We start from the raw sequence: 288,358 nt of genomic DNA, 5'->3' as shown, positions 1-288,358 counted from the left end.
GAGATTTGAGAGGTATTTGTTCAGGTTTGGGGGGTTGGGGCAGCATGGTACAGCAGTAACACAACTAACGCTTCTAGCACAGACTCCTGAAGGGTCACCCATAGGAATAAGATGACAAAGGATTTGGGCCTTTGTGCCAGATCCAGCATCACCAGTGTCAACAGAAAGCTCCTGCTCACTTCAATGGACTCTAAATTAAGCCCTCAGACACCGAGAGGCAGATGCTCAGAGAATTATGCTAGGTCATGGCTAGAGACCAGGCACTGCAGTCCTGGGGGTTACTGAATATTTTATGATTCAGTTATTAAAATACATATGTATCAGACATCTATCAGTTTGGGTATCCATAACCCTGACTCCTGGGAAATTGAGGGAGGTATTAGCAAAAGAGATATTTCAGGACTGCGGAAGTCTGCCTCCAATAAGCCAATACATTGGTGTAGTGAGGGAGTTTGCTGGATATTCTTGTTGCTGTCAGTTAGGAATGGGGCTGCCTCACGCTCTGCTGCAGCAAATGGCTATAACGGATTATTCTGGGGCAAGCTGCCCTGTGGATGTCCCCAGCCTCCTGGGGACAGATCAGGGCAGGGCCAGGGCAGACACCTGAGAACAACCGCCTCCTCCCAGCCTTGCACGCACACAGGGCCAGGCACTACTGGGTGTGAAGCAGATGGAGAAAGCTTCTGGAGAGAGACTGGCTGCAGGGAGCTGGGCACAGTGAGGGTGGCATTTAACAGGCAGCTTAGGGTACACTGTGATTTCAGCAGTCAGTTCATCCAAACTGAACCAAGCTGTTCCCAACACAACCTTGGAGGTATTACCATTAAAGAGCAGCTGGATAACAATCCACTTTAAAATTAGCATCAACAATAGCACAGTTTTGTAAGATTTCTTCAAAACAACAGGCAAAGAAGCCAAATTGCTGTTAATTATTTTTTAATGATTGTTAAAGCCTGCTATGACGTGAAATGCCAATCAGTTCATTGTTTTTCAGACTTTTGATGAGAATAGCAATGCCTACCTGATTAATTCTAGTCCTAAACTAGAACAGAGCTGATCTAAGATGAATAACCAGGAAGATGTAGGAACTGAAGCCTGTAGTTACAAAAATAAAAAAGTTGTACAACCTTTAGTTACAACAGCTAGTAAATTTTTACTGTTTCAGTCTTTGTACCTCTTATATCAATGTTGTGTAAGACAAAAAAAGATATCACATGTAGACCAATGTAGTCAAAGAAGTTACCTATACAAGAGCTGAAAGTACACAAGAGCAATAGAGTGCCTCTGATTTCTTACCAAGCTGATTCACTGAAAACAGAAAATTTTGGGATAAATGTCACAAGAACAACTACGAGCTTCACCTTGAGATGGTCTGTAGGAAAATCCCATGCTCAAGAAAGGTAATTTAGACTGTAATACAACGTTCTGAAATACTACTAAACCAAAAGTGACAGTGTTAAAAAGACTTTCGTATCTGGTAACAATAGCCTGTACTCCGATTTCTACTTCTGCTCAGGGACAGTTACAGCAAGCACCGATGCTTTGGAAATTGTGGCTAGGAGTGAGTCAGGCTGAGAAGCACCACACCAGCAGAAGTAGACATCATTTTCTTCAAACAGTGCTACAAAAGAAAGGAATCTGACACAGTATCTTTATTATAAAGCAGTTAGTAGTAATGCTATGTATACTTATTCAAATGTATCACCACAGCATTGCAGTCATCCTTATAACTGCATTGTACTAGCTGCCTGAAAGGCAGGGAAAGCAGATGGGTCAGATTCTGCTCCCAAGTGCTCTGATTTGGAACCAGTTTTGGTTCATTACATTTATTGAACTCCAGTCCTGTGAGGACTGAGTTCTTTCAACTACAAAAGAAAGTGTTCAGACAAGCCTGCAACCCAGCACAGAGGGAGCCGAGAGCTCCCTACCCCACCCAGCACGTGCAAAAAGGGCCTGTCCCGGCTCAGCAAGGACAGGCAGATTTAAGTCAGCACCGTATTAGCTCCAGATGCGAGACTGCTGTGGAAGCTAAGGGCTGGTTTCACACCCACCAGCCCAAGCTGAGAAGTAGTACAGCCGTGGTTGTGTGGTGGTGTGTCTCGGTAACTAAACCTGTGCATACAAATATACTGAATGTCTACCTTAATTAAACTGTATTTTAAAGGTCAGACACTATAGCTCCTTTGTGCAAATCCTGGATGTCAAAGCTCATCCTCTGGAAAGCAATCCCTTAATGACCTCCCTCAGCACCAGTTACTGCCCTCACACAAGTTCCCCAGCTGTTCTGGCTGGCTGAGATGAGGCGGATAGCTCATCCATCTGGACACCATCTGCCTCACAGGACTACCAAGTCATGCTAGCGAGGGCTGAAGAGACAAGCTTGTACAAGCTGTGATGTGAAGAACCTGCACGGGCAGAGAAAATCCCTCTGCAATCCTTGCAAAGACACCACAGATCTTGTCCTAAATCTCTACTGCAACTGATGGAGTTAGACAGACTTGGGGCACCTGTGGGGTCTTGCGCCCTGTTTGCAGTCATACAAGGATCTCTGTGGTTTTTGTGTGGTTCACCATGTGCATCTCTGCTGGATGGTGAGCTGTTCTCTTGGAAGGAGGTCCTGGTTTGCCTCACAGCTGACAGGCAGAAAGGAAATTTGTTCATTTGTCAGACAGAAAAAAGCATCAGTGAGCCTCTCCTGCAGTCTTTAAGGATGTAGTGTGTGCCCTTAATTATAGCCTCCAGCCTTCCATTACCTGGGAAGCAGAGAGCAGGAGCATACACATACAACTAGTTGTAAGTCACTCTTAAAGCGATTCTGTATGTACATTTTTGCAGACAAAAAAAAACAAACAAAAAGAATAAACTAACATGGGGACACAGTACATTTTACTAGCTGTAGTCTCCATTTCATTGTACATCAGATGTGCAAGAGCCACATGAAAAGGGTTTCCAGCAAAACATCTCTCTCTCAGCTGGCATTTGACATTTCATTGCTGCAATGACTCTTGCCTTGTCATGCAGGAGGAAGACAGCCCTGGCCACTCTGCGCAGCACAGGCACTGGCCTAAGGTCTCAGCCTGACCCAGCAAGGGGAGGAGAGGGAAACCAGAAATGAACACATTTGGAAAGTCTGGGGTATTTTCAGCTGACTGCATTAAGGAAAATGAAATGTTCTCAAAGGATATTTTTATAGCTTGTTTTCATTAAAAATAAAAACCTCCACAATCTTTTAAAGGGCAGTGGTAGTGTGGTAGACATAACTGGTCAATAACTGCAATGACAAAACAGTCTTTGTAAATGTAATGAATCATTTAAGCCAGCACTAAAAACCAGCATTATAGTAACACTTCCTACTTCTGGAAATATTAATGAGGAAGGAACTTAAAGTGCAGTTAACTGTCTGCTGGACTGTAATCAGGGACTCGGTTCTCCTGGCACAGGAATTGATCAAAGTTTTGCCAGTACTTTCTACAAGATTTACAGTCCCTGCAAAAAGGGTCTGCACACCACAGTCACTCCCTGGCTTTGTCAGACAACCTGAAGAGGATCCAGCCCACCTAATTCAACCGATCTAGAAGTTAGGGTTGTGTTGCAGCACTCTCCAGACTAACAGGCTGCAACAAGGTCTTTTACCATCTCATACCAGCATACTCTTCATACAATCCCTCTGCTGCCTTCTCCTCACCTTACCTCATCCAGGGCCCACTCTCTCTTCTCTTGCTTCTTCACTCACTCAACCACTTAACAACTGCTCTCAACCACTTAACAGAACCAGCCACAGCTGCACCTTACCTACATCGACCAACCCGCAGCCCCTGAAGCCAGCCCGCAGCTGTATATTATCAATGATAATTAGCCCAGCTTCATTCCACTACAGGGTTGCAGCCTGAGCTGGTTTTGTGAACTTGTTTGTCAGCCAGTGGAAAGAAATAAGCAGTTGAGGAAGGCAATCCACCTCACTTCAGGCACTCAGTTTGAAATAGGATGACACAACCTATGGAGAGGCTTACCTGCTGTAAGGATATAGCCTTAGGATATAGATGTAGGATATAGATGCTCCAACTGACTTGTAAGGGGAGAGGTGAACTAGGTAAGATGAGACCCTTCCCTTGATAATCTTGCAAAATAGAAGGGATCACAGGCGCAAGTGGACGAATTGTACTTCAACACCTTCTGCCTTGCTCTGGTTTCTTCTGTCATCCCTGGGGTAAGCCCAGAAACTGAGCCACCAGCAGTGTTATTTCATGATGCCTACAGAGCCTTCTCTCCCATGGTTTCTGTCTTCTTGGCTGGCCTCTGACGTTTCTATCAGTGCAACTGTTCTGAAAGTCCCTCACTGAAATATAGTGCCTTGCAGAAGGAGCACTGACTGACTAGCTGATTTAGTCATTCCTTTGCCTAAGGCAAAATCCAAATTACTGTTTTGGTGTTAAGGAAGTGCTGATACCTTTTTCTTCACAAATTGATTTTCTCTAAATGTGGATCTTACATATGAATAACTTTTAATGTCACAACTGCGACTGTTGACTGAAGCATCTTCTCATCTTTCCACTTGTGGACTATATGTGAGTACACAGAGTAGCTTTCTCATGTTCAGGCTTCCCTAGGCAGTGACCTGTCTTCATAATCTCTGAGATCACTACCTAGCCAAAATCAGGATGGAATTCAAAAGCTGGTAGGGAGAACACAAGGGAAACATGAATAGATGCCCACATATGCGTACATCATTGTTTAAGCCTTGTTTGATCTATTGTAAAACAGGGTAGAAGTTAATTTCAGGATGTTTAAATGAAATTCTGTCTCAACAGAAAAAATCTGAAATGCTGCTCTGTAAACATGCAAATGAAAAAAAATACTTTTTTGCTATGAGACCATTGCTCAATGGCCTCAAAAACAATAATCCAACATGATTTTGTGAGTTCAAATATGCATTTTTAGGAATGAAAGAAAAGGGAAATATCTGAGCAGTCTTCTTCCAGTTCTAGCTTCTATCCTAGTGTTTTGTCTGATTTTTTTTTTTAGACTGAATGCTGTGTTCCTGCACAAGCCGCCCAACCCACTGCCAGCAAAAAGACAACATCCCACAGAACCATCTCTACAATTATTCTATAGCTGATCTCAATCAAATGCCAACATGGCACAGCAGGGACACAGAAGCATGTTTCACCTAGGACTTGATGTCCAGATTTGCAGCAGAGCAGACTGAAGTTCATAAGCAAAGACAAGTCAGAAAAAAGTTCTGAACATGCCCCAAGGAGTCATGTCTTTTTATAGTGTATTGGTTGCATATATGCTCTGTCTGATCTCAGAACTGTGTATATCTGCCTCACACCTGTCATCCTTTGCCTGCTCATACATATGTCCACAACCCATGTCAATGTTTTCATTATGCATACATTACATATGAATGGGCAATTTAGTCAATACCGTTGTTGCTTATAACTAGAACTTACAGCTAGATTGGAAAAAAGGTTCTTTTCCTCATAACACTTCCCCCTTCTGTGCTTAGACAGTGGTTGACTTTCATTATTCTGATCTATAACCAAGTCTTAATTACTTTGACAGCTCTTTCCTATCAACATATTCCATTATTGTGCCATTATTTCATTTTTCCTAAATCCATACCTTGCTGGGTTCCAGAAGCATGAGCACTTCTGCATGTTTGGCTGTGCACTGTGGAGCAGAACCGAATGGGAGGAAGAGAATAACCCCAGTTTTCCGCTCCATTTCAGGAAGTGCTGGTGCCCTTTCATCCCCTCTTCCTGCTGACCAGTAAGAAACAATGATAAGCCTCTTTAAATAGATTGGAAAGTTGATTGTACTGCATTAAATATACCCTTCCTAGCCCAGCTGCACTTGTACCTGCAATGAAGTACATGAACCATCTGTCCTACATTGACTAAGAAAATGGAGACATGAAAAAGCATGTTGACAAAATCAGTAGCTGCTTAGTGGGACTATTTGTTTGCAGTTGCTGACTGTTCTTGAAAGATGTGCAAATTCTGGCATTTTCAGTAGTACAGACCCCATTCAGGAATATGCACGAGACAATTCTAGCTATTATTACATTTTGCCGCTTATTAGATCTACATTATTTGGCATCTAGTCCAGAAGTCTGGTCCCAGAAGTCTGAGAGGTGGATGAGAGCTGCTAAATGTTATCTTCACAGCCTATGATACAGTAGTAATGATGTTCTCAGCAAACCATTTGGACATCGGGTTGCTGCTTTGTTACCTGGAATAGGTATGTTTCTTATATACAACTCACCTGCAAGTAATGTCCCAGAAGATGGCATTTGCAGGGAGGATGTCCTAAATAACAGCAAAAAGAAGCAATTGCTTCCAAGTTCATGCATCTGAATTAAAAAAAAAAATTGTTTAGGAGAGAAGCTAGAAATGTATCATCAAGGGAGATTTTGGAGTAACAACTCAAAATCATAATAGCTACACGTTGTTCCGGTGTTTGAAGAATATGAACACTCTTCTGTTAGAACTGCTATCTTGCCTAGATCCATACCAGTGAGTCAACCCAAGTTTCTGTTGAAGTCATGCACCAAAGTTGTCCTTGGAACCACACCACACTGATCAGCTGGAGTGAAAAAAATCTTCAACTGGTTCTGGGAAGAGAGAGTAATAGATTCCTAATCTTCACTCAAAAAAAGAATATATAGAATTGTGCAGTGACCCTATTTCACCTGCACAGAGAGGAGACCATCTGTGTTTAATGAATGCCACAGTCAGCAAGTTAGTTTGAAATTTTCAATTTTTGAGACCTTAATGAAACAGATATTGCAAATAAAACATTTTAGATTACACCAGACAGGTCAGTTAAGGCTGAATTATTTTTTAAAGGTGAACACTCTGTGTCACACATTAAGTTCCTGCCTCTAGACTGTAGACCCTTAACAAATTGTCATATAACCAGTTCAGATAGTGCTGCCAGACTCACAGTCATCTTCAAAACGATACGGTTACTACAAGGTGCACCATGCTTTTGGGATAAGCTAAAACTTCCGAAGAATCAGAGTATTACATATCCTAGGCCTTATGACTGATCAGAGAAAGTTCACAGAATCACAGAATGGCTGAGGTGGGAAGGCATCTCTGGAGGTCATCTGGTCCAACCCTCCTGCTCAAGCAGGCCACCTATAGCCAGTTTCCCAGAACCATTCCCAGATGGCTTTTGAATATCACAGAGGATAGAGACTCCACAACCTCCCTGGGGAACCTGTGCCTGTGCTCGGTCACCTTCACAGTGAAAAAGTGTTTCCTGATGTTCAGAGGAAACCTCCTTTGTTTCAGTTTGTGCCCCTTGCTGGTACTGTCACTGGCCACCACTGGAAAGAGCCTGGCTCCATCCTCTTTGCACCCCTCCTTTAGGTATTTATATACAGTGATGAGATCCTCCTGAACCTTCTCTTCTCCAGGCTGAACAGTCCCAGCTCTCTCAGCCTTTCCTCATGGGAGAGATGCTCCTGTCTCTTAAATCATCTTCATGCCCCTTCACTGGACTATCTCCAGTATGTCCATGCCTCTTTTGTACTGGGGACCCCAGACCTGGACCCAGTACTCCAGGTGTGGCCTCACCATTTTCAGTAGAGGGACAGAATCACCTCCCTCCACAACTGGCAACACTCCTCCTATAATGCAGCCTTTAACCTTCTTTGCTACTATGGCACATTGCTGCCTCATGCTCAAGCTGGTGACCACCAGGAACCCCCAGGTCTTTTTCTGCTTTCCACCTGGGTGACCCCCAGCCTGTGCCGGTGCCTAGGGTTGTCCAGGACTTTGCAGTTCTTCTTGTCGAACTTCGTGCAGTTCATGTCAGCTCATTTCTCCAGCCTGTTGAGGTCTCTCTGGATGGCAGCATGATCCTCTGGTATTACTAGTTTTCCTTCCCTCATGAAGAAGGAGAACTCTATCTCTGCCACTATGTCAATGCACGTAGCAGATGTCTCTTTAACCTGCACATCCAAGTGTGCGGTGGGATGCCTGTGCTCTCACAGAGCCTCACAGCTGCTGCCAGACTTGGCGCAAAGGTCTTTCCAGTCACAGGCCTTTAAGATACGAACCTGGACTTCACCAGCCCAAAAAGCCTGTGAACATCAGTGGGAATTCTATATACTGTGTGCTTGAAGGTCAGGATTCATATAAATAAATATGAGCAAAACCAATGACCTACATACAGGCTGTTTATCTTCAGTACTCTGCTTGGGGGGAGATGGCTGGATGACTCCTGGCTTTCTGCTGTGTTTTGATCCAGTGGAAATCAGAATTTGAGAGGAAAGATGCCCAAGTCTTGTCCTAATTCCATAACAGGAGTGGACATCTGGGCTCAAAGTAGATGTTCTCTCAAGTCTTGCTGTTTAGACATACCTGTAGTGACCTACATATGATCACTGTGATACTGTCAAGTACCTTACTACTTCTGCATTTGGATTATATACTTCACTCTAATGATGAGAGCTTTATATCTTCTGCCAGCTGATAAATAAAGCTCCACTACATTTAACACATTAAGTGGCGCTGAACAAGTAGTTCAGAGTCCCGAAAGATTTGAAATCTAGCTGGAAGAATGTCCGGCCCTGCATGACACGGCCCAGCTCCTGGATGGATGCAATACATGCTTGGCTCCGGCTCCCGACTGCATGTTAAGTGTCTACAAAAGCCTGCTGCTGTTTGGGGGAAAATAATGAAGAAAATTACAAACGATGAAATAAGAATAGCTCCAAATCTCCTCTTGTTCTCCTGTATTTCTCTGACTCCAGAGACAACTCTCCCAATCTATTTCTTTGTTGACATGGAGACCCTACACATGCCTGGGTCACAGTAGCTTCCTCTGGATGAGAGTCTTTTCAGGACACAGCCCAAAGGCCCCGCAGCTCTGTCCGCAGGCAGCCCCCAGTGCTCCTTCCACTGAGTGGGTCTGCAGGGAGGTGCAGAAGCACAGTCCATCCTGCAATGGCCACCACTGGTGGGAGACAGGCCACCCTGGGATCCCACAGGGAGCGACCCAGAGGCCTCCTTCTGCTGGCTGTGGAAATCTGTCTGTAAGGCCTCTTGCCATTTTTTAGTTCACTGCAAGTTTCCTTTTAAAATTATTGCAATCTATGTTTTTCCTGATGCTCGTTTTCCCTTCCTAAGCAGAACATTGGACTATTGACTTCCTTTGTCTCTGAAAAATCAAATGTAGTGTGTCATTGTCAGACTGCTTGAAAAAACGTTTTCAGATTCATTTTCTGTTTAACAAGGCATCTCAGACATTCAAAACTCATTAATAAGGCTACTCCAACCTCTTGTGTTTTCCTAGACTTCAGCTCTTTTCATTAGCTGTGGATAGTGTCGGTATGTGAGTACACAGGACCTTTTGACTTCATCCAGGATTTTGGGGGGTGGGTGCAATGGCAAGCCAGTACTACCCAGTAGCACACAACAGCCACAAATCAAGAAATCTGAGCATCTGCCACAACTTTATTTGCCTGAACGATCACCCCAGCACTTCCAAGAAAAATAACTTTCAGAGTGTTTAAGGACCTAAGCAGAAGGCCAAGGGCTGAGCTATTTGGTTGACACAGCGGTGGCAGTGGCAGGAAGCCAGGCAAATCACCAAAGCACGGGCTTCATCGCACGCGTCTGTGTGCCTCCTGCTTGCTCAGTGCAATGAGCACTGCGCAACATCATTTGTTGAACATGTTTTTGTCTAGCTAAAAAAAAAGGCTCTCAATAGCTAAAATCTGGATGAACAATGCAAGAAAGCCTTTCTGAACCCAGAGCCAGGGGAACCCTAGTAGCTAGAAGAGTTGTTACAGCCAAGAGCATTTAAGACCTGTGATATATGTGTTAATATGAATTTCCACAAAGCGATGCCCCTTCCAGGTGCCACCCATCCACTGTTTCTGATTAACTGAGCAGGTACAGTTGCAGCATGATCACTGAGGAGTGGATTTAAACCCTGTGTGGTTTTAGCTACAACTCAGTGGAAGTCTTATTTGTGCAGTACTTGTAGGCCACCTCAGCTGGGTGATGGAAGTCTTGGCCGCTCCATCCCCCCAGCCAAGGAGCTCATGAAAGACCTTGGTAACAGCAGGGCACCAGCCTTCTGTGAGAGGCAGAAGCCTCAGCGTCTCCTAGCAGCATCTTGGTGGCACTGGCTTTCTGACAGCAATAGTGGAGGAACTCCTAGATTTGGTCTCCCACTGGGAGAGGAATTGCTTCTTCAGCTACTTGCAGAATGGCCCCAGTCCAAAGCAAAAGTCCCTGTTGCACCTGAGTTCTGTTTCCAAGCTTTCCTGTGCTACTGCAGAGATAAAAACTGGCCTTTTTGTTACCAAACATTTAAATTATGCTATGTATTCCAAAGGTGAGACACAAACCAGAAATTCATCTTCATTCATCTGGACTGGCACGTTCTACAGTATGCAATGGCAAGTATTTTCCACAGAATGTTTTCTCATAAACTTAAACAAAACAAAGCAAACCATGAGGGGGAATTTGGCTATGAGCTGTAATGGGGTCCACTGCATTTCAGGAATGGCCTCTGTATGGGTTGTGCGTACTAAACGTAATCATAGCCTTGAAAAAGGAGAGTACGCTTAGCATTCTGCAGACCACGGACAAACTGACCTCAAGTGTAAATTAATAGTTTAGGCTTTTTAATAATGTAGATGGTACTGTCCATTTTAATGCAAGTCTCAAGACTTGATTTTACTCATGAAGATTCACCTCCTGAAAACAAGCATATACGCAGCTTTCTGACCTTTTCTTTTTTTTATGGAAGTGCAAGATCTTTTCCCATGAAAAGTTAGGGAATTTTTTTTGTAGAAGAGTACCTGAGAAAATTATTTTAAAAAACAGAAGACAGAGGAAGGGAAAAACCTCTCAGTTTGTCACTGTCCTGATTTGGCGGAGTTTTTCTTAGACTTTCCAGCACTTAGGTCTAGCAACATTAATTTGTCATTATTCACAATATGGGCTTGCGTTTATGCATAGGGAAAGCCTTGTGCGGTCCATTCTTAGGGGATTTGTATAGTCCCTTTGGTTAACTCCCTAAACCCTGGATTTGCGAGGCTGAGGAAAACCAGTGCTTGGGCTGAGGGGGCACCAGTGCCTGACACTTGCCGGCACAGCCAGGCACGGTGACTGCCCCAGCGCACCGTGCGCACCGTGCGCCGGGCCGCGGCGCTGCCGAGCTGTGTGCGCTGCTCTCCGCACCCCGCGGGTACCACAGCGGCCGCTTGAGCCCCACCGAACATCACTGGCGTTTTGTAGCCGCTGCATCCCGCGCGTCCCGTTGTCCCGCGGGAGCAAGACTCGACCGTGCTCTTCCCACCTCACCCAAAACAGTCATTTCCCCACGTGGCCAGAAGAGGGCAACATTACGTCACCTAAAGCACCCAAAGGTCACGCTGACTCCGTACAGGCCAGAAATCCATGCTACGAAGCAGCGAGTGGGGGGGAAATATCATTTTATACCCATATAACATGACACATGTCCTCCTTTTTATAAGTATATTGTATTTCGCTGTTTTTTTCTGTTTCAGGAGCATGTCCCGTTAGAGCCCTTCCCACCTGGAGACCCCTCGGCCTCCCAGCTGCCAGCCCACGGATGCTCCCACCTGCAGGTCTGAAGTGCAGTGATGCATCCTCAGGGAGCAGGGGTTAATTCAAAGCATATGTATAAATACCCCTGAAGAGAGTCAGAAACAAGCGAATAAATTTATTTTAGGTTTTTGAAAGTTCAGAGAAGGCAAAGCAGCGGTCTGTACAGAGGACTTCAGCTCTCCCATTGCCGCACTGGCACTGCAAACCCCTGTGCGTGTGCGAGGCACTGGCCATATGCCTGTGGCCAGCACAGCGTCCCCTCCATCCTCCACGCCTCTGCTTTCTGCTTCTTCATCTTTCTGACCTCCATTTCCAATCAGAATGTCCTGCTGGTCTTCCTGGCAGACTTGTGCACGCTCTGGGTGCATCTGCCTCAATGTTCCCCTCTGCATCCAATTTCAGCACTCTCAGTGGTACCACTCTGCTTCACCACTTTCCCTGTGAACTTAAAGTCTGTGGATGTAGTGGGAGTTCATTGTTCCGTGCTTCTCCCTGCCCCTTCTTCTGCCTCCCTGCCTCATTTTTGGGGGAAATACCTTCCTCACCAACCCTGAGGAACAGGCTGTGAATCATAAAGTCACCCTGAGAGGGTCCTCTTAAAGGTTTTTCTCAAACCTTCTGGGTGGTATCGATGCACCATTTTATGCGAACTTTTGGCAGCTCAGAAAATCTCCGTTCACTGAACTACGAAAGCGAATAAAGCAATTTCTATTCCTGTTCTCAGTGGTTTTCTGTGTAATGAGGGACACGGGGAGGTTCCTACAGTGGAGCCAGGGGTCAGGAAGGCAGTCAAATGGCACAGACAAGCACAGACACCCCATATCCAAGTGTTGCTTTGGAAGTACTTCATATTCAAAGAACTTTTGCCAAACCTGGGGTCAGTTTCCCAGCACACTGTGCCAGGGTTTCGGTCTAACATTCACCCACTGCAGATGATCTTTAGAAGGAAGATTACCCTAGGGCAGTGCAGACAGACAGCATCACCAAAACAATTTACGGATTTCAATCTTTTCTTTTTTTTTTTTTGGTATATCAAAAAGTCAAATCTTGCACTATTTGACATTTCCTACAGAAATGTTGCTGGCTGACTAACTATAAGCAAAATACCATGGCTAGATTCTAATAAAAATCATTTCATATGACCTTTAGTCATCCTGAATAGCAAGAAACCAAGTAGCCTACTCCTGAAGAAACGCTGTACACCTTAACAGCCATGGCTTGAGTAATTAGCAGTCTGTGTGCTTCAAAGAGCTGGAAAGAGCTTTACAAACACTAAGTAATGAAGCACATCAGCTCTACTAGCTAATATAACCAAAGAAAAAGATGGGTCCGCTGACACACCTCAGAAATTTAGCTCTGGATAGCACAGCAACTGCACATTGGTTCATCACCCCTTAAAAATTAAGAGGGACTTTATTTAGTCCTAACACATGTAGTTTGACGTAGATGCTCCTGTGAATAGTTTCTTGGGTTTTTAATTACTGTTAAACAGAGAACCTACTCACTTGCATGCCATCAGACTGACCAAAAGAGTCATTGTGGGACTGTGGCTCACATGTAGGAAAGCTGCTTATTTTGCCAGCAGCTGCCACAGCATCTCAGCAAACATACAGGGTCTAACTAGGACCAGCTCTGCTAATCCATGAGCTCTCACCAGGTCACAGAACAGGCAATACGGCTGCTGCCCAGAACTTGGGAGAGCATTAGTCAGCCAACATTTCCTTGACCGTAGTACTTGTCATGGGATAATGCTACAGAATTTCAACTGTCAGCAAAGTCAGGTTACACTGTCATCGATTGTCCCTTTGTCCCTCCAGTACTCACGGAAATGCATTCATAGGTAACAACAATGTTGCTGTATTTAAACATTTGCACTTGCATAAAAAAGGACTCAAACAGTGTGGGCTCGTTATAAACCACACTAATGAAAATCATGGCATATTCCCTGGCAAGGTCTGCACTACCAGAAAACTCAAAGCAATCTTCCAAGGTCTGGTCTTAGCACCTACACGTAAGGAGGGGTCAAAAGTTCTCAACAGAGACTTGACAGCATTCTCATGACAAGACATCTGGACTAGAAAGCTCAAGAGGAGAGTTCTCCTGGAAATGGTGCTGGTAGCAGCAGCACAGTGGTGTCAGGTGCTGAAGGTCGAACAGTCTGCTGGCCATTCTGGCAGACAAGCCCACACAGCTTATATACGTTTCATCATTTCCCCTCTACAAAGAGTTGGGGTTCCCTGGACTCATGCTGTTGTCACACAGCCATAAGAAATGTTCCGTCTGTTGGTGAGAAAAAAAAGCATGATCACTGGGCAGAGCTAGTAAGCTGTTTTCTCATTTTTTATTTTTTTCTTGTTTTTTCTTAGGAGAAGGAGGCATAATACAACTGAAGTGTCTTTCCATCTGTCAGTCCTCTCACTTCTAGTGATGTCTGAACTTCTTGGTCAATTGTCCTTATAGACTGAGAGAGGTAAAGGCCTCAGAGAATTTATGTTGCTGCACTTTGCACAAGAACTGCAGTGTGGCTGGAGGGAAAAGACCCCAGCCAATGCTCCTGCGGAGGGAAGGCAGCACTCAGCAGCTCCTGACCAGGCAGAGGCACTGCTCTTGCCCACTGAGGATGAACTCAGCACAGCAACAGCATGGGAGGTGAACAGTAGTGGATGTGGAAGACTGGAAGACCCACATCACACCTCCATTGGAAAGCAAGCTTAGTATTATTGATAAAAATCCACTATCCTTAGAGATGCTGTCCTTTTTGCCTTTGCCTAATACAATTTACACACTTTCATTGAGGTTTTTGCATTTTGCTTTCCTTATCCTGACATCCAGCACCTGAAATCTACTTTACTGTGTTTTATCTCCTAGTGCAATAAACCTCCATTAAATTTCCTGGAATCATGAAAGTGAAGTTTGCCTAAAGTATCTCAGCTATATCTTTCTTACTGTTTTGAGGCTGGTTTGTGCCTTGATGTGTATAATGAGCTAGCTAGCCGTATTAACACAGTCACACGTGGTTCGGTGGTACAGTAAGTATTTTCAGGGCTTTGGAAGACAAAGATAACACTTTGTATATAGCACAACTCCTTACCACGACCAATTGCTGTTCTTCTTGTTGGAGACACCTACATTTTCCTGTCTATACATTTAGAAATTAGTTTTCCTCAAATGGTTCAATGATTTAGAGTCAGTCAAAGCAAGCTCCATAAAACCCCAGATTCCCAATCCCAGCTGACTGGACTGCATAGGGCCTCGGCTGCACTTTATTGCCATGAAATGTGCAGCAATAGGGAGCTCCTGTGACTCCGTCTTCTGTACGTCATGATTGCTCCTTAAGGCTGGCCAGTGTCCACTCCAGGGACCTGCCGAAGACTAAATGAGAATTTCTCTGCACCTGAGACAGGGAATGTACGGCCAGAATCTCCATACTGGCGTGTAGCTGAAAGCAGATTTGTTAACTGATAATAGACAGACTATTACACTATCTAATAGTCAGGTCCAAAAAAAATTATATGCAAGGAAAAAAAATCATTAACATTTAAACAATTTTCTGCAAAACTGAAATAATGTTGTGACTTTGGCAATTATAGGATGAAATCTTCAAGGGAAATTGGCCAAAATCAATAGAATTTAAGTCCTTGGGGTTTTTCTTTTTTTAACATTTTCTGTGTATGTATCAATGAAGATGTAAAATTGCTAGTTTATCATGGCATAATAGCCATGACAGCTAATAAATTATTTCACACCCTGAAAAAATATATTTATGAGAGGTCTTGGCGTAGTGGCTTGCGGGAGCCAGGAAAGTGCTAATTCCAGTCACACAAAGCCATTGACCAATGTCTGTGGTCAGATCACTTGACCTCCTTGTTCTTCAGTCATCCTAGCTGGAAAGTGCATCACCTCTGGAAAATGACAGTGTGCATTCATGCATTAATGTGTGTTTTATCACGCATAGGATATTGTACTTCTCCTCTCCCTTCAGTTTGTAGTTTCTGGTTTCCTAAAGTGTTATGCAGAATCCTGTGCAAGTGATGTTTTACATTTCCTAAACCTTTTATATCCTTGAAGTTTGAGAAATTAGATAGCATTAGCTTTCCTCTCCTGTATTTCTAAAGACATTTCAGGCTTGTCTTTTATCTAAATCATTTTATGGCCCATTAATTGAATAGATAATGTTTCTCAGCAAAGTCTGAAGGGTCATTTAGCATTTTCAGCATGACTACAACATGAACACGGTATATTTTCAGCCTGAAGGATGACTTTTTTTTTTACAGTTTTAACAACGAACAATTGAACCAGCCTTTGATGTCCACTGTTCTTGATAAATGTAAACCTTTCTGCTGAAATTTAAGCAGAAGTAGGTTTTTGTTTAAAATGGCATGGCCTCTAGTGCCATGGTTGAAAATTCTGAAAGGGCAAGGGAGGCATTAACTACTGGTTTTAATAAGGCAGAAGATCCCCCAAAGGATGCTAATCATCCAGCTGAAAGTGCTGCTCAAGGAATCACTGCCATTAGTGGTCTGGTGGCACAAATAGCCTTATTGTCTTACGTTACACAGGGTCATAGCGAGTCAAACAGATAAGTCAAACTTCTTACAATTATTGGTAGCACTCTGAACATTGGGCAATAAGCTATGTTGAGTCTATGGAACCATTATGTTGCACCACATGCCAAGGAAAAGGGAATGTGCATCTTCCTTGAGGCTCTTCCACTACTGCAAAGTGGGACCCAGTCCTTTAAGGTCTTGGAAATGTGTTGAGCTGCACACACTCCTTCCAGACAGATATGGACTGGAAGATAAAATCCTCTTGCTCGGCTAGTTGTATGTTTCTTCTGGAGTCTGTAAGACTTCTTGGCTTTTGGGGAAATAGAAGGAAAACTAGGCTTAGGGGTTCAAACAGGTCTGCAGGTCTAACATTTAACCTTTGCCTAATAATCACCCTTGCTAAAATTTATGGGACTATTTTTATTCCATAGCATTGCTTCTGTAGGCAATCTTTGCACCTGACTTGGAATAAGTTGAGGTGGGTCTTTAACGTCTTCATTTTTTAGTAGCCACTCGTGTGGAGGAATCTTTTTAATGAGGTTGCACTAGGGAGGGAGAAAGGGAATTGGTCATTCATCTATAAATACCTGTAACTAATAGTTAACAAGCACTTTAAACCTTTAGTGGCCACATCCAACAACTACAGCATAAGAGTATGGCAGTTACATAATTTTAAATCATGAGAACACTGGGGTGTGTTTTGAAAGACTGTATGCTCTCTTGGTGAATAGCAAGTAACTACACTTCATTTCTAGAATTAGTCCCTGTTGATGCAATTCAAGCAGAAGTGATCATAATTGTGTATTCACATGTTATTCCTCCTTAGGGCACAGTTGCTCCACTTCTGAATTCACAGTGTTTATTAAACAGATCACTTAGAGGATGCAACTTCTATTTCAGTTCCTGCCTTATCACAAAGAAACAACAGGGCAAAACAGGGAAGAAGCATCATAACACATGTAATGTTATTTTCCTGTTCATTAGCTGCAGGTGCTAACGTAGGGTTTCGATTCTCTGTGAAATGAGAACAGTAAATCACTGACTTATGCCAAGAGGTATCTGACCTTCTGAAAGAAAAATCTGTAGACTTACGATCTTGTAGAGAGAATGAAGGCACTCAAAAGAACTAATCAGCTTTTAAAGTCGTCTGTGATCCTCTTCAAACTACTTCAGACCCAGAAAGGAATTAAAAAAGGGTACCTCCTGCACTTTTGTCTTTGAGGAGCACTGACACAAAAGGAGAATCTCGAATGAGCATTTGCCCCACAAGATCAGAAATTTTTAGTATAGTAAAAAGTCTTTGAACTGGTACAAAATACCCAGAAGACTGTATGTGAATTAGGGCCTTATGTAATACTTTCTACTCTGAATATACTACTTACCTCCCAAGCGACAGAAAAGTCATATTTTTGAAATATTATTTATATGACGGCACACTCTAACTGGAAGCTGTGCAGTCCATCCTCGAACCACGAGTCCACCAAAAGGACTGTCTCCCTGTCAATTCTCACTCCAACCATAAGAGACCTTGAGTAACCAGTAATAGAACAACTCAGGTGTGGTGACGCAAGTCGAGGTGGACTGAAAAACACTATGTCTACATGTCCGGCTTCGGACAAAATAGCAAAATGCCCTTTATTGTTTATACGGATTGCTTATATATCTTAGATAGTACATGTATCAGACCCTGATAGGCTTGCTGTGTTCTTCTTGCTTGCTATTTGCTGTTGCTGTAGGTGCCCCTGTGCTGCGGTTCTAAGTTCGGGTTCTTCACATCCTGTTTACAGACCTGACAATTTGTGGCTGTCTTAAAGGTACACAGCTAAGTCTTTAAAGTCAACTAACTCATCTGCAGACCCACTGCAGACCCCAACACTCAGGTTATTGTACACAACAACTGTCTAAGCATGACATTGGACAGATTCTTCATGAATGAATGCTCAGTAGCCACCTGATTTCATGTAGCATTTAATGCCCAGGTGATGAAGGAACTCGGCATCCAACAGAAAGTTAGTGCCTATGACAGTCCTTTTAGAAATGCGATTTCAACAATGTCATCATTGAGAGAACTGTAAGACTGTGTATGTCTTAGCTTTGTAAAATTACCAGATGGTGCAATTTTCTTTCTAAGTATCCCCTGGGCATCTAAACAACCAATGGCCATAAATAAAAAAGACTTCATGTAAAATATGACTTAATATAGTATAAGAAAAAGAAGTAACGAAGGTATCGCAGAGACTACATAGGGTGCTGCCTGCATGAGAAGGTATGGCTTTCTGAACACGGCCTGTGGCCAAATGCCAAGCAGATAGGTACTTCCCAGCAGGGAATGTAAAAAGTCAAAGGGAGGACTATTATGGTGGGAGGAAGAGGGTAAAAAAAGAGCATTCATGGACTCCTACACCCATTGTACACGCAGCAGAAAATGTGATGCAACTGCCCTTACTTAAGTTGCATGATTTGGGGTAAAACTAAGATCCAGGCAGTAGAAGGAATTAAAAGCAGCCCAAGCACGAGTAACTGAACATCTAGAGACTTCTTTACAGCTGTGTGTGTATTTTCACCTCTTTCTACCCATTGGCTGTTTGTTCTGATCCTCTTTCTTTCACTCCCTCATTTTCTCCCCCTGTGCTTTGCTTCCCCCGGCTTGGGCAAGCCGCAGTAACTAGCAATGTTTGCTGCCATCCCGCAGATCACTGCGCTGCCTCATGATTTCCTTTTCCTCCTTGTGCACTTATCTCATCCATTTGCATTGAAAGGTCTCTGGGACAAGGGACACTTAAATATTGTGTTTTCCCAGCCAGTGTTTTAGATTCTGGTTCCTGAACTGATTTATAAGGTGCTAATCTACTCACTATAAGAAATCACAGAGTATCTTAACTGATAGCACTTTTAAAATAGATTATAGCTCACTGCGGAGTTTGAGATGAAAATAACACAATATACCTACTTCTTGTGACACTCATGAGAATTCTTAGAATGTACCTTTTAAATGCCAAAATAAAACAGGATTTTTCTCATAACTTCTTACATGCATATCTTGATGGAAGGTAATTTTTTTTTTTTTTGCAGTGGGCATAGAGGCAGGGAAATATTATTTCTGTTGTGAAATGAAAGTCCTTTCTGTTTTTCATCTAGCACATTAGTAATATGTCCATGTGCACTTTCTCAAAAATTAAATAGATAGATTATTTGTTTGTAATGGGATAAAGGCTCGCAACTGAACATTAAAGGTTTTGATGGGAGGAAAGCTGTGGGACAAGTCAGAATCAACCTAGTGAGAACTTAGAGGTGTTCCTGGTGAGCACCCAGTATGCTCCGGGTCTGGGTGGAAGCAGGAAGACCCTACTGTAAGTAGGTAGAATTAAATTAGAGACGAGCAGCAGATAAAATAGATGAGAGAGACACAATCTGAGTTAAGTGATTAAAGAACCAAACCCATCCCCTTAAGAATATGAAATAAAAAAATATAGGCTCAAATACACCTTCATTTCTAAGGATAAGTCTGTACTGCCATCTGAATTGTAGCTGCAGCATGTATAGACCTTTACCTTTAAACTAGCCAGTGCAGATGTTGATACCCATTGGAGTCCAGCAGGAGCCACCAAATACCCAAGGCAACACTGAGTTCTCCATTCATTTATCACACCAGTGGTCTAAGCTAATGCAGTTATCTATAGTTAAGAGATCTGACAAACCGTAGCGACATCCTAGACACTTTTCAGGTTCTATCATGCTGAAACTTCTGCCCCTGAATGCAGAAGATGACAGTGGAGAAAGAATGGATGGGGAGAGCAGTTGCACAGTTTATATGAAAATGTGAATGCCATTATACTGCCATTTTCTCTTGGGGGCAAAAAGGTCTTGAGAAGTCCCTGATTCTCCTTTTTTCATCCCTCTTGCCTTCACATAATTCACTTCCCATGCTGCAGGTTAGAGCCCGCTGTGCTGGGCTTATGCAGCTCTGTGGGGCAATGCTGCAGACAAAATCGGGAATTCCAAAATCACACAAGGAAGGAACTTGCCAGACTGGCTTTGCTAGTGGAGAGAGTACCTGTACAAAGAAAGCAGAGTATCTGTGCTATAGGTCTAATCTCTCCTACCAGAATTGTTGCATTCATATGAATGGGACTTAAAGTAGATCAGTTTTCCTGTTACTGTGGGAACTAGGGTAGGAAATCTTGACGTCCAAATTAGACCACTGCTGTAGATGAACTTAGCTTCTACAGTCTTATTTGTGCTCATCTGAACCAAGCTAGCAAGCCTTGCCTGTTTTATTTTCCCTAACCTACAAATTGTAATGCAAACGTTTACCAGAGAACAGTGTATTAGAGGAAATCAATGCAGACCTTGTGAAGTGCAGTGTATTAGCATGGATGCTAAAGTCTAGACCAGGATTTTGCAACTTCTGTTTAATCAGGAAAAAAGTTAGATAAACAAAATCTCTGTATACAGTCACCCCCTTTATATTTAAAATACATTCTTATTATTCATAATTGTATTTCTGTGTTATTGTTTGACCGTATCTTCTAACTCCTAGAAGCTAGACTTGCATAAACCTTGTGTGACCAAAAATTTGTCTCACTGATATTTATACAGTTTTGATAACAAAAAATTTTGTAAGGCATGTAAGTAAGTATATTGTGTAAAGCTGAACACACAAGCTTTATGATGAAATCTTTTGTGTTGTGTCATTATTTGAATTTCCATATTCACTTAACAAAAGGTTTCACTGGGGCTTTTCAGTCCATATTTACATAGATCCATCAAAGATGGCGTAGTTAGACACAGGATGTAGTTGAAACTAGACAATAGCACAGCAGGGTTAAGGTATTGAGCTGCAGCTAAAGTGTTTTGTTAGGAAGATCTGATAAGTGCTTAGACTTTTTGCTAAAATAAAGACCCTAACAACAGTGGGAATTCAACAGGGTAATCACACTTAATGCAGACTGTTTAGAGCAATTAGGGGTGATTGGCAGTGTCTTAAAGCCCTTAAACAGAAACAACATATAAAAAGAACTGACCTCAATCGGATTTCAGCTTCATTGCCAGTTTCAGTCTAATGCATTATATCAACTGGTTTAACGTACATAGGAGTAAAGTATCTTTTATTGGTCCGGTGGCTGTAAAGTATTGTGACGGAGACCTCCTCTGCCAAGGAAATATTAAAACGCTTCATGTGATACGCAGCCCTATCAGTAAGCAGTTTAAATAAAGAGTTTGCACTTGCCAAGGGATAAATCTCTCTTCCCTGTTGTCCATGAGGTATTTATCAATGAATGGATCAGGAATGCCGCAGGGAAGGCAGGGAGACAGTGACAGATGATCCAACAGCAGAGTGGACTGCAGAGTGTGTTTTTAATGCAAAACCAAAGTTTGCAAAGGCACATTTTCAAACAACTGTGGATTTGTGCCTATAAATAACACACAGAGAGATATTTAAACTACAAGGGATGCAACACTGATTTAAATCTATACAGACATACTAAGGTCACTGAAATAAGGCTGACATTTCATTTCCTAAGGATTTAGCTCATAGCCCTAAGTGGAACTAGGTAATGTAGTAAGTCACCAGGGCGGTTACACCTTAGGAGCCTTGGCGGGATATATTTCTGTGATAGTGTCTTTGAGCCCAAATTTGCTAAGGCACAACACCCACTGAAATTGCCAAATGTTGCGTAGTCATCTGTCCTGGTTAGAAGAGCTGTTTCAAACTATGAATTCGTGCTTATCCAGGTAGAGACAGGGTATGACCAGAAAGACAAACCATCTACCTGGAACAGTTTAAACTAAGGCAGTCCAGGTTAAAATTGCCATACTCTCAGCTGAAATGCAGGGCTAGAGTAGTTCTGTGCTCCTAAGTTGTTGCAGTGCAGAACATGGGTGGCTTAAAAGTTAAAACCTTCATTTAGGAGGTGGTAACTTCTTAAATCATGCTGTCCCGGTCACTTTTGAATATCTAGTGCTACCCAAATTTTCTATATATTTTTTATCCTTACATTTATATGATTTATATTTACACAACGCTTTTGTGCTGGTATAAACACATCTTTTGTTGGTCTGACTTAATCTATTCTCAGATCTGTATTAATATATCTGTAACTACAGGTGCTGGAGTGGTTGTGAAGAGATGTAGGGAGGGAACAACTGGTTCACCATGACAGTCACCCGCATCAGTGTTTTTGGGGCTCTAAAGGGAGAGGACAGTGCTGAAATCCACAGCTGGATACGCTGCTTTGGCAGCAGAATTTATGCAATGTAATTCATGTATTTCCACAAGTTCAAAATAATGACCAAAAGGAATACTAAACCTTTGCCAGTCTGAAGGCACAGTGGAGTGGGTATACACAAAGAGCTTCCCTTTGAATAAAATCTACATAAAATGAAGACTTGCCCACAGACTTCGCATTATGACCGATAGCAAAGAAAGTTGCTGGTTTAGCTTTCTTAATCAGCGCCCTAGGTTTAATCACTAGCCATAATAATCCCATCTACACAAGGGAGGGAATTGCCTTGTTTCAGACACCCAACAGATAAGCTGCTGGTGTGACCCACTCACCTGGACTCCCTGAATGGCCAGTGGAGACAGAAGAGGCACCTGACAGAGATATTCCTCCCACCTCAAGAAGGTATGTAAACCAGGTGGGACAAGAGGATGTCCTCAGTGACTATCTGCAAGAAGGACATACAGGATTAACTCATCCCAGGCACTTAGCTTTCAATGATTAAAGTTTAGATGAATGTTTGCACAAGGTGTTGTCATGGTTTAACCCCAGCCAGCAGCTAAGTACCATGCAGCTGCTTGTTCACTTCTCCCCAAAATCCCACGCTGGAATGGTAAGAATCAGAAAAAGGTAAAACCTGTGGATTGAGGTAAGAACAGTTTAATAATTGAAATAAAGTAATAATAATGATAACCATAATAATTGTACTGAAGAGGAGAGGGAGAGGGAATAAAACTCAAGGGAGAAGGCTCAGCGGTGCCCAGTACAATTGCTCACCACCCGCTGACTGGTGCCCAGCCAGTCCCTGAGCAGCAATCAGCGGGCACCCCAGCCATCTGCCCATGGTTTATATACTGAGCATGACGTTCTGTGGCATGGAATATCCCTTTGGCTAGTTTGGATCAGCTGTCCTGGCTGTGTTCCCTCCCAGCTTCTTGTGCACCTCCTCACTGGCAGAGCCTGGGAAGCTTGAAAAGTCCTTGAGTTAGTGTAAGCATTACTTGCATCAACTAAAACATCAGTGTGTTATCGGCATTATTCTCATACTAAATCTAAAACACAGCACTGTGCCAGCTACTGAGAAGAAAATTAACCCCATGGCAGCCGAAGCCAGGAGAGGTGTCTAGCACAGTCCAGAGGTCAGTAGAATGGTGTGCCTGTCTTCAGTGGAAGGATCTGCCCCTCATGGCTAGGGGTCAGGCCACCCACACAGATCCCTCATCCTTCCACTTCAGCTACACATGCAGAAAATCCTCTCGGCCTTCAGATCCAGTAGGACCAGAGTTTTCTTCTGCAGTTATACCCAAACCTCCCTGCACACACGGGTAACTCCTGAGCCATTTGCTTATTCCACTTCGTTCCTTACTGATCATAAGTCAGATGTCTCAAATCTCTGCCTATGCATACATTTCACCAATAACAGAACACATAAATGACATTTTGTATGGTTTCTACGTTAAGATAAATAATGTTCCATTATTTTATGACATAAGAGACCAGAAAAAAGTGACAATAAAATAATCTCCCAAAGGCAAGCTCTCAACAATGAAAAAGTATCATCGTTCTGGTTGTTTGGGTAGTAGCATTATTTTGAGGCTTTTTGCTACACAAGTAACCTCACTCTAAGTTTTGTTTCCATTTTATTTTTTTTTAATAGGAGGTAGAGGCCTATGGCTATTTAGAATGTTAATTAAAAAAACGTCAAATTAACACCTTTTCCCTTGCCATGGGGAGCAAACAGCCAGAGGATAATTAGTTTTATCAGCTCTCATAATGTCAGTGTTGTTTGCAACCAAATATTGGATCCATTATTTGTCAGTCCCCAAAGAACCACCTAGAGAAGCAAATGGGTCAAGGATTCATTGATCAGTGCAAGGTTCTCCCCTTCCAGACACAGTTTTGCTACTGTGCTATTTTTATGTGCAGGACAGGAGAGACAAGGTGTTTTGAGACCAGGTTACTTCTGCACAGCACCTACCAGTGTATCACACTCCTTTTGCCTGGCTTCTGGAGTTGCTGCTGTATAGTGGGTGACGTTTACTGCAGCCTTTCAGCAGCTGCCAAATACTGTTACAAAAAGAGCTGGTGGGAACTGCTGAGGAATTTTCTAACAAAAGTTTTGGATTTTTTGCTTTGCTTTGTTTTTTAAACTTCATGCTAATTTGTGGAGATGGAGACATTACCTGAGAATGTACACCCCCTCCAGGAAATTCTCACCAGGAAAGGACTCCTCAGCCCAGGAATTTCGAGACACATCTCCAGCCCAGACTAAGGAATACATCAGTGATTGGGACACTTGGCTGGTATGGTGAAGACCTATTCTTCCTCCACCTCAGCTTTGCATTAGCCCTGGGCTACTGCAAGAGGAAGAGAATTTTCGTCAGTCTACAAGGGCTTTCCACTTTGGATAAATAAACCATTGTTTGCTGGGTAACAAAAAATGTGTTATTTTGTAATCCAGATACATTTATCAAACATCTGGTTGCTATTCAAATAGCTCCTAGGCAGACTTTTCCACAAATTCCCTCTTGCCTGCACCATCAGTGAAATTTGTCTAGCTCCATGTTCATGGGTGAGACAAGCAGAATACAGAAAGAGGAGGAAAAAATATTTCTGCTCCTTAAGTTGCCTCTTTGTGGGGGATCCAAAAACCATCAGTAGCAGCATAAAGGATGCAGGGTGCAACCAGGAATGAAGGAATAACACTGCTGTGTTTGGTAGCAGGTAGCCATCAGTTCATGTGCATTAAGTGATCAAGTCGCATCTTCAGATCTTTCCCACCCTTGTTTGCTTCTTTTTTGAGGGGAAAAGTATTGGATTATGATTTCTTTTATTCTTTTAAAAATACTTGGCTCCATCTCACCAAGGAAAAGAAGTCTGGGAAGAAACGTTGCTTAGCAGTTTTCCAGACAAGAGATTTTTGGGGGATTTTTTCTAGTGTTTGTTACAGACAGCCCTGAGCTGGAAAGCAAAGTGGCAAATCCCCATGAAGATCCCATTGGTTTGGTGTCAGAGATATTTTCTAGTCTGTAAAGAGTAGACAACCCTGCAAAGACTAAAGTTGCCACAAGTTTAAAGGGAGCAGGTAAAAGCAATTGTTTCCACTATACATTTCTGTCAGATGCGGGTGAATTTTCAGGCATTTGCCTCATTCCCCACATCAGTCCCAACCGTCTCTCTGTTGTTTGCATGCCTACTCACCCTTTGACTCTACTCTGTGGTAAGGCAGCCAGCTCCATGTAGGTTTGTGGAAGGTCTGTCTCACCTTTTTGGAATTAAAGAGAAATGCAGTATTTCTCATCCCTTAAACTGTCCATAAAGTGGATTGTGTTTTTATTTTAGCTCATGTTCAAAGGAAATTTGAGAAGCAGAACTGGTTGGAAAAAAATATATGTTTAGATAGTATTTTTCAATTGCAAGCTCTCTTATCAGTCAGCATTTCCTAGCTCTTTAATAGAACACTGGTAGATATAATGTTGAAGCAGTTTGACACTTAGCTATGAAGAACTGAAATGCTCAGTTTCAAAATACACCACAACACTAAAAATCCGTAGTGAAATATATGAGTATAAAAATAGATTTTTACAAATTATGCACAAAATTCTTCGAAGTTAAATACAAGGAGCACCAGAAGTTATAGCACTTTGCACTGTGTTCCAGCAAAATTAAAGTCTCAACTCCTGCAAAACTCTGGCAACAGAGATAGACACAGGTTTTCAAGAAATAGGTCTGCTAGTTGTACATCTTTCCATGCTACTAAGAACTGAACAATGTGATTATAAAGTTCCTGAAGTATCTTAAATGCAAATCATTTAGGACCTCATTTCCAAATGTGATTTTGCCATTTCCACAAACAACTACAATGATTTGCACAAGCGTTCACGGCTCCACAGCACTGAAAGGTACATGATGTGTCAGTATAAGACATTCCCCTCTTCTCCATTCATTCCAATACCTACTCAGTGGTATGCTGCTCCCTTAGTTCATTTAACGCAGCTGCTCATGGGCACATCCTCTGCACCACACTGGAAAACTGACCTGATTCTTTAAAAAATAAACAATTGAAAAGATGTTTTAAAAATCAATCAAAAAGCATCCATAAACCAGCACCATGACTTATATTGGCAACAGGAACACTGCAGAAGGCAAGACAAAGGGGTTTAATGCAGTCAGTGTAACAAACTTTCTGCTTGCTTATTCTCAAGAGGCCCAGCAAAGCTTCCACTTAATACAGCAAGCCAACCTCTCCTTAAAATAGGTGACATTGCTGGATATTAACACTCTAAGCCATCTGCAGCTTGGGAAGCTGCATGTATTTTAGACCAGGCAAATCCTCCAGGGTAGCCTTGTTTTGTTCAAATGGATAGAGAAGGAGGTTAAAGGGTCTGAAGATAAATAATAAATGAGTGACAGCTCAAGACCACAATTAGGCCGATGTTAATAAGCATCAATTCCAAAGGATAAGGGATTTATCTTTAGAAGTAACCACCACATAATAGATGTTCTACTACAGGCTTAATGGGTAAACCCACGTGGTGTTACAGTTGATTACAAAACAGGAAAAAAGTTATACATAGGAAAAGCATAAGTAAAAGTCAGACGACTAGCTTAACCTTTCAGAAAGTTAGGTGGTGGGTTTGTTTACCTTCTTCACTGTATGCTCTTCCAGGGCACCCAGAGAATGCTACAAGCAAATAGAAGACACATCTGCAAAGATTTTTCTGCCTTCCTTCTTCCCTTGCACTGGCTAAGCAACAGTCTTGCAGTCATACCCTGGGAGGAAAAATATGGGAGCATTTGTCTGTCCTCCTGTCACACAATCCTAACCTTCAAGAAGTGGATCTTCCAGGCATAACTGGCTTTGCTCTGTCTACCACTGGCACTTCTTTCTCAACCCAGAGGGGAACCCCTTTCTGTGACAATTTTAAATTTCCTAACTAATAAGAACTATACTAAATTCTCTTCCAAGTAGACTGGTAGGTTTTCTCATGGCAGCTGAAGCAACCTGTAAGAAAAAATAAGATAAAATTCCAAAGCAAAAATGGTGAGTTAAATTAGATCTTGTTTGTTTGTTTGTTTCCCTTCCTCTCTTCTATTCTTACTGTTTATTTGATCAAACTGTAATGAATGGCAAAACATCCCTCTGATATATCTGGCTTCCGTTGAGCATATTATCTTATCTGTCTCTTAATCCCATCTTTTACAAAATTGAATGCTGTGACAAATCACCGCATTTCATACTGTTTTAAGTTCCTCAGCTCTAAACAACTTACCGTTATTTTACCTTTCTTAAAGAACACAAGTCTTAGAGACCAAGATAGTGACAATGTCTAAATTTATTCCATGAGATCAAGATGGGATAAATAATGACTGGTAAGAAACAAAACTTTAATGCATGATTATAAGACAATGAAAACACAATGTCAAGAGAGACTTTCAGAAATGAGGATGTAAATTACATAATTAGTCGTCACTGACTATGCTTTGTCGAGCCTACAGCAGTGGAACTGTAACTTACTTCTAATGCTTTAAAGCAATTCAGACGAGATTTTCATTATGCTGACTCCGAAAAAGCCAGTTCCATGGTCCTGCCACAATCCTGGTTTACTGTAAATCAGCAGAGTTCAAACTCACACTCTGGGTCAGGTCTAGCAGGTATCAAGCCAATTTTTCTACATGAAGCATTGAAGTTGGAAAGAATGGCCCATAAGGGACAACACAGAATCATTTGGAATCCAGCAGTGTAAGTACCTTCTTTTACTGATGGAAAACAGCACTGCTTAATGACATAGATGTTCTTTTCTCTATCAGACAGCCAGGAAAAGAATTGGTCTCTAACCATGAAGTTGTCTTTGCCTAAAACATTTAGAACAACAAGAATAAATAAGACTATGTCTTATGTTAGGAGTAATAGATACATGTGATACATTCTGCGCTATGGGAGTGGTGAGCCACCGGAACATGTTGCCCAGAGAAGCTGTGGGTGCCCCATCCCTGGAGGTGTTCAAGGCCAGGCTGGATGGGGCTTTGAGCAACCTGGTCTAGTGGAAGCTGTCCCTGCCCATGGCAGGGCGGTTGGAACTAGATGATCTTTAGGGTTCCTTCCAACCCAAAACATTCTATGATTCTATTATCAGGCACTTTAACAGAAGGATATCCTCCAGCTATCAAGAATATGAGATGAACATTTTTCTTATTAAAAAAAGTGACTTTGCAAAACTGAAAGCTCCACATCAGCCTCAGGGTATAATACTAACACTAATGTTAATAACAACTACTGCTACTACTTTTCTGAAGGTCATTCAGGCAACCCCTGCAGCCATGGCTTCTGTTGCTGAAGCAAGGGAAGGGTTAGTGGAGCACACCTCTTTGAGTGAAAACAGTCTTCAAGTCTCCTGCCACCTGCATTTTAAGGATTTCGCAAGCTGAGTTTGCAGTCAGCTTTTTTTCTTGACACAGTCCTTGGAGGAACACTTTTACTGTGAATTTATCAAGTCGCTTGTTGAGCAACTTTTACTGCTGTCACCCCAATAAAACCCCATGGCAATGAGTGTAAGTGTACCCTGTGGGAAGGGTTCTTCTTTTGACTGCTTTTTAAATCTGCTCCTTAACATGTAATTTTAAAAGAAACAGAAGGACCCAGCACAAGGCTGTTATGATACTGGCACCTCCAGAGAAATACCAGGTGGTATCAGCTCAGGTAACCAACACATCTCAGCTGAGTGAATAAATGGATTATGGCCTCATTTCACAAACAAGAGGAACATTTACCCAACACTCAGTGACTGAAAGATTTTAGCTTCCATTCTGTTAGAAGCCCGGTGATTCTAAAATACAAATTAACACTGGAGATAATACAACTATTTTCTTCTATATTTGAATGTAAGAGTCTTCCCAAGGCAATAGATAATTACAGCATTCCAACTGCCCTTTTAAAACTGGGTTTCACATACCACTTAAATGACAGCTCACTCTGTGCAGAAAACTGGGAAGAAGAAGCAGATACCATCACTAAACTAGGCATGAACGCAGACAAAAAACATTAACTGCATGCTATGAACACTGTATATTTCCAAAGCAACAGAGGTGGTAGTAACAGGATATAATTTTGAAACGCTAACTCTCAAACTACTTTGGCAGTGGACGATTGACATGGGCTATTAAAAGCCTGCTTGATGTCAGACAGCTCTGCTTCTCACTGTTCCACATTTCCCATTTCCCTAGCTCACACTACTGTGCCCTGTCTGCCTGAGACAGAAGACGGCAGTAATTATTGGTGATTACCATGATAAACTCAACATTAATGATGTAGGGTGGTGTCAGCACTTATGTTCCTGTATGACCTGCCTATAGACCCTGCACACATCCAACAATAGTGATTATGCTCATGACTGATACATTCACTTTTTATCCTTTTAGATCAGTTCAAAAGGCAAACACCTGTTGGTCACCTTTATTGTAAACCTGCCTTATGAAAACCTTGCTGGTGTTCTCAAAGTTTAATATTTCCTCATGCTGTTTTCGTTTTCTCCACGTCTTTGAGCAATTATTTTGCATTAAGCCATATATCCTACATACCAGGAAGAATGAATGTATGGATGTTACTGCCTCTAGATATTAACAGAAGGCTGAAATTCAGAATTCTTTTGTTCAGTCTCTGGTCAGTTTTTATACTGTTGAAATTCTCATTAAAATAATTTTACCTCAGTGAGGACACGAGAACACATGCAAGGATGATTTGGCCCCCTTGAGAGGTCATTTGGGTGAAGATTGTGTACATTAGCGTCACTCACCAATGGGTGAAATAACTGGATAGTTCAGGGACCACAAATGTTTTTTTAAGGCTTTCAGTTCTGGATTACTGCTGTCCAGAATATAGCTCATGGTGGCACCAGGTGACACCTGTTCAGTGACCTATAAAAAATGAGCTGGTAGTAGATGCCAAGCCCTTAAGGGACTGGACATCTAAGCAGGAAAGGTGAGTGGTGACTGTAGCAAACCCATCAGAGTCCTGCTGAGTAAATGCTGAGCGTGAACAACCAAAGTGACCGCTTCACAAGGCCAGGAGGGCCCTCGCACATGGCAATGTAATTGCTCTACTTGCAGTTATAACTTTTTATTTTCCAGTACTGGTGGAAACCCATGCTATTAATTAATCTATTAATTAATTATTTATAGCTGATGAAAAGGCTCCTTTGTTGCTGTGGGGACATAGACATGGGCACACTCTCCCCCTTCCTGATGTGAAACCTGATGAAGTGAAGCCAGCCACATAAACCCTGGTGTCACCTCCCTGTAGCATGCATGAACCAAAGTAGATACTTCTGTTTCTTTTAAAATTACATGTTAAGGAGCAGATTTAAAAAGCAGTCAGAAGAAGAACCCTTCCCACAGGGTACACTTACACTCATTGCCATGGGGTTTTATTGGGGTGACAGCAGTAAAAGTTGCTCAACAAGCGACTTGATAAATTCACAGTAAAAGTGTTCCTCCAAGGACTGTGTCAAGAAAAAAAAGCTGACTGCAAACTCAGCTTGCGAAATCCTTAAAATGCAGGTGGCAGGAGGCTTGAAGAGTGTATCAGGAATAGTAGTTTTCTATACTTGTCTTCTGTTCATATTTTCACTAAACATGGGGAAATGACCACTCACAGATATACTTTCTTTAACCTTAGATCTGAACTGGTACTTATATTTCTTTCTTACATTACCTTGCAAGAAAGAAAAAAAATGGTCTTATGCCCTCTTTCTGCTTATGTGTAAAGAAGACCTGAATTATTTCTGGACATTGCGTTTGTTTGAACTTTGAGATCTTAGAAAAATATAGGTATTTTTCTTGCTTTGCTTTTCCTACCTTTGGAGGGTATCAAGGATGCTTCATGAAAGGTGTAGCATTTCACATGGGAGAGATATTGATCTATTTCCTACATTTCCTCCAAAATATTAGCCAGTAGACTTGAGGTATTTGTTATGGACTTATCCCAAAACCTTGACCAGCAAAACTGATGTATTTTTACAGACTTTCTCTCAAGTGCTAGCCAGCAGAGCTATGTAGGAGTTCACAAACATAAGCAAATGCATGTAAAGATATGTTCAGTTTTAGTCTTATTTTTCAGTATCTATCTCTCTGAAGCTACTGTTACTCTGGTTCATACTGTGGTTTTCCTAGGCAAATAGAATCGAAATGTGTATGAGCATACATGTGTGCAACAGAAAGGGAGCCTTTAAAGACAGTATCTTCTTAACAGACAGTAAGGATGACCAGATTTTCCTTTTTTATTTCAGTGACATTCTATTCTTAATTTCAGCAATTGTGCATTAAGAGGCTCATTTTCATTTTACAAGCAGCAAATATTAGAAAGGCAAGTTTCAATATCATCCTGATAAAGCCCCTCCAAATACCATTTAGTTTAGGTTACCAGTCCAGATGTGAAACACTGTGCACTGTTAGCCAGGATTTTTGCTGGTATCTTGAAGTCATTGGTCATCATTGAGCGATGGGACAAGACACAACCAGACTTGGGTATGGGACATATGACAGGTTTCGGCATAAGCAGAGTGCTTGCTTTCAAATCTGTGCTCACAGCTGTCAACTGCTCATCAAAATACAAAGCTTAAGTTAAGAACTTGACACGTGCACCAGAGGTCTAGCATTTCCCCCTTTCAGTTCCATCTGAAAACATAGGCAAGATTACCTGAACACTTTTCTTAATACATGTAATACTCACTGCAGGCTAAATTTATAAATGTGTATCATTTAAACACATGGATTTAATCCCCTGCTACAGAACTAGGTACAGTCTGATTTTGTCTCTCTCCAAAGATGAAAAAAATAAGACAAAAAATTTAACATCTAAAACCCATATGTCAGGCCCTAGGGATAGTTATAATTTAAATATATATATATATATGAACAGAATTTAATGTCTCAAATTGTAAAAATACAAAATATGTATTTAAAGATCATTATTGCATTATTGAAGCACACTTAATCTCAACTTACTTTCTAGCTAACTAATCTTCCTTATTTTTCTTTGATATAAATGTTTCATTACATTGTTTAGGTTTGGTTTGAGGATTTTTTTTTTGCTAGGCACTTGCAAAATCAAAATCCCCTCAGGTAAGGACATAGGATTAGAATATCAGCTCATGAAAATTCAGGTGCTTCACCTACTCGTTTTCTACTCTGATTTCTTCAGGGTCAGTTTCTTTAAATACTTATCTGAATTTTCCTCCAAAAGATTATTTTATTTCTTTTTATAATAAAAAGATTTCAAAGGTAAGGATTTTAGTTTTGAAAACAAAGTTAATCTAGATATAAATTACTGAAAGAAAATCTTTCTTTTTTTTTCTGACATTTCCAGTAAAATAATACATAGATTGACACTGGATGTTATTAAGCTTCTACTTCAGCTCACTGTGGGTAGCTGGAATCAAATATAAGATCCATCAGTGACTATAAATGTGGAAGACATATTAATTGCTATTTTTAGGCCATTAGTGGTTATTTCTTTTATGCTTTTCACCAAAAAATACCCCACCTCATCTGCATTATTGTTAACCTGACAGCAATGACCTGCAAAAAACAGTCAGAAAGGCTATAAAACCTGGTTCTTAATGAAACTAAGAGGAGTTTTTTGTAGGAGTTAGATTACTTTCAGCAAAGAAATTGAGTAAAGTTTGAGATTCAGCCTTCTGTAGTGAGGACTCAATAGACCACAAAATACTGCCTTCGCATTAATCAATTCTGCCTTAACAAACGGGTTTTTTTAAAAATTAGGTTTGTAAGTTATCTTGCTTCATTCCATATTCAGCAACCTTGGGATAACTCTCCCAGGCAGTAAAAGATTCTGCTGTAGGCCTGGATATTGCTAAAAAACCTCAGCCTCTAAGAGAAAACATTTCTTGGCAATTAGACTAGGTGGACCAAATTCCTCTCTGACATGATTTATAAATTCATCCAACTTAATTTGCTGATAGGAAGCTGAGCACTATACCTGGGTCATTTGGTCTGATTTATATCAGAAAGGTGTACAAAAGAAAATGGAGCTTCTCTATCTTGCTCTTGTCCTCTCCTAGATTCCTGTTACTATATAACAGGCATCCTTTTCCTTTAATTACCTTCTTCACTGCTTGAGAGCTTTGATGACTTGATTAAGCCTTGCAGTGCAGTTCCAGTCCCTACCCATCTGATTAATTAGCCCAAACCTTATTAACTTCCTAATTCTAATCAATAATGCACTGATGCTGAACTGTGCAAGAGCAAACTAAGGATAGCAATTTTATCTGAAGACACAGAGCCATGTACCATTTGTTCTTTTACCTATGCTTACTCATAGCTGCAAAATTAAAACTACCCATCAGGAATACCTTTTTACACGGATGCATTTTGTCACCACCTGTTGTACCTTAACTGCATCTGCAAGAAAACTTACAGCAACAGAAGCATATTGGTGGCACCTCGGGGCTGAGGTGCCTTTTTCCAAATATTCAGCTGTTGCTGGTGGAGAATGGTACCCAGCATGCAGGTGTTCTCATCTCCTGCACAAGATGCTGATGGCACTGGGAAGGCACAGCAGACCTCTGTCCTCTCCTGCACACTCAGGCCTGTCTGAAGTCAGGGAGAGCCGCTGGTGTATTTTACTTTATTTTAATAATGCCAGTGGAGATATTTCAATGCTGAAGGGTTATTTCAGCAACTGCCAGCAGAGCCAAAACAACACCCAACTAAGTCAATGCAAGTTTAACTACAGGTGGCTAAGATGGAGCTGGGAGTTGGTGGCACTTCTCCCATGGCACTCAGTCCCTCTGCCCCTAACACTTGGCAAAAAGGAATCGGGTTTTTTTTTCTTCCCTGGCATCATCTGAATGTGCTAGCAGAGAATTCAGCATGTCCTGAGGAGCTGTGAAACATGTCAGGCAGCTGTCTCTCAGGCTGCTGCTTTCCCACTCAATGATTGACCATTGCCATAATTTCAACGAATTTTCATTATGAGTGTATGTTAGACTTAACTTTCACAGTCAATAGTTGTGGGGTTTCTTTTTTATTTTCTCACAGCAGCATCGACAGTGAAAATGGCATTCAAAGGTCTCCAGAAGTCTGGTTCAGCAGAGACTGCACATTAAACTAGCTGTACCTGTTGTTCTGAAAAGCACTGCTGTTGTCTTCCTTCAGTTTGTTTGAGTTGGCCTAGCTCTCTTCAGCTACTAGGAGGGGAAAGAAGCACCTCTTTACATTCTTCCACCTGTAGATATTCATGGCAATAGCAAAGACAGTAAAAGGTACAGCTTACAGCACACTTATCAATGCAAACTACTTCTGGCTTGCTTGCATCGTTGGAATTTAGGGTAAGAGACAGCACCTAAGATTTATGCTTGCTGTTAACTATCCACCATTTATTCTCCAAATAGAAACACACAACTTCCAGACCAAATGCATCTGATAACAGACCTTACAAGCACTGTATTGTCCTAAGAATGTCTGCAAGAGGGGAACTGCACAGGTAGGATAGCCAGTGGGAGAGCACAACCAAGGGCTTGTCATTAAATGCCATTGTTATTGTTATTTTCACTGGGGGTTTTTTTGTTTTCTGATCATGAGCAGCTTTTTTCTTCTCATTAATGTCTGCCTTTCAAAACAATCTATAGTACCAAGTACCTCCATTATGCTTTCCACAGGCGGCTGACAACAAACCACAAATCTCTGTACAATACATTGTCTTGGAGGTAGTGGGTATCAAGGACTCTTAATAGCGCTATGGTGAGGATCAATTGTTCAGCTTTATAGTGCAGGAGTGTCTCCTGAGCCTTTCAGTGCCCATCTTGCCTGCCTTTGTGTACAGTATCACTGATGGGGAGTGACATTTCTTTCTTAGGGAACCTTCCATTAGAGAAGCTGCTTCCAGGCAAATCCAGTGATGGAGTGTTTGGGAAACAAAGCATGGGCAGAAGTGGGCTTTCATCACGTTTGGTCATGTGGTTGATAAGGAATCAGACGCTTTTCCTGGTACTCAATAGGAAACTCTACAAAAGCATTTTCATTCCTGAAGTACACTATTTCCCTGAAATGTTAAATATAAACACCTGGCATCTCACTATCAGGGTAAATTTCCTAATACAGAATTAAAGAAAAATTCCAAAAATTCCTTCATGTCTCTGCATTTGATAGGTTTACATTAGCAACTAGTATTTGAGTATCAATGGCTTCAAGCTACCTCCTGCAGTTTCCTAAAGGTTTGAAATCATGTTTTTCATGTCTCATGCTGACATTTATACAGTAGGCAGCATTAAGCCAGGGTAGTAATTGTGTAAGGGTTATCCTGGAAACAAAGCTGTAGACAAAGTTTCAACCCCATGAAAATCTGCAGCAGATCTGGTTTTGAACAACTCCTCCTATCGTACCTATGCAAAATCCTTCTGCATGTGTGCTTGTGAGTTCTGAGACCAGCATCATGCTAGGGGTGTGAAGCAAATCATGAAGATGTCATCTTTACTGATGATGGTTTTTACTGAAGAAGCAGAATGTGGGTTTTTTTCTTGCATTATCACAGCTCTCCAAAGCCATCCCACAAATCCCTGGTTCCTAGCCTCTCTTAGGATATTAGGAGAAATCAAGCTGTAGCAGGGGACAGCAATGGATATGTGAGATACAGAACGGCTCATTTGTTAGTATATTGAGTCACATTGCCCTGGAAGGAACTTGAGAGAAGCTGAACATCATAGTCTTGGTGGCCAAGCACCAGGAGTTAGGAGGAGGCCATCCAGCCCCGCTGTGCCTGAGATTTCCATCTGCAAGCTCGAGAGAAGCAGTATGCTGATACCTAACAGAGGACTTTGAACTCCAAGAAGGAGGTGAGCAACACAACCTGGCTTTACTGGCCAGAGGTTCTGCATAGCTAGAGAAGGTGTGAGGGAATTGTATGGCTGCAGAGCTAAGGTGTAAGTGGAACTCCACATTAGCCCAGGCTGTGAACATTTTATCCATCCTGCTAAGGTTCATGAGTACATGGCCCCAAGAAGGAAGATTCTAAGCCAGTTCTGCTACTGACACCCAAGCTCTGTAGGGGAGTCTTGTGCCCCGCCACCACCAGCACAAGACCCTGAGGATGTGCCAGGCTGGATCCTGTATGCAACCTGGCCACTGTCCCAGGGCCGGCACAGGACAGGAGCAGGCCAGCTTCACTGGCCAAGATAAGCATTTAAGCAGCTTTCAATAATCCTTTCATTCATTAAACCACACTAAGCAGATTTACATGCTCTTTAAAATGAAGTTAAACATGAGGAGAAAGGAAAGTGCACCTAGACTAATGGCCCTAAGGCAGCACGGGCTGTCGGCCTCCCCGTGCACCATGGGTCTCTGCCCCGGCACACACTGAGGCATGAGGCTGGCTGCAGCCGGCAGCATGTCCACGCCTGAACAGGTCACCCAGGCTTAAGAAACGTCCTTTCCCCCCATTACCAAGGGGTGTTGAGAAGCAATGTGGCTGCAGGGGTCTTGCTACTCAGCTTACAGAAGTGCACAGCTCTCCAGACACTTCTGGCTTGTTGCATTTCTACTGTGCTCAGGGTCAGTCAAGAACTTCAGGCAGCCAAGGACCAACAGCTACCAAGTTTCCAGCCCACCTCACCTGATTATTCCCACCACCCTGTCTCCCTTCTGTTCTCTGAAACACGCTCTTCATCTTGCCTCTTCCCTCCTCCTCTCCTCTCCTCACATTGTCTTCTGTTTCCTCCCCACCCTCCGTTAGTTCCTTGACCTTGACCTTGCTCTGATAAGTTGCCTAGAAAGCCCAGCCTCATTGTCACAGATATTCAGGTAGCAAATGATACCTTCCACCTGTCCTTTTTTTTCACTACCTGTCCTTCTTCCTTTCCCATACCCCTCACCCCACTCAGAAACATGCAAGCCAGATAACCATCACAGGGCACCAAGCCCTTACATGGGCCACAAAGTGCTGTGGAGCTGAGCACAACCAGCTGGAGCAAGAGGAGAGGACAGCATGGGTTTAACCAGGCATCCAGAGACTGCCATTCCTTCCCCAGAGCCGCTCAAGTGAGAGGCTGTTTCATCATCTCCCCTCTTTTCTGTGAAGGCAACAGTTTGCAGGGATGCTCTTTTTGTCCCAGTACTGCCACAAGCCTGGTGGCTACCGCTTCTGACACTGGGCCATATTGCTCCTTACAGGACCCATGCCCTCAGGGAGCCATGCCCTTAAGGACTATAGGGTGGGGTGAGGCTCTTCCTAATCCTTCTCTGGGCATGTGCTCCTGACACCATGAATGGCATTATCTGATCTGGTATGCATTTCCCTGCAATGCAGCCAGACCTGCCAGCACCAAGTGATCATAGGAGAGATTGTCATGTGAGGTCATGTGGCAGATTTCTATCTAGTATAATGAGGGAAGGAACAGCTCAGAAGGAACCACAACATGGGGCTCACTCTGCCATCCTAGACCTTCCTCTAGGCACCCCTGGACTGTACCACGATCTACCAATAGTCATTAATCAGTAGTTACTCAGCAAAATGTGATATTACTATATTACATTTTTTTTCTTAATACTCTTATCCCAATCGATATATTCCATTCCAATCCATGACATCCTGTTTCAATAACAGCTGCTGAAATTCTTTCCTCACGTTCCTTGGGACTGCAACAACAGGCTAGTTAAAACCTGCCTGGATCTCTCTTATTAAAGCTTCTCCTCAAATTATACATTCTCTTATCAGGTGGCTCAGTACCTGCCAGAGCATTCGTGGCTTACACGGGGTGAACCTGCTTATCAAGTATGGTAGCTCCACCACCTGTTAAAATCTTTTTCATTCTTCAGGTATGCCTAAGGGAAAAAAAAAATACCCAACACAAAAAAATCCAGAAAAAGTAGGAAAACAGCTGGTTATATATAAAAGAAAGGAAAAAAAAGTCTTCTATTTATTTTCCCTATATTCTTTCCTTCAGGTATGTGGAAATGTTATTCTAAAACATATATAAGGCATAAAATCTAAAAAGAAAATATTTTGCGATAAGAAAAGATCTGGTGAGCGTGGTATCACTAAAAAAAAAAATATTTCAGGTTAGGATTCATCTCACTCAGTATATATTTTAACAAATGGATTACAGTGTGCACAGGACAATGAAATTCCCCTGATCCTGATATCCCAGGGGCCCAAGCTATCATTCTAGGACATTAATGGAAGATTCCTAACCAGGCTGAGTTTACAAAAACAAAAACAACTCAAGGTCACACTTCTTAGGATGAGAACACGTTCAATAGAATCACTGAAAAGGGCACATATGTTCCATGCAGATGTACTTACAGATGTCAATCATGTATGTTCTTACTTTTTGAAACCTGAAGTGTAATGGGGGTATATTTATGTTAAAAGGCATTAAAAATATCAGGAAATCAATTTCTGGTAAGAAGCCTTCATATGAGGAAGAACAAATGTTCTTTCCAGCTCTTTGGGTCCCTTTTATTTTTCTTTTTTTCTTTTTTTTCTTTTTGGCTTACAGATATTGTAGTAAAGTATAGCAGGGGCTTTGTAACAGTTTATTGATGGGGAGTAGCCAAGGACATCTGTGGTCTTGAAAACCTGCTACCAAGGCAAAAAACCACACCCTACCTCAAAACCATGAAGTGAATTTTAAGAAGACCGCAAAAAGCTCTGGTTAACTCCTCCTGCTGGGGTCTCTCATGGGAATTCTTTGAAAAGTTGCCCTGTTTTTTTCTGTTGGGATTTCCTGTATCAGTAAGAAACCAGCTGATCCTCTGGAGCCCAGAAGAATTCAGCCTGTTCCTCAGGTAAAACATGCCATGATTGGAGGAAGCAAAAAAGCTCAAGTGCTGTATACCTGGAGCATAATACTTTTTCATAAGAAGAAGAGTAAAATTTTTCCGATAATAAAGATGCTGGTCTCTCAGCTCTCTGCTGATCCATGAAACTCCCAAGGCAAACTTCACAGACTTTGGGAAGTCTGGTCATGAGGGACCAGTTCTAGGATTTATCCCTCAAAGTTGTCTTTTTCTCCAAAAGAAATCTGCGCTGTTGTGACTAGCGTTGGAAAAAGAGACACAGTTTTCTTGACTTTCTGACAGAAAAAAGATTCAGGAACTGCGATGATCAGTTAAAAAAACAAAGATTAACAAAGGTCAGAATGGCAGTCTGAGCTCTGGCTAAAACGTAACAGACTTTGATCTCCAATGCTAATGAAAGAATGATTTTTCAAAAAAATAAAAATTGCATGTGCATACACACAGCCACACCCCTCCAGTCTTGTAACTACAGATTCATTATAATGGTGTCACAACAGCTTAAAAAAGCACTGGTATCACAGTTTTATTAGACTTTATTTTCTGCTTCATTAGAAATATAAAATTACTGAGAATTAATGTTTTGACATTATCATTAGTACTGTGAATTCACATATATCACATATTTACTAAAAGCTCTCAATGTATCTGTTTAATAAGGTAAATCCTGTGTACTGCAAAATATGAAGGAAAGCATGATGTCCATCTCACATCAGGTTTTACTTCAGACTTCAGGCATGTGATTTGTTATTCTGTTATTGCAAGTTTAGACTTTTAAATCAGATAAAGTGTTGGGTATTTTGTGCAGTTCTTGTGAACTTTAAATCTGAAGATATATAATATTCCCATTGTAGCTTATACGTTTTTACTGTCCTTGCTTCAACATGCCTTTCTAAATACACACTCCTACATTTACACACAAGGGAACTGAGAATCAAAACGGTCAGGAGCAATAACGAAAACAGTAATTTTAGAGTTTAGGTTCTAGTGTGACAAGTATTTAATACAGAAATAAAGTGATGAGTAATTAAGCTTTCTTATTTTAAGGAATGCTATCTATGTACCGTATGCCACTGTTCTCAGGTGGGAAAGGTTGTTGTCTCCCATTGCCCCATCCCTAGTTATCATTTTAATTCAATCTCATATATAAAATAAGGCTAAAACTTTAATGATTCAGTGGACTGAGAATTATTTGTTTAATTCTACTCTTTAATCTCTTTGGTTTCTTACAGTACATCCGCTGTGATACAATCTGAGCATCCTCTAATACAATTTTTTGTTCTATAGGATCCTCCCCACACACCTGTGGAAATTACTCATCAAGCGCATGTGTTCAGCAGTAAATATTGTAGTAAGAATGTTGAAATGAAGGCCAAATGTTAACTGAAATACCTTCATTCACCTTTGGTTTTCAGGCTTGTGTTGAATTTGTTTGTTGTTCGTAGAAAGCCCCCACCCTTATCTCACATGACTCATGTTCTACTTGTCATGTTTTTGCATCTGCAATATATAAAGCAATATGTATAAAGTAACAGCAACGAATGATTATGCTGCATGCTGAAGCTAAATACGGTAATATCAGCACTCAGAGAAAAGTCTGAGCCCCTCTGCATCAGGCTATTCACCTTGACATGGCTGAGGTGCAGAGAACACTTGTCCCTCAAGCAAGTGGTTTTGCAGTGGATGTTGTTCATCTGTCTGCCTTTCCATCAGGCCACTGCGAGTGGCATACGAAGGGAGTAGCTACTGAGTATTATTGAGGAAATAGGAGGTGTAACAAGCCTAAGTATTTCAAGACAAATATTAGGGTTATGGGTTTTTTTTCTTTTTTAAGAACTGGCTAATAAAGAAGCAAATTCTAGGCCGTGCAATTGGTGTAGCAGCCAGTAGTGTTTTAATCAAGCAATCCAGGCCTCAGTCCCTCTTCTAAAGACTCTTAGATCTTTTCCCATATATGTGCTAATTATAATCTTGAAAGTTTAAGTAGGTACAAAGTCGTGTCAATTTGCTCACTATTTAAAATAACAAAAGGGCTTCATCTCCAAGGAGAAAGTCTGCACAAAGGGAAATTTAACAATGCAGGAGAAGGAAATTCCAAGTATACCTAAAAGCCTATAACAAATAACTTCATTAACAGGGGGAGAAGTGCAACTGAAAGCAACCTGCCTGGGATATTCTGAACACATACTAGAGCCCCAGCTGCAAGGGAGATAGATGCCCTCCACTGACCAATTCCAGTGAAGGGAGAGTTCCTACCTTATCAGACTATGAGGTGGGTTCCTGAGCGTGGTTACAGAGGCACATATACAGTAATCCAGCAAAGGGCATCATCAGGCATGGAAATGCAAGCTCTGCCCTTGGAAAGAAAATGGGATTAGGAAGACACATGCAACAGGACGAAGACAAGGACCTGGCAGAGACTAGCACACCAAAATGTTCAAGAAGGAAACTTCTCTTGCTTCAGGGACTGAGACAACGAAGAAATAATGAACAGTGGTTACAAATGCGTTGATCTGCTGCTTACAACACCGACATTTAGAATAGCTCACCTGCACTATGGTGTTCCTTTATTGCTCTTTTTCCCCCCATACGCTGGGAGGAGCAATGTGTTGTAGAACACATAAAACAAAGACTGGTCCCAAGCGACCTATAGAGCTGATATGCTGCAGGTCTCCCCCAGGCCATGCACTGAGGCTCCTTCCCTTGGGGAATATGCCATAACTGGAGAAGGAGTCAAAGCAGGCTGTGGGAAACACATGTTTGTGCCTCACTTCTGTATAGTAATTTTTTTTGAGGTTCATTAACCTGGATTTGGTCTCTACTTTTTGCATCAGTCTCTGCAGGACAAGGAAAATAATTTAGCTGCTCTGTGGCTCTTTTTTTTCCATTTTGAAAATTAAGAATTAGTATTGTTCTCTGTCTTTATAAAAGCCTCTGAAGATCTAAGAACAAAAAGTGTGAATTGATGCCACATTGGGACATTAAAATATACTTATTCCAGGTCTCCCAAGTTTCTGACTGTGTCCATCAGCCCTGCTCCCACTTTGAGAAGGCCCTGTTTCAGCAGATAAATCACTGAGTAACAGGTCACCAAAATAGCTCCAGCACCTCCCTCTGTTGCAGCCTTCCACCCTGTCCTGGCTGCTGTAACAGGGCCTTGGAGAAGGTGGCAGTCAGAAGTCAGCAAGGCGGAGGCTTGGAAGAGACCAGCCTGCCCCAGAGCCTGCTCCACACAGCTAGGAGCCAGAGGTGCTGCCAGCACCAGCACAGCCCGGGCTGAAACTCCGGCACTGGGGTCATTGTGCTGCAAAGGAGCCATTGTAGTGAAATCAATAGCGATGTTTTAAAAAACCTTTACATGTCAATTCTAGTGCCAGAACAGAGCAGGCCACAGAGGGCTGATCCTCATAGCAGGTTAAACTCCTGAGGGAGGAGATAATCTCACAGCAGGAAGGGAGGAAAGTGCTGTGCCAGCCTGGGCCAGGATGCTTTCACACTCCCCCTAGCCAGCTTTAGGCTACAGAGCCGGCCATTATCAGAGTCATTGTCATTAATATCTTAAAGTCTGCTGCCTGGCATTCAGGCATCTATCAGAAAAAGACCCTAGACCCTATTAGTGCAGGCAATAAGCCCCCAGAACGAGGGGAGAAAACTCCTTCATAGCTAAATTAACGTTCCTGCTGGTTACATTCCTATCAGCTTTGTTAATTCCGAAGTGACATTTATCGGTAAATCGGATTTTACCATCCTTTCCCATCAATCAGCTGGACAAGTCTCCTACCAGAGGTTTTTTTTGTTGCCACACACACATTAATTTGCCAGGCAGAAACACGACCTGCTGGCCTGGGGGAAGCTGAGCATCAGCCCTCTGCTCCTGTATGAAACCCCTGTGCCCTAAAGGCACCACTGCTGATGCGTCCTGGCTGGGTCTGTGGTATCTGCCTTCCTGCTCCCATGCTGAAGTTCAGGAAATCGGCACTTTTCTATTAAACATATTAATCATTTGTGAAAGAATATCACGCCCTCCCCAAATGATGCTTCTGAAGAACAGGATGCCTAAATAATAGAAAAATCCTTTCCCTTGAAGAGAAGCTTCCATTGCAAATGCACGTTGGAGATTTGAATGCAGTGGTCAGAAAAACCTGTGTATTTTATTCATATAAAAACATGTTAGAAAAGCTATGAGAGTTCATCCCTCGCTTCAGCGAGTCCCATTGAGAATCAAATTCCTCCTCAAGCTGATTCAAAACTGTTTTGTCCTGGTCTAGATGGCCAGTTACAAAAGATAATGGTCTTTTGTAAGATCTAATAAATATCTGAAAGGTTCTCATTTGCAGTTTTAAGTCAATTGAATATTTTACCAGCAACTGCATAAAATACAAAAAGAAGTAATAGACTTCTTTTTGCCCCTCATCTATTCTTTTGGGGAAAGGAAATATTTGATTGTGATGAAATCTTTAAAGATCCAGGTATAAAAAACCATTAACTTCTTGATATATTGCTATCCTAGGGAATGGAAAGGGGTGAAAACTTACAATTGTCCTATAGATGTTTGGGGGGAGGGATCTCTAAATTAGATGCAGGTTTAAGTAAAATAATCCAGGCTCACGAAATTGAGTGTGAACACCACCTTCTTTAAGGTGATGAATAGGACCAAAAAACCTCTTTACCCCTGTGAAGGTAGTTAACTGCTGACTGCCTCAAGATTTGACACCTTTAAATGCCATGTTTAGCCAGGGAAAGATGGATTGAATTAGTAAAATCTTTGCCCTTCTTCTCCAGCCATACATTAATCCACCAAACCACGTAATTCTTTAATTGTCTTTTATTTTGTACCCTGCAAGTGATGACAAAAAGACAGCAGTGAGGAGCCTGAGGCTGAAGTAAAGTAAATTTAATTCTGTTCCCTGGCAGGTGGGAAGGTGGGCAGGGGGTGGCTGGGTGGCAGCATCGAATCAGAATAGTTACAATAGTGGGATAAAAGCTCTTTCTTACAGCCCCCCAGGGAGTAGTATGTATACAGCAACATACAATGCTGCTGAATCCTGCTGAAATGCTGGCTGAGGAAGGGACTTGCCCAAAACCAAGTAGACAATGGCATTGCATTGAAAAGTACACGTGGAAAGGTTGAGGAGAGGCAGAGCTGGTGGCCTCCTCTTGTCCAAGGCTATGCTGACCCCACTGCAGTGCCCGGGCTCTCATGGGGCCACCTGACAGGGCTGGACTGTGCCGCAGCTAAGGCACCTCTGATTAAACCCCGGCACGTTAAACTTCTGATGAGTTTCTAATGACTGTAAAAACTCCTCTTTGGCCTTGGTGTTATAACTAATCATGAGGTTGACCTTTAATTACTCCCTCATGTAGAAATCTTTGATAATATGTCTTTGAAAGCTTGACAAATATGGACCTACACTGCACAGATCAATACCAATATAGTAACAGTACAAAGTAGAGCAGCTTCCACAAATGCAGACGCTAAAATGTATTACCAGCAAAGCTGCTTCAAAGGACTTACCCCTTCAGCTTGACACCGTCGGCTCTCTCGTATTACAAAACGGTCTAGGGAATGTAAAAAAAATAATGCAAGGGATGCCAAATATCAGTGCAACTTAAAGACGGGAAAGGGTATGAACCACTATCCCACTGGGGCCCAAGGGAACCATGGCTGTCAGCAGCAGTAAGGCAAGAAGAGTGGTTGCCATCTGCCACTGCTGTAAAGTCTTCTGCTCATCCTTCGTTCAGGCAGGGCTGGGAATAAATTCATGGTATGGAGTACCTAGTTTGAAAGTCACAGCATTTCTTGAAGTGAAGATCTAGCAAATTCATTATCTTTTGCAACATGAATGCCATCCAAAGAAGTAATGAAACTGAGAGTGGATAGCTATCAATTCTGTATTCAGTTACTTGAATATTCAGTATTTCTTGATTTTTCAAAAGAATGTTTTTAATAAAAATCGTAAATATGCATGGGCATACCTACATGTACACAGATGCACATCTGTGTGCATATATGTGCAAACAAATACAAAACAAAGAGTCAGTAGTACTCTGTTAAGAATGGTAAATACTCTTGGAAAGTACCTGCACAGTGTAGAGGAAGGGTTATCAGTACAACCAAACTGTTATATAAACCAGAAGCAAATAGGAGTCTTATAATCCAAAATATTTAATTTTGATTTTAACTCACCTAGTGCAACTCTATTATTATAATGCAAGTTCAATACCTTGTGGCGTAAGTATTACAGAAATAAGTGTTTTTTTCCCCATGACAACTATTAAAAGCACAAACCTGTGTAAACACAATATGCATCATCTTCAGCCATTGCTATACATTATAGAGAATTGTTCTAAGTTAATGAAATTCTGCTGCCAGGAGGATGAGTCCCAAAGACATAGACTGAAGAAAAAGTAAAGATAAAACTTAAAAGATTGTATAATCATTTTGATTTCATCATTGCTGCTAGAAAAAGAGATGATCCACCTACCAGACAGATATAATCAAAGTGTCACAGACTAAAAGTTTCCATGGATTTTGGGGAGGTTTTAAATGCTGCCAGTCACTTTAGTTTTCCTTCTCTTCTGAATTTACCCAAAATTAAATTATTTTCTCTTACTCAGAAGAACAACGGTTCTACCTTAGCCCTCCCATAGAACCTTTTTGTTTTAACATCCTGGCCAAAACAACTCCCATGAGACAAAATCAATCAAAGCCATAAAAGAAGAATGTTTTTGTCATGCCAGACCCTTACTGCTCATGTCTTACAGATACACAATCAACAGCAGCTAAAGTGGGTTAGACAGACAATCTGAATAGATCTGGCCCATTACTCTAACCAAAATCAACATACTTTTAAAATTTGAATATTATACAGCTAAAAAACTCCTAACATATAGAAATAAGTTATGTTAACACACAGTGATAACAGTGTCATAACGGCGTGGAAACAGAAAAGGAACCTAAAAGCCTTAAAACCAGGCACCTTCCCCACAAAGAGTTAAGCTCAGAGTCATTTTCTTTGAGGCTGCCTCCCTGTCTGCGTATGCACCTAAACTCTCTCCCTGATGGAAAGAAACAAAAACAAAAACAAAAATATATCTTAAAAGCTCCCTCTCCATCCCTCCTTTCCCAAACCTCCAAAATATTAGGCTGAATGCACCCTTGGCAACGTGTCTGTGGGGACAGGTAAAGAACTCAGATGCTTGGGCAAATAACCAAATGACCCCTTTCCAGGAATTTTCCCTTTTGCTGGCATTTTTTTTTCATGCTGAATGTCCTTTTATGTATACTAAAGTAAGTGTGTGTGTGATCCCTTTAGTTCTGAAACTAAGGGGAAAAGACTTAGAAGAGGCATGGGTTAAACAGAAACCTACTTTGATAAGAGTTAAAATACAGTAATATCTAAAGAAGGTTTCACACCACCCTTGACCGTAGGTCCATTAAAATGAAAAAAACTCATTTTGACCAGCAAAAGTCTGGACCAGCCTCGTTACATTGAGTGAAGCAATGACACCCAGCAGAAGCCTGTCTCAGCTCCCCTGGTTCACAGCCCTGGTGTGAAGCTTTCTTTTACTGCCAGCATGGGGAGGGAAGCCTTAGAGAGGACAGCTGTAGACACACCAGGAGAGTGTCTGGAGACACCAGCCATTGCTGCTCTCCAGGGTAGGGCTGTCTCTCTTTCAGCACTGCATATGGCTTACGAGGGGAAAGCCTCCAGCCCCACCGGCGTCCTTCAGCACTGCCATCTCCAGCACTTGCTGTTCCTGTCTTGCCTGTCCTCAGTAGCAGCAAGAGCAGGATGCTGCCAGCCTGCGCTCCCACTTGCTCCTGGCTGGGTGGGTTGGTGGGAAACAGCCACACCTCAGGCTGCAGGGGGAGGTTCAAGAAAGGAATGGATTAATGGATTCCCCTTAGGTTATTTCCTTGGGGTTTGCACATCCTGGAAAAAAATATTTTTTTGGGGAAAAAAAATTCCACTTTTCATTAAGAGTCGTTTGAGTCTGTTGGTGAAACTGATACCGCAGAAATATATATGTTCCTGTGTGCTGTCTTCCTGCTCTGTAATAGCACTTGCATGGGGGGGGGGAGGGGGAGGCTGCTGCTGTCCATTTACTTTAGTAAAGATTGCTATTGAATGAAACCTTTAATGGGGCGTTTATGCTTCCACTCAGCTAAGAGCTCCGAGCTTGTGGCAGAGTAGTCTTTCCCTCCACCTTGACAGCTATTAAAGAATCAATACAGGTAATCCCTCAGCTGGCCGTCAGCACCCACCGGCTGTGGGGCTGCCCTGGCCACTGTGGTGGGGTCACTTGTGGGAAAGCGAGACTTCTCCAGGGAATGGCCTGCCACCGCAATCCCACCGCCACTGCACCAGGCCAGCATCCTCCAAATCACGCAGAGCTCTGTGGCCCTGGAGGGAATGCCACTGACTTCACTTGGATTAAGCCGAAGGGTGGACTCAGCCCTTTCTCCCTAGGGAGAAGGGGCTCTGCAGCTTGATTTCACATCACGGATTGTCTGTGAATTGCATTTTTGGCCAGTATAACCCAAGAATTCATCCCTTTCTCCTTCCTTGATAGACAGAGGACATTTTCTCTGCTACTGCATTTCTGTTTATGACCAAGGTGGCTTCTACTGGCTCTGTTCAAGTCACTGCATTTTTTCACTGCTACTCTGCAGATTAAGAATACCCCAGTTTGCAGGACTGTGTGGCATTCTCACACTATAGCATGCAACAGTACCCTCTACGCTGCTAAACTGCTGGGCTACCCAGAGGTTAGCCATGTGAGTTTAAGCCTGGTTTGCCACTGCTGCAATGCAGCTAAGTGGGGGTTTCCAGAACAGTCCCTACAGCAAGAGCTGGGAATGGAGGTGGAGTAGAGCCGCCTGGGTCCCACTGTAGGACAGGCAGAGGTGCTGTGATGCTCTCCTCTGGTGCTCCCACATACCCCCAGTTGCCAACAACAAGCCCCAGGGACCTTCAAGGGTCTGGCTTTTCAGCAAAGGCATTCGCTGGTGGAGATTAAGTATTTTTAAGGCTTGAGTCAAACACCATAAAAACAGGCAGTTGTGGGTCCCACTGAAAATCTGGAGATGTTTTACACGAGATCAAAAAAGGAAAGCAGTGAGTGAGCAAAGCCCAAGTCTCCCAACCCTCTGTGTGCCCAAGGCCCTGCACTATGAGCATTAAGGAGAAGCCAGAAGGGAGAAGGTACAAGGGGATGTGCATCTGTGAGGTGAGAAAGAGAAATAAAGGTGATGGTGACTGTGTCCATAGGGGTGAAACAAACACCAGCACTTGCTGCGGAAGCACGTAGGATGGAGGGGACAGCCACTCAGGGCTCCCCTGGTGAATGGTCTCTCCTGTTTAATGGACAGTTTGGCACTAATCAATATTTGTTTGTGACATTATCTTCAATTCACTAAGCTACTTGCTTCTTGCTCCTTTTCACCCTCCCTCAGTGGTTAACCACCTCCCTCTTCCCCCAGTCCCCCGGGGGGCACAGCGGGACAGGGTCTGGGGCAGCAGAGGGATGTGGACCAGGTGTTTAAAGAGCAGAGAGATGCAGGAGATGTCGGAGGCAGCAGATGTCGATGGCCGGGCCTTTTGTTCCCTCACACTCGCCAGCCTGAGCTCTGGGACTATCTTTTTGGTTTTGTCTCACCATTGTCATTCACCAGGGAGAGGCTTTTCAGGAGTCAGCCTCACAAGCTCATTTCTCTCCCCACTGGACCAACAAAACAGCCAAGATTGCCCTCATCCTCTGGTTTCTATTTAGATCACTTTCCGTTTTAACATTTTAAAAACCCTGACACAGTTAATGCAAACCACTTAAAATCAGCTAGTGTCTTACAGGGCTGATTTGTCCCAACAACTTGACTTGTTGCTCTCCTTGGCAGGGCAATTTTTAATCCTAGTTAGAAGAAAGAAGGGTGAGGTAAATTTCTGTAATCCTTTGCCTGGGGGAATGCAGTGAGAATGAGCCTCCAGCCAGGGAAGCCTCGCTACAGCCAGCTTAAGCCAGAGTGAGAAATGTGGGTACCTATTGCACATAGTGTATCACTATAGTCACTGTCAGGGAAAATGATGCTGCTGTACCCTATTTGATGCCAAGAAACGGGAGAGGTGGATCTAGTGAAGCATGCAAAGCCACAACCTGGTCCCCCAGCAAGTGGCAGGGACAGCCTGCTTTCTGCAGCCCCAGCTTGGCTCAGCAGTGGCCAGCAGGAGCATGGGGCGCTGCGGTGTGTGCTCAGGAGGGACCTAGCAGCTGGGGCTAACCAGCAAAAGGATCGAGCCTTTAAGGTTGGCTTCATCACAAATATTCTCCCTTCATTTGAACTTGCAGCATAGCCTCCTTCATGTGCATGGCTTTCTGTGCCATACCGTCATCCTGGGAACCTGCCAGACGAAAAAGAGCAGAGCACATATGTTCCCTCCCTCTCCCCCTTATCTGTGTGTATAAATACACCGTGTATAAACCCCACTCCCGGCTGAGCTAGGCAGAGCTGCTTTCACGGGGCTGAGGGCAGCATGGCCACAGAAGGTTCAAGCAAACGTGCAAATCTCCGGGAAGGAAAATCTCAGCTCAGCGGACGCACACAGGGTACATGTACACTACAGGAACATTCCCTAATCTAAATCTAATCTCTCCTAAACCCTGTCCAGCAAGGACAGCAATATGTTTGCACTGACAATCACTGCATTTTCCTTGCAGGAAACCAAAATCTGGCACAAGCTGCCCTCCCGCCTGCTCCCTGCTTCTTAATTTCTCCCCACCCTGCTGTAAAGTGTGCTGCTGGCCAAGCGCCACCCCCACTGCCCCCCAGCCTCAGCACAGCTGGGACTGCTATTCAGAAGGGAGAAGACAAGGATACAGGGCAGTTAAATGCTATAGGGCAATTAAATGCGTTTTTTAGGGCTCAATCCAGATCAATCATCTTGCTTGCAAATGGGAGTGAACTCAATCCAGAGCTGAATCACCTTAGCTTCCATGAACTATTGGGACACTTAAAGCCCAATCCATCAATACATTGGGTGCCTTTGACTTCTAATGCAGTCAGGTGCTACCCAGCAGGACAAGGACTAGAACACCCAGTAAGAGTTTGACTCTGTAATGACTTGCAAATGACACAGAAAATACCCTTCATCCATTTGCTAGTACCTCAAATATTAAACTCCAATGCACTGGCAGAAAACAACCTATAACCCATTAGTGTACATTATAGCCTCCAATAATTTGTCATCCTTTGCATGAATATCATTGTAATAATCTTAATTAGCGTCAAAATTTACATATACAGGTTTAATGTGCAAGACAACCAGTACCTTCAATCACAAGTACAAGCAAAACTCTTCATGTACTTTTACAGACAACTCATCAAATACTGTAGAAGGGTGCTAATATTTTAGTACAAGATACTTGAGGGCTCTTCAAGAAGAAAATGCATACAACTGAAAAGTGAAGGTGCACCCTTAAATAAACTTTATTCACAAGAAACAAGGTTACCTGCATGGGAAGCTAACCATGCATTTCGTAACACTTTGAATCCATTCCTAGTCATAACATTTATTTCATCCTTAAGTAGTTGATTTCATCAAATCCCGAGTTATTTATGAGACCAAACCAGCAAAGCTTTCACACACAGAATTCACATTTCTGTTGGCCGGGGTTCTGTACACTTAGGGGAAAACACCTCCATATGGGCAGACAGCTGGAAGATTCAGTTCCTCCACCTCTACTTCAGCATGGTTTGTAGACAGTAGACACAAATGCTGTGATGTTCTTAGGAGTGAATCTTAGCTATTTAGAGCACACTGGTTCAGCCCTCAATATGTACAAAATTCAGCCTGCTGTGTTACAGTAAAATTTGCTATTAAAGTAAGAAAAAAAATATAATCAGAATATTATCTTTATTCTATCCTAAAAGCTACATGTATGTACAATATTAAATGTCTCACTTATTTCAGATACTATCTAGTGCTGGGCCTCAATATTTTACTTACAAGTGGTTCTATAAATATTTTAAATTTTGCCATGAAAGCAATTAAAACAGAGCAATTTAAGGTACAATAATCCATATAAAATTTAGTGCAAATCAATGTATTTTTAGATACAGTATCTGCATGACATAATTAAATGTGCAGGTAATATTTTTTTCTAGTTCTGCACTGTATTTATAAAGAGATTGTTAAGGTTGGCACAAAATAAAAACTTTTAAGTTATGTGCAAAGTCCTTTTAATATCCTAGATTGCCTCGGATTAACAAGAGAATCTCATCATCCCAGTAACATGGAACTACCAGAGTTAATCAACCAGCTCTAGCAAGGGCTTCCATTATCCCTCCTGTATGCAACACATGGTCCCAACTGACACAGGGAGCCAGCCCCCTCACAGATGCACAGCCCCCTGCCTATTGTGCTGGCCATTCAGTGATTAAAAAGGCTTCTGCACCAATTACAGCACTTCCTACACCCAGTGGTCCTTCAGCACCGGCTTTTTTCTGAGCCCCATCAAGTTGAGATTTCACACATTGCCAGGGAATGCCGTTTTCTTAAGGATTCTTAACAATTCTGAAAATACTTGGTAAAAATCAGGGTCTAATCATATAGGATTTTACACTGAAATCCCTTTAACCATTGCAATATGCACTTGCGACAATATTTGAATAACTTGATGTTTGCTCCACAGCTGTGAGGAGGGAGAGACAACCTCCACTATCTCTGCTAGCTGGCACAAGAGGCTTGCAGCTATCTCATCACACCCTGCTCCTCTCCACCTGGATGCTAACCAGAATCCAGCATCCTCTGGAAGAGTTGGTCTCACCGCCCTGGAGCTCCCTGTGTCCAGCCAGCTGAATGAAGGAACAATACCTACATTGGTCCAGCAGTCAGTATCTGTCTCTGAGGCAGTTCACATTTAAATAGAGCATCACTAAAAGACTTGCAGGTTAAGGGGTAGAGACTCCTATCTGGTCATGCATCCAAACAAAACAAACAGGTTAAATAGGCTTTGGGAAATGCACTTGATAAAACATCCCTCACAGAAACCTTGGTACAGACCACACCAGCCCACGTATAGATGTGGTGCATTAGAGACATGGAAACACTCTCAAAATGATACTTCTGCACAAAAGGTTTATGGAAGGTAAAATTACCTCCTGCCTGTGTTTCCCCTTTTGTGGAAATTAGGGTATGGGAGAAGAAAGGAAAGCTGGGGTAGTGCATGTTGGACTTTACTCCAGCATGGCATCAGGGTACCCAAGCAAGAAACTTCCATCCACTGCACTCAGAAACATTCCCAGGGTCCAGATACTGGACATACCTGAAGAGTCACTGTGAGGCTAAATGTCATCTCCTGCATTGTGCACACAAACACACACAAAAACACGTGCACATAGACATACATAAGCTGGTCCAGGACGCATCTACAGGGTTCTTGACTAATGAGCAGCATGAATCTTCATGTGGAAGTGGCAATCTTCCTGCTCTCGGAAGTGCTGGCCACACACTGAGCAAGTGCAGCCCTTCTCGCTGTTGTGCGTGCGCCGCACGTGGCTGTCGTGGGCTGCGTGTGAGGCGAAGGCTTTGCCACAGTGCTTGCACTTGAAGGGCTTCTCCCCAGAGTGCTGGCGGATGTGCGTGCGCAGGATGCTGGATGCCGTGAACGCCTGAAAGGGCAGGGATCAGAAAGCGGGGAGGAGTTGAAAGTAATCTATTTTCATATATATAATCCCCAGGTTCAGCTAACCCAGACCCCATCAAAAGTACTGTACCCTGAAAATAAGTCCTCAAATAGCTCAAAATCCTCAAGATAATTGGGAAAAAAAACCCAAAACCACAAAAACCAAGGAACCAGACGTCAACACATCACTATACAGATGTGGATCAGTCCATGGAGTTAGATGAAGCTCAGAGAAAGATTTCTCACCAGAGACACCAGTAAATCTCTCCTACTTGTCAAAGGGTAAGAAGGCAATACTGTCCTAATTAGATTTGCAGCTTCCTTATCACCTATACAGTCCTGCATCCATCTTTTGGGGTTTCATTTTCCCTGCTCCATAATACTTTGCTCTTTCTTCAGTCAGGCCTTCCAGCCTGTTTCCCCCCTCCCCGCCACATCCACACACCAAAAGGTACACTCAGCCACACTCCGTCTCCCTCGTAAAAGGTCCTTCTTCCTTTGTGGAGAAAACCCTCTCACCAAGACTTAAGCAGGAATATTGAAAAGTTGTTCATGTGTTCCCCATTTTCTCTTTTCCAGAGAAAGACGCTTCCAGGCCTTTCAATGTTTGCAGACCACGGAAAATAAATTATCTTTAGTACCAATATGGTGCTGAACCATCACAAGGAAGTTTTTACAGCAAAAAGCAATACATCTCAGATACCTTTTCACTAGGAACCTTAGAGCACAAGCCGATCTGAGGTTCCTGTAGAAAAGTTCCTGGCAGTATATATCAAGGTCAAAGTGTGTTTGAGGGCCAGAATGGTGACCTTAGCCCAACACTTTTTCTTTAATCTCACAGTGTCACCAAGATAGTGAGCAAAGGGGGCAGGAAAGCAAAGCTGCCCAGAGCACAGATATCATTAGAGGCAGAAGAGGCAAAAAGGAATCATGACTGTGTAGGAGGAACAGGCGAGGATACTTTAAAATAGCCTGTTTTCCCAGCCACAGAAATGCTGGCTATGTCCCAGGATAGCTGCAGCCTGAAGACCAATGGTTTAATCTGATCCAATCTGCACCAGTCCTACCAGACTGGCTGGGGGGTGGCCAAGGGTCCCACGCATCCTAGAGATCCATTCACAGAGCGACCTGTAAAGCTCTGCCATCTCTTCCTGTGATAGGAAGATTAAAGGATGACATTTCATCCTGAAGTCTGCATCTGCCTACAAGTGTTCAGGATGTCTGGGAGCGAAAAAATATAATAGGCAAAAAGATCTAAGGTTCTTTAATACAGGACACTTCAGATCTGTGTTAGTCCAGCCAGTCATAAACAAAACTCTCCCAAAACCAGAAGCACCTTACTACATATGCTGACGGTGCTTCTGCATTGCATGGACACTCTGTAGCACCTGCAGCCCCTATGATATTCATCCAGCAGCGGCCTGTACATCCATCCTCCGTCTGCTGGGAGAGCCATCACTGCTTTCCCAGGGAGAGCTCACCTGAATCACCCCTCCTGTGAAGGGCAGTAAGTAACAGCCGAGCACATTTTGACCAGTGCTGCGTGTTCTTTTTCAAATGAAACCTCCATGCCCAGTTGCACAATGGCCCCGTTACTTCAAGGCAAGCATGCGCGCTATGTCATGTCTTGCAGATTCAGCTTATCGGCCAAATCTGGGTGCTGCACTCCAGAAGCAGTGTCACTAATATAAAAAAATACCTATTTGATGAAAAAGAGGAATATTGGATCTAGCTACATGCTTCAGATGGCACTTGAAATGCTCTAAATCTTTTCTAGACCTTATCCCCACTGCAGGTCTCTGAGCTAGGACAAAACACAGATTCCACATCAGCTGGAGACCAGATCTTGTTTCTTCAGTCTCTGCAACCCTGTTATTTCAACTGACAACTGTGCCCAGAATATATACTCACTTATCTGGTTATCAACTTAGATGACATTTTCTTGAAAGAAAACAGCAAAGAAACAGAAAAAATTGATAAAAGGAAACAGAGCATGAAAGAGCTGCCTCCTGGGTGATACTGAGCACGACAGGGATGGGACAGGGCTTTGCGTTACCTTGTTGCAATAGACACATTTGTAGGGGCGCTCCCCGGAGTGAACCCTCATGTGTTTGTTCAGGCTGGAGGACTGAGAAAAGGTCTTCCCACACACTGAGCACTGTGAAAAAAAATAAAAGGGATAAAGTTAAAAGGAAGCACAAAACAGCATTGCTGAAACAACAAATTAGGTATGTGGATGATGTGTGCATGTATTTTCCTACGTATATTTATGTATATATTTATCTACATACATATGTGTATTTATATGTATACAAACAGCAGTAATTTAAGCAGTAACAATTTAAATACAGTCAAAATGTTATTTACTCTGGTTTTAAGAACGGATTTTTTTTAAAAAAAGGAAACATGCAAAATTTCAAAGCTTTTTTTGTGTTGTTAAAATTGTTTTATTAAAAATCATCCTCCAGAACATTAAGACTATTGATTTTCAGTAATCAAAATCTGAAAATTTCTGTCAATCTTCAAACTGTAAATCAAGCTGCAGTTGCTATTTTAAATTTTTGTTCAAAAGATACAACTTCCTAAAAAAATTTTAAGGGGATCTCTTAACATAATAACCATTTTTTCAGAACCAGTACTTAGCCTACAGCTTGATCTGTCAGCAGTGACTCTCCTTAAGAGTGAAGCAAGCAGCATTCTTCTGCCCAAGGAGCTGCCACCTTCACGGTGTGGTGTGCGCTCTGTGGGCAGCAGCTACACGGCAAAACAATTCAGAGGGGGCTGAAGTCACTTGAGAGACCTGCACTGATTCAGTGTGATTTGTATGAGCCACAAAATTATTTCCCCCATAGAATTAATTTGAAACAAATTCATAAATTCAAAATAAGCTAAGCTATTACTCATCTTCAAAGAAGGTAATTTTTCTTACTGACATTTTCTCTCTGCTTTTTGAGTCGATCTGTTCTCATATAAATGCAATTTATTCAGAACAAGTTTATCTTCCTGCTGTTCTAAAGTACTTCCTTCATATGCATTCCAAAATAAATGGAAAGGGTGAACAATTACATAGCATTCATTACCTCATATTTGATATAATAGTATTTTTTATCTGTCACTAGATCAGTGCTACATTCTGTCATTGTAATATTGCAGATTCAGTGATAAAAGCTTTTCCTGAAAAATACACATTATTGCAGGACCATCTATGAAATCCGTATTTGGAGGATTTTAGGACCAATTTAACTGGCATTTCAAACACCGGAACTTGCCCTTCCCAAACCTTTAGGAAAAGTCTTGATTTTCAGTGTTCCTAGAGAAAACTGATGCTACAAAGAGGTGTTTGGTGGAAATGAGGAAAAGTATCTCAGCAAAGATTTGCTTCCATCAAACGAAAACCTGCTCCATGTTGAATCTAAAACTTTTTCAACTCCCATTTTGTCCAACAGATTTGTCGGCTCTTAGGCTTAAAAGGAAGGGTGAGGAACATCAGACATTGTCTTTCCTGATCCTGGACAAGTGGAGCGCCTTCAAACACAAGTTACCCCCCACACTGTAAGAAAAGTAGCAAAACCCACAGGCAAACATTTAAAAAGCCCAGTTGAAATACTGTTTCTTTTTGAACTCTTACTGAGACTGTGGAGGTTTTTTTCCCCCCAATATAAATCCATTGAATTTCTTCAACTAAATTCAGCTGCACAAGACAAACTCTTCCTGTACAGGCAGAGCAGTCCCACCAGGGAACTACCAGGGAAACTGGAGGAGGGAAAACAATATCAGCATCTTTCCTCGGCCAAAAGGACTCCTTAAGTAGTTCCCCCCCAGAAGAGCCGGTAATCGTGGAGAGACCCGGGAGCAGGCTCACCTTGTGAGGTCTGTGTTTTTCGTGAACGTGGAGAATATGGATCCTCAGCCTGTCCTTTTTTTCAAAGGATCGGTTACAAAGGTGACAAGGAAATTTGCGGTCCCCCTGGTCCACGCAACGAGTGTACTTGAGGTGCTTGTCCCGGTAGTACTTGTAGGCAAACACCTTGCCGCAGCGCTCACACTTAAAGCTCTCTCCGGCTTCTGTACAGCAGAAGGGAAAGTGCCACCTCCCCGTTACACCACAGCCAAAGGGGGTGTCATTTCAAATCTGCTTCCTTGTCAGAGCTGGTACCTGACGGGGAATTAAGTCTCCGGGAGGGCAATAACGACAAATGGATTCTGGAAACATCAGTAACAAAATACATGTCGGATCTCCTAAGCTTCGCACAGCCCCACTGCTAACGGAGGGAAGCAAACTAGAGCCCATAGCCTGGTAAAATTATTGGGCTTAGCTACCGACTTCAGCGTTTTCATCCTTTAACCTCCATAAACAGCGAGCGAATGTGAAAACTCAGCGTGGAGTCCCACTTCAAAGCGCCTCCCCACAAGGAAACATTGCCAGGTACTTCTTGACAATATCGTCCGTAAATTTTATTTCTCGCCCCCAAAAGAAAAATAAATTTGCACGTCTTTTCTATCATTTTCAAAACACTATCGAACAAAACCACGTTTCTTTGGTTTTCTTTTGTATTTCAAACTGTTCTTAACGCTCAATTTAACAACACAGGAAAATTTTTCAAACGTTTACACAACCTTTTCTTCAACAAAACTTCGTCTTAAGCCTTAAAATGAACTGAACAATTTACCAGCTGTCTGGACCAGGCACACCTTAAGATAACAGAGCTACAAAAATTGCCATGCCAAATTTTCGTGCCAATTTTCGTTTCTCTCTGACTGCTGCACCCGGCTGACCCACCATCCCCCAGCCGCTCCAGCTTTCCTTGCATCGGCACAATGAAACTGGTTTTCTACACAACATAAGTTTTGCTTATAAGAACGCTATATTTTCTACACGTTATAAGCAGAATTACTCCCGGACTAAACGCATTTGGCATTTATTCTGCAAGCGATATCAGCATTATCGGATCGGAACGACCTTGGCCTGCCCCGTTTACCGAGACTGTTACTTGCACAAAAAGCCATCACCTCAGGTACGTGCAGTCATTAAGATAAAACAGAACCAAAACAGGAATGCCCCCCAAAAGCCCCTCTCCTCCAAAAAGGGACTCTCCCTTCGAACAACGGCACTGGGAGGCCGAGGCAAGCTCAGCCCAGCAGCGCCAGATGCCTTACAATAGCCAGATGCACACTTTTAACTCCCCGTGGAAAGGCGAACTAGGAGCAAGCTGCCGGGGCAAAAAGGGGTGCCCCTCGCTCCGAGCCGGCAGCAGCTCTCGGTGCAATCCCCGGACTCCCCGCTGTCGAGGGCAGCTGCTGCTTTGGGGGTGCTGGAGGCTGCAAGGGAAGGGGACAGCGAGCGGACCGGGACTGCGGGGCCACCGTCACCCCGAGCATCCCCGCGGCAGGGCTGGTCACCCGCCACCGACTCACCGCAGGGACTGGGATGCGTTTGAAGTAAAACACAGCTGGGAAAAAGGTGATGCCCGAGTTTCTTTACCTCCCTTCATGCGAATCTAATCCTGGCCAGCCACAGGTCCATGGGAAGAAGGGGCAGTGCCCCTCCGGGGGTCGGTCGCTGGCAGGCTCACCTTCCGGGTGCTGCAGGGATCTCTTCCCCTCCGGCATGCCCTTCAGGCTGATGGGGATGCCCAGGAACTGCACGTAGCAATCGCCGTACCACACCAGCAGCTCCTGCTTCGGCAAGATTTGCTTGCAGGTCTCGTAGAAGATTTGCCCCTGGCACTGGATAGCTGTCAAATTCTGCTCCTCGGGGAACCTGGCACAGTTCACCAGGGACATCCAGTTGCCAGAGGTGCCCTTCCCGTCGATGAAGTGGCTCAGGCGACCGTATTCAAAGATCTGGAGAGCGGGGAGAAGCGGATCAGCTTCGCCGGACCCTTCCCGCTCACACCAGCCCCACCACCCACACTGGGCCGAGCCGGTCTTGCCGGCTGCGGGAGAGGGGCGGCCGAACGCCGCGCCCCGGCCCCGCGCAGGGGGTGCAGGGGGAGCCCGGCAGCGCCTCCGCTACCTCCCACATCAGCGAATTGTCGTCGTAAGTCTTGATCTCGCTGGTGTTGACCACTTTGCCTTGGAAAGGGCCGAAGCGGACTCCTTTGGGTATGGGGTCCGTGCAGAAGACTCCGAGCTGAGACACGTCCCCGTAGGCCACCCGCAGCACCGAGAGCCCTGCGGGGGACAGGGCGGGCTGAGCGCGGCCCGGGCGCGGCGCGGGGCGCGGGCAGCGCCGGGTCCCTACCTTCAGGCAGCTGCAGAGAGTCCCTGTCGGGCAGCGGGGCGGAGGAGGAGGAGGCGGCCGAAGCACCTGCAGAGAGGGAAACCCCTTCTTCAGCCCGGCCTCAGCCGTGCAGGTGCCGTAAGGCGGAGGGAGAGCGTCCCACCGCCCCTGGCAGCGGCCGCCCCCCGCATCGCCCCCCGGCTTTCCCCCGGTGTGGGCTCGTAACACGAGAAAACCACAGGAAAAGGCGGCCCGACGCGCCCCTGGCCATGCCCCGTGAGCCTGGCTGCGGCGGGACCGCCTGCCCCCCTCGGGGGACTGCCCAAACCACACGGCCGGCCACAAGGAGCGACCCGGTTTCCTTCCCGCCGTCGCCGGCAGCGCCTTGCGCACACGCCGGAGACCCCCTTACCTGGGCTGGCGGGGGGCACCCGGAGCCCCGAGATGGCGTGGAGGCTCCCGGCCAGCTGGCTGCTCTGGAGCGCCCCGTACAGCACCGCGTTGAGCTGCTCCTCGGTGAAGTGGTACCTGCAGCTCTGCCCCGCCGCCCCGCCGCCCCCCGGGCTGCGGGCACCCGTGCGCGGGGAGCCCGGGCAGAGCGGCGGGGGCGAGCCTGCGGCCCCCACCTGGCGGGGCGAGCCCTCCCCGGGAGGGACGGGGACCGGCGGCGTGCCGTAGAGGAGGAAGGGGAAGCCGGGTAAGGGCTCGGGGGGCAGGAGGGGCGGCTGGCTCAGGGAAGAGGGGACCCTGCTGAAGCTTAAGGGGGGCAGAGGCGGGGAGGCGGGGACCAGCCCGTCCAGGGATTTCAGGGCCTGGGAAAAGTCGGGGGCCTCCTCGACGTAGTGGCCAGGAGGGCAGAAAGGGGGGTAGTAGGCAGCGAGGCTGGCGGGGTCCATCCCGAGCGCGTCTCCGCCGAGTCTGGGAACATACTCGCCGGCCCAGGACAGAGCCATGTCGGAGCGGGAAGGGGGGGAGGGGGCGGGGGGAGTTGCCGGGAAGCGCAGGGGCTGACACCCGGGTGCTGCCGGCGCGGGGTCCCGCTGCGGGGCGGGGGCAGGACGGAGGAGCGGGAGCTGCCGCCCGCTGCCCTCCGTCGCCCGGCGCCGTCGAGGCGAGCGGGCCGGCCACCGCCGCCCCCTGCGGCTATATGTGCCCGGGGAGGGGAGGGAGGGAGGAGGACAGGCGGGGGCGGCCCGCTCCGGGGGTCGCGCAGCCCCGGGGGCGGGCGGGGAGTCTGCCCCGACCCGCGCCCCTGCCCGGGGCAGAGCCGCGGCTACTCCCGGGCAGGCCGAGCCGCCTCTCTCCCCACCGAGGCCGGCGGTGTCGGAGTGGGCGCTGGGCGGGGGGGGCGCAGCCTCCCGGACCCACCTCCCCCGCCGCCGCCTCTGCCCTGCGCCTCCCCAAGGCCCGGCCGACGGGCCCGGCCGCGGCGCGGGTGGGCTCTGCCTCTCCCCGGAGCAGGAGGCCGGGCCGCGGGACCGGTGCGCCCCACGGGCGGGCGGGTGCTCCCCACGGATGGGCAGGAGCTCCCCACGGGCGGGCGGGTGTGCCCCACGGGTGGGCACCTACTGCAGTAGGTGAGCGCCGGCCCGCGGGCCTCCGTGCTCCCCAGCCCCCGCCAGTGTCTGGGGGGTCGCAGCCGTGGGTTTTGGATACGGAAAGTAAAAAACCGACTCTGAAACGCGGGTGGCCTGAACGCACAACAGCGCGCTCCCAGCCGCTGCAGCGACGGGCATTGCCGAGGCGATTTGACTTTAACGTGGGGTTGCCGGCTGGGTGCCTGGCAGGACACGGGCTCCTCCTGGGGTTTCCCAGGCTCCAGGACCTGCCCAGAAAGGGACCAGGGGAAGGCATCTGGCCCATGCCCTCTGCCGTGGTGCTGGGCGATGATCCCCTTCTGAAGGCTTTCATCCTGGTTTTTGTGGGGTTTCTCCTTCTAATCTCCCCTTCCTCCCAGATGGCTACGTGCTGCAATCGCTATAAAAAGGGGACCTGGGAGGGGCTGCAGGATCCCAGGGGCCCAGGCGTGCACCTTGCCAATGCGGGATGTCACCCCTGCTGGTGCAGGGAGATGGAGAAATTTTTAGTCTGGGGCAAAATTCCATGCAGAGTGCTGCCCACCTTGGGGAGCTTATTCTCTGCCACTGTCCAGCCTGGGTGACACTGCTCTGCAGGTGTGGGGGGAAGGGATGGGGTAGGCTGTGCTACACTGCAGAGAGCCTGGGGACTTGCACCCAGAGCAAGGCAGCGTAAGGTGTCCTGGGGCACGGCACAGCATAAGCCAGACTGCACACAGACACAGCCAGAGTGGGGAACAAACACAGCCAGGCCTGACTCCCAGAGGCTGAGATGCCATTTGAGTGGTTATGGTGTGCTATAAAAATTAATTACCATAGCTCCCTGTGAGCCTCTGTAAAATAATGCCCTCATCCAGAAGAAGGGATGTGTTAGGAATCACTTGAAGTAGCCTCAGAGAGACTGTGGCTCCAACATTCACTGACAGCACTTGACCAGAGGTGAAGCCATCCTTATAGTCCTCATTTCTTATCTGGCCTGAGTGAAGTGCTCTGAAATAGACAGTTGAGAGAGAATCACCAGCTGCCTGGGACAATGAGGGTGTTCAGAACACAGGACCTCAGGCACTGTAATTCCTACCTACCAAAAGCTTGGATTTGGACCCTCCTCTTAATTTTTTCACTCAGGACATAAACACTGAGACAGAAAACACAAGCAAACAACACTACCAAGGCAGACCCGGAACTGATCCAGGCTTTCCCAGCTCCCAAGACACCTTCCATAGTCAGCCCAGCACAGCTTTGCTCCCAAACTTGTTTGAACATTTATGTACTGATGATATGCCAGTGGGCTGCGCTGCCATTCAGCGTGACCTGGGCAGGCTGGGGGGTTGGGCAGAGAGGAACCTGATGAAGTTCAACAAAATGAAGTGTAGGGTCCTGCACCTGGGGAGGAACAGCCCCACGCACCACCACAGGCTGGGGGCTGACCTGGACCTGCTGGAAGGCAGCTCTGTGGGGAAGGGCCTGGGAGTGCTGGGGGACAGCAGGCTGGCCATGAGCCAGCAGGGTGCCCTGGTGGCCAAGGAGGCCGGTGGTACCCTGGGGTGTGTTAGGAGGAGTGTGCCCAGCAGGTGGAGGGAGGCGATCCTCCCTGTCTACTCTGCCCTGGTGAGGCCACTTCTGGAGTGCTGTGTCCAGTGCTGGGCTCCCCAGTTCAAGAGAGACAGGGCACTACTGGAGAGGGTCCAACAGAGGGTTGACTAGGGGACTGGAGCATCTCGTTTATGAGGAAAGGCTGAGATTTTATGGTTATCTGTCTTTTTTTTTTTTTTTTTTACTTTCTCTGTGTTGTTGCAAATCTCTGTTATTTGTAAGACAGAATTGGTTCTGTATTGCTTTAGGAAACAGTTGCAGGCAGGCAGTTTGATCTAGTTTTATTGATGCAGCATCAGTAGCATAAATGTAGTACCAGCATTAATCAGATTTACAGGAATAAGCCTTTGAGCTCTGATTGCACAGAAAAGTTTGAGTTACCCTTAGAAATTAGGTGTTGCCAGATAGTATGGAATCCTTTGGCTACCCTATGTCCACCTATCACAGCACAGGAGAAGGTCCTTGTGGAGGAGACATGCTCGCATTGGAAATTCAGGAGAAATGAAGACAAACACAATGTGAGATTTTAAAATTCTCATCACTAGTTAAATTGTAAACATGCCCAGAAATAAAAATACTCATTTTTTCTAGAAGCTTGATGACACAGGGCCCCGGAGAAGAAAAGGTCTTGAGGCACTGTTGCCGCTATATTGTAGAAAAACTTGAGAGGCTTCTGTCCCCTAAGAGGTTAAAGGCATTTATTGCACTAAAGAAGTCCGGAGCTCGTGGGGGGGAGGATGCGGGGAGAGAAGAGCAGCCGCGCAGAGCCACCCCCGGCCGGCAGGCGAGCCCGCGGCCAGCCCGGTCCCTGCCGCCCCGCTCGGCGGGGCTGTCCCGGGGCTGCCGGACGGGGTGGGGGTTGGGGGGGCGTCCAGCGCCCCGGGGGGTGGGATGCTCCTGTCCTTTCTCGGGAACGGCTGGGAATTCGGCCGCCAGAACGAGCCGGGGGCTGGTATTGCTCACCGTGGCAGGGGAGCTGTTCTGTAGAAATAAAACCAATTTCGAAGTGCTAGTCCCGACGTGTGTTTTCAGCCTGGCCAGGGAAACAGCTTGCCTCTTCTGCCAGTGAAAAAGGGGCAAACAGAAACGCCGATTCAACTCGAGGGGAAAACCCCAGCTCACACACACTTGGTCCAGCCAGGCGCTCCTTCTTGCAGAGCATCCATACTGCCAGCAGTGGGGACGGGTGGACAGACCGACGGGACGGATGTGGACATCATGTGAAGGGAAAATTCACCCTGAAGTTCTGGCTACAAAAAGAAAAGCCTCAAAACGAGCCCTGGGGACTCCCTCACTCCCCAGCAGCCCCCAGCTGCTGCACCAGGAGCGGCTCCCACAGCTGCTGGTATTTAGGCATCTTACAGATGTCCCCAGGCCAGAGCCACCCACCCCAGCACACTGTGCTTGGCAGCCTCCCACCTTCGCCCCGCGGGTCCCTGCTCAGGCTGGCCGATGCGGCTTTCCTGTTTGCAGATTCACCCAGTAGGGAAGCTGAGCACAAATCCCAGAGACACACACACAGGACACACACGCAGAGGACGCTGACATGGCCAGTCACCCAGACTGCCACAGGCAAGGTGCTGCCCTCAACAGCACCCACACACAGGAGCCATGTAAGACATAAACACAGGCAGCCAAGTCCCCTCCTTCTCTCTGGCTGGTAGAGGTGTACGTTCACTGGTGAATGTGCACACACTCTATGTTCACAAGCACTGACACGTTCATGGATTCTGAGAGTATGGGCACAGCCCTTCTGCCTACCTGGAGCCTCCGCCCACATCCCAACCCTTGCATCTTCTTCAAGGGTCCTTCACTCGCTGGCTGGTGCAGCTGAATGCACGGAACGAGCACTCACACGCTCATCCTTTGGGCACTCCACGTTCCACCTGTACTCCAATGTACACTTGTACAAGATTTCACCCTTCCAGGCAGGAGGTAAGCCGTGTTCTGTTTCAGCCACTATCAAGTGTTTCTCACTGTTCCTTAATATGGTCTACGTGACCTTTCTTTTCTTTTTTGTCCTGAGAGTCTCTCAGATTTCTGGTTTGGAATACTGTTTTTCTTTTGGTTGCCTCCTCATACCGATCAAAATATACATCCCACTGAAACTGCGGTGCCTTAGGCCCTCTGGTCTCCTAAGGCGCTTAATCCTTTCAATGCAATCAGCCATGGTTTTTTTCCACCCCCCAAGGTAAGTATCCAGAACCGGACACTGAAGGGAAGGAGAAGAGACATGCAAGAGGTCCCTCCTGGTCACAACACCTAGTGTGAGCTCACCATGCTGGCCAAGGTTGGGGTCATTAGCAGCAGTACTAAAGGACACTCAGACTGGAACCAAAGACGGGGAAGGGTTAATGGGGTCCATCATTCCACCGGAGTCTTTAACTGCTAGGGCAATTTCTTTTGCAGCTGAGAGATGTCCCAAGAGTCTGCCCCTGAGTGGCACAGACCTCCATGCCCAGCTCTGAAGGGCCACCATTCGTACAGGTTCATTCATGCTGGGAACTTTTAGTTAGTGGGCCTCTGGACTGTGTTAAAAATCAATGTATTAAAAAGCTGTATTAAAAGCAGGGTTTCAGCAGCCCCCGCATGCTGCAGGAGTCCACAGACCATCGTGGGCTGAAGCAAGCCTCAGTAGTAGGGATTCCAGAAAGGTAAGAGGACACAAGTCTTATGTACTCATTACATACCTAAGGCCACAGAACTACTTAAAGCTCCTCTGGGTTCTCCTTTCTTCAGCGCAAGAACTACTTTATCATGAAGGTCAACAGCCCCCTGGCTTGTGTCAGAAACCGTGTGGCCAGCAGGACCAGGGCAGTGACCGTCCCCCTGCACTGGGCACTGGTGAGGCCGCCCCTCGAATGCCGTGTTCAGGTTTGGGCCCCTCACTGCAGGAGGGACACTGAGGGGCTGGAGCGTGTCCAGAGACGGGCAGCGAAGCTGGTGGAGGGGCTGGAGCACAAGGCTTATGAGGGGTGGCTGGGGGAACTGGGGGTGTTTGGCCTGGAGAAAAGGAGGGTCGGGGGGGACCTTATTGCTCTCTACAGCTGCAAGAAAGGAGGTCGTAGTGAGGCAGGTGTCAGACTCTTCTCCCAAGTAACAAGCAATAGGACAAGAGGAAACAGTCTCAAGTCACGCCAGCAGAGATTTAGATTGGATATTAGGAAAAATTTCTTCACCTAAAGGGTTTTCAAGCACTGGAACAGGCTGCCCAGAGAAGTAGTTGCATCACCGTCCCTGGAGGTATTTAAAAAGATGTGTAGATGTGGCGCTTAGGGACATGGTTCAGTGGTGGACTTGGCAGTGCTAGGTTAACGACTGGACTCAATATTCTTAAAGGTATTTTCCAATCTTGACGATTCTATGGTTTCACTGTGATTATTGTTTCAGGGGACAGGGTATAAGTTCAGTCAGGATGCCCACTCAGGCTGTACTTGGCATCTCTACCTCTACATTTCATAGCCCACAAGCCAAGGCAGAGGGCAGACACCCCCTGCTGCTCTCTTCCCTTGGCATAGCTGGAGCCCAAGCACAGTGTGAGGTGCAGCCCTCCTCCCGTACTGGATACAACACGTCAAGAACCAGCAACAAGCTGGGGAATAATTCAAGGAACACTGGGCATCCCTGTTCTGCCCCTGTGAAAAGTCTGGTCTGCAAAACATACGGATTTTGCAGCATCACCTTTTGTCTCTTTTGTCATGATGTCAGGTTAGAAGAACTTGTTTGTATGTCACATGCGTTGGTCTCTGTGAACAAAGCCTATCCTGAAAGTGAAAGGCAGCACCTCTCTTTCATAAAGTCAGTTACACCAGAGGTCATCGTTAGGTATTTCAAATGGTACCAGGAGTTTTAGCTAAAACTGTCATCTAGAATTTTCATTTCTTTTAATATTAATAAATTCTACGGGGATAATTTTTGCCTAAAGGCAAATTTCTGATAGGAAACATTTTGTTTTCTCTACTTGTTTCTGACCTTACATTAGGAAGAAACATCTTCTTTCCTTGCTTTCCTTAATGTGGCAGTATTTTCCTCATATCCAAGGATCACCATCATTTTGCTGAAGCCAACAGACCTGCAGGATAAGCCTTGTTTTGGTAGGAATGGTGAAGGGTTAACATTGGAACATCTTTAAAACAACTTTAGCTTCTCATATTTTTAATATAAATAGCTTTTCTCCCTCTTCCATCTCTCAAAGAGAACAGAAGATTTCTCTTCATAAACAAGCACTCTTGTAGCTGCTTTTCTTTATTTATGTTTTAAATTGACCAGTCAAACTTTTCTGACTGCCTTAAATTAACCATTTTGGCATAGCAAGGAGAGCCAGCCCTTAACTCTACTCAGTCCCACTTCACACCACTTGAGGTCTGCCTCTGCTGAAACTGTCATGAAAGACACCCCTTTCATCCTGGCTGTGATATAAACAAGTACTCATAATGAACTGTTTTCACATTAAGCCACCTGATAAACATTTTCTGTTACTATAGCGTTACAAAGATAAAAGGATTTGAAAGTAACACCTAGTTGGAATACATAAATGTCTTCCACATAGAAAGCCTGCTATCTTTTTAAGAGCTGCCGACTCATCTACCCTCTACTATCTTACGCCCTTCTAAGAATAAATGAAGACACAACAGAAACACGTTGAAATCTCTGAAGCCATGTAAAACCCGAAGGCATTAAAATTTATTAAATGATGCAATAACAACAGAATTCTTTATTTACAATAGCATTATTTAACATCAAATAAGCAAATAGCATCAGCAAAGCAATATTAACTTGCATAAATGTATTTAAAATTTCTCTGAATATATCTACCTTTGCATAAACTGCTCACACTAGAAATACAAACATCAATGCAGGTGAACAAAGTGATGTTCAGAGTCAACTCCGTTTTGAAAATAAATCACAACCTGAAACACTGTAAGCTTTCTCCTGAAGAACCATAGTTTATATATTGCTTAATTTTACCCTTGTATAATCTTTTCATATACACACATCTCAGATGCAACTTCATGATGAACTGTACAAATAAAACCCACAAATGACATAAAGGGAAAAAATTAAATGACAGTAAATGCTTGAAGAAATGTGTCCATCATCTCTATTGAACAACATAAAGATTAAGTGATGATGCACTTATTCCAAAATTGTACACAATTCACTATACAAATATAATACATCAGACAGCTATGTAGGAATATACAAGACTTAAAAACAGATCTAAGGCATTATGCTAGATTTTAGCATTTTGAGGTTCTTGCACATAGCTTTTACCTGTAGTAAGAAACTTAAAAGATTTTGTTTTAGTCTACAAAGAAACACCAGGGAGAAAATTCTAATTAAAATCAAAGCCACTACAGTAAATTTTCTTTTGTGCAGAGAATGCTTTTGCTCTTAGGCAGCATACTACCATACAAATACTAGAAAACTTTTAAATTCACACCAACAATTAATGGCTTAAGTTGCATTTCAAAACTGATTGTGTATCTTTGGGTTCTGCAAGTGGAGCTGTGCCACCCATTTCATCTGTTAAGCCCATATGAATTCTGCTTTTAAACAAAGATTAAAAAATGTATTGTATAAACTGCAAAAACATTGCTTTTAATTAATACAGGCCCAAAGGGATACCGGTGTGGGACGATATTTTAAAGATTGAATACAAATTAATTCATTGTAGCAAAACAGCTCACTTCACTTTTTAAACTTACCACATTACATGAACACTTAAAACAGGTCGTATGACCATATATATGCTTATTTTTCACATTATGCGCCTTTCACATTTAGTAATGTAAGTAGAACACTGATTAATTGTTCTGTTAAACAAACCCCAAGTACTTTCTCCAACAAATTTACTGTATACAGGATGAAAAATACTGATAATGAAGGGAATTGATTTGGCTTATTTGTTTCTATAGTGATCAATATGATCAGAAGATTCCTTCACTCACTTTTCTCTTTCATTAGTTAGAAGACGACTAAAGTCACGATGAACCCAAACAGAGCCAAAGTGATAGGTACAATCTCCTTTCTTTCAAAATGGCAATGGATGAGGAAGTATCATAATCACTACAGATGATAAGGGTTTGCAGGTCTGTCATGAAACAGGACAAATTTAACTATTTTGTCCACTGTGAAAGAGAATAATCTGCAGCGGTTACAGTTAAGAACTGAAAAACAAATGGAACAGAAACAAAACTATTTTAAAACTAATTTTACACTTTGCGGTGCATGAAGTTAATTCCTTCAAATTTATACATTTCTTATATAAGTATTTTTTTGTCAGATATATAATACAAGTTTAACACAAATGTCGTTGTAGTAATGAGGCTGTGGAGCTCAGGGCTGACAGTTACTTTGGTTTCCCATCAGCAGGTAGAAGCGATGACTCAGCTGACTAAATATTCTGTTTCACTTTGGTAACAGAACAGTGACAGCTGAAAAATGTTCTTTCTCCAAAACGGTGGCACTGCCCTCCTTAGGGGCAAACACAAGTGCACATTTTCTGGGCTTTCATCAAAAGCCTTCTACAGAAACAGCCCGTTTTGAACCACCTTTTATCATTATTTTCCTCAGCCCTGATATAGAACGGCTGCTATTTTATTTGGACTCCCACCTGAAAACCAGAAGAAACTGAAAGGCGACAGAATAAACCTTTCGCTCCCAAAAGGCATGGCTGATGAGATATTATAAAATGCATTGCATTTTACATGACATCAAAACATTTCATTCACGTTAGAAAGTTTGTGGATTAAGGGTCAGCAGAAAGAAAACAAGTCAAACCCATCAATTTCTTAATATTTCAAGTCCTCAGAAACTGATGTCAGGTTAGTAGAAGATTATTCCAACCACAGTGGGCAAGAAAAAACCCCAAACCCCCTAACAGTGGCCTGCTTAGTAACAGTTTTTCTAAGATTTGTTACGAAAGGATATAAACATACAAAAATCAAGAATTGGTTCCTACAGTGGCTGCATATAATATAGGTTAGTTAAATGACATTATGAGCAGAATCACAAGGTTTAGAAAATGAGAAGTCTCAAGCCTACAAATTAGGTCTAATCAAGGCATTGTGATCCTTTACAAAACACTTTTCCAGGAGACACACACGGCTAAGAAGATATCTAATTTAATACTGAAGTACCTCATTTGGAATCAACTTCACAACATGTATATCTCACAAAAATTATACAAGTAAAACACTTAGGTTTTCAACTTAAATTATTGCTTGTTTACATATAAACTGGATTTTATGTACCTTACAAAACGTCCTTGTAGTCCACACTGCTTTAAAATAATCAGAAACACACGATAGTGGTGAAGTCTGTAGTGATATCTGCTACAGGTATTACAAGAATTGTTATTTTCCCAGCTAAGGGGATGGGAACCAGAAATTATGATGCTTTAAAGCAGGTATCTTGAGCTCTTTGATATTATGCACCAATTCTGCCACTACCATAATCAGTACATGCATTACCATCAAAATTTGCTGTTCAGCATCCAGTAACTGGCTGTCCAGATTGCTGGAAACACACCCAGGGAAATAAAGGAGTAACCTGTTCTTTTATTCTATTAGAAAAAAGAGGAAGATAACAGAGGTCAGGAGAGCCAGGTAAAAAAAAAATAAATCAGGATTTGCTGTTTGTTAGGAATTTAATTAAATAAGAATGTAACCAACTCGTATTTTTGGATTCATGACTTGCATTATAAACATCACCACAAAACCCAAACAAAATGCCCCTTATAAACAGCCCCCTCACAGAGTATTTTTCATCTGTTTTACAACTTTAACCCCATTCAGAATTGGTCTGTATAGTTTTCTGCATTGGTTCGTCTTCTCTGACTTGTTGTCAGTGGAACGTGCTCGTTGAAGATCTCTATATGTACCAGACGTTGCTTCTACACCCTCCTCCATGCCTCCTCTCTGCCCCAAAATGCAGGCCTTAGTCTAAAACACCAGTTTTCAGACAGAACTGAATCCTTTGCACCAGACTGAGTAAGCCAGGGAAAACAAAGCAAAAAAAAAAAAAAAAACCAACCCCAAGGTCTAGAACTAAACAGAAACAGAACAAGAGCATGGTTGTTTTTCTTTAAATACATACATTTAAATACATTCAATCTGACATGGTTTATGAAAATTGCCTGTCAACATTTACTTCGCAGGAGAGATCTAAGTTGCACTAAGGTGAATGCAGTGAACAGACTGAGCAACTGTCTGTACGCTAGCTTCAGACTGTCAAAGAAGAGGCTGCTCTTCGGCAACGACCACCCGGCTCCCCTCGGGAAGGCAGGGCTGAGTCCTGTCGGCAGCAGGCAGCCACCCCTGGCCTGGCAGCTCAGCTGGGTCACGACAAACAGACGCAGCTCTTCAAATCGGTAAGGATTTGGGGCTGTAAGCCCCGTCAGCTGAAGGAAGGAGCAACCAAACCACCCTCAGGGTCAGCAATATTTCTGCAAAAAAGAGAAATTGGAGAAAAACAATTAATTCTTCCTTCTACGACAGTGAAGATGGATAGGTCAATGAGAGTGGGAAGCTGGACCACAGCATCCACTGTCAACCATACATTGGTGGATTACTTTCAACCTGAAATATAACTGGAATTTATAAAGCTAGACTATTCTTTTGCGTACACTGGTACAACTGACCTGTGATTTACCTCCAGTAGTATCGGTGGAGGTTTAATTTCACTGCATTCTTAGGTCCTTAATTCATTACAATTATCATGGACATTATAACAATTCAGGACCATCTATCCCTTGTAGACTCCAGCTAAAGGCACAGCAATATGGTTTAAGAGAAGTCTCCTTCTTGGGAGTATGTGCAAAATCTTGCTGTGTTAGCGTCACCCTCAAAGGAAACAACTGCTTGGTTCACTTTCCCCTCTAAGAATCATAACAAAGAAGGGAATAAAGAAGTAAAAAAAAGTTTCAGCTACTGATCCCTAGAGATGTTCTTCACATCATACTTACTACTCTTGCAGTGTCTTTACACAAACAGAGTAGAAACTGGTTTCAGCTGAGTGGATTATCTTGTACTTTCTATTTAAAACACCCTCAGGATGTGGTTTTCACAGTTGTTTTAAGACTGTCCCTTCCACTGACTGCAATCTGTGCCTCTCTGCTTTCCTCCCCTTGCAAACTCGTGCTCCCATGGTGCACTGTGGTCAGTCAGGTCAGAGAGCCAATAAAGCCAAACCCATTTTTTTCCTCCCCTGGGGTTGCTTTTCACTCGCATCCCATGGCTCCAGCAGCAGAGCAGCTCTTTGCTCACAGACTCCTGCCGCCGCCGTCTGGAAGCTGTCTACACCATGCTTTGGACTTCACCATGCTTCCCTCTGCAATCACATGAGGCCTGGAAATGTATCTTTATGGACAAAGGAAGTCGGTGCCAGGTACCATCCTGCAATTTGGGAGAGCAAGGTCCTACGTTTTGTACATTCGCTATTCTTGGCCCAGAGTTGGAGCTCTTTGAGGGTGAACAGCCACAAGCACAGTCTGGAGGCCCACACAGCGAGTCCTGCTCCTGCTCCTTGTCGCTTTGTCACAGCACAGAGACACCACACGCACATCCCTCATGCCCTGACTAATATGGACAAGCTAAATGTTGGCTCCTCTTCCTAACATGTTGAGAGGCAGTTTGGGGAATGTGTTAGTGCTTTTGATCATGAAGTGCACAACAGAAGCAAAAGTCCTTATTTTCAGAGTAGACATTTAGCAAACAGTATCTCTACAGAGATGCTGAATAAAGGCTCCCACTATACCAGTGACTTAAAAAAAAAAAAAATGTACTGGAGAAGTTTTTTTTAATAATTTAAGAAAGATTTGAGTCACAAGGTGATAAAATATATAAAGGAGTGAGCAAGACAAAGAAGGCACAAGTGTACCTCCAGAAAAAACACTCCCCCACCCCTTTTTATTTACATATAACCAAGGGCTTTAAATAACTATGTCAAATTATTATTTCCAGGCTGCTAGTGAATGTGAGAAAAATTGTTCAGAATAACTTCCACGGCTGATGTACACAACTTCAGAGCACAGAAGTAATTTGGGAAGTCCAAAGATCATTGACTATAAGATTACTGCTATGCTGTTTTAAAGTTAAACTGGATGCCCGCCCCCTCAAAAACCTCAGCTACAACAGTATTCTTCAGACATTTACTTTATGAGGCAGGTTCAAAGTTTTCTTTTACCGTATGAAATTAGTTAATACACATCTGCTCCAATAATGGCAAAATAGTATATTAAACTGTTCCAGTTGCAACTATTTTCAGCTCTGCAAATGAAGGATACTTTGTGCCTTCAGAGAGGCAGAAATTTCCCTGTCCTCTAGTTACTTTAAAAACAGCTTCTCTGTTAAACATCAGTATCATCCTTGCAAGTCTTAAGCTGTAGAAGTTTCATCCTTAACGTGTTAAAATAATGTGAAACAGTATTAAGCAAACAAATTAAAACAGTAAATGTAGAGATCTGACATCCACAGCTGTACAGATTTCAGCAATAGCATGTTATTTCCTGGTTACTCAACTTTAAACAGAACCGATCCTTTTAAATGATAGCTATTGACATCAACTTTGTGAAACACTGAAGAAAACCTTGGATTTGTCAGAGGAGTTTCTTATTTGTCAGATGAACTTCTCAGCTTTCATATGTTAAAGCCACAACATCAATTCCATCCTTAGCTTTCTAATCACACAGCTTGAGCTTTAAAAAAAAGTTATGCAGGGGTAGCTTATTGCACAGGCGCATGAACTTAGTAGTTACTGAACCTCTATCACAGTCCAAAGTTCAGTAAAAGGTATTTACAGTGCATATAAACCATCTAGATTTTCCTTGACAGTCAGAGATGCATTAATAGAATAAAAGTAAAATCAGAGAGTGCTGTCTGACGTACCCTTCCAAAATAATTCAAGAGGCTGTAAGAAGTTACTTTTCTCCAGGTGAGCCAAAACCGCTCTCAGGCATGGCCGCCACCAGTCTCAGTGTCATGGCACCAGCTCCATTATTTTAATTTTAGACCCCACAGGCTCTGTCAAAGCCCTGCCGCTCATTTCCTCCACTTGTACCCTCTTCCCTGACTTCTCTCCACCCTCTCCTACCTTTTTCTGTCACACCCACTCCTTTCCTTCTCTCTCCAACCATTCCTTAAAACCTACCTCCTCCTTCCTTATCTTTAGTCTGCTTCCCCCTCAGCATCCTTACTCCCTCTCCTCCCTCAGTGCTACCTGGCATTTTGTTCTCTTGACAGCCTTGGCTTCTCTTAGCAGCGAAAATGTAAGGGGTGAGGGAAAAACATAAGGCGTGAGGGAACACCAGTCAGAAGGTCAGGTCTGGGTATGTGATAGCTTCTGCTGAAGCAGAACAGGCTGCTCCGTTAACCCTACAAGTGGCCATGGAATGGTGGCAGAAGAGCCCCAGCACAGCTCCCCCACTGCCGGCAGGCCGGCACCCATATTTCCATACGAACCAGGATGGTCTGCAGAGACCTGGCCCCCAGGAAGTTTTAAGTGCATATGCATGCAAAAAAAAAAAAAGGGTATAATAAAATATACGTATGTACGGGCTACTCCTTCCTTAGTACTTCCACATTCTTAATTTTCACTAATCCTGACACCTTTGCAGTCACGTTTTCTGAATTCCCCTTACTATTCACATTTAATAATACAAAACTTCAGTTTTTGCTATAAGATGCAGCGTCAGAGGAAAATTTTATTTAATTCCACCTTTCTGGTTTTGACACCGCATACAAGGAGATGACGGGAAACCACGGTGCAGGAGACGGGCCTGAAGGAGGTTACACAAGGACTCCTGCGGGAGTGAGGGGCGAGACCTGCCTGTTTGGATTACGGCGAGGAGCTCGGGACACGGGCAATTTAAAGCTTTCCCGCGCCAGCCTGCCGAGGGGGGCTGCGGAGGGGCGGCGGCAGCCGCTAGGTGGCGCTTCCCGCGCGCCGCTCAGCGCCGCGCCCCGCCCCGCCCCAGGCGCGCAGAGCCGGGCGGGCGGGGCGGCGGGCGGGGCTGGGGTCCCGCGCGGGGAAAATGCCGCGCTCGAGCCTCAGATCACGGCAGGCCTCGGGGAGCGGTGCGTTTGCTGTGGTGAACTGGTCTGAAATTAAGATTATTTCCATTAAAAAACCTCAACAACCCTTTCCATTGGGGGGGGACGGGGACGGGACGGGACGTCAAAACCACCTCGTTTGCTTGGCCACACGCCAAGAACTCCACAATGTCTTTCCTTCAGTACCGTTACAGCCTGGAATACAAATCGGTTTTGACCTAAGCAACCGCTAATTACCCTGTCAGTCAGAAATTTGTGCAAAGATCAGTTCAGTTGTGCCAGCCACCCTTCTCAGCAGCAGCGCTGCACGGAAAGTAATAAAGTAAATAATTAATGAGATTTTCACCGTAAGTGTAACGCAATGAAAAATGGAAAAACTTTTAGGCAGGATGAAACATGAAGTGGGTTAAGCGTGTAGTCATGCAATTGCGCTGTAAAGAGCAAATACAACTGCACGTTAAGTCTGCTGAACGCGACTGTTTGTTAATTCAATAATGTATTCTGTTAATGTAAACGCGTTCTGTATTATTCACTTCAGAAATGCTAGTGGTACCTGAACAAGGAACTTAATGTCACAAAACGTGGAATTACAAAAATCAGTGGTGAAAACTCAATTCCCTATTACCCTGGCTACTTGTTACTTTGTAAGTAAAAAGATACCATATCCATTCCAGACCACAGTATATTCACGGTTCCGTTGCCTCTGTATGCCTACGTTTGCCATTTCTTACCCGCGTTGCATCTCCATCCTGCTTAATCATATCCATTCCAGGCAGCTGGTTTGGAAAAAGATTGCCTCCCCTCATAGCAGGATCATTAACCTATTGGTAACAAGACATTAAGGAGAATGAATTAAAAAATATGTTGGGAAGAAGGCTGGGGATTAAAAAGAAGCATTATAAACCACTGTGCTGCCTGCACATACCAACAAGCACTTCAGAGATAAGGTTGCGGTCAGGGAAGTGACTCCATAGCCGAGCATCCTTCTGGCGCAGCATGTGTTTGACTCATGTTATTCTGCTTCACAGCCAACAAGAAAGATTTCATTCCTGATACTATGACCCTTGTTGAATATTTTACAAAGCAGGCTCCATAAATTAGGTCAGTATTATTTGAAGAGGACATACCTGCTACGAAAGTCCTGAAAGCAGAAACGTGTAACTGCTTTCCCAGCCTCAGTAACACACAGCTTTTCTATTTGCAAACCACCATGCTATTTTTTCAAAGCCTGATGAGGTAACAGCCAGGCTGAATTATACCAACTATTGACTTGGTTTTCACAACACTCACTTTTCTGCTGGTAAGCAATGGGAGAAAGATAGTATTAAATAAGGGAACGTGCAGCGGCATGCTTTCCTAAAGGGATGGTCTCGACAATTTTCTGAACACAGCCATGGAAAAGTAATGAAGCTGTGTACTTATGCACAACCAAAAGGTCTGTCATGCTTAGTTATGTGGAAAGAATGGTTTGCCAAATCTACAGCCTTGCTTTCTTAATCAAAGGATAAATCTCGCTGTGAGGAAGTGGTATAAAACACAGAACACAGTCATTCAGCAAGGTTCTGAAATACAAGAAAATCCAGCTTTCCTTAGATTTTTTACAGGGAAAGAAACCTCTCCCTAGGGAATCTTTGTTGACTCTGTTCTCTCTGTTACTTCCCTCAGACTAGATGTCTGATAGATGTCACCATATGGTGAAAATATGCCCCTCCAGATTTGCTGTAAGGAAAAAGATGTTTTCTGTGTCACCTGTCCTTTAAGGGACTTGTGGTGCCAAGGAGAGGAGATTCTGCCACTGCACTACCTCACGTCACCTACAGCAACCTACTGCAGCAAGGCAGGGAAGACTCTCTGGAATGTACCACACCAAAGACTTCTCATTTCAGGTCATCCTGACTCATTTCTGTTGCTCTTCACCGACTTTGCAAAATGTCACAAAGCTAAACGCACTCACATGCCACCACCTAAAGAGGTGGTTTCAAACGCTGCCAGAGACGAGACTGCAGTTCAATAGGAAAGGCTAAAACATGGTAATATTTTTGCCATAGGAATTTCAACTCTGAATAAATTGATTGTTTAAGTGCTGCAAGCCTCCTAGCGATGCTTTCTGCTTCTTAATACAAATGGGCAGGTTTCTAACCCTGAATGTGAAAATTTAAATCAGAAGGGAAGAAAGCCACACTATTTTGTATGAAAAGAAAGAAAGTAGGCAGCTTTGCAGCTTTATCTACATGCATTTGACTAAGCAACAGAATCACGTTTGAAAAGTGTTTTCTGTTATTATTGATCAATATTCATCAGAATGCATAGGCACAAATGCTTTTTCTGTTTGTTTAGTAGACAGAGGAAGGAAAAAAAAAAGCAGAAATAAAAAAGTTGTATAGTGCATCAACAGCAGTTTTGGAACAAAAAGGCTACTGCATGATTTGCATCACGGCAGTTAGAACATATATGGAAAAGGAAGATGATTCCAGGCTGCATGCCATAAAAGCAGCAAAAGCATCAGTGAAGTTCCTATCACAGAATCCCTTTGCCAGTGATGATGCAAGAACCCTGATTGGCATGGTATCAGATACAAAAAAGGTCTACAATTTTGCTATAGGAATACATTTGCTTCAGCAGTACTTGAAACAAAGCACCCCACATTCACACTTTAACTTTTCTGACTACAGTAACAATTCAATCAGAAAATTATGGAGAAGGACAAAGAAATGGAAAGGTTTTTATAATTTTCTGAAGACAGGTCAAGTGGTGTTATCAGACACAAAATCTGACTAAAACAAGACAGAAGATGCTTTACAACTCCTTTGCAATGAAGCACATTAATACAGCTCCTGCTAATAAAGCAGAATTACAAACAAGGTGTCTAATAAGAAAAGTTTCCTACCACTCCGGAGCTCCTTTATCCAGTATGCTGAATAAAATCAAAATGCTGTTTCAAGATAACTGTACATGCCATGATGGTTTTGGCCTGGGGAGTACTGCTCTGTGCAGATTAATAAACATCTACTCTGAGAGGACATCTAGACAGGGGTTTATTTCATATACTGAAAAGCCTCTTCTCCTCCATAGGTTTCAAATTGCGTCTCCGATAGCTCAGTCAATAACATGGATTCATGATGCAAAATAGGTAACAGGCAAAAACATGGCAACAGTCCATTGGGCAAACAAGATGAGGACAAGGACACAGTAAGTTTTGTGAACGGTATGACACCAGGAACCCACAGACCTGACAGCTAGCATTTCAGCATCCCTGGTAGCAGCCTCCAAGAAGACACACTAGTAAGAGCAGCCTGAAAAGCTTTAATGTAATTGTAAGGGAGAAGATGGTAACGAGACAACGTTTAATCCCTCAAGTACATAAAAAAGTCTCTAGCCCATTTGGGCATAATCTTAGTTTTTTGCTTGGTGATGCTGGTGGCCTACGTAGTAAACAAGAGAAGTTGAAGATACATGAGTTTGAGCAGATAAACATCAAACTCAGTATTTCTGAGCTCTGGGTATACTGTATGATACAGCCACAATGTATGATATGCCACAAAGAGACAGGAGACAGCCAAACCAACCTGTTTGGTACCAAAGGTAATACACCTGTGCTTCTCACCAGGTAACAGCTTTTTTACCACCTAACAGCTTTTTTTTTTTTTTCCCCACCCACGCACAGCTTTTTACTAACACATAATACATGTTATTTCCAAAACTGTCCAATAACATGTGAAGTGGTAAGGTTTTTTTCGAAAGCTGGAGTGCATTTGTGGCATAACCACTGTTATTCACTGTGATTAGAAAGAGATGAGCATGTGAAGTTAAAATTATGTATTATGGAAAAAAACATGGCATTGAATAAGTAAGTAAAAGTGTTGGTGACAGTGTAAGAAACCCCAAAAGAATAAATGAAATGGCAACAGTCAGCAGAATTAAAGAAAACATAGTAATTTTGAAAACTACCAGTTACAAGAAAAAGTTCAGCACAGCCTAGGTCAATTGCTAAATAAAGATGCCAAATCGCAAAACACTGTGCCCTGAAAACAGAAAAAAAGTATCAATTTTAGTATTCAAATATACATTTTTATTTATTAATGTTTCTCAGAAAAGAAAATGTGAAGCAGCACAGAAAACATTCCTGAGGACTAAAAAGTACTGTCTTGTGGCCCAGAAATGGCCCCTCAGCTGTCAGTTGGCCACCTCTGACCTAGATGAAGCATAAAACATTTGCTTGCAGAGTTTGCAGATGACACAGTGCTGGGGTAGTAAATCAGGAGGAAAACAGTTTACTGTTACTGAATATGCCACAGCACTTTATTATTAAACTGACTCTGTCTAAGAAATGCAATTTGATGTAGACAAAAGGGAGGCAATATATTTGGGAACAAAGAATGCAGGTTTCTTCTATGTAGAATGTGCTGAGGAGGATCTGGGGATCATCGTAAGGGTTTCAGTACGTGCTCTCCAGTGTGATATTGTCACCAACAGAGCCAAAGCAACTCATTGATTGAAAAAGAAATTACAAGATGAACTTGGCTACAGAGCTTTGGTGCAGTCACTGTTAAATCACCGTGTCCAGTTACTCTGTTCGTACTTCTAGGAGGAGATTGCCACAATGGAGTTTAAAGTAGATCCACAAAAAGGACTGATGGGCTTGAAAAACAAATGTTGAGATGGATAAAGAACCTCAGCCTATTCAACTTACTGGAAGTTAGATAAATGCTATCTTGAAACAAGATCTTGTAGTCTAACAGGAAGGAAAAGCAGTGCAACAACTGTGCCAGTGTTAACAGTAGTCTGCATGGCAATCTTTGAAATAAAACCAGATCTCTTTCTACAATGTGTACTTCTCAGTTCAGGTTCCTGGGGAAAATTACGTAGCATGGGCATGCTGAGAAATCACACTGAGCTGTCACCTTCAAATCCCCACTCTTTTTCGGTTTTACTATTGCTTTACTACACTAAACGTGTGCAACAGTATGCACTTGGGAACTAATAATAATAGTAAAGTCTGCTATAATTGGGCTTAGCAACTGGGAATATCAGAGAAGGTGACAGATTTAGGAGTATCAAAATTACTTCAGGTCACCAGTATGTGGCAGCTGTGGAAGACAAATGTGATCTGGGGCTATATCTGTCAGAGTATTCCAAGAGAAATGGGGAAGAACTAGTGTTATGCACATGGCTCTGGTGCTTAGGAAATACTGATTCAAACTGGAACAGGTGCAGAAAAGGAAAGGGAATTTAAAACCTACACGAAGAGACTGAAACACTGTGGCTTGTTTTAACTTACAGGAAAAAGCCCAAGAAACCCCAAACAAAACAATCCAACAATCTCAAAACAACAAAAAAATCATGTTGACAGAAAGGCTTTTTCTAAAATACAAGATGGCAAAAGATCTATTTAAGCTAAAGGACAGTATTGGAAAAGTAAATACTCCGTTATCAAATTTAGGCTGGAAAAAGAACACACATTAACAAGCCACTAATATAACCAGCTTTAAACTGAAATGTTATGGTCTCAGAAAAAAAGTTTACGATATTGTCCACCATAGCAGGAGATGCTGCCTGAAGACACAACAGGTACTTTCCTGCCAGTATTTCTATGAAAAATCCAAAATTTCAAGCCTCTGTTTTGAACAAAAGGGAGTTCAGCTCTGAAACAAACATATGAACCTCTTAATTAGGAAGACTTGTTTGTCAAATACTTATTAATGTGTTATGTGAGTTTAATTGCAGGTTGACAAATGGAGATGTTATTTTCCTTATTTCAGATACCACAAGTAGCAGTCTCAAATAAAATCAAGTGTGTAAACATCCTCTCAGCAGAAAAGAACAGGTTACTTACCTACTTATTCAGCAACCTGTTTTATACGCATCGCATTACAAAAAGTGTGGGTTCTGCGCTCGTGAAGGTGCCAGATTGATAGTTCTTGGAGTTGACTGCCTATTGTCAGGTAGTACAACACAGAGGCAGTAGAAGCATCTTCCACACACTGCCCGCACCAACATCTTTCACTCTTATCTCCAGGAAACGGCTGCCTGCCATTCAGTCCTAGCCTCCACTGCTGAGAAACTGGTGACCTGCAACTGCGCTACAGAAACTTACCTACTGAGCACAGGAGCTAGATCAGCACACACTTTCCATAGAAGTCCAGCAGCAACTACACGTGCTACCTACAGCAGTGCTAGGTCAAAATGGGAAATTTAGATACAAAAAGTGCTCTCTACTTCATCAGTCACCTGGTTATCTGAGTGCAGAGCTAAAACCAAAGCCTTTTTAACATCATAATTTCTCAAGAAAACTAGTAGAAAACTCTAACGGCTTACAGCAGTTACAGCCCAACACAGCCGACCTGAAAAAACTACTGAAAGTCAAAGCAAATCCTCTAGCTGTCATCTCATGTCCTTAAATTCTCACCTGCTCAGGACCCATGGAGGACAACCCTGATGTAGGCACAGAGGTCGCTGAGGTCATGCTGATCTGCCCTGTCATCTGGTTCATGTTGTTCATACCACTTGTGTTGGTTGCCATGGATACACTGATGTTCATGTTATTGTTGTACATGCTGGTGCTTGCTTGCTGCCCAAAATGTGGTGGGGACTGTTGTGAAAACATGCTACAGCAAGGAATGGAAAAAGCAATGTGTCAGAACGCTGAAGCCACTAAGAAACTACTTGCTTTTTAATATATCTTAAGCTAGAATTTGTATATACTGTCATTTATTCCAGCTTCAAAGGGAAAACTACAGCTTTCAGCTACATTAGTGTCTAAGGAATAGATTTTCAAAATTTAAGGTCCCATGTCTGTGCACAAAAATGCATGCCTTTGCGTGTGAAACTATGGCAGAGTACAAATCTGTTATGCATGTGCAATAGCAGCCAATTAGCCAACTAAACGGGTTGTGTTTGCTTTAAATATGTTTGGGAAAACAAATTTTGGAGGGAAAGGAAAAAGCCTTTTTCTCCTTCCAGTGTTAGTACAATACAGGACTGGAGCTGAAATTGGATCTGGCCTAATAAGCTTTCTTTTTGCAGAAGAGGCTATCTGCACACATGAATATCAGATCTGCACATACAATTATGGCAAGTGGGCTCACAAATATAGACATGCAATTGTGCAAAAATTCTTTTACTAATTCTTAGCATCAGGTTTTGAAAATGTGGCACTGCAAGAAACGACATAAAGTCTAAGATAATTACCCTCTATGTTTCTTTAAGGCCATTTCAGAACAACTTAAGGAACTGTGGAAGCGCTCATCCTAGATTTTATCCAAAGCAGGTGCTTTCTGGATGCTTCCCATTATGTCGGAAGTCATAAAGGAACTGCATTAGACTGAAATACTGTGGAAGGGCTGCTGTGTGTTGCATGGCATGCAGTAACCACCTTCGTATCAATGGCTGACTTTCCTGTGAAGCACTGCTCCCACAGCTGAGGAAATCTTTCAGGGTTAACGCTCAGCCTTGCACTTGGGCACTCCATTAGGCTGTTGCTGTGTACTGTGAGACTTGGTGGAGTGCAATGGCATTCTGGGCACAGGACCAAACTCAAAAAATACCACCATTCTCTTCCTTCCAATTCCATGTCTTTTCAGGCCACCTAACCCCATTTTTAAGTTGTTATCTGGATGGCTGAAACAGCACACTACAGATCATTGTGAATACTCAGTGGCTTGTGTAAACACATTTGACACATCTCCACTGTAGAGCTGCAGTTTAGCAAGCCAACCATTAGTCTTATCGAGCTACCCCTGCTGCCGTTTCAGCAGAAGCCACGACGGCAGTAGCTATGCCTCCTGCTGATGCTTCAGGAAGACCGTGAGGAAGAGGCACGGACAAGGATGTGCATAAGAGATAAATCGGTTGCTTTAAGGGAAACTTTACTTTGATCGGCCTCATCACTGAAATACTGGTGTCTTGGGTTTATTAAATCTTTGTCAACTAGCAGGAAAAAGATTTGTGGCTGGGCTGGGATGGTAAGAGCAGCCTGACAACTTCAGGATGACAAAAGCGGTGTGCTAGAGACAACTGTGCACACCCCACTGTCAAGCGATACAGGCTGTACACCAACCTGATAGCTCCTCCTGTCTTCCACTGAAAAGCACAGACCATTGCCATCCATAAGCTCACTGCTGCCTACTGATAGCATTCAACACCCAACCCACTCAACGTGGACAGAACGAGTATTAGAGCTATACCAACCGGGGCATGGGCCTCAGCCGAAAAGGTGACTGCATGCATGAGGCATGCCACAATGCCCTCAGAGAATGACAGTTTATGCTGACCTCCAGTATGTGCCAGCGCTAACAGATTGAACCTGGTTGCGCTCCAGCATCTAAAGTGGGAGGTGATATTCAGTCACCGCAATTCCAGAGCGGTATGGAATGCTTAGGCTCCGGCTCAGCTGATCCAGCCATGTGGAAAGCAGTGTGGGAGCGCGACATGAAAACTGTACGCAGAAGAAATGCATCCACACAAACATTAGGGGCTGGAGTTCACTGTGCAGCAGAGGTGCTTCTGAAGGACACACGGTGTTTTATCAGCTAGGACAGACAAAGCAGTGCATTGTGTGGATGCAGGTCTTTCAGCTATGCACTCACTTTGCCTTGTCTGAAGACAGAATTTAAACCAACTCGTCAAGCCAAGTTGAAAAGAAATCTCTTTTAGGATAGATAGTTAACAAACAAACAAGCAAACAATTACATACAACAACCCCATAAATAAGTGCAGACCATAAATGACCCCATTACTCTGTGTGTTCATTTTGGTTTTGTTCTGGATTTACCTGTTTCCAGCCATATTCCCTTGTGCCCACCCATTCATCTCCGTAGAGGACTGATAGGCAGGATTAGCCTGAGACTGCTGAATCATGGGGCTCTGAGTATGAGCCAGTCTTGGGGACATCAGTGGACTCTGAGGAGTGGTGGCCCCTGTGAAGCCTGGATCGGGCTGCTGACTAATACCTGAAGAAGAAAACGAGAAATGTAGCCACTTAAAGTTAAGCTGAGAGCTTATACCTGCTGGTATGTCTTTACACAGTCAATACTTATGTCATCAGGAACCTATAACCTTGACTCTTAATGTGGGATATCTAGATCAAGAGCAAGAAATCATCAACTGATACAATACCTATAACCTTAAAAAAAATATTTGCCTAAGTATGCTGGCTACCTGTGTGTCCTAATCATACAAGTGGCTTCTCCACTCTACAGACCAAAAGAAAAACACTGCTAAGTGATTTCCCCACCCGCCCCCCCCAAAAACCCCCAACAAAAACCCAACAAGCACCCACAAACCAACCCTGCATTCAAAACAACAAAGAAAACATATTGCTTCAAATCCATTTTGGTGAAAGTTATGCACGACCCATTTACTGCATGGCACCACCTTTTAACATTTAGGCAATAATTTTCAATTTCTTCTAAAGTTACTAGAACCTTAGCACCTCTATTTCTGTGTCCCTGCAAAAACACTCAATGCTACTTTGTGCAAGCATTTAATGAAAAATAGAAAAAATATCTGGATACAAAGAAAACCTAATTTAAGCTGTAAAATGTCAATTGCGTGCAGAAATTTTGTTTTAAACCAAGCCACTTCGGTATTGTTCAAGTTCATCACAAACAGCACAACAAAAACAAGCCACCCTTAATGCTGGGGTCAGAATCAGGTGATATGAAATCTATTCTTACATTCACTGTCTGTGTGACTTAGCTTCTCTATACTTCCTCTATATCATAAAATGCGAGTAACATAATGTCGCTTCATTTTCATAAAGCAATTACAAATACATGAAGGGAAAGCATTATTATGATTTAGAAACTGGTGTAAAGAATAACAGATCAGTAAGAGTAGATAGCAAATTTAGAATTGGATGGACATAATTTGTAATATCTGCAGAACTCACACATAAATTATGTAATACAGTAATATATTGTATATAATTGTATATAATATAATAAATTATGTAATACATAATAATGCAATTGTAATATAACTTATACAATACTTATAAATAAATAAGCTGTATAACAATAACTGTATGGAGTAATTGCCCCATGCACCTTCAGAACAAAGTGGTGTGCAGCTTTGTAAAACGTACAAACAAAATGGTATAAATTACTGTATTACACACAGATTTTAAGGACAGGGAAGGGAATGACTTATCTGAAACTAATTTATTATTATTTAAGTTCAATAGTTAGCTGTTAATTTTACATTATTATACATATATAAATTTACATTATAATGTACACATGAATTACCTTTCTTGGGGAAGAATCTGTCTGATATTTAAGCAATATCTCATCAAAATTTAAAAAAATGATGTACAGCTTTGCTTGTAGTCACTTTATGCTGTTTGCCAACATCAATTCACATGTTTTTCTTCATTTGCACTTTATCAGATATATTGGTTTGTTTAGTTCAGTCAAAATTCAGAGTCCATCAAGCCAATATATACACATGTATGTGTTCACGTGTGCATACACACTTTTACCTGCATGTATCTATATATATAAACAAACACACACACTGCGTTTCTGCTATCGCTCAAAAGAATAGCAGCACTTGGAGAATATGTGGTACTAGAGCCAGGAAAATGCAAAGGCACTATGTTGCATCTAAGGACTTCCAAGGGGCCCAAATCTCCATGTTTCCCATCGCTCCCAGGGAGCCAGGAAGAGGGCTGTGGGAGGGGGGCTTGGACCCTGCAGTGGGGGGGACACGGGGGAATAAGGACTGTCAAAATGCACTGAGGGGATGGAATCAGTACCGTAGTTTGGAGGAAATGGAAACTGCTGTGCATTTGCCTGCGGGATCCGTGGATTGCTCATGGTTGCTGGTATGCCACCGGCAGCCACCATGCTGGGGGTCATGCTCAAGCCCTGCCCTCGCATCATCAGTGTCCGCTGCTGCACCTGCTGCTGCTGCTGCTGCATCTGCCGCTGCCGCAGGTGCTGGCTCAGGATCTCCCGCTGCCTCTGCGCCAGCATCTGCGCGTTGATAGGGCCCTGCAGGGGAAACCACCACCACCTATCAATAACCGCTCTTCTAAGGCAACCTGACCAGTTGGAGGAATCTCCGCTAAAGCAATCTGGAAGATTCCAGTTCTTTCTCCCCCCTGCCCCGCCCAATTAACAATAATATAAAATGGGAGACAATAACCCTATTAATACTTCTGCTGGGAAAGACTTCCAACAGTGCAAGAGTCACTAACTGAAATAATACCAGTGTTTAATGTTGCAGCAATTTGTAATTGCAAATAGAGTAGCTCATTAAAAAAATGCATCTATAGGAAATGAGAAGCTTGGTTAAGAATGCAGTTATATCTGTAGTAAACAACCATCCACCCCATGTAAATATGGGAAAGACTCTTAGATGTATAACAGTAAAATACTTCTTATCATACAGACAGTATTATTTGTATTCAAGCTTTAGAACTTATTGATGTATTTACCACACAGCATTACTACTGTATTTAACTGGGGGGAGAAAGAAGAAAACAAAGTAATTTTTTTATTGAAAAAATACTGTTTCTCTCACCTGCGTTGGCACTCCAGGTCTCAAAGACAGATTCATATTGGAGACACTGCTGATCTGATTTATCAGTGGCTGCCGATTCTAAAGAAAAAACAATAAACCAACACCAAAACTCAAAAGTTTTTAGAAGGAAAAGGGAAATTTTATATACAGAGATATATGCATCTACCTTCCAATCAGTTGGTTTGAGGACCTAGTTTTTCATATTCAAGCAGGGACTAGTTTTTCCGCTCAAGTGCTGTTATCATTCACAGAACACACCATATAAATAACAACACAGGCACTAAGCTGTTTACCAAACATGCTCCCTTTACAGTTCCTGTCCTTTTTGAGTTTGGGACTGGACTTGAGGTTTGCTCTGAATTAGACTCTATTGTGATGACTGAAGGCAGAAATGCTCTTTCCTCCTCCACTAGAAAAGCACTGATACCTTATGTACAGTACTATGAACCTATATATTTAAAAAGGAAATAAGAAACAACAATTTAAAAGTGATCTTAAGTAGATCAAAGCCAAGGAAAAAGAGAAAAAAAAAAAAAGCATGAGGTAACACACAAGAATAAAAGCATTTAGATTGCTGGAAGAGTCAAGATATAATAGAAAGAAAAAGACTTGTATAACAAAAAGCACCACTGCAACCACGCTCAGAGAATTAGTGAGACCTCAGCTTAAATACTAGGCACATTCTTGCACAGTATTACGGAAAGATGCAAAAAAAGATCCAAAACGCATGTGCACCATACCGTCTTGGCAAAAATACCATCACTAGGGCTAGCGTTTTTAGTTTAAAAGCGGAATTAGGTTATAATAAAACAGGGTACACACTGAAGACCTGGTCTATCTGGAGTAAGCCGACAGTATGCACCGCCTAGGAGAGGCACCTGCACTGGTGGGGCAGCGGGCAAGGAAGGGGGTGTACCTGCTGTGCCTGCAGCCTGTGCTGCAGCTGGAGCCGCAGCTGGTTGGGCTGGTTCTGCACGATGCCGGTGGGCCTGAGGCCGGCGCGGGGCTGCATGCGCAGGGCTGCGTACCCTGGGCGCTGCCCCATGGGGTGGAAGCTGGGGTCCTGCATGGGCGCGTAGCTGCCCTGTGCCATTTGAGCCTGTGCCGCGTACTGCTGGGAGAACACCGGAGCCTTCTGCTCTATCAGGATGCTGGAATCCTGGCTGGGGAAGGTCTCTGGGTCCACAGCTTGGCTCTGTAGAAATAAGTGAACAACAGAAACAGCTGTTGGGACTTGGCTTTTCACAGGACTATACGAGACGAATACAGCCACCCTGCAAAACCAAGCTTCTAGGATGTGAATGTTTTTAAACAGAAAATCACACAAATTTTCTTCACTTAAATATAAAGCTTAAGAATAGATATAATCGTACTTTCAAGTGTCAAAACATAATCATGGAGACAAATTCCTCTTCTTCCTTTTTCTTTTTTTTAAAACAAAGACCCACAATCTTTGTCCTGTTCTTAACACAGCCATCGTATCACTCTGCTAATGAATAAAAACCAAGATGACAAACGCTATATCAAAACCTGTAAATTAAGTGACGCCAGCATATTTTTCCCACTGATTCAGAAATAAATTCGAAGACATTACAAATGAGTAAGTAGATTTTTATCAGTATCTTTAAACAAAATAATGACTTCAAATAAAGATGCCTGAAACTATTATAGAAGCTAACGTGAACAGAGTGCCTAATTCTTTCAGGGCACTTTCACACAAACTGATTATCCATTAGCATAAAAAAGCTAACACAATTCTAAACTCTACTCTAGATACTCCCCTAATATTTGCTCTAGCTAGAATAATTTTATAGCTTATTCCACATTGACCTTGGAAATCAAGTTAATCTAAATTTCACTGCCTTCATAAAAGAAAGACTTTAAGCTCCTATAAAATGTTTGATGGATAATTTAGAAAACATGTTCTAAAATGTGACAGTTCTCTTACCTGCAAAACTCCTTAACTGTTTCTACTGACATAATTATTAAATAGCAATATGTTTACCACTTAGTTTGAAATAAACCATTATTCATATCTTTTTGTGGTGGTACTCCAAAAGGTATGTAACATTGTATTAAAGTTTCACACTGCAAAATTGAAGTTCACCAATAAATCATATCTCCAGCTCAACACCTCATGGAGTTCTGTGTTGTACCAAATAGGCTTGGAGATAATTTTCTCATATGCAAAGCAGGATTTTATTGGTCCTATTTCATCTCTAAAATGCAGAGCTACTTCAGAAGTTATGCTCAGGATGCTGATGAGTGCTGGGAAATGAAAAGGGTATTCTAGGCTTCTCTAGGGATATTAAATCATCATAGAGACACAACTGCTGGTTTTGGAAATACAATTTTGATGCCAGAAACATCAAGAACTAGCTTTTCCCCAAAATCTTTTCTTTTTACCACATTTTTTTTGCACCATGTAAGACTGAAATGGACAAGAAACAACTGGAAGCCAACAAAAACAACTGGGGGAAAAAAAAACTGCTTAAAAAGAATAGAACAATTTCATGCTCTAAAGTTCAGAAAGCATGTTCAACAATTTAAAAAAATATAGTTTTTAGTGCTTGGGATGAAATCAACTGCTTGAGGTGAAACTGGTCCCTTAACACACATCCTTGAACTAACGGGAAAAACTATGGTCAAAATTGCATGTTTGCTCATCAGAAAGCTTGTTGCCCCCATCACACAAAGGTGTAGATTTTACTCCTCTGCTCCTAGTACTTTAGTACTTCATATTATTTTTTCTTTCTTTCATGTACCCTGTTGCTGACTGTGATCTTATCTTTCTCCCATACGGTTTGTTTCTCTGACCACCAGATAAGTAGAAGCTTGTTAATTTTTTGGGTTTGGTCAGGTTAGTTGCATAAAGCAAAGTGGCTCAGCACAGGTCAGAAGGAGAGCTAGGTGAGGGTGGCAAGGGAGAGGATGGAAGACTAAACCTGGAGCTGAAGGAAGCTTTGCAGGTGACACTGAGCCATTAGATGGGCTTCCACCAAAACACATAACTCCATCTTAACTTGCAAGAAGTATTTTATAACTCTGTTCTTCAACACACATTTTACCTTCACCTTGACAAGATGTCTTTTAAATGCAATACCTACTACAAGCAATGCAAAGTCCAGTATACCTGGCTAACTAGTTCTGGTATTCCCAGAGCCCTGTCGATTTCTTCTAAACCATCAAAATTCCTTAATGCCATGTAAAGCTGATCCAGGAGAGCGCCCTCATCACTTGGTGACTCTGATGAAGGATGATTACACAAGAGATCATCTGGTGAGCTGCCAAACGGTTGCCTGTGAAAACATGAACACAGCATTGGTAAACAGCTGCTGAAAAGCAAGAAATAATATCATAGGATTAGTACTCAAATTGAACTAACTAGTGGAGAGAGAAATCATTTTAATCACTGACAATTTTGTTTAAAATATAGTCACTGAACACAGAACTTAAATAGTTTTTTTACAACCAATTACAACTTTGAATTTCAGATGTTAGATTAAGTATACTGTCACAAGTAGAAGCACTCATTTCCATAGACACTCTTCTTAACTGGTTTTCTATCAGACTAAGAAAGCCAAAGAGGTCACAGAGGGGTCTGAGGATTGTCTGAGCTCGCATAAACCAAACAACTGGAAGAGCTGGCCAGAAGCATGAGGGAGCAGGGAGAAAAGGACATTCCCCCTTTTTGTTTCCAGCAAAACACTGCATCAGCTCAACCCATCTTATGGAACTGCACACTTGGGTACCAGCTTATGCACTTGGTTGTGTGCCTCAGAAGGGTGTCAGCAAGAATTTGGATACTGTCAGGCAGAGTCTGCTGGCTCTACAAATCCTGCTTACGTCACCCCTGAATTTGTATGCAGAGCACACTCACAGTTACAAAGGCAGAATAAAGGTTTATTCCAAACCCAAAGGACAAAACTTACTGCGAAACAAACTAAATCTGAAATAACACCTTATCTGCAGCCAAATGACATATTTTTGATTTGTAGTTCAACACACAAGCCCTACTTCATGCACAATGCTACAAGATGACAACAGAAAATATAAAGAGCAAAGCATTCTGCAAGCAGGGGCAGCCTACTATATGCATATCATGGAAGAATCTCATCCCAGGTAATTACTCAGAGACAACAAAAGCTGTCACACATGGAGGGAGGAAACAGCACTATATGTGAACCCTTTTTACATGTCTGTTTGGAAAAAACAAAGAAACATGTTTGTGTATTTAGTTTCCATAATGAGATATATGGTTGCCATGGAAGTCTAATCTCTATGTCAAAGCTAAGCAGAAGGAAAGAGCTGCATCATCAGGCTATATACCTAAAAAAATAAAGGATGGCAGGCAGGAAAACTACCACCACCATAGCCTTTTTAATCAGATCCTGGAGTGTAAAAAATAAACATAAGGAGATATATATATATAAAAGATACCTTTAAAACACTGAAAAGTATTAATTGATCTCTATAAGAGCATTTATAAGTATTCTGGAATATGCATACATTTCACGAGCATATAATACTACAAGCATTAAACTGATGTACATTTGGTGAATATTTTATGTAGAACTTTGTTTCTATGAGGTGTATAAAATACAAGCCTGTAAAATCTCTCCATGTTTTGGTTTAACGCTAAGACTGACCTGTTCTGATTACTGAAAGTTGCCTGATCTATAGGCAAGATGCTGTCCGGCCATGGTGCAGTCTGATTTGGAGGCGCCTGTTGTTGGCTATACTGAGGTCCTCCTATGTTCATTTCCAATTCCGATGGCCCTAATCAAGGAAAAATAACCACATCAATTTTATGAAGAGAATCTACTTTCATGTTAATTCTTTCCATTCAATTATCTATGTTACAGTAAAAGCAAGCAAAAACATTAAGACTTCAGCAACATTACACTTAAAGGCATCATGATTTTTTGTAAAAATTGCTTTTAAAATTTGAGAAAATAACACGGGTGCTCTGAAAGTGGTTCAAAACTATAAAATAGCAGATATGACATCGTGGATGTAAAAATTAGTAAGATAGGCATAAAAAAAAGACAGTATATAAAGCCAGTATCATAATGCACTTGCTTTAAAAGTGACCAAGAACAATGATGACATTCACAGCATTTCTTCTTGAAAAAATCCCTAGTCTTTAATGAACAAGAGCAACTTCATATCCTCTTTCTTTGGCCACACCACTGTGGAGCTACAGAGTAGCAGGAATTGTTGTCAATACACATGTTAAAAATTAGTGGTTTACACCTTTTCCTTCCCACTTCCATGGGAAACTTTCACTGTGGAATACAGTTCTCATCCCATCTATAACTGAAGTAAGTCTCTTTGTTTCATTTTTTGGGTTTTTTTCTGCTTCATCTTTGACAGTCCAGCATATAAGGAACAACCCCACACATGCCCTGACTTACCCATATTCATGACCTGAGATGGAAGCATCTGCCTTGGGCCAGGCTGGTTGCTGGGTCTCAAGGGGATGCTGGCCGTGGGGTTGCGGATCATGCCTGCTTGCACCGGCCTGTTCATGGCACTAGCTGTGGGCGCGCAGGTCACCCTCACCGCAGGAGCCTGGCTGCCCCAATCTCCAGATGTCATGGCAGGCCGAGAGGCATTGCCACCGATCATTCCTGCACAAAAGCCAAACAGACTTAGGTGCCAGCACAGGATTCAGAACAGCTTTAGCATCACCCCTGACTGATAAGCTGCATCTTTAGCGATGAAAATGCAGTAGTTTCACTCAAAGCACATTGTACCACAACTGCCCATCTAGATGTGCAAAGCTAAAGAATGATGCCTTACACTGCTTAGTCAAGGGACTGGAGATTATTACACATTTTACAAGAGGAAGATCCTTTTATCATTTCCGAAATGCTGTTCAGAGTAAGTGCTCCCACATGTAGTCTGCAACAGGTGCTGAGGGCGTGTGGATAGCCCTAACTTCCTTCCTCAGGAAATGAATCACGTTTGCTGATGTGCGTGTTAGTGCTTTACTTTCCAAGTGCAAAGTGAGAATGAGTTGAGTAACAACGTGTTATCACTACACACGTTTACAAATTAGAAGGATTGAATTTAAATTCACATTCTGCAAACATCTTTTGGCAAGTCCTTTCATTCAGAACCTAGAGCCTTCTTAGCTTCAAGGCTCACCCAAATAATCTTGAACTAATATACGGTGCAGGGAAATTACTCACAGGAACTTTCCGATAGATGAAGTTCATTACCGTTATTCTAGGGGAAGTCCTCCTACATCTACTGTAAACAGCTGATACAGTTTATTTACACTTGGAATATATAGAGTACTACACTCTGACAGTAGACAAAAACCCCCAACCAAACCCCAACACAAAAACCCCCAAATCCAAAGACGTGCATTCACAGCATTTATACATTTCAGTTTTACACAGTCAAGACAGCGGCTAAAACACTGATTTCAGACTGGATTACTGGTCTCTCCAGCTGCATTTTGCAACATCCTCAAACGAATACTAAAAGCCACACGAATAATTATTACTCATCAGTTCAATTATTTGGTGATATACAGGCAAGAAGAAAAACCCTCTGAAAAGGGTCATTGATTCAGCTGCTGTACAAAATTTACTTCAGTGTCACATCCTCAGGTTTGTTCTATTTTTGTACATATTCTATCAGCCGAAATATGTGGTGTGCTAGAGCAAATGGCAGGAACACAGATAATACTCTCTAACTTGTATACATAAGATGAATAACATCCTCTAATACGTATACAAAACATGAAAGTAATAGGACACTTGAAAGACTACAAGTTGACCTCTAAACTGCTTAAATAGGATATTTTGGTGTCTGGCAGCATGCCTTTTTTAATACTGATGCAAACTAAATATAAAACTTTGTCAGTGAATAGCCAGCTGAAAGGACTTAGAGTATCCATTTATTTACTCAGAGTTCTTAGTGCCAGTTGCACACTTGGACAGTCTAAGACTATGTCCTAGTTGAAATAAGTCAATCAACCAGACTTTTCTTGAGGAATCCCCTATGGTATCTTGGCACAATATTAGGGCAACATGAAGAAATCAATGCATCACAGATCAGGCATAATCCATGACAAGTGGTAATACCACTCCAACGTCTGATGGTTCCCAAGAAGTTTATGTTTCAGAAAAAGATGAAAATATTAGCATTTATTTAATACAAAATCAAAACTAAGGCTAATAAATAAAGGATAACTGAGGGCAAAACCAAGGTCTGTAGAGGAATGCATCGTAAGGGCAACAGTGTAGCCCACAATTTTGTTTTGAAAGAACTACCTCTACAGACAAGTGGTTCATTTGTTTGCTTTTTTGAGGCAGAAAGACTGGATTTTTAGCCATCTAAGCCTCAGCTGGATTTGGATGTGAACAGTCTCTAATTACCAATACACTGTGTTCATCTAGAAGTTTTCAGGTAGGTGAAAAGCAGTGAATAAAGATCAGGACTAAAAACATGCAGAAACAGAAATTCAAACTAAATATACCAATACGTAACAGCCCATGAAACATGATTTTTTTTCCAGACTTTTTGGAAAGTGCTTATAATAAACTGCACTTGTAATAATCCCAGCATTATGTTACACATACTATAGTCTGTTACTGAAGTATATTTTAAAAAATGGAAAGTCATCTTACCTGTGCTACTGTTGCCTAAAGTTCCTTGACTTCCGATCATCCCTTCATTCCTGCCCATCAGTCCTGGCTGAGGTATCACTGAATAGGGGCTACTCGTTCTTATGGGTGGGAAAGTTCCTGCACCTGTTGGGTTCTGCAGTGTGATGTCAAGTGGTAAATTCTGGTTTGGTAGTAACCTGCCCAGTTGCCCTGCTCGTGGGTTATTAAAAGCTAGACAGGAGGAGCAAAGAAAAAAGCAAAGTTACAAGAATGGAAACTTTACTTGTTAAAAAAAACCCAACAATAAACAACCCAAACACACTTTAAGCTCTTGGGCTGAGCTATTTAATGCTGCATAAATTACCACTCCATGTCTGTCTGAGAAACATCCCTTCTTGACATTTTTATGTAAATTTCAAAATGGAACATTCTGACACTAAAACAGATATGACGTATATTTTTAAAACTTTAAATGATGCAATTTAACTGACAGAAGAGCCACTACAGCAAAATATACCACTATGTGATGTGCCTACTACTGCAAATTAATCATATACCTAGTAGGACTTTAATTGCATGCAGATGTCATCCTGAGGCAGACTGTTAGGAATTATCTCAGTTTTGAAAGTTTTCCAGCATAAGCTAAGCTCCTGAAGAAGTCACCAAAATTAAGGACAGACTGAGCCTATATTAGATCCTGTAGCCCCATTTCTACATCTCCCTCTTAAATTCTTTGTTACATTTTTTGTCATTATTAAAAATAAATACTTCCATGATTCAGCAACAATAAATAAGTGGTCCAGAATTAGAGCCGTGCCACCATAATGTTCTGGTAAACAGAACCATGCTTGATAGTGACTGTCACCTTTATAGAACTGTTTTCTTCTTTTGAGGTGTTTTGTACTCTTAAAAAATCAGCCTGTGCAAAGAAAATTGCAGACTCAAGTCTCTAAGTGAGCTTCATATCATGACTGGCAAGCATCTGGCTCAGCTGGTCTTTAGGCTATGTTCCAATGCACGAAAGCTTCCCCTTATGTGCACAACTAGTACTCCAACACAAATCAAACACCCACCTTGTGCCTATGATTCCATTTCCAATCACACCAACAGAGTACATACAAATAAATTAACCATTTTTGTGAAATTATTATTTACAATACATCCTGATAGCTTCCCCAGGACAGTCTCTGATATGATGGCTTCCTTAAAGCAACTTCTGCATTTTTATATTCACCACATTACAAAGAAGTTAGATAACTTCTTACTTTAGATCAAGGTAGTGATACTTTGAATTTGAGAACTTAGGTCTATTAAGATTGGTTAAAAGTATGGAAACATCTTATTACAAAAGTCTCTGTCTTCTCCTCTACTTTTATAAAACCAGACTACAGGAACTCATTGTATTTATTTATTTTTTAATATAAATTCTTTGCTAGGTGAATTTGCTTATATGCGTGTACAGGAATTAGATCACATCACATACACCTAATTCCTAACCATGTGATCAAAATTTTATCATGACTGTCTGTTCAACCAAGCAAACAAAACTCACTTATAAGGCAAAAATGATCTTCCTAAGCTTAGGGGCATCATAAAGTCTAAGGACTGAACCAAAACTGAACTACAGCTTCATATTCTACTCTTGGTCAGGACGGGACTGAAGGAGGCTCCCTGTCCCCCATGCAACAAACTCCAGCAATCTGATGAATCTGGCAGCTTTCAAGTCTTGTGAAGTATTTTAAGTATTTTCATGTAAAACCTGTAAAATTAAAGCTGGCTATTTCTCCAGAAAAAAAAATTTAAATCCCAAACCTCTTCTGGAATTGTATATGATTTTACATTCATTCTACACTGGTTTTCTGTGAGCGTATTAAAAGCCACTCACTATTTCTGTGCACCCGTTTTCTGTATGCTCTTCAACTGAAAACAAGGCAGAAGTTCCCTAGGGGAGTAGGGCACAGACACAAGACTGAGCTGGGGGAAAAAGTTTTAGGGTTTTATTTTACATGGGAAACAGGATGTGCTTTTACAGAACTGCTGCTAATCACCAAGACACTCTCATTTACAATCATACTGTTACTGTTCTGCCAGTAGCTTTGCAAACAGATTTAAAGCTAGGTTAACTCTGGAAAGCCAAAAGGCTACAGTGGAAGGAACCAGCAGACCCTACTTCAGAAAGAATACGCTGAAGATTTCAGATGCACAGAGATTTCCTTCTGACTTGTGTGCTGCTGCTGTTAGTATCCCCATACTTACAAAACCAAGTACATGAAATCCAAGCATCCTTCTCTGAGCAACATTGACAACAAATTATAATTTAAGCATCTGTGGTAGGTTTAATATGAATATACACATTCATTATTAATAGCAATATTAATGTTTATGTAAAAATTTCCAAGTAATAATTTGATTTCATTTGAAAGTGGCATGGTGTGATTTTAATATCATCAGAACGGCTTAAAAATATTATCTAAGCCCTACGTTTTATAAAAAAAGCACCAGTGTACATTTAAAGATAGATGCTGCCACCCTAGCCAACAGGAGAAAGAAATGAAGCAGTGGCTTTTTATGCTATTTTCTTCAACATTCATAGCTGATAAGACTCCTGTCTGGCCCGCTTTCCATTACTCTATGGTGGTAGACCAACATTTCATACTGATTTGTAAGTTAATTAATAAAGTTAAGGAACACTGTCGGCTGGAAGTGACTCAATTAAAAGCCGCAATTTGAAATTAAACTTGGGCATTCCTCTTAATCATACGTCTTTCTATTAATCTTGTGGTTTTAGAGGAAGACTCCCCTTCACACTAAGAAAAGCCTCTCTTGTCCCTTTCGCTGGAAGAGCTGCTGGAAAGCAGCAATCTGCACCACACCGAAATGCACGTGCTCTCCGTGCCAAAGCCCTCGCAACTGCAGCATCACCTATAACCGCAGCAGGAGTGGTTTCATTTATTATAAAACTCCTCCCAGGGCACGGACTTCCAAGGGTGCTGTGTGATTAAGCCAGAACCTCCACGTGTGTTTCGAGACGGGACGACCGCAGATGGCGCTATGTCATCATGCAAGACCAGACCGGGACACGGAGCTGCCCAGCTCCTGCCCGGCCGACCCAGGGGCACCATGACCGCTGCTCTGGGAGTTCTCGAGCTGGGCATACACGCGTGCGGAAGGTGGACTCACTGCTCTGTGAAATCCTCATTGCTGGTTTCTGGGTGGCCACAGCCGCACCGGGGCTGCTGTCACTGGTGAGCTGCATGAGGTCATTGATGATGGCTTGCTTGTCGACGGAGCCTGCTGGCGCGCCTGGGCGGCTATCTGGGAAAAGCTGCGGTAACTGGCTGTTCTGCAGGTCATCCAGAATCTCCTCCAAGTTATCCAATTCACTGCCTGGCTGCAATTAGAAAGAAAACACACAAACCCACAGTACACGTCGCTGCTCCCCTGCAGCTGGCGCATATCCTGCTCGTGCCAAGCCAGGCAGCCGGCAAGCATTGCAGCAACACCGCTTCGGATGCTTCCTGCAAGAAGCCCGATGTGGAGGAAGCTCACAAAGTTGTCAAAAGGGGAGTGTGCAGGTTCCCAGGGTTCATCTGCCTTGCATTTGGAGAGCCTGGTGTAGCACTGGCACCCCTTCAAAACCCCGGCGTTGGGACATACAGATCCACGTGATCCATACCTTGGGCAAAGGGGAGATTCTCCCTGTGCACTCTGTGATCGGTGCAGACAGCAGAGATGATTTGGCAGGGGAAGAGATCCAACAGTGATGAAGAAGGGGTTTATGTAGGTATAACCAATATTCCTTTCAGCACAGTCATATTTCTAGTCTCTTTATGACTTGATTAAAAGCATACGATGGAAAAGTTGCTTCATGGCTAAAACAATTCCCCATACGCATTTTCTTTGTTAAATCCAAAACCTTAACACTGAATAACTCTATATAACTTTATATATAAAGTTAACTGGCAAGAAATATACATTTCAATGAAGTTCTATAAATTAAAACCTGTCAACTAGTTACTAGACGTAGGAATTTATCTTGCTCACAGCTTCCCAAATAATTGAAAATAACTTCTCTATAGTAAGACCAAAAAAAAAAAAAGAAAAAAGAAAAAAAGAAAAAGAGAAATCTAGTTACGTTCAATTCAGTAGAAAATCATCATCAAATAAAGATGGGAAAAGAATTAAGTTCATCCTAGACTAACATAAATACTGACCTGCACGTTTTTCTTAAAAATGCTGATTTTCACAAGTTTTGGTTTTTTTTTTTTTTTTTTTGGTCAGTTTCTCTGTCTATAAACCCTCGAATTAAAATCTTTCTGACTGAAATTTGGAAATTACTACAAGTATATTCTCCAATCCTAAACCTTTGAACAGGGTAGAGCTAAAAGAGTTTTAGGGTTGTAATTACCAACAGGGAGTCAAGTCTCAGTTACCACCAAGGTACACAGGAAACATTTCATGACAGTATTATAACAGAAACCTACTCAAAATCAGTGCCTTCATTAGGAAATGTTTGATGACAGAAGAGAGGCAGAGTGAGCAGCCAGCCATGAAGGATGGGGAACTCAGAAATAACACCACAAACATACACACAACTGAAATACAATTCTTCCTGGGGTTTTTTTTTGCCCTACTGCCACATCATCAACTTGTTACTTATTGAGATAAACCTTATGCCGCAGATCACAGGATAATGTAGAAATAGCTGAGATGGCTTTGAACTACCTCCCGTGGCTCATAGCCTAGCTAGGAAGCACTGCACATTAGTCTGTACTGAATTCCTGTTGCCACAGCTAACCTGCTCCTGGGAAGCCCAGTTATTTTATTCTAAGGTAGCTAAGATGCCTCAAGATTACATCTCTCCATGCCTTTTCTGGGTGACTGACTCCAGATAAACATGGTATTACTCTTTACTCCTTCCACATCATCTCCTAGTCTTACAGATCGGAATATATGGTGCAAAAGAGGAAGAAGTTTACTCTGTAAAAGGCAGCATGTGGGTGATATAGAGGCTGGTGTTACTGGCAAAATGGTATGAAATCACAGAATCAGAGGACTAGAAGAAATATAAAGCCTTAAGGCAAAATCAGTGTATGCCATTCCCTACAGAAGTTCATATAGCCGCTTGTTAAAGACATCCAGTGACAGAAAATCCACAGCTTCCCCGGGGAACTGGTTTCAGCACTCTGCCGTCCTTACAATTTGAGTTTCTCTCCTCAGTGTCAATGCAAAATCTCCCTCACTGAAATTTAGGCCCTTCCTTCCTGTTGAATGTTGAACTTGGAGAACAAATTGTTCCTCTTTCTTTTTCTAACCTTTTTTGTGTTTGAAAACATGTGCCTTTTTGGGTTTTAAGCTGAAGTTAATATACAACCTCAACTTCTTGAATTTTCTTCACCATATAAACCGTTTTCTCATTACTCTTATTAGACCTCTCATTACTCTTGCTGCTCCTGTGGACCATCTTCAGTTGATCCACACTTTCGCTGAAGTGCCATGTCCAGAACAGGACTTAAGATGAAGCCTTACAACTGCTAAGTAAAGCAGAATATTTACTCTACACATAGTATACTCCAATGACATATTCCAGAAAAGCCTGTGATTTTTTTAATTACATGACATTATACTCGCTCATCTTGTGCTCACTATGATCCCTAGACACAGCTCTGAAAATGTCCTCTCTAGCCAGTTATTCCCTCCTCTTTTTTTTTTTTTTTTTTTTTAAATCTGTGACATTATTTCAGACTAATTAAAATAAATAGCATAAATTGTTCATCCTGAATGTTCTCCTAAGATTTGCGCTCCGTATCTCCTGGCTGCAGCTGAATTTGAATTCTGTCCTCCAGTGTATTTACAGACATTCAAGTATCACACACAGCTTTACCGAGCATACACTCTGTTCTCCCATCGGGTCATTTAGGTTAACTAAACCACCGAGCAGCTCTAGAAGCTGCACCAGCTCCTGCAGCATCTCCATTTGACAGTGAATCCTTCAACAACTACTTTGTGTGTAAGGATTTCCAAACAGCTTCCTACCCACTCACAGCAGTTTCATCTTGACCATGCATGTCTAATCTGCTTATGAGAATGCCATGTGCAAGAGGGCCAGAGAGCCTTACTCAAACCAAGACACATGGCATATGCTGCTTCTCTAACGCCAAAATGCCTGCTACCCTCTGCTGAAGGAGAACAGGTTGGTCCGACATAACTTGCTCTTGACAAATCCCCCTGCTGACTTGCTGCCTTCCACGCATTTACAAGCAGCTGGCTGGGCACAGCACACCAACAGAAGAGGCAGAGCCCGGACAAATCAAATGTGACTATAAGAAGCCTAAATCATTGTGCGGACAGGTGATAAGCAGATTCAAAAAGGCGCTCCGAGAGACAGTGGCAAGCGATGTTTATGGGAGCTGCACTTTAAGCACTGGGAGTTCTGGAACAAGAACACAGCAAGAGCCAGTAGGAGACTGATGTAGAGTATCATAAATTATAGAAGTATAATTCAGTAGTCTTTGGGGGAATTAAGACATACAGCCTTCATTAAACATATTTGAGAAAACAGTGAAGGGATGTTTAATATGTTGCAGGGTTGGTTTTTTTTGGTTTTGTGCCAGGACTTTATGTCTTTTTTTCTGCCCTTGCTGCCGCTGCTCCGCTTCCCCCCCCCCCCCCCCCCCCCAGCTTAATATTCTAGCTCCTACAATTCTTTGTTGAAACATTACATGTAAAAAAACCCACCCCAACAACTCCAAAACAAAGTCAGAGAAGACCATATTGATCCAAATGTGTCAGAAAACTGCACTCCCTAACATGCTTTTAATTCCTCTCAGGAAGTGGCAAAGAAAGGCCAAATACAACAGATTATTATAACAACACAAACATATAACCTTCCCTTTTTTAGCTTAACATTATCATTATCAAATATTTCATCCTTATTTTTTGATGAGGGTTTTCAACTGCTGCAAAAACTCCAAGACAGATTTAGAATTAACACCAAGCTATGATGTTAGCCTAAGCCTTTCCAGACTCACCCTCAAAAGGCACCTTATGCACAGAAACTAGCATTAAAATATTTACGTGGTTAGTTTAATGGGATTTTTCTTTTATTTATATTCTGTATTTATTTTGTCAATGGTCTAAATTGTACTTTATGTAAACAGAAGGCACACCCTAACCTCCCTGTGAAATAATTATTTGTCAGGAATTAAAAAGTAGTATGCCTGATAAAGTGCCAAGCATCACAGGAAAGCTCTCTTGCACATATTTTCACTATCTCTAAGCAAAGCAGTTACAACAATCTCCGTAGAACTTGGACACTAAGTGCCAGAAAACTTAAGACAAATCATGCTTAGAAATAGTTTTGCATGTAAGAAGCATCTACTTTCAAAGTACTTATCACTGTCATGTAGAGAAAGTCAGATTACAGTGTTAATTGTTTACAGAATTTTTTCAGCTCTACTGAAAGGCAGTTATATACCTCAACATGAAGTTTGGTTTATAAAAGATGCTATGTCCAAAGTCTAACTTCCAGGGATTGCGAAGGATTAGATAAATTCCTAAACTCTCTGGAGATCTCTTTTCCACCACGGGCAATGTTCATGGCTTGCACTGAGACCCTATGATTCCAAACTTCATACGTGTATACATTTCCTTTACAACCACATATGTATGACAGAGGCACCTGGGACTTTTTCCTTACAACAGGGTGTCTTCTGGTGAGGACACAACTTGAAACTATACTTGCCTTATATAAACCCCAAGTTAGCTCATTAGCTACCTCTGTAGCACGGGCTGAGCATCTGACCATAAAAGGTAAATAAAAACAAATCCCTGCTCCAAACTGGCAATAAATTAAAGGATTCTAAAAAGGAGGAAAGGATTATAAAAAGAAGGAAAAAGTAAATCAGAACTGGAATCAATAGTCTTTTTCCTTCTCCCTGGTAACTGCAATAAACATACAATTGGCTAGAAATTATATTATCAGGCTAATTATTACCAGGCTAATCTACCACTAATGTTTGAAAACAGACCTCTAACTGAAAGATATTCAGAAAATGGAATCCCCATTCTAAGGTTTTGATAGAATTTCAAGATGAAACCAATGTTCTTCATGAATTTAATGGACTCTGGACGTGAAGAAATAGGTTTGGGGAGGATGAGTGGCATGTGTACAGAAAATGTGTTAGTACTGTGAAGATACTGCTTTCGACATAAAGCAAGAGGACAACAGAGTTGATAAAAGTGTGTGAGGAACATCAGAACAGTTTCTGACTTTTAGGACAAAAAGTTATATGCTTAATTTGATTTCTGGACCAGCACTGGTGGAGGCTGTGGCATTGCAAATCCCCATCCGACAAACAGGCTGTCTATGTTGTCTAGTGGCAAAAAAAGAGGAGAGTACACTGACAGAGATAAGGATTCTATTCCACACTATGCCAAGTGCTTTCTCTGAGAATAAGCTACTTCAAATTTCTACTTCTTGGTTTCTTCATCTGTAATATTAATATAATAATACACACACAATTTTACAGAAGAGTTTTGCAGTGCAAAACAACATGGCTAAACAAAACCTGACATTGCTCAGCGCATGACGTTCCTCTGACGTCCCCGTGCACTTTCACTCTCCTTCCCCCAAGCTCTTAGCCAGTCTTTGTCAGATAGTGGTCAGATCTGCTGACCACTACACAGGCTGCTCCTGACCAGCCCCGCGTGCTGGCTGCGGCCACAAGCACGATGAGAGGTTTTTCGAGGGACAGCACAAGCAGCGGTGCACAGGGAAGGAAGGTGCAGGATGGAGTCCCACCACGCAGCCCCACAGTAGCCAGTGGACCATCAGGGAGAGCGGGAGAAGGAAGGCTTACTGCTGAGAGACACCCTATAAACCAGTTCTGTAGTGAATCAGGACTCATGTTTCCACTGCCTTCCCGTTTTAATAGTGGAGAACGGTATGAGCACTCATGGTGCTTGACAGCAGTCCTACTTCTGTTGGTGCTGTAGGAAAAGCTGTGCTGAGCCTCCCCAGCAGGTCTGTTTCATCCTCTCCCCCACAGCTGCTTTAACTGGAATAGCCATCAGCCTAATAGAGCTCGAAAACCATCATCCCACCAAGGAAGGGAAAAAGGTACGGTGGTGCTGGAAATATTCTCTGCCATTTGAGAAAGGCTTCCTGTCAGTTGCTGCTCTCTGCAGAAGTGTATGTTTAAACACACTACCTAGAATACTGCTATTTTTAGTACAGTGGTGCACTTCAAAGCATTTCCTGCTCAGAAAGTCACACCAAAAGTAAAAGGAGAAAACATAATGGCTCCGCCGCCTCCCAGCACCCTGATCCCCCTTGCAGAGGCCATCCCACTGCCGCTCCGCTGCAGTTTCCAGAGAAACTGCACACTCCAGTGACTAATTACTTAAAAATACAACATTCCTTGGGGAGGAGAAGTTTTAAATAAACCTGCAAAATAGGTAACACAAGCACACGGCTAATTTTTACGTACGGGAGGAAGAAGGGTGGGGGGGAAGGACGCAGGAGGGTGGAAGAATTTAGCACAAGAATCTGTGTTCTAGTCTTGTACTAAATAGTTCCAGCTTTGATCTAAATTTAGGCAATGAGCACTTCCTGTGGGAGACCATCTTCCAAAGCTGAAGAGTTTTTGATGCTAAATATTTTCAGTGATTTTATAATTGGGGTAAAGTGGTTATTTGTTTAAAGGCCTGGCCTTCAGCTAGATAAACGCTTACATTATTTTATATTCCCCACCATTTCCTCTCCTACTCCACGCTGAACTTGTCCTGTTTATTCAGCTCCAGGTTTCACTGCATTTTAAGTAGGTTTTAAAATGCTATTTACAAGCAACGGGAGGAGCAACAAAAGCCCTTCTGTCATTATCCAGCAGCCTTCCATCACAGCTTTGGGACTGGCTTCTTACCTTGGTGCTGAGGAAGCCTGAGCACTTCAGCCCTTACCACTTTATCACAACTCCTGCACTGCTTCATGGTTTTCTCAACAGCCCCAGCTCCTGGACCTTCCTGTACCCCCAGTTCCCTCTCTCCTGGGAGACAATCTCCGTCTTCAAATTTCAAGAAAAGGCAACGCATCCATAGCCCATACTCCAACACCCTCAAATCCCTCCCCTGACCTCCGAAAGACAGAGCCTAAAAATAAAAAATGAATAGACTATTCACTTTACAAAGTTCATAATACTTGGGACCTGATTTTCAAATGCTTGAGATTGGCAATGCTTGTAGACACTGAAGTCTGTGAAGTTATTCTTATAGTTACATGTTTACATTTAGGGTGAGACGCCACCTGCCTATCTTTAGTCATGAAAAAGTAAGGCAGCTAGTTTAAGCTAGCTGTCTAGGCTACTACTAGTCAATGGGAACATCACTAGACAGCAGCTTACCTTCGCTATTTTAGACACACTTTATCTAGGATAAGATAAAAAAAAATCCTGGAGTCTTTTTCTATTTTTCCATCAACGATAAAAGGAACTTGTACAACTACCTCAGACTAGACAGATAACTTCTAGAGGGGACAAAACTTGCTCTTCGCAAAAAGGGTTCACAAACTAAGCCATTTTTTGTCTACTCCACAGAGATCATGAAAGAGGAAATTTTAATTCTTTTAGAAATTTAATTCTTGGGGAATAAACCATCTAAAGGCCAAGATCCTGATCTTTTTGGTGATTACCAAATTCTGCATCCTCGCTCAGTATCAAATACTGAGGGCTGAAGGATCTCTGCCCTCAGTCTGGTACTGACTTCAATGTGCGAGATCTGAACTAGGAATTGAAATCTGTTAGATATTTTAAAAATACTTTATTCTTGCCAGGTTAGCTGTGAATTTCTTGATACCTGTGTTTTGCTAGCCTAACAAAGCATAAGTTCTCATGGAGAACCTAAGCCCTCCCTCTACAGGCACTACAACACAGCAGCTGTATTGAGAGCTAAACTAACATCCAGGCTTGAGGTTAAATCCCTGTAGAAATCAGTGCAATTTGGCACAGTTTCCCCCTAAAACATGGGAAAAATTGAAAAACCACAATTGCTCCTACATAATGTTAATAGCTGTCAAATTCTGTTGAAATAAAAGTGAAGTAACCTTAGGAGACGCCCGGATAACTGAGATTTTAACAATGCTGTGCCCACACTGTAGTGGCATGTTTGGCCTCTATGTTTTGTGGTTACAACCACTGTTGAAAGAACTGTCTACTGGTTAGAGACTGCTGAAAGGGCAAAAGAACAAAAAAGATCCAGTGCTGTGACTTAGGGCAAGGAAAATGTTGTCTATCCTTCCTCAGTCTCAAAATACAATATAGGAAATGATGTATTTATAGACATACAATAATTAAAATACAATAGATTTACAAAAACAAACAAGCTCAAACCCAGTCTGCATACTAGAAATATACAGTATTTTTAAAAAGTGAAGGATATGGCTGTGAATTAAAGAGTCATGAACATTTGCACAGTGTATGATCTGATCATGATTTACAAGCTAAGGCTTCATGCACAGGGCACTGCCTAGGGATTAATGACCAGCTGTGAGAGTTGATAGTGTAGGACAAAGCTAAGGATCATTAACTCCAGCTAGTTATAAACTCCCCAGAAAATGCCTTATACTAAAACTGATACTGTAATTACCCATTTTATAAATAAAATAAACAGTAATATTGAAGTAGCAAATTGCTTTTTCTGCATCCCTTTTTCTTGCAAAGCCCTGAAAACTGGAGCAATCAGGGTGATGTGAACCCGGCGCTTTTTGCAAGTAAATTCTGCATGAAAGCCAGTAAAAGAACACTTCTTAGCATAGGTCCTAACAACATACAGTTTATTAGTATGTTGGGCAGCAGAGCAACAATCAACCTTGCACAGAACGCAAAGAAATTCTGAATGAAAAATTCAATGCAGATAACCTTGCACAGGGAGACATGATGTCTGCACTGAACAATTAATCATCCATGGGAATTTGGGGTTGAATATAAAAATTTTTAAGTAAAAAACAGAAAGTCAAAACCACCACCACCACCACCCCCTAATTAGCACAGAAATAAGGGAAGTCTGTTTCCCTTGATTGTAATTTGCGGATCAAGTATAGCACAAAGACTAGTAATGCAAAGCTGGGATCAATCCTTTCAAACAACCGCTGTCCTCGAGCACGAACCAGCTTTACATGGGGGAAGTGTAGCTGCTGTGCTGGGCTAGGTCAAAAGCCCATCTAGCCCACAGCAGTTCAACAACAGCCTGTGGGAAAAGCTGTCAATAACTTAGCATTAACCAACAGTTACAAGTATTTTCTCTTTGTCTGACTACCATCTGGGAATGGTTCCCCAGTGTTCAGTCCCTGTGCCATCCACCTCCTCCCAGGCAGAGTCTGTTCTTTTAGACAGAGTGATGATCACAACTTAAGAACACCAACTGGAAAACTGAGTGAAAACTGAGTTTCAAAGAACAGGTAACAGCCTCTTGAAGCGTTAAGAAATTATTCTCAAAGGAAGTCAGATGGAAAGGAATGCAGGCCTGGAACATCTCATTCACACGTAATGCAAAGATCTGCTTACCTGTTCATTAGGCTCAAAGCTTATCTCTTCTTTTTCCGTCCTCATAGCTATTAACTTTGTGCTACCGGAAGGGTCTGTCTTACTGTCCAACCGCTCCAGTTTTGGGGGCATGTCTGGTAAACCAATATCTTTAGTATCATCTTTATCTAGCAAGTAGCGAAGTAGTGCATTATTATTCTTCTTAGGACTCGCTGGCTCCTGTTTAACAGTCACCTCTGAACTAGGAGCTGTGCTACTGGACTCCTGGTTCAGTTCTTTGCCTGTGGCCTCTGCTGTGAGCTTGGCCAAATCTACAGGAGAACTACTGTCCTGCAATAGTCTGTGCAAAATTTTATGCTTCTCCTTGAGCGAGGTTCCGTGTGCCGAACCAGACCCAGGCAACCCTCCCGTGGAGTCCTTGCTAACATCTCCCATGGTGCTGGACAAAGGCGAAGGCTCCATCTGATCTGATTTGGTGGTCAGCAATTGTAAGAGTTTTGTCTGGCTTTTTCCGTCATGCAGTTTATTCTGTCCATCAGGTCTCTCGCCACCGACAACGGGTGGCATGTTGCTATCGCTATTCTCTTTCTGTTCTCCTGAATGGCAGCTGCTCTCTGCTTGTCCAGTTGTACCTTCTGATTGCTCCCCATATAGTCCAAAGCAGTCTTTAGAGTCCAGGCTTCCCATCTTGCTTAGCTGGGGAGGATTCATATTCACAGGGGAATTTTGTAAATTTCCCATTTTTAGGTCAGGTGAAGCCAACGACGATCCTAGAGAAACGCCGTGGCCCTCGCTGAGGGCCTGAAGCGCGTTCAGGGAACTGTTGGTGTAGTTATGGCTATTTCCTGTGCTGCTGCAGACTCCCACGGGTGAATGTAAGCTTCCTGCAGGGGAGAACTGACTGGGTGGGATGCGAGGACTTCCTGCCACTCCAGGGCTCACACGATGCCTTGGGGAAAGCATAGAGTTTGGCTGCCCTGGGTTCATGCCGGGGCTGCTTTGTGAGGGGCTATTCATTTTTAGTGCATAGTTACTACCCTGAGGAGTGGATGCTTGTATGCTTGACACATGGTTCATTCCCCCTGAACCACCAAACCTGCCTGCTGGCATGCCCATTTGTTCCTTTGGGCCATTTATGGCAAAATTTATATTGCTACTGATGGTCATATCCTGACCTGGGTTTCCACTGCACATGGCCTGATGGGCAGGGCTGCTGGAGCTGATTGGGTTCAGTATCTTCCCCATTCCTTGTCCAGTCAAATCCTGATTCATTCCACAGACATTCTGCTCTCTGTGTGGCAAGGGGAAGAAAAACAACCTGTTAGCTAAAATGACAGCGGCCAGCTTGCAATTACAATAAAGAAAAACAAGCAAACCCCCAAATCTCACTTTAAAATAACACAACAAACCTACAATTGACAACAAATCAACAACTTGACAAAAGCGATATGTAACTTTCGACACGGCTGCATATTAACAGCATGGTTTTTCAGTACCTCATTAACAAATCAGTGGAAGAGAGGAAAAACAGAATTATACCTCATTTCAATGACAGTCATTAGAAATGCAGATAGGTTACAATTCCAGGCTCTCTCCCTTTAATGTGTATCTCTGCTCTACAACTTGGCAAGAGCTAACTTCTAGTAATGACAGAAATCTCATCTGAAACACACGGCCCAAACAAATACATGTTTTACAAGACAGCTGCAGACAGCTGTTTGCTGGAGTTTTCAATTCTGTGAGTTAGCCCCACCACAAGGCTGGAGTGGGCTATTTGCCCACCAAGTTCATAGTGAAAAGAAAGCTGAAGAAGTTGTATTTCTACACTGCCAGAGTATTTCAATCCTGTTCCAAAACAGCACGTGAGCCAAGAGAACTACTGGATACTGCTTCAGAATGGGAACAGTCTGTTAGCAATCCAGTCCTGCACAGGCACTTAGGAAAAGAGAAGAAAGAAAAAAAATACACACACTGGAGCTGAAACTCCTATTTTAGAGATGCAGGCTGTAAGATGGAGCGAATAGAAGAGAAACACACTCACACATGCTAAAGTGTGAGAAGAAATGAAGCACACTACACTGAAGAATACTGAATCTTGTTACTCTATTTGTTACCTTAGGTATAAAAGCAAAGGTGAGTAACGTTAACTATAAAAAGAGGTGGATTTTTAAAACCTTATTACAAATACAATAGTACCAGTCTTCTGCCAAAAAAAGCAAGAATAGTTGCTAGTACCATTTTCAACTTAATGGTGCTTTTTTAAATTGAAAATTTAGCACTTCATGAAATACCAAGTATATTCAGCAATCCAAAGAAAACAAACTTCAGACAACTTTTTGTCAGGTCAGTTTCCAAATCTACAATCTGTCTAAAATGGTTTCAGTTTTAACTACATTTAGACCTGTTTTCTTTCTTTCAAAAAAGTGCTAAGTGATACTGTGGATACAGGGAAACAGCACTGTTAATTATCATCAGCAAATAAAGCCTGAAACAAAATCTGCCACAAATATACCAGGACATGCAATGACTTCATTCAGATTTTACGTTGGAAGTTCTGAGGTCAGTGATTATCTACCCTTCAATTTAACATGTTATTGCCTGTGTCTTCTTTTAAAAAAAAGCTAATAGTGGTGGCATTTCTTAGGGTTAGACATGTGAAAGCCACTACTCCAAGCACCAGAAGACAAGGAATGGAGACAAGGAGTTAAAATATCCAGTTTGTCTCAAATGCAGTTCTAGTAATCATAACACATTCTTTAAAGAAGAACAAAGCCCAACATATCACGGACTACGAACTACAGGAATTTAATCCTTCAAAGGTTTCCAGATGTAATTAAATTTGGAAGGTTTCTTGTGTCTATTATGCAAAATACAGGAAATTAAAATACTGAAATTAAGAACATGAGATTAAAGTGAATTTTGTATGTTTAATGGAAGATCTTGACCTGACAAACCAGAACGCAATTTATAAATCCTGAAATAATCTTAAATCTCTTCCTGCTGTAAGCATTGATTTTAAAAACTTATTTGTTTTCACACTATCAGTTCTAGGTCAACTGAGCATCTAGCAGCCTTAAACCATATATTTACTTTGGCAACTTCATACTTTCTCTGTCTCTCTGCAGAGTGTGCATGTAATAAACCAGTCAGGATTACCTGTGAAGCATATGCAAGGAGATTACAAGCTGAGGTTCACTAGTCGTCTGAGAACGGATGAGCTTGCTCTTTGTTTGGGCAGAAACGATGGTGCCATCAGACAAGGAAAACCGATAAACAGGACTAAATGCTAGTCCCTGCCTCAGCACTGCAAGCAAGCAAAATAACAGAAATAAATTAATGATATACTATAGTACAGGTAGCTTAGCTGCTCAACATCTGATGATGTTGTAAATCCATCAGCACTGATACCACAGACACTGTGTTAATTAAAAGAAAAAAAGGCAGAAGAAAAACTGAAAATCAATAGATGGGATGCATATAAAATAAAGGTTCCCACATGAAATAAAGGGTGATCAAAAGAAAACCTGTAAGGAGTGGCAGCAATAACAGGACAGATACTATGAAATACAGAGCACTTCAGGAGTGGACAAAGAAGTCCTTGATGTCCATTTCACTTTTCATCAAATACAAGTCTAACTCCTTTTGTTCCTCAATTTTTTTCCATTTGTATCATCTACATCATGATGATTAATATAAATGCCTTTAGTTTCTGTATCATCAGTTTCCATTAGCCTATATCTTTTCCTCCTTACTGCCTGCTTAAATTATCTTGTAATGGTTATTCTCACTACTTCTTTAATTTAAAAAGTCAATAAATCTCTTACATAGAAACAATTAGAAATAAGAACTGGAACAAGGAATTACTAAAAAATACACATCTCAAACAAATTAGAAATACATTTACCTAAGCCAAAACTGGGGCTGTGCTATTCTTCCCCAGCATTAGATATGACTGCATTTCAGGTTTGGGGTTTACTTCACTGCACATGTTCTGCAGCCCTTAAGCTTTCAGTGTAAATCTGGATTTCAACAAATTCAGTGCTCTTAACTTCTGTAGACCCCTATGACATTGCTTTAATTAAAAATTAGCATAATGCTATGGAAAAGCAAATCTGCAAGTATTTATTCTACTGTTCACTCTTTGCCATCAATGAAACAACTCTGATAATTTTCCATTCCTAGTCCAAAAGCATTACATTAGGACTGCAGATATGGCAGGAGGGAAATACTTAACTTCAGAATTTTCACATGATTGTTTTGGGAAAAAATAGGAACAAAGCACTACAAATATTTTTAATTTCCTATTTTTACATACATACACATTTTCTGTTGCTTTGGGTTTGTGTTTTTTTTTTTTAATTAACAGTATCATCTGATCTGCATTTCACTGCTTGTCTTTTAATATTTCCTGTTGTAATGAAATGACACGGTTTTACAAGTGTAGCTTTATTAAATAGTCTCTGCTACAGAGTTACCAGATTTTCAGCCTTACAGGATTGGTTATGATTGCTTTCCTTCCCTGTCCGCCCCCCGCCTCCGTTATATATTGTTCTGCAAGGTTTTAAAGTATTATTTAGGCAGTGAGAAAACAGGAAGCACAATTTAAACAACCAGAAGGTTTTTTTCAGAGTAAAAATGTAAAGAAAAACAAAAACCTACAACTGTGAAACAATACAAAGCAAAATTTCACTGCTAGGTATGTCATTGTTTCAGTTTAACCTTTGGGCACCAGAAGGTCCAAAGCTCTTAACTTTAACATATACTACATCAGGAAATTCCAGTACTCAATGCCAACAGGATACAAGTGAAATCTCTACTTAAATCATTTTCCAAACTAATTCTTTAAGCAAACAAGAATGTTTCCGTATTCCTCTTGAGGAAATGCTATTTTTCTGACTGTGGCCAATAAAAACTTACCATATATTTTGCACTTTATACTGAGAGTTAATTTAAAAGCTTTGTGGTTTTCATATTTTCTCAAGCTAATGCTTCCCCCCCCAAACACACACTGTAACACTGATTTACATGTAGAAGACCACTGCTTTCTTTGCTCTTATTCTCAACCCATAATGACTTAAAAAATGCAAGGCATTCCTCAGTCAAATGCAAAGATGTTACAGCCCAAGATACATCTTGTTTTTCTCCTCCATGCTGCAGGGCAAGGGAAAGAAACATTTCAGCCACTATTCCTCTGTAGTGCTGGATCCTTTGCAGCAAAGCAGTTCTAGAGGTTTTTCCTCCTCCTCTTATCACTCTCTTCACAACCAGGAGAAGCAAAGAGCCCCCTCATTTAGACTAATTCTACAGTTTATATGACGAACCTAAGCCTCTCCTGCAAAATGGTCAGTGTAAACTCCAAAACACACCTATTTTTATCCCTTCACAGATAGCTTAGAGAGGACCCACTCAAGCCTCAGCACTGGATGTAGGATCTGCTAATTTGGTCAAGAATAATTTGAAGAGGACTGAAGTGACAAGTGGCTGGATGGCATAACAAAAACTAACCTGACCCACCTTTGGCACAGACAGGTCCTTACCTGAAACTGCTCTCTAACTCCCCTGCTGTAACTTTTAATTGCATACTACCTTCTTCAGTTCTGTTTGAAATCACAGCATAAGGCTTCATGAAAGCAGAACATATGAAAGAATATTTAACTAATGTCGCATGACTAAAGCTTTTTTTTTTCTGTATGTGTGTATTTGATGGAATAATTTGAGATTCCAGTTACAATTTAGTTTCCAAGACAGCACGCCTGTGGTTTAATTGACCATGGCAACTATTTGTTACAGGCCAGCTGTAAACCCTGTTCTACAAACATGAACCCAAAGAATGATGCTTCTCCACTGGAAATGTTTGTTATTCCCCATTGGCTCAGAAAAGACTTTCCTGTGGACTGTAAAGGGTTATTTGTTTTTTGTAATTTGGATCTGTGCTACTAGAACTATCATGGTTTTATGAAAAGAAAATCCCTCATCCAGTCACTACCATGGAAACCTCATGGGGAACCTTTCACAGTGCAGTACCCTCCCTACACCTTACCTACCATAATCCTGACTGAGTATATGTGCTTCTGGTGTATCCTATAACACTTACCAGCTAGATACAGTACAATAATGTAGGCTTCCAGACAGCATGAGTGCTGCATCTTTGACAATTCACACCGAGTGTTTCTCACGGGAAATGTGACAGTAAAAGTCCATTTTTGTAGAGAAAAGGAATACAGGTCAATGAACTGCAATGTGTGAGCTGAGGTTCTGAAGAGTAACGCGTAGTGAATGTTTTCATGGGCAAGACACAAGGGTCTGTCTTTCTAAAATAATTGTGATAATTTGAAGATTTAAAGCACCCTTCAATATGGCACAGTTATAACACACAGGCTAAAACAAACTGGAGAAAGATGCAAAACCTCTCTAGAGAGACATCAGTTAGGCAAATCAGCTTTAAAAAGAGACTGTCAGTAGCCTTTGATTGTTCCATGTAAACATAACAAAGAGAACACAACCAAGATACACACATAACAAACAGTTTAAATATAGAAAGTGCTAAAAATATGAAACCGACCTTCCTGGTGATGCCTCTTGGCAAAAGATATTTCTCCCTCGTGCTGTGAATGGAACCTCTGAATGCATCTTCTCACCAAGTCCTCCCAGCCAGGTTTCATAGCTGCTCGCATGGTACTTGTGTCCAGTGAAGTTATTTTGCCTGATATTAGATAAAACATTTGTTACAGCAATTTCCCATTTGGGGGTGTGTGTGTGAAAGATAAATTTAAACCTCTTATTTTACAATACCTTGTAGATCCTGGCGTGTAGTAAAGCTCTCTGATGAAGGAAGAAGTGGCCTTTCCTTCATCGGAGCTCTTCTTGCAACACAAATCAAGCAAGACTGCAAATCTTAAAGAAAAATGTTACTTCAGTAATTTGTGTAGAAGAAGAAGTTTTCATTTCCATAGGTAATTCAGAAATATTTTTTAAAAGTTCTTTGGGACCAAAAGAATAGATTTTGTACCACTAAAAGAATAGACAGAACTCAGTGATTTTACATCTTCATTATTTCTTACAACATTAAACACAGGAGAGGTGGGTTTGGTTTCTTTTTTGGATGAAAAATTATCAAAGACTCCACCACCGCCCATAATTATTGGCACGTGTTTATGCATACACCTGTGGCAGCTCAACCACTCAGGAGATAAGTAATAAAAAGAATATACTGCATGCACAGAGAGCACATTTCTGCAACGCTCACCATTTTGTAGCTTCTAAGCCACATTTTTTAAAAAAGCCGCAAATGCTTGCTGCCCCTGAGCAAGCAGCTTTGTAATAGGCCATTTTTACTTATCTGAAACCTTAAAATACAATCTGAGGAAATTTACCTGCTGAAGTAGTAAGTGGTAAAGGAAACTGTAGAACGACTGTCTTCAAATTCTAAGAACTCAAAAAATTGCCCATTAAACTTTCCTCTCAGTCAGCTGCACTCTCTTACAATTACCATGATATAAAACCAGGATCTCTTCAAGGTAAACAGGGTTTCCTCTCAATTTCAATGACATCGGTTTAACACACAGGTGCATGCAAGTGTATACACTCATAACCCAAGATGAAAGTACACTTCTACAGTTAAATGAAAAAGGAGAAAACTTAGAACTTTTCCATTTTTCAGGAATTAGAAGTAACTTTATCAACTTTGCCTTCTTTTCAACTGCACCAAAACTGCTGACCCACAGCAGCATGGAAAGACAAAATACTAACACAAACTGAAAGTGGTAATTACCTTCACCGTCCTCCTTGAAGGAATTTGGTTGAGAAACAGCAAAGCACTGCATAGTTTCATATTTCTGATGTGCTTCCTGGTTATCATGGCCTTCTTCAGAATCAGCAAGAGGTTTTACCAGCATCCGACAATTAAAGGTATGGCTATTACGCCTAGGAGTATCACCAGACCAAGATCCCCCGTTCACTGAGCAAAGCAAAGATCGTATAGTGAGATAAATCTGGTAGCAGTCATTTCTGCTGCTTATCCACAGGAAATTAATCAAGGTGCTTTGCTTTGGTTGGGAAACCAGCTCATTGAACAACAACAATCTATTTTTAATATTAGAGCCCAAACCAGCACACAGCAAGGTAATTTATAAAATTCTCAGATTTTAAGAGGACTGCTAATTTGTTCAGCTATCAGGGTTTTTTTGAAGTGACTTATAATGACATAGTAGAAAAGCAAGATAAGTGTCTAAATATTGGTGCATGTAAAAGTTACACAGTCCAGTGAAAAGCCTACTGGGTAGATCAAGTTATTTTATGTGCCCAGAAGAAATAAGGCAGTATGTAGGATCTGTTCAGTGAATTTAAAAGTGATTAATACAAAAGAGATGACAGCATTGTATAAAAATCTGTGTCCAGATTGGAAACAGAAAGAAAAGAAACCAATATGCATGTATAAAAACAGGAAGCAATACAGTCGGGAATATATTGAAACACATAGTCTCAGCTACAATGGGAAACGACTGAAGGCATGAGAATGACCTGGGTGCAGTGATGGATAAAACTAAAGCCTAACACAGTGCTTAAGACAAGTAAAAAAGGAAACAAAATCCTGAGATGCACAAATATAGGTACTGGGCACCCGTCAGAGCAAATTTATGTAACACCACATAAGGAAATAGCAGGGTTGTATTTCAAATACTCTTTACTTGCCCTCTTCAGTCATAAAATGCAATAAAGGCAGTAATTTGTGGGGTTTAGCCATTTACATATTTGATTCTTCAGGGTTTGTAAGTACAGTCATAACATGCTGAAGTGAATTGCATAATATATTTTAAACTGCTGTGAGTAAATGAGGCACCCAGTATTGACTTTCTCTTTCTGTTCACCTCCTTCAAAAACCAATGACATTAAACCCAAAATTAATATGAATCTAAAAGTGGCTGCAACTCACAGGTTTTGAAAGATAAGGGTAAATACTGGTGAGACTAAAGACACTGACATAAAAATTCTAGCATAAGGAGTTTTCTGATTTTTCTTTTATATTCTCCCTCTTTTGGGCCATTCTTACAATAACCAGCATAGGAGAATTAACAGAGAGTTCACATAGCTAACGCTGTCTTTTCAGTGATTCACTCTGGAGATCCATTAAAAATATCAGCTAACATGAGTTACTAAGAGTAATTTTAACAAAGGAGAATCTGAAAAGTGGAAGATGCTTTTGAGAATAATATTAATCATTCATACAGTCTATATATACATTAAAAATAAATAGTATATATGATGAAACTGTAAGTAGTGCAAGGACATTAACTGAAGTTATTGAAATGCTGATTTATGAAACCAAAGTTAAATGAGTAATGTATGATATGATGAAAAGATATATACCTAAAGATTTTGGCAGCAGGATTTTGACAAATTCATTGTGGTCCCCTACATGCAGGATGCTATATATGCTTGTGTTCATCAGCTCTTCTTGGTTGTACCTTAGATACTGTGTCACATTCTCAGAAACAAACACAACATTACCTTCTGGGTTCACTACAAAGAAGAACCCATCTAGGGCCTAAAGGGGAAAAAAACAAAAAAAAGGCAGAGAGAGAGAAAGAGAAAAAGAGAGAGGAAGAGAGAGAAACACAATACCAAACAATCAGATTAATAAGATACCCAGAAAATAAATATTCACTTCAGAAGGCATAGCTGAATCTTTCTGCCTCCATCCCACTTCTTATAATCTTGTCAAAGGACACATCAGATTGAGCACCTAATCTTACTTATATCAAACCTGTGTAAAAGCACAGAAAGGTGCACACCTTGCAAAATAATGAAACCCAGATATGAAAACAAATGAAAACCCCCATCCCAAACAAACAAATCATGGAAGAGGTTGCAACCTATCTGCCTGCCTATGAAGTAAGAAACCTGAATCAGAAGCTGGTTCTGCTACACCTAGAGCCTGTTCAGTCCTCTATGCAGCACAGGGAGACTGATCCCAGGGAAACATCACAAGATGTGCTGGCACAAGGCAAGGAAAACACTCGCAGAAAGAAGGAGAAACACTCTACCCCCACCCGCAGCAGTGCACCTGTGAATATATATTCACGTAGAAGTGAGGCTCCATGCAGCCAGGAACATGAGGCATTAAAAGCAGAGAAGGGCAAAGGGAGCTGAGGGCAGGCAGTGAGCAGCAAGATGGAGCAGCTTTAGTCCCTACTCCCAGGACTGATTTCATTTTCTTTATTTGACACCAGTTTAATCCAGTCCACACACGATCCAGGGAACAGGAACCAGACTTTCACCTCTTCAACTTAGCTCCATGGTATTCCAAAGGACTTAAAGTTTGTGTGAGGAAGTGTCTAAATTAGTAATTTCTGCTGATTAGTTTCCCCCTTATCTCTTGTGATAGTGACAACCTAGCTGCTGCATTCTTTCCAAGATATCTGCTGTATGTTATCTGAAGCCTAAGCCAAATACTACATCACTTTTACCTGATGAGGATAAAGTAAAAATCTGAGTATCAGTAAGAACTTCTCATCCAAACTTTCTTTTCCTTAGACGCAAACATGGTTGTGAATGGTAAAAATATTTCAGAATACATCCCTCTAACTTTATGTCATGAGCAGATGAAGGGGGATACATTTAAACGTAAAGCACCAAAGCCTTTGGTCTAAACATTCATTATCAATTAACCCACACAGACTTCTGCAGCTTTGCCTGATTTATTCACCTCTCTGATGACTGGTGGGAAATCACTAGAACAGTTGTCAGTTACTGCTCCTCCAGGGACAGAAGCAAGTCAGAAAGACAGGCAACCCATGATTCATTCAGGGTTAATTAAACCCAAATGGATCCATACTAAACCTGAACTCAGCTCAGTCTAACAAGGAGCAGTTGCCATAGCAAACATACACAGGCATGTGGCATTTTTGATACGACCAAACTTGTACACTTGTGCATTGGTCTTAGCTGGCAGTTCTCAAGTTCTCAGGCTACAGATACGTATTACAAATATTGTACACTGCTGAGCATGTAGCAAATCCAGACAGTACAAAAAAGAAGGCTAAGGAGGGATCTTACGTCTGTCTTCAGACACCTAGCAGAAGGCTAAAGAGAAGACAGAGCCAGGCTCTATTCAGAAGTTCACAAGGGAAGGACGAGATGCAACAGGCACAGTTTGCAAGACAGGAAGCTTCATGGAGATACAAAAATAAAAAAAATCACCATGAGGGTTGGTCAGATATAGGAAAAGGCTGCTCAAAGAGGCTATGAAATCTCCTTCCCCAGAGATATGCAAACCTTGGCTGGACTAGGACCTGAGCCACCTGCTCTAGTCAGACCTGCTTACAGTGGGAGGTGGAACTAAACATGCTCCAGAGGTCCTTCCCCAAGTGCGTTAATGATTCTGCCAAAGCGGAGGGACAGTGAAAGCACAATGCATAAGCAGAGTGGCTGAGCCAATCATTGCCAAATGCTTTGTTTGTTCTATTTTTAAGTTACAAAATAATAAACCTCAAAAATAAACGTACAAGTATATACTCTTCCTGACTGCCTCTAAATTAGGATAAAATATGTCTTTTTTTCTCCTGATAAATTCTAATCTCTGACTTCATTTTTTATTATTGCCATCTTCTTGTTTCTGATCATTCTTGGTTCCTCCTGTCACTTCACTTTCTTTGCAGAGCCCCTTCCTTTCCATGTGCTTTCATAACATTCATGACATTTTTATGCTGACTAGTATTTAGTTTAACTAACAATGATTTAGAAGATTTAATTAATTGAGGCTCTAATACAATTTCCTATCAGCACCTCTGCAATGCATTAGTGTCTTAGACTGCATTTCACTACTGCTTGAAGCCAATGTAAACATGATGTCTTTGGTTTAGTCCTTTCTACATCATGACAGCTCCCTGTACTGAGGATATGAGAAGCTGGACCTGAGAACTGAATTGGCTGAAAACGAATACAAAAAAAAAAAAAAGTTAGCCACATCAGTCCCTGAACTGGCCCATCATGAAACCACATGGCATTTAGAGCTGGCAGATGGGTGTGGGTTTGGCTGAACCATTCTGCTTGGCAGCAGTTACACAAACTCAAAGGGACTGCAAAACCAAAGCCATAGCAGATGTTTATCACAGTCCTAAGGAGAGATGGCAAGCAAAAGATTATAAGCATTACTGGCATCCCACAATAATCTCCAGTTTTCCCTACTATTTCCTACTCTGGCAACTTCTTTGGCAAGGAAGTGCTCTGTGCTGTTTCCTCACAGCTGCTTCTTGGGTTGACCACAGAAGTGGTCATCTGAGCCTAGAGGGCTTTATATGCCATTTCTTTCTATTCTAATAATAAAATAACGTTACGGGTAAGCAGCAACAGGCTTTTGAGCAAGTTAATGCACCAAGCCACTTAAATCTTTTAGAAGCTTCCACTTTTGCAATAATTTCTTAATTCCTTCCCCAGATACATGCCACCACAACAAAAAATCTCTTTTCAGAGCTACTGGGACAATGGGGGAACAAATAATGGACAACATGCTGGAAGAGAAAACAAGAAAACAGGTATTATTTTAGATGATATACTAGAACAGAAAATACATTTGTGTTCTTTGCTACGTTGTCAGCTCTCTTTATTATTTTTCACCCTCCCTTCTTATCTACTTTATGCTTTAACCAAGAAGCATGTTCAAATATCCCTCAGAGGCAGCTGCATGATTAATTTTACTCACTTTCTTCAGCTGGAAACAGTCACTATTTTGAGGATCCTTCATTTTATTCTTTAATAAAAACAGATAATCATATTTCTAAACCAAATCAACTAATAAACTGTTCATCACCATTGCCATTTTTATTATTATTTGGCAATGGAAAAGGGTAGTTTTTTGAAGAGCTTATATAAAGGGGTTCTGTAAGATGAAATAACTTAATTTCATTTCCTTAAGGAGATAAAGACACAAAGAAAGTATCTGTAGTCTTTTCACAGCAAAAGTATAACAACTTTCAGTCCTTTTAAGTTTCTTGGTGCAAAAGGACCACAGTTTATTAATTTAGTTCCACAATATTTCATTGTTAATATGCAATGGTTTTACTGCAAATGAAAACTAAATTAAATGGAATAACGGATCAGATGGGTGATTTTACATGTCAGGTTTGCTGCAATAGCCAATCATGCAAGATAAGCCAGGAAAAAAAAGTCATCTTATCCTTATTTTTCCTGTAATTAAAACAGGTCCTTACAATTAAATTAATAGGAAATTGAAGACAAATTTTAACAGAGCAATGCAAAAGATGAATGTTTAACCTTGTCTGACAGCAAAACCAACAACAATCAATTCAGTGAGCATGTACAATAAATCTTAAATTAAATCAAACCAATTAATTTGTTACCTCCACTTTTGAAAGAAAAATGTTTTCACTCCAACCTGCCTAATCTTCCTTATGTTTAGTACTGTGACCTTGGAGCCTTTTTTTCATACGTAGTACAGAAAACTGTGTTTTCATCTAACAAATCATGAAAAATAATGCAAATACTTAAAGCTGTTATAACATGCATCTTGTTGCTGCAACATTCAGAAATCACAGAATAATTATGCTTCTACCAAAGTTGGTTCCTTTAGCTTGACTCAGAGTTTGTGTTTTTGTTTTATCTAAAGTAACATTTATTCTTCCTTGCAGATAAAGTCCACAGTCAGAACAGGAATAAACAGTTTGCAAGTGAGCTTGAGCAGATAAAGCAGTAGTGCCAAAGGACAGTAGCACATGACATTAGGTTCCCAGATAACATACCTACCCAACATTACTATTAATAGATTTTGAAACTAGGTTTTAACCATGCAGCCTTCTGGGATATCAAATTAATAGCTAGAATCAGACAGAAATCTTAACTGAACAAACTGAAATAGGTGTGTTGAAAAGCTCTCCTAGATTACTTTCATATTCTAGAGGGAAGGGTCATGCTGAAATGATAAAACATTAAAACAGTATAGTAATGACATGCAATTTTAGAGGAAATATTCACATGTATAATACTGTATATGTAAGTCAATGCTTAGGTACAACAGGTCTCCCAAATCTGTTGTGGTTTAGAACAAACAAAACATGCACACGCAGAAACCCAGGACTTGCTACCAACTGAAGCCCCTCAAGCTGTCTGCATCACAAAGCAGTAGAATCCCCACCCCAAGTTAAAGAGAGTTTCATCACTGAATCCAATAGAAATATGCTGCCTGCTTTTAATGACATAACCCTTGAGCAGCCAGGATGGCTTGTCTCTCTTGACCATTCTTTTACAGCAACCTCTCCACTTTTTCATTTCATTACACTGCTCTTCATCCTAGGGGGAGCAGAGCTGGCTTAAATAAAGAAATTTTTTGCTCTTCACCTCAAGCATCATTGGTCCAAGTGCATCCTTGTCGATGACACTCTGACCCGTAGATGATACATCTGCTTTTTGCACTTCATCTTCATTAGCTGCTGCTGCTTTTTCTGCAAGAAAGAAAACTATGTGTTAAATGACAGTGCAGTGCTCTTTAAGTGATATAGTAAGAGCCCAGAGAGTATTGGGACTAGCTATGAAACAGTTACAACACAACAATTCTGAAAATGAGATTAAATAGTCTCCCATAATGATCAACAGAAGCATAACTAGCATATTTGCTTCTCAGTTTTGACGTTTTATGGCACAAATGAAATAATTTTTGCTATTTCTCTGCTAGACATTTTACTGAACTACAAAACAACAATGGGCAAAGACAAGGGCTTCTTATGAAGGTGCAATCAGCAAAAGCCAGGATCAAGGTGTAGTAGAAGACTGATCTAAAAGAGCATGCAAAGCTTACAGCTGCACAACTTTTCCACGATCGCTATGTTTAGAAGGAAAAACTTAAAGTCCGCAATCTACTGTTTCAGTACTGAGAAACAGCAATCTCATTTCTGTTCCCATGCCTCCACCCACATTTTTACGATCACATAATTTTCATACTGCCTTATTTACCGATCTATTATTGAAACTACATACAATTTCAAGTGCTGTATTTGAAAACTACAGGCAAGAAAATAATGATTTAAGGTTTATGGATCATAATGCCACATATTACAATGTTACATACAGTATCACAGATCACAGCCAACTCCAAATGTAAGGGATACTCATACATATTAGAACTTTCAAATCAACAGGGTTTATAATTCCTATCAAGTAATGGACTGTATTAATTTTTCTATTCCAAGAATGATACTGGTGTTTAAGGAAGAAGTAATAAAAGTAATGAAAATACCATACGAATACATATTCTACATTGTAAGTTAATGAAACTAGTTTTTTTTGTTTCTAATTCTATACTCAAAACATTCTTTTATTATTTTTCAAGCAACTGTGTAAAAGCTAGGGCTATGCTGCAACCTACAATATTAAAAATAATTAAAGATTTCTTATTTGTAATATTGTGCAAAAGATTATTTTAATAAACATGAAAGCACATGAAATTATGATAACAAGAATTTATGCCTTCTACAAAAATAAACCAGAAGATTCATTGTAGGAATTACTGAAAGTGCCATGTGCAGATGGAGCAAAGGGCCTTCAGAAAATCACCCTTAGTGAAAATTAAAACATCAGTCATACAGATTGAAATGTACCCAAATGTACAGTATTTTCCACAATCTGTAGGTCTGCAATACTGCAGCCAAAGTTCCTCTGAACTCTTTCCTTGGCAGAGGTTACAAGGTCAGTGTGAATATATGCTGCTCAGGCATACAGTAAAGGAACTGCTTCTGAGAACCCCTGGGTGTTCTCCTATCAGTGATCGCCCGCTGGCAATAAGGCTTTGGTCACTTGGGCTGTCTCATCCTAGATTTGTATGTTTCTGGCTTTCATGAAAAAAGAACCAGAAAAATCTTAGCGGTCTTCTCAGGGTATGTTCATACACAATGTAACACCACTGTGAATAATGATGAAACAAAATTGTTCTGAAGAAGGACTGTTTCAACTAATGGAAGAATTTAAATCACTCTGATTAGCATAATCTCAGAGAAATAAATACACTAGAAGTAACTACTAACCCTTCCTCTTCCACTTAAGCTTACCAGGACACAAAATTAGTATTTCTGGTTTGGACTGAGGACTACAGTGAGATTTTCTTTTTTTTCTTTTCCTTTCTCCTTTTGGCAAAAAGCAGAAATTAGATGTAACTGAAAAAAATAGAACAATCCTTCCCATACTACAATATAGCAGAGTTGGCACCATATGATGACACAATACTGAAAACATGTTCTAAGAATTCTAAAAGATTCTAAAGATAGGGTTGATCTTTTAATAAAGTCAGCATTGATATTTGTTTAACATCTGTTCCTGGTAGCATAAAGTGATCCCCGGTTTCACACTGCAAAATATTATAATGGCTACAGATATCAGCTTCCTGCTTTCATCCCCTCACTGCTTCAGCCACTGGTACCACCTTGAGTATCAGAGAACACGGGATTATTCTCCGTGTGCTAGAAATGGAGAGGGGGCTGCAGATGTGGTCCGGCAACGGTGTGCAAGCACATTCATTATATGGTCTTTCCTCATTTCACCAATTTACAAAGACTACTTTTACCACCTGTTTTTCACATAATACAAACTATTTGCTGAATTTTTTTTTTCACTCTTAAAACCATGGAGTTCATACAAACCACCAATAGCATATCCATAAAAGCAGCTGTTCTCTTTTATGCCGATTGGTGAGGTTTTATACAAAGGAAAAGGAGAATGTATTCAATTACTAGAATGGTAATCAACACAGAAGCTGCAATACCAGGTCAGACCAAGGATCTCTCTAGCCTCACGACCCGTCACTGACAGGGGCTGCTTTCCCCTCTGGTTCCCCCTTTCTCTGTTTCAACCCTTTGATCCCTGACCACTTCTGTTCCATCATCAGCTGTCTCTCACAACCATTCAATCTCTCCACTTTCTTTTCCCTTAGACACCCTTTTCCACAGAGGGCCCAATACCTTTGCGAGATCAATAAACACAGCGCTTCCTCAAGGAAAATGCAATGAACTCAGAAAATAGGAAAATACTATTTAGACACAAACACTGCCTACCTGCCTCTCCCAGTGAAGGTGACAACGTACACTACGCTACTCATGATGGTTGGTTAGGTATTCTGAAAAGCTTTATAAATCACAAGTACTCCAAAATTATGGACTTCATAATTGGATCTGTAACTGAACTGTGTAAAGTTAAGTGGCCAGAGAGCTTAGAAGAGGCTATACCTTCAGGCCACAGGTCCCTATACATTTAAGTGGCATTGTATAGGAAACCATAGCCACAGACAGCCTCTGAGTAGGACCAGCAGTAACTTTTGCCAATGTTATAAACTGCAGCTACTGATCATGTTCAACTATTCAATAAATTATCTATTTCTGACTGAACTACAGAGCCTCTCATGAAGAATCTATCAGCACACAGAGGAAAAGTAAGTGCAAACCCTGTCAGCAGTGTCGTCCTGACAGCCAGACGTGGGGAACGTCTTGAAATGAAAATCTTTTCTTCAGTGACACAGCACGTGGGGCTAATTGAGAAAAAAAAATTGTTGAAGAAGGTTGGAAAAAACCAACAACTGATACATGAATTTCTAGTGCCGGCAACACTCATGCATTTATCACGAGTCAGTATTTTTTTGTTTTTCTTAACAGTTCCAGCTTCTGGCATTAAGCAGCAGCGCAAAAATGTAAAGTTTACTTTTCCTTTTTTCACTTCTATCTTTTTTAGGTTCACTGGGGGCCCTACAAACAAATCAGAAGCACAGAGAGTTTATTATTTCTACAGTAGATTAATGATTTTTGAATGTTAGGGGTTAGGAAAATAGCTGCAGAGGCCCAACCTTGCAAATCCTCTCGGAAGCCTTTTTTCCAGCCCCACGGGAGTTGCTGGTATTACCCTGTGACTAACCACAGACCCTAGGTTTTTCCATAGCAAACAGGAGCCAGTTCCCTGATCTCGCACCTTCCAGCGATGCCACCTCCTAGAACAGCAATGCCCCTGTTCAAATGGAAAACGCCAGGAAAGCTTACACAGCTAGCCGAGTGAGATTTAGTAAGGAATGAGAAACGCAGCCTTGCGCCCGCAGAGGAGGTAAGCGGGGTGGAAAGGGGCTTCCCGTGGCCTCGCCTCCACACAGGGAAATCTCCACTGGAGAGGGAGTATTAGATTAGAAACTGGTCCCATACTTACGAATATGGTTACCAGGGATCAAGCGCATTTTAGCTAAATTATAGTGGAATAAACCTCACACACATGAAATAATTATCAGCTCTGCTCAATTAAGACTTTAGCCTAGAGAGAGAAAAAAATTTAAATAAAATACAAGTACTCCTGAGAGAGATACTACAAAGAATATATACATCCAATTATGTAGTGCTTTAGTGATGTGTGTAATTTAAACTTTAAACTGTGGGTATGTTTACAATTGTATAAGTAGTAATATACTAAAATACATATTAATATTTTCAATTGGGCATCTTCCTAGTGATCACAAACTGTATTTACTTTTCTACGTTAATATACAGAAGAGAGAAGGAAAAAAAAAACCCCTTATAAATATTTTCTGACAAATTCATCAGTGGGAAAGCCTCAAGCTTTATTTGAAGCTCATTACAGATTCTGAAAGCAAACCTTTGTGAAATCACATTAGTTTAACAGAATTTCCTAAGTCAGAGAAAGAGAAGCCAAAAGCAATAGTTTGAAGTCTCCTGCTACATTTTAACTTCGGAAGCCTTCCTAGTTTTCCATCCTCTCAACTCAAGCTACGTTGGTTCTCTCTGGGTTTCTGACAGCAGACTCAGAAGTGCTACTGATGGGCATCACCTTCTCTTAGTTGTGTTTCAAACCCTCCCCTCCCTACAGGTGGGCAGACAGGACCAGCTGAACCACCCCAAAAGCTCTCTGTCTGTATTCAAGCTCTACTCCAAATTCCTTAATGAACCCAGCCACATAAATATTTCCATCTTGATGCTCTCTACAAAACCAAAATGACTTTTTAAAGTAAAGAACAAAAACATAGCCTCTGCAGGGATTGCAGAAAGACGAAGCATAATCTGAAAGACAAAATTTGCGTCAACACACATGTAGTTTATTTTGCATTGGCGAAATACTTCAGGTTCTTCACAGAACAAGAGAAGCAAAAAAGAGATGCTGGTGAAACCCTGGACAGGGCAGCACCCGTGCTCTACAAACTGCTGAGAAAAGAGATTAAAAGAAAAAAACCTGTAACAGGCAGAATCAAATTTATTATCCAATATTGTTTAAAACAGGTTTTATCAGGTGTCCTGTATAATTGCCGTTCTTCATAATTTTCTATTGGATTGCGATTGAAATGCCACACCCATCTCAAATCATATACCCTCATTTACATAATAAGTAAAAATATAAACAAAGAGATTTATCATAAGGGATACTAGAAAGCTCAACTCTGCACATTAGGAGAATCACACTAATGAAGAAAGATCCCCGTAACAGTGACAGCAACAGTATACCGTTACAATCATGGGAAAGCGATTGTAAATGCTATATAATGTTTAAAAATGCAATTAAATTTTACACTTTAACTGTCTTAAAAACAACTTAATCTTCTCAATTTTTTTGTATGTTTTAGCCAACTACTTTTGTCTTGCCTCATGCATATTTGTGAGTAAGTTTACCCTGGGTGGTTTCTGGTCTCTCCTGAATTGGTGTGCAAAAACAGAACCCAAACAATCAAGGAAACAGTATGTAATTGGCCCAAGATAAGGGTAGATACAGTATTAAAAAAATACACATTAAAACACATAATAGAAAGTAAACTTAGCAAACTACTAAACTGTAGTTGACATTACAGTTTTAAGTGTTAGATTTAATAACATTTAAAATAGTAGATGTAATAAAAAAATCTGAGTAGGACTATTGCTAAGTAATGATACTGGCTATGGTAACAGACAGGAGATTTTTAACATGAATAGGCCTATACAAAAAGTACCTTCAAAGGTACTGACTTGAATAAAAACCAGAAAAAAAAACCCCAACAAAAAAAGAAAGCTTGTATTTGGTAACATGAGTTTTGGATCACTATACATGATGAAGCAAAGCAGTGAAGAATGTGTAAGTTATTCTGATGCTTGGTTAACCACAGGGAAAGCACCTCTGCCTTGTAACTGCTTAATTCAAAGCACTACAATCCATGGCTCACATGGAACTTGATATCGACATGCATGTTTCTTACCCAGTTTCCATTGCCTTGACACAAGTTGGTTTTTCTCCCTGAAAGCAAGCAATTTTTCAAAAGACCGGTGCCTAAGAAACAGCAACTATTTCAGCAATCAATTTTTAGACCAGCTTATCCCATCCCTGTGAATAAAGTTAGCTACTATTTTAGGGAAGTGATTATGTAGTGAGGTTGCTCTTTCATCATACAGCATACATCTGTCCAGAAGCTATTAGACTCTTGAATACATTCCCACCCCCCCAAAACTATAGATCAAGTCTTACAAGAAAAACTATGCAACATCTCAGGAAGGTTTTAGGAGGTAAAACAAGGGAGAATTATGCATCTGCACTGAACTAAAATTAGAAAAGCTGCCATATGGCTCTGTGAAGCCAGCAGCACGTTCTTATTCATTAGGAAGCATTCTGCTAACATAAAAACACAAGGCCTTCCTGTGCTCTCCAAATGTGTTTATCTTTTCAACATTAATGCACGATATATCATCAGGCTGCTGAAATCTCCTGCAGTGCATATTAAAAAAGCACAGCTGCACTTTTTCTCAGCACATTTATTCACTGTGAGCAATCTAAGAGCACAGCTTTGCCCACCTCCCCAACACACAGCCCCCTTGTTAGCATGGCTCGGCTCCCCTTCGGTTGGGAAGGGCTGCGTGCCCACCCACCTGCTTGTCTGCCCAGGGCTGCCCAGCAGTGCCCTGTGCCTCCCCATGCCTGCTCCACTCATCACACACACACGGTTTAGCTTTGTATTTACTACTGTTGGTGGAAACACACTTAAATGGTAAATGACCCCAGGGCTTAAGCTAAAAGCCCTAGGAAAGCTGTAAGCTCAATTACTTGCTCAGGAGTAACAGCACTTGCAACGCTGTAACTTCTTCTCTGCCATGTTTTCAACTTCTAATTGGTACAGGTGATCTCCCAGCCCACACATAACCTGCCCCACTGTAAAGACGCATCAGTAAGACACTGGCTCTATGAAAAGCTTTGCATTCTCACAAAAACACCAAATCCAGCTAAACTTTCAGGGAGCTTTTCAAGCTTTTATTGATGTCTGGTCTTAGAAAATTCAGTAACAATAGCCAGTGTATAAAATTTTCATGGACGCTGGAAGTAAGAAAAGAATTGAAAACCCACAAAGGATTTAGGAATCGCAACAAACAGAAGTAATAACACATAAAATTAATACCAGTTTCATTTCTCTTAATAATATTGACATTTCTCCATCACTCCTCTTTTGTACAAGTCAGCATTTTTGTCACCCAATACAACTTCTGTAAGAAGTAGTACCTGAGAAATAATTGCACCCATTCAGTTAAACTGGAACAAGGACAAAAATAATGAAATTCAGCTCACCAAGAATAATATTTAACTGCTGGACAGAAAGGAGCCTAGTATCTCTGTATGTATTTTTTGCTAAATAATTTAATAGGCATTTTATTACCTTTTCCTTGGTCTCTTCTCCATTCTCATTTTGCTTGTCTTTTCTGTCATCACAAGCATGATCCTTATTTTTCTCTCATTATTACAAAACTCAACGGTCTACTTCTGGGAAGTGAGGAAGAAGACAGGCAGCAGCAGTGGAAGTGCTCCCTCCTTCCTCCCCTCGCCCCAGGGGCCAGCTGGCTCCAAGCCCTGTGAGCTGGGGTATTGCAGTGTCAGTGCTCCCGGCACACGGCTCCATTCGGAGCACTGCGGCTGAGTCTCACCCTCTAAATACACTTAAATAGCTTCTCTGAAGATTGCTAACTCTTGGATTTAACAGCGGCAACTAAAAGTGACAACATTATTTACAGATATAGCATTATTTGCAGAAATATGTACCTACTATTCTCAGATTTATCTGCTTAATGCAGTGGCCGAGGTTATTCACACCTGCGATTACCTCAGAAGGTCACTAGTTCCTGGTAAATTAAGGACTGGGGACTGAAGTAAACCCCAGAGTTACAACCCACTTGTTCCTGCTCAACGGAAGAATGAAGTGTCCTATCTGGGACCCCAAATCTTCAACGGCTCAATCTGTCCGCAGCATGCAATAAAAATACAAAACAACACAGCAAGTGAAATAATTCCCCCAACAAGATTATTTCTAGTATTTTTATTTATCAGTAAAGACACAGAAGGACAACTGCCATCCTACAATTTAAGTGAAATATAAACCAAGACTAAAAGCAACCCTGGATCCAGAAACTACTTCTAACCCCATGATTCATTTTAAACTGTGAGGCTACATCAAACTACCACATTGTGAATGGAAAGCTGGTTTTAATCTCTTGAACATGGAATTAAGCTTCCATCACGCCCATCAGCTGTTGAACCCATGGAGATGCTGCCACACGGACCTTTTCCACTAAGTTTTAAAAAAAAAAAAAGGAAAGTAATAAACTGGATGTAGTTTTACTCCTGCAGAATTTTTAGAGAGCTCTTAGCTTATTAAAATATTTGAGTACATTCAACATATGCTTTTATATGAAACGAAAGGGTGTGCTTAGCTTGCAAACTGACAAATCCAATGTGTGTATGAATATTCCTATGTTTTTAAGTGATATTCTCTTTTCTCCAAAATGACCGCTAACACTATCCTTCCAGTGTACGCTGACTGGCTAGAGAAAAAGCATAAATAAATTAATCAAAGGTGTTGTCTGCCCAGGAGAATTCCTTATCAAAAGGCTAAAATACAGGATGGTGCTGAGAATTTATAATTTTCACTGTTTTAATTTTTTTTTTTAAATGCTGGGGTTTCGGGCCTTTTTTTGCATATGCACTTCCTAGGACTGTGTAGTAACTAGTACAATCTCCAATCTCTGATGGGTTGTGGTGTACTTCAGAATATTTTGCAAGTGCCTAAAATACAGTACTTAGACAACAAAGGAGTACACATTGTAGATTAAGTACACTGGCTATCGATGCTTTACTCAAAAATACCCTCAGTTTAATCAGTCACTTATTCTATTCTGGAATCAGATAAGCAGATTCAAAATACATGTGTCTGTAGCTGTATACACAAACACATACTCAGGAAACAGTTCTGCCTCTGTTGGTACTTAGATGACTTCAAAACACTCACATAAACTACTCAAGTGTACATGATAACAAATGCCATGCATCTATCTGCACTGAGTTAGAATCTATTACATTAATATGGCTACACTTCAAAAAGAAGAGCCAAGCTAACTGACCTCTGCACTGAAATAGTAGATAGAAATATTTGGCATCACTCAGTTTAACTGAGTAATTATTTTCTTTGGTATGTACTGAATTAGGACAGAAAATTTTACCGTATGTTTTGGCATTTACAGTTTTGTAAGTGTTAGATATTTACTTAATGAGTAACCTCATCTTGTTTTGATAATTCATCTCTAAAAACAGTATTAATATGAATGTCTAAATGGTGGGAGCCTGATGTTCTTCAACATTTTGGCTGAGCTGATGTTTTCCAAGACAAGAAATAGGGCAGAATCTGATAATTTAGTCCGAAACAGGGCTCCATCACTGTCTCAGAAATAATATAATGCTTTCACAAAAGTTAACAGCTCTCCAGTTGGTTCTCTGACATGTAAAAACACAGGGAAAATTTTGAAAATAAAGATACAAGAGTTAACACTCTTTAGAGTAGAATCTGCAGATGCAGTTGCCAAGCTAATTAAACCTACAGGTTTCAAAACTTAGGGCAAAATAACATACTGGAAAGCAATATTAATCTAGCCAGACTCTGTTTCTTCAAGCCTTACTCCTATATACTGAACCAACTGTTAAAAGGAAACAGATGACTCCCTTTCTTCGCATGCCACATTGCCATGATTACAAAATATCATCTTTATTTTAGGATGCTGATGATAAATCTTTGTGACACACCAGATCATTCGCAACAGGCAAAGATCTTTTTGCTTTTAGAAATTGCCATTGACGACTGCAAAAAGTTTTCAAGAGACCTAATATGGCACACCAGAAAGAAATATGATGGATCATTGGCTCCCTGTGAGCCCACGAAAGAAAAAAAAGTTTCCATAATAAAGCATAGACCAAAATGGAGCACAGATAATTGAAGACAGCTAAGGAAGAACTGAAACAAGTTTAATTTAATGTGTCCATGCTAACATGGATAACAGGGCTCCTACTGCTTCTAATAGTCCAGATTACAGTAGATAAATCTTGTACAAAAAAGCTCTAAATCATTAAGGACAAGTAAAGTTTTCTCCCTGTAATAGCCCAGTGCTCAGAAATAGAAGCTGGGGCCCCTCTTCCTGCCAGCCTAACCCAACACCACAGGCCTCGGCCAAACATTTAAATCAATTTAGAAACAGAAATGTTCTTATTACTGCAAGGAAAGCATAAGGAAAAACAAGAGCTTCCTAAAAGAACCTGTTTATTTCTGCATGTTAGCTACTTGAAGGATTTTTTATATCCAAACCTTGCGTTTAAGATTAATTTCATATATTTCAATAGTGGCTACATTACTTCAGGTACATTATGAATACAGCATGGCTGCTGGAAGGATGGCAATGACTATTAACACGTATCATTTAGGATATTCTCTAAAATTAAAAGTTCTTTTTTCATTACCCTAGAAAAGCTTGGCTTATCTTGTTGCTAAGATTTACATCCAAAGTCACTTTTAACCTCAATTACATTAATTTGTTCTGTCACATTTTAAAATGCCTGCTAATAGAACTGATAGGTACAAATGGGCTCCTTTCAATAGACTGAACCATACTTACAACTTAATTAATTAGGGGTTATCATTTCTTGTTCTCTATTTCAAAGTCACGAAGTAGGGATCAGCACCTGGTCTCATGTAAGTCAGTATAATCCATAACCAGGAAAATAATTCAACACAAACAGTATTGCTTTCTGTATTTTCTCAATGAGCTTCATCAGTTCTCCTCTGAGAAGAAACTTTGACCGGCCTTAAAAGCAGTTCCCTTAACGGTGTACAACTAGCAGCTCACTGGAAAGGATGCTCCACCTGTGGTGGTGGGTGCTGCCGCAGCCAGCTCCACAACCTCGCTGCTCTTCCCCAGTCCCAGGCTCCTGACGCCGCACAGGCTGGGAGCGAGGTGGCCCTGTTTGACAGGTGCCACGTTGGATATGCTGGACAAATGTGGCTTTAACCAGGAAATGCTGAAGAATAAGGTCTGCCTCCAGTCATGTCCCTGCTTGACATGAAGGCTGGTAATGCAGCTCAGCTGCCCTGCCTGTGCATCAGGTCAGAAGTGACAATCCAGAACCTTTGCCTCCAGTCTGCAATTTACTTACTTGCTTGCAAAAAGGAACGTGGGTGTCTACTCCTCGCTTCACCCATTAAAGCACCAACAGGTGAGACCTTTTAAATAATAGTTGTCATTTCCACAGGATTATGGGTCCACCTCAGCCTAAACATTTAAGGATACTGAGGTTTGAGGTAAGTATCTAAATTCTAAGCCATTTAGATCTGGACTGAAGTCTTCATTAAGAAAAAAAAAACCCAAACAACCAAACAAACCACCAGCACGCCCCCCGCCCCCCCCCCCCCCCCCCCCCCCCAAAACAAACCACAAACAACAAAAACAACAAAAGAAACCAAACCCCCACCTTTGGAAAGGGTTTGCGCTGTCAAGATAAAGGATATACCCCTTGCCTGAGCTTCAAAGAAAGAACTAATGACAATGGCCACTACCATCACAGAGCTCAGGGAAAGGAAGAGTATTCTTGCACCATAACTCACAACGGACCCTGAGAAAGCCAGTATCCTCCCACAGTTGTATTTAACAAAGGTTTTATGGACTGGCTTCTCTGCCTGTATCACTGAGAAAAAAAAAAACATGGGGAAAAAAAAAAGCTTACTGGGCATCTTTACATTTTAGATTGCCAACTGAAAACACATAATTATATTTTGAACATTAAGTACAATGGCCTGACAAGCTATATTATAATGTTCAGTTAAAATCAGCATCTCTAGCAGCTAGACAGATGGTGACTCAAGTTTCAAGCTTAATAGTAATCACAATAATCCTTGATATCGATCAGTGTAACACTCAACGATTCATTAGTAAGTTTTGTCACATTCCCTAAGACTATTCCATGATTCCCTACCATAGCTCTAAGAGAAAAAACAGTATCAGAGAGACAACACTGAATGAAATAAAACTGCCACAAGTATGGTGATGCTGGTCCTAAAATTATGGCTAAAGCCACACTAGAAGGCAAGAGAGAGCATAACTGGGGAAGAAGTGAAAAACAAAATGCAGGACAATCATTAAAAAGGAGAGGAAAGAAAACAGCAAAGGTTGAAACAAAAATAAAGCCTTTCAAGGGAAAAGGGAGAAAGGAATAGGGAAATACAAAGAAAATCCATTCTACATAAAATGTTACTTTTGACAGCTAGTGACAGGGATCACTGTGTTCAGAAAAGTCGAGAGGGATACTAAGAAATAACTAAAGATAGAAAAATAAACTCAAACATTCAAATATTTCCTCCAAGCTAAGGAGGTGAAAAGTTTTATACAAAAGAAGGAAGACAGGAGCAATTTAATGTTATTAGCACAAAATATTTCAATATTTTTCCAGCAAACACCAAAACAAACAAACCAAGAAAAGCCTAAATGAGGGACCCCTGAGTCTTCCGATCTATATTTAGAATTTACAACCTTGATACCTCTTCCTCTCCTTTTTTTACATTTCCAAGTGAATCAATTGTTATATTTAAACACACTTCCTCTTCAATGTTGAACATAGGCCCAGACCTAATCTGACATAGAATAACCCGTCTCTGGAAGACATCTCCCTCAGAAGGATCATGGGAACTGCAGGTTGTTCCAAGTCTTTCTAGGAAATTGTGCCTCAGAAGAAAAAGTGCCAGTAACAGGCTAGTGCTCTTCATGCTCACACGTCTTAAGACAACAAGGGACCACTCTAACTGTCTAGCTGGATCTCTGTAATGCATGCCAAGACGTTTCACCAAGCCCCGCATCACGCCAAGAACCTCCACTGAATTACAATATAAGTTTTGAAGGACATTCAAATCTGTTCGGGAAGACTGATGGAACCTACTGATTTCTTTACTAAGTTGCTTCAAATTTCAGTTAACTTTCCACTAAGAATCTGCACCTTACACATGAGCTGGCTTTGGGCACAGATTCCAGCTGTTAGGCTGTATCCCACCTCTGTGTGTTAGAAGCCCGCTGTGGCAGGCATGCTGCATAGCTTCATTTCAAGCTGCATCAGTAAGCAAAGCAAGGTTTGCAGGGACACGCCTTTCGGCTTCAAGATGCACAGAGCCTCTGTGAATAGAGGTACCACACTGCTGCTTCTTCCAAAGGGGCACACGGATACTATTTCAGATAAGATAGCAATATCTGGAGCATCTCCAGTTATGGAGTATCTACTTTGGAAGTTTTCTACTTAATGTTACATACTTTTCTGTCTCCATCTTCTGACATTTGCTCTGATCTTTTGCAAGCTAAAGAAGAGTGGTTTGCTTTCAGAGGGAAGAGGGAGAGCCTGTGCAGACAGCAGAGTACCCATTGGCTTGTAAAATACATGTAGATGAGATGATAAAATACTTGTATATGAGACTAATGAAAGGAAAGAGAAGGCATATTTTTCTTGGCTCTCCAACCATCTGTCTGAGAACATTCACTAGGAGCTCAACAGTGTACATGACAGAGCAAGTACATATCATCTGCCACATCATTCTTCAAACTCCAGTCTATGTTTTTTTCCCCAGCTGCACACTGTGGGTTTTCATAAGAAAAACCTGAAAGCTTAAGTAATAATTGTTTTCATATCCTCAGTCATTTCATGTTCAAGGACTCCTATTTCTAACTAACTGTCCACAAGCAGAATCTTTTACAGAAGTAACAAAATGCATGACTTGGAACAGATGCAGTTATCTTGGTCCTAGTCTGAATACAGAGGAGCCTTTGATCAATACCCCTTTAATGTGCTGTGAATCCACAGGTTATCAGGATTCAAACATGGTATGAAAGGTATTGCGCTCTATAGTGACTCAACATCATACTATCACTTTTCAGGATGCAGTCTTTAAACAGAAAAGATAAAAGCTGCGTGAAAAAAGCTAGGTTCCTTATAATAGATGATCTTATTTTGACTGAAGTATCATCACCACTTTCAGTAAATTAATTTGCTATTCCATAAACTAGGCTGCACAGAGACAGTCAAGGTAATATGAAGTCTCCTTCATTTACTTGCTTTACATGCTGCTGAGATTAGTACATTTCATTCACTAATCTAAAGCACACAGCAAGCCCTGATGTTCTACATTAAGCACCTCTTACATTGCACATCTTCCAGCAGTAAGAGACTACAAACACAAACATTAAGACCTGGGTCAGCAGCCCCCAATTTTTCTTTTGCACCTCAACTCAGTATTTGCTATTGACCAGACACCTCTGAAGAACAGAGCAGCTGCTAAGAAACACCAGTCTCAAGAGCTTCGTTCATATTGTGGAGGGCTGGATGACAGCCTGTACTTCTGTATTTCCAATCTCCCCCCAAATTTAAAATGCCAAATGCATTCATGATGTTTACAGTTCATAAGAGATTACATGATAAAATACGAAAGAAACTCTGTAAAGCTTTGAAGTTTAAAGTGCTCAGTGACAGTTTAAACACAGCCTGAGAACAATACACTATCTGCAAGGAGGTAGCCTCCAAAATCCTAAATTTCAGGAAGAGATGTCTCTATCTTTCTTATACAAGACATTTCTACTACAATCCCAGAAGTACACAGACCATTCTATGGTCATTAAATACTGAAGTAACAAACCCAAAACTTCAATGAAAATATTCTTGCAAAGGATGAAGAGGGAACACTTGAGACACCCCCTAAAGCATGGTAAATACAGGAGAAGCATCTCAATCCTTTACAGCATCCCCCAACACTAGTATTATAGACCTCTTAGATCTCAACCATCTGCGCAGCTACAGAACATATAATAAACAACCATGCTCCACTAGTTTGAATTATTTTCTCTCTTGGTCATTTAGAATTTATGAAAGAAAACAAAATAAAGATCAAAGAAAAGCAAAATACAAGTAGGATGCAAAACAAGCAAGCAAGTTTTCCCATAACACCTGCCAAAAATAACTATTTCTACCTGAAAAAGACCACAGTCTTAACAGGAGTGAACACTTAGTTTCATTTCAACTTTGATCCACAACTTGGTGTCAAAGCTTTGATTTCTGGTCTAAAACTTCAAGCAAATTATCCCTAGAACTGAAGTAATCAAAGACTTCAAGCAAATTATCTCAACTGAAGTCACCCATAATTGACAGAGTTGAAGGCCACAGACAAGAGACGTGTCTTCTTATGTGACAGTCATCATTCGACACCCTGCAATGGCCAACAGTGCCAAGACAGCTGTGGGTGTTAGCCCACGGCTCAGTCATTGCTGGCACACTTGGACCTGTGTTGGAGGGAGCTCCACCAAGGATCTGTGGGGAGACAGATCCTCCCCTCCCAGTCAAATAAAAAATACTGCTCAGGCTCACCACACAACTGTACACTGTCAGGGTAAGGGAGGGCATGGAAACTCATGCCCAAGAGGAGGGAAGCAATGGTGGAACCAAGGCTTTTCAGCATCTGCCTCATTTCCCACAGGTTAGTCTGCAGCCTGCACATCCTCAGGACAACTCTACTATTGCTGTTCTTCAAAATAAATAATAAAAAAATTGACCTAAATCTCCTAATCAGATGATGAGTAAACAGTCTCATTAACTTTGGGGAACAAGGTTATATTTATTCTAAAACAGCAGACAGGGCTTTAACCATGATTAGGAAGCAAGAAGTGACACCAATCCACTAAATCCTATTAAGTGCATAGATTTTCCACCAGTTTCACAATTTTGATTACCAGTTTGATGATTATTTTTGTCTGTTTTCTTGAAGCAAGAGAATCACAGAATCACAGACAGTTTGAGTTGGAAAGGAGCTTTAAAGATCATCCAGTTCCAACCCCCCTGCCATGGGCAGGGACACCTTCCACTAGACCAGGTTGCTCAAAGCCCCATCCAGCCTGGCCTTGAACACCTCCAGGGATGGGGCATCCACAGCTTCTCTGGGAAACATGTTCCAGTGTCTCACCACCATCACCATAAAAACATTCTTCCTTATGTCCAATCTAAATCTGCCTTCTTTCAGCTTAAAACCACTGCCTCTTGTCCTGTCACTGTAGGCCTCAGTAAAGTCTCCTCTGTTTTTCTTATAAGCCCCCTTTACATACTGAAAGGCTGCTGCAATAAGGTCTCCCTGGAGCCTTCTCCTCTCCAGGCTGAACAATCCCAACTCTTTCAACAGTTTAAGCCCATATGTCATAAAGGCATCTTCAGCTACTCCTCTCATAAGTCATATTAAGAAAAGTCTAACACTGCTTCCACAGAAAACTATTAACATAGCTAAAATGCCATAACTTATGTGTAGGTAAGGCCTAAGCCAACTATTCTGCATGATACACAACTCCATTAAAATAAGCAAACCCCAGGAAATTTCCCACTTGATGGGTCTGCTGGCTAATGGACTACTTTTCTTCAGAGACAGAAAAGAAACTGATGGTATGCATTACCAGTTTAAATTAAACCAGTTTAAATTCTTCAGCAAATCAGTAGTTCTCTGGAGGCATGCAAGTAGCGAAGTCAACATAACTGGATATTTAGCCAAAAAGCTTTACAATGTACAGAGGAAGATCAAAGTCATTTTCAGTGCATCACTCTCAGCTGCAGGTAAAGGAGACAGCAAAGCAAATTCAGTAATAGATTTTTTGTAAATGTGCTGCATAAATTGCTTGACTTCACAGCACAAATTCCTCTGACACTTAATTCAGTCTTAAAATCCTATCAGGCTGAAAGTACAGCACATATAAATAATAACAGCCATACAGAACTCCTTCAAGAAAAAGGATTCAAAAATTGGCATAAATTTTAAATCTCCTGCCACCTCAAGTACAATCAACATAAAAAAAAATAATTACAGTAAAACTGACCAACTACAATATTTGCAAAACAAAACCCAACAAATAAAAACCAGCTCTGCATACGCTCTCGTCTTAATATCCTGATTTGGTAAGATATTTATGCACATAACTTTAAACCCTTAAGTAGTTCCACTGACTTAACAGGGATTACTCATCTGCTTAAAGTTAGGCAGTTGCTTAAATACCTTGTGAAATGTGAATCTAAATTCAGATCTGATAAATTCAAAGTAGCAGCAAAGTTACCCCTTGTCACAGCTTTAAGGCCACACTCTTTTCCTTTAGCAAGCAACTTTACTTACATACTGACACTGGAGGCAACAATAGACTTATCTGCTGGAGTGACTCTGATTACGAAGTAGCACTGCTACGGGGAAGCAAAACCTGGTTTTGCTATCAAATATGGAACCAGAAAAAGATACACATGATTAACAACAAGTCTTTTTAAACTCATACAGGTTCCATAGCTCTTGCATGTTTCCCTTTCCCAAGCACGTCCCCTTCTCCCAATGCTGGTTAGCTTTCACATGGCGATTCGCTCTGTCCAAGGTCTGTCTTCTTGTAAGGCTATTACGAAAACACAATTTGACAACTCCGAAGTGTACATTAATAGCTAGACTGATAATCACCACCCTGATACCCCTTCCCTGTATTACTGAAAAGCTGTTCTACAGAACACCGCACCTCTTCAGAATCCAGTGACACATGAAAGCTGGACTCTGCAGGAAAATGGAACTGAGACCTAAAATCGCATTTGGGGATCCTTTGGCACAGTACATTATATCCCTCTGGATGCCATCCTGAAAAAAAGCTACAGAAAACAGAAAGGCATGGAGACCAGGAGAGAAACAAGAGATGCAGACCTGAAGCTTAATAAAAGGTACACAGGGGACTTGAGGAAAAAAACCCCACTTCTTGTACTTGATGTCAGGACACATTCTTCAGCACTCCTACTGAAGGGGTCAGAGGTGACTGCTTAGCTAGAGAAACTGCTGAAGAAGCTTAAGGTGATCTTCAGCATCCTCTGTACCTACTGCATTACTGATATCCAGAAGAGAGTAAAAGCACAACTAGATAATGAAGAAAAGGTTTCAAAGCCTGAACCAGGAGGTGTTCAAGCAGTGAAAAGTAACAAATAGTGTCTGTTTTACAGTGTGAGTTATTTACCTGCTGAGACTTATGTTAGTATGATGAATAAAAAGAGCTTTAAACTAAAGGCAAAGGTTTAATTTTAAAATCCTGCTTAATACCAAGAAGGGCGGGTGGTGGTGGTGGGGGGGGAATCAGCTCAAGAGGGACGAAGCAGCCAAAAATAATAATGAGAAAGAAAAAAGCAAAATGCACACAGTGAGTGAGAGGAGTCAGGCAAATGACATGATTCAAGGAAAAGGACTACTGTAGCTATGAAATCAAATGAGATTGATCTGAAACAGTTCAGCTGATTGTAAGCTAGGGAAGAAGAGAATGCAGACTCCTCTCATTTGCTCTCAGAATTCTGCTGTCTTCAGATATGCAAAAACATTTGCAGCAGTACTTGCACAACTGAAATTAATCTGCCTTAAGTGCTGAAGTTGTAGTTGCAAAGGTAGGATCCTGGCATCAATCAGACACTATTTTACTAAATATATTTCTTAAGTACAATCAAATGGCTTTATAGCTTCTTGGCTGTCTGGCATACAAAAGAACATTTATCCCCAGTGGTCTTTACACTTGCTTAAAAGAAGCTTTTTTAATTAAGCATGTGTAAACTGGAACTTACTGTGCTTGTACACATTTGTGTATATTATGAACACATCTGCAACATATATGACTCCTACTCTTTCAAAGTAACTTAACACAGACTGAGAATAACAGGAGAGCTTACACTTCCATGACCATGTAACACAACCATAAGCCCACCATTTCATATCACTTTTACGTTATAAATAAAAAACTGAATGACTCTTTTCCCCAAGTGCTTGAAACACAAGTTTCAAATCCCCAGTAGAAATACCCATGTAAGATTTACATGAATACAGCTTCTATTTCATCTTCATATTAAAAATCACAATTTTTTATCTCCTCTGGACATCCACAAATCTCTATCCAATCACTGTAAGATAATATGGTAAAAATCCTCAGTAGAAACTTAAGCTTCTGTAAAGCCACTTGTCTTCCATTTTCCCAAGTACTAAAAACATTCAAACCCCAGATTAAAACTACATGCAATGGTTACATCTTCCAAGTATCTTTAATTCTTCTAATGAATTCAGTTATATGCAAGTTCTTGCAACTTGCTTTGCAAATTGTAATAAACTGAATCTCAAACATACCACAACTAAAGAATCTTGGAAGTATATACTGTGAAAAATGATATAAAGATAACAAATACAATATTGCAAATCTGTATTTGCATATAAAATAGATCAGGATAACATTATACTAACTTACATGATGGTATTGCTACAGCAATAAATCTATTACTTTTTCAGCTACCAGCCCAGCAAGCTTGACATGGGAAATGAATATCAATCTGTATTTCTTCCTTCTTCATTTTCATTCCTAGAACCTAAAATAAAGTCTCCTTGTCAAATCTCAGCAGCAGCTATAAAACTTTTTGCTTTCAGTGGCTTTAAAAGGTATTTATAACTGACCGCGTTTTTGAAAGTAATGAGACCTTAATGTGCAATTCTATTTAGAGATGAATGTTTGTGAAGAGTTTTTAGTATTTATTTCGAAAATCCAACCTCTTTACTAAAGCTTCAAAATAATAAAACTGTAAAATAAGTCTTCACTAATTTAATCTGATCTGTCTTTGAAGAAATGTAGAGCTGGCTCAGCTTGTAAAAACTGAGCCATCTTGATTTGTCCATGTTAGTGTAGAATCACTCAAGAATTTCAGGGTGTTCATTTAGTTCTCTCCTACAGGTATTTAGTGTAATGCTAAATAATCAACAAAACATCTTAAACGTAAGAAAATATGATTTTTAACCTGAGTCTCATGGCAATTTATTAAAGTATAGTATTATTCTCATGACTTTATTTTAGAAATAGATATTCTTAAGACAACGGAAGTGTTTCACCATTATGAAGGTCTTCTAACATGTCTTGCCAATGGAAAAGCAATCAAAGATTTAGAACAACCTAAAAGTTAATGCATTTAAATGATGAATATATAGAAGTGCAGGATTCCCAATCTGAGGTGATAAACTACCTGAAAAAGATGAGACTGCAATAGTAATAGCCTCATTAGGTCTTCAATGTGTTTGCCTTGCTTAGGCCAGGTTTTTTGTGGCACTCAACAGAGGTACAGGTGTATTGTACCCTTCCTGCAGTTTGAATGTTTACTGCATGTGAGACCTATTTGTTAACGAAATGCCTATTACAAAACAACACTGCATTTCAGAGTGTGCTGTCACTTGATTTTTTCTTAAAAAGAAAAGCCTTTTAAATTTACTATTACAACAAACACATGTAGCTTCTACGCAGAAATCAGTATCAAACTTTTAATTGGTTTAAAGGAATAATTTCAAGTATTCTAATCTTTGCTTCTAGATCCTGAGGTACCATCAATGCCCACCTTGAGGGTCTCATTGTTTTGCAATGGCCCCTAGAGAGTCTTAAAGTCTAGTCGGTACCAGCTATGCGTTTCATGCAAAGACCCAGACAGTTAACAGACAATCAAATTGTCCTCAGCTGAAGAACCTTATGCAACAAATCAACATTATAAAGAGTAATTTAGTATCTTTATTGCTCAAGGGTTGCAAACCACTGCTACTTGTTGAAATAAATAGTATTCATAGCATTTTAGTCTGTCTTTAGAAATGTATATTCAGTTGTTTTTGCAATAAAACTTTATGAGCTTAAAAAATTAAGTGCACATTCAGCTTTCATACACTTCTGGCCCATAAAGAACTAATAATTTATATGTAACCTGGTTTGATGAGCGTGAACATTTTATAACAATATGAAAACTGTTTTTATGATATTGGTCCTGAACAACAAAACTGTGGATTTGCCAAAGTTGCCTTAGTTAGAGCCAGATTTTCAGACTATATCTTCTCAGCCACTGAGAGAATTACCAAGTGGACTAACAGATTTTTCTCTGTGCATCCACTTCCCAGGAAAACATATTTTTTTTGGTCTTTATCCCTTCTCAGGTAAGGATAAAGAGAATGCATCTCTTGGTGTCAGCAAAACAAAAATCCAAAACTGAAAGTGAGAGAAGGAAGAAGAAAAGAAAATAAAGAAAAAAACATATCTGAAAAGCCAGCAAGGTGCAAAATGATGATGGACACTGTGCCAGGTTAAAAGGTATACTTCTAACATGGGGCACGGCAACTTCACTAGAATAGCCACTTTAAAAATTATGGCAACTTAATAGCAATAAGAAGAGAACAAGCTGAGAAATAGGTACATTCCTGAAGATTAATCAACTAGAGCCACTGTGGAGGCAGTTGACACAATTTGACACTTTCCACTTTCCATTTAGCTTTGAATAGGCTGAACTTTGAAACTGCAGATGTATTTATCCACTGGTTTTAGAAATAAAGCTGTATCTATATTATGCAACATGTAATCTCTACTTTTATAACTTCACACATATAATATGCAAAAGGAAGAATTATTTTCCCACAGAAATCACAGAATACGAAAAAAGTGAAAGATGTTAGTGTTTGAAAACCAAAGGAATCACTCTAATATAAAGAGATTGATATCCTCTCTATAAAAATAAAACTAATACTACTTGTAAGAATCTGAATCTTCCCTGAACACCTGCAGTGCTATTCATACCTGCCCAGATAGACTTGTGCTACAAAACCCACTTCCAAAAATCTAAAGTTTCTAAAAGATTTTGTTTTTTTTCTTTAAATAGGAAATAGTTCAAAAGAAAAGAAATACAAAACTAATCTTCTAGACAAAGAACAGGAAGAAAACTGTCACGTTCTCTGGTTTACATTTATAACAGGACCCTATCTAGAGATTAGAATAGTTTCAAATCTATTGTAGTTGAGGATATGATGTCATCATTTAAGAGACGTAGATAATTTAGTCCACAATATCTATTCATACCAACAAAAGCAAGCAAATGGGGGGATGCAGAATACTTTCATACCCCACTCTCCTGGATTATTCCTATTTTGCATGGATTCATCATCCATGTAAAAGTACGTAAGTAGCCTTGCCCCCCCCCCCTACCCCCCACCCCAGCCTCAAAGCCATCTGCTAGTTTAACTTTTGTAAAAGCACAAGAAATTCCAATTCCATTAGATGCACGCATCGGACTGACTGTTTTTCTCTCCCTCTTGGCAATTTCCAAATTCTCTGTGAAGCTTATTTCTAAAATATTGAACATGATACTTAACACACTCTGTTTATATACCATTACAACATTTGTCATTACTGATTAATGAAAAACCTAGGAATCTGCTAAAGAAAAGCTGAAGAGACTACTGGGTTTGCCAAAAATATAGGAATAATCAACACAGAAAATATTCAGTCGATTTATTAGTCCTCTTACCTTGTTCTTTTATCTGACGAATTTGCTTCACAGTTTCTTTCAAGATTGCACATTTGTCAGGTTTAAAGTTAAAGTTGTCAATATCATTAAAATTTGCAAAAATCAGCTCTGCGAGTTCTTCTATGTATTTATTCTCTTGCTCACGATTGCGTTTCTCAGTGCTTCTTTTAGGGCTGAAAGAGGAGATTATAAAAACATTGTATTTAATGTCAGTTTGCTTGCCTTCTGGCCAGCTCAAAGATGATGCCAAATGGTTTAAGAGTAGTTTAACAAAATGAGAGAGAACTGCCTTCTCTCACAACAAAAATATAACTTACAAGTTTTTCAGGTAGAAAGGTTTCCTTTGGAACAAGGAAAGTAGATTAAAAAAGATGTTACATATTTTTTCCCAGAAGTGTGTTTTTGTTTCAAAAGAGGTTTGGGATTTGAAATTCAAAACAGAAGATTAATTGGGGTGGGTGGGTTTTGAACATTTACAAGTATCCTTCCACATGGCATTGAGAATCCAAGGAGCATCATATAGCGACAGTGTATGAGAAAATAAAACAGCTTAAAAAGTTAAACCTAACAATCCATACTCCCTGCCTCACTGTGAAATGAGGACAGTTGTAATAAAAAATGGTGAATAAGTGGCAAATCTAAAATTTATGTTGATAATGCAACTGCTATAAAACTGAAAAATATTTTTCAAGTCCCTGATTATGATGTACAAGAGGTGGCAAAAAATCGTAGATTGCCAGAATAAGTGACTGAGGACACCTTGCAACGATTAGCCAAAAAAGATTTTTACATAGCTCCTAAATATTCACCAAAATTCTGTATATTGACACTATATTGGATTCAAAACAAACAAATAATAATATAAGAGAATAGCCCCCACCCCCCACCCCAAACCCACGACACAGAATTACTGCAGAGTAGTTTGGTACTGACTTCTCTTCACAAGAATGGTAAGTTTGTCATTTTCTACCTGCAAGAAATGTGCATGGTACATTTTTTTAAAGTCTTTCAATGCCTTCAGACATAAATGGGCTAACCTGGGTCCAAGCTGATCAGGATCCTTGCGCTTTCTTGACTCTGCTCTGGATGGGTCAGAGGTATTTTCTCCTATCCCACTCATCTTGAACACATATCAGCAACTAAAAGGAAAAAAGTGCAAGAAAGGTTTATGGCGGAGAAGTCATGAGTTCTCTGTTCATGTTTCCAAGTTTCTTGTTCCATGCTCAACTCAGTTTTTACTTGGCAAATCTATCTGAAATAAAAGTTTGTTTGAAAGGTACCAATAAAACCACTGTGTTTATGACTCGACAAATGCCTTCAGAAGAAAATTTGTGGTGGACAAGCAAAGCGCTGCCATCTCTTTGATTGTTACCAGTTATGTAAGAACAGATAAGTATGTTTTGTGCCTGGGTTGCTGAATTTTCATGGCAATTTTGCAAGGCTGAATGAGGAAAGACAAAGGAAAAGCCATAGTGTCACACAACAAGAAAAACCTAACAAAACTGAAATACATGAAACCAAACATATCCCAGCTACATGAAAAGGCAGCACATGCAGCTTTAGTGAAAATATATGCTTGCTCAAGTACATGTATAATATTGTAGAAAGTGAACATCCGTCAACACCAGAGATCACGGAGGAACTGGTAAATATTTTGTACATATCATCTAACTCGTAAGGAAAATAACTTGTCAAGCTATCATGTGTTAAAACAACACAAGCTTATTATAATTTTTGCAATGAACAGCCCATGGAAATCCTGCCCCACTCCTGGCCGTCTGTTGTCCTACGCACCGTAGGACCACATGAAACTCACCTGTCCCAGTTTACATACTCCTCAATAAGTACCAATATTCTGGAGGCAGAAATCATTATTACAAAGGGCATAGGGAGGTGATGTAAATGATCAAAAAGTTCATACAAGCCAGGGCAGCCCTAGTTCACCATCTGCCTAGTTGCTGCCAGTTTTGTAAGGACGATGGCAGGGAGATGTTACCAGCCATTTCAGAGAGCTCCTGTATTGTTTGGGATTAGCAGAAAAACAAACACGAGTGCCGTGAAGGAGGTGAGCATCTCCAGGAGGTGATTCATACCATGTTAGAATAAAAGCTGGAGCCTGTAATTGTACGATCACTTCACACTGGCATAAAATGGAAATCAGGTATCAAAACAAGAGGGTTCACCACCTCCTTCAAGTCCTTCATTTCTGCCCCACCAGTTCCCTTCCCTCTGCTGGCCCGGTCAGCCATGCATTGAACTTAATGAGGGAACTGCTGTTCTCTTCTTTCTGGCAATTCATAAAATTTAGCAGCCAGAGTATGTGTTGGCAATTGGATGTTCACACTTAGTTTTCCCAATGAACTGGCTGAATGAAGGCATTGGCAGAAACAGCCTGGAGACTAAGATCCAAGCAGTTCTGCAGGGATACTGAGAAGGCTACTTATTGAAACTTGAGGAAGCAACCAAGACTTGGAGCTGTCTCAGATTCAGAACCAAACGCCACCTAACATTTTTCTAAATCAAAAAAAGAATAAAATTTTAAAAAGGAATAAAAATTCCTTTCTTTGTACTGAAAATATAGGGTTTTAACCATTTTGAGGAGAAACTGGAGTCATTTTCCTTTTTCTAAATACTGGTCAAGCTTCATGAAAAAAGACTGGATCATGCCTGAAACATGTAACTCCCAGCTGCTCTTTGACACGGATGGTATCAGATTCTACTTGAAAACCATCTGGATTATCTTTTTCTCTATTAAGTCTATACATGTATGTACGTACTGCCAACATTTTAAGAACAATCCACTGCAAGAAGAGCAAGATGGCTCTTGTTCTGCAGCGCAGCAGAGCTGAGCTCTCGAATCACAAACTCCATCCCTCTGCACTTGCTGGGGAACTCCCAGTGACCCTGCCAGGGCACTCACAGCATCATACAAACACCGACCTTACTGCAGACTATATGAAACATCTACCGCAGCCTCCAGCATAGCCTGTGACACTGACTGTTCCTTAACAACTACGGAGCTAAGCACTTTCTTGAAAATAGGCAATTTCACAAGTATCACAAGTGGGGCTCCAAGAAAGGACTAAGATACTATTAAGAAAACTGTGACAGTAAGAGGTTTTGAGGAGACAGCAGTTCCAACGTAGCTGTCGGTGGAGAGCTGGAACTGTCCTTGAGGATCTGCTTCAATGACTAAATTTTTCACTGACCAGGATGACACAAAAATCATCAACATGACGAAAGCTGTACATTCCCAAGATCATCTGATCTCTAAGCCAGACTCAGATGGTGACCCAAAATACAGAAGAAAAATCAGGCTGGGAAAGTCCTTTGTTTCTTATGCTTCCCAAGTAATACCTGAGAAATGTGAATTGGTTAACAATTTTTCTTGAGAAAAACAAGCACAACAATTCACGAAAAGCTGTCAAATATTCAACTGTCATATTATCCCCCCACAGGAGTAAGAATTAAAGACCAAGGTAAGCATTTAGGGGGGAACACCCCCCTCCACTTCCCCTTCCTCCTCAAGAAAACAAATAGGAACAGTTATTGACAATTTTCCCACCTACTCTGTCAGGGTTACTGCAAAGGGAAGTTTATTTTTGCAGTTTCGCCAGTAGCTCCACCAATGCAAAGCTCAATTCTTCTTGCATTCACACTGATGCTGTTCTGTAGGAATTCCACTAGGTCTACATTATCAGCCTTCAGACAACACATTAAAACTAACCTTCCACCATAAACACTCATCCTTCTGTATCTAAGTGAACAAAACTGGTATTATGAAACTAGCATCCTGTTTGCTCCTTATTAAACACAGTAAATGGCTCTAAACAAATTATTTTTTTTTTTTTGCACTTATAGGCCATTATGTCTTTTTCTCAGCAGCATTATCAGTTTGTTCTTAGAATGAGTTACCTGTTTCTTTTTAGTCATCATAAAGTTTTTCTGGAAATCTGCCACCTACTAAGATGTTTGCTTTCTGCTCTCCCCTACGTCTTCATTAAAAATCACCTTTTATACCTCAAAGATCTGTATAGGCTCTGCAGCTCCTGTGTTGTTGGTGCCTGTGCTCCAGAGAAGAGTGCAAAATCCAGCGTTGGGTGCCTTGGAAAGTGGAGAGCTAGAGGGATGGTACTAAGGCAATCTAAAAATTCTCACAGGCCAAAATGAAAGTCACTCAGCAGCATCTAGTACAGAGTGTTAAAATCAAACGGATGTGCCTCCAGACCCTATCTCCCTAGAGATTCAGGGGCTGACTGGGATAGGTAAAGTTCTGCTATTCTACTCTCTTGGGACTCAGAAACTAAAATCCTCTCCCAAGTTAGAAGAAATGAGGAGGAATCCACTTTTAGAAGCTTTGGATAGATAATTTGCTGCCCTGCTCTTCCATAATGCTACGTACCAACTAAACCAGCCAGAAACCAGGTGATGGAGATTCAGCTCCCTCTTCATAGAGGGGTTTCAAGCCTGTATTTATCATCACACGGGACAGCCTCCTAGGTGGTAGGCTACCTGCTTGTCAAAACTGGATGTTTATGAAGCAAAGAGGGCAAGGTTAATTAACTGTTGCAGTGCAGTGGGTATTTTTAGGTGCGTAGCCCTTACCACTAAACTCATGGGTAAGTAGTTCAAACCTGTCTTAAGACACAAGGGACTGAGGTTTGAATCGCTCAGGCTGAGGAGGGTAGCAAACCTGTATCTCCCATTCCTCAGCAATGGCTCTAACAAGTCAAGTAGAGTCAAAGAGGTGAGCACCCTCCTAGTTTCTCCATGTCTTTTTAAAAGAAAGCAGCTATTTCATTTTTTTCCCATGAGCTAATTCACATTCAAGATCTATGCATACTACTAGATGAAGGTATCTGGAGGGTTTAGGTACCTCCACAAATTTAATGCAGCATAGCAAGGAACTAAACCCACATTTTTCAGAAGAAAGTACTTCTGGGCACATGTAGTACTAAAGAGCAGGTACCTAGGAAACTTTCAAGTGAGAAGGGGAAAACCTCATGAACTTAGATCGAATTGATAGATGAATCAGACATACAAACAAACACCTGTGAGTCAGGAACAGCTAAACTGCATATAGAGTTTTCTAGGTTCTGCCCTAACTCCCTTCATACACATTGATTTATCCATCTCAAAATCTCTTGGTTATTCATTGTTACTAATTGTTCTATAACGCACAAAAATTCATAACATTAAGTAAATTAATATTTTTAACAAGATAATATAGGAACTTTTAAAGCTGTTCTAAATATTCTTAGTCTCCTGAACCACACAGCTTCTCAAACCAGAAAATTAAACTCACAAACTTGAAGTCTGAATTTTTTCCAGGAAACATGACAATTCAGAACCAAAGCCACTGTGAGCAGAATGCCAAGTCAGAGGCTCAAAATTTTACTCCAGTAAACCTCCCCTATAGGGAAATACCTTAAATTAGAAAGCAGCATTCATCCTGCTCCTCTGATCTTTTTATACATCTCTGCAGGAACTTCCAGAAAGAAGAACGATAAAGAAATTGAACAGTTTGGTTCATTTAGTGCTTTAGAAGATATGAAAATGTAGTATCAGCTCTACCGTATGTCTTCTGAAACAAAAATCTAGAAAAAGTGGGCAAGGCTTATTTAGAGCAATACAGACTAGGAAAAGGATTAAACAAATTCAGAATTAGTAAAAACAAAACCAGCAGTAATCACTGCATTGAGGACAGAGAGACAGAGGCATTTGTTAATGAAAAAATAGCATCATGATATGTCAGATGCTGAACTAAACCAATTTTTATTTGAAAGAAAATGTCTTACAAAGCTGAATTTGCATGGGTGTCTTTCAGAACGAACTGTCATGCAAGACCAGGCACTCCCTTTTTTATTGTCTAAGTTGTCTGGGAGCTGCACTGCCTTCCAAAATACAAACATGATGCCACACTGTGGGATTAGTATTTTGCCTTCATTGGTGGTAGCAGATTTTTTTTCTCAGTATGTATTAATCCATTTGTCCTACAAAAACCCCTACAACAATAACTAAGTGCTGAACTTCTAATACAGACCCAGATGCCTCTCAAGCTTCAACTCTACTGGCCATCAATGAGAAGCAACGAAAAGATAAATACACGCACCACAGCATTTTCATACAAGGAAGGAGATAATTAGAGAAGCAGAATTAGTATTACTAGAAGTACCTAAAGAACTAATTTTAGGCTCCAACAGATGACCTGCACTAACAGGACATCTCAGGTAAGTAAATATTTTCTTTGTATTTAGACTTAAGTCTATTGTCCTGCTCTCTCAGTTTTGTTAATACAGGCCTAAGCATCCAAAATACTTGTAGACAAAAATCACTGTCTAATTTTTCCAACTGTTAAATGCAAATCAGACACTGAAAGATTAAATTAATAAACTCTTGGACAGTATATATTAGTAATTACAGTCATTGAGACCTAACCAGTTTCTACCACATGTTGGGAGACTAAAACGACAGAGCCTAAAAGAGGCTTAAATTAATTTTTTTTGTTATCAGTAATAAAACAATAGTTTCTGCTCTCATCATGACAGCACATCCTCCTTCACATTCTGCACCAGCAACAGCTCTGAATTAAGAGTACAGACAGATTTAACCTAATTATAAAGCAATAGTAAACATATTTTTACAAGACATTCATCTTTCAAAGGGAAAAAAATAAAACAATGTAAACCCAAAAATAAAACACATGGGAGAAAAAAGAAAAAAAGAGGCCCTGTGAAGAAGGAGACAGGAAAATATCTAGCACAAATCAGCTGTGTGAATTTGTAACATCTCCTCCACTCCTCAAACGCCACGAAGGAGCACAGCATGCAAAGCAAACCTTCCAGCACTGATCCTCAGCATCAGTGATTCCAGTTAATCATCCAGAGTCAATGTAGAAGAAGATAATGTGCATTTTATCTCTTATCAGGGCAGGCCATCTTCCAAACAAGGCCTGTTAAACTGTCAGATTTATTATAAGCCTAACAAATGCAGTTAAAGAATAAATGAGGATTACACCTTCAAAGCTGCTATTTCAATCTGAAAAGTAGCAAACAAAAAGAAAAGTACCATATAGCAGACAATCAGGTAGCAGTACTATACAACCACCCTTCTAGCACACCAGTACATGCATTTAGTGTAGGTACAACTGACAAATATAGAACTGATGTATTAAAGTAACTGTTTTACTGAGTATCAAACAGTAAAAATACTGTTTACTGACTAAAAACATTAGAAGTCAGTGAAAAGTTTGGCACAAATTTTCCCTAACAGTCCAACTAAAAAATATAAACAGCTCATATTCCTGTAGTTAATTATAAACTCAAACTTGCAACCATTGTAATTCACACTTTTTTCCTGTGAAGTTCTCATGACCAAAAGCTTTCGGTCTTGGTTTCATAATTACTGGTATACTCTGTGCAGTATTAATTCTGGTAGAAGTCACAGGAAAGTTGGAAGTCACATGCAGCTTCTGATTCTTCGCATTTTTTCCTGCTTATGAACTCTTTTTTTCATCAGTTCCATTTCTGAATTGGGACATATACAATATTGATACATACTGCAATCTTCAACCCTTTTGAAGAAGGCAGCAGCTGCTAGCCACTTTCCCAGGCCTCAAAAGGAAACGGCTGTCAGAGGCAGGATAAGATTCCAGATCAGAGACTGGAGCCACTGGAGACCATGGCCAAGCTTCCACTGGTGACCCACAGCAGTTCCAAAGGAAGGGCCGCTGTGACTCCCAGCACTCTTCACTGTAGCACCCGTCAGAATCCCAACCAGCTAATCAGGCCCACCCGCCCCGGCACCGCACGGCGCTTGGAAAAGCTTAGCTTTCTCGTGTCCACACTGTCTTTTGCACAGGTATTTCGACAAATCCAGAGAGACAAAGATAAGGGTTTGGAAATGATTTTTTTTAAAAAAAAAAAAAAGTGAAAGTCAAAGGAAATAAAAGGAGCACACACACACACACACAAAAAGACTGTATTGTTTGGTAAAATTAAATTAAAGCAAGAGATCCACCGCTAAAAAGTTTGACAGAAAAGGAAGTTAAAGATATATTAAACCATTCTCCTGCATCCCTGGTATACATAAAGCCACAGGTTCTACAATCAACTTACTATACCCATTCTTCATCACTGAACATGTGGAATTGGGATATATCCCAAATGAAACAATGTCAGTCTGCCAGAATCAGCAAAACATCCAATAACTTGGTTGGTGATGGTATCCTTATATTAAAAATGCAAATTAATTTATTCAAGGGTATGCTTTTTCCCTGAAACAGCACTACCACTTTCACTGTAGATGAAACTACCTAAAATCTTTGCCACCTTACAACAGTCATGCAGTGAAAACAGAGTTTTTGTGAGGAAGGTGGTGGCAGCAAGCTGAAAAATTATAGTCATCTTCAAAGGACTTGTATTAAAATCTGATGTGTACCTGTACCCTTTTCTATCTGAAAATAACACTCGTCACTTGAAATTTCATTTGAAAGGGAGCCTATTGCAGGTTAACATTAAAATAACATTTATGGTAATATGTACTAAATTCTACTTTAGTCTTGAACTCCACAAACTAGAACTAAGAAAAGGAACATAATTTACTAGCAAATGCCACTGAGCCTGTGTATAGAAGAGAACACTGGCTCCAACACCTACTACTCACATTTTTGCTCAGTCTACAAAAAGCCATAACAGACTATAAACAAATGTTTAAGCCAAAGGCTCCTTCCTCAACAATATCTTTTCCCTTACTCCTGTGTAATGGCTTTAGAGTGGTGTATTAGACAGTAAGAAGATGACATATTCCATTTGCAGCCTGAAAGCCAATAATGCTCATGAATTTTTTACCTGAAAGACACTTCAAGATGCCACTGGGAAGACTGTCTAATAAACACATTAGGCTGCAAATGGGCGGCAGCAGCTCTTTAACACATGCTATAACAATCATTTGATGGCTAACCTTAATGTTCAGTGTTACAGACTGGTATTTAATAGGACTTTCTTTAAAATCCACCTAAGCCTTGGAGGAGAAAGAAGTTTTCCTCAGCTGCTCAAACCCACAGGTTTGAGAAACCACTGTTCTGCCTGAGACTTTGCAAAAAACCCGTCCAGGCTGACCTCAGCACTGTAAGATGGCTCCCACCTTCTGTATTCCCATAGGCTAAGGCTCTTAACTGAGCCACTCGCTCAGCTGCTTACGGATTAGGCTACGTCAGCCACCTCTAATATGCCCAGGAATAGCAAGACTAGGCTTTAATAAGACAACAAAGAAAAAAGATCAGAGGAAGAAAATACCATTTTTCTTTTACAGAACATGTAACAGGTTTGCTCAATTTCTACTTTTAAAGAGGAGAAGACTTGTTTCCACCAAAACACTGTCGAATAGGAGGCAGGTGGTACTACTGCAAAAAATTTTTCAAGACTCTGTATCATAATTTCTGGTCTAGGATTCCACCTCTCTCTAGTTATGAAGAATTGTTTCTGATTCTCAGTACTCAAGGACAAAAGAAATGCAGATAAATACCACTAAAGCTCCCCTTAAAACACCAGATTAAAAACCAAAATACAATGCCAGAACATTATTGGTAGTAAACTAGTCACTCTTGCATCCTTTTGTTTATGGCAGGTAGCTAAGTTTGAAATAAAAAAAAAAAAAGACAAAGAAAAGTAATTCTAAAACTTTTAAACCTTCTAGGTTACATTTGATAAGTATCAAAACATGGCTGCAAAAAATATTAAGCCTGCAAGCATTTTCACTGGAAAACAAGGAGTCCAAATTCCCACAGAAGATGTTTATTTCATCTAGAACTTTTCTTATAATTCACGATTAATAACATTACTTATGAGACTAGTTTAGAAGTCTACTATTACAAATCTATGGTGATTTAAAGTAAAACTTTGTGAACAGCGTAGCTGACAAACGAAGCAAATTAACAACACTGAAAAGGATAATATTACAGGAAACTTTGTATTTAAATAGCTTTCATTTCCAGTTGATGGTACTTCTGGAACAGCGAGTTAAGCATATTTTAACTCCCACTGAATCCTCTCTGCCAATCTCAGTTTCAAAACTATTATTTGTCCACTTAAATTCCCACGCCAACTTTCCCCCCTAAGAAACCACCAAAAAGCAAGGGGAAAACCAGACCAGAGAGAGGGGAAGAGTGAAACAATTGCTCTCACAAGTGTAAGGCACCTGGAAAAACTAAAATCAGGAACATTTTCTAATCTCATATATATAGCTGATAGAAATGTATACATTACTTACAATACCAGTAAGCTTACACATGTCAGTGTGATTTTCAAGATGCTATCTTAGCAGTGAGAAAAATATGACTTATCACAATAGACAAAGGCATTTACGCATCTCTGTGTCACGAACATGCTTACATTAGGATTTAATTCCAGTTAAATGCCTGTCAAATACCAGTCTGTTTACTTTAGATAAAACATATCCCATTAATAAAAAACTCAGGCAACTGGGTTCCATAAGGGTAAAAAGTAAAAAGCAGAGGATGAGACAGAGAGAACAGCACCATGTTTCTGTAGCAAATGTATAAAGTAAGGAATACATACAAGTTCCATGGAACTTACACACAGAGATATCAAACCTGTCATAGTTGAATCTGAGTTCCATCATTTATCAGTCTCAGTTTCAGTGACTTTATGCAGCTAGAGGGGTGCTGGTCCTCGTGGTCATTAGGATTAATTTAGCATCTCTACACACTCAGGTGCAATGTGATGTGCAACCCAAATCTGCACTGGAGCCTCAGCAAGAGATGCTTATGTTGCATACCACCTTTCACAGCTCTAACCTGGTCATCAAAATAATGTTACTGCAGTCCTGGAATAGATACTGTTACTTAAACCACATGATCTTACTGATTTTTTTGCTGCAGTTCAGTTCTACGTGTCTTCTCTGGTACTTAATCAAAACTGAACTCACGTTTCTGATTTTCACGTAGCTGCAGCACTAAGGAGGTTTATTTTTCTCTTCTACCCAACCACCTATTACTAGGAAGCACGTTGAAACTTCAGGCTGCTCTTTCAAATGCCAAGCACTGAATTAAAACTCTGATTTGCAGGAAGTGTACCTAAACATTATGTAAAGCATTTCTACACATCTTGACATTGTTATCATGGCAAATGAATAACCTACTCCACACATACTTACAAGATATATTTCCTTCTAAAACACTGAGATGCTCACATAAGCACGCATTTAGTTTAACAGTGTATAACAATAAAGTTTCAATTTAAGACTCTAGAATTCAAGCTTTTTTGTTCCAGAAGGCTGCAAGTTAACAGCAGACCAAAGTGAAACGTATCTATATTCAAGTTAAATAAATGTTAGTACTCAGCTCCACAAATGGCCACAGGCATTGTAATGTTAACAGCTGGACATGAGGTGAATTTGATTTCAAGGTGACATCCTCTGTCAGTCAGGAACGTGGCTGGTGACCACACAGGGTTCAGAACCCTGCACCACTTCTTGGAAAAGTCATCCTCTACAGTATGGTGCCTGGCTTATCCACCCTCTGTGCCTCTCAAGTGCATTTAGCACATCTGCCCTGGAAAACTCAGCATCATCCTCAGCCTAAGGTGGCTTGCCTCAGCCGTGGTCCCAGAGGGTGCCTTGATGACAAGGATGTGGTCCTGAACGTTATGGGAGAGATCTGATGGGGTTTGGCCCCTATTCCTATCCTGCATTTGTGTGAGCAGGTAGTTCCCCTCAGCACATGCTTCCTGCTGATACTGGTACCCATACCAGTATCATCCATTTATAGTGAAGCAGCAGTGTAGGAGTTGGGAAGTAGAAAACATTTAATTATTCTTTTCTTATTAAAGTTTGAAGAACCACCAATTTAGTACATGCTTTTTGAGAGAATACAGCTATATGCATAAAAGATTATACCTGTATCATCTCCCGACATGCAGAATTAGTTTTGTACTTAATACAGATGTATGTTAGATGTATGTAAAACTCTTGGCAAAGCCATCGAGAGTACTAACTACACACACTGTTACTAAGCCCATAAATCAAAGCTAATACAATAAATTACATCAGAGCCACACATAAGCGTCTTGCAAACACTTTCAAAGTACAATTAACTTGATAAAAATTAAGCGCCCACAGTAGCCTGTACACCCTAATCAAATAGATACCTAATACATCTGTGAGTTTAAAAACTGATCTGTGAACCCACTTCAAATTTCATGTTGGTCTTCATTCTATTTGCTTTAGTAAAATGCTGCAACCAACAATAACAAAAGAAGATGCAGATTTAATTATCATTTTACAGCATTTAAAAGGAAAACACAACTCATAAAAATCTTGTTGCTCTAGCTGGTCAGCTGCCAAGGAACAAAACCTTGTGGAAACAAGCTTTGTCCTCACAAGTGTGTGTGTATATATATATATACACATATACGCACATATATAAATCTATGAATACAGACTATGACCAAATAAAACATACATAGGAATGGCTGTATGAGTCAAATGAAAGAGACGTTTAGTCAGTGACTAGTCTGTCATGGAAGCTAAGAGCAGATGCCTTAGGAAAAAGTGCAACGCAGCTGCAGAGTGTTCCTTCCCCCTGATACCTCCTCTCTCTGTCCCTGACAATCAGTGGTTCAAACTTAGCTGTGGTGTTGCTGTCCCTCCTCCTCCCTCTGAGCCTATCTTCAGTTGTACCTAATTCCTTCTTAAATCCATATATACCTTTGGCCTCCACAACACTTACAGGCAACACCCTATAAGCTTTACCGCAGCTCCCTTAACAGCAGGAGTGACATTCTGTAAAAAATTGATGAGTTTTAAGGGGATGTTATGACTCAACTGAAATAAATCAGAATTTTATCACTGACTTCACTGAAGCTTGGATTTTCCTTCTAGCCTACTAGGGGAAGATGTCAAATTGTTATTTCTCTCTTTTGTAGGACATAAATCACTCCATGGGCCTGATGCAACATGTTTGTATCCTGCAGCCCAAGGAAAAAAGGTTACTGTACTATCAAAGCTGAACGTTCATTATCAACCACTTCATCCTCTTTATAAAAATAAGCTGAAATTAATTTGTGTTAATAATGAAACCATTTCTGGTAAAGAACAACCACAAGTCCTAAGAAAGAATTAGCATATATTCCAAGTATGTTTAATTTTGGAATATAATGAAATACAATTACTAAAGAGGGGAAGAAACACCTACTACATTCATAGGAGTTGACCAGAAGCCTGCAATACACTGTCCCAAAATAAAAAATACAGACATTTAAAACCAGTTGGATTGAACACCTGGAAAAACTTGAGGAAAAGTAACAAAGATAATTTTATTACCAGGCAGTTCTAGGGGAAGTTTCTTCAGGAGAATTTTGTGTTAGATGGTTGCTCAATCACAGCCTGTGCTATCGGGAATGGAAAATTTGAGCACTACAGTATCCCGATGAAGTCTGTTTGGGGACAGCGTCCCCAGACAAAATGAAATGGGAACAGCAAAGAGGAGATTTGGGCACAACACACACTGCAAATTAAGCACCTTTCTCATAAATCTTTGGTTTGATTCTTCATTTAGGATCTTCATCAAATTCCCGTGATCTTCCTTACACTCTGTATCCTCACCTCCCAGCCAGCCCTTCCCAATCCCTCGCTGTACAACTCCAGCTACCAGAGAAACTACCAGCAGGGTCAGCCACAGACTCCTGGGTACCGAGAGCAGCCCACTTCTGAAGGACATAGGTTTTCAAATCTTACCCTTTGCCCTCAGAGGCTAAAGCTTTACCTGCTAATGATAATTTTTAGTCCAATTCAGGCATCCTTCTAGGCCTGAACATAAGTGAGTAAAAGCTAAGGAGGAATGTAGGCAGTAAAATGATTCCATCAGGATTTCCTCACAGGTACAGTGATTATCAACTTACAGTCTTCTCATTTACTCAGCTCAGACAGCTTGGCTCACAGACCCCAGTCCTCAGTCCTTAACTCAGCTTTCTTACCACTCTTATGGGTCTATTCTATAGTGGTGCACTAACAAATTTATTCAATTTATTAATTAAGTAGATTCTGAGTATCAAGGTTGTTCTCACACATTTCCTCATTTTTTTGCCTGTCACTAGTCTAAGCAAATAAATAAAATGGTACTGCAAAATCTAACCAGCCAGTTGACTTCGTAATGACATGTTATTAAATATCATGCTGAGAACTCTGGAGTGAAATGAAATATTTCAGAGTACTCCTCTAGCTCAGACTTTCCAAGAAGGGTTTTTTCCTTACAACATGGTATATTTTGCAATGCAGTCATGTCTTCCTTGCACAGAAAATTTACCTTATAGAGATGATTACAAAAAAACCCCAACAAACCAACAACCCCCCCCCCAAAAACAAACAAACCAAACACCTAAAGAAAAAAACTAAAGAAAAAAGAAAGCAACACTTTTTCAACATTACCAGTAATCTTGTTGACTACAGTAGCACACAAAATTTTAAAGAGCAGGCAAACAAAATTACTCTAGTCAAAGATTATCGCTTCAAGTTTTATATATGCTACGTAACATACTTTTGTAAGAAACTGCTTATGGGTCATGGTTTAACGCTATCCCAGCTGAAACCAGGACATTATGAAAAGAAAACACCCCAGCCTGAGTTTTGCGAGAACACAGAGCCACCTGAAGAACACAGTCTACACAAAAAGTTGATTTTGTTTGAATTTTCCCCTTAACACATCCTAAAAGGCATTAGGCAAATCAAAATAACTGTACCAGCAGCAAAAATCTATTTTTCTACCAAACGTAGGTGCCAGCATTTCAGTAAGCACTACTTGGCCCCCACTATCTTGTTAGATCTTCTGTAATGAAATAAAGGAAGAAAACACAAGAAGCAGAGAGGAAGTTTCATTGTTCTTGTGGCTTCGACATTTGGTGTGGCGAACATGACAGGCTCTCAAGCCTCTACTGAACGGCACCGCCTGCCCCAGGCCTCTCTATCAAAACGTAGGTATATTGCAATTAAAATAATCAAACCAAGACAAAAGAGAACAAGCAAATAAATAGCACTAACTTGTTTATGTTTCTGGCTCTGCCCTCACAGTATGAAATAAAGTCTCTTCAAACACATACTACATTAATTTGAAAAACAATAATATTTTCCTTCCCCCCTCCTATCTCAAAGTAGCATGAGTTTTTCAAAGTCCTACATAAAATAAACTAAGGCATTTCCTGTATGTATTTAGTTAATTATTAAATGGATTCTAAGCATGATAGTCACCACCACTATTTCAATATGAAACTGGGAAAACACACTTTTAGCGAACTGCCAGTGCACTGCAGTAATGACTGGGTATATACATCTTCGCAATCCTGCCCTTAACTTCAGAGACAAAATTCTAGAGAAGCGATGATCAGCACTCCTATGCAAATCCAAACACTTCATTTTATCTTCTTCTTGTTGTTGTTGTCTGGGATTAGTATTATTGCTGTGAGATAAAGAGCAATGCTGGGCTTAATGCTGTGTATGACACGAAAATAAAGCCAACAAGCCTGACATAACTTCCCGAGCAGGGGAGACGGCATACCATCTTCACCTACCACAAGTAACTATCTATAACCTTTTTCAGGTGTTATTATTATTTAATCTCCAATATTAAATGTTGCCCTCCCAAGGTTAAAAGAAAGGTAAATACTGCCAAGATATTTAATGACATCAGCATGCATAACCATGAGATAAATACAAGGTCTGCAGATTAAATGAATGTCATTATGTTTACAGAATCACATACTTGTAAAGAAAACTGTTAAGATTAGAGAACAGAAAAAGTTATATAACAACTACAAATGTTTCAGTGTGTTTTGTCTGCTTGAGCTCTTGGTCAGAAAGAGAAAGCTTTATTACAAAAATGTCTCAGTCTGACTTACTCTGGACTTTTTCATGTGCATAGAAATTACCAAATATTGAATAGTAATTACTGCAATGAAAAAGACACTCTCAGGCTCCACCTCATCTTGACAGTGGGAAAATATAGATAGGTTTGTGTATTATTCTGGATGCCAGAAAACTTGCTTACAAAAATATTTCCTGTGCACTAAGATATATTTAGCCTCATAAACCCATAAAACGGTCACAGGCAGCCACAAGTACACCTGTAGACATTAAAAAAAAAGGGGGGGGGGGGAACAGCTACAGAAACTGGAGAATCAAATTTGTATTACTTCTTTGTATTCACTATTTAGAAACATTATCTTTACAGTCTCATGCTCAGAGAAAAACCAGCTCTTCCCCCCAACTCCCCCAAACCAACACTCCCCTTGCCCTCCCCAATCACACACATACCCCCCAGTAACAGCCAGACACCTACAATGCATACATGGGAGCACACATATGTGCAAAGAGAGTCCTAACAATGAAGTCACAGCACTTCAGAAACACACCTTGTTGTCTTCCAGCCTTTGCAGTTGAAGGCAGATCTCACTAGTTTTCCTGCGTCTTCAGATCAAGATGTAGATACATTCCTCATCCATCACACTGGCTTTTTATTAAAAACAGGAGGGGGGGGGGGGGAGAAGGAAAAAATAATAATAATAAAAGACACAAATACCAGTAAATTTACAGCCTTAAAAATATCAGCTCTCCATTCTCCCAAACCAGTGTTATGTCTTGATGTAAACCAAAGCACATGCTGAGTGAGGACGTGCGCACACAGCAGCTTATCATCTCTGTCATCTGCTTCTAATGACAGCTGACAAACTGGCCACGCTAATCCTTCCCTAACTGCTGATCAGAGAGATCCCCCTTTGACAATCCAGCATGGTGGAGTACTCGAAAATTCCTCCTGCTTCTGTTCTGTTGCTGCTCTAAAAAGCAGTTTCCTTTTCATTGAGATAATAGCCTTTTCTGCAGTCACGTGGTGCCCAGGCTACATTAGCAGAGCTTGATGATAATAGACAGAGTAACTCCCCTCCCTCCCTTCTGCTGATTTTAAGGGTACGACTCCGGGAGAAACCCAAACCCTGCACACTTGAAATCATTTTGCATCTTCCTCTATCGAAAAGCAAACTGCACTGTCGGCGGAAAAGAGGAATACATGTGCTCCCTCTACTTGCACCAAAACTAATTATGAATACAATTTTAGGCACTGCCTTCGTTGGGGTACACACACTGGTCATAAACATGTCACATGAGACTAAACTAAATATTAAACATTCTTAATACTGAATATCTGGCATGCTAGCATTCTCTTTTTCCCCTAGAGTACTTTAATTTTTTGCCTGTAATTTTAATTCTACTGCAATAAATATTCTTCTCTCAGCAACATCCTATGGTTGAACTCCTCCCAGCACCCAACTCTCGCGCAAATAACAAATGATTTGCACTACAACCTCCAGTCCGAGTGCCTTTTTTTTTTTTTTTTTTACCCTGACAAACACCTGAACCATTTTTTAAATACAGTGCTCAGTGGGGAAACCTAGCTAAGCTTCAGCTTCAGTTCCCATCCCTCCTGAGTGCCAAGCCCTGGACAGGTTTGCACCTCACTGTTCAGAAGGTGTTTCTTGCTTGTAAAAGGCAAAGTATACGTGCAAACACACTGCTCTGTCCTGCCTTCACTGAAGTACTTCACAGACTGAAAGCAGAACAAACCTTTCCTCTTCTACGCTGGCACACCGTTTCCCTGTTACTGTGGCACACGGCATAAAGGCATCCAGCTGATTCCCCCTGGACCTGTCCACCTCTGAGAGCACAGGTGGGCATGGACCAGCCTAGACTTTCACCTGATATTCCAGTGCTGGCGTTTGCAAACTGTTTCACCACGCTGTGGATGAAGCATCTCACAGTGATTTTCAAGCCCACAGAACAACTTTTGCAGCATTGTTTCTACTCTTTTCCAGTCTAATCAGGATACAGAATTATCTCCTTTTCTTCTTCTACTTCCATCTTTTCCCACTGCACTGGATCATTCTCCTTAAAGACAACACTGATCATAAACTTACAGTTTCTCCCAAAATTGAAGAGGTTAGTGTTAGAGACAGTGGCTGTACTTACAGAAAAATAAAGTGGAAATTGTGAATAGTGGCTATCCTGTACACTCCATCTTTCCCGACACTACCCTGTCACCCCTTCTGTTTACTCCTCTCCTTAGGGGCAGCCTTACTCAGGAAAGTGGCCCTTCCCAAGGCTCTGGGAGATCCCTGCTCCAAGGCTAGCAGATCAAAGCTGAGGCACAACCTTACTGTGGCTGAGGAGCTGGAAATGGAACGGGAATGAGGCCCCTCCTGCAGCAGCACGAATCCTCTTTTCTACTCTTTCCTTTTCCAGGCTTTAGAGAGAATCTGCAAGAAAGATCCTCAGTCCAGGAGGAAATAATCTGGTTCCATAAGAAGGCTATATAATACAGTATATTCAGCAGAAAAACACATAAACATACAGACTAAATGGAGTAATTTTTTTTGCCAGTTCTTTCTAAGTATGTCCTTCCATCTCAAAGCGCCACACTACACAGGGTAAGCAAAATGAACATTATTTGGAGCAACATATAACTTTAAGCCTTATAGACCAAGAACTGCTTTGTGATCTTAACTTTCTTTTATTAAAACAAATTGTCACTTGCATTTGCCATATTAATCCCTTAGCTGAAGGAAGGTGCATAATGCATAATGTTTAAATTGGAAAATGATACAAATGTGGGAAAAACTATGAAGATTACAAAAAATCTCTGGTATTCAAAAAAATGTATTAATAGACAAGCACCAGAAGGAAAACGAACTTTCACAAGAACACATACACAAAATACTTCACTTATGAAGTACAAATCTAAGGAAAACATAAAAAACAAGAGCATACCAGTCAGATACCATAGTGAGAACTGTACTGTTGATATTTACAGGAATCATAAGATAGGAAATTCAAAGGCATCACAATATGGTGAGCACAAACACAATGATCACAGTGTTACGGAAAGAATTACGCATAAATAAAAAGGAGATAACAGAAACGGGTTGTTGTAGCAATAAAATGTGAAGACTGAAAGGAGTAAAAGTATACAGATATTGTTAAAAAGATTGCTTAGTGAAGAACAGAGTACATATAAAGTGAATGGAGAAGAGGGAATATACCACTGCAGTACACAGACTGATTCTAGACAGAAAGGAAAGAAGAAATGAGTGAAAAAATATTTCTGTTAGAAAACACCAGTCTGAACATAAATAAGAACATGCCACAGCAAGAGAGGAAAGGCTCTTCAGTTTTATCAGGCAGTGAATACATGCTTCCAGTGGAAACTACAGAATTGTTGCTTCCTTTTAAATAAGAATTTCACAGAAATCATACACATAATTTGGGGATGAGCAGGTGACCTTTAAAACCAATACTGGCACTACAGATTTTTTCATATTAGGATAAGACATCTTGCACAGCAAAAGAGGGTTATCTCAATTTTCTCGAAGACATATATTTCATTAATACTTCATTTTGTTTGCCTAGCCACAGGTGGCCTTGCAGTAGACACAAGGAAACACTTCACTAAAATGTTTACAGTTTATGTTTTAATGTGATCAAATAATCAAAACTGATAAACAGAATACTGCTTTCAGCGTACATGTATTACAGTTCTCTTGAGTTTGCGTTTTCTTTTTCTTCCTTTATTTTCTCTTAAGAAAGAGCGAATTTGGCAAAGATGAGGACAGACTACAACGCAGTCTGGTGGTGTTTGCCCTTCTTCATAACATACCTACACCTGAGGCAAGGACTGGTAAAGCAATCCCAAAACATCTTTTCAGTCTTTTTAATCCCAAAACATGAGTTTTTAGTCCTTTCTCTCACCCTCTCTACCATATCCAGGAGGATCCAATTCCACCTTCATAATATCCCTGCAATCCTCTCAGTTGGGAGTACCCAAAGGGGTACCATAATTGCCAGCTCTAGTGACGGCCCTAGTTTACACTGCAGAATAGTGGGACACTTCAACAAGTGTTTGAAAGATTACAAAGCTGACTTGCTGGGCTTAATTCAAGGCAAGAGGCCACTGACTCTTAGGAAAGCTGACTAGGCAGCATTAAGTACCGCTTGCGAGGAGGACTGGAAGGGCAAAGCCTTGCACTGGCACCAAGACAGACAAACAGAAATTACTAAGACTTACTGCCAAGAAACACAACAAGGATATTACTGCTCAGGTCAGGAACAAAGACAGTACAATGATTTTTTTCATGTGTTACATTTCAGTAAAGCAGAAAGAAGCATACAGTTTTCCAGTATTAGGTGAATTTTTAAAATCTGAACACTAACAAAACATTAGTGTTTTCACATCAAAACTAGAAACCTGTTGATGTGTATGTCAACGGTATCAACATTTCACCAGTTCAGGAACTCCTAATTCACCACTACTTGAAAACTAAGTAAATTTTTCTTTTTCCTTGTACCAGATGAGGAAAAATAAATACATAACTACAGGTTTTCTGCCTTTTGCATCTTGTCTTGAGGGACACAAGAATCATATCAAACGTACTGCCAGTGAAAGTTGGAGCGCTTGGCATTTCTCACAGTCAGTTTCCGTATCAGCAGTATACATCAGTATACATAACAACAGCGCTAAGCACCTTGCAACTTCTGACCCTGTGAAGGCAATGAAAAGACATTCCCTGCTCTCTCAACCTCTCAGGTATTACCGTTGACTTCTCTTTGTAGTATGAAAATGTCCGTGCTTCTTGAACACAGTTTATCATGGCTCTCGTAACTTCGTAAGTATGTACCCAGCGACCCACTCAGACTACTCTGTGTGCAAGTTTCTGCATTATCTAACTGGAGAATCCAATACTGCAGTATGTGCTATATATAGCAAGTAAGTTCTGTATGGGCATGTCCGCTAGTAACTGTGCTCTTTTTTTGTTTTGTTTTGTTTTAAATCTCTACTGCTTTACTCCATTGCCTTTAATTAAGAAGGCAAGAGAGAAGAAAGAGGGGTTCTTTTGGTGCATTCTGGAAATGGTCAGCTCTTTCTCCTCTTACGGACTAAAAAAAGGGTCAGGTCAGATTCCCCAGAGTCGCCACCTCAGGGTGCTGGCTCGTGCTCTCTATAGGTTACACACAATAAGAAGCTCTGTTGGAGATGGTCCTCAGCCCACAGACAGACAAGTTCAAGAGAGAGGGTTGCTTCCAACTGCACTGATGGCACATGAGAGGAACTCAGCACAGGAAGCTGAGCAAGCAAAGAAAACCAGAACCAGAATGGAGATACTACAGCACAGAAATAAATATTGTATTAACAGGATACATTACATAAATGTAATAATATCTAGTGCTACCATCCATTTTTTACAGAATGTAGCTAAATTATGAAGAGTCCAGGGTTTTTTCTTTAAAAAGAAATGACTTTTAGCTCTACAGAATGTGCCTTTTAGTGAATGTATTTTCTAAAAAATCAGCTCAAACTCTTTTATTTCACCTCATCCCAGAACAGAAGTACTTACATGGGAAAAGACTTCTGATAATAAAAGGTTCCCAAAATTTGCAGACCAACAGCTGGCAAGATTCAATGGCTGAGATTTAAATCAGACAAAAGTCAGACTAGAAAATGTTTATTATTAGTAGTGGAATAAAATCATACTAATTCATCCAAGGATAAGGCAGGTTTTCTTTCATGTAGTCTCAGCTAGAAACAAATATATTTCCTAAATGACATCATATGACTCAACCAGGGTAGAGGATTAAGGAAGAAATCATTTGGTGAAATTTCATGGTCTCTGATAACCAGGCAAGGCAGCACAGTGTAACACTCCATCTGGCCATAACAGCAACGCTGTGTGAACTCAGCAAGATTTGATACATTGCATGTGGTTTTCCTTGAAACAGAAAGTTGCTGTTGTGTTTAATGCAAGTGGGACCTCTACCTTTAGTTCAGAATACAGCAAATTACCATACCTGGTGACAAATACGCAGGTCTTTGCACCTAGACCTCTTCTTATGTCTCATCTATGTTCAGTAGCAGTCTTCTAACTGCTAGCGGCTTGCAGACATTGAGGCACATTTGAAAAGCCAACTCCTGTGAGCAGCAAGGAGGAAACAGGCAGAGACTATATCTTGCAGACACTGAACTTCTGGGCTTTCACATTCCTCCAAGAAATCTCACTGAAGAAGGGAGATGCTACCAATCACAACTAGCTTCCCATGGGAGAAACTGGAACGTAAGGACAGTTGCTTTTCACAAATTTGAGAATAAATTAAGCAGCTAATTTAATGCTTCATCATCTGCTCTAGCCAAATCATACAAGGACTTCAAATAGCACAAAGTCAGCGTGAATGCTGAACTTCGGTAAGCAGCAGTAAATACAGAGGACTGACTAAACCACTAGGAATTAAGTGCGCAGTAAAGCAGGGTCATGCCTCAAATTTCCGTATTATTAAACATCCTGAATATCAGTGGATGATACAAGGTACAGAAGAGAAACTAAAGAAAGTTAGCTTCTCTATTAAGAGTTTTAAAGTGTTCTGGTGATAATTTCTACCAGTATCAGACAGAATCATCAAAAAACCCATTTCACTGAGCCCAAGCACAAATGCTCCTGAAAACTACAAGGGCTGTCAGAGATAACACTATTTGATGAGAAAACCAAGAGCCAGAGACTGCAGCCTACCAAGTAAAATAAAAGTGAAAGGAAAAGTACCAACAGATGGAATTAATTTGATTTACAATAAAATAATTAAATACTCTGGTATGAAATAATTATCAACTTTAGGACAACTGGTCTGTGCTCCTTTTTATAATGAGGTTGATGCAACAAAAGTGAGATTTAACTGAAGTAGTGTGAAAATTCAAGAACTTCAAATTTTACTTGGTAAGAGTAAAAGATTAAAAAAACTACCTTGTGCTAATACAAAAGCAATCACTGAATGTAGGGTATTGAGAAATATTTAAAACAATGACAGTTATGTGTTCAACAGAAACCAGACTTGTTCACTTCTCGTCCAACAAAAGTGCAGGTTTGCTACTAGTGCCAGTAATAACAAATGGCAGCTCTAAAACATGGAAGACAATACTCATTTCACCTAAATAAAGAAACAGCATAATGTAGGTATGCAGGTAATTATTTGCAGGAGAAACAAGACATAACACTCTAACAGAAACCTAATTCTGAGCAGAAATGCTACACAATCTCAAATAACCCCAATGTGGTTAGTGTTGAATATTTAAGTCTATGATAAGAGAGGAAACATGTCTGAACTTGGGTCTACTGCTAACTCTTGAAAGAAAAGTTCAACACACTGAATTCCAAAACAGAAATCTATATCTCAACTTCAGTTTGTTCTGGGTTTTCCCTAAAATGAACTGCAAAGTAGGTGCGTATGTAAGACTGAAGAGAAAGGCTCAGAAACTGCATACAGCTCAATCATTTTAACCTGAAATATTTAGAACATACAGCAAAACCTGTCCCATCCTGAGAACTCCTACACACACATACTAAGGTTATATTGTACACCAGTATGAAGTCAGTCAGATGTAAACTTTGAAAATCGATGGCAGACACGTTGCAACTGCTACCAACTGCAAATAGCAGGGCAGACAGTGTAAAATTAGTGGTTCGTACCATGTTTACACATTTTAAAATTTCCACAAAAGCAATCTAAAAAGCATTACCTTACTCTTAACAAAAATATCAACAATATGGATGGCACAGTCCGTTTTCTTAGAGACTGCACTTAAGCATGTTGTACTGAAGCACAAGATGATACAAGGTCAGTTAATGGGGAGAAAAGTCAAGTTTGGGAGAATACATGGCTATTTCACTGCTTTGCTTTTGGCAAAGATACTCTGGTTTTTTATCTTTCAAACACGTGGTTGTCATGACTCTCTCATCTTGAAACTGCAGTACCTCACAGTTCACAGGACTATTTCTTAAAACCCTTAGCAAATCATCCTTAATATGAGATTTACGAGTTATTTAGATTTTTACAGATTGCCTGTCCCCAGGTTCTAAGGAACCCACATTTTCTAAGCTTCAAGTTAATAACATAATAATAAATAACATTGCATAAGCCCTTTACCATGAGTGAAGAGGGTATCCTTCTCAGAAGAGATCACCTAAGTCCTTTCTTATTAACTGTCCTTTCTCCTGTGCGATTTCTTCCCCAAAACTACAGAGACAACAGGCAGGGCATGCAACACATGAAGACAAAAGGCCTCGCAGAGAACATTTTGCTGGCAGTTTTAACAGCAGTACAGCAAAAGACAGGGATGATCTGTGAAATAATCTGGACGTAAAGTCATATATGACTGACAAAACACAGAAATTCAACCACAAGTCAACAGACAACCAAAGCAACTGTGAGAGAACTGATGTGCTCTGTGCTTCCAAACTATACGTTTGCCTAAGAAGCAGGATGCCCCGCAGGGCAGCCTTCAACACCCAGTGCACAGCCACTGCACTGTCCGAGGGCAATACAGCCAGCCTTACTTGCTGAGCAATGTCTAAAGACCGTGTTCTACATCATACGTTTGTATCAACTGATTTAAAATTGACGTTGCGGTGCTAATTTTGACCACGTAGAGTCCTGGACATTGGAAGGTTGATTTTCTCTTTATAGTGTGTGATGAGAGTTGTGCGTTCAGGATGCCGTTTTTTGGAACATCTACACAAACACTCTGATAGCCACTCTGATTTTGGAAATTGCTTCTAACTTAGCTCAGCAGAGCCAAGGCTCAGGGAGTCATTTGTTCTCCCAGACAACAGCCTAACATGGGTGGATGCAATATAATTTAAGTGAACTGGGGCCATTAATTAATATTAAAGGAAAATGTGCTCTCAAACTGGTGTGATTCTCTTGATAAGCATTTTTGACACTGCATGTGCTTGCTAATGTTACTGTTCCAAGAAAGTTAAGGTATTAGGAGACAGCTGACAGATTTATTTTTTTCCTTGAAAGGCCTCTGAAAAAAACCAAACTTTTTCATTTTTTTAATCTTACACGGGAGTGGATACAACATACAGTGATAACCATCCAGAAACGTACGCCCTTCCAGATCAGTAGGCTAAGATCTCTAAAGTAAAAGAAGATTTAAAAAACATGGAAATAAGTCAATAAAGAATGGTAAATCTATGTCCCTATTAGCAAAGACAGATGCAATTTATTACATTATACACTGTCTGAAGACTTTGGATTTAACACAATTCTGAATATGCTAGCTGTACATACTATATATAGGCATATACTAGTTGGCAGTGAGGAAGGGTATACGTGAGAACAGTTTTTGAGAGGAGCAACAGCAGAGAGCCCCCAGTGGAAATAATGAGTGATGTGCTGGGAATTAAGTACCAGGGTCAATTAAAATGCCTTGATTTTAGAAAACCAGGCATCATGGGATTACAGCTCCTGGCTGCAATGGTGTTCTCTACTAAAGCAGGGTTTTAAAAAAAACTTCAGTGGTAGCAATATTATTTTATGAGTTTATGTATTTCATAATACAAGGGGAATACACAGCAAAGGGAGTACTGAGACGGGTACACCCCTGACACTAACATTTTTATTTGCATTGGAGAATACTGAGAAGGATAAGGAGAAAGAAAAGACAGTGATAAAAGTACTTGTTTAGGTTTTAGGTACTTCGGAAGCTTCCATGGCACAGGATCCCTGAAATCTTTAATACATTACACTCCCTTAGTATCTATGCTACATGTAAATTTATACAGATGAATTACCTTTATTAATATATAGCCTGCAGTACCTCAGCCACACTCACAGTCAGAGCAGTGGGCAGATAAGAAAAATCAGACTAGCAAAGTCCTCAGAGTCTACAGCTGTGAAGAGGGCTAGATGAAAGTATCAAATAAATACAAAGAACAAGCAAAATGATGCCTAAAGCATAATGGAAAAGAACCAAGGGGGAAGGCAACATGAAGGGAAATATTTCCAAGCAGATGGCTCCTTTTAACCAAACAATTTACCACGGCCTAAAAGTACAGTCTTCTAAACCAGCTACATTAAGACATGTAGAAGTAATTTTTCTTCAAACAATTTTCTCAAAAATCTTACTTGGGCATAGGACTGCTTCCCTCCTCCATCACAATTTTCTCGTAACATCTCCCCAGTCTTCCCAACTGGATGTGACTTCAGCTGTAAAACTGCACTTCCTCCAATAGCGCAGTACAGAATTAAAGTTATCCAGGAGTCTGGCATCCCCAGGGGAGTTTTAAAATCTGAGCAAGAACCCCTCTATTGTCAGTACTAGAAAGTCTGGGCCTATCCCCAATAGTTAAAAACTATTTTGGATTTAGCTGGATACAGTTCTGACCTAATGTTTGGACTTGGATTAAAGGCCAAGCACTTTAACTTTATAATAATGTCATGCACCGCAGTGTTCGATAATTTAAGTGTGCTCTGATGAAGACCATTCCTTAAACTCTTTTAGAGGCCAAAACTGATATAGAGAAACCCAATTATTAAAGTAGCAGATCTCATCAGAAACTGGTATACCAATTCTTCAGAACCCGTGCTAGCTGCCTACTGATTTCCAAGTACAGTTGAAGATGTTCACATTGAAGTGTAAAGCCCTAACTGGCTTGCAACATGCCTGTTCTTGCTTTTTGTATGTTTCATATCTTTAGCTACCTATATATATGTATAGATAGCTTATCTTGAATAACACATACCTAAATTAATAAAATAAACAATATAAATAGTAAGCAGAGAACGTGACTTTTTTCCTCCTTCTATACTTAGATGTATAGAATCAAACCCTAGGGAACACACTAAAAGAAAAATCAGTTTCTTTCAAAGCATACTGCTGGCATGTCAAATAGTAGGAAATGGATAATGGCTATGAGTATTAGCAATTACCTGGAAGTTAAAGTGACCTGCTACTCTGTAGTAACCCTACTACAATTGCGATGCCATGAAATTCTAATACCTTTATTTCAAAAGCCAGTCTTCCCCCAACTCTGACTATTCTTTCTAATCTTCTCATATTAACTCTTTATTTTTAAAAAGTTTATTATTTTGAAAACTGCATTTGCACTTGTCAGGGGAAGATGGGTATTAACACTTGAAACCAATTCACTGGAGGTACCAAAGTTTCAATATTATCACATACTCATACACATGAAGACTGTATGAGGTTTCATGCAACGAATACTTCTTCTCTAAGTAGAGCTCTGAAGGTATGACTTCTGTTCTCAGAGGAATAAGGAACAGACAGGATTTCTACAGCCCTACAGTCTGCATGCTGTGCATGTCATGTAGCAATAAATAATTCATATTTTGACCTTATGGGATACCTTTTACTCATGGATTTCAAAGAGCTTTTGCAAAGGTGGAGATATGTTTTATTATCTACAGTTTATAGATCTCAGGATGAACAGAGACATAGAATGACCTATTCAAGGTCAGTCAGTAAACCAGGTGTATTTAAGAGTGTAATACCAGGCATGCTGCCTTTTTAACTCAGGTTGCAAGTTACAGTGACACTATGGAAACAGTCAAATACCGCCTTGAACACCAGCGATACCCATGAGAAAGCACAATGAATGTTAGCTCTTTTACAAATATAGAAGTCTAAACATATTCATGCAGGAAAAGGAAAAAAAATTGCTAACTCTACTAGGACAGTACAGAAATGCTCCAGAATAATTTTGTGCAAACACCCTGGAAAGGGCACTAGCTCCACGGGCAGAGCTGTCAGGATCTGCTGAACAGGGATCAAAAAAGCTGTCTTCTTCCACACTCAGAATTTCTTGGAGACTATCAGCAGACTGAACCTGAAGAAAGCAGTAGTATACTACGATATGAATTACACAGAGAGGTACTTCAGCAGATTATTTTTTTATATTGATTTTAAGACACCTTGTGAATAGTCCAACCAGAAAATAATTAATTTTAGAAAGATTGATTCTACTTACGGCAACTTTACCAGAAGAATGTATACTACTAGGACTTAAGTTATGTAAAACAGAATGAGCCACAGGAAAAATTCTAGGAAATCTAAGATACTCTCTTATATTTTCATGAGCTAGAGTGGTGTTTTCCCTTGTGTTAATACCACACTTTAACTTCTGAAAAGTACTTCAAATAAAAAACAAATGTGCAAAAAGCTTTGGATAGACAACCGTTTAATTGCAACCCCAAACTGATACATTAATATAAGAATATTTATGAGAACGTACCATGGTGGGAAGATAGTTTATTTGTTAGTTAACACCACAGCAATAATGCTTTCAATTAAATACTTAATCTTGCGAACTCTCTGAACTGTCTTACCTAACGTTAAGTCCAAATGTCTTTGACTGTAAAGATTATGTGCAAATGCTTTCTTGGAGTAAGATCAGAACGTTCTTTACTTTTTAGGATGGAATCCTTGTGTTGTCTTAGACTGCTGAGGACTTAGAAGCATATAACATGCATAAATTATCTGTTCAGCTGCCCTCTGAAGTACAGCAGTAGTAGGACCCAAGGTCCTTATGTGTTAGCCAAGAAAGAAAACAAAGAAATAAGCCTTGGGTTGTTTCTTTGTTTTGCTTGTGTTTGTTTCTTTTTCTTTTTCCCCAAAGAACGAATGTACTATAATCTGCCACAGAGGGAGCTTACTCTGTTCAAATAACATGATGTTTAAACAAACCAAAGATTTATATTTTACAGGGGGGAGGAAATTATCACCACTGGCTTATAGCAATTGGTAGTAAAACATTATTTCATAAAAGGTCAGCACTTCAAAGCTAGATTTAACTAACACCATCATTGGAATGTTTCCTTAACAGAAAACAAGCTTTTAAAAAGAAAAAAACAAACACAACCTACACACGCACCTTATTCTGCATGTACTAACCAAAGTATCAGTGTGAAAAACCCCAACCCCCTGATTTTTGTCTATGTGATCAGAATGAAATGGAGTTAAAAGACATACAGCATGCACTAAGTAGTAACAGATTTCCCAGAATTTTCCTGGGATTAATTAAAAGGGAATAATTTTAAATCCTTCTCTTCTTCCCAAGCCTCTCCAAGCTGAATTTACTCCATTTAGGTAACACGCAAAGTAGGCAGGGAGGCATGTGCTATTTTCCCATCAAGTCACCCACAGCAAAGCAATCTAGTTAAATAAGAGAATTTTTTAAATTTTCAAAATATCAAATCATTCCGAAGACCAAACGAAATATATTACTCTGCACAAATGGAGTCCTTCAGATAGTAAAACAAAATGTGCATACGTCATAAGAAAATTCCTGTGCAGGACTTACAAGAAGCTGTCAAAAAGTCTTGATATTTATGCCCAACTGCAAAAATAGTTCAATGTAATGAAGAGAAAAGTAATGCTTCTTGGTGGATTCAGTTTCTGATTCCCCTATGTTGATGTGTGAACAGGAATATCAGCATGGAGGACTGGGATGAACACAAGCCCCCACGTGAAAGGGGATGGACAATCCTCATTACCCCACACAGCACGTGCTTCACCACAACTTGCCCCATACCTTCCCCATATTTAAGTGTCTTATTTCTTTTTGCACTACTACTTTCACCACCTGTGCTTAAGCACAAATTATTATAAGCTTATGGGGAGGGTTGGTGCTCAGTGTCAATCAGCTTTCACTAAGCTGCACCGGACCCATGCTCCTGCTGTGCCTGGGATTGACTGTCAGGAGGTCAAAACCATCCCCTGAGCCAACGGGGCCAGGGAGCCTCCCAAAATCACATCCCTGCCTCCCTCTCTTCTGCTAAAGGCAGGCAGCAACCTAAATTCCCACATGCATGGAAAACAAATGTGTCTTGGTTTTTGGTTTTTTTGGGGTTTTGGTGGTTTGGTTTTCGGGGTTTTTTTTGTTTGTTTTTTTTTTTTTTTTCCGGGATGGGGGGTGGTGGTGGGGTTAAGGTGTTTGTTATGCCACATTATGTTGTGCAAAGCTAGCGATCTCCACAGCTTAGGTGGGGAGTTGTCTAAAGAGAGTATCTCTCTCAGAAGATCACACACCTCGGGGATGGGGATCTTTAGAGTTCCTAACTCATTTACAAATGGAGAGCGCCAAATTCAACTCTTTCTTATAATAAATGTTTCACCTTTATTTTGATGCTTCATGTATTAAAAACACGGTCTGAACTTGCACCTTGTCTGCTCTTCCACTAGCAACCTAAATTTATCAGGCAAAACAGTTCTCTTTGCTAGATCTGTTGGGAAAATTACTACTTTTATCCTCCAGTCAGACAGCGCGTAGCTTGGTGAGCAGCATGCAAATAACTACGTGTTATACTACATACTAATGTAATCTATGCATTAATTTATTTGTAATGATTACACAATGGTTTAATGACAAGTTAAAATCTTCTCCATATCCAGAATATTCCTGTGACAGTAATTCACTTGCAGTAACCTACATATTACTGGCACAGAAGTGATGGTGCCCTCTTGCCACGCTTATTTCAATCCCGAGACAGACCAGGGAAGCACTGGCACGAGTAAATACTGACACAGGTGAAAAATGCTTCCATACAGGACAAAAGGAAAAACTCCACCAGTTTTGGAAAGCTGCCTTCTGGGAGCAGAAAAAGCTCGCCACACTTTACTTGTATCTGTATGCAAGATGTAGTGTAAGAAATGATAGCTTTTGTAAGTTATTCTTTCAGAGCACATACAAAGGAACGCTAAATTAGGTATTTAGATAAAACTGAAAGGAAACGAAGCTTACACATATTGCACACAGGCATTTCACCTACTTACCAAAGGATAGATAAGAATGTTTTGTGCAACTCATAATGGAAACCTTCATACTTAGCTTTGAGTGACACTAGGAAGAGTCATTTTAACTACTTTATTTCCAGTAACGATTAGGAAACATGAGCATTTCTGTTAAACTGTGGCAAGAAATAATGATCAGAATCAGAAGAATATGCAAGCACTATGAAGCATGTGTCACTGGCTAAAGGTTTACTATATCCCTCAGTTTGGTTGATGTGTTTGTTTTAAAGAAGCACACAGGGTATTTATTAAGTAGCTGTAATTGTTGAAGATCTTTCAGTTACTGGAATACAATACTAGTTAGTATTATTTACAAAATAGCTGTGAAAAGTACAGGTCCTTCATTTAGATTTCTATTTTAATCAGTGAAATTATGGGAATAATCCCATGATATTTCAAGAATGTTTCAATAATAACATTCAGCAAAAACATTTTTATATTTTTTTGTATTTCAAAAAGCACATAACCAGGTAAAATCACTTTCTCATGTATGAAACTCATCTCTTTAATTCATTTTCCTTTCTACTCCATATATTCAGAATATTTTTTCTCTACAGAGCTGGTTTCTGTTTTCGCATCTCCCAAGTACCACAAATCCAGAATACCTCTATGAAGTTGGTACTTAGGAGGCAGAACAAAGGGAGTAACTGCCCCTATTTTCAGGCGGAATAGCTGTCATGCAAACAGCCCTAATTCATACAGGTCATTAACACAACAGACAACCACCTCACCTTGAAGAATTCTGCTACTACCTTTAGATTAAGATTACTCAATGACATTTTAAGGAGGTCTGTTGGGTAACTCTGCCAACCCACCGCCTCTGGCAGAGGCCAGCTGTAACCCCCACAGCTCAGCCCTGGCAGGGAGCGCAGGGCTCATGAGCCTCCTCTGAAGAGCTGGGGCTTCAACAGGTCCAGGCAAATTTCAAGTGCAGCTCAGACCTGGAATATGAAGCCTGCTCATCAGTAAAAGAGATGAATGCAGAAGCGGTATTTTTAAATTACTTAGTTTGTTCTCATGGTGGGTTTGTTTGTTTGCTTGCTTTTTGGTGTGTGTGTCTGCGTGTGAGGGGTCAGAAAACTGTAGAAGGACTTAGTCTATCACAGTGTATGTTGTTTAGCATTTGAGAAGAACAGCTTTCATTTCACTATAATTTAACAACCAGTAAAGTTCCAAAATCTTGTGTGACCAGATCAAACTTATGTGGTAGCAGTCACTGAGCCGTTTAAGCACCTTAAAGCTTTCATCAGCAGCTCTTTGCTGCAGGTACAGACACGGCTAAAATGAAGACAATTTGTCTCCAAAAAGAAATGGAATTAAACCCAGCAGTCTATGTACAGTACAAGCTTCAGCATGATTTAAAAAGAAAAAAAGCCAACCACCCACCCTTTATTTTATCAGTATTTGAAAATTCTCCCTTCCTCCAAACAGCATTTTTCAGTATTTTATTTAGCTTATTAACATATGCTTGCAATTTCTACTCTTCGTAGAAGTCATTCTGGAAAACCAAAGGAAAATTTTTGTGAACCACAGATATAATAAAATAACCCCCTCCACGAAATGGTCTAAAAGCTTGGATTGCTTCTGTTCCACCTCCCCACATCTGGCACACGCATCAGATTACAGGCCAGAAGGCAAAGCGAAGAGACGGAAAGGGAGATAGTGGCTGGATCACAACTAGAAGGAAGCATGCCTTCTGTAATTCAGACATCTTTCCCAAATGCCAGTACGTCAAAGCGTGATAAATAAAACCAAACATGGGAGAAGTCCACACGTGCACACACAGACACACAAACACCTGACAGGCAGTGAATTACATGAAATATGCTCGGATGACTTCAGAACTATCACTCTGTGCCAAAAGTGCAACTGGGCTTTTGATTTTGTTAACTGACAAAGTTCACATCATTAGAAATCATTCATTTCTAATTCACACTACTCTTTCACTTCTACTTTGTCAAGTATTTCGTAAGTACAAACAAAATGAAAGCCACTGATTTGTCTAAATGCCACAATACTGTCAAAAAACAGTTTATCAATTGGTCTTTTTGCTGTTTAAATTTTGCAAACTTAAAACTCAACCAGGAAGATGTATGCATCTACACTAGAATGTAAGGAGCTGGTTGGGAGCGTTGTTTCTCAGACCTCTTTCTGAAGCCACATTCTCCTCATCCCTTCAACCCCACATCAGCAACAGAACAGCATAAAACTTCCACTGAGTCGGTCAAGCCTAGCAATAAATCCACTGCAGTCTGAATTATCAGAATTATTCAGACCGTTCAAATGATTTTTTTGTTCAAAATGGACTTGGCACGCTGGTCAGGAACTCGTCGAGTCACACACGAGCAACAAAAGTGGAATTCTTCTTGCTAACCTAATTGATGGTCCTGCAAAAACAAAACACGCAACTGCATATTCAAAACTTTCAAAGACGCACTGTATTACAGTTACGAAGTGCCTTCCCCTCTGCGCCTGGTGTAATATGATCGTAATTGCTGTGAAAGGGCGAGAGACCGACTATATGTTAAATCCTGCCATCTGTAGGTGCTTTACACAGTTCCATTTGCTGCTGCCGGGTCAAAAGTTTACCCTATTTCACTTGTTCATAACCAATCACACAAGCCTCTGCTATGTGTAATCTTTGACCCACTCTCAAAGCAATTTTTGTATTATACAGTCAGATAATTACACTGAAAAAACCCACACATTTTATTAAGAATACACTTCTTGTTGGCTAGCTTAATAATTATTATTATTTCCATATTGACTACGCATACTGTACCAACCTTGTTCTTCCCAGTTAACTCCCTTGGAGTACAACCATAGTGACATGAATTCTCCCCACAAAATGTTCCAGCATTTCTGGCTAGCTGCAATCCAGAACCACGTGCAAAACAGGGCTGGAAAGCATTCATGGTACCCGTTGTTTTAAAAGTAGGGGGAAGCAACTGCTAAGTTTGACCTAACAGGTAGAGAAGATGCTATGCAAACATTTAAATTAATGTTCACAGTGAAAACAAAAACTGTCTCTGAAAATTAAGATTGTAAAAAGAATATCCCTGCATATTTACTTTAAAAATTAAACATGCAAAAATATATCGCACGGAAACATTTTTGCTGCTGCTGCTGCTATTATTATCATCATCATCTAAGGAATGAGCAGTCCCAAGAACAACAGAATTAATTAAGCATCATCTCCCACAAATTTACACCTCCTGATTGGTTGACTTTGGTGTCTAGAAAGGTGAAAACTTTGAATGAAGCTTTTCCCACAGTTGGGACACTGTTTAAAGTCTATCTTTTCCCATCACTAGGATTCACAGCAACTAAGATGATTATTTCACTCTGTAACCTTTCCCTCTGTCAGGGCACCTTTAGGTGATCCCACCTATATTCAGCTACTTATTTTCACAAAACTTGTGGGATGTGAATTTTGAGGCCTCCACCGTGCCAAAAAATGTGCTCAAAATCATGAACAGGTTCAAAAGCTACTGAGGGGAGATGAAGCGATGCGTGTGCATGTACACAAATGCACAGCGTGACCTCATGAACCTTGTTTCTATAGGAAATGAGGCTAAAAATAAAGGAGAATATTTGACCTCATAATTTCACAAAAAGCTAATTTAGATGGACCAGACTAAACAGCTGCATTTAGGCAAGCGTGTCCTGTCTCCAAGGTTATAAACACAAGTAAGCTCTCACACAAATACTTCCATTGCTCCATTTCACATTTGACTTTTAGATGCTAAACCCTTCGTAAATGTAACAGAGAACAAAAGCAAGCCCATGCCGCTCAGATCACTTAAGTAACATATACCAGAGAATGTGACAGCATTAAGCCATTTCTAAGCAGGTCATAAAATCTGTTCACATACAAAATTCAAATACTTATGAAATCAAATAATTTACTAAATGACAGAGTAAAAATTACTCCACATAAAGAAATCAAAATACAGATTTCTAAGGCCAAAACAGTCCATAGTCATAGCCTCACCTCTTGTACAACAAAGACCATAGGATTTTACTTAGCAGCTCTTAAAGCAAGCCTGATACTTTGGTATCCACCAGCAAAGTTTATTGCATTTATGTGATGTTACCAATAACCTACGCATTTCAGACCTGACCATGTCTGGACATACATTTACTGTCAAAAGCAGAACAAAAAAACCATGAACTTCTAAACTGGCATCTGTGCTTGGAGAGACCTCCATGGCTCTGTTCTGCAGATACAGTTAGAAGAAAGTTGTGCCATTCTCAATGAGCCCTCATTCATACCTAAAAGGCTAACAAACTTCCCAACAAGGTAGAACTTTGATCTATGTGCCCACCTAATACTTGAACAATTCTCTACATGCCCATAAAATGATTTTTTTCTCATTTTTGTGTCCCTTATTAATAACAGTGACAGAAGATTCATTTAGAATTCTGCAGAAACAAACAAAATTTAAAAGTGTCACAACTTTACTGAACTGTGTAATTTTTCTTGCTGTAGGAAAATGTAAGAACTCTAGATTCACAGAGTTCAGGTTGGAAAAGACCTTTAAGATCATCGAGTCCAACCACTAACCCAGCACTGCCAAGTCCACCACTAAACCATGTCCCCTAAGTGCCACATCTACCTGCCTTTTAAATACCTCCAGGGGTGGTGACACAACCGCTTCCCTGGGCAGCCTGTTCCAGTGCCTGACTATCTGAAATGGAAACCAGATCTGAAAGAACAAACAAAAGCTGGGAGAAGCCCTGAGACCACCTTTTAATTATTAAAGATAATAACCGGAACCTTAGAGAAATCTTCTAAATGAGAATATTGCTAGATAGGAGTCCCACCAGAATAAAAATACACAGGAATGGAGCCGAAGATGTTACGCACTCTTTAATGAGGCACATCTCTTTAGAATGCTGTCCATCAAGTCATATAATACTTCCATAAACTGATCAGTCTCAGTCAAAGCCTGATCTTTAGAAAACGAAAGCAACTACTGGTAATGCTGTATTTCTCCTAAACAAAAAAGTAAAATAGAAATCAACATTTTAAAGCAATGAAACAGATTTATCCAACTAGGAAACACGTTGGCAGATGTTATTTTATATATAAACATAAAATAATTAATTATAAAGTGATTAATACTAACAATCATATACAAGACATTCATGAGCTGTTAGATGCTATATAAAAAATATAAACAACATAGATGTTCGTTTATATATTATATACCTGAATATAAAAAATAAGTCAAACGTGTGCACATATACATACAGCATTCAGAGATCTGCTGACAGGACTGGTATCACCTATGACTCAGGCCAGGGAAAAGTGAATAGTCTTTCATCCAGGGAAAAGCAAAATGGATGACATTTAGAGGAAACTCACCCTGCTCAGCTTATCAGCAGCAAAATGGGCAAAGAACAATGGAAAAAGCCTGATATAAAAGAAGCAGCAAAGAAAATAAGGCAACAGAAATTAGTCTTAAGAACACGAACAGGAAGGCTGAAGGTACTCAAAGGTATCTACCTGTCTGAATGCCAATTTTTCACCTTGGCAGAAAACTTTGATAAAGAGCAGAGCTCAAACAACTGCACAAGACAACAAGACTGAAGGAATGAACCTGAGAACTCAGGAAACCTGACTCAAACCCCAAGGTGATCCAGTAGCATGGCAACGCTGTAAAGCTGTTTGTTATTTTGCCTGTTTGTGCATCTCTTCTCATTCTTCTACAATGGAAAAAGTGATTTTAGAAAGTTTGCAACCGAGCATGAATTTATACTAGTCTATATATTACTGGAGCAGTTTGGAGAGTTCAACACTGATCTTAGCATTTTGGTTCGCTGGCTCATGCAAGCCCCATTCCAGATAAGGAGAAATAATCTGTCCCCAGCAAACATACCTTTCATGCCAGAGCCAGAAACCTTACAGGAGTCTGATGAGGCTTAGGGGAATTTTTAAGTACCCGGATTTCACATAGGTCCATAGAGCAACTGACATGACACTGGATAATTGCTTTCATTCGGTTTTATTTAAGAAGAACAATTCTGTTACACATGCTAGAGGCCAGGCTAATTGCAATAACTCTTTACAACAGTGCATATATTTCTCTATTTGACTGTATTTGACTTAAGCAACCCAGATTATTTGTATAAATACACATACACAAAAGTAACTTAAAAGCTCTTCTACCATCAGCTGAAAGAGAAACATAGTAAGTCAAGGTCTTAAAGCTAGCGCCCTCCTTGTACATGATTTTTCTGTTAATTCACTTTCACCTGAACCATCTTCATTATTACAAGAGTTTAATGGTTTCCTATGTGAAAATTCTTTTAAAAGGGAATCTGAAAAAAAAAATACAAAAGTTAAGAATTATATATCATATAAAAATCTAAATATTTATTTAGTATTTAACCTTACGATGATAAAAATACAAAACCAAGTGTGGAGATGACTGTTAGAGGCTTTTGTTTGGGATGACCCGCACAGATCAAAAAGGTATTCAGTGCTCTCATGTAATGGGTATGTGTATTATCTCAGGATTATAAAGACTTTAGAGACTATCACTGCATGCCAATGAAAAATACACATACAATTTTTTCTTAAAAAAATTTTGGTTTATATGTATACATAGACCTTTCCAGCTTCCCATGCTCTTTTCAGGTTCAATAGTTACAGTCTCAAATTCATTTTGAAATTCTCCTGAAAGGCAATAAAAAACTGTATCAAAATCCCCATAAAAATCAGTATTTGACTTCTCAAATGGCAATTAGAAGTTTGAATCTGAATTACTTCATATGCAAATAAGGTGCTTTTTATATGGCATGGTAGCTTGTAATTGACAAGGGCATATTTAATGAACTGTTTTAAAGGATGTGGTTTTCTATTAAAAGAGGTCACTTACTACAAGGGGTTTGCAATTATAGTTTGGTGGTTGGATGCAGAACCTCCCACCAACTAATTCTTACAGATTCCACTTCCTAGTCCTCCGGGTAGTCACCAACCTGACCAGCCTGCACATGCCACAAGTAGCTAACCTAGAAATACTGTCAAGACGTCATCACAGAAATAGGACAGGACCGCGAGAGAAGGGAGGCTCTTCTCCCTCGCCCCTTCCACTCCGCTTTCTTCCACTCCCCTGGAGGCAGCCTTCTAAACTGGATTGTGGCAAGCCTCCAATACAGTCCAGTTGCTGGCCAACATTTGCTGCTGCAAAGCTGTTCTCCATCTCCTTCGGTGAAAAGCAGAGCAGATGGAAATTTCCTGTAGGCTGGTCTTGGCCCACAGACCACTGTTTGGACCATACTCCTCTACGAATAAGAGCAATCTATTCATTGCATCAAACTGACTGGCCCTACTGTCCTCTTTTACAACACAACCCCATCCAATCCCTTAACTCAGTGATAAAACACAGTGCAATGTGAGCACATTTCATCGCCTGTGCTTGGGCTAGGAACTAAGCCACGAAGGAAAATACGGCCATGTCACGCTAAGCAAAGAAACACATGAGTAACTCTGGCAAGCACCTAAGATAAGGCTCTTCTGAAAGACTGAAGGTAATGTTATATTGATGTTATAATAAATTATTACTTACACACAGAGACACAGAGTAAGCAAAAGCAACACAGAGTAAGCAGCAGCAGCTGTGCAACCATCCCCTTCAGAATGGCAGCTGTATGTTCTCTTAAAACACTGGAAGGCACAAATAGGAAGGAATCCTTTACAGAATTAAAAATGTTATAAACCTTGCCATGTCCTGAAAGCCTTCCATATTTCATTTAGAATGGAAGGAACACCTCAATATACCTAGCAACCTTGACTTTTCACAGGATGCAAACAGGACTTCTCACCTTCATTGGTCTTCCCTTCTCTCCTCTGATAAATTACAGCTAAAAACACTAGGGAGCTGGAAGCAGAACTCTGTCCTGGTTTCTGTTCCCTTCACAATCACTGTCGGATGTACCTTAGTTTTTACACAGAGGCTCTTAAGACTGCTTTTGCTTTTAAAACTCCATTAAGAAAGATGAGTCAAGGTTCTGGTCATTGACATAACTTTTCTGGTTGTTCCAGTGACAACAAAATGGGTTATCCAGCTTTTCCTGAAGAAGGGAAAAAACCTTGAGTAGCACAGGATGAAACAGTCCTTTTAAGGACTATTAACTTTCTTGCATAAAGTCAAAAGATGGTCACTATGAGTGTATGACATTTCATAAGGTCTTGAATAACTATTCTCCACTATTTATCTGATCGTTGAAGAGGAAAGCTAGGAAGGGGAAGGGAACTGTCTCATACTGTGTTTACGACACAGTGATGTTTGTTGAGCTCTGCCCAAAGGTTTCTCACAGGGCTTTGCAAAATGCAGTGCCTACCTCTCACATGAAGAAAAGCCTCTCTCCAAGAATCCGTCACAAGAAGAAAAGGTCTACTGTCAATTACAGTATGCAGCAAGTGCTGCAGCTTCAGTAACTGAGCAGACCTTCCCTGGAGACACTCTCCTGGGAGAACTCCCTTTCCCTGGAAAGCCTCCTTACAGCTCTTCCCAAACAAGCAGAGTAGAGCAGATATTTACTGCTTAAGTGCCTGATATCAGCAGAGACAGAGAAGTGATGACAGACCTTGTCTGGATGAAAAGTTTGGGCTCTCCTCAAAGGCCCCAAGCAGCCTAAAATACGTTTGCACCAACCCAAGAGTGTACATGTGCGGAAGAGGAACTCTTCTTTATCCTTGTGTACTCATGGGTTTCTGCCATCCTAAGTGCACAAGCATGGTCAGAGGCAGGAGGGGTGAATTAACTCAGAAAAAAAGCTGTCCAAAAAAGCTGAGCAATCAGTCCTCAAAAAATTAATGATAAAAGACTTCGAATAAAGCCAATTTGTAATGGAATGTAAGAAAGGAAGTCCCTAAAGAGAAAAACTGTCTACCAGCTCTGCAGCAGGTTTTGCTGCCCCATGCAGTTTACCATGGCAAGAAGCCAACTTGGCAAGGATCGCTCTTCTCCAAGGAGCCTGGCACCATGCCAGCCACACTCACAGGTCTCATTTCTGCTGCCAAGCTCGAGGGGCAATCGAAGATACTGTTTTGTGAATCTGCAGATCTGGTTATGACCAAGAAAATTTGTGTTTTAAAATGTTCTTAAGCAAGTGAAGTTCCCTCTGTTTATACAGTGACTGAACAGGCGAAACAGAATACTTAACCCAGCTAGAGAAAACGAGCCACAGATTGTTAATTATATGGCTATTTGCACTTTGACTGGAAGAGGAAGTAAGCTGGTTATAACTACTTTGGGCTTTACCCCTGCAACTGCATTGAAACCACATTTATGACAGCTGAAACTATGCAATTTTATATAAATGTGGGCACTTCCTGTTTTTGAAACAAGTCCTCAGCTGCTCGCCCTTACCTCACGGTAACATTGCTGGAACCAGAACGCGTCACGTGCTCAGTTTTGAAGATTAGTCTTAAGTTCTTATTTTACCAACTATTTTTGAATGTGTAGATAAAATGCATGTATTGGGCTACTGCTGCCAAGCATCTCTATTTCTAGGACCTAACCTTAGGTGTTAGGAAACACATATGTTTTCCATGTGTGAGACTGAAACGCCCAGCTGTCACCCGAGGCGTGCTCAGTCCCTGCTGACGTGGTCACGGTCACTCTCGGACAGGGAGGCAGGCGCATCGCATTCCCCCAAGCAGGCAGGCTGCGCTCTGAATCACACACGCCGGCAGATCTGCCTTTTTCCATTCAATATGCAGTATTTCAAGTAATTTGTAATAGCAGCTTTGTTATTTTGCACAGTATGGTATTAATTCTTCATTGCGGCAAATACATGTTCAGTTTTATAGACACTGAGTATGGGGAGTAACACAGCCCTCCTGGCATAAATCGAAGAAAATCTTTACTTGACTAGAAGATAATTTTGAAAATACCATTTAACAAACCTAATAAGCAGCAGTACGTTTCCTGCACCTTTTCTCTTACTTTGCTTATTTATGTTAATTGGATCGCACAAACCAAACTTCTGCAATGAGCACAGTTACATAAATCAGCACTCTGCTTTTCTGTTGACAGTCATTCTCCTAAGAAATTACCGCAGGAAGACTGATCATATTGTTCAACTGAAAAGCAAATGCCTATCCAGTAATCCCCGATAATAGAATGTGATAATTCTTACTTACAAAAAACCCCCACCCACATTTAATTTACGATGTATTCCTCCAGATCCAGCTCGTGACACGATGCCCGAGAGTCATGTATGCCCTATAAATGCGAGGTACTTACAGTCAAGATCACCAAAATCCTTAACACAGAAGAAGTGTCAGCATTTCTGCCTTTGTTTTGCTCCCCAAGACCACAACCTCTTACTTCTGACAATTAGATCCCACCCTTTCACCATGAGAATGTGCCAGCTTTGCAGTGCTAACAGAGAGTGAACAATTAGAGACCTCTTAGTCTCAAACTGGAAGAAGATTAAATACAGATTCTGTTTAAAAGCCCTTATACAAAAACCTCCAACCGAAAGAAACACTAAAGCTAAAATTTCAAATTCAATTACACCTGATCTATTGATTTCCCTTCACGTAACTCTCAAAGTAAGCACGGTATATGGTCCAACATGCAGTTCCTAAGAACACTTCCCTCGGCTGCCACCTTCTCGCCTCAAGTCAAGGCACAACTTCGAAGTGGCAGAGCAGAGGCTGGTCCTGCCATCCCTCCTCCACATCATCTTCAGCACAGACATTTGTCCAGTGCTGCAGTTTGCAAGTTCAAAGAGTTAAAGAGCCAGCCAAGTAACCCAACCAAAAATGTGGTTAGATGACCACTGGTTTGGCTCCCTCGACCAACCCACCCCAGCGTTGCAGCGGCAGCAGCGCTGGCACCGAGGGATACTGGGTAATGTCTCAGCAGGGAGGGTGCGAGCCACGCTTCTGGAACCCGTTGGACCAAGGTTACGGGCAACGATGCTGCATTTGTCACCTCTCCACAGAAACTGGCCCCATGTTCAGCTCCTACCCTCCAAACAAGGCAGGACACAGAAAAATCCAGTTCATGGGGTGCAGTCTGAAGCTGCCCAATTACCTTCAGAGCTTCACTGAATTACAGGCTCAAAGTCTCAACTCCTCTTATGACTTCTTTTTTTTTTTTAACTGAAGCTTAATGCTTCTACATAGAAGCACTCAAGTCCAGATCTTTGCAGACTTACTCCGAAAAGTAACATGAGCGTTTCTAATAAAGAAAAGAAAGAAAGACTTAATGAAGGCAACCCGGATTAGCTAAACGATACATCATAGTGGAACAATTCTGCTGTTAAAGATCATGCAGATGTTACGGTGGAGGCAAAGAAAGCCTTTCTTTAGCTACAGCACAGCTGCTGCATATGACTTCAAAAAGACTTGGCACAGGACTTCAGCCACAAAGCTTCCCCCTCACTTCATTTCATGCACGTCATCTGAAACTTCAGCGAGCTGCACCAAGGACAAAACTGACACAGGGGAGTTTGCAACATCTTAGCAGCAGCAGGGCAGCCCCTTGGGCTGCCAATACTCACATGCACCTTCACAAAACGCAGCTGCACGTCTCCATTCCTCCTCAGCCCAGCAAACCCTCAAAAGCAATGATATCCTCACACTGCCGTCCTTCTTATTTATACTTGCATTATCTTCTACTTTAAAGAAGACAACTTTTATGAATTATCACATAAGTAATACATATTACAGCTTCAAAATTAGCCATAATAAAAAGTAAAGGAAATTATCTGTTAAAGTAACATTAGAAAGTATTGTCAATGCTCGTTCACATCCTTCATACACGGAGCTACTCTGAACAGACACTGACCACAAAGCTGAAAATGCCATAGCTTACAATCACATTGAATGTACATGCTTAATGCCAGTCTTGTATTTTCCACATAATATATGCACTACAAAGAAAATACATATATTCACTGTCTCAATTCAAAGTTCAGTTTTTCTCTTTAAATGTGTCAAAGTATTACAACTACTTACATGTAGTACAAAAGAACAACCTGGATTGATTTTATCTATTTAACAGAAAGCACGCAGAACTTAATTTGATCTGCATACTAACATTACACTTACTTGTGATTTAGTTTCAGTGATGATATTGATAGATGTATGTACCTGAGAAAGCTAAACTGCTTTAAGTATAAGATTAAATTAGAGCATTCCTGATGCATGAGAACAGAATCTCAGAATGTTTTAATTTCTCCCTTTAACTGTCTTCTTTTATTAATTCATATGGCATCAGCTTATTGACTCTTATGAAATTCTTAGCTTTGACCATGTGAAGACACAAACCGATTTGTCACCTACAATATTCTTCCCACAACTGTGAAGCTACAGACAAAGAATTAGTCCAAATAAGAAAATAGCAGTAGGAGCAAATAAAATTCTGTCAATGTTCAAACTTCGTAAGTAAAACTGAGTAGAAAAGAACTGCAGATACAAGGAAATATAAGCAGAAATACACCAAAAAAGGCTTTTTTTAAAAAATTACTCAATTACTTCATTACTAAGAACTTGATAAAAAGCTGGAAGCCCATGATTTTAAAGTATATTAATAATGCTGATTAAAACCAGTGAGGAACACTCATCAAAGCAAAGGTAAAGCTTGAAATACTAGAAATATTAACCACATTATTACTGTATTCACTTCAAAATGACCTACTTTTATAACATTAAAAAAATTAAAGAATATGGGCACTAACCCCCCAACTCCGCTGGCTTTATAAAACACCATCTACTTTTCAGAATTAGTAACAGACTCATGAAACTGAACCAATTTGTTCAACAGATGTTTCTGTTAACCCAAAGGAATTTTACTTTTCTATTGTAGAAATAGAGCGCTCTGAATAAAATGCCACTATTATTAGCAGCTTTCAAACTATATTAGCTCAAAATTAGCTTCCATTTCCATTCTTTCTTTCTTTCACATAACAGAAAACATTTTCCGTACTGGATTAGATGTGCCACCAAAATAAAGTAGGCACATTGATAAAACAAGTCGCCCTCCTCCTCCCCTCCACCCCCTGTTTTATGGGATACGCAGGAACGGCAGAGTTTTTATTTTTCTTGGCGTTTCTCTCTCCACATTAGCCGATAATCTTCCCCGTGTAGCTCTGCCAGCATGCTGCCCCGCAGGCCCACAACACCCCTGCTGTTCCAGTCCCGTGCTTTTCTCCAGCGGGCTCTGCGAATTGTGCGATCCTTTCGTAATGTGTACTATTGCATCAGTCTAATTGCAACATAATTTTCAACGCTCTAGGTAAAGCAAATAATTTCATTTTTAACTTCTGCTCATAAAATACAGATTGTTTCCCTCAACACCCCCCCTCTCTTCTTTGTTTATGTTTAAAGATTTAAAGAATGATTTGCACTGCACAGCAGCAGTCAAACAAAAATACCTCAGGTTTTCTTAGAAAGCTGCACTTAAAAACATTGCTCGGCGCCTAAAGCATTACTGCAGCCTTTCACAGAGCCATATGTAGCAGATCCCCCATGAGCAGGCTGGAAGGGAAACATGCATTCTTACTCTGTGTATTTAATTTAATATTTAGCCATTATCAAAGCTTCACAGCTTTTACTGTCTCTCTCTCCTGCAATAGAGAGCAACAGCTTATCTGGCAAACACACTCACTATGTTTCTAGGCATCAAAGACACGCTCTTGGTTCAATTCATAAAATCTGATCCAAAGTTAGATATTTTGCATTCGGGTTAGCTAAGTTAAAACAATATTTAGCTTAACCATGCCTTGGCCAAAAAAATCTCTGTTATCTACTGATCACAACAGCATTGTAGCTAGCTATGGACATCCCACTGAGAAAATACAATCCTGAGCCTGAAGAAAGGCAGATGAAATTCTGACCTTGAGCCATTCTGATAGTGGGCATTACAAACACTGTCTACTTTGTATTTGACACAATAACCAGGCACAAGAGGCATATGCCTGCAACGAGTGATGAATTTACGCATCATTTTTGTTTTAAGCACATATATTATCTGAGTTGACACATCAAAAAATGCTGTGCTTCTTGCACCTGAAATCTTATTACGTGATACACTAAAACCAATCTCCAGAGGCAAGCACTCACAGGAAGAAATGTCAGAAGTAAGTTTCAGTGAAACCTAAACTTTGCTTTTGTTTGCTTCTGTGGCATAGTATACACCGCAGTTATGTCACACCATTTCCACAGCACCTCTGCTTCATGCAGCGTACAGAAATGCCACTAATCAAAACAGCAATCTGCTTTACTCTTGGCATATGGTCTGATACCTTATTTACTGCATGCTACTCAAATCTTTTTTGGTAGATGGAACAAGTAATTTCTTTGTGAATTCAATGGTGCAGCTGAGTGCTTCAACATAATGGTTAGCCCTACTGGTACTCCGTTGCTCCCAACTTAGAATAACTGTGTTATTTCTAACTTCTTAACTAAAGCAGTGACAGCTTTAAGGTCAAAATTATTTTCCAATTCTGAAGACACCTTTGTCTCCAGTTTGGCATAACTCAGACCTAATTTCTTCACAGCACTTAGCATTACATTGTGCTTTATATAGCACTTTCAAACCTCAACCCCCACTGCCTCACTGCGGTTATCAGTACTCAGCACTTTTCCAAATCAGATCCAAAGGTATCAAGTCACCCGCAAGAAAGTAAGACGCATACAGTTAGCAAAGACTTGAGAAAAGCCAGGACTGAGCAACTTACCTAGCATCACCTAGGAAGTCTGCAGCACAGCCAGGAAGAGAGTCCCGTTCGCTGGGGCAGCATGCAGCTGCGCAGAGCACCAGAACGGCTTCTGCCTCCGGCGATCCCCTGCCTCGCCCACCACACACGTCCCGACTTCAGCTGAAAGTGAGGCAGGGGCACTACAGAGAACAGCCTTCTCCACTGCATCAACCAGATTCATTCCCGGGGCAAGTCCATCCTGTGCACAGAACGAAGCAGGGGTCCTGTGGAAAAAAACAGCACGTCAGCACATGGTTTAATTGTAAGGCTTCCTCATGAGGAGCCAAACAAAAAAGCTTTGCAAAAACAAGCTCAGTTTTGACATTCCTTGACACGGACACTGCCACACTGCAAAAAAGTTTGCACTTGCTGCTTCTAGAAAAAAGAAATTGAGACATTAGATCTTGTACAGTAACCCCAACAAAAAACAGCAGTAGGGTTGAAATCTTTAGATATACTACTGCACAGCTCCAGCGGCAAAGGATTAAATTGGTTGCAAGCACAAAACAATTCTCTGCATGGGGACTAGCCATAGGTGATGGTTAAAACCATATTCTCAAGGAGCTTCTTAGTGAAATCAGGCAGTGTTTATTTACATTTAAAGATCACTAGAGAAAAGGATCTTCCAGAACAAACTCCTCTGCCTGTTTTCCTCAAGCCATGTCCTCTGTCCCCTGTTGATTCAAGCCATGGTCCTTCGTTCTTACCTTCAGCGCCCTTGCCAAGTCTCTCCTCACCCACACTCCCCAGGGCTTTTCATCTCTCCTGGCTCACTCACTTCCAGGCTTGGCTGGCAGTGCCACACTCTCCCCCCGACTCCCCCTCCTTCCTCCCCCAATGACCCTCACATTAACTCTCACTGCCGCCCCAGGTCTGCCTCCCCTGCCCAGAGCCTATGGTATCGTGGGGCCAGGACAAGGTCCCACAGCTCTGCTGCTGACTCTCAGGTGCTGGGGCACAGGGCATCGGTTTTATCCTCCAGCTCAGACTCCCCCTCCCCTTTCAGGCCATACAGCTCTTACATGCTCAAGATGGCAAGCAAGAACTGCGATTCCTTTAGAAGTTTTGCTAAAACAGAGATTGGCGCAGTGCAGACAAAGGCAAAGCCATGACTCAGAAGCTGCTCTTCTTCCCCAGTGCCTATCACCAGTGCTTCCCACACTGCCACCTAACTCCTTGTCTCTGCTTCAAAGGGAGGGACATGGAACATTTCCAAAAAAAAGGTGGTTTTGTGGTGTTTTGGGTTTTTTTAATCTACAATGAGAAATAACTTTTTCCACACATTCTTACAGATAGCTGAATAATTTTGGCAGCAAAAAAAAAACAAGCTAGAGGCAACTGCCCAGCCCCAAAAGCTAATGTTTTGCAAAGCTATAAAAAACTCCAGCCAGCATCCCACACTGCGAAGCATCAGGCAAAGCCTTCCTTACTGCAATCCCTGGCACTTCCCTTGCAGCCCTTAATAGCCTTAGTCATCCAGCTCACTGAAACGAGAACTGTGCAAGTATGAACACCTGAGACCAGTGGTCAAACCGAGGAGTAGTGGCTGTGGGTGGACAGTGCTGGAGTGCGCACCGTGCAAACCGCCTTTGTCTCCACCACCATTTCTGTTGTATGCCTACAAGCAATGTTCAAACAGCATCATCAGATGACAGCACACGGTCCAGCTAGCATTTCTTCGAATGCCACCCTTTTCATCCTAGAGGTACCAGCGCTTGCCTGAAAAGCTACAGCTGCTCACGAAATATTTCTAGGCCACAAAAACCTTAAGTAAAATGGGTTAGCTTCATTCCTAGTGAAGGTCATGCACAGCTAACAGAGATAATTTAAGCAAATCCATTTTACTTCACATTTGTACAAAATTAGGAGCAGTTGTGCATCAGTTTCAAAATAGGAAGGGTAACTTCGTACAATACTATTGCTTGTGATCATCTGCCCCTGCCTGGAGGGGAAACAACCTTCTTGTATGAAACTCTGGGAAACTCTTTCTTTGCTTTTCTCAGCTTAGCAGTTATTTTATCTCAGCATAAGAAACAAATGCAGCACACTGTCAGGTAATATATAGAAAGAGGAAAACATCTCAAAACAGACTACACGTTTTTTTATAGCAAAATCCAATTTACAAATTTTTTTACTGAGCTCGTAATAGCAAACAAGACAATGATTTCTCAATGGCTTTTGTAAATACTTCTGTACAAACATGGTCCAGAAGGGCAGACTGAGAAAGAAGGAAAAAAAGCATCACATGCTCACAGATGCATGCAAATTATGGTATGGATTAAATACACTATGACATTTATTTTTCAATACAAAATAATTGAATTGTAAGGAATAGCTAACTATTCCTGTGAGATCGCATTTAGTCTAGAGACATCTGATGTGCCTAATTTTCAAAAAGTGCTGATTAGCTATGGTAAAAAAAGTACTTGACCCACACGCACACTCCTAGAACCTCTACGTTTATTGTTATGAAAATGAGAAGCTTTAACATCAGTGTGTAAAACATAATGAAGCATTAAAAGCACATTTCCATTTTCAAAAATCACTAATAAATTATTTTATTGTATCTTGAATTCAATTTAAGTAATGAAACTAGCTGTCATGCATCTGTAAGAGGTAGCTTATTTATTTTTTTTAAGGCCAGAATAATTATCTGATCACTAGTTACAGTTAAAAATGTAATTAGGTTGAATGAAGTACTGAAGTTTCAACGTGCAATCATGGAAACTACATGAAACTTCTTCCTTAAAAAAGAGAGCAGAATTTCATGCACTGTTTCATTTGGCAGAGTATAACATACTTGCTGTCAGCAAAGGACTTTTTTCAATGAAGAAAAGGAAAAGAAAGTATTTCCATTCATACAGCACTGCCCAACTGATTAGAAGTATCAGGCACTAGGTAGCTGTCTCTCAACTGTAAGCAACTGTAGTAGATTTAGTTCCTACAGACCATTATATAGCATTCCTAAAAACTCATCTGATTTCCAGAAGACCTCCAAAAATGCTCGCTGTTTAACAAACTAATTATTTTGTCATCAAAATCAGTATTTATGGGCTAAAACGCTACACCGTCAAGTAGGAAAGCTTTCATGTAAAACAAATCATAAAACACTGATAATATAAATGCTTGAAAAGGCTCTAGGACTGCATGTATTTATGTAAGATCTGTGAATATATAAACACTTAGTGATACACTTCAAGAAAAAGGTGAGGCTCAGTGCAGTGAACTAATCATAAAAAGACTAACCTTCCTTAGGACAAGTGTATTCTTACAGACTTAAGCCAGCTGGCTGAAGTGTATCAAACATCTTACCCAACAGCAAAGATTGCTCCAAGACCATTAATTCATTTTAAGATTGCCTTTTTCTTTTTTTTTTCTTTCTTTTTTTTTTTTTTAAGTATTTTCAAGCATTTTTTAAGTACAAGCTATTCCTTGAAAACCTTCAGCAGCTTGCTGTTACTAATACAACTATCACAAAAGCCAAACTACCAGGCAAATAACATATTTGCTATGATTTACTTCCTGGCACCATTTGACAAAGGATTCTTTCTCTACATGATAAAATTAATTCTATTACTAAATTTGTTTAGGGAAGCCGTTCTTTACATCATCATAAGGAACATAATTTCCTACAATACTAGAACTTTCAAAAATTCCCAAATCATGCTTCCCTTTCTAATTTCAAGAAATATCTCAAAGAATTGTAATATCCTATTTAACTAATGCTACAATAGCATCAACACAATAACCACTTCATGCATTGATCAACATGTATAGTGTTGTCTACTCTTTTATTTCAATCTGTTCAAATGACATGACACAATGAGTTCAGTATAAAACATTATGGTTCTTATGCAAATAAACAGACTCCCACATTAAGGTTACTGCTCCACAATACATTGCACACAGCTGCTCACAGCTTGTCCTCACACTGAAAAGTAGAATAAAATGGAATAGCAACCTTATAAGTTGCTATTGTAAGCATTCCATTGATTTTACTGACTTAGGACATATTATTAAGAAAAAAATAAAATAAAATAAATCTGTGTTACGAATACTGGTAACAGCATCTACAACTTCCAACTACTGTAGCACAGCATCCTTAATTTTGTGGCTTATTATCATATGAAAAGAAGTCTGTGTCCTGGAAGCCAAGTCTGACACAAGAAGCACCCACAACACCAACCCTCTACTGCTAACCCCATCCCCACCACAAGTTCTGGGGAATTTAGCTTCAGTTCCGTATTTTTAAGGTCAAATGCCTCTCCCATGCTTTATCAAGCACCTGGAGAAACACCAGATGCAAAGTGAGTCAAAGTATCACACCTTTATGGACATCAGCCCATGACCCCCATGGGCTTTCTTAGGATCCAGAGCAATTTCCAGCACCACAAGTACCGTTCTGGCTGACTGAAGGTTTTAGTTGGTCATTTCATAAATGCTTATTTTAGACCAGTATTTAATCTCACCTCACTTCATGTACTCTTCAAGAGAACTTGTTTTTCTTAAGTCTATGAATGACAGTGCCAAAAATAGCTACACAGCAAATAGTAAAGGGTATATAGTAGTATGTTATCCATATGGTATCAACTAATATAAATCTATGTATAGTCTGTTACATTTTCAAACTAATGTCTCAGGTGTATGAAAATTGGAAGTTACATACTTATGTGTGATTTCACTTTTTTCTGTTTATTAAATCAGAGAGTTACAAAACCAAACCTGAGTAATTAAGGACATCTTGCATAGAAAGCTAAGAGAAAGTCCTCAGAGTAACTGCAAATACACCTGTACTGCATTTGACTCTGGCCACTGAACTGGCTCTTAGGACAGACATATCTCAGAGTGAAGATGACTCCTGGCACACATTTGGGAGCACCGTACCAAAGCCAATCTTTTAAATTTGTTCCCCTTATCACGGCTTAGAACAGGAATATATTGTGACCATTTATTTTTGTGAGCAAAACCACCTTTTTGCTACAGGGTTTTATGACTATTTTTAAACTGTGCTTTAGTTTTCAACCCAGGTAACTTCCAGAAATTCAAAAATACATTATAAAAATCATACATTTGCCAAAGGCACAAGAAAGTTTTCCACAGAGCAGAGAATAAAAAACAGGAGAACTGAGAAATTTCATTTCTCCTAAACATACAAAAATGCATGTCATGCCCTGTTTTCTTCATAAACCAATGGTCATTAGAGTCTATTACGCTGTTTGTGCCTAATTTGTGAGATTCTTTGAATAAAATGTCCTTTTTAGCACCACTTTGCCATTCTAGTAGTGTACTTGGCTCTAGAAATTGTAGGTTGTGAGCCTGAAACCCATGATGAGAAGGAGCAGAGAATATTTTCCAACCAATACTCTGTAAGCAAATGTGGTTTTGATGCCTCAAAGCTTGACAGCTCTGATCTAATATGCTGATTTCTCCTCTAGCCCCTGGGCTACATTCGTAGAACTCAATAATCTCCTTTTTGAGATCTCTTACTTGAACTCACAAATCCTTCCTCTCATGGAAATACCCCAAACATCGTCACTTTATTCTGGCCAGAAATGTTCAAAGTGGGTTGCTACACCAGGGTGCTGAGCCAACCTAACAGCTAAGAACCTAACAGTTCTGTTAAGAACTTCTTGTGCTCCTGTCCCTTTCCTTGTATTCATGCTATCCTTTAGTAAACCTGTTCAACTCACTAATTTAGCATAAAACTATTCAATTTTTTGTTGTTGTTGTTTGGTAGATTAGCAAACTGAATCAGTTCATCAAGGGCTGAGAAAACTTTTACAGCCAGCCAGACAGTAGGGGACAACATGGCAACCTGGCCAAGACGGGGGAGAAGTCAGAAGACAGGGAAAAGAAAAAGGACTTTCATTTCCAAAAGTGACCATTTTTTCCCCCCTACCAGATTAGCTTGATTTATCCCGCCACATCAAACCTTCTCACTCACCTGTTGATGCTTCTCCACTTGGCACAGATAGATTAACACTTGCTAGCCCAAAGACTAGCCATTAGGCACATCTGCCGTCAGGTGAATACATTTGCCTGAGCCAGACAACCCCTGTGAGGCACGTACCTCTACCGCCCAACAACCATCGCCATCTCCTGTCTCTCTCCTACAGAGGGTGAAGAATCTCCGAATACCCCAAACAGCAGTTTCCAAACTGGTCAACAGCCATAGCACTGGTCTATAGCTAGTCTGACAGAACTGTGCTGTTGCCTAATTTTCACAGGTTTATAGCAGTAGCCAATGGGAAAATTTAGTAACAGGGGGGAACACCCTCAAAAACTTAGGGAAGCACCTAGTGCTAAAGCTTGCCAGCCTGAGTCCTTGCGGAAGAACTGATGAAAACCCCCGGTACAGTCGATGGACAGAGCAAGCCCCATTCTTAATCTATGGTCTCAGTGGTACCTCTTTCATCTTCAGCCAGTGCAGCCGGACACCATGAACACCGCACAGTTAATATACTCCAAACTGGACAGTGCAGCAGTTATGGAAGTTTTTGTAAGTCTTTCAGCAAAGAGGAAAAACACAACAACAGTAACTTCAGTATTTTGGTTTAAATTGAGCTGCCTGGTTTCTGTTATTTCTGAATTTCTTGCCAAGCATCCCTTTTTTTTGTTTTTCCTTTAAACCAATTCACCAGCAACTCACTATGGAACCCGGATGAAGAAACAGCTTCTTTATCACATAATCTCCCCAAATGTGAAATGGTTTTAATACTTACCTCCAGTGGCGGTTACAACACAGAAACAAAGAATTATTATACATATATCCCATGAATTTCTGAGCAAAAAAGAATGGACAGCATTGAAATACATGTTTAAAATGAGATAACTCAATTTACTACAAAATCAGATAGTACATACTACACATATATATACACATACACACATGTATATACAAAACATACATAATTTGTATGATTTCTAACACTGAGTAAAATAAACTGCTCCAAGAATGCTACTCAGTTCTTCTAAAACTCAAAACAGCTCCAATTTTATGACTAAATGTGATGACTCATTTTCTTCTTTGGCTCCAGGATATTTCTGAAGACACCCCCAAAAATTAGGAAACTGCTTTTGGTCCTGCTGAATACAAATGGAGTAAGCTGCATCTCTCACAAGAGAGAAAATATTTTCATTGTTTCAAGTGTTCCTGTAGCGCAAGTGGAAGCAAATGGAAAAGCTGTCGTATCTACAGTTCAGAGCAACTGCAGTCCACAGCTTTCACAGAAAGTAATGCTCTCATGCAAGGTAGTCGCAAAGAAATTCTGACTATAAATAAAAGAGGTAAAGAGCTTCACACTTTGCTACAGCTATCAGTCATGCTCATTGCACCTCTCTGGAGTGCCCTGAACACCCCCATGTCACATTTCCATCCTGCTGCATTTCAGAGACTATTGACCCACCTCATCCGCTCCCTGAGTCATATGAGCACTACTCCTCCCTTCAGCAACTCTTTGGGAAGCTAAGGGCCTTTCATGTGATTGCTACCTGACTGGTTTCTGACCAGGCAGGCCAGTTTTACTGCTGTCTTAATGACTGCAAATGAGAGGACTGCATTTTCCAGTTTTCTCAGTAACCAATCCACTAGGGGATATATGGAAATGCCAGTGCACATGCCTGGCCATGGCCCTGCAGCTCCCAGCTCTTGCACTGCATCTGCTCTGCACCCTTGGCGTGGCTGGTACCACTGCACACGTGCAGGGCATCTGAGCATGTAAACCAATCTTCTTTAGTTGCCTTTTGGTTTTCTTTAATAACTGGCCAGCTGGCATGCCTAACTCTGTTTTTCTCCTCTCACATGTCAGCAGGATGGTCAGCCTCCCATTCCTATCAATAGCCCGCAAAAGGTTTCGTAAGTCATCTTTTGGTAACACCAGGGCTTCCCACCTCACAGTTCTTCTACCTCCTCTTCTACCCTACTTCCCATACACCCCGAATTCTCATTCCCATTTATCTTCCTTTGGTTCAGGAGGTAGGTCTTTCAGAGTGCCAACTTTTTGAGCTGCGCTAGGAGGATGGGCAGAGAGGGCGCTGGGGATATTATGCTGGAAGGTGTTAACAGCCACCATCAAATGGTTCTTTGATCTCCACACAATTACAGAGCTGGGCCTGCTAACCAGATGCAAGGGGCTCCCTCTTTCCCCGGTTTCTTCCTTCTGCATCCCAGACGGACAGAAATGTCATCAACTTGAGTGCAAGGCCCTATAAACCAATTACAGGTTTATTTTGAGTTAAAAAGAAGAAAAGGACTGTTTTGCTTTCATAGGAGATGTCAGAAGGAGTTTGCAAACCAACAGTTTAACACTGAAAGAGGCTCTTGTAACAACTCCTGTCTGCTTAAGAGCTGTCTGAAAACATGCAATTTGATTGCTGAAGTTTGACAACACTTAAAATTCTAAAAAGTTCTTACGACAATCATATATAAAAAGGGAAATTTTTTTAAGCTTCAAATACCAGACAAAAAGCATATGAGATTGTTTTAGTGCTTTCTACTAATTAATGCTGCTTCTATTATACAGGGCAAGAAAATGACAATTTTTTTTCCTAAACTGGCAGTGAACAGCCAATTCAGTAAGCTGCGTTTTTGTTTTCTGTGACAGAGCAGTGGAAAAATCTCTTTCATTTATTAGGTCTACAGAGACCAAAACTGGCTGGGTGTCAAACCTGCTTTGTAAAAGCCCAGATCCACTCAGCCATGTGTAGATTCCATAATTCTTTACAACCTGTTATCAGTATCAACTTCACAAAAGATGAAACTTCAGTGTCTCCCAATGAGTGCTACTGCAACCCTTTATCAAAGGCAGCAAAAACCTGAACTGACAGTTCAACACAGAAAGAAAAAAGCCCCACCAACTAATGGCAATGCCAAATTAAATACTTATTAAAATCTAAGATCTCATTTATTACTTTTTTTTCCCTAGATGAGCTTTGCATAAAGATATAAAACGAGATCTTCTACAATGGTGGAGAAGCAAGCTGGATAACTATTTAAATTTTAATAACTCTGCTCCAGGCCCGGCTGTGTGCACCTATTCTGCTTAAAATGCCCGTTTTCATCACCTCACTTGTGACTGCAAGGTAGCTAAAACTTGTCATGGGGGCAGACAGGGAAAGACCTTACACTGAAAGGGTGCTAATAGCAACCTGAGATAGAAAAATGAATGTTTCAGAAGGATGGGGCTTTCAGGAAGGAAGAAAACTACCAGGGTGGAGTGACTGACTTGCTTTTAACTACAATAAGGATAGGTTTCTAGATGGCTTTGATGAACTGATTAAAAAGTGCTGCCTTGTTAAAAAGGTGCTTCTCACATCGAATCAAGTGCACGCTGTGTTATATCCAGGGAAAAATACTAAAATTCAGTTTTTAGTAAACACATCCAACATCACATTCTTACATTTTCTATAGGAAATATGAGTTTCTGCTATAGCCTAAGTTTATGAATAACAGCACTCACAACACTTTTTAATCTCAGGCTTTAAAACTGAAAGAACTAATCAGTCATTTTATTCAACTGAATTATTCTTGCTATGCTGACTGCTCTGTATCTGTCTATACTAACAGCATTTGCTTGAATTGTCCCTTTTTTTAGCAATGGATTCTATTGCATTCTTTAAAATAAACCTGCAAACTCACAAACATTTCCTATTTTACTATTTCCTAATTTTACTATTAAAACAAGTAAATCCTGTGAAACATTTGGTACACTTCACATAAGCTAAAAGTCTAGTGTCCACATTCAGTACTAAGTTTGCAATGCTGCAAACTTGCATCTGACGCAAACATGAATGTTAGCAGTCTTAACAACCCCCTTCTGTGCAGGTTACATATATTTATCAACACAGATAAACATGCATGTGATTTTCTTCAAAGTTCAATAAAATCTGCTGGGTCTTTAGGTCTCCTGGAAGTATGTGTGATTTTTATCGCCACCACATAAACGGTCCCCTTTAATACTCCTCCTCACTATGCAGTCTGCAGATTACAGGAGTGCAGAGGCTCTGAACACAGTTTTATTTGCACAAGCGTGTAGGGAACATTACACAGCACCATTTCTCATATGGAGAAGGCGTGAACCCATACTCTTCACATGCAGATTTGCCACAATTCAAACTTCAGCCATAACTCGCCCATAGCTTGAGGATAACAAGTAAAAGCTTTAGAAGTAAACAAGCCCAACATTCATGGATACGACATAGAAACAGTTTAGCACCGTTTTAGGAGTACAAGGTACAAACATGGCTCACCTACTTTATAGAAATCTGCTGCAAAACATTACAACTCTTGTAATCTTTTTGTCCCTCGCTTGAAGCAAAACAGCTTTGTGTTGCCTCTAAAAACAGGGAGGGAGCAGTGGGGGATGGGAAGAGGAGAGAATAAGAGGGTTAAGTGGGAGTAAGAACTGATAGACCATACTGGCATTAATTTATAAAAAGACCAGTGAATCGTACTCTTAGTCTATGGCTTTCCTAACAAAGTCAGGCACATTCTCAATTATCAAATGAAAAAGGTCATCCTGTACTTTTTATTTTGTACATGCACATGCAAAGGAAAAAAGGAAAAGTTTTGTTTCATCTGTTACCAAAACCATCATTCTGCAGTCAACACTTTTAATGAAATACAGGCCAAAGGATTAGTCAGAACAGATTCATGGAAAAACAAAGGAAATCTGTATGCAAATACAAGCCTACCACACAACTACACCCAAGAACAAATCCTGCTTGAGTACCTCTGAACACTGTCCTACATGGCTCCCTGCGACGGCTACCACTCACCCCAGCTCCACAGCAATTAGCAGCAACTTTAGCAGCCACTGCCCTGAAGAAAACAAACTATACTAGTATCATTAAAGCATTAACTTCAGCATTCTAAACACAAAATGTGTCAGAAATAGAGTCCATATGTGTTGAAACTCTTAAGAAGATTCTGTTCATTTTTTGGGGCAAGGAGCAGACAGGGACCTGGTGGAAGGCTACAGGAGAAGCTATAGGGAAGGCTGCTGCAGAGCTATTGCCCAGCTGGGAAAACAAGTTATTTGAAGGTTACGGTGTTACAAACAAGCAAAGGAAGTCAACTGATCATGCTTGTCACAGGAAAACTGCTGCGGCGATGAGCCAGAGGCTGGCTGATGGACAGGCACAACACTGGAGCACCACCAACGTGGCATAAGAGGGCTGGCCCTGGAGAGGTGGAAGCAGCAACACAACGCTTTCCATGCCTTAACGTTGGGCCAATCTCAGCTAGGGCTTTGCACAGGTAAATATGACTCTAAGAGTTTTTCTCAGAGGGTTATTTTTAAATACCTGACCATATGAGCTTCCCTGGAATAGGAAAAAAAGGGGAGGCAAAACTAAACAGTCATTACATATATGTTTAAATATAACGTTTAAAAAACCCACAAGATATTTAAACTGACCAGAAACGTTCACTTTCATTTTAATTTTAAAGTTGGCAATGGACTTGGACCAAAAAAAGGTTATATTCTGACTGAGATGCAGCAGCACGAAGTTTCTAAAACCATTCCTTCAAACAAGTGGGGGGGGGGGGGGGGGGCGGGAAGGGGGAAGGCAAATCTTGCTCAAAATCTCTCACTTACAGAAGTAGCAACTTGAGTTTCAGTCCTTATTCGGAGATGTGCTAAAGTCACTGGGAAAGCTCAAGTAGGGAAGGAAACAGTACTAAGTGTGCAACGGGAGTATGTGGCTGTACAGAGTTCAGTTAACAGCAGCAGTGTCAACAAGTAAGGTTAGGAGGTTTGACCCCGAGTTTTCTCAATACCACTTTCCATGCAAGAAGCATCTGCACCAATGCCAAAAAGGCACTTGTAAGTCTTTATCTACTTCTGCTTCAAAAAACAGACATAAACACATCTAGGTCTGTGTAAATCATCTCAAAAGATGCAGTCGGATGCTCAGAGAACATATGGTCACAAGCATCAAGCATTAACAAGAGAAAAGGCTGTGACCCAGAAAGAAAACATTTATATGTAATGGCACATTTTGGGAATACTGATACTGTTGGACTGCTGGGAATCTAACAACTGTATTTTTCCACCAGTACCTGTTAATATATTTAGAATCAAATTTCATAACACTACCTAAAATTACAAAGCAAACAACTGCTTGAAAACGTGCTTCCAGTATATAAGAACCATATTATTGTTTATACAGAAAATATATCTGTATATCAATCTCAAATCAACTGTCCCTTTCTGTTTACTTGGGATTTTTTTTGCTGTCACTATCAATAATGTATGCAAGAATTTGCATAGCTCTGCCATACTGCTGGTTAATTATCCATTTGCTGAAGTTCTAAGTAAAATTCTTTTGTGTTAAACAAAATTGTCTTTTTAATAGAGTGTTTTGACAATGGAACAGGAAAATTTGACAACAGAACAGCAAAATTTAAATATTAAAAGTATATTATAAGATCTCTCAGTATGTGACAGCATTAGCTATTGAAAGAACAGCACTTCTTCCAGTGTGCATACTACCTTTCATCGTTACTATAATTGCTTACTCCCTCATCTTCTCTTGGCTTTCTAACTTCGCACTTTCATATGATTAGAAGAAACTGATGCTCTGGTCTCAAGAGAAATACACTCACCCAGCATCTCAGCATGGGAAACATGGAGATAGTGTCTTCTTTCGAATGATAACGCCCCCAGAAATAAAAAAACCCAACAAAAAACCCAAAGAATAAACCAACTCCCCTTTCCCCTGAACCCACTAACAGAAGAAAAACACCAGAAAGACCCAACCTCAAGCAAAACTAGTTAATACTTACAGGTTTAGTAATTTTAATGTTTGGATCTTCAATACATTTTCATTTAGTACATTCACATCTGGATTTCTGCAACTGCAGAGCTTCCCTTCACATGGCAGAACACACCAAAAAACTGCACTATCTGTCCCAGACTAGTTTCCTTTCTACTACACACACCCCATGTATTTGAGATGATCTGATAACACACTTCTGGTTATGTACAAGTACTGCAGCTAATGAAGTTTTTGGTTGTTTATTAGAGAGGGAAGGAAGAGGTACGTTGACTTTTAAACAAACTCTGTGACACTGTACAAATCTTTACTATAGTGACCATTGATAAATGTTCATTTCAGTTCCAAAGCAGAAATTTTCTTTCCGAGTTTATAGGATTTCGCTCAAAGTACATGCCTTAAATATAATAATAATCAAAAATTAAAAAGAAAACCACCAAAAAACCCCACAAAAAAGAGCACAAGCATTTACACATGTACCACATGTGCACTAATCATTGACAGAGACAGAATAAACCCCTCTATTACATGTACTTTTGAGTAACAGCAAGTTCTGTACTTGTGTTTGCAATACCCCTATAGGTCCTTGGGCTTGTGAACCCTTAACCTCAGGCAATGGATTTTGGGTTTCCTCACCCCAAAGAGCTGACAAAAGGCTGAAGGCAACAAGCTGTGACTGACAGAGGAATGAAATGAAACGCTCAATATTTACAAGAGAAGATGTGCAGTTCCAACCCTGAATTAACTTTCTTCAGGGTTGTTTTATCCCTTAGTATTTATAACCAGTTACAAGATAATAGTTAATTTGGCGTGAGTGCGACTGAATATCTGCAGGAGACTAAAGCCATTAAAACCATCCCCAGACAGTGAGGGGAAGTAAGTGATCCTGGAGACACTTCTTTCTGCTATCACGTTTCTATCATGAAGAGGCACTGCTTCCTTTCCACCCCTATAAAACTTCTCAACATTCAAAAGAGTTTAAGTTATAAAAACATGACAGCAAAAAGCAGAAAAAAAAACACTTGGAAACCCCTTAACACAGTCAAAAACAGGTTAACATGACAATAAGGGTTATCATCTCATTTGCCCTGCTTCTATGTTAATACACCCCCAAAAAACTCCAAACAAATAGAGCACAGGAATAGAAAATCAAGCTCTTGAGTTAGGACCTGACAAATCAGTCTCCTCATGTGGATGAATTATAATGCATTTAACCATGCACGTGCCCTTTTCTAACTGTGCTGTCCACTGTACTTCACCACAGTATTCACCCTATTCAATGTTTTGTCTTAATTTCATTACCCATTTCATGACAGTATGCACCATTTCTTGCAGTATTCAGAAGTGTTCAGTGTCGAGTGTTACCCTTCATAAGAGAGCTTTCCAAGAAGTTCATCAGTAAGTTGACCTGCTTCACTTACAGCATCATCTGCATTTAGGATCAGCATTATGCCTGCTTCCAGCGTGAGCAACAGGCAATGTGTAAGTGGAGGTGGTTATGGAAACTTAGGCCCTTATTATATCTTAAAGCTTACACCCTGGCCATATTTGCTTGTTCTTTCATTGGGACAGAAAAAAAAAAGCATTACAAAATGGGTTTTTTTCCTAGAAAATGAAAAAAAAATAAATCTTCACTCCAAAGCATACAACCTATAAAATTGTTAAGAAAGAACACAATACAGTTTTAACCAGTCTCATGCACAAAAACAGCTAGAAATTTTCCACTGAAAAATACAGAACAAGTATTTATTAATTCAGCTTTTGGTAGGCGCCTACCACAAAAACTTGGTTAAGATGCAAGCAACTGAAAATCAGATTTCATATTCATATTGAGGTCTGTCAGCATAAATTATAGATATTATACTAACAGTGTGGCTTAAAATATTACCTTCCCCAACTGTTTTCCCCTTTTACGTGGGTTGTCAGCTTCACAAACTACAATTTTTAATGCATTGAGCTTTATTGTTTTATATATGTGTAAGTATATGTTTCAACATGTTTATATATCTTACATATAAATAGGCTTCTATGATTTAAATATATAAAAGACTAGAGCCAAGATTTTATTTAAATACTAAGAAATCAGACTTCGGGGGGGGGGGGGGGCGGGGAGAGGGAAGACAATGTTTTGTAATTTAAGTAAATGAACTGTTAAAGAATAAAACACACATGTTGTAAAATGAGAATTTGATGAAAAACTTCTCAACTATACATGAAATACATTAAAAATATGATGCCAAAGAACTAGAGTTGCCTTTGCAGTATATTTGCTGCTGAACTGTTCATTTATAGACTACTAGCACAAGTTTGAATACAAATGTAATGTGTAAATTACACAGCCCCGATTCAAGATGTCTGTGAACTAAAAATAATAAACTAATTCAAGTCTCATATGAAGAGCCAGATGTTTATCATGCTGGGGAACTGGGGATTTCATGTGATGATGTTTTCCACCTTCCCTTTTGGGGTCCTTTAGAAGGAGACTCACTATTAATGTGTGTAGTAAGAAAACACCTGATCACATTACAGAGCACAGACTAATAAAACCAGAAGATGTATTGTAATCCAACAATCTTACTATAGGCAATAAAACTAAATTAATTTTTTAATTTATCTTTGAAGTAGTGCTTTTCTTCATAGAAAGACATCTGATCTTGATTAAAAATTTCTGTGAAATCCACTCCCGTACATGGCAATGTAATGTTCTGCTGTTGTTATCCTTCCTATAAAAACTTGCACCTTTAATTTTGAATTAAATGTATCAAGCCTTCCTGCCCCTGGATCTGCTTATAGATTTATTTGCTTAACTTAAGGGCCTGGTATTGCAGAACCATTCATTGTGTAGGAACACTGGGCAGGCGAAGGTAACCTCTTCCAACTTCAGCCTTGTCCTTTCAAAGGGAAGCACCCACAGGTTCTCAGCTCTTTCAGCTCTTTTCTGATTCTTTAATCAAAAGGTCTGACTTGGAGCAGTTCTAATTTATGAACCCAACTTGTGGGTGCCAGCAAACTAATAATTACTGTAGCTTAATGCACAAATTGTACAACATCCTGACTCCTGCAGTACATCTTCGCTCTGTGCTTTCTGTTCATACAACTACATTTGTATTAGTCCTTTCCACCACGATCTGGGGACTCCTGGATTCAGCTCATTACTCACCATCACCCTTAAAACAGCCACCTTTGTTATTTTGTTTCTGGATGCAGAACTCCGTATTTGACTATTCAAATGCACATTTTGTTAGCTTGCTACCACTTGTAAAGTGATCCATCCAGCTCTCTAGTACTTGCTTGTTCTCTTCACTGTTTCTTATTTCAAACACTTTTGTATCATTTAAAGACTATTTTGATATACAGAGTTCTATTTTGTATCACAAATTTCAAAGGGCATATGACCAAATAAGTTACTCTGTTTTCTGTTAATCTAGTTGCTCAGCGATTCCCTATTTGGAACATACTAATTAGCCAGTATTAATAGCGGGTACATGGAGTTTGCCTTGTTCTAATTTCTTAAAATTCTATGCAACGCCAACTCAAACTATATGGTCCACAGGGCCATCAAAAGATTTACCCAGAATGAATGACAGTCATGGTTCTAATTATACCTTGAATCCCTGCAGCATCCAAATGCTCATCATTTGCACTCTCTATGCCTGTATTTCACTATGCAGAATGACTGGAAGAAACCCAGGCAAAATGTGATAGCAAATGCAATTTTATTTTATTTATTTTTGCCTACAGTTAGGGAGCTCTTTAAAAGAGAAGAAAGGCCCAATTTCTACTCTTTGTTCCAAGGTCTGTTTCTGTTCTGTTTTTCAATGGCTCTGGATTAAAAGAACGAAACAAAAAATACTTTTAAGAATGTATAAGGGAACACTGTACTGTCCTTCCACAGCTACTGCTGGGAAGAGGAAGGAGCTGGACAGCAACCTCAGCACTTAAGTCACTTAAAGTTTATCTGAGGTCTGTTAATGAAATATATTGTATATTAGCACATTACATGAAAACTACTAATTGTTCCTCCAGATAAAATCAGAGGTGATCTTGTCAAACAATACTGGCTAGCATTAATTATATTGCTCTGTTTTAATTCCTGGTTAATCAAGTCCTTGGTCAGCCTCTTCAAGATTTTATCTGAGGCTGGAGTCAAGCTGTTAAGTCTAGAACAAGCAGCTCGCCTGCCCAAGACATTAAACTTCTTCTACGTATATCTAGATTTCCCACATGTGTCAAGTTCAGGGGTGGGTGGGTGTGTAATAAAAAAAGAAAAATCAACCTTATCAGTACAGATAGGTCTGCAGATAATCCCATGAAGTTATGGACAGAAACTGGCATACTCCAACTACTCTGTCCTACAGGAAAGGCAAGGGTTTCAGCAGCAGCTCATGATATCAAAACATGGCGAGTATTACTTAAAAAACAAAACAACAAACCACACACACCAAATAATCAAAATAAATACGTTCTTCATTTTCTGTATTGTTAATTGCCAAGTTAGTTTTTTCTGTAGGTTGTTTTGCTTTTTCCTTTCTTACTTCCTACAGTCACAAGCTTCTGATTTAAAGTTATCTTCTCCCCGCCCCCCCCCCCCCCCAATTTGTTACACACCATTCCCAAACTCCTTTAATTCTCTTCATAATATTGAAGATTTTAAACCATCATTGCTCATCTACAGAGTGTTGGTTTGTTGTCTTGGGTTTTTTTTAAAGCAATTATTTTTCAAATCATGTGGCTTACCACTATTTGTGTATTTGACACTTTCTGCAGTGTAAAATAGACAAATTTATGCACAGCTAGCTTTAGACATGTACTCCCCCCCTCGCCTCCAACTGGTTCAGATTTGATCATGCCTTGAAACTTGTAGCATTTTTTTTAGTTTCACATTCAACTTTTCTTTATTTTACATAATGCGATGTAAAGACTTTTTTTCAGAGTAGGATGCGAAACACCTTGCATAAGGAAGTTGCCATATCTACATTTAGAATGCCCAGTGTTACGGTACTACCAGAGCGAGACTTAGCATGAACTCCTCAGCTTGAAATCTCCCATGATACCCTCCTCTATTCTCTCCTTCATCTCTTGGAGGGTCAACCACTCATCTGTAGCGTAACCTTAGCAGATCTTCATCTTACGCTCTGTCATAAACACTTAAAATCATTTCCCTCAGGGTTGTCTGAAAAATCACAGATAATTAATGGCACAGTTTCTGACAAAGTCAGATGTCCTCAATACACTCAGGTATGTTTCAGTTTTCCAATCATAAATTTGTATTTGAAGTGGGTTGTTTCGAGTTTTTTTAGTGGTGGTGTTTCGGGGTTTTTGTTTTCTTTGTTTTTCAAGGATTTCCTAATGGAAGCAAGTGTTCCTCAGAGTAGATTTTTGGGTCAAACATTACTATATTTTCCATCAAATTTTTCATGCAAAAATATTCACCAGATTTGCAGTACTGCTCTTCCTTAGCACAATTTCCTTAGACCAACAGGTGAACCTGAAAAGTCTCCTTTCACCAAGGAACTGAAAAGAATGAGACAAAAGCTCTAATGGCCGTGTTTTTCCTAACTACCATAACTTCTCCACCTAAAAGAGTATCAGCCAGTAACCTAAAAAAACTCAAAACAGAAAATAAATTTTAAAAGAAGAAAAATAACCCAAAACGATCTTGTCAAGTGCTTTTTGATCTTTGGATTGTTCGTGTATATAAATTGTTCACTTTTCTAACACAGGAAAAAAAAACTAATCAGCGTTTGCATACATACTTTTTTTTTTTCTTCTTTGCTATATATTTATAACCTGGATCAGATGTCCATACACTGGAAACAACACTCTAAAAAGTCCACAGTGATTTCCCAAGAGATGCCTTAACTTGATCCTTGGCTGATTTCCATCTAGCTGACTTTTGGGGAAGAAAGTTCACTTCCTTCACCGCCATCTTCATTTTATTGGAATGGAAAGTGAGCCGAATGGAAACAGGAAGATTCCAACCACAACACAAATTTTTTTTTAAAAAAAAAAAAAAGTTCTCCAAATGAGAAGCAGAAAGTGGCAGAACTGGGGATTACTTCAGTTTTTTGCAGCACAAGTTAATCACAGCTGTACTCAAATTAGCACAGCTACAGAATTACCATCTGCATACCAGCACGCAGGGCACAAGAACTCCATCACTTTGCTCAAACTAAAGGCCAGCATCGCTAAAGCCTTCCAAAATAATTTTGGAATAAATCTTTGTTCTCAAAGATACATTAAATCCCTAAATTTTGTCAATGTGAACTGAAATATGAAATGTGGTCATAATTCCATAAAAACATGGCTGGCTTGGTTTGTTGATGGCATCAGTCAGGAACAAAAGCACGTTGGCTTGGAATGGCTGGCACCCTGCACCTCCGCTCACCAACTCCAGTGTATCTTACCCACCCCAGTCTGTTTCCATTATTACTCTCATGTGCACAAAGATCTGCTATGAATAAAAAGGGCATTGTTAAAATAGTATCATCGTCTGTCTCTGACCCTCATAACTTAAAAATAAAAAACAAACCCAAAAGCACAACTTTATTTTCCTTATTAATAAAGTAAGTAAAACAGCAAAGCAAGACAATGTAATAATCTCTGTGAACTGAGACACAAACAGGAGCTATACTGATCCCTTTCATTAATTAAGCAGAGAGGAGAAACAAGGAAAAATGAAGCCATGCTCTCAAAGTAGAAGATTAATTTTAAAAAGATGTTCTATTACAGCAGTTCTAAGACATTTTATCATTTTTAATTTTAATAAAAATTTTTAAGAAATTTTAACTAGAAGCAATAAACATCAATTTACCACTTTTGCATTTCTGACATAAGAAATGCTTTAAATTAAATTAAAACCTTGTTAGAAACAGACACCAGATAGTTCTGAGATTTGCCAAAGCAGCTTCATCCCAACACACAATAAATGAGTTTCGGAATTAACAGAAAAGACAACACATTTGCAGGCAAAGAAAATTCCACTTCTTCCCGATTATCTAAACAAACAGATAACATTACAAATCTGAAGCAGTAGTCTTATGGGAAAAAGCAAACAAACTCCTCATTAAAAAATGCCCTTTGCTAAGCACTTCTACATACATAGGAAAAGTAACCAGCCTACTGATGCCATTATGCAATCCTTATGTACATATACATGTTGATTTTCATATACAGTGAAAAGTTACAAGATATAATCAGTGATCTAATTGGTGTCAAGATTCAAAGAAGTCTTCTACGTGTTCCCAAACAGAGAAAAGCAAGACATCGAGTCACAGAGATGTGAAAGATATAGATTAGCCTAGCTTCATATACCATCTCTGACTGTGATGACAGACTGATGCTTCGCAGAAAGCTGAAGCATCTTTCCCCTACAATTGCACCTAAATATTGTTCCCACTGTTGTATATGGAAAGAAAACTGATCTGACACCTTGACACAAGTTACTTGAAAAGTCTCATTAGCAAAAAAATAAGACCATTTACATGGAAGATTACATCCAAGTATGAGATGCTTCAATCATCCTACAGAACACCTTTAAAGAGTCTACAAAATAACATTAATAAATGAATTTGTATGCCTGTTCTGAGTCAAATTTAGTCCATCATTTCAGACTAAGTTTTGACTTTACTAATGACAGTGTAATGTATCTTGAATGCACCTTTGAAATCTAAAGTAAAATTTATCAGTTAATTCAACATACACACAACAAATCACTGACTTCCAAAAGCCAGGCTGTTTAATGCAGATTGCTTACAGTAAACCTATTTGTGAAATAATACATGCTTGTTAAACATCATCATTCAACAAGCACTGTAACTAACAAAGCTTACTTTCCTACAGGTTTGTGTCATGTGGTGGACTGAATTTGTAAAGCTTTTCCCATGCCAGAGACATTTATGAAATCACCCTAACCTATGCCAGCTCCTTTGGGTCCAACGCCTTTTCTTCCTCGGTTCAGGTATTAATAAAGTCTCTCTCCTTTACTTGACTTTCTCTTGTTATAGCGTCATTGATACATTTATTCCTTCTCTCTTTGAGATATTTGCCAATATTTGTTGAAAAGGTCTAATAATTCAAAACTAGCAAGTGATGAAACCCTAAGACAGGCAGACAGCCTAATCATAATCATTGCTTTTAATGCTAAACTGGTTTAAACATTGAATTTCTGAGTTTTAAATGGTCATTAAATCCTTTCTAAGAGAAGGGTATCTTGGTATACAGGGAAAACATAGCACCTCTCATCACATTTGTGTTGTACTACCCACAGTTCTCAAGAGCTGACAAGAACAGAGAAACTGCACTGAATCACAGAAAGCCTGAAATCCTGGAAGTGCACAGTCAAGGTTAAGGCACTACACCGCCTGGAAATTAAGAGTGGTATTGGATCTGTTACCTGTTTAGATCTAATTAACTCCTTACTAAAGCTCTAGCAAAGACAAAGCAATTTTTCTTCAAGAAGTGCTCAACTTCACAGGTTAATGCATAAGCTTCCCCCTAGGCTTCAACTCCATTAACTAGAGGTATTAATTAGATCGAGCTAGGTAGATCAATCAGGATCACACCTTTAAAGCCTGGACAAGACAAGGCCTAACCCTAATATACATTGAGTGAACAGATTTATTATCATGCTTATTGGCCTAGCAAATATCCCACTAGGCTTGCAAGCATCAACATCTATAAGATGCAATAATATAAACAGATTAAAGCTTTATTGTAACAAAGAAAAGTGACGCATTGGGCTAAGTGAATACAATACAGTTAAACTCAACACACCCTTCTTTAAATGGATCCAGACTACCATCTTCCAGCATTTACTTAAACAATAAAGGTCTAGCTCTAACATCTCTAGATGAAACCTTCAGCAAGATATCATCTGTTACTGGGTTAGGTTCTGAACTCACAATTGCAATTCTGTAGTGGATCCAAGGTCCCTACAGCCAGCACGAACGCAGTCCTGGTGTACAGTGTTACACTCATAGCACCAGGCACTCATTGTAAGGTAGTCTAGCTTTTTCCTGAGGGATAATTTATGCTGTACAGATACCACAACAATGGCAAAAAGGAATACATATAACAGAGTAAGAGTATGCACAGAAAAATCAGGTTTAACTGACAAACAATAACTTGCTCACACTGCACCGATGCAAGTCCCCTTACTCTAGACTAAGCAAGACTTTAAAACTATTCCTAACTGAGAAGAAAGGGTAGCTCATTACTCCTTGGCCATTTTAGCAACATGTGAGTGAGCAGTTCTGGAGAGGGGAAGAGTAGGTGCCCTACAGGCAAAAACTTGTGTTTTACTTTTACTACAGCTTCAGGTGCAAAAATCCCAGAACAGCAGGATATAAGAGCACCCAGTGTACAGACTACTTCAGAGATGATTACAAGAGGGATTTATTAATTTAGTATTACTATTTTAAAAAAAGCTAGATAGAACAATTCCAGATTACTTTCTGCACCAGGACTTCAGCTTTTTGAAGTTGAGAGTTTTATTTGAGGTTGTCACACAACTGGGAAATTTTGCTGCCTGAAACTTAAGAGCACATTAAAATGCTATGATTTTTCTAGAGCTATCTTGCTGGAAACAGTCCTTACATTCATACCCCTCTGAAGATGTTCAGCATGTGCCAAGTCTCCTATTTTAGGATCATCTTCCATCCATCTCCCTTATATGGGCAAAGTTTTCCAAGTTTGAATCAATCCAAAGCACTGATTATACATTTAAAATGTCATGCTAAAATCCCAACTAAGTTATTGAACAATTATTCAACTATTCCCCCTTACCTTTTGCAAAATAATGTAGATTAAAAAAAAAAAAAAATAAATCCCAATTTCAGTTTCTCTCAATCAGCACTACCACCCTTCAGAGTTTGAACCCAGGACTAAATGCAATAACCACACTACACAGAGCTTAACAAATGCATACTGTAATAGTTTTCTATTTTTTTTTCCCCTCATCCAACTCATATTTGAGCAGTCCAAATATACTACAAATTTTATAGAAGGAGAATTTTAAACCGCCTATGGAAGAATTAGGGCCTGATAGTGCTAAATTACATTTTAGAGCAATCACTATATATAGTAACTTTCCTTCAAACTTGCTGCAGCATTGACACATTAAACAGAAAAGACATCGCAGTATTCTAGTGAAAAAAAGTATTTCTGTGCACTGGCCTTCTCTTAGGTGAGTTAAGGCAAGATAGCAATTGTATGCATGTAGCACCTCACAAATGATGTAATCAACAGCAGAATTCCAGTCTTATCTGAGACCTGAATGCTTTCCTGAAGACAATGTACTCAGTTTTTCTTACTACTGAATCCTTCTTGCCTTGGCAAGTCATGAAACTTTGGCTCCAACCTCATGAATGCCTAGATTTGATTTGATAATATCCAGATTTTATACCTACAATTCTTATTAATGAAGCAAAAAAATAAAACAAGATAAGAAGTAATGCAAAAAAGTGGAAAACAAAACCTTTAAAAAGGCACTGTATTCACCACCTCGGTATTTCTTTGCAGCTTTAATATCATCCTAGAAAACTCAAGATGTACTAGGTATACATATCCCATTCAATTAGCAGGAGGTACCTATTTGTAACTCCAAGTTATGATCTGAAGCCTAGCAGAGTTCCGTGGTCAGGGCAAGGGGCTGTTGGTATTTTGGTTTGGTTTTTAATATACAGATCTACAAAGTAAAAAACCCACACCATTCTCCAACCCCAAAAAAGCCAACTCAAAACTACTAGCTCCTAGAACAGCAACAGTTTTCCACCCTGTTGTATTTTTAATTTTGCCATATCTTCAGGGCCAAACTTTGCATGCAATCTTTACAAGTCAACTGTTTAGAGTAGAAGGGAAACCAACACAGTACTAAATATAAAGCAAAAAATTGCTTTTAAGGCAATAAAATGAAGAAAGAATTACTCTACTGAATCACAATTATGTTAACAAGCACTTTCTAAAGATCGTATCAAAGATAACTAAATGATTTAAAACCTGAACAAACAAATACAGACTAGAAGGCTAGGCATCTTGGCATTTTGTAGAACAATTGGGAGTATTAATTTTCCAATACACTTCCAAAAATCCAACTGTTGCATTCTAACCCATCCACTCTTCCAGGTCTTATCTGCAATGAATTCACCCTTTCAACATTTGTAGCCTTCTCACTAAGTAAACCTACTGAACTATTTAATGTACTGCTTTTAGGTACAAAATGTTGTTGTATGTTTAATAGAAGAAAAAGTTTGATTTAACATACCGGGGATTTCACTCCTTCCACAGCTGAATGTAACTGGGAGAGCTACAAATCCTAGAAATTTTGTATTATTCGACAGGATCACAGCAGGGGGAGATACTGAAGAGATTCCAGATTCCTTCTCATATGAAAAGTTTATCTGAAAGATTATTTTAGAACCACTATATAATTCCTAAAACCTCACTATTGTCCAGTAAACCTGCAGAAAATGATGAAATTTTGCCACGGATCCCAAAAGCTGACAACAAGTACACATTTCTGGTCTGTTCTCAGTTCCCCAATCTTCAGGAAGGCCAGAGAGGATAGGCACATTACAAGGGGATGCTACTACACATCAATACTCCTCAGTGCATTCTCTTCATATTTCAGTCTTCAGGAAAACTAAAATCACCAGGCTTTCTCAATAAGTTAATTCTGCTAAAACTAAACGACTTTTTCTTGTGAAGAAATGAGGAACACCCAAGAGGCATCCCACAGAACAGAACTGACTGTACACACACCGCAACAATGACAATCTGTTCAGGCATGCTTGAAAACCTGTAGGTTTTGATCTTTCCGTTTACATTTTTGCACCAAAGGACGTGGCAGTGCACAACAAGAGTCAACATGGGGAGGCAGGCATTCAGCATCCACCATGCGAACAACTACCATGCCCTTGATTGGATGAAATTCGTTTCTGCAGAACTGAACTATCCACATTATCCTCTGTGATCATGGTTGAGGAGCTGGTCCGTAACACAGCTAGATATAATAGATCAGTACATAATAAAGTTTCCAGGGGGTGCAGTACTTAGTACAGACACCAGAGGTTAAGAAGGAGACTAAACTATGCTCTCGATCCAAGCAGCAGCCACAGGAGATACTTGGGCAGGGGCTGTATTTCCCCAGACAACTTTTTCTTTAGACAGAGAACAAGCAACCCTAGGACCTTCCTTAAACATCCAGTGTACTACACAGGCATTTGATTTAGGAAGGCATGTCAACATCACTTCAGTAAAATCATCTTGCTTTTCAATAAATATGGTCAAAATGAAATTTCTAAGAAACACAAGGACTTTAATATTTCAGTTAAATCAATCGCAAATCCAGAAATCTTTCTCTAGTCCCCAGTGCCAATTCTGCCCCACCCACACTTCACTGAAAACTCAGAAAAACAAGCCAAACAGGCAAGAAAGTCTCACAGCCGCCTCTGGCTCACAGTAAAAACATTTGAGCTTGGCATATATTAACTGCACTTTATGGCAAGCACTCTATTATGTAAACGTTTATGAATAATTTCTTTGTATTTAAATTAAAAATTCAAATGGAAATACAAGGCTGCATACCACAAGGGTTGTTTTAATTAGTGTAATGAAATTAATTCATGTTAAATGTCAGCCCATTTAGCCAACCAGAACCTGTGTGTCAAACAGATTTTGAATGAAAATGCCATCAGACAGTATTGGTGACAGAAGCCAGGCACCCATACCAAGCACTCTAAGAAATATTAAGTCTTTTTATAAAAAGATAGTTTTAGATGCAGTATTTTGTCATGGTGGAAGTGATTTAGCATTACATTACATTTAGCAAGTGAGTAAATTATTCTGAAAAGCAAAAGCTGCAGACTTATTATTAGCAATATCACATACCAAGTTGTTCCAGCAAGACCTTGCCATTTAGGACATATTTTCATACTCAAGCCACACAGATCGCAGAGGCTCAACCCACATTTCCTGATTTCTACAACAAAGAGTGTCATTAGCTACCAGCATCATCAGGAATGCAGTACTACAGTAACCATACTTAAAGAAACCTTTCATCTAGTTTGAGAAAAACAAAAGTATGGTGAGACTGGTATGACAAGTTAATCAACTTTTAAGCTATTAACCATTAGCTTCAAACAAGACAGCTCAACTAGTAAGCACAGTCTTACACTGACAGAACTTGTGCTGAACTCAAGTTAATAGGAGTATTAAATGTCCAATTCAGCCTGCTTATTTCGCTTCTTAACATCAATTCAGTCTGCTAATTCTAATTCTCTACTTCTTTTTGTTTTCATTTTATCCATACATCAAGTAATGCCTTATTTTGTATGATTTAGCGGCTAAACCAAAGTCTCAAAGGAGGTTTTCCTTGCTGCCCAACTCTACCACTGGATTCTTATGAAGAGCACAGATTTAAAATTTCTTTTACCAATATGCTGCTGTTCAAAAAAGTCTGTGTTATTAGGTTAAGGTTATGACTTTTCTAGGTCTTATCTTTTTCTGCAAGTTGCGTTTAACTGTTGATTTTAATAAAGCATTAAAATGTTCTTCTATACTTAGACTCAGTGGAGTCTTGTAACTCCTGGTAATCTTATGACTTTTAATTCCTTACATTCTTGTATGTAATTTTGCTATGCCACAGCGAGTCTAGCTACAATGGGAGCCAAGATCTCTGTATACAGACCCTCTGACTATGCCTCTTATTGTTATATCCATTGCCATTTTAATATGTTCTACTAAAACAATACTCCTGCTTGTATTTTTACTTTGCTTGTCCTTACATTGCCTTTTCCATAAGGTACATACCTAGAACAACGTGTACAGATGAGGAACACGTCAATATAAACAAAGTCCCTTAAGCCTCTTGTGTAAAATTGTACACAAATTGTACAGTATTCTAAAAAAAATCATGGAGAAAAAACCCAACATGCAGCTGCTGAAGAACACTGTTCCTGTTTCATCTGACTGGATGCAACCTAAGCTGGAGGATTCAAGACATGTCTTCCAGCAACCCCACAATCAACTTGCCTGGAACAAACCTCTGCTTCCAACTCCGCTCAGGCAACTACCACTTCTCGTTACACACACAGGCTTCTCTGCGGTACTGCCATCGATTTCTTAACAACATATGTGCACTGAGCTTCTAGAGATCACAGGTTAAATATTAGAGATAATCCTGTTGCAGTTAACCATAATTTGTTCACATAAACGTTGATTATATTGGCCAAGCTGGTGGAATAAAACCACTTGCTATTCTACTGTGTGACTGCAGAGCCCTGCATGCAGTTCAGCTAAAAAAAGCAATGAAGGTGGTATTGTTGTAACAGAACTCCGTTTTCTTTACCTGCAATTCCTTCTGTATTTTGTTTACCAGTGGTGTTGATATGAATGGCTGCATCAGTAAAATTGGCATCTTCCAGGAATATTACCTTCTGAAAAGCTTTTGTTGAAGTATTTAAGATTGATTACAAACAATTGTATCTCTGTTTATTTAACTTCACAGAAATACAAAGGAAAAAAATTACCCAAGAGATAATTTATCTTAAGTATAATTTTCAGAAATCCTAATTATCTTTTTAAAATATATTTTTAAATGAAAACCAGAAAGCTCCTCAGTCTTCAGCAGCGCTGCTCTCTTCACATCGCTTTTCATCACCTGTTTGATTCTTAGATCTCTGAACAGCAGCTCCAGAAGTCAAGCTACAATTTGTCACTGAAGTTGCTCACTAGTTGAGATTAAGAGAGTTCCTGTCATATCCCAATTAAACCTACATACACCAAACAAATTAACTTTCATTACAAATTTATCAAGTGTATTTGCTTTTTTCAGCATTAATAAACTTTCTGGTTTTCAACATGGATACCTAGGGAAGCAACACATTAAAAATTGCAACATGCCTGCCGGTTGCAAATTTTGACCTAACTGGCCAGTGTCCATCAAGGCTGAAAAAGGGAGAACATCCCAAATATCAGAGAAGTTTAATGAAAATCAGGAGCAGGTGACTCTGACATCCTCCAACTCTCTCCCTCTCTTTCTCTTTTTTAAGCAAATATTTTGGTTGTTCTCAAAGACCTTATTTAGAATTAAAGCTTTGCTGTTCTGCGAGCTGCAAAAACATAAGGTGACAGCCTCTGTCTTGCAAGGTCTACTAGGAAAGTTAACAGCACCCTGCAGGAGTTTCCTATTACACTCAAAACTGCTGTTTGCAAGGTAGTAAGAATCTGGTTAGAAGTTCTGTAGATTTGAGTACACATCATAATAATTTTGTCCAACAGTTAAGTACATAATACGCATACACACTAAAACAAAGACATCTTAACTACAACACATGCATTATGCCTAAACACTTCAGAAAGTGTAATATGCAAGCTCCTGTGATTTCAAGATTTGCTTTTAAAGGGATGAAGTTTCTAGTAATTTCAGGGCATTGGTTTGCCAAAGTTGAATTTGGCCCAGTGTGAGGCAGGTCACAGATGAAAATGCCAGGCATACCCAAAAACATCAAATCACAGTATCTTTTCAACAGTCTCAATGTCAAATAGCAACAATGAAAAAAGAAATAAAACAAAAGACCTACTGAGGTCAATGGGATATTTCAAATAACACTGCTATGTACCTTCTAATGAGACTTCATTAGTAACACTTATACTTCAACTGCCTAACTCCTTTCATCATAAAGGATCTTGAAACCTTTTCAAGCAGAAGTGCCTACATCTCAACGGCTTACAGTATACCTTTGATATTCAGCAGAGGAAATCCCCATGGGATACATAACTGTTTTCATTTTGCCCCATGAAATTCCATTCACTTTTGGATGATGTATAAACTGTTAAAGTCCAAATTTTTCTCCTCTCTTGCATTCCTGCAAAATTTTTGGCAGCACAACACAGTCATAACCAGCAGTTATAAAGCTGGGCTCACCACCACCAAAGTAGCAATGGAAACGCTAGAATCACTTTGAAAACTTTCTACTCCCATGTACTCTCAATTTACCTTCCAAAAGTCACCATGCATGTCAGAAGATCCCTTACCTCCAGCCATGACACAATGATCCTAAAAAAACAGATTCAGCATGCAGCTACAGCGGCCAGGATCCCACTGGGTGGGTAACAAAGAGAATAATTTTCTTAAGTCTTGGACAAGGGAAAAGACTGCATGACCAGTCATGACCAGAATTGTTGTTGCCTATCCAAACAACTTAAAACCCAAATCGAACTACCCGTCCTATTGAAGACTGATGGCTGGCTATTTTGTAGTTTAGCTGAATACTCTAAGACAGGGGTCCTCAAACTTTTTAATCAGGGGGCCGGCGCACGGATGAAGTGGCAGGCAGTCACCTGCGGCTGCTTGGTTTCCCCCCCCCAACCCCTGGCAGGGGGGTCCTGTAAATGCCAGGGGCCGGATTGAGGACCCTGGGGGGCTGTATCCAACCCACGGGCCGTAGTCTGAGGACCCCTGCTCTAAGACATCAGTGCTGCATCAAAATTACAACCTTTTTGTCTCCCACTAATTAAACCCAGGAATGTTCCTGCACAAATTGTTAGAGAACATAATTCAGGTTACACACTCAAGACTTTGAAACATGACAGTCATCAGTGCTGCTCTAGATATTCTAGTGTCATGCAAACACATTATGATTGTGTTTACTTATGTAATACCAATCTTCCATTAACTGTATCTTCTTTACCATGAAGAAAACCAATAAACAAATGTCTGAAAAAGGCAAATGAGTACAGCAACCAGTACAAGTAGACCAGGACCCTCCCATTGTAGCAACTTCCAAATGAAGAACGTAATCTCATTCACATACTCTTAATTCATTGCCATAGGAAGACTTCTTCTGGCCAAAAAAGCCAAATACTTTTTTCAGTATTAATGAGAAAAAGCAGCTTTGGTCTAGGGAACCTTGAATCCAGAATTCCCTTTCGCTTTGCTTTTCCCCCTCCCGCTTAAGAACAGAGAAATACAGAATAAAGTTTTATGCTACAAGAGGGCTCACAAATGATGGTACCAGAGCAGGATGTAAACTATATCTGTCTGCCTCAAAAGGAGAGTCATACCACACTTTGAATTAAGAGCTATTGCTAATTTTATTTAGTGCCACTAGTTCTTGGACTGTGAGTAAAAAAAATTAAAAAAATCAATTTACAATTGTCCTGCTTTTAATCTCTCCATGTCATTCATGATCCACCAACCTCTATCCTAACCTTTCTGGCCATAGTACAGACAGCTATTTCTTCTCCAGAGAGAAGAGGTCTGTTTTCAGACTCAAAAGAACAGCTGATCACTCTGAGTGAAGTAAGAGGGTTATATGGTGGGAATCAGCCACAGCTCTTATTTGCAGCTGCAGGTTTCAACTGATCCCACCTCAGGAAGACTCAAGAGCTGCAGGTGTTACCCAACCAGACAGATAATTTCAAAGAAAAGCCAATACTGCCTGAAATTTTCTTCTTGTTGCTTCATATTGCATGGAGTTATTCCTGTCATCCCACCCTCATCCCCAAACTGGGGAAACTTACACTGGAATCACTGTGCCACCACCACAGAATGGCTAACACTGGAAGGGACCTCTGGAGATCATCTAGTCCAATCCCCTGCTCAGAGCAGGGTCAGCTAGAGTGGGTTGCACAGGACCATGTCCAAATGGGTCTTGAATATCTCCAAGGATGGAGACTCCACAACCTCTCAAGGCAACAACCGAAGTCTATGTAATTTTTCATTTATGATGAGCCCATCCAAACACCGTATTTGGGCACTCCTGCCCTGCTGCACTTTGGAACATGAAAGATTCATCCAACTTTGGGATTAAACATGCCTCAAAGCCACTTGAAAGAAACAAGCTTTCCTGAGCACAGTCAACAGGCTCTCCAAGCAAAACTTCTTCCCATCTCTATTTATATTCACATAATCTATCTACAGACTAGAGCCCAGGGGTTCTGTGTGGTTTGATTAAAACGTTCAGGAACGTGTTTACACCTTTTAAAGAAAAACTGGTAACTGCTATCTGCCCTTCTATGCAATTCTAGAAGGGAGACAGAGACCTGCTACAGTTCATAGTATGCACATTAATGAGAACAGCTGAACATGACTTGAGTAGCCCAGTAGCTCACTTGTGGAATATTCAAAGAAAACTAAGATCTTCCCATATGATATCCACGGTATCTCAACAAGAACTTCAAGAAAGCTTAAGGAAGTCCTGGCTACAGCTATCAGAGGCATAGCCTCAAACAACAAGATGCCTGAATCTTCCTAGACCTTTCAAAAATGACTGCAGTTGCTTCAGATGGAACTTAGCAAGAAGCCAAGGAGAAAGATCATTTTGCAAAGCAAAGCAATTCAGTCCTGTGCTCCACCTGCACTTCTTAGGCAGTAAGTGAGAGGTCTTCCTGCTTTCCTCCAAGTAAAGAATATTTAACAAGGAGATTTCTTCAAGGGATGCCTAAGTGAAGAAAGGAATCTGCTAAAAGGAACAAACAGCGCTTTTTTTTATACTACAGAGCCTTGAGATACATGGAGAATAAAAGTACCTTAATGGAAGATTTCAGACCTGCATTACACACCTAGCAGTCTTAGTAGATGAGAACATCATCTTTACCAGGAAGTACCAGTATATCAACATTAACACTGCAGAAACAGTCATACTTCGATGCATTCAAAGATGAAGGATGCAGTACTGACTCCAAGGTATGTAATCCTCCAGCCTCAACCTCACAAAACTGATGTAACTGACACAGGAGGTGTGCCTGCTTAGAGAAACCCTCATGAAATCTCTTATCCCCCTGTTTAGCCAACTCAGTGAAAGCAAATAATGCTGGGCCACACCTGGGAATCTTTGATCTTTCCAGCTTCAGGGAGAAGGAGCAACCGCCTGCCCAGACAGATGAAGTGGGTCAGTGCATTTCTTCATGGCATGAAGTTTCTTTCAGTCAACAGATCTGTCTCCTCAAGCTGGCTCTTGCAGCCAGAACATGTGACAGAGCCAACTTCAAAGCAGAAGTCTGCTCCTGAGACAGCATCTCAAGAGTCACACCAGCTCTTCATAACCTTTTCCATTAAGAATAGTTTTAGACAGGTATCGCAGACTTCTCAGAAAGCCTCACAGACTCCCCACAAAGTCTCCATTGACAGTTTAAAAAAGAGGAGGGGTGGAATGCTAGAAAACAGGCCCTCCAAATGACTGTCATACAGCAAGAGGCATTTCAAAGACCAAATACTTTAGGGCTTTAGGGCTGCCTCAAGGCAGGACCTGCTCACTCTGCATTATCTGCTGATAATGATACACAAAAATCAGGTGCAGCCAGAGAGCACCCTCCTGCACAGACACAACCTCAAGCACCTCAGCAGCTTAGCACTTGCTTGGCACAGCAAGACATACATCCTGGGCAGCTCACAGGACAGCAGTGTGCCAGAAAAGGGGAGTCTGCAGGGCAAACAGTACATATGGACATTCTCAGGCTAAGCACCTATTGATTGCCATCAAACACAGACCTTGGTACCAAGAAACAAAAATAAAACCCAACAATTTATGCCTTACATCACAGTAAAAGCCAAAGAGCTCTAACTAGAACCTCCCTAGCAAAAGTAACACCTAACTACTTTCAGGTAAAGGGAAAAGCACAGCTATCTGTGGCAGAGTGACAGCTGATGTTGCAGCTGCTGTACCTTCCTTGGAAGGCAGAGCACATGCACCAGCCCTAAGCAGCTGCACACATCTGGTATTCTGCATGCACAGCTACTGTGGGCAATCTGGGCACACACCCAGCGTGCCAGGTTTCAACTCAACACAAACACAATGAAATAATTACTCAACAAGAAATCGCCTTTAAAAATCAAAGCCGAAAGCCAAAATCCGCTAGATTGAAGAGGTTTACTAATGTCACAAAACCAGCACTATGGATAGACTGAAAAAAAATCCGCTTCAATTCATTGCTGCTATTTTCAAGTAGTTGTAGTCATCTTGATGAAATACACATAAGAAACTATCAACCAAAACTTGAAAGCTTTCAGTTTAAAAGCAACTCAGATTTATTTCAACCCTTTTCCAGCCTGAACATGAGAACAAATTCAACCATATAAACTTCTTTCAGTTACTTTATGCAATTCTGCAATTGTACTTGGTAATATCCAAGTTGTTATACCCATAATCATCAGTTACCAAAGCTGGGCTTGCTTACATTTCATAAAGACCGAATCAAGGAAAAAAAAATTTAGCAAGCTCCGTTTCCAGGTAAGAAGATACTCCTATTTAACAAAGTGTATGTTACTCAATTAAATGTTATGTAAATGTTTTCATTAAGAAAGAGCATGCATTTAATAGCTGTTCTGAAAATCAGAGCCCATCAAAAGTCCATATGGGGAAATGTATGTATTGTTATTTTTAAATGATTCCACATGTACAGTTACTCAAGTGTAAAAACTTACATTTTCCAATACAGCATATCAAACATGAAATAGTGGAAGATTTATCTAAGAAGAAAGTCATGACAGTCAGCATCATAATTTTTATAGTACTAACACTATTAAAACACATGTTCTTGCTGTGGCCAAGAGTTATACTATAGGCTTGCAAATGAATATTCAGCAGCAGCAGTTTCCAAATGGTGGTCCAAAAGGCCATGGTTGGCACATGTATTTTCCCCGTAGGTCTCTATTAGAAGTGCACGGTGGTCTTGAATGTATTGAAGGAAAAGAGCTGTGCCACTGCTAAAAAAAAAATTCTGGAAAACCCTGGCTCAGTTTAAGTTAAAGAAAAAAGTATGTTTAAATACTCAAATAGTTAACCTTTCCTTCCATACCTATCGAATACCCATTAGAGGTTCTATAGAAATAGTACCTAAGTCAGAACTAGCAATTATTTAATAATGTTTTCAAATATATCCAAGCTATTTGGGCAAACTGATGCCTTTGGAATGATGTTCCTCATCTACAGTCTGAAAGGTAGAAGCTGTTCATACTAATCAATCATATAACCCTTTTTTACATCTGAAAAGCAAATATAAACTCGCAGGGTTTCTCAAGACCTGAAGGCCCCCTCATTAACTAGCTTTCCAAGCTAATTAAAAGGTGTTTTTTAACATCACTCCGACAACGTTTTGTTTAAATAAGTGCTTAGGAAACATCATTCCATTCAATATTTAAATGTATAGTTTCATCGACTCACTGGAATACTATAGCAGAATTTACTATCCTCAGCAAATAAATCAGAAGCATTATTTTATTCTTTAAGTAACCCTTAAACTCCATTCCAAAGAGAATATAAAGAAAGAGACTTGTCAGAAACGGACTGGCTTTCATTTACCTGGTCAAACATGACACACCAGTCCAGGAAACAAGCGGGAAGTTACCCCTTGGCTTGAGCCAAGAACAGGAGCAATTTCTGCCCACTGCAGAAATTGAGAAGACACCTAGGTTTGTAACACAGCATGTGTTTTTGTGCTAAGCTGGCACACCAGCCTTTCAGGTAGAGACAACACTTGAATGAGGCACGGATCTATATATACTCTAGAGTGTGTAGTAGACCACAATTTTACACATGGCTGACAAATAAATCCATGTTAAAGGGCCCATATTTAGGAACAGTAAACCAAAAAAATACCCAAAATACAACATACCCTAGTATTTCACGTTCAAAAGCCTAACTAAACTAAAGCCAACTCAGCCACACATAAGGCAAAATTGTTGCAAAGATACTCATAGAGCTATAAGGAGTGAAAAGGATACTGTTTGTAGTCTCACCCACTTCCAGATGGGCTTAAGGGATTTAAAATTGCTAACAATTTCATTAGTAGTAGTATTATTGTTACTAAACTTACTATGGTTCATAATAACTACATCCTGGCAACAACATATAACTGCAGAACGGAGCTTCTAGTCTGCCTGATACCTATTAAGCTTACTTTTTACTTTGTCCACCTGATAAAAAGTCAATGCACTTTGCCAAGACACAAGATTGGCAATAAATAGGTATGCACGTTCCAGGCTGTATTTTATACAGAATAGACAGATATACACTGTACTGTCAAAATCTTTTTGATTTTTCTTCCTAACTCAGTTGTAATTTACGTTTCATTTGCTGTTTATAACTTGTTTGGTTGTAGCTGTACTACATACAAAATACTGCTGCTACGAATTGCCCTGTAAGGCCAACATGATGAACTGTATACTGAACACGAGGCAAAACTGTTGCACATACACACAGTCTACCCAGAAACAAAGCCACCGAGTAAGAGTAAAACTGTGTACTTTTTTTCTAACAGGTTTCGGAAACTGTTTATTTAAGGTTAAATTATTATTTTCTTCCTGTAATAGCAACTTTTTCAAAGTTCATTAAAATGTTTGCTGTTATAATCTCTACAGGTTGCTAAACACTTTCAGGGTACAAAGTCACAAGTTCTGTGGAATGCTGCTCTGTGTACTCTGCCACTGCCAGCACAACTTTCCTAGGTAACAATATGCACGACAGAAACACCAGCTACAACTAGAAAGCTAGAGGTCTGTGCTTTTAAGTTTTACTAACAGAACACACAGCAGGTTCCACTTTACCATGCAAAGAAAGCGTCTTCTTCTAGGTTTCCTATGACCACAGTAAGTGCCAAGTCAGTGCATCCCTTCCATGTAGCCAAAAAGGTTTACAAGATAATCCAGGAAGTCAAGAAATCACAGGATTTGTGCAGAATTTAATAAAAACAGAACAGTGTTTCCCTGCTCTCTGATACAGTGAAAAAGCATGTCAGCACTCCCTCAGTTTTAATACTCATAATTTTTGGTAAAAAATTATAAACAAAATTCTGTTTCCCCCAAGTGTTCTTCCAAGTAGCATTGCTCTACATAAACATTGTGTTTCCATCAATTTTCACTGTTAGTAAACAAGCATATAAGGTAGTATATTTATTTCTGTTCTTTGTAACACAAATGCACTAAATTTCAGTTCCTGAAACCAGCATCCTTGTGAATTAAGATTTCAAATAACAGCTAGAAACATTCAGGTTTGTTTTATGTGTTAAAAAGCTAATATCACACATGTCAAGACAACTAACATTACTGGCTAAGTGTTTCTGCAAAACTTAAATTGTGCTTCATAACATTTGGAAAAAACCCAAATGGGAGAACATGCAGCCTCCTGACAAATGAGCCCTCCTCCAGGGCAACATATCCCATGTCTAAAATTCTGCAACATACACAGGGGTAACAGGCAAAGATTGCTAAACATCCTAAAGATCAATACCTTTGCACAAGCAGCATGACCTAGGGAACTAAGCATAGAAATGGTAGCCAGCAGCTCCAGGTTTAATGCTGGTGCAGAAACAAATATGTACCTTCCTGGTTTCTTAAATAAAAACACTGATGCATAGTTAGATTATAGAGGGGTTGTAAAGTTCTTTGAAGAGATATATACATCCAGGTAAAGCACAAAAGCTTCTAAAGTAACAAACGATTACTGCCTCCGTTTAAAGAACCTTGGCAGCAAAAAAAATTCTAAAAAATTAAAATATGACACTATCTCTTTCAAAAAATAAAGCATTTATCTAGTGCTTCTATTAGCTCAGTGAAGAGAACTGATCTCCAAAGAGAAAATCTTCAAAGAGAAATATGCACAAATGAATAAGCCAAGATAAATAAAAAAAAACCTCAGACAAAACCAGATAGCATGATAGGGGCATTAGAGACCTGGACATTTGGAGCAACTACTCCAGCTGTCAAACTTACCATTCTTATTAAAAAGATGGTATGATTTGGGTTTGCTTCTGTGAAACAATATAAAACATGTAATTGAGTTCTCTAAATAGTTAACTTCATAAGCAAAATTTAAGTTACAGACCATTATAAGATGCAGGTTTTTTTGTTAAAACAGCTAATAAGAGGTTTTAGGAAACACCATGTACAAACATCATGAGAGAAAAACTATACAAACAAATTTTAAGAACGTTTATCCTTGCAGTCATTCAGAACACAGAAATCACAAATTACTAAACCAGGCCTAAAAAGCTCTTGCATGTATACTAGAGGTACCCTTGGAATTCGTTATTTCTTCTAACTTCCTCACTAATTTCAACAGAATTGAAAAAATCCTGATTGGCTGACAAGTTTTATTTTATTATTTTCTAGCCATAGTACAATATTTTAGTGTCACAAAAATTTCATCTAATGCTTTAAAAAAAGCTCCAGCATATCTTTACATCAGTAGATGCGCTCAAAACGCCACCAGAAACAAACACTGTCACACCTACAATTTATAATTAAAGAAAATATTCTGATCTAATTCACATAAAACTTAATATACTGTTCCGCTGCAAAGTTGAGGAGTACCCTGACCTCTCAAGTCCAGAAGCCACATGAAGGTTTGCTACATGAACATATAAAAATAATAGCAATTAAAACAAAAAAATTAAGAGCTGGGGGGTGGAAAAGAAATCTAAAAAAAGAGCAAGTATTCATTGAACCTATTTGTAATGTGAAAATAAGGTAATACCATTCTCAAGTACTTCTGACAGCAAGCAGAAAATGCTAGCCCCTCCATTAGCTGGAATATATACCTGGTTTGGCTGAGGTCTTTCCCTCTCAGCACTGTTGACTTCTACCCAAGATTTAATTAAAATAAGCAGGTTGTATCTATCAAAAGTATAAAAATGAATAACAACTACAGCTTAAGTTGAAGACAGGTAAATTTGTACTGAGTTGCAGAAGCAGGTCTTCTTTTTAACTCTGCAAAGAAATTAAATGTTCTAATCAGTACGTGAAGGCAGATAATTCTCAAACCTGCATGCACCCAAGCACACAAATGGAAAGAAAGGAGATGCAGTAAAACCTGTTCCAACATGCTGTACATTAGAAATCTGACACTCATATTTCATAGGAGCCAAACTACAAGAAAGATGCAATGAAAAGCAGGTTAAGAACAAGGTAGAACAAAACCCGTGCAACACATTACAGTATTGAGAAAACCCATTAAAACACATTTTTGCAGTTTAAAAAGGTCAAAAAAGAAAAAACCCAGAGGATTTACTCTTAATTCTGTCTTTGAACACACACACACACACACAAGCCCTTCACGAGCGTCCTTGGATCTTAAATTAAACATACCTTCCCTATAGATCACAAAATTGGCAGTATCAGGCAAAAATATTTGGCTAAAGCAAGATAACTAAACCAAACATCCGTAATTGAGCAGAAAATGTTGAAATGTTACAAAACAAATGGACTTAAGAGTACTAATAGTTTACCATGAGGATTTGAACTTTAGGTATGGTAGTCTTCTGAAATTATAGACCTGAAGAATGACAGCACAATGAAAAAACTGACAGCAAAAAGTAATTTCAAATGCAACCAAATGCATAGAAAAACTACTTGTCCTTTTGTGTAGAGCCCATTCAAAGCTGGCTTTGCAATCACAGCTCTGTGGGGCTATTTGTAGGATGCCAGGTAATTATTTACACACAACTTTTAGAAGCAAAGATGGACATAACACACAGTTAAGGCAGGCAAATGACAGGCAGCTGAAGCCTTCACTGATACTCTCTCCAAAGCACTCCCAATGTGGAAAGCTTCTTTCACAAGAAGTCCAGCTAATTTACAACAGCAGAGGAATCATCCCCGGACAGCTGGGCTGAGATTTTGCTCTGCTATTGGTTATATTACATTCCTGGTGACAAGAGTTGTTGACATTAAGGTTGAATAGTAGAACTGGCTCTAGAATAAAAACCGCCTTGCATATCCTTCCAACATTTTTTCACTACTAACAGCACTTGAATGGCCCAAGAACTTTGTTTCAAAGTTTCAGTACAAGACAAATTTCATAAAATGTGATTGAGGAAGTAAGTCTTATAACTCTGCCTTACAAAAGGCTGGTTTTTTTATTTGCTTTTCATTAGCATAGGCCAGTGGTACTTTGTCATTGCCTTTGAAACTGTTCACCTATTTCTTTTTTACTTTCCAGTTCCTACGAAATTTATAAACTCCAGGCCCAAATGTTTCAGGGCTCATTTTCCCTGAAGGCCGTTCCTTAATGGGATGAGCTCACACATGTGGCCAACTGCTATATTAAGGAACACGATTAGTATCTGAAAACCGATCAACATCTACATCACCATTGAATGGAATAATTGAAATTACACAGCACCATCATTCATCGATAGGCCCGCAATCAGCTCCAAGCATCACTAACGTGGTGCATGAGAACAAGAACAGGGCTTTAAAAACAGAGTTGCTTTCCTAACAGGTTGTCACTGTTGCGAGACGTGACTTGGAAAGCTTATGAGGTGCAACTGAGTACTTACTCAGCTGGAAGTAATACAGCGATACTTTCACAAGGGCCTTTAAAAACCAAGCGTGCAAGTGATGTAACACCAGTAGATAGAAAAAGGACAGGAAAACGACGTGTAGAGAAGAGGAACAAAACGCATTTATGTGAAAAGTACGATTGTTACTCTGAAGGTTTTTTCTCATAACTCTTTTGCCTGGTAATAATAGTGCATATTTTAGTAACATCCATTTGTGTGTTACACTTGGGAGACAGCAAAACACTCATTTAATTTGTAGATCAGCACTAGATGCAACAGCCCAATCTTACCACTTCTGTCAGATTTTATATGACAATTTATTCATTTACTTGGTTATCTGAATTGTGAGAGGCTAGACTTTTGCCACCTTCTATTGACCAAATCCTGAGATACACAGAAATTATATAAACCACTTAATTCACATAATTATGTTGAAACAGTACCACACATGTTGTCCATACTAACACACAGAAATTTGTGATCACCGAAACCACCATTTTAAGTTCTCAGCTTAGGAGATTTGGAAACAGAAACCTTAGAATATACTTGCACATAAAAACTAACAGTATGTCTTAATTAGATTTTCCCGGCTATTACTGACGTTAACAGTGCAACAGAAATGTATGTACTTCAAGACTGTAATATCTTAAAAATAAAACATGTTCTTAAAGGATGGTTATAAAAATATCCATCATAGTATTTGTAGTTAAATACACAAATTAATACATTTATAACAGAACTAACAAGCCATAACACTTCCTTTGCCAAAAACTTTTGTCACTTGAGTAGACTAAATAAGTATCTTAAGTTTTTAAAGGCTTCTGCATTTCAAATTTCTCATTTTATTGCCCATCCACATGCTTTTCTTCATTTATCTCCATGATATTTCATTACCAAATGCAGAATTTATGTGCATTTTTATAAGGGAGATGAGAGGAGACTTTCCATAAAACTAGAATTTTGAGTGGTGTTCAGATATATGCAGGTAACGTTACTGGTTTTGTAATGCTGGCACAAATTAGGTCCTGTTCATTTTTATGGTTTCTGTTACTGAAGGGAAACAAAAGAACGAGTGTGCTCCACCTGGTTTCTTAAATGAAGAAAAATGGAAACTATCAGAAGTACAATTCAAAGTGATGCTCATTTAAGGGCTGAGAAAAAATATTTTTCAAAAAAAGTGTTAACATTTCAAACCATTATTTGAAAGCTCTTAAGGGAGAAGTTGCTGAAGGAAAGGGCAGGATTACAGCAATGATATTACCACAAACACAGAACCTTGTAAAGTACAGTGGAGCTATAAAAGTGTGTGAGTGACATTATATAAAAGGAAATACATAAATGAGTCAACATTTATTGTTTTTAAAATATCCATGAATTTTTGTTCCTTCATGTTCAGCAGACTTTAAGATTGCGAGGGAATCCACTATTGCTGTAACCATGTGTCTTTTTCCCACTATTTTGTTTTCTCCAGAATCAAGTGCCATTTGCAAGATCATAAACTTATGGCAAAAGCAACAGCACCCAGTTTCTGTTCCTTCCCATGTATCTTGCCACAGCAAGGGAGTGGGGAGAAGGGGGCACTGCTGCAACTGCAGACTGCTCAACTTCAGGCAAGCAGCACTCAGATTTTCTAAGACAGCGTTCATCAAAAAAAACCAACAACTTACCAAAGCCAGTTCCTCTGCAAGAACATTCCAGTTAGAGTCCTGATAGAATAAGACTCAAGATGAACCTATGAGCGAGAATGAGAGCATCACCCCAAGACAACCCACTGATGCTTACTGGTGATTACTAGAGATGTTAAAACCCTAACTTGAATTGGACAAGTTGGCAATTTTACAACTCAAGTCCTTGTCACCACAGAAAAATGCCACAGCACTGGCTATTTGTTATCTCAGAATCTCTTTCATCCACACAGCTGGTGAAAAAATTCTGAAACTGTAATCACATCTTCATATAGAACAAGCATGTATCAGATCTCTTGATATTTTTGAGAAAAAAGAAAATAGAAATTTGGCTTAGCCCTATCCTGCTTAAGTTCTGACACTTGTTAAAGCCTTAAACCGCGTTTCTTACCCTTCGCTCCCATTTCCTAAGATACTCTCGTGAGCGTGGGCTGACAGCTGGTGCGAGGGTATAGCAGGAGCTATGAGGCCATCGAAGGACTCTGCTGTGTTCAGTTCCTCCTCGGGAGGCACTTCCCGGATGCATCAGGAAACCAAGTGGCAGAAGGGCCAAACCCCAGAGACAACTCAAGCTTCAGGGGGACTTCACTTGTTTGTCAAGGATTTAGAAACTGCCGTAAAATAACATATTATCCAAATCTAGCTAAGTCAGTGCAAAATTTTAGATTATACACTTGATTACGGATAACAGGACTCCGTCTGCTCCTCAAATCAGCTTCATGAGTTTCTGAAGGGCCACCATAAGGCAATGAAAGGAAAAATACAGCGTTAGGCTCCTCAGGTGGGCAAAAGCTTCTCTATCAGAATAAGATGCTTTCAACTCCTTTTTCTAAACCCTAAAGAATGGTCAAAACCTTTTTAGGTCATGTTTTTGGTAAGCTTTTACTTTCTGCACAGCAATTTAAATTACAAGTACATTTTGCGGTAAAAATTTAATCTACTAAAATATAAATGTGCATAAAAGAAAGATAATTAAGCTTCATCTGCAAAAAATATTAAAGCTGCCAATATAAAGTGCACACATGAAAAATTAAGCCTATAAAAATATATAATGAAAGACATCTGGCACAAATGTCAGCCTTCACATGCTTGTTTTGTCAGCTGTCAAATCATGGTAATATACAATGGTAAAAGGCACACTGACAGCAACATTCCTGGTATTTTAAAGAACCATAAAATACATGCAGCTATAAGAAAATATCTGCATTGCTACCAAAGTAACTGAACAGGGCTGGGGGTCTTTAGAAAAATATTAACACTTAATGCTTCTAACTCTCAGATTGAAGTCTGTGCTGGACAGGTCCCAAATTATTTCTTTCCTACACAAACCTTTTTGGGAAAAGCTACCTGGAGTTCTGAGCAATTACACATGCAATCTCTTCTAGAGTTATTGTCAATAAATACTGTTCCTATGCAGCAAATGACATAAGGTTGAGAAATGTTGTTCATTATATACTTACCTTTGTCAACAAAAAAGGTCTTTTAAAAATATATCTGAGAGGAAAAAAAATTCTTCCCAATAATTCTCAATTTCATCTCAAAAAGTGAATTACTTTGGTATGTTTTACTGATTTAAAAAGCCAATGTTTTTCCTTCATGTAAAACACAAGTTCCAAATACAATTTGTACTTGCGCATATGGAGTACTAAAAACCAAAAAGCCTCAGAATATGGTCCCATTATTGTCCTCCCATGGTCCACCCAGACCAACAACAAGGAGTTAGAAGGAAAATGAAAACATTACGTTGTATTAAATTCAAAACCTGTATCATTTCTTCACAAAATAATGATTGAGCAGTAATACCATGGGACAAAAATGAAAATTGTCTGAGATGATGCTACATACCTGAAGATTTTATATAGCGTTATAGTCATCATCTCCTGGAAACCAAGGGAGCAGTAGTAATAAGAGTTAGTCATAAAGACTGCAACCTAGTTTCCTGTTAAATATATAATCATGCTGCAACAAAAACACATTACTTTTAAATAACCATTCCTTAAAAAGCATGCCTGAATTTTTTTCTGCTGTAGTCAGGAAGCTAAGTCAGGCTTGCATTTATTCACTTACCAAGTACACCATGCCGTTTACCTTTTAATGCTGAGGAAGGTGAATGAAGAAAGTTTTTGCTAGAAAGTAAGTTTATTTACAGTTTAATTTTTTTTCTTTGTAACGTTGATTTCTGTCTTGATGTTACGAAGTAGAGGAGTTTTAGCCTTTCTTACACCAATTCTGAAGTGAGAAAGGGAGAGAAGACACGTGAGACAAAAGGGATAAAACTAAGAGTCCTGGCTAGCAGAGACACTGCACCAGACAGTGGACTTGTGAGTCCTGGTAGAAGCTGGATGTGACTGGCTTTTCTGGGGAAACCCTAGTACAAAAATTTGATGAGGTGTCATTTTGCAAGATAAACTGAAGCAAAGCTATGCAACCACTGAATTTGGAATTAATGAAGCCGAGGCTGAAGCTGGCTTGCAATTATGCTGAAGAACCTCTGTTCAGGGCATGTAAGAAGACATTGCATCTTCCAGTTTTCCTCAAAGTGCAGCTGGCCTCATCAGGGGCATCACACCTGACCAAGGGCATCTTCTACCTCAGAGAAATCTCCAATGAACACAAAGCTGGCCAGCAACAGCCTGAGGTTGTGATGCTTGTCTATACCACGTCACCATTCAGAAAACTTTTTTCAACCTTTTTATTGAGTAACACTTAAAATAGGCTAACTACATAAATCTCACTGCTTTCACTCATCCAAATAGGAACTAAGCATGTAAGAAAAAGTTCTCATAGTGGTTTATGTCTACAATCACTTGTGCCAAAAGATATATATACATATATCTACACACATATATCTCCACCTCACTTTTAAGTAAGTTTTTGTTATCACCGAGACTATTAAAAATGAGGCTTTCCACATGAGCAGTAGCTCAGTGAAATATCACTGCCATTTCAAATGCTTTCTGTATAATATCAAATACTGCCAAGATAATCAATCTGATTAAGTATCTGAGGTTGAAACAAACAACTTGCAACACTGACAGCCAAAATCATTATGTTAGACATGGGGAAGGATGAATGAAGGCCTGCACTGCACCACTGCCAGGGAACACTGTATATTTTCTTCCTGACTCTACCCTGAAAATCAACAGAGACTTATAAAAAAATAATGGATGTTAAGACATGGCATTATGGCTAGCCCACAGATGAAAAAATAAGGCTACAACTACCAGCAATAACTTTAGTAAAATAAAAGGGTCTGTAATCTGCATATTCAACTGAATTTCCCAGTGTATGTAAAGCTTTTCACACTTTTCTTTAAAGAAACTGAGTTCTAAATTTTAATTACCCATATATATCTCAGAAGATTATATTAATATCGGACATTAGTTCCATCAATAGATTTTGAAGCGCATACTACAGTGTCTTGATATAACATGTCTTCTGATTTTTAATCCAAAAGCCTTAAACCTCACAGTTCCTCTGCATCACGAGGTGTTTCAATTTCCAGCTGACAAGCAGAGAGTAAGGGGCGTGGAAATTTAGTTTGACAAACATGCCGACACCTCTGCACTTGACTGACTTTTTGCCCTCGGCCATCCATAATCTTGCTCTCCCATAGTGATTTCCTGATACCAGATCAAGGCTGCCAACAGGTAAGGTCCTTCTTTCACTAACAGGATGGCAGTCATCTACCTGACCAGTATTTTCTTGCAACCTGCAGAAGCAGTTTCTTTGGGGCAGAGGAAGGAAACTGCAAACACACACACACACTACCCCAGAAACACACATAAACAGGTTTTGTCTCAATCACGATCACATGAATTTAATTTCCTTTAGAAACCAGACTGAAAATGAGGAGGACAGGGAAGATGCATAAATACACAGCTATCAGACTAATTTATTCTCACACTTTTTTATCTCTCTCCTACTCGCTTCCTCAGTAATTTTTGGTCAGCCTTCCCTGTTACATTGTACCAAACATCAAAGAGAAGCCTGGGAAACGTTTTGGCATCCATGTAATTCTTGTAAAAACACTAGGAAGTATAATCCTCTCAAAACAAGGATCCTAGGGAACTAGGGAAGCAGTATTTTGGCTTTTTACCAACCAATTTACAGCAAAGGTAATTAGTAAGTTACATACCATTGCAAGCAACACTAGCACAGATCTAGCTTCCCGCACCACTTGCTCTCTCTTCTGATGATGCCAAGATCATGACAGGCTTACTTAGCATGGTTATTGTTTCACATTTCAAGCACTTATCCTTAAGTTTCAGCTCTAGATGATCGATCTTAAACAGCCAAATAAACTAAAAATACTCCAACACCGTTACCCCACCTTTCCCCACCCCCTCACTATAGCAACTATGCATTGGAAACACTTCAGAAGACTTTTTTTTGTGCTGAATGGCTGATTTGGTAAGTACATGTGATAAGCTACTTTTGAAATAAATCACACAGAATAACATATTTCAGTAACACTAAGTATCCAGATTGTGGTCAGTCTTCCTATGTCAAGAGGGAATTCTATGTATCAGGAGCAAAACTCTGTGACAGAAGTCATATAAAAAAAACAACCCAAAATATGACTAATCAGCTGTGTTTCATGCACATTAGGTACAGTCTTCCATCACCTGACAAACTGGAAGAGCTCTCTGTCTTGTACAAAAACCTATTGCTTTTTTGAATCAGAAACTACCAGACATTTGCAACTGGGTTTAAAGTTTTATATAATACATAATTACACATGCGTGCACAACATACACCCCCCACCCCCAATGGAATTCCAAGATTTCCATTCAAATGCAGAAAGAAGAGCTGAAAAGATTGGGACGGTGATCAGCATCTCAATACGCCTTTCAAGAACCAGCAGGAAATGATAACTAATGAAAAATTCCAAATATTATTAATACAGGAAAATACGTCCAGTTTTGACAACCAACGCAGTCATGGAATAAACACTTCCATCATCAGTAGTTGCTAAAACAAACACTCTTTTACAGGCTTTGACAGAGAACAGAATTCATTTCCCCTTTACAGCTGCACTGCTTCAAAGTCAGTTAAACATCAATGTGACAGCCTTACTTGCAAGGGCTCAGACATTTACTGTATCATTTTAGTCGGACATGAGCAGAAAGCAGAGACTGTGAAGGCAGAGAAGTAGCAGGGGAGAGAGGGAAATCAAGATTGTTTTTCTTAAACACCTTATGAAGTGTTCGTCTTATTTGTTGCCAGAGAGTTATTTTTCTTATTCGTTTATTCTGTATGGAAAGGCCCAGCTAATACAAACATAGCACAGGTCTGAAGGCAAAAAGTTCACTAAGATAGGACTTGTGTGCAATGATACTACTCAGTTACCAACTTCTAACTCTGAGATACAGTGTGCTTCTACAAATGAAACTCGATGGGCTGAGCTATTATCAATGCTTACAAATTAGACTATCTAATTTGCAACTAGCCATCACCCTACTGATTTTTCTCATTAATATCTACAAGACACACAGTTTAGGTTCTTACTGTAATTTCTGTCACCGACTTTCCTGTACGACCCCTACCTCACCAGACCATCATGAAGCTTAATAATACTTATTAATTTCACACAGAGCAACAAGCATGATAATAAGTACTTACTATTAAGTGGGAAGGAATATTGGCCAGATGATGAACTGACCCTTACAATGTGTACAGGCCACTAGATTGAGTATCTGGAACAAAAAATATCCACCAGATAACTGTATCAGCCATTTGCAAAAAGTGGTCAAGAGTATTTCCTGAGATGCTGTAGAAATCTGGCTGCTCACATGATGGCTCTGCTTACTTCCAGATGTTTAATTGCATTAAAGAAAACTAAAAATACATCAATCCATGTTCTAACTACTGGTTTCCCATGAAGTCAGTTGTTGTTGCCATTTGAGGAAATGACATGATCATCAGGAGAAGATGTCTTATGAATTACCTACCAAAATACAACCCAAACTGCTAGTGGAAGATTTGTTAAGTGACCAGTTCTTTCATGGAAAATGATCCCTCAAAACTGCAACTCAGCAAAAATTCCCTACAATAGTGAAAAAAATTTCCATTAGGACTTTGAACTTATTCAATACTTCTCCCTGAATGCTATAAGCAAGCCTGAAAAAAAATCTGTATCTCTTCCTTTATTCTTAATTTTGTACATAAATACAGAAGAGAAGGCATATCTGAAATACAGCCTAAGCCACCTATCTACTATTACAAAAAATAGAAAACAGTAGCTAGTAAAAACAAAACATCACATGAAAGTCTGCATAAATTGTGTTAAGTGGGTTTTTTGGGTTTTGTTTTTTGTTTTTTGTTTTGTTTTTTTTTTCTTATTTGAACCCCAGCATTGGGCCAAGTTGAAACTCTACAGGAAGCCTGATGATTTGTGGCCATAACATTTGGCAAAACATCTAAGTTTATATTCAGGAGATCTCCACATCTCAGCTTAGTAGGAGTTTAAGCCATCTTTCACCTTCTGAAGGTTCACCTCAGGGTTAAGGGAAGGCAAATCAAGATGCATGTCATCTACCAATAATAAAATCATGTTTCTTCACACTCAACAGCAGCCCTGATCTGGAGATTTCTATTTCACAATAACACTTTGTATTTTACATTTCTGCCTGGAAGTTGTCTGTGTGAACTCACACACTTATAGCAGGAGTCAGAAAAGACACTTCAGTTTATACTTCCCCTCTAGGAAAAAAAGAAGAAAAGCAAATCAAGCATTCCCTGCAAAAGCTTTTCTACCTCTATGCAGCCAGTCAGCCAGACTCAGGGGATGAGCTAGCCTGCAACCCTGCCTGCCATGGGGAGATGGTGTGTTTTGTTTGAGCATTTACTTGTTAAAATCTTGGTGTTTGGAGGGTTGGGGAGGTTTTTTGGTTCTGTGCTGCTGTACTGTCCTTACTGCAGCACAACTATTTTTAGCAACCAGCAATGGGTAGCTGTAGGACCTCTCCTATCACCAGAAAGCTATCCAGCCTGAAGTGGCAAAGCAGCCCAACTCGTACATGCTAGCAATTTTTCAGATAGAGGCTTGCAAGCCCAGCCCTGCTTCCTTCTGCTGCAACTAGCACATTGTCATATGCACTTTAATCCAGTAGACAGAAGAAGGGCTTTTTTGCCTTTTGTAAACAAACCTTTGATGGAAATATTGTAAAATAAATCTTCCTATTTTCTGTTTTTATAAATGTTATCACACTATGTTATTTACATATGTCAGCTCCTAGAAAGCACAGAAAAACTTTCATATCCTAAAAAATTTCCCTCCCCTATGTGTGTACAGAACTGACAACTACATATTTCCTCCCAAAATCACCAGGTCCTCAGACTTACATTTCCATGGCTACCACTAACTTCAAAAACATGCCACAACATGTTGATATACAAATTAAAAATTGATTACAAATTGATATATGTGGAACTGTAAAGAATACTTGTGCTCTTACGGAAAAAAAAACAAATCAAAACCTCAGAAGCAACAGTAAGTAAATTCTGTTAGATATGCAATTCAAACAATGTATAGCCACAGTTACTCATATCAGAAATCTTAGGTGAAATATAGGCACGTGGTACATGACAGACTGGCAATGGAAAGTTCTGCAGGAAGACTACGCGCAGAGTGGCACTGGAGCCGAGCCCACGACTCATTTCAAAACTCATGTCAAAAAGTCTTGTGAAATTTCTTAGTATATGCAATACACACTGCATAGCTTGTCTCCATTCAATACTCTTGAAGAGATGCTAAGTGCTGTTAAAATGATTTATTATGCTAAGCTTTCCATTGTATTAATATATACCCTATGATGTCACAAACTATAGATGTTTAAAAATTCAATTTAATTTGTAAGATAGAGAAATATGTAACCTGCTAAAATATGACTAGGTGTGTTATATGGCTTTTAAAAGTGAACTGCAGCTAAAGAAAAAAACAACCTTTAACAGCAATATGCACAGAATATCCAACATGAAATAGAATGAAAAGTACAATGTTGGAGGAATTCATTATTAACTGAAATCTTGCCTTTATCCCCAAAATTCAAGTTACTAATTAACTGCCAAATGCTCCCTTTATGTATGACACAGCATAAAACATTCGAGTACTTGTATTTCAATACTCCGCAAATTAATTGTAAAGGTTTTGGCAGGATAAACATTACATGCATAAACTTGCAAAACATTCAAGCTGCTTCTTTGTCTACTTAGAAAAAGCTGAACTTCTCCCTTCAGTTCCACAATCACATGAATGTCATTTAATAATCAGCTTTATTATGAAAAAACTGAAGTCTTCTTGTTGAGGCACAAAACATACATGTTAATGTTAATAGAAGAAATACAAAAGAAACTTCCATGCATAAATAGGACTGAAAACAAAATAAATACTAAAAGGCTAACCCCATCCCCCCCTCAGGTAAAGAAAAATTTTTCCCCCCTATCCTGTAATTATATCCAATTATACAAGTAAAAAAACCACCAACAACAAAAAAACCCCAAAAACAAAAGATAAAAAAAATTTGCAACTTTCAACCTCAAGGTACATCTTAAAAATAAGTCCCATTCATATAATCCCTTAGTCATCAGGGGACAATCCTAATTTAAAACAACAAATTCTCCCGTGGCTCCATTATAAGGTGATAGCTAGCACCTCTAGTAATTTAAAGACATCCCATTTTCCTTGAGGTTAACCAGACAGCAAATCAAATAATCCCACAGAGGATTCAAAGCAGGCTTGACCCATTACTGAAGTGTTAAATTAGAATTTCAAAGAGTAACTCCATAGTCACCCTTCACAGAGATAATTTTTAATTCTTCCTCTGTGAAACGTGAAGTTAAGTCAATACTCAATGTTTTATCTCATAACATAAGCAGACAAAAGTACTGCTAACTCAAAATAATCTAGGTTGATTTTTCTTTAATAAAATAGCAAAAGGCCATTGCTTCACCATTTTAATAGGCAAGTTCTCCCTAGCATGTTTTTACAATTTCAGTATTAATTCACAACATAGGTAGATAGAAGCAGGCATTTTATTTACATTTGAGGAAAGTAAACACATATTTGTTTTCCTTACACAATCCACAAACACCAATGAATCAGAATTCTGCATACGGAGAAAATAATGAGGATTGACCCCATTTTACAGTGAGGTGAATGACTTGCAGCTCACGTGACTTGTTTAGTACACCTCTGGCAAACCTGGCAATGAAGAGTAAGCTCCTAGATCTCCGAGACAGGACTAGCTCCATCCGTGTCATTACCATGTAAGATCATTCCCATGGGTATAATTATAGGGACATTTCCATAACATGCAAGAGTGGCTGATACTACCTGGACAAGACAGAACTCAACACTGGCAATACACTGTACAAATTACAACACAGAAACAAATGCAGACACACACAGAAAAAAACCACACACACAAAAAAACCACACACTGTTTCAATTATTAAAATATTAAATAAAAAATTCTCCTGTTGTTGGGGTATGCACCCTCACCAAAAACTGTGTTGCATTAATTTATTCTGCTCCTCAAGACATTGCCTGTGTAAGAAAATAGCAGTTCCCTTTTACTTACTTCCTCCCCTGCCAGCAGTAAGCAAAATCAGTTAAAAAAAAAAACAGTAAAACAGTTTGTCTTTACATCCAGCTAATGCAAGTGAGAAACATTTTCAATTAGCAGAAGAGGGTGACCGAATATTGGATTTTACATTTTCATCTTTCCTGTATTGCTAGTTAGCTCAGCCTTTCTGCAAGAAACCCTCCTATTTCCCTTCTCAGAATCTCATCTCTAAAAAAAGTCCCTCCTCCCCCAAGGAAATTCTGAGGGCAGGCTCGCCATTTTCCTTTCTCAGCTTCTGCAATACAACTTGAGTAAAAACTATTTACACAAGTTTAACAGACCAGAGTACAGTTCATTATGCAAAAGTTACCACTATGCTTATACAACGGTATTTCCACAAAATCAGAACAGTAAGAACAGTCCCCAAATCATGTCAACAGCAAGAAAAGTTATGGCATATGGCCCTTTCCACCATAACACAAAATATTCACCAGTGCTTTTAAGTTCTGAAGGGTTTATTTCTACCTTTGCCAGACACGTTACATATTGTTCACATTTTTACTTCTCATTTGCTCTGAGAGATCTAAATATGCCTCATTTTGAACTTTTCAGGTTTTCAAGAATTCATCAGTTTTACATTGTAAAACACTTCACACTAACCTTATCAAAGGATTTGGATAAAAAAAAATATTGCGTATGCAGTGGCAACCACGTGAAACTTTAATTTCTATTATAACTTTGTAGTCAAAGGTATCCATTTAATTATGGACGATGACACCTCTGATATGAGGAACAGAACTGTGCCTATAATGGACGTTTCATTTCAGCCACTAAATGGGGCAGAGGCAAAACACCCCACGTATTTTAAAACTGTTTCAAGCTGCTCAAGTACTAAGTTCACCTGGAAAAATGCCCTTGTTTCAGATAGCTTACTTCACATCTATCTCAAAGCATTAAGCACATCCACAGGAGGATTTAATTGCTAAATATATCTGTGAATGTACACTTTAGCTTCCTTTGCAGAACCTTGTCTGAGACAACAACCTTATGAGTAGCAGATAAATAAATTAAATCTGTAGAAGTGGGCAAGTGAAGAAGCTACTGTCCTTCACTGTAGGACATGCACAACAGATAGGGTGCTCAGTGCCGATGCAGGACATTCAGTTCTCCAACGAAGTATTTACACGCCTATAAAAAAGCGGGGCCCTTTCAGAGGCAGGAAAGCTCCGCTTGAAAACATTCAGCAGCCCAGAGACGGCAGCAATCTCCTAGGAGGCAGAAGACCAAAACACAAACCTCTGCTTTGAAGCAGAAGCATCACTGTTCCCTTCTCCATCTTGCTGCGCACCCACATCCCACTGCTCGGAAGGCAGCACGCTGCAATCCGCCCTCCCGCCTCAGCAGCGGCTGGTGTACCCCCATTCCCATGCGTGCTGGTGCTCATGGGGGTACAGTAAAGGGCTCCCCAGCCCTCGCGGTCACTCCAAGCGAATCTGGTGACGTTGGGAGCCGTTCTCTGCCACGGTTGTAAAACAATGGCAACCTGTCCATTCCCAGCCTGGCACCATGAGGAGAGGCAGGGCCGCCCTGGACCCAGGAACAGCAGGATAAACTGAACCTCACAGGGAGCGAGACCAGACACCAGGAAGCAGATGAGCTGTGGGACCTGTCACGAGCTGCCCCTCTACCTGGGGCACAGGTTGTGACACTGAAGCTGTAGCCTAGCAAGAGCCCCCACTGCACACCCACAGCAGCTACCCACTAAGGCACACCCTTGCAGCCAGCCTACCTCCCCATGGTTGCTGGCTTTTAAGTCTTCCTGTGAATCCAGCCTCGAAATCCAAAACTCCTAATTTCAGAATTTCCTAAGCGAGCCATTACAGCATTTCTGATTAGTAGGGAATTTTCCCCCTTCCTCAACAAAGCCACTTAGGAAATTCAAGCCAACCCATTAATAGCTTCAAACTAGCCAAAAATACATTTTCAGTAATTTTCCCTCAAAAGAACATACACACACACACACACACACACACACACAAATAGGTCCAACTCTTCCTAAACAGCCTCATAAACATGGATCAAGCTGTCCTGACCCAAAAAGTCACTCCTCCTTATGTTGCTGCCTGGGTACTCTGACTGATAGCAAAGGTGAAGGACAATGAACTATCCTGAAGCTTTAACAGATTGTATCAGAAGACCACAACACACAAAACACCTCTCCTGGAACCTGGGGGTGGAAAGAAGTAGCGCAGAAATGGAGTAATGAAGCAAGTAAGACAAAGACTAAGTAGGAGGCAACTTTGATAACTACTGTTACTGGAATCAAGCTCATCAGCAGAAGGCTATTACTTTTTTTCTTTTTTTTTTTTTTTCTTTTAAGAAGTGCCCACAGTACACAGTCAGTGACAAGGAGTATTTTAAAAATCGGTAGTCAGGCATCAAGCTTCATGTATCATCAGCCGCACATAAACCCTATTCCGCTGCAGGATACTTTCTGGAAGTTACATACTGTAACTCCAAAGTTTTACATGAGTCTGTTCAGCAGGACTGAGCAATAAAAACACAGTTAACCAGGATTTGTGAAGAGAAGCCAAGCAAAAAACCACAACTGAAAATTGAAAGGCCATAAAAATTAAACCAAGTGAAATTTCATACGAGTTGGCCACCTACTTTTAGAGAAACGTAGATGTTTTTATCCCATTTTACAATACTACTAAACTGTGCCACCACACAGCAGAGGTTCAAGCTTACAACCCGAACAAAGAAATGCAGAAGACACCTCTTTCACAGCAGCAAAACAGGTACCTAGAGACAGAAAGACAAAGGAATCCAACACAAAAAGCGGTGACTCAAGGATGATCTAAGGATGAGGATTCAAATTTTAAGTGAGAATATCCAAGTATAAGGGAAAAAATAAATAAAGAATGTAAACATTTTAACTTTCTCTGACACTACTATGGTTTCCCTCAAGGATGAGCTGATTTGCAATACCTACAGGAAAAACTAATTCTTTTCCCAATCTAATTTTAAATATTCCTATATTGCCTATTGCTGTCATTTTAAAAGATACAGAGTTTGGTGTACGCAGAATGCTGTAGTTTATTGAACTGGGATTACTGAAGGAACAAAAGTACTGATAATGAAAAAAGGGAAGGATTTGGACCATAAAACAGAGATGTTGCAACAGGAGAACAGAGCGTATTCTTCATTTATCATGGCCATTTACACACCAACAGATACTGTGTATGTAGGCGTGTCAGTAACCCTTTTTGCTTGTGGTGAGATGACTACAGGAGGATTTTGTAAAGCATTTTGAATAGTTAGAGCATTTCACAATGATACTGTAAAACTCACCAATATTTCTAAATCATTTTAGTAATACTTCTTAACATCTGTAATTTATCTAAGACCTTTCATCTGAATTTTTCAACATCTAAAGTTTGTTTTAAAAAGAAAACCTGTAATTTCTTGTCAGTTTAGTTAATACAAAGGTAAATTAATCAGATGGAAATGTACTATGCCACAATTTATATTACCCAGCTGCAAATTTGCTTATTATTCTAGTCACATAAGTCTTCTGAGCCTAAAATCCCAGCATTGTGACATTATAAAAATTCACCCACTTCCATGTACAGAAATATCCATGAACCTCAAATTATTGTACTATAATTCTGTCAAATAAACAGACTACTGGAATTCAATTTCCAGAAAGCCAAGGCAAAAATCTACCGGCCTTAATCCGAAATACCAGTGTCATTTTCAAGCGCCGTATTTAATTAATACTATTTACTGTCAAGAGCCAAGCTGGGTAAATATTTCACTCCTCTGAATTCAAGGGCTAAATGCAGACCCAGAGGAAAATCTGCCCAAGTAAATGCATCTTATCTTCTCTGATGATGCAAGTGCTCAGTTGTCCTGTTCTTGACCCCTCTAGAATTCCCAGACTCCAATACTGGTGGTACAATGTCATCAATCTATATTTATAATATATATTGATTTTCCACAGATGATAATGACAGCTATTTCTTCTGCAGATGCATATACTCTATACATTTGCCCATATAAAAAGGTTCCTATCAAAGTAAGAAATGAAAAAATCTTAGCAAAGCCCATTACTAGGTCAAAACCAATATTTAAGCAGTGAATAAAATCAAGTTAGCAATCTCATTTCCTAAATATTTTTTTATTTGTCTCACTGAAACTGAAATGTTAAAAATAAACTTCCAAGATATAGCCACATCCAAAAGGCAAGCTTCAATCAATCGAATGAGAGTGTTTTCAACAGTCCTGGATATATATGAAGTTTAGTTCCATCAATTCAGTGAAAACTTCACTGACAGAGCACTCCATTTGAGTCCATTCACAGCAATTAATGAATTTAACATATTTAAGAATGGTTTACTGCAGATATGTAATGAGTTTGAACACTGTGGCCTCAAGACTATGAAAGTACTTTAAAACTGCTTTTATTACCAACAAATCTAGTTCTGCTAGTTTCAAGCACGATGAGATTTTTCTCTGCAATACTCTCAATTTTCATCAATTTTAAAGGAAATGCAATATATTACGTTTGTGTAAATTTCAGCTTTTCCACAAAATAAACCCCAAAGATTTCCATCAGCTCCCATTTACAATTTGGAGGGGGAAGGGGTAGGGGGGTGGGGGGTGTGCAGGGAAGGGAGAATATCTATCTATCTGTCTGTGGGGTACAATTGTATAAATCTTAACAGATGCTCATTTTTCAGTACTGCTGTTCTCATTGTACCACCCACACAGAACTTCACACTCAGATTAGGAGTATCACTTTAACGCTGATTGCACTAAATTCACTATAATCAAGCAACTACTTTTACAGGCAATTCATGTTAACTAACGTTGCTACTGAACAAGAGTGACTGAAAACAGAAAAATCTGGTATTTCATGCAAAACAACTCCATGTTTCAAGGTCTAGGAACGGGAATATATTCCCTTTATTTATCATAAGCCACTTCAAAATAGATTAAATGTCCTTCACAGATCCCTCTGTAAATGAGAAAACCTGATGCAGTAAAGATTATCCATGCCTGTGATAGATACCTATATTTTATTTCAGGTATTTTAGAAATACAGCTCCTGTGGGAATTAAGGTGCTCTGAAGTGATTTCAGACCTCTAGGTAGGCACCATCCCAGCTTGGCTTTGCATGCTGATAGAAATGAGCTCTTACTCAGATTTGATACTTGGAACCTACTGTAGGTTCCTCACTTGCATCCTTGAACTAATACTGAAGGCTTTTAAAACTCATTTCAACATAAGGCACTCTGTTTTCAGTACTGCACTTTATTTTCTGACAGCATTCCCTTTAGACACACATGTATTAGGAGGACCACAGTCAAAAATGAGACATCTGTCAGAATTTTCTTTATCTACTATGGCTGTAAACAACAATAAGGAGTGCTATAACTCATAACAAAGAGACACACAAATATTTTCTATCTATCACACTTGACATTAACTACAACACAAACGCCAATGAAATCACTACAAAGTTAGATTGAAACAGACTCTCTAGATCAAGAGTGACAGAAAACTGAGACTTCTCTAATCTACGCTCTTCTTCTGCTGAGAAATATTCCTTACACAGCAAAAACCATTTCATGCAAAAAGAAAAGGAGAAAAAGAAAAGAAAAATGTGTTCTAATTGAAAACTTTTAGATTAGGAACAGAAGTCAGTATTTTTATCTGTTTGTTTATTTTTTTTCTTAAGTCTAAACTTATCACCATCCTAATTGCACGGCTTTTTGGTTGCACACAGCAGCTACTTCCACCGCTCAACTAACAACAATTCAAGGGAGCAGCCACAAATTCTGTCATTTACATTATTTCTTATCAGTTCATATACACACATTCTAAGGCCATTTAACCAGCCCAGGATTCACACTCTTATCCACTCTAACATATAAAAATAGATCCAATAAGTATCAAGCAGTGGTTTCACTTCCCAAAAAACTTAATACAGTGGTAGACAGACTGAATGCGCACAATTTCAGTCACAGTAGTGGTACAATGTCACAACACACAGTCAAACACAACATCTATTCCACAAGCAACTCCAGTCAGAAACCAAGGACAGGATTTCTTAAATGAAACTCCAACTGATACATCCTTCAGACTAGTGTAAGTTCAGATGGATGTACTAGTCAAAATCAACAGCTACAGCTTTCTGATCTTGTGATGGCGAAGGTGAACATCTGATGATGTTGAAAAATAGGACTGAAATCCTGGACATTCAGAAATCAATGAAAATATTTCCAAGGATTCAAAGGAACCAAAATTTGAAACTATTCCTTGCCTCATGCAGCCTTCTTTTGCTGCTATCACATGGACACACGGATAACTATCCACTTTAGAGCAAAACGGTATTTTTAAGCTAAGAACTACCTCTCCACTTCATCCTTGCCCTCTAAATCCTTTCATGACATCCCATTTTCTACAGTGGTTTCTTCCTCAGTGTCATCAGCATAGCCTTCATATACAAATATTTATCTCCTACGTGCTCTTATTAAAGGTTCTGAACTTTTCACACACAGCAACTATGTTTTAGTCAATATCTGTAAAGGTACAAGATTACTTTCTGGCACAGCAACAACCAAATTTATAATTTTGGTACAGAATGATGAAACACTAAGCAAAATAAAAGGGGGTTTTGTGCCCACGTATATTAATTAGAAAAAATATATATGCAAATTGCTTTTTATTTAAATATTAACCTTTTCTAATCTTTACCTAAAGCATTCCTTTTTTAACAGAAAATTACAATGGAGACAACTGAAAACAAACATACTAGCAGCTTGACAACAAAATTTCATGTTTTCTTTCAAGAATTTAGGCAGTGACTTTTTCCTCTATCTTTATTACCCATACCTAACTGATTCCGAGTCCTACTCCCTGGAAAAAAAAAAAGAAGTCTTACTCTTTCCTTTTTTTAAAACAATTTGCTTAAATGATCACAAGAACAGCTTATTATTGAGAAGACCTGCACATGCATATTATGATCATTATGCAGCCCAGATAAACTATATTACTTATTTACTCTATTTAAGTAATGAGTGTAAATAAGTAGTAACATCTATGTGGCTGAGCATTTTCAAGTTAATATAATACATAAACAAACTATTAACCAGTATTATAAACTTCACTGAATGCAATGAAGTACAAAGTGTTTTATCAGAACAGCCTAGGGAACAGGCAGAAAAAACAGCAGCACTGGAAAGCTTCTTAATCTTTTCATCCACTGATGCTAGAAAATTCAGTAAATTTGAAGAAAAGCACTGTTAGTTTGCAAAAATTGCTCAACATAATTAACAAAAGAGGAAATTATACTTGAAGTGGACATACATAACTTTACCCATAAATGGTTGGCATTTTATAAACAGTTATCCCACACACCACTAAAAACCTTTCCAGCAGGCTCATTTCCCACCTCTATATTTAGTGTGCAAGCCTCAAAAATACATATTTCTGACCTTAATAAGTCACTCTACGCGTTGAAAGACAACATTTATTCATGAGTACCCTGAAAAGGTTCTCACATAAAATCTCAAATGCATATTTGTAAAAAATTTATACCAAGTGAGTATATTGATATATTAAACATACCGAAAATAAAAACACAGTATTTATATTCCACTTCCTTTCACTGCACTACAAAACTATTATTAGTCTGCATTTAACCAATCCACAGGGGTCCCTTTTTCTAATTCTCAGTGGTATTATCCCTTCTTGTGAGCAGAGTTAAACAGGCACAGCACTGCCTGATGGAGTCATCAGACAGTAATTCTTGAGCAACAAGCAGTTTAAGTCATCAGTGTCATTATACCAATTTCAACCCTCAATTTAAGTAATTTATTAGTGTAGATAGTTGGATGGAAAAGCTTGTATTATTTCATACTCAACCTTTGCCATAAGACATACCATAACCAGCACATCTGAAAAATGTCAATTCCTTAGTTATAGTATAAAATATCAAACAAACTTAATGTGAAATAACACCACATGCTGATCCCTTCAACCTTTCTCAGCAGAAAGTCCCATTCCTGATCCTGGCACTAAAGCAGGGTCCCTGCTTCCATAACCAGTCTGAGCATTATTTTTTAAAGTCTCTAAAATGTTTGTATTTCAAATCACTGTATAATATCATACATTACTTAAAAACCAAGGCTTGTTCTGCTGTATCCACACAATCAATTTAAGACATCTCACATCAAATTCCCCAGTGAAGAAGATAAAACTGTAACACAATCCAATTAAACAAAATAGGATATAGACAACTCACCAGGACTCAGTGAGCCAGACAATGATTTCTAGAGGCTGTGCGTGCAGGGGGCCTCACTACCCAGATACATCTCAAGCATGCTAGGAACAAAATTGAGAGAAAAATATTAGTCTTTTTTTGGAGACAGGCATAGAAAAATAAAAATGTGATGCCTAGCACATGGCTGTTTTAAGCATAACACAATGAGGGAAACGTAAACTTTGCAGAGCATTATCTGCTTTTCCAGACGTAACTACAACCCCCTTCCAGTTGCACAATCACTCCAGGCACACAACTTCCTCTGTACCTGCTGCCTACTGCAAATTCACAGTGATAGCAACTAAGATGTTTACATTAACTTACTCGGTACACAGCCTTTATTTTCACAAAAGAATCTGTGGGAACTGCCTGTGAAAGTGGTTGGTTCCTTTTTTGGTTGACTGCTTGGCTGGTTGACTTTTATGACACATTAGTTTCAAATCTCTAAAAAGGAGAAACTGGTGTTCTTATAAAATGTCTTTCAGCCATTATTAAAAGTTGTACATACAGAAGCATGTTTCTTCTCTGATCTCCACTTACAATACTCCAGACCTGAATGACGAGTATCAGCGGACAAATAAACAGAAAGCTTTTCATAAGTATAGAGCTTAAGAGTCCAGTAGAGCAGAGGACATACATTGCACAGCAATACACATTTCTTCAAGGAAAAGGAGCATGCCACTACCCACATTAATATTGTGCCTGTGCTTCTGTTTGTAGGTCAAACAGTACTGTACGTCAAACGTATCCAAGCAAGCTACCAAAGAACAGTTTTCTACCTTCTTATTCTGACAAACAAAGAGGCAGAACAAAGAAAATGAAGGATACGCTACAAGAGTCATCAACAGGGAAAAAAAGCACACTAATTATGCCTCAAGAGAAATGAAATTTAGAAACAACTTCATTTTTTCTGTCATTTCTGCCATCTCACAGGAACCTTTTCCAGCCAAACTCTGCTTAAGTTTTCAGTCACAGGCAGGATACCACCACAGTAACAAAGTAATTGCAGGCACCACTAACAAAGAAGTATTTTTATATGAGATATACACAGAAGATATGACTACATTGTTTCCTCAGGAATGTTCAAAAAGTACACAAGCTCTACTGATCACAAACCTGGTGCTTCAAGTGGGTCCTCCTGACAGAAAACACCATCTTTTCTTAGAATTAAAATTTTAAGTAAAACACTACTAGACCTTCTGGCGATTTAGCAAGATTTAGAGTCAGTTCAGAGAGACCCTCTAAAGGGAAGCCACTGCCTCAGCAGCAGATGCGGGCTGCAACCCCAGCCCCTGGTGGGGAGAGCTTCTCTGCAGAGGAGCGATGACCATGAGAGCGCCTGTGTACACAGAAGCATTTCCCACCCTTCTCCTGTCTTCCGGCTGCTGCACACCAGTGAATGAGAACGACTGCTCCACTACCATTTTGTTTCTTGATAACTAGCCTGGCTGCTCACTGGTGTTCTCCTACTGCTGATTTATTTTCAAGTCCCACCTCTTGACCTACACAGCTGCCAGTACTGCAGCTCAGAAAGTCCGCACACAACCAACGTGGCTCCCAACTGTTATGCTGTGGCCCATGGGGCACCACATGGCAACAATGGAAATGACAAGTTTTGCTGATTTTCATCTGTTCTATTCATAAAATATTTAATAATAGTACTGTCTGAAAGTGAAGGCAATACATTATAGTGCTACCTTCAAAATGCTACTAATGAGGTTTCTTTCCAAATAAAACTCTTGAATGATACAGCAACTAGTGACAAGCTTACATATAAACTGATATATTATTCCAGATGTGTTCCTCTAACTAAACTAGACTGTCAGTGAAGAAAAGTGATGAACATGAAGTGATGGACAAGGAAATGACCTATTAGTCCTTTGCCTTCCCTTCTCTCAAGTGCTTTCTGAAGCCTGAAATAAAGGAAAGCCAACTCTGCAGCAACAAGCAATGCTAGCACCCATGGCCACACAAACTCCCACCCATTCCCACAGGAATCAGGAGGGGCTTGGGATGGCCCCTCAAAACTCAAGACAAACCACTCTTGCATAAAGCCAGCTTTCACAGGAATGTAATGCTGTTAACGGTGGTGCCCAAAGGCCTACAAGTATGCCACATGCAAAGGCCTACATGAAGAATGGGTCTCTGCCTCAAACAGTACATAAATTATCAGCATTAGCTACAATATAAAAATTAAATGCGCTATAGCTATCACTCTCCACATCTGCCATTTTCCAACACCACCATTCAATTCTCCATCCCACAGAGTAAAAGAAAACTTTTAAAAAGAAGTCAAACAACAACTAAAAGCAACTGGTACAGCCCAGAATAACACACTGTCCTCTGACTTCAGAGCGCTTCACGCGTTTATGCCCCATTCATGCACAGCAATTTCTTTCTTTTCCAGGACATCTGTATTCCAGGTACCTAAAGATGTGCTACCTCCTTGCCCCATAAAAACTTAAAGTTGCAAACAAAACACACAATACCCGCTCTACAAACTACAATTTAGCTAAAAGGGAGGGAACAACTACCACTTTCAGACATAACTGGAAGACACCATCACTGACAGCATGCAAGTTTGGTGAACGTATTTTTTCATCCACATAGTCTTCAAGTTCCCTCATTCTTATACTAATAAGAAAAGGTGTTCACAAATGATCTCATCATTGTGCAGTTAACACTAATTTCACACAGAACTGTAGCAAAAAAAAAATGGAGGCCTCAATAAAAATTCAGTATATTTGTAGTAAATAAGCCATGATTCTTAAAAAAAACCCAGCAGCAAAACAAGCAAAAGTATCTTTGCACTGCAGATGCCAACACAAATTGGAAAGCAATTTAAAAAAAAAGCTTTAAAATATGTTAGACCTACATTTTCTAGCTAGTCAAGTATCAACAGGTTGACTTTAGGTTTTTTTAACATAAAGGCAACAATTATTCTGGCCACACTGAAACACAAGAGTGTATTTCTAGTTGTAAATTTTTTTGGGGGAAAAAAAACCCCAAGATTTAGACTTGAAGAACAGCTTTTCTCCTTGAGAACAACATTGAAATCTGCTAAAATAAATAATGTATCTGTATACACTCATCATCTTCCTCCACGAAGAACCTATTTTAGGAAATTGGTGGAACAGGAAAAGGACATTGCTCGTATCTCTGGAGACCAAGGTGCAAGGGTAACAAGTGAAATTAGTTGACAACAATTGAATTTATTCCTGGGAATACCATAAAGGGTTGGTCAGCAACCATTGACATGAATTTTGAAATAGTAAAGAATACGGACTGAAGAGCTACCTTGTGAACTCAGAGTACGGTGTTGGAAGAAGTACGAGGAAAAGTAGTCTCCACTGTAGGCTGGGTGATATCTGAACTCTCACTTGCACAAGTATTAAAATATATGACCTTGGGGTTTGGGTTGTTTGTTTTAAAATTTCATTCCATCACCCAGGCGAATGATGAATTTGTAAGTTCATAAAAAGACCTGTAATAAAAGCGTCAGTATATACTATCAGATATATTCATCGTCAGACTTTCCTCCATCCTTATAAAGTTTTCTTTTTAAATGCAGTTTAATACCTCCTAAATAATCTGCAAGGTACAAATAGGTGACATACTGCATTGTTTTTAATTGGAGTCATTTTCTTCAAAATCCATGGGCAAGACTCATTAGAGACCAATACTGACAGCAATAAAAAACTAAATCTGTTCACACACAGCTGAATTGCAGCACGGGCAGAGTAAGAGTAAAACTCCATAATAATTCTGACCTAACAAGTAAAATGTTATTTCACTTTCCATGCCCATTCTTCAATCCCAGACTTTTCCACTGAGGCAGCCAATGAAGCAGCCAATTGTGATATGCCCACTATAATTCCTACCAAAGAGCAACAATATGTCTTACATAGCTCATTAAAAAAGCATCAAAATAGCAACTCTCAGTTATCATCACAGATACATACACTCACTATGGCCCAGGATCCACCCCACCACCACCCAGAAGCTCTTGTAATCCATGATATTTTAATTAGTTTGTCACCTATACTCTCTGTCCTTTCATTAATACATTAATGATTTCCATATACATGGAATATTTTAGCAAAATACAAGTTATCCTTTCCAAATAGCAAGTAACTTCTTGAAGTTTAAAAGCAAACAGGAAAATGTAATTAGGCTTTGCAGAGGGCATTGCATTTGAGATGAAAAAAAGCAAATGCACACTACAAAGCAGCTTCTGAATTTTGAAGTAATGGGAGTACACTCACAGACAGAGTGAGATTTACTATCATTTATAACTCCTAAAATGAGAGAAAAGCAAGAATAATATCTCTCAGTAACTATATTAATGGGAGATTGTTATGGAAGCCATTTAAGGAAATGCAAGACTTCAAATAGTATAACGATGCAGCTGCAGAAGAAGAAAAAAAAAAAAGGTGTGCATTGTTAATAAGTTGTTGTATAGCTTCAGACATTTAAATTAATGAACTAATTTCAGACTTCAAAATGCCAAGCACCCCAGTGACCATACTCTTTCCATAGGAACTGTGCCTATTTATTTCCATAAAACTCTTAAGCAAAATTTCCATTAGTCTTTCACTAGAATAATGTGCAATTTCCGCAGAACAAGACTGAAAAATCATAAGCTGTAACAAAACACAACGTAGTAAATTCACCGTGTTCAACATGTATTTTTCAAACTGTTCATTAACTCAAAATAATTGTAGAAAATCAGCAGAAGCATTCCAAATGCTCAGGAGAAGGAACGCTGTTCTAGGTAATAGGTAAATGCCAGACAAGAAAATTAATTTCTTCCACTCAGTTTTTTTCATCATGTAAATACTATTTCTCAATACTCACAACAGTGACAAAATAGCTTTGTTTTAAACCCCTGCTTAAAAAAACACCTGGGATTGTTTGGGTTTTTTTAAAAAAATTCTGTATCTTAAATTGATTAAACTATACAAGCTGTCATATTTCATGTCACATTTCTCCTTGGTATGTTTTGAAAAGGCTAAGCTACTGAATCATTAAAAATAGGGAGTGTTCGCATAATGCAAATACTGCTGACAAACTAGTAACCATAGAACTGGTAAGATGCCTTATTAATATGTAACCACTGATGTAATATTACAAATTATTCTTGCTTCTCAAAGTTGCCATTTCACCAATATGTATGCCTGTTCAAAATGTTATTCAAACACAGAGCAGGAGTCCTGGTAACTGTATTTATTCCATGAAATCTTAAAATATTATCAAAATATTATCTATAATATATATGTGAAATATATGTTATCTAAGCTCAATTATCCTGATGGGTAAAAGCCAAAGAATACTTCTGTAAGGTTTAAATTCCCAAGAGAAGAAGAGCCCAGATCCTGTCCGCAAGCACACAATGGAATCACAGCTGACGATGCACATCTTTTTCTGGATGTCTCCATATGCTCAGGAGGGTTTCCCCCCACCCCACCCCCTCTACCCCCCCCCCCCAGCCCACCTCCCTCCCCGTTTCTCCCTCTCCGCCTCCCTTGCTCCCAGCATTACATTGAAGATTTTGTCATTATCTGCCACCAGGAGTATGAGAATGTTTTAACAACTAACAAAAATAAAGTAGTGCAGTGAACTTCACCTCATTTAAAAATAAAAATAAGGGATCCTGCCAGAGTAGCCATCTGTAACGATATTAACTAATAGTAGAAAATGAGTGGATGAATGGATGCTCTAATTTGCCTTCTATAAAGTAAGTATCAGTGTTACTCTGTTCTTGGTTTAAAATGTTGTATCACAGACAAGAGTATATATACTGTAATGACACATCTCACCTCTGACCTCCAAAGCCAAACATAGAAATAAGCGAGTACTGAGCATTTTAATGCCTATAAGAATACTGAAGAAATGTGTGGAATTTGTCAAATACTTTATACCTACTTGCATACAAACTGCATTGTTTGCAGAGGCCAACCACAGCAAACGTACAAAAAATGAACGTGGCAAGAACAGTTTTAGTTCAGCATTGCCTTTCTCCAACACGCAATCTATTGGCACTCGGCAGACAAAGAGGGTTACATGTATACTTGAATTTGGTACCAGTCTTTAGTTCGGCTGCTTCTTTTAAATGAACTGACAGCACCCTCAAGGCTGAGACCTCAATAAGCCTCTGCAGCTTCTGCAATTCTGGTGTCAGGTGCTAGAGAAACTCCAGCTGAGCGCAGAAGCCCAGATTTTGCCAATGAGACAGTGACATCAGCAACAAAGGCAAGGAGCAGAAGACAGTGGGCATTGTAGCAGCAGCTGGCTCGCTCACTGACTTTGTTCTTCTTGCTGCAAAACCTGGGCTCCCTGCAGATGGGCTAGCTCTTACTGGGTTTCTTTTTCTGAGGACAGAGGGAAAAGCTGGGAATGTCAACACTACAGGGTGCTTACATGCCTCTTTTGACAGAGCCTTTCAGCCTTATAATGAGCAAGCAACATCCTAAATGATTATTAAAACATAAACATTATTCTTTAATTTTTACTTCAGAGCTTCAGTTTAATGCAATGCACTGCACTATATGCGAGTAAATCCTCTGTACTTTCTAATTTTGCCTCCAGAAATATTCTCTCCCAAATAACATTGTTCCAGTTTAAAAACTTAAATCGAACTGCCTTATTCCAAAAGTATCATTCTTGATACCAATAAAGCATTCCTTCCTCAAATGTCTCAAGTTTCAAATTTAGCACTGACACCACTAGGACACACAATGGGGAAAGATTTACACATTTACTAAAGAGGCGTCTTCAGACATTGCAGAGATAGCGATTAAGCACGTCATACATGGATCCTCTCCCTAGTAAAGACCACAAGCTTGAGAAAATATATAAAGTTGAGAAATCTTCAGTTTTTACATGAAATAAAAAGAGCATGGTGGCTGAAAAAGTGAGATGATGACACCACCTCTGTCAGACACTTATTGCATAATGCTCACCAAAGCATTGATGAGATAAGATACAGTCTTATTAAAAATTAAGTGATTCTTCAAATATTTGCGTGACGCTAAAAAGATCAACCTTTCTTCTTAAAGTTGTTCTCAATATTCCTGAAGGATGAGTCCGCGACAAAGTATTTTCATCAAGATCACAGATGACCAAGACTGGCTATGAACACTAAGCTTATCACAGCACTTCACATAAACTTAGGGATTAACTGGGGGCAATTTACATCTTTCTTTTATCTCATGTGGCAGAGCAGAGCTGACTTCTATGTTCCAGCCCCCAATCAGCTGTATCACAAATGCCAAAGTAAGGGACACAAATGCATGAGCGCCCATACGCACCTGCGTACGCATCTGTACGTACAAATATGCATAAGCCTGGTATATCCTATTTGTGACACTGCCGCTGACGTAAACAAGCAAGTGTCCTGAAATACGCAGGAGGCGCAGCACCCACACCGGCTGCGATAAAACGACCGGGTTCCATTCACAGCGGCCTTAAGCTGCGTGCAAGCAAAGACCAGCCCTGCTTTGGGGAATAACAGTTTCGGTATGACACTAACAACGGTGTGCAACCTTGTCATTTCTCCGAGAGGATGCAGCACAACGGACTAGCAGCTCCCCCCCTTTCGGCACTCCCAGAGGGCTCCCCCTTGCCCCCCGAGGAGCCCACCGGGTGGCCCAATGCCACTACCGGGTTGTAAAAAGCCAGGAAATTAACTGGCTAGAGTTGATTTTATGGTTTAGTACATAAAAACCTAAAAGGATTAAAAAAAAAAAAAAATGACTGCTCTTGGTCACAACAGCAGCAAACTAAGGACAACAACAACAAAAAAAATGCTTTAAGTAAGAAGACCGGCAGTCCTAAACTGCTTACTTATTTACAGCAGCAATAGAGCTCAGCTCTGTCACAGCCAGACACTATATGCTTAGTTCAGGCTGTACTCAAATACCATAAAAATATTATCGGTTCAGTTCTAAAGCCCCTTCACCTGCTCCCAACTACTCAGAGAAAGAGAAAATACAAAACCAACTGACTGCTACCAACAAGCAGGCTGCTCTCCTTTACAAGGAGACTCTCCCCTGGCTGCATTACAAGTGTATGCACGCCGCGGGCCCGCATAGGCGCTCAGAGGCACACAGGCTTAGGCGAACCACGGTTCGGGTATCGTTATTTCCCGGCGACTACCAGCAACCTCCTCGCCGCCCCCCCGGCCTTTTTTTTTTTTTGCCGGGCCCCCGGGCAGGTTTCCCGCAGGCAAACCGCGCGGCCTGCACGCCCCCCGCGGGAAGGGGGGACGCGCTCGGGGCCAAGCGCGGGCGAAGCGGCGAGGGGCGGCGAGGCGGGGGACGGGGCTCCGGTTACACCTCGCCCAGGAGCCTCTGGCGAGCGCGGCGGCGGGGAGGGGTTGAGCACCCGCCCTCCGCGGAGGCGGCGGACATCTCCCCACCCCTCCCCCGCTCCCCGTGCGCGGGGGCCCGCTCCCGGCGGAGGCGGAGCGGCCCGCAGCCTTTACGCGCAGCCCCGCGGGAACGGAGCGGGAGCAAGCGGCACCGCCCGCCCCGCCGGCAGCACCCGCCCAGGGACCCCGGCCCCGCGCCCAGCCGGCTGCCGTCCCCTCCTCCCCCTCCTCCTCCCGCCGCCGCTCCCCGCCCCGCGCACACACGCAGACACACGGCACTGCGGCGGCCGGGCCCCCACCCCTCCCCGGGCCGCGGGGAGGCGGCGGCCGGGCGCCCCGGGCTGCGCTCGCACGCAGCTGTGCCGCCGCGGCCTGGCTGCGCGACTGCGGCGCCCCGCCGCTCGCCCCCGCGGCACGGCCCGGCGGTGCGCGGCGCGCACACGCAGGCGCAGCCCCCGCGCAGAAAGTTAGAGAAGTTGCCCGCTTTGCCCCCTCCTTCCCCGCGCGTCTCCTGCGGGCGCGCAGCGGCGGCGGGGCGCCCCGGCCCCGGCGCGGAGGGGAGAGGAGAGGGCACCGGGCGCCGCGGCCCCTGCCCGGCGCGGGGAAGGGGGCGGCCGGCTCAGCCCCACGCAGGGAAAGCGGAGCGGCCCGCACCCCGGCGCGCCAAGTCCTTGTCAGCCGGGGAAGGGGAGGGGGTGAGCGCCACCCTGCTCCCCAAATCACCCCTTTTGTCACCGGGGAGAGACCCTCCCTCAAGTTTCCCTGTCGGCGTGTGCTCAGGGGCGAGGAGGGAACGTCCTAAACAATCCCTTGAAAATCTCCCTCCGCACCCCGGCTGCCCCATCCTCCCCGAGCACGGGCAGCCCCTGCCCCCCGGATCGCCCGCGGCAGCCCTCCCCTCCCCGGCTCCGCGCACTTTCTCCCCCGGCCGCCCCCAGCCAGCGGCGCGGAGAGGCGGCACCCGACCTCCGCCTGGCCTGGGCGCAGGAAACCAGCCCCCCCGGCCCGGCAGGGTGGGGTGCCCTAACCCGCCCCCCCCCCCCCCCCCCGCTCCGCCGACACGGGGGATGTCCCGGGGAAGTAAACCCGCACCCCCCACCCCCCCGCCGGGCCCCGGGGGTGCGAGCACGATGCCCCGGCGAGGGGCGGCCCGGCAGTCCCCTGCCCCCGGCTGCCCCCCGGTTCCCCCCGGAGGGGGCCGCAGCCCCCGCCCCGCTCCCCGCCGCGGGGGAAGCCGCCTCGCCGCGGCCGCGGTGCCGCCCGCCAACGCCGCCCCTCCGCGCACCGGCGCGGCCCCGGGCGTCCCCCCGGCATTACACAAGGCGGCCGGGGAGGCGCGGGGGGCTCGGGCACACCCCCCGCCGCGCCGGGGCCGAGGGGGCGTGCGGGAGCCGTTACCGGGGTCAGTGCCGTCTCCCGCCGCTGCCGCCGCGGCTGCCGCCGGCGCTGACCTTCGCTTTGTAAGATGAAGCTGAAGCTGGGGCTGCGGCCGCCATGTTCCCGTTTTAATAACTGCCTGCTTGTTTATTTCAATGGAGACCCTCCCACCACTCGCCCTCCTCCTCCTCCCCTTCTACCCAGAGGAGGGCTGGACGGGGAGGAGGCGGGGGGAGGCACAAGTCACTCCCCCCTGCCCCCGGGCACGGCGGCAGCGGCCGGGCCCCGGGCTGGGGGAGGCTGGGCCGGGGCGGGCGGCACCGCGGCGTGGCCCGGGGCGCCGCCGCCCCTCGCAGATGCCGCCCGGCGGGGCGCGGGGCTGCCCCGCTCCCCGCCCGCAGGGACAATGGCAGCCGCCCCGCTCGCTCGCAGCCCTGCGCGGCGCTCCCGGGAGCCTCCTCCCCGGCACCCGGGCGGGGGAGAAAGGGGAAGGGAAGAAGGAGGGAAAAAAAAGTCCTTCGCCCTCGGAGGGCGAGACTTTAAATGTGGCCCTTTGCGGGCCGCCCCGGGAGGCACCTCGCCGCCCAGCGGAACCGGCGCGATCAGCCCCGGCAGGGCTTTCGGTGGCCCCTGTTCACAGAAACGGAGAGGCGCGGGGGCGAGGGGGGGGGAGCACACGGCACAGGCTTGTTTCCTTTCTTTGCCCCCGGGGGGATAAAAAAAAAAAAAAAGGCACACATGCTGAAAATCGCGTCACAAATGCACGGAATCAACTGTGCCTTGCTCACGGGAGCGAGGGGATGGAGATGCAGGCTCTTCCTAGGTTGGAGGAGTGAAGACGTGAGTTAAAAATTATTAAGGGCCGGAGGGTGATTGTTAAACATTGCCCTTTAGTTCAAGAGGCGACCCACGATGCAGAAATCCTTTCGTAAAAGGAAAGCTTTAAGTTTTCACGTATGTCGATAATGGCGAGCTGTGCTCTACAGCTTGTAAGGGTTGTTATTTTTGATGTTTTCTCACATGGGTGTGCAGCCCCAAGTTTTTCTGGAGCTATCCACAGATTATATATTGTTGCTGGTGGTATGGCTAACTCTGCTTGCAATTAGGCTTGTCCAATACTTTTTTGATCATAACCGTTGTTTTTCAGAGGGTTACATTTTGCCCTGCTGTGCTGCATGCAATTTCCCATACTTGTGTCTGACTCAATTTTTTTAAAAGCTTTTTCCTTTCACTGGGCAAAAATAGTTCAATGGGGTTTCCAAACATATTAAAGGGAAACTATCTTTCCCGCTCTCCTCCCCCATATTAAGAAAAGTCTTTGCAAGCAAGTACTGAAAACTTGTAATATTTTCCTCTTCAGGTATGGGATTTCCTATACTCAGGTATGGGAGAGATGGCCATCAGAAGTCTTATTTGAATGTAGTCCCATTAGGAAATGAGGGTGGAGGGATTGTAGTCTGTAAACACTCAATTAGAGCTTTGCTGCCAAAGTAACCAGAGATCCTACCTACATTAAATGCCACTGTTTTAGGGGGAGTGATTTTGGCATCATCTCCAGAAGAGAAGCAGGCGTGCTCCAGTGCTGGGCTGCAGTAGCTGGGGAGGACAACCTTTCTGAATGTCCCTCCCCATCAGTCATACTCAGAGAAATTACTCAGTCTTCAGGAAGCTTTTCTGCCCTGCCCGTCAGGCAGCAAAGAGATCGAAGGTTAATTCTGTCTGGAGAGCAGAGAAATCAGAATATTACCTTGAAATAACATGGCAAATGAGAGTAGCTTGTATGTGAAAAAAACCTGGGGCAAAGATTTCTGGACAGACAGAGCTTTTCCTCTGGCCTCATTTGTTATATCTGTGCAAACCTCTGTAGCAAATAAGCTAACATTTATATAGGCAATAATCTCATTTACCTCACAATCATGATTCATTCGTTCTCCTATGCTAAGTGAAACAGTGGGCCGCTGGGGGCGGGGGGAGTATGTCTTTAATTTGATGACCATAAGCAGAATTGCACAGGTAATTTTAATTCCAGCATTTCTTACTTATGAAAGCTTGATTTTTTTCCAACTTCACCCTTCCTTTAACATAACCAAAAGTCTTAAGTATTAAACTAGTACCTAAATTCACAGGGAAAAGCAAGGAAGATCTTTTAACTTGCTGCAGTACAAACATAAAAGATAGCCCATGTAACACAAAGTTTATGGTCTCAACGTTGACAAAACCCTCTGAGTCTGATGTGGCTGAGTGTTGTTGATAAACTGGGTGAGAGAAGGGTTTCAGCTACACACATATGCTCAGATCCACTGAAATTTGTTACAAGCTTCTAACTCATGAGCAGATACACTTTGTCATCTAAGGCCAAAACCCAAACCCCTCGTTACAAATATCACTGAGTGCAAAGACCAGTAATTATGCTATTCCTGACTGCTGTTCTTTAAAGGGAAAGCGCCGTCTTCCAGATGTGAAACAGATTTGATAAACACACTTCAGTGTCGGGGTTTATTCAGCATTACAGGTCTTCTCTGAACCTCCAGTGTCACCATTGCTGTGCAGTGCTGACTACAGCTGGGCTTAGTTATTCAACAGAAGCTTCATCCATTCTAAACAAGAGTAATACAAGCTTTCCATCATCCTCTCCTATGCGTCCTCCTCCCATTTATACTTCTGCTGGCTTTTTTGTTCACAGCATCACTTTATGCATTCACTTGATTATTCACTGTGACTTGCAAACCTTTCCTGGTGTGAAATTTAACACAGACAGAAGGTTTTAATTATTTTGAATTTTCAGTGAAGTTTGGTTAAATTTCTTGTCATAATTTTTTTCCCCTAAATCAACAGGAGAAAAATCAGAATCTGAATGCAACCATGTTTTTTTCTGATCAGTATAGTCATCTATTGTCAATATTTTTTTCTTACTTACCTTTTCCACATAACATATGTCTCAAAAAAATTGATACATGGGGTGCTGTGAGTAAAACTAGCATTTTCCGGTGTGTTTTTAACTGATTTTCAAACATTACAGTTATTCTTCTGTAAGGTGAAAGGTTATGAATGAATTGTTGAATGCTTACAAACTTGGTGGGCCACTCAGGTATGGTTGCTGTCTCATAAAGCTGTATCCACAGCTCTAACACATAAGGAAGAAGGGTTTATGTGCACCTGCTGACACCAGGGCTATATGTAACACAGCTGTTTGTGCACAAAGCCTTTTTCATGAGCAGCTGCATTTACCCTGTAGAATTGCTCTGCCCACCTTTATGGGGAACTGAGTCCCCACTTACTCATTAACCTTCCCAAGTGGATTTAAATATGGTCTTTATGAAACCAATAAGATTTTTGTTGACACAGTATATAACCAATTCAAAGCCATAAAGAAAACAAAATGAAATTTAAAACCATTTAAACCTACTATACCATCTTCACCCTCTTCAGGATGTGGAGGGACCTGTCGTGGTCTTCCAGTTGAAACCTCAGCTCTACATAGGGCCATTTTTTAAGTTATTCCAGATTTTCCAGAGCCATATCCAGCTGAGTTTTTACTGTCTCCAGGGATGAAGAGTCCACAGCCTCTCTTAATGACCCGTTCCAGCTTTTGACCACATTTGTGAATTTTTTTTTGCCCCCGATATCTAATAGACCTGTTCCACCTTGTGCCTGTTGCCTGTCACAGGGAAAAGGCCACTGTGGACCTCAAAGAAGGCTCCATCTTCTCTGTGCCTGCCCATTAGGTAGCTGAGGAGAACAATGAAATTCATGCCAGCCTTCTCTTCTTAAGTCTAACAGCCTGACCTCCTCAGCCTCTTCTTGTACATCACATGTTCCAGCACCTTCACCATCGTGGCAGCCTTCCTCTGGATTTGCTTTTTTATGTCCATGGCTTTCACGTACTGGGGACCTCAAAACTGCACACAGTAATCCAGATGTGATCTCACAAGTACTCCATGGGTGGAAACAACCACTTTTCTCGACGTACTGGCTCTTCTTTTGCTATTGTGGCCCAGGATGCCATTGACCTCCTTTGTTGCAAGATCACTGCTGACTTACTAGTTGCTTATCAGGATCCCCAGATAATACTTTTTTTATAAAGCTCTTTTCTATCCACTTGGCTTCCACCTCCTAAAGTGGGTGGCTATTCTGTCACAGATGCAGGATGCTGCACTAATATTCACTGAATGTCATGAAGTTCCTGCTAGCCCATTTCTCCAGCCTGCTGAGGTCCCTCCAGTGCACCGACCACTCCTTCCCAGTTTGCTGTCATCTGCACTTCATCTCATCACTGAGGTCACTGACAAAGGTGTTTCACAGTATCAGTCCCAGTATCCACCCTTGAAGCACACTGGCCACCAGCTGGACCTGCTACTGCTGATGACAGCCCTTGAGCCCATGGTCCAGCCTAACATCTTTTTTCCACCTAACTTATCTTCTACTTAACCTAGCTCATACCTCTCCAATGCGATTAAAGGAGGCCTATGGGTGATTGTGTCAAAAACTTTGCTAAAGTCAAGGTAAATGATATCTGCCACTCTCCCTTTCTCCACAGACTCAGTTATCTCATTATAAAAAGCAGTGATGTTGGTCAGGCAGAATTTACCCTTTGTAAACCCTTACTGCCTGTCCCCAGTCACCTTCTTGTCTTTCAAACACCTGAACGTGGTATTCAGGAGGATTTACTACTTAATCCTCCCACAGACGGAGGTCAGACTGGCTGCCTGTAGTTCCCTGGATGTCCCTTCTTGAAGGTGGACACAACATTTGTCTTTCTTCCAGCTACCTAGCACTTCCCCTAGTCGCCATCACCTTTACACAACACACACACACCTGTCAGGATATGCATACTCTATTGTTACCACAATTACTGTGCCCCTCTGCTCTCACATCACATCCAGACCATTGCTGATTAGCCCATCGCCATATTCTGCCTTCTCAAAACAACACACTGACTGACATAGCACTATGTTCTTTTAAAGCATCTAGGATCTGGCTCAACTTCTTCAGTGGCACTTTGGCTTTATTGCCATTTGATACAGTGATACATCAGACTCATTAAGAGCTTGCAGTGAAGAGCATATCCTAGTCATATAGAGCTTATGTGCTAAAAGTAAAAATAAGGTATTTTTTTTGTCCTAGAAAAACCTCAGGCATAAACAAAATATGTTTTGCACCTCAAATAACAAACTTATAAATTAAAAAGTGGCTAATCAAACATCTTATTGCATGTTGATTTGCTTCATATTCATTTTTCTAAAAATCAGATAACCTTGAAAAGCTCCATACTTTTTTAATACAAGAAATCAATCAAGATCAATTTCACCTTATAAAACATTTTGAAGAAAGTTATAAATGTATAGGGTAAGAATCAGAATTTTAATCAATATTTGTGCCAGTATTTTTATACTAGAATAAATAACTCATTTTACTCATGCTACTCTGATAGCAGTCATGCTAAGACAAAATAATGTTCAGCTGAGGGAAATACACCTGTAGAACTAAACCATGACTGCTATACTAGCACCAGAAGTGTATATATTTTTCTTGTACGATAACACCATACAAAAACCCCTTGCACTTTTACCTTGCTGGACCAGCACCTTCATTTACCTAGCCCACTTGCTTCTGCCACTTTCCTTCAGTTACATGTAGCAACTATGACCACAGAAGTGCTGGATCAGTCAAACAAGATCTGCCCCTAAAGTTCTTCTCATGCACTGTGGTGGGGACTGCTGAGCAGCTGGCACCAAATTCCAACCATGAGAAAAAGTGCTGGGCACTGCTGCGTAGGCTGCTGGAGATGACCCTGCTTGAGCAGGGGGGCTGGACCAGTTGACCTCCAGAAATCCTGTCCAGCCTCAGGAACTCTGTGGCTCTGTGATACTTTTTGTGGGGAAAAAATTCTTTCTGCTACTCTGCTTTATTTCATTCACACCGATCTCCCAACTTCTCCAATCATTCTTCTCTTCAGCCATCTCTTTTTTCTTCCCCTTCTTTTGCCCTTATTTTCCATTTTATCTTTATTTTTGCAACTCTTCCATTCTCAGTCTCTCCCACATTCTCATTCTGCAGTGTATGGTCAATGACACTTATGCCATGACATATTCTGTATATTCACGCAGTCTGTTCAAAAAGACATTGCCATTCCTCCTACTGAGGATGAAAAAGGCCCAGCTCACCCCTATACTCCGCCTTTAACCGAAAATGTACATATACTCAAGCATACATGTTAAGGGGTATGATCGAGCTACATATAAGAAATAGAGGTAGAAGTGTTTCATTATGATTTTGCTGTTTAAAGAGCAAGGTTGTCTTCCCCTTGTAATTACACTTTTGAACATGTTAACTTACCTTTTGTTCAGGATTGTGTAACACTGTCTTCTTCCCTTGACTTCCTGCACTTGAATACACACGTTTTTGTACCTTCACAAGATTTTGATAATAAAAAGCATTGCTGAGGAAGGGCAGAATTAAAAATCATCCATCCCACCATTAGCAAGTGGAGATGTAGGCTTTGACAAGCCCCTTGGACACACTCTTTGTGCTGCTTTCTTTGGGATGTCCTCTGAAAAATTATTCTAAGGCAGCTTTTATTAATTCATAGTTAACAATTACTTCTCATCCCTGACCACATACATTAGAATGCTTTCCTCCTAAATCGTAACCCTCAGCCTCAGTTATGCAACCCTCAGCCTAAGTGACCCTACATCTTTTATATTGAGAGTACTTTCTAAATTCACTAGTAATCTGATTATAGCTTGAGGATGATCAATCTGTGTTCTCAATTGGCCACTTACTATGTAAATCCAGAGTTATGTATACATGTCAATTTATTAGCCCATGTAATTAGAGCACAGAAGATACAAAAAAAATAAAAAATCAGAGTGGTGATGAAGCATGTTTTTAACTGGCAAAAACTTAGCATGTCTGTACAAGTAGCACATTTCATGCAGCAGACTTAAGATCTGCCTCTGTCTGTTGCAGTTCTTAATGCCATTATGAAAGAGATGAAATCAAGATGGAAGGATGACAGTGATTTAGTCACAGAACCAGTTAAATGGCTTTCCAAACTTGAGGCCACAGATAGCTTTTTGATTTACAGATAGCACAGAAGCTTGATCTTACAAACCTTTACCTGAAGTAAATAAAGTCCAGAAAGTATGAAGAAGTAATATAAGGAGTCTGACTTTACCTCAGGATAGAGTTAAGGGTTTTAAGTTCAAGTTCTGTAAATTCAGGAATTCAGCTGCTCATGGCTTTTTAAAAAGTATTATTTTAATCTAATTTCTTTTTGTTATTATTATTAAACCAATTAAAGTTTCTTAAGCTTATATTTTCAGTTTGGCTTCCAACCCTAAACTCTAGAACAACCAATTTTTTTGTATGGAATTATTTTAATCTAACACATATCAGAAAAAATTGTCCCTAATTTTTTTGGACTATGTAGTAGGACAGAGGTTTTTCATTCCCTGAGACTACCTCCATTTCACCCTAATGGCATGCCCTCTGAAATCTCCTTAGCATGAGCTTCATTTGACTCACCGGACAAAGGCATCAGGGATGGGGAACAGTCATTTTTGAAGACTGAGCCAGACAGTGCAGAGCAACTAGAAGAGCTGAACATTTCCCTGCTCAGTTTTGGACATCTGTCCTTTCCTTTCCCAAACAGGTCCTTAGATTTGCAGACTCTGTGGTCTCCTTGAGTTGGTGTCTCCCACTTTTGGGCTTTAGGAGTAGATACTATTACCATGTGAACCTCTATATGTAGGATCAAAATTACACATTGCTCACAATATAGCAAGAAGTTCTGTGGTTTTCTTTCTCCTTTCTTGTGTCAGGAAGGAAAGGTAACAGTGTTGACTTTGAAATAATCACTGGGCATCAGAATTAGCACCTCACCAAAATAAGTCTCTGCTCCAGCCTCCTTGTGTACTCAAGGAGACAGCTCTATATCAATAAAAGATAGTTCATGTTTCTGAAGTTGCAATCCTACCATGGTACATTCTCACATCTCTGGGTTTTGCACACAGAGATTTTGCTTTTGATTTTACTACATGTGGTGGTTACATATGCATTAAATATGGCTCATCAGGAAATAGCAAGGTTAGCAAAGCTCAGACTGAAGGAGGAAGAGGCTACAACTGTATCAAATTTTGATATTGTTTCTTGTGCCATCCCACTCCAGCCATTCCACTTTTAAGCTCTCAAATACATTTTCAATAATTATCATAATGTTTGGAGAAAAAAAATTAAACAGTAAAGCTGTTTCATAAAAACAACAAATTAAAGAGAGGAAAGGGACCAAGAGAGAAATTAATAAACTAACTTACGGCTTGTGTTTGCAGTAAGATAATACATGCTTGACTAGGTGCTTGAAAGATAATGCAAACACACTGAATGGTTTGGAAAAGCGCAATTTGTAACCAACTTGCACATAACTTAACCAACCTAACCTCACCATGGTCTGGTGACTCCAACCTGACAGCTAAGGTAATAGGCTCTGTCAATAGTTCTGCTTGCACTGTTTAAACCAACAAGTGTTTTGCAAGAGCCACTGTAGCCCTAACATTTGGAAGACAAGTGATATAAAGCAACGCCCCCCCCCCCGACTTTTGCGGTCCTTTCTATGTCCCTTTCAGAAGACAAGCTGCAGCCTAAGCTCTCCCCTCCCCATCTTGACTTATAATTAAGAAAGATCCTGCCTTAGACAATTCAAGTATATTTGATGAGATCATTACAGATACTGTGCTTGCTGGGATGCGGACTTACAAAACCAATTGTCCTTTGTATACTCCTCTACCCAGTCTCAGCTTTATGCCTACCAAAGGGAAAAAAAAGTCCTGTGAAGGACAGACTGAGCTCAGACAAAGGTGCCAAAGTATGAGGAGGAAATTAACTAACTTCTATATAGAAGACTATCATGTTCCCTCTTAGTTTAAATACAGCTGGGTTGATTAAATGTATACCCTGAATCCAGAAAAAAAGAAACGACAAGATCAAGAAGCTAAAAGAGGTCAAGAGGCCATCTGTGTCCAGCCCCCTCCTTTAAGGCAGGATGATTAACACCTATCTCACTCCCAGTGCATTGGTCTAACCTGTTCTTAATGACCTGTGATGAAGACATCCCAGGCTACTGCATTGCTCTACTCTCCTCAGGATTAGCTTTTCTAATGCTTAGACATGGTTTAGTTTGCTGCATTTTAGGCCTTTATCTTCTTCTCAAATCTACCATGGATATGGAGTTTTTTTCCCCCTCTACTTTTGTCAGTTCTTACCCTTTTGCAGGGCTGCTGCATTGTTGCTCCTGTCTTCTACTAGCCTGAGTAAGCTCAGTTCCTTCTAGCTCTCCTTTTACAGCACATTATGCCGGTCCCTGCTCATTCCAGCTGCTATAGACTTTCTCCAGTTGGCGCAGAGAAAAGGGTGCGTTTTTGATATTGAGCATACTACTTAGTTTGAGGCCTTACTGATGCTGGAAGCATTACTTCATTTGCCATGCAGGCTGTATGTCCTTTTCCACATCCTAATAAGCATTTTTTATTTCCCCCACCCCTCCAATAACATGGTATCACTCACTGTTGTTCAGAGATCAGATCTACTATGCTAATGTTAGTATTCCAACATTTAAAAATGCAGTTTAGTGAATTATTACAGACATTATATTGATGTAAAAGACATATACCACTTCAACTGAAGACCTTGCCCAGTCATTATTAAAAAAAAAAAAAAAAGGAAATCTAACAGAAGTGTTCAGAGCACTACTCTTTGTACATTTTGGCAAAATCAAAACTCAAAATCAAAGCATAATAAACAAAGACTACTGCTACTGTTTGTGTGTAGATATGCCTGAATTTTTCAAAGACAATGGCACATACATTATTTTCTGTACTGGCCATATTTCTACAAATCTGGATCAGGATTGTCAGAGAACCACTCTTTTAACTACAGAAAAGTCTAGTAACACCTCATTATATCCTCAAACTAAACAGTCTCATGTGTAGAAAAAACCCTCCAGGGATGAAGAAATATACTATTTATGTCTATGAAATTGAGATAGTCACATTTACTCACATATTCTATTCATACCTATGTATTTTTGAAAGATGTCACGTAACTATAGGTTCAAACAGGGAACTACACTTTTGCTGGTTCAGGGATTAGTTGTCGAATGGGATCCCATTTTGCTAAGGACTACACAGGTTTATTGCAAAAAGATTTTCCCTGGCCAAACATTACAAGATAAATACCAGATAAGGAACGGGTGAATTGGAAATCCCCACCCCCCAATCCCCCCCAGTCTACAACCTCCATCCCCACCCTGTACCTAGAGAGTGGAATTAAAAGGAGCAATGAAAAATTGGCCAAGTACAGGGTTTGGTATGACAGAGAGGTGTCCTACTCGAGCAGCTGCTGAACTGTTGTTGAGTCACTCTTGGTAGAAACTGGAGCAGGGTAAACAATGCAACAATTCAAAAAATTCAGGAGACACCCTTAGGTAAGTGATTTGGCAAATATATTTAGCTTTGCTGGGGACACTCACTGAGACTACTTACATGCCTAAGTACCTTGCTAATCAGGAGGCTATTCGAGCTATTTGGAGTAAAGAAATTGAAATGTGTTTGTCTGTGTGAAGCTGGTGGGCCTGGTTTTAGCTAGTGCTTGCAAGACAGAATCATGCCTGATACAATACGCCTTCCAAACATGCCTTTAGTTGAATTTATTTACTCCCTATATATATTTTAAAGATATCTTTTTCATACTCATTATTGTAGATCCAAGTATTCCTTTTTTGTGTTAAAATGAAATGCATGAAGTAAATGAATCAGTCCAACACTTCAGTGTTTATGATACTTACAATTTTGAGGCAAGGCATGTTTGCAAACCAAAAAAAATTTTTTTAGAAATTACTTAAATCTCATCCCCTGCTGCTTTGATAAAATCTTTCATTTTCTTTTAATAATAATGATAAAGAGGGAACCCTGGATTGTGACATGTAGAATGACTACTATTCAAGGAAAGCAATGTCTAATTGTGTATAACTTGTGTATAATTTTGGATGTGTCAATATTCATAAATGTAACATATTTTGTTTTGTTATACAACAAAACGCATGGCTTGGTTTTCTGTACTGACTCTCTTACATGTAATTTTATGACAAAAAGCATTTTGTTTGATAAGCTACCCGTAAGAACTGAATTGTCTATTACATATTCCTATTAAATGGATTATATCCCTTTTCGCTAGAGGATCTGCTCATGATATTATTCAAGAGTTCTATTTAATTCACTACTTTAAAGTGTGTTAAATTCCTCAGTGCCTGTTTCTTAGCATCCTCTTCACTGACACGTTGTGAATACTTGCAAATTTTGGTGGAGTAAGAAAATACGTTGGTTAGAGAAGACATGTATTGTATTTCTATTTAACCGCCAGATGGCCTATGCAACTATGTAGTAATAATTTGCAATTTACTCACTGTGTGAGCTTATTTCCCAAGTACTTTCTCACTATTCTGTCAAAAACTCGAAAAAGTACATTATAACCACAGATACCAGGGAGAGCATGAGCAAGGATTAGTAGGCTTGCCTACACAGAGTAAGCCTTCCTAACTCACATGACTCAAACAAGAAAATCAAGTGAGCTGGCAAACCTCAAACAATGGAATGAAGAAGTAATGCAAAGGTAATTCCTAATTAATGCTGTTTATTTTGTAGAAGCAGAGTATTTAAACATTTGGAATGACATTTGAACATCACCATTCAGAATATGTTGGTTTTAAAACCTGTATTTATAACTTGTAACATAATGCATTATATCTCAAAATGTGCCTATATACATATTATAGGCATAAAATGCCATCTATAAAATCACCAGTTGTAATTATTCATACTCATTGTAATTAAGTATACTGAAGTCAAAGCAAAGAGACTAAGTAATAGAAGCTAAAAAGAGGAAGAGATAAAATTATGGTATTTGTGTGCAGATAAAATTCTAATAAACAAGAATACATTCAAGAGATAGTTTCTCCTATTTACATGCAAAATGCTAGTTTGGTGAGTGGAGTAAGAAATTCTGGAAATTAAATGTAAATTAAGGTGAAACTGAAAATCAAGTTGTTTCTTAAACAAGGAAATGCATGTACATATTAGATATCCTATAATCCATAACCAAATCATGACTGAATTGCTACTTCAGAGCAAGTGAAAAGGCTTATTGCAAAAAAAATAATAAATTCAGTTCCTGAATAGTTAAGGTATGGAAATGTCTCTTTATTTAGACCTGCAGCAATCCCAAACTTCCTATGTTCCTCTAAAACCCACCTACCTATAATCCAGATAGGAAAAACATGGGAAAACACAGAACAGATTGCAATGAGGATAGAATCTACATTGAAATATAGTATGATTTCACTGCAAAAAGCTGCCAAGACAATGTGAAGATTCAGCCCTATACTGTGTTTTGTAAATGCAAGTATTACTCTAAATACAAGCAGAAAGGAACCCCGCCCTACCTCAAATAATAGTGTCTGCAACTACCACTTACTGGGGAAAAAAAAAAAAAGAAAAAAAAAAAGAGCACTTTGTAGTTCTTGTGTAACTGGTTCACATACAGGTAGGTAGAAATCTGCATCACATGCCTGTGTCAGCTCTTTTTTATATGGATGCCTGGCGTTACCCCTTTCCTTGCCCCATGCGTTGGGATGGAACTGCAGCACTGACATCACTTACATAAAGCAAAAGAAGTTGTACGGTGTTAAAACCAGACCACATTTCTCTGGCTATACCCTGTGCTTTTTTCCAGGTAGTAGCAGTTCCCTGCGTTGCAAGCTCTTCCTATTGATAGTTACTTACTGTCCATCTCTGGAGAAAATGCACCTACGAGCAGGGCAATAGAAGCCAAACAGCTTGCAGTGTACCAGCTCCAAACTGAAGGCTTAAAATTCCCTAAACATACTATGTTTTTAACTCTATTAAAATGCATGGTATGTCTGCACTACTTCACAGTCCATCCCATAGTGTGTTTTATACACTAGAAATTAAGCCCTACCCTCACATCCAAACCGCTGTGCTTTTGGAGGTTCCAGATGCAGGAGGTGCTCCAGCACTGTAAGTCAGGCAAATCTTTAGGCACTGAAGAACACGCTTGTAAAGCTTCTGAACAAAACCACTATGGAAACCACATTTTCAAAGTTGGCACAAACTAGCTATCCTAGCACAGTTTTAATTGTGAAAAAAGGAATGCAAGCATTTGTCTTAAGAAACAAATCAACTACTTTGGACTTTGCCAGAGCTGTTATTTACCACTTGGGCAAAGGGGCCCATTTTGCTCCAAGCCAGGACAGAGGCACAAGTTGACACCTCTTGGATTTGCACCCATACAGTTTCTAGTGGTGCGCTCCTTTTGCCCCGGCTGCAGTACTTTAAAGCAATCCTTGCCTCCATCATATCTTCTCTCAGTCTTTGCTTCCTCTTTCACCAAGAGTGTTAAAAAAATCCCCAGCTCCCTTTTTCACAGAGAAGTTGCTTTCTCTCCTATCTTGAGCAAGTATGGCTGGAGGGGAGGTGTTGAGGGGAGGATGTGCTGCCAGGGGCAGCTGGGGCCAGGGACTCCTGCCTTGCTGGGTGCTGACCAGTGCAACATTGTTCCCCCCAGTCATCCCAAGCCAGCACTCCACCTCCACAGCCCCTCACAGGAACCAGGAAAAAAAATTAAAAATCATTGCATTACTGGCAATGAAGCAATAGGTGGGTGATGAAACAATACAAAAATAATAAAAATTCTGAGGTTTATTTATATTAAAAAAATGTTTTTCTGTGGAACTTCTTTTCTTGAAATCTGGGCATTGGGGAGATGTAGGGAAAATAAAATAAAATAAAAAATAAAATAAACCAAAGTAAAATCAAATCAAATCAAATCAAAACCCTACATGATAGTAAGAAAAGCACAACTCCCCTTTGCTTCCCATAGGCAGTGCCACATGGTTTCAGGTACCAGGCAGCACGCCCAGGAAGAGCAGCCCCAGGAGTCAGTACCAACAGGCCCTTGCTTTGACTTTCAATACAAAAAGAGAACAGGCCTGGAACAAGCATAAGGAAAACGGGTCTGATGCTGATGGGCCTGAGGCACAGGGATAGGGCTCGTAGCAGCAAAGCCCATTTTGTAATTTCCTTGTATCTCTGTAGAATAGCTTCCGTAAGCAATTAATTCACTTACAAACTAATTAGAAGAGGTTCAGCACCTTCAAAACTTAGGTCCTCATTGTTCTAAAAAATTAAGAAAATACCAATTCTGTTTGCAGAAGTGGATTTCCCACAAAGTAATAACTGTTTACTCTGGACTTCAATTCCTTAGTTAATTTGATTGCATGAATTAAGGCATAGAAGCTTCACCAAGAATATAGTTAGTTGAAGTCTCTTCAGGTTATTTAAGGGATGCAAAAAGTTGTGCTTATGTAGCTTTGCTTGGGAACCTAACATTTACTAAGATAAATAGTAAGGTAATTATATTCAATGTTACTGAAAGAAAATGACAGAGAACCTTGTGTCATCATTCTATTTCTGCAAATCCACATTTTTTAGTCTGCAATCTGTATTTTACCCAGCCATATCCCAATTTCCTCCCTAAGACAAGCTGCAAATTGAGTTTATAGTTTATTTTAATATTTCCTGCCATCAAATTATATGGATAAGAAATCCTGTATACTCGTGCCATAATCCCATTGCTGATGAAGAAAAGAATACACAGGCCTGTAGTATAATATTGTCATGCAAACAGTTTTGTGTCTCACTATCTTAGCTTGCCTACACTTTGAAATATTTTAAAGCAAGCAACATATTTTTCTTAGGTTAGCTGGAGAACAAATGCAGAAACTTCACATGGAAAACTGAGATATCATCTTTCAAATTGAACAAAATAATGGACAATAAAAACCCCCATGTAACACGGGTTTGCTTACAGTTCCATTAAGTGAAGAACAGTTCTCCAAGCCCTTCACTGAAATACTACAATATAACTTGAGACACAAAACAGATCATTGTTTTATACTAAGCACAAGTTTTGTGACATGCATGTTTAATTTCATTAGGAATTGAACAAGAAGCCACATCTGTGAGGATGAAAGTCAAAGAAAGAATTATACTTGCATTAAATTTCAAAAGGAAAAAAACCCCAAACCTCAAACAAAGAGTCATTGTGCAGAAAGCAGAGTATAGTACAGGAGAGCAAGGTACCTTTAGGAGATCAGAGAAATTACTTTGATTTCCTAATGGGGAAAAAAAAAGTTGATACGAAAAGTTAATGTAAAGGAAAACATAGTGGGACCATCATAATTCCAGTTTCTCCACAGGAATACCAAGTAAACCATAAAAATGAAGTGAAAAAAACTCAATTACATTGTAGATAGGCAAGATAAAATCAGTTGAGGGAGGGATTTAAAACTGGTGTTTACATGTTTTTAACACAGTTGAAATTGTTATTATAAATCCAGTAAAGCAGGAATTATACATCTGTTGAAATTCCTTAAATCAGATTATTTCTACAGCAAATATATAGCAAGACAAAATGCTCGTGTTTTTTATGCTAGATGATATGCAAAGTACAGAGTACGATCTGGGGAAATGAATGCAGTAATGACCAAGATTTAATAGCTGGTAATTTCAGGGTACTTGAAACTTTAATGTAGTCTGTTCTTCTGTCCTCAATGCTTGCTGAAAATCAGGTCCGCTCCGATGTTTCTGCAAAAACTGGAGCACACAGAATAACTAGAAATTTGTTAAAACTGTGGCCTGAGAATACCTTCAGGAAACAGATGACCTCACAAAGTCTGATGAATATTCTGACTGACTCCTGTGAAAATTTCGGGTGAACACAGAATACAGTAGAATGTCCAACACATAAGTTATATATTAACACATAAATCACACCTTCTTAAAAGGAAAACTAAAACGCAGCACCTTATATTATAAAGTTATGAAGAAAAAAAAAAATTCCAACTTTTTTATGAGAAGAAGAAACAACCTCCCTAGGGCATCAGCTGGCAGAATAATCACTAAGAAGCAAACCAGTATTAGATGTATTAAATGTTTTAGGGAAGTACCAAACTAAAAGCCAGGAATGCCCGATACCTCTCAGTCTGACAACCTAACCACACCACTGTGTGACGCTGAGGAAGTTCTTACCACATTACCACGATAAGGTGGTGCAGTTAATACTAATAGTACAGGGTGCAGTGGTGCTTTAATTTCCCTAGAACACTGTCAAACTATAAAGTGCTACATGCTGTATTTTTATTACTACTATTACAATGCTCTTTATTTTTCAGCCAGAAAATTGTAGGTACGTCTTTGAGGAGGTTTTAAGATACCTGAGTGCATGCGATATCCACAATAAGAAAATAGTTCAAGCATGATGATACAACAAAAAATACTGATGCATTTCCAGATAGTTGTCTAGAAAAGGTAAGATACAATTATTCAAAGGTATTTGAATATGTACTGGAGAAAGTTACGATCAGACAAAAAATATATAAGGCCCTATATCTGGGTTTGCTTAAAACCTTCCTTTTCCCTCATCCTTGCATCAAGCCAGCCTGCAGTCTGGACCTGTGGGTCACACGGGTGGCCATTTTCTACATTAAAAGTCAGGAATTAATGAAGAGTATTCTGCAGAACATTTACCCCTCAGTGTACCTTCCTGATGCTCGTCACGAATAATGTCACAAAGGAAATGCCTGAGTGCTTTGATTTTTATTGCAAGGCAGTAGATCAGAAGGAAAAATGCTTGTTCCAAGTAAGGTGCAGCAAGGAGCTTAATACACCTGAAAGAAATACCAATTGCTTAAAAAAAAATTGATGACACAACCTTATTTTAAATGCTTTAAAATGGAAGAAACACCTGTAGTCCCCAACCAGGTCGCCCTCATGAAATAGCAGGGCCTGTTTCACAGGTTTGCGGGAGGGTTGGTGCCGTGTATTGTTCATCTTCCATGAAGAGTAACTTCAAGCTGGCTTATATGGCTTTAAATGTCTTTAAAGCCATCTTTAGAAAACAGAAAGGTAGGCAGTGAGTGTCTGAGTTTATTTAGCTCTCTCTGAGCTTAAGGAGGTTTATAAATTGGTATCATCTCATTTAGCATCTTCATTAATAAAATGGCAGAGCGCGTTGTAAACAACATGCTAATCGCATCACGTAATGCTGAAATGAGTGTCTGATGGCATTAGTGAGAATGGAGATAATACAAAAACCAGAGGGGATGAAAACATCGTAAGAAAATACAATAACAGGTTTTGAAAATTATTACAGGGAGAACACAGGCAAAGTCCATGAAGGGAAGGCTGAGCTGGCAAAAGCAGGCACGCCAGAGCAGCCCTGCAGGTGACACTAGACAGCAATTTGGAGGAGGTTTCACAACGTCGTGTACTAACATTAAAAAGTATGTAAAATTCAGGCTGCTACCATGGTGTTTATCTTCTAAAAGAGCAGAGGAAGCCAGTTTCACTAGCTAAATCTGGTTCAGTTTTCATTCCCAGAAAACATGCAGCACAGTGGCATAGATTGGAACGAACTGAAATATAGGGTAGAAGGAGAGGAGAGGTCTTAAAGGTTGCAAGGAAAAGATTAAACTGTTAAGAGGGTTTGAATTTTTCCCTTCACAAACATTATGAGAGCGAAAGTTTGGAAACATTAAATAAAACATGATGGAGGGAAATGAAGGAGGGGATTGGCAATGGGCATGTTTTTTGATTGAGTCAATTCATTTCAGCCAGAAGCTATTCAAAGTCTCTCGCAGAAGAATGGTGGCAAATTAGAAATGAGTTGTGGTTCTCTCTGCTAGTCCCAGGGAGAAGGGCTTCATTTTGCAAAGGCCTCCTGCCAAATGGTGTCTCCATTAGTCACAACAAAAAAGTCAAGGTCTGAAAGGAGAAGACAGGCAGTTTCCTTTCAGAAGTATGTGCTTTCAATAATTCTTAAATTATTTCATGAACGGTATTCATCATGAGGACCGGGGGCTCATTATCTTCATTTTTCACAAGAATTCTGACCAACATTTTAAAAATGTGTCAGCCTGAAAGCTGACACTCAAATCACGTTAAATCATCCGATGTGGAAAGCCACAAACTTCACTGTTTAGCAGAGAGCACTGCTACCATTAGACCTTGGTACTTCCTCATCCCACCAAAGCTTCCTTTAAATCATGCTGACCCTGTCTCTATTTTAAGGCTTTCCAACTCTTCTCTCTCAACCAGTGCTTAAGGTAGTGGCTGCTACTGACAACTGCCTTGATGACGGACAATTTCTGGCCTAGTTTCTAATGAATATAACAACTACTATAGCCCCAGTAGAGTCTGTGTGTACTTCTTCTTCACTGCTGCTGTTATTCTCTGAAACTCTGGAGTAGTCATGTTGTAATATAAACCACTCTGCTTTATGCAGAAGGAGAAATAGAAAACTTCATTAATAACTGATTTTTCCCCCCTTTCTGAAGTGCTAAAATGAAAACAACACGCTTCTCATTCTTAATTTTATGCACTTGGATTTGAAAATGGTGAATCATCACAATTAAAAGGCAACGCCACTCTGTCTTTTGAGCCAAGACAGAAAGCCTCGTGTGCTTCATAAATCTTGGGATCCAACTAGGAAACAAAGTAAAAGTGGGACTGGGTGTGCTCAAGGTTCACCATCACATATCCAAGGTCCCCCACTCCTTAAAGCTCCTTCTTCTGGCAGTTACCCATGATATTGTAAATAAGCACATGTACTCGGCTCATCCCTGCATTGCAACCAGATTGCCTCCTGCATGGCACCTCCAGCTTCTGCTCAGTGGTGAGCAGCACCCCCAGGACTCCAGCCTGCCAGGTTGTGGCCCACAGGATTTCACCTGTGCTCTGCTTTTGGATGGTATCTGACAGGTACAGTCCAAATACAGCAGTAGATAAGCCAGAGCTCCGGCACCATGGCCAACAGCATGGTCTTCTGAATCTGAAAGAGCACGAAGGCAATGAGCCATCCTACCTTTGGTCAAGTTCCTGATGCCCGAGCACGCACCCACATGTTCACATACCCACATGCATGCACCACAGTATGACAGCCAAAACCACAAAAAAAGGCGACAGATAGGCTTTGTTGGTTCTGATCACTTTCATCTCAAAAAAAGGACCATTTTGTGCACTGTTAGACATACTACATTAATAGAATTAATGGTAAGCTTCATCCTGTTCATAAATCAAAACAAGACTGCTTTCCTAATTACATCACTTTTTTAAAAAAAATTTCATCACAAACAGGGCATGTTCTGGAATGACATCAAGGACTCTCTGATGACATAGAAAATAGGCAGATATCTTTGAAGCAATATTGACTTTTGTTGCTGGTGTGTAATTAAAAAAACACTTATTTCATCAGGACTCTGAACATAGGAGATTCCAAAACACCACAGGAAGCAAAAAGAAATTATTTATGAACTATAATTGTATATTCATAATCAGAAAAAAAGGCCAAAAAGTAAATAAAATCCATTTTTAATTAATGACTTTTACTTTTCTTCTAAGCTTTTCTGACACTGGCTCAGCCTCTCCCACTCTGCCTCTCCTTGCACTGAATGCTGCCTGATCACATGGCCACAAGTCAAAATGAGACCAAATGACGCAGAAAACTAAAATTGAACTTTAACCCCACCTCCTCCCCCCAGTTATTCCCCTCCTGCACTGGCAGGAAAAAAAGAAAAGGAAAAAAATCTAAATATGAAGCAGAAGTCATTCCCTCACAAATGCTGAAGTCAAACAAAAACTGGAAAGAAAAAATAGTAGTATGTTTAATTTGACACAAAGACTTTTCTTTTTGCAGAGTTCTGCCAGGCAGATTATCTGCAACTAGAAGCAGAACATTTAGAATGAAGAGCAGAAATAGAAATGTAGGGGTGGGGACTGCTAGCTCAGAAGAGCCTTTTGTCTGGCGATACTGCGACTAAAGATAATCTTTGTTTATCTTGTATGTTTAACTTGTGTCTTGTATATTCAAAGTGTTGGAAAAAAATGTAGAATTACAAGTGAGTAACTGATCAAACCCATAACACAGGGTATAATTCCTAGGCATGGTGAAGAAAGGAAAAACAAACTCAGCAGTTATCATACTATATTATTATTTTTTTTCTTTATAATCTCTCCAAGACTTGTGGTACAATAATGTTACAATTAAAGTATACTTTGACTAAGAATTTCACAGCAGAATGAAACAAAATTATGTCACATTACTAATACAGAAAGGCAGAGCTGCGATGCACCCTGGCTACGCAAGTACAGCTTGAAGATAAAACTTTACAGAGAATAAGAAGTAAGCTCAAGGCTGCCGAAAACTGAATAGGATTTAAGTATTTAGTGTCACCCAATCAGTGAAAAATGATTAATGAGTCTGGAGGAGTACACTGCTTTTTAGTCTCCAAAGCTAGGCGGGCACAGGGGGAGATGTATTTGAGCTCTTCAGCTATAAAAGCCGCAGCAAAATTCTGCACAGCTAAACTACACGTTCAATTGCAGCTGCTTATTTCTCCTCTGTGTGATTAGAGCCTCCCATTTCCCTCATTACAGGCTTGATATTATTGAAGCAAAGCCAACAGCAAGTTAGCAAGCCAGCAGGGGAGCAAATTGATTATACAGTTAGCTGTGGAAAAACTGAAATTCTTTATTAAGGGGAAATGAAATACAGTTAATTTATGCTTCAGCTGAACCCCTCCCACACTACACTTACTCTGCTGGTACTCTGAATTTTCTCTGAAGCTACAGGATGGCCAAGAAATTACAGAAGCTTTATTGATATAAGAATAAGTCAAGCCTTCAGTATTTTTTTCAAAGGATTTTTCTATTACTAATTACCATAACTCGCTCACTATATAGGACAACATGGCATTAAAGCTGAAGAGAAAGAAAGGTGGAAAGCGTTTGGGTTTATGTAGACTATTTGCTATCTGTCTTCAACCAGCGTTACAGAGGCAGTCCACAAATAAATGTAAACATCACCTTATCTGTAAAGCAGCAAGGCAATTTTGTGGCATTTCAATCATAAATCTCTTTCCCAAAATGAAGAAAATAATCCTCTGGGACCAGAAGATGGTTTTGGACAACAGCAGCAGGCATATTACTTTATTTCTGAGAAGAACAGACTGTGAGATAAAGTTTGTTTTTAAAATTGCAGAAGACCTTGCAGAGACTTTGCAGAAGACACCACGCAGCATCACACTTGTCCCATCCCAAGCCATTATTTCCAAGCAGTTCAGATCTTCCCTACAGAGCTGAAAAGCACTGAGAGCTCACGAGTAGAAAATTCCTCCTGTTTTGCAACCCTTTGCTCTCCAGCCCCAGATGCTTGCTTGCCCTTGGTGAAGCCCTGATAAATAGGGCTCTGGATGGGGCGCCACTACGGGACATTCCCTTTCCAAGTGGCTGTCACCTCCCATTGCTCTCAGTGGTCCCAGGCCAGTGGCCACCCTTCCCAAAGACAGTCACTGCTTCTTTTAATCTGTTTTTCACTATCCCTTTTTCCATCCCCTGGCAGGGCAAGGGATACACCCCCTTCAGAGGGCACCTTGGCTTCTGTCCCGCAGGGCACGAAGGATACGGTAACTTGTGGAAGATTAGCATCTTAACACAAGAAAGTCCACACAAGTGCCATGGAGGGAAATGCTTAATGAGGCTGCTCTGCAGGAAGGGAAAATAGCATACAACGTGTCTTTAATAAAAAGTGTGACTTAGTCAGGATTCACAACCTTAATCAAACTGTAAGGAGGAGCAGCCCTCTAATTGCTAGCATGCCTCAGGTGCACCTTCCTGTGTTACATTAGCCTTCCTTCTGCCTCCTCTGCATTTCTGATGCTTTGTTCATGATGCAACATCCCTGTAAGATATTTTCTCTCCCAATTACTGATGAGGGCTTTAAGCTTTCTCCCTGGGTTTTAGACAAAATTTCTACCAATTTTCTATACCTGTCAGTGTCTTTTTGGCTAGAAAACATTGCACCGATTTGGGCAGGGATAGGATTAATTTTCTTCATAGTAGCTGTTATGGGGCTATGTGTTGGATTTGTGCTGGAAACAGTGTTGATCACGCAGGGATGTTTCAGCTGAGCAGTGGTTACAGAGTCGAGGCCTTTTCTGCCCCTCATGCCCCACCACCAGCGAGCAGGCTGGGGGGGGCACAAGAAACTGACCAAAGGCATATCCCATACCATGTGATGTCATGCTCAGCATATGGAGCTGGGGGAAGAAGAAGGAAGGGGGGACGCTTGGTGTTATGGCGTTTGTTTTCCCAAGTAATCATGATGCGTGATGGAGCCTGGCTTTCCTGGGATGGCTGAGCACCTGCCTGCTGGTGGGAAGTGGTGAATGAAATCCTTCTTTTGCTTTGCTTGCATGTGTGGCTTTTGTTTTACTTATTAAATTGTCTTTATCTCAACCCCTGAGTTTTTTCACTTTTACTCTTCCGATTCCCTCCCCCATCCCAACCAGGGGCAGTGACGCAGCTACTGTGTGGCACTTAGTTGCTGGCTGGGGTTAACCCATGACAAACATTCAATGGTCTTATTAGAATAAAAGCAATCAAGCTTGATTTGCTCTACCCAATTCAGCAATATTAATACTGAAAGAGAAGTAAAAATACACATTGTGCTTTTATTTCCTGTTGCCCTTCTCCCCCAAGAACTGGAGAAAATAAAGGTTTTCTTTTTCAGTTGCTGCTATAGTACCCACTGACTAATCCAAGGAAGTGATAATAAATGCAAGTGAAAGTTTGCACACAACTTAAAACACAGAAGAGCTGATTTCACTGAAGACTGGATGTTTACCAGGAAATGAGATGGGCTCAAATTGTCTTTGTTACTGCTTGAAATGTATACTCATTAAAGATACCATTGAAGTTATACGGAGGAGGAAATAAATTGTTTGAAAGGACAGTGCCAAGACTGACAAATCTAAAATTTACTACACAGTCATACAGCAGTTATTTTGGGAGCCACAATCACCTCCTGGAAAAATAAACACATTTCCACAGAACAGCAATTCCGTATGTTGCATTTGGCCATCTTGACCAAAGCCAATGGGGTAATGTCTTTTACAAGTAGCAAAACCCAGTCCCTTGGCAAAAGTGATCCATAATCTCATGAAATACAGAACTAATTTGTTAAAAAAAAATGAAATTGAAATGTGTTTTACCTAAATCTATACCTAAGCATCTATATGTGTAGTTGTTCCTTATGAGAAAATTTCTACGGTACACAAACTTCAGCACAAACAATCATTGACATAAAAATGCTGCTTTTGTGCTGACAGGTGGTTTTCAAAAAGAAATCAAATCTATCTGCTTCACAAATAGTTAAGAGAGACAGATTTACAAGAAATTCTCAGTGTCATTCTGAACAAATTCTTTCCTTATTCATAGCAGCTATCTATTTTAAACAGTATTATTCATATATGAAGCAAAAGCACCATAAAGAAACCAACCACCTAAACACACAGAGTGTATCATAGCTGTGACTGGGATGTAACCAGAAAGCATCCAGAAAGCGTGTGTGTATGTGTATACACATATACACATGCACACAGTCTTTTGACAGGCTTTTCTCCTACATTTTGTTATGTTTTGCTTTGCTTTTCATTTGTTATGTGGCTGCTTTTAATTTATTTATATATATTTATTTATATAAAACCCAAGATTTCAATATTATATATGCATCTATAAACCTCAAAAGCTTTCCATTTTGCACAGGGAAGATGGCAAAAGACTGTACAAGAGTTATGGCTCTTCTCAGTAACCTAAGGTAAGGGCCATGGAAAATTCCTGCTGTGAAAATTAGCCCTCACATGGCCACATAGGCTCTTTAACTAAGTGGTGCCATCTTAAGGAGAGGGCTTGGTGGAACCTGGAGCCTGAGCACTGATGTGGAGAGCCCCCAGGATTTGCAATATTGCTGCCAGACATAGCAAATACTACGTGATTTCATAGTATATGACCAAAAAAACCCCAAAACCCCACCATGGCACATGAAAACCACAGGGGACTGAGCTTTTCTGTTACGAACAGTTGTTTTTCTGGGGATAAGGCTGCATACATGTAAGAGAACTGCATTATTGAACAGATGTGTCTATGTGCAACAAATCTGACATTGGACTCCTTGCAAACAGTGTGAACCTTCATCTTTGTGGTGAAGACAACCTGATCAGCTCATGGTGCCCGTGCCATGTAACTGTCCAGGGTCTTAGATGCCCCTGGACTGCAGTCAAGAATTTGTAGGTCCAAGGTCTCTGAAGTCCTTTGGGGGACACTGTTACTGGTCTTAAATATGAAATAAAATACAATTCTCATACCTTGAAGGCGGGGAAAAAAAATCTCCTTTGAACAGTAGGCAACAAAGGAAAAGTGGCTGACAGCATCTACCCAGTGAATGGCACAGCTAGAGCCTCTGTCCTAGCCAAATGTTTTGTGTGTTGCACAGTATTGTTTCCTAATACCTTCACAGTTGCTTCTAATGCTTTTCTGCTAATGAGCTCCAAATGCTTCACAAAGATTCAGACATTTCAAAAAAATCATTACTGTCTTTAAGTGTATTTTTCTGTGAACCCAAGCTGAAATCCTAAAAGGAGCATTTAAGGAATTGGCTTGGCAGTTAGTGCAACAGACAGGCATCTCAAAGGCAGCTGGCATGAAGAAGAGTGACAAAAATGAAGCCATGCAAAAGTCCTCAGCGAGTTTCATAAATCTGTGGCCTGTGAGTCTGTTTTCTGCTTCTTTAAGACATAACATGTCATCATCCTGCATCAGAGAGTGCCCAACTGCAATTGGGAGCAGCAGGCATCACTGACACCAACCACTGCTTTGCCAGGTGCGTGAACCTGGAGTTAAATAATTTTACCCTTAGGTCATTCTTTGAGTCAGTTGCAGTGCAGAGAAGTGCCTTCCCATCACCTTGCTAACACCTAGACCCTCTACAGATGCAAAGCAATCATGTTTCTCTCTACCAAAAGTGAAAACACCCCTTAACATAGAATTTCCTTGCTGTGACAAAATGGAACTTTGGGTTTTTTTTGGTTTATCACAGTTTGAAAGGTCATGTCAGTCTACTTTCATGAATATTCTTACATAATCTGGACTATAAATTGATCAACACAAATTAAAAGGACTCTAAAATGAAAGAGAGATGGAGAAGAATGCTTAACCATTGTAACAATATTGTATTAACATCACCTCTTGAGAGAGGCTAATGCACTGCACAGGAATCTGGGCTGTTTTGCTATAAGTGGAAAGTTACCTAGAGCAGAGTGTCTCTGCAGAGATGAAAGATGCAGCAAAGAGGCGGAGATTTAAAAAGCCAGGTCGGGTTCTCAGAAAGAATACAGCAACTTAAGAACAGGTATAAGAATTTAGAGACTTTTTTAGCTTCATATGAAGTGCATTTAGCTGCTGAATTTTTTCTAGCTTTACTACCCTATATAGAATCAACTCTTCAGCATTTAGAGCACTAGAAGACCTGGGAAACCTTAAAGAACTGGAAAACTATTAAAAAAACCCTAAACCATCTGAAGCAGTATGGCTACACTGATTCACTTGAAATCCTAGGTAACATATCCCATCAAATCTAAGATCTTTTATAGGGACCCAACAGGGAAGTAAAGAAAGGTAAAAGGAAAAACAAGGGAAAGAAGGAAGTTTGATGTAGCAATAAAATATAAGTCTTTGTTAAATTCCCAAGATCTACTCTGGGCAAGTTGTATTTTGAGTTACTATAGGCTCCTCATGTATGGAAGAGGTGTAATCTTCAAGCCAATGGGGACATTACGAAGCTTAACGCTAGCTGTTTGTTCCATTGGTGTAGGTGTACAAAGTAAGATTATATACTTGGGAACATGGAAGATTGGAACACGAAGAAAACAGGCAAGCCTATCTAACATTCATACAATTTCTATAAGCTTTTCCTCACCTAGGACTAGAGCAGACAACTCTGTTCAGTGTGGTTTTGAAGAGTAACTGGAAATCAGCTAGGATAGCCACAAGATTAAAGCAGATAAATAATGAAGTGGACAAAGCATCCAGCTGACACTTGAACAGCATGTCTAAAATGAGTATATCCAGAAGTACATAGTAGTTTGGGGGGGAAAAAACCCACCCTGCTTTTGCATTACAAGTCCTATTTTTAGATCACTGCTATTGTCAAGAAGAGTGCTTTTTCAAAAAACACTCAGAATTTACAGAATGAGACCAAAATGTGAAGTGCTGGACGACTTTGGGTGAAGGGAAAGGCTTTGGCACAGACATCGCAGCAAGACAGCCCAGCCCTGACTCCTGGCCAGACAACAGCTTTGGAAGCTGTCCTCAGCCTCCTCCAAGATGACTATCGGCTCTTCTTCCTGCTTAAAGCTGTTGAGTAACAAACCTCTGAGTTGTCAAACTGATACTGCTCTTTCAAGCAGAAGTGGCTGTGATTCACTCATTGCTGAAACAACCTTCCTGATACTAAGATTCTCTGAGCCCTACTGGAATTAGAAGTGCAATTATAAAAACAAAGAATTTGTTTTGCTAAGCTTTTCAGTGAATATTCATTTGTTAGTACCTTTATGTTTGTGATGTCTCATTAGCAATGACTGACCACGGACAGCTGGAAATCTTTCCTACAGACAGACCTAAGGTTTTGCACTTCATGGCTCCATTTTATTAGCATGAGAAATATTTTGAAGTATGATTTTATTCCTTCATCAGGTCTTCTTACTGAAACAAGAGAAAAGAGGATGTCCGAGCACAACAGAAGCATTGAAAGTCATGGGACTGGCAAAGCTGAACTTGAAAGATCCCTCCTCCCCCCACGGAAGCACTGCTCTGATCATGCTACAATTTCTTCAGCATCCCTAAAGTGAACCGGGATTTCCTTTGTGTACTGAAACTAACTCCTGCTTGCCTGTCATGCATTGGGGTGGGGTTTTCTTTTAGGAGTGGGTGTTTTGGTTTTTTGTTGTTTTTTTTTTTTTCTTTTGTGTATATTTTGGGGTTTTTTCTTTTTAAAATTTGTTTGTTTTCTAGGGGGACCAAAGTGTTGCACCTATAATGTTTTATTTTCCAAACCAAATGCAAACTTCCTGTCACCAGCACCTGTACCTCAGCACCCATCTCTTCTGGCTGTCTTACTTGACTATTCCACTAGAAAGTGTTTCTCCTCCATAACATTTCCTAGATTGCTGAAACATTTCTAAACCAGCATTACTCCTTTCCACATTCTCCAAGTGATGCTGTCGGGAACTTCCTAGTGGTGTGTTTGGAATCAAAGCTAGTATTTCATAGAGAAAAATAAACAGTAAAGGTCTAGCTTGCCGCTATCTTTTTAGAAACTAGCATATTCATACAACAAACATGACTATTACAGGAGATATGCTCCTATCCTCTTTTTCTCCTTCTCACTACTGCCTTTGCTGTGAGAATGAAAGCCACACTATGATGCCATCAAAGTGACCGAGGACACAGCTCCCTTCCTCCAGTGGTGCTGGAGGTGATCTGTGCTTTCAAAAAAATCTCTGAGGCATACAAACTATCATAATAATTTAGTTTCCTACAAATGGATTGTAGAAAGTGAACAGCAACTGAACAAACCATGTATCTGTTACAGAAGTAAACACATATCTCTTAAGCAAACAAACTTCCATGAGAAACAAGACAAGGAAAAATAATCAATCAGCAAACCAGCTAGAAAGAGATCTAAAACCTAGCTTTTGTACAAGGGATTTTCTGACTAAGGCCAAGTTTCTCTACTATATGTAAAGAAAAACAGATCAAAAACTGCCCAGTGTTTCTGATCTAAAGCACATTTCTGGTTGTATTACAAAAAAAGCCTTCTTCGGGATACACCCACTGGGAAGTTCCAATGTTTTTGGTCACATTGGCTGGCAAATATGCCCATAGAGTTTTGCTCTTGGGAAGGACTATTTTCTGTTTCCAGGCTCAGACTCTTATTGTAGCTTAGGTCAAACCCTGTAATAAAACTCTAACAGCCGCCAATTCTATCATACACAAATACTTAAACTTCTACTGAATCCCCTAGCCTAAGTGACCATCTACAGCCTTACTTACCCCAAGGACATTGCCGAAGGTGCATTTGTTCCTCATCAGGTCATATTCTAGGCATGGTCAAAGTGTAAAATTCAGTTGTCATGTTCATCTTACAACAGGAAGAGAACTGCCTTAATATCACAAGCAACAAATTCAGATATATTGTTACTGTCTGAAAAATTGGGTTTTAAACTAACAGACCCTCATGGCAAAGGCTGCTGCCGCTGTGCTACTGCAAACACATAATTTCTCATTTTTGCCAGAGAAAGAACCCATGAACAGTGCCAAGGCTGCTATTAAGAGAGCAGTGTCTAAGTGTTACAGACCAGCTCTCTAGCATGCAATCAACAGGAAGATGCATAAAAACCCACCCCACCAAGTGAGAGCCATTTCTTGAAACCAAAATGCAAAATGGCATGTAAAGAAAAATGAAACACAAGAACAGCAGTGCCTTTCGTTCTTAACACCACCTTTAAACTTTTCTCAAGCCTGATTCAATTGGTAAATCAAGAAAGCACACAAACTTTGTTAAACCGTATCACTATCGGCTGCCAGATTCGCAGGATTTTTTTTATTAAGGGGCTAGATAAGTAGGCAGCAGGTGGTCATCTAACCCAGACCTGTATCCACGGTGTCAATACATATAGCAGCCATCTTGTCATACCTACAAGATCTGACAACTTTTAGGACCAGCTCGAGGCCACTTCTCGGTCTCAGGCTGCCCAGGCTTTACACCTCCTCCAGAGAGCCCCTTCCTTCCCTGCAGCAGCCAGGGATGCCAGCCCTCCCTGACAGCTTCTGGCCGCAGGACCTCGAGCTGAGCAGCAGCAGAGTTCTCCTTCCCATCCCACAGCAGTTCCCTGACCAGCTGCTGAACGTCCTTGATCCTCACTCCTCCTTTCCACACTGCTCTTGCTTTTTCTCTTTCAAGCTTTATATCTTCCCACAGCAACTAGCTGCTTTCCACCTGCTGCTCCCGTTTTGCTGTGTTTTGTGACTGCTGTGGCGTCACTGGATGTGTGTTCATTAGCCTGTAGCTGGCGGAGGCAACCAAACCCCCCCTTCTCAGCCCTTTCAGCTTCCCCTCTGCAGGTGTTTATATCACAGCTCAGGAATAACCTAATAAGGTGGCCAGTGTCCAGGACTTAACATTTTTAATAGATTAACTAGAATATTTTAGGGGTTAAAAAAAACCCCAACCCATCATGAAAAAAAAATATGCACCAGCAGCCTGCAGCAGCAAAACAGTCATTTGCTTTCTGAACTCATTTGCTGTTGAGTAAATTATTGGAAATATAATTTCCAATTGCTGCCTTCAAGGGAGCAGAAGGGAATTGGAGAGAAAAGCACAGCTCTGGAGAATCAGGAGATGTGGCTACAGTTTTCAGCTCTGCTAGAGAAATCCTCTGACATAAGAGATATCTTATCCAGGCTGTAGATTCAGCATTAATTAACCAGGGTACTGTGGATACACTCTGTTCAAAACCACTTTGCAGTTTTCAGGTCAAAGTTGATGTAGCTGGACATTTGTAATCAACTACGTTGCCCTTTATGTTTTTTGCTTAACATTCTTTTTATAAAGCACTTCGCCAAGAGACATAGAAAAACGAAGACAGAACAGTGATAAGAACGGAAAATAAAGACTTTTAACCTTGTGAATAAGTGCTGAGCCTTCCCGGTCACAGCGATGTTCCCACAGAAGATCAACATTGCGCCCTCTTGTGGCTAAAAGGGACTATTGCTGACTTACCGGTACGTGACTCCTGATGAACATTCATTGAAGAAAGGTTTATTCGCCTAAATTTGCATCTCAACGCGCAGCCACATACATGTTCTCACATGCAACACTGGGAGTATAATAAGGCACCATGCACAGAGTTCTTACTGGGTATAGAATTTCACCTAGGAGATCTGTGTTAAAAGGCAAAAAACCAAATCTCCCTGAAAAGGCTGATAAAACCAGAAAAGAAAACTTACCAGGGATCTAATATGCAAAAATCTACAAGTCCATACAAAAGAGGCTGTTAAGTGATTGATTTTTTGATATACAAACACTGACTGAACTGTTGCCCCCTAGGTAATGAAGAGTTAAACTCACAGACTAGCTTGGAAATTAAAGATGTGAAACTACTGGATTCCTTCACAGGATTAACACACACCCTTAAATCTCTTTTCAGGGTGTGCAGAATCCTATACAAGACTTTCTGTGAGCATTGCAAGACTTTGGTGGGTCCAGAGACCTCAACAATTAATTTTTTTAATTCACCTGAATGGCCATTACAAATCCAACATACAGTGTAATGACACAGACCCTTACCGTGTGTAAGTATGTATGAGATCTGTTATTAATGCTGTTTAACAGAGATGTACCAATGCACTCTAATGGCTTGAAGCCCCCTCCCTCACCCTGGTTTCCACCTTGGAAGCAAAGACAGAGGGTGCCTCTCATTTTGTCTCAATGCCATGGACCCTTCTTTACGCAGATTTAGATAATAAACTTGCATAAACAGCTCCCAAAGAGAAAAAAATAAAATAAACAGTACTACTTCCAGTCAAGCTGCAATTTAATCAACAGAACAATAAATTATTTTCTAGGCTATCATTGCTAACAAATCACAATTTATTTAAAAAGCCAAGTATATTAGAATTTTTATACAAAATATAATTGTATGGTAGATTCCTCCCCAAAAACACTGCAGCGTGAAGATGGGAATAGAAGACTATGGAATTAATGAAATCCGTGTTCTCTTTTAGCTTAACAGCAAGTTGTTTGAACAAGAAAGCATTGTTTCATTATATAGTATGAATAATACACTTATGCACAAGCATAACAGCTAACTCAGATATTTCCAGTTGATATCAGGAAATGTTCAAATTTATCTAAAATACATAGCTACTGTTATTTGTTACAAAGAACGGCTGGAGACAAAGAATTAAAATACCTTGAACATAGGACATACAATGTCATTTAATCCCAGACAAAAGAAAACCCAAACAAATGCGCACTCTGGGATTTTTCCACCCCACCTTCTATAAATCTCTTGCAAAACATTTGTTGCATTCAAGGTGCAAATGTCCTTGAAAGAGAAAAATAAAGAGAGCATAAAGGTGATATTTTGGGAGCAAACTGCAACTACATATGTCCATGCTTTCCAGGAACTTGCAGTTGTTTTTTTTTTTTTTTCCTCAGTAGTGGCTGCAGCTCATCTTGTTCTTTTAAGAAAACTAGACCCATCCCAGCCGGAGTTTCCCCTCAAACAGCCTCCCCACCCTCCCCCATCATTAAGGAACCATAATTCAAGCTTAAATACTTCAGAAAGAAATTAATTTTCCTGCAGCAAAGGAAGACTGATGCACAAACATCGGGCAACCTAATTTTAGATCATTCAGACAATACGCTGGATCCTTACACACATTTGTTTAAGGCTATTTATAGCCCTCCAGACGGTGCTGGAAGTGTAGTCATCTGTTGTGGAGCTATTCCGTGGTACTCGGGTTTGGGAGGGAGGGAGGAGGCAATCAAGAGCCCGATTGTTCTGGGGAACGCAGGTATGGAGGTGTTAGATGAAATGTTCATTTGCAGTCTGAACGGAGATCAAAAGGTTCAGCCGCTTAGCAGCTCTGCTGCTGCCAAGAACCGTAGGGGCACTGTAGAACTTGGAGTCCCAAACCACAGCAAATTACAGGCCCAGATACAACTGCTGCTCATAGCTGCAGGCACAGAAAAGGGACCATGTGCCAGAGCGGGCTAAAAAACCCTGAAAAAGTTCTCAATCCTCTGGGGACAATCTGGAGCAGTATAAATGGCTATACTGTACCT

General features: G+C 40.5%; 2 protein-coding genes across 10 annotated transcripts; both read right to left on the bottom strand.

Moving 5' to 3' along the window:
• Positions 1-52,621: 52,621 nt before the first annotated feature.
• Positions 52,622-60,039, bottom strand: PRDM14 (PR/SET domain 14). Its single transcript, XM_055704004.1, has 8 exons — positions 59,713-60,039; positions 59,415-59,628; positions 59,108-59,173; positions 58,880-59,037; positions 58,437-58,707; positions 56,726-56,928; positions 54,920-55,021; positions 52,622-52,849 (listed from the first exon to the last, which is right to left on the bottom strand). The coding sequence occupies exons 1-8, from the start codon at positions 60,037-60,039 to the stop codon at positions 52,622-52,624; spliced, it is 1,569 nt and encodes a 522-aa protein (XP_055559979.1).
• Positions 60,040-66,897: 6,858 nt separating this feature from the next.
• Positions 66,898-256,916, bottom strand: NCOA2 (nuclear receptor coactivator 2). 9 transcript variants are annotated; one of them, XM_055706229.1, is made up of 25 exons: positions 256,505-256,916; positions 246,718-246,797; positions 213,758-213,848; positions 188,072-188,316; positions 143,709-143,810; positions 142,672-142,844; positions 120,349-120,452; positions 115,363-115,540; positions 113,768-113,953; positions 112,789-112,890; positions 112,559-112,699; positions 109,153-109,300; positions 106,018-107,287; positions 96,641-96,851; positions 93,482-93,691; positions 91,253-91,468; positions 90,485-90,614; positions 88,969-89,134; positions 86,752-87,030; positions 85,836-85,913; positions 85,066-85,303; positions 83,080-83,257; positions 80,716-80,914; positions 75,041-75,130; positions 66,898-70,705 (listed from the first exon to the last, which is right to left on the bottom strand). In XM_055706229.1, the coding sequence occupies exons 5-25, from the start codon at positions 143,789-143,791 to the stop codon at positions 70,694-70,696; spliced, it is 4,392 nt and encodes a 1,463-aa protein (XP_055562204.1). In that variant the 5' UTR covers positions 143,792-143,810; positions 188,072-188,316; positions 213,758-213,848; positions 246,718-246,797; positions 256,505-256,916; the 3' UTR covers positions 66,898-70,693. The 9 variants fall into 9 exon arrangements, with proteins under 9 accessions (XP_055562204.1, XP_055562202.1, XP_055562206.1 ...); XM_055706227.1 differs by lacking the exon at positions 213,758-213,848 and adding an exon at positions 159,093-159,190; XM_055706231.1 differs by having other exon boundaries at positions 256,558-256,916.
• Positions 256,917-288,358: the final 31,442 nt, after the last annotated feature.

Source organism: Falco cherrug, chromosome 3 (genome assembly GCF_023634085.1).
Source record: "Falco cherrug isolate bFalChe1 chromosome 3, bFalChe1.pri, whole genome shotgun sequence".
Classification (NCBI taxonomy): Eukaryota; Metazoa; Chordata; class Aves; order Falconiformes; family Falconidae; genus Falco; species Falco cherrug.
This window is presented reverse-complemented; position numbering and strand designations above follow the sequence as displayed.

Excerpts from the sequence above, each read along its gene's own strand:
- PRDM14 (XM_055704004.1), bottom strand. The coding sequence starts at position 60,039 with ATGGCTCTGTCCTGGGCCGGCGAGTATGTTCCCAGACTCGGCGGAGAC. Across the intron at positions 58,708-58,879 it reads ACAATTCGCTGATGTGGGAG|ATCTTTGAATACGGTCGCCT; the intron begins GTAGCGGAGGCG and ends CCCGCTCTCCAG. Across the intron at positions 52,850-54,919 it reads AATGTGTCTATTGCAACAAG|GCGTTCACGGCATCCAGCAT; the intron begins GTAACGCAAAGC and ends CTGCCCTTTCAG.
- NCOA2 (XM_055706229.1), bottom strand. The coding sequence starts at position 143,791 with ATGAGTGGGATAGGAGAAAATACCTCTGACCCATCCAGAGCAGAGTCA. Across the intron at positions 112,891-113,767 it reads CTTCAAGGAGGACGGTGAAG|ATTTGCAGTCTTGCTTGATT; the intron begins GTAATTACCACT and ends TTTTTCTTTAAG. Across the intron at positions 90,615-91,252 it reads ATCTCAGGTCATGAATATGG|GGCCATCGGAATTGGAAATG; the intron begins GTAAGTCAGGGC and ends TTCCTTGATTAG.